This window comes from Chiroxiphia lanceolata, chromosome 7 (assembly GCF_009829145.1).
Source record: "Chiroxiphia lanceolata isolate bChiLan1 chromosome 7, bChiLan1.pri, whole genome shotgun sequence".
NCBI classification, from domain to species: domain Eukaryota; kingdom Metazoa; phylum Chordata; class Aves; order Passeriformes; family Pipridae; genus Chiroxiphia; species Chiroxiphia lanceolata.
In genome coordinates this window covers 8,625,821-8,914,178 of record NC_045643.1, presented here as the reverse complement: position 1 = coordinate 8,914,178, position 288,358 = coordinate 8,625,821, and the positions used below count along the sequence as shown (strand labels likewise).

The window sequence follows — 288,358 nt, the reverse complement described above, 5'->3', positions numbered from 1 at the left end:
CTTACATTTCTAGCTTTTTTCCAGCTTTATAAATTGAGCAACAGCCATTCAAGCTTTCAAACACCAGAAGTCAGAGCTTGTTTTTCAGCATACTGATGAACTTATTTCAGGGAACAAGGTTATTGGATGTAAGCAAATAAATGTCAGAAAAATCAATTACCTTTTGTTGGTCAACTATTAGCCATCATTTAGATGTGCTTGATCAACACAGAAGGGGAAACACTGCTAATGTTAATTTGGACAGGTCAGAGTTCTTCCTGTGCTTTTCACAATATTAATGAAACTAGAAAAGAGCTACATTACCTTCTGTGACATCTCCACTTCAGTCAAATGGATAAAGCTCACTATTATGTTTGTAATCAGGTAATGTAATCTAAGAATATTTAGATTGGTTTCTTTTGGAGTTGGGAACTCATTATTGCCTTAACGGTAAACGTGCCATACAACAAACCATTATAAATAGCAGGCTGTTTTCCATAGGCACACAATCCCTCTTGTGTGAGCAATGCCATGGACACAGCCAGCTGGGTGGTTTTTGTATTGGCTCACCTATCAGTCTGGATCTGGCAGGTGCAACATAATACAAATATGGTTAAGTGGTTTTCAGATCCAACTGAGGCCCAGAAGCAGGCTGCTTGTTTTCCCAACCAAGCCTGGCAGTGCACGGAGCCTGCTCAGGTGGGTCTGGGCTGTGTTCCCAGAACCAGGAGTGAGGGGGGCACAGTGGGAAGACAGAGAGTCAGCCCCTCCACAGAGTGTGCCAGGGTTCAAGAGAGCTCGTTGGCTCCAGTTCGGTGCCAGCCTTCCTGGATGTGCATCAGGACGTGCCCTCGTGCCTCTGCAAATAAACTCTCCCAGAGCAGCGAGCGTAGGGTGGAGGCTTCTGAGTTGGCTGAAGCCCAACTCCGTAGTACATGAATTACCTGCCATTACTCAGTGTCCCGATTCCTTATTCCCTTGGATAATACTGCTGACTATACTTGCAAGTAAACTGAAGATCCACAACAGTAGCTCTGGCATTCTCCCTGTAGGGATATGAAATGTTAATGATATAAAGGAAGTAAGTCCAGGCCTAAGAGAGATAGGGCTAAAAATTCCTAGTATTAAGGAGGTTTGGGATGACAATGAAGTTTGGCACCTATGTGTGCTGTGAAGCCTTCATAAGAGGACTCTAGGTTACAACAGAATTGTCACTTTGTTTTTCCTTATTGAGGCAAAACAGCGTACACTGGCAATACTGGAACACTGCTGATTGGTAATAGTATTACAAACGAGGCCCTGAGCAACTTCCTCTAACTGGACATGATTTGACCAGGGGTTAAAGAAGATGATTTTTTAAGGGTCCCTTAAAAACAGAGACTGATAGCAATGACTCTATTTGTATACAATATGAATTCTATATATTCCATATCCAGCATATCCAACTGATTTCGTGCACCAAATGTTCCTGTGTTTCAGAATAGGTGGCTACTAGTTAGTGCAGTTGATGTTACCAGCACTCTCTTTTTATCAAATTCCGTCTTTTACTCAGGCACATCAAGTTGGTGTTTAGTTCACGTGGAAGGTACTTAATGAGCTCCCACAACCCTTCTGATTTTCACCCTTGGCAAACCCTGTTCTGTAATTCTGATTCAGGCTCATAGATGGAATGTGAAAAGGTAACTAATGTGACTTAGTTCGGGAAGAGACAAAGCTTTTCTGCTGGGAAGTGATTGAAAGATGCTGTAAGTGGTGCCTAGCTGAAAAAGCAAAATACCGATTGGTCACAAGTTCTCTGTGACAGCTGAGAGGCAAAACTAGTGTGCCAGGGTAGAAGTGATGTATTTTGAACAGTGGTGACATGTTGAGTTAGAACATAAGGCAAATAGAATAACAACAGATTGATTGAGAGGGTGAGTAGAAATGCGAAATTTTTGAGAGGATGAGTGTTGTAAAGTGGCCTTGATCACAAGCCCAATATGTTTGATTGCCATCTCTGCAGGCCTGGTGCCATTATTTTCAGGTAGAAAAAAATATGCATAAAAATTATTCACCTCTTACTTGTAACAGTCACCTAATACTGCACCAGCAACACAGACAAGTAAAGAACCAAGTGTTTGAAAATTTGAAACCTTCTGTAAGTGTAGTGGGCCAGGGGAGGGAAGGATTCCTTAATCAGGGATTGAAAGAGAAATTAATCCAAAGTCAAGAATTTGCTATTTGCTTGTAAGCAATCCCATCTGGGTCAAAGCAAGGCAACACATTTGTCTTTTTATATTGCTATGAAGCATAGCTTCCCACTGGAGTATATTTTCCCTCTGTATGAAACAGTTTGCATGAAATACGTTATTTGAGTTGGGCTGCAGTTCAAGCGAATAATCATCCTTGTGATGTAATGATGGGGCAGAAGGCTCTGGAAAGCCTCCCAGGATCAGGGTGACACTGGTAACCTAGTGTGAATATTATCAGAATATTAGGCATTTCCCAAGCACCCATCTGTTTTTAGGTAACAAACTTACCGATCTATTCATTTTTAGGTTTGACTTATTCTTCAAAGGTATCTTTATGTGAAAGGTCAGGTCAAAACCTTGGAAACCACAGAAGGTTTGCATTGATAACACCTGTAATTTAAATGAAAGGTTTTAAGTATGATCCCTTCAGATGCAAAATCTTGAGAACTGCATAGCACATGAGCAATGTCACAGCTATTTACAGTACACACATGGGTCAAAATTAACAGCAGCAGTTTATCAGAGAGATAAATTTGGGAACTTACTATGCTGTTAAATGAGACATTTATATAGAAATGTCCCCTGCTGTTTATTCTTCCTGCCTTTCTTCCATGGGGCTCTAAACAAAACAATGTTTCTCCTTTAGTGTGGCCTTCCACTGATATTTGTTAGGCTGTTTCTCTAATGGTTTTCAATCTCTTGGCTATTTCCTTTTGACAGACCCTGTCATAAGCTGTCGTTGCAGAATACTGTTCTCAACAGCATGCAATTAACAGCAGGTTTTCCAAGTAGCGAATGAGGTCAGCTTTACCTGTCAAAATAATGCCTTTTTTAAAAGCCAGCTGGGAGACAAGGGTGGTCAGTGGCTCTGCAGCCCATCTGCCTCCTATCAAGCACCATGTGCCTGAGCATCGCTGCAGAGGTGGCCCCACCTTGTATCATATTGGGGTTCCAGGTTTTGCTTCCATATGTGAAGTGTTTATAAAGCAGAAAATAGCCCAAGCCACCAATGCTGGAATTGAGTTCAAATCATAGAAATGAACAAGGTACCAGAAGAAATTCTCATGGCTCTAGTTTACATGTTGAAAGCCAAGGCACAGACAATTGCCCTTTCAGTGTAACAGGCAGGTCATAGTATAGAATCCAGAGACCCAGTTTGGTGTCCTGTCTTTACAGGGAATACCAATGTTAAGATCACATGTCTGTGTGCATCTGTGTCTAGATACATGTGCATACCTATCTCTCTATCTACAGACAAAGATATGGTGCTATGTCCTTTAGTTTTAGTGGGAAGGAAGCCTGACCTCTCTCTGGGTCAGGCTCCAGATCAGCCAGCAGAGAGACAGTGGTGTGGACTGTGGAAAGCATTTCATACTTAGCGAGTGCTTAGCACAGAGCTTCATATTAATCATGTTGCAGCAAAATCTGCCGTGTACTGTAGTGTGCAGGATGGATCTCATGAAAAATTAATCTGCAGGCTTTCCTGGGCTCTGCAGAAAAAATAGCCCAAATCCATGTTTCTCATGAGAAAACTATCTAGTCTGAGAATTTTCTTAAAAAATTACCTACTGCCGTTATCTAATTCCGTAGTGACTGTGCAACAAATGAAGACTAGCTATGAAGAAAAGTGTTGAGTATCTAAAATACAATTTTCCTTGGGAAATACAGGTGCTGTGCAGAGTACCTGCACAGCTAACTGGGGCAAAGGTACCTGCTATGCTGCCCTACAAATACTGTTTCCCATGTGTTTAAGTGCAAATATGTGTTATGCTGGGTGCCATGAGCCTCAGAGTAACTTCTTATTTATCACATTTTGCGTAATAACTTTAATTATGTCTTACTGGAAGCATCAATTTAGTGTAAACTGAAGTATAATTCTAATTGCTTTCTTTCTGTTTTCATAAGTCCATGGTATAAATACAGTGAAATGTTTGTTAGGAGATATTGAATACTGTAAGAATGCCTTGTTTCTGCTTTTGAAAACTCTCAATTAACAAACGTTCTAATTAAGAGAATGGGGAAAACAAAAAATGCAATTAAAATTGAAGCTCTCCATAAATTGTCTTTTTTCCTTTTCAAATAATATGCACAGTTCTGTAATATAGCAGAACAATGTAAATGAAGCTCTAAAAATACAGCATGCCAGAAACAGATTCTAAAACTTATCTAAAAAATTATGAACATGTAATTAAAATAAGAAACTGAGAAAATAACTGTTTGCAGGTTTAGTCATAGAATAGCTCTATGCAATCAAATAAAAATAATCTGTGGTATTTTCTCAGTTTTATGGAATTTAAATTTTTACTAATTCAGTGCACTGACCAAACTTGCTGGTGTCTGCTATAACCTGGTATCAAGTTCAGCTGAGAGACTGGATATAAGTTGGCCAAACCAATAACAGAATTTGGTATATTTTGTAAGAAATATATTTGTAAGAAACCTTTTAAAGAGAAAAGGGTTTTAAGCTTTTATGGGACCTTTGAGCAGTACAAAATGACCTATATCAAATGAGTGGTGCTGGGATTTTACCAGAAATCTGAGGAGGAGGTGTTCCCAATTTTTCTTTTTATTACTTTTGAAATTGGAAGATACAGAAAACCAGAAATGTTTCTAGAAGCTCTCCAGCCAAGATTTCCAGCAAGAGATGTAGTTGAAGAAGGCCCTCTCTACAACAGTATGATTTTTGAATTAGATAAGAAGCCTGGAACTCACTGCATCTCCTTAATGTGCTACTCATCACTTTGTGTTTATTTTAGGATCCATTTCCCCCAGGCCTTTTCCTTGTAGGTGGCCCATTTTCAATAAACAACATTAGGTTAGGAAGCCTTTATGGATGGAACTCCCTCAATTAATAAGGTGCCCTATGTAACAACTGCCTGTAAGTCAGGCCTATTGTCATTCAGATATTAACAGGACAGCAAAAATCAACTTCTGCGGCAAAGGGGTGATTTCCCCAGAGTATGTAAAATGAGTAATTACACTAGCAAAGAGCTTTCTAACTCTGACTCTTCATTAAAGAGTAAAACCAACTTTTCCATGTCAAAGAAAAAAGCTTTGAAGAAGTTTTGAAGTGTCCTAATGCAGATCAGAATAGATTATTTTTTTTATAAACTGAGATTTTTATAACTCAAGAGAGCTGTTTTTGACCAGGTCTAGTCTGAATCAGTATTTTCTCCAGCTTTTCACTCACTGTGCTCCCTTCCCTCCATGCACAATTTAACTTACATTGAGCTAAAGCAGTCTCTCCCTAGATAGTCAATAATGTACCCCTTTTTTCACTTCATTGATACCTATGTCTGTGGCTGTCCTTAGCTTGGTTTTAGTTCTTTTATTTTTATATATACATATCTTTTGATGTATATCTAAGTTTTGCACCATTTACTAAGCAGTTATGTAGCTCAGTAGGAGGAACACAAATAAGATGAACTCTAAAGTTGTTTTGGGAGCAGGAATGTTGCCTCTTCATCTTCAGAAGACATTTTAAAGCTTTCACCTACATGAAAATAAAGCAATTCTATAGTCACAGAAGAAGGAAATGAAAGGAGGGGGATGCAATAAGATTGCCTACATGAAAAATAAAAAGGCAAGAGTATTATTGTTTTGTAACAAGTATAGATACAAAGACAGATCAGCTAAAAGTGAGGAAGAGGAGAGTGGTTGGTAAGAGCTTAAGAGAACTGGGAGCAAGGAAGCAGATTAAGGAGTCAGCAGGCAGAAAAAGGAGACACTTCTGAACTGGAGGTGGAGGCAAAGATGGGAAGAAAATGTAGAGGAAGTGTTGAAGCTGCAGTTAAAGAAGGAAACAAAACTCTGAGGATGAAAAGCAGTCATGCAGGGGAGTTTGAAAGAGAATGATATATTGCAGCAGTGAGACAAAAAGATTTTAACAGAAAAGCAAGAGAAGGGGGTGAAATGGGACTAAGAGAACAGTGCATTGAAAGATTGCCCTTGCTCTTCCTTTCATAGGACTCTGGGAAACACTACACCCATCCAGTTCTAGTGCTGCCTTGGTTCTTGAATGGGTGAGACCAGATGGGTGCCTTGCATGTTACTCTTCCTTCAAGTGTTGGATGTAATTTGGCTTTCAGTATATTTTGGTGTAGGTGTTTCAGGAATTATATTGTTACAGATTAAAGGGAACTCTGTGCCAAACAAGAGGCTCCTCAATTCCCCCGCCAACGCGCATGAGGACAAGTTTTCCTGTTCTATAACTTGTGAGAGTTCACAGTATATTAGTGCTGCAGAGGATGCAAACTGGAAGGAGTTTGTGTGGATTATGTACCCTGTGAAACCCTCATTGCTTCCACAGTGAGGAAAGCAAAGTAGAAGAGATAAAGCAAAGGGTTATGGGTATTAATGAATTTGGGATGGGCTCCTGGCAAGTGGTGAGACGTTGCAGTCATATCTGGAAATGTCAGGACTGAAAAGCAAAAGTAAAGGATAAAGATCAAGAAATAGAATGATATTTCAGAAACATAAAGGATATTGGCAAAAAAATGGCACAGCACAGACTTGAAGCCATGTGCAGTTGTTTTAGGGGAGGGAAGTGAAAGTACCACAAGATGGTAATAAGCAATTACTGGGAATTTAATTCTGTGTTTCTTCTACATTTTAAAATGATAAAACACACAAGGCAGATCAGTGGAGGAGAAAGTCAATTACAGTAGCAAATCAATTAGGGTGAAGAGTCAAACCAATCAAAACTGCAAGGTAACTAATGAAGGACAATTAGCAACAATAAATGGATCCAGCACTGCTCAGATTCAAAAAGGAAAGGGAGACACACAAGTGACATCAGGCTTTAGAGGCTACAGAACATGCTCTATTCAAAGGGGGAACACACCGCAGTTCTGAATTCTTCATTTTTAGTTGCTTTTAATAGACAAACTTAGGATACATTGGGGTGAGGGAAAATGACTTCATGAGACTGTTTTTCTACTGATATTTACTGTTAGTGTAGTAGAGAGTCTCTAGTGCCCCATTCTCTTGGTCTGTTACGAACCTGACGGCCAATTCAAAACCTACTCAGTGTGCCCTGTTGAAATCTGTTGGCTTTAGTTACACCCCTAACCTCTTGGACCCAGCTGTATTTAAACTACGACTAGACATCCTCACTGGTAGTTACTGTCATTCTGAAGATGGAGAACATACAAGATACAGAACACATTAATAAGGCTGCCACGTGCCTAAAATTTTGCATTGCAAGCACTCTCCAGGAAGGAAAGTGTCTGTGTGCCATTGTCAGTCTTAAGTCATTTAATTGTTGCTTGACTAATACCTGAATGTAAGGAAAGCACAGCTTAGTTTAAACCTGCCTGTTTTGATTCTTATTTAAATATTTTTGTATTACAGCTCCTTCTCAACTTCTATGAAGGTCAAAAACCAATAATATTTGCTGTGGAAGGGCAGAGATCAGTAATCCAAACTGTGCTGCTATTGGTGTTGGCATCTTTTATAGATTTCTATTCAATCTTGGCTAATACTTGACATTCTTCCTTATACCAAAGCACACTTCATTCTAAATTGTCCCCACAGAGAACAGCACTGCTTGATATATTCAGAATTAGATTGGCTAGATGATCTTAATTCAAGAAAGTACTGAATTTGTCTGTGGTTCATCTATAATGCACTAAAAGGAAAATTCCCCAGCTAGACAAGTAAATTATTAACTCATAAGTCTATGTGTTGTAATTTGTGTATAGTAATAACTTATCTTTAAGTGGGATGGAAAATGTGTATGGAGAACGTGAACAGAGTCAGATATAACTGGTTATTTTCAAACACAGGCAAATCGTGAACCTGGGCTTAGGGCAAGAGGTCAGACTTTTGGCTGCCTGAAGGGCACTCTGCTGGTCATGGACTCACTGAGAGTGTTACTCAGTGCAGCTGCTGATAGGAAGCAAATTTTGAGGTTACTGTTTGGGATAAGTTAAATCCAGTTGCCTTTGTCTCAGGACATACAGTCAAGAGAGACAAGGTGAGGGACGTTGTAAAGGAAACATTTTTTTATGTCTAATTTAGTTTTCAGTGATACCAACAACTGTATTCTTGCTTCACAACATTTTGAATTCTGACATAAAGCTGTTTTCATTAATTGGTCTGTCCATATGACTGGTGTGGAAATACTCAGCAGCTTTTAAGTAGGAGCTGGTTATTTTTAACCTTAAACCAATTTACTTCTCAGAAGCCCTAAACTTTTTTGACTGAAGAATGCCTGCTTTTATCTCTAAGCCCCCCAAAAAAACAGGTAAAGCTGTGATTAATAATTATACTCTGTATTTTGGGTTATAAATCTGTACACAGTGCACACTGCAAGCGTGTTCAAGTGGTTACTGTGCTGTAAAAAGCGTGATAGCTCTGGTCTTGGCAGTTCTTTGTCATGTGTATTGTTTTGGCCTCTCAGAAATGCTTTGCACTTATGAAGTGGATGCTATTTGTTTGGAGTGTTTTTCCTGTCTAAAACAGCCAGCAAGCCCCTTTTTTAGTACAGAAGTCATGGTGTGTTGGTGCCGAGGTTCTTTTCCCTCATGGCTCTGCTAAACAGAGTCTGCTGTGGTGGATCAGGACTGTTCTTGATTTTCCTGTCTGCTTACTTAGCTAATTAAAATAACAAATCTTCACAGCTGTCTGCTTTGGATTCATCCTTATCACCATAAACTAATTAAAATAGTGCAACTGGTTGCAAGTCATTAAATATCAACCATACTTTTCATATAATTATAAACCTTCAAAACCCCCACAAAATAAGACAAAAACTTGGTTCTTCTGCTCTTTCTTCCTTACCTAATTGTAACTGTTTTCTTAAGATGCCTACATGTTAAGTTACATTTTAATCTGTTTTTTCTTCTGTCATATGTTCTTGCAGTTGTATTTTTGTAGCCTCGCACTCCATGTTTTCTCCTGTCACTCTTAAGTTTTCTCAAGTGGGGAACATCAACATACTCAGGGTTTCTATTCAGTTTAGTTGGGCACCCTACAGAATGCGTGCTTGTCCAGAGCTTTTAAGTCAACTTAGTGGACTAAGGAAATTGAAATAGGAAATATAATTCAAGAAAGCATTTAAGTGCTGGCTTAATTTTGTTTCCCACTGGTACCTTTATTCATGTACCTTAATATGATACTGATTCAATACTGTGGTTTGTAGGTAAAATTACTTCTGAAATGAAAGAGATGCAGTTTTCTTACTGTAGAGAGAGAAGTTATCTCCAAAATGGAAATAATAAACTTATTTTTATTGGATTTTTTTAATCCAAACTAATATATGTGTCGCCTAAAAGCCACGGGGACTCTAATATAACTGATTAGGCAGGCATATGTGTGCTTTGATGCTCTCTTTATGAAAGAGTAGGATTTCAGTGCTACTCTCTAGTAAAAAAATATCTCCCACCAATTTTACCAGAGATTTTTCTTAAACTCTGACTTAGTCTTTTTCTCAGGGAATAATGTTTCTACATACTTTTGAAACAAGTTTAATCATTTATTTACTGCAAGACCTTCACTTTTAATTAGGTCTTTCCTGTCTTTCTTTTCTTTCTTTTTCCCCAAGAGAAATTTTCCTAACAGTGTTCTGGGATGAACTCTACTTCTGTTTTGACAGATCTACTTTTAAAGGGCTTCCTTACCTCTTCAACGGCTGACAGACATTTTACCAGCACAAACAATTAATACCTTTCTGTTTTCTTTGTCCTGTTTTTGCCCATTCAGTGTTTCTAGTTCTAAAACAGTGTCTGGCCAAAGCTGGACAACAAACCTAAAAGAAAATCCAGGTTCCAATTTGGTCATTGCTGGTGTCTGTTTTCAGACCTGAAATTTCTCTAAAAACCTGAGGAGGAAGAATTATCAGTCTGCATGGCAAAAAGCAGTGAGGAGGGATCTTTTTGCTTACCTCTGCAACAGCCCTTGCTGCAGATGGCAGCATGTAGTAGTTGTTTACTGGGTTACTCCACAATGTTTTAAAATTTAACATGTACCCCTATTGTCCATCCAAACAAAGATCACTCTCTGAACTGGGTTCTGTGGCTCGTGGTTGCAGTTCTTGCTCTGTGCTCAGGCTGGGCAGGTGGTTCCTAATGACAGGCACTGTGATGGGATGGGAGCTGTGCCTGCAAAGGGCCAGTTGTGCAGCTGCCTCCTATCCTTGAGCAAAAAAACACCTGCTTGTGTCCTTCACTAAGGCATTTTTGCAGAGTTTGGCGTGAGGTTTCCTCTTTACAGGTATAATTGCGCATTCCTGATTACAGAAACATCTTGCCATTTTGACACCCTCTGTGTATGTAAGATGTTAGAATCCAGCTCCAGACACTGTTTGAAATACGAGGTAAAATTAGGTATTTTGCCTTTTTCCCTTCTGGTATTAAATGTGCAATGAAAGAGCTGAAGTGAGTCACAGAGGATAAGGAATATCTTCTGAAGGAGCAGTTCCCAAACTTTCTTGCTTTGTTCTGTATCCTTGAAACTAGTCTCTTACTTTGTTTCACTTTTATGCCTTTAGCAGACTTGTACTTCGGCGCTCTCAACTGAAATAAATGCCAGAGAAAGCCTAAACTGTTCAATTTATAACATCCTTATTAAACATTGCAGGTACAAGACAATATATCAAAGGGAAACTCAGTGAAGCAAACATTATTATTAATGTTTCTCGTGTTGCTTAAATTATAAGAAACAATCAAAATGCTATAAATGACTTGCTCTCTTGCACTGTGCTGCTGAGCTACAACAATGATTTGCCTTTTCAAGTTATTTAATTTGTTTTGAGCTTCTTGCCCATTCTTCAGTGCAGTATTGGTGAGCGGACATCAAAGTTCACCTTGCTCACTCTTGACAAAATTCAAATGAAGAGAAAAGCTATGATTTCAAGTAGCACCTGGGGAAATCAAAGCCCAGCACTGGCAGAAAGCGTATGCTTGCTCCACAGTTGCTTTTTGTCATTTGGGATATTGGTAAGCTTCAGTTACAAGTCCGGTTTACTTATATTCAGCAGTGAATAAGGCAGAGAAAGCCAGTCTTGCAGAGAAATGTGGAGCTTAAAGGTTCAGTCAGACACCAGACTAAATTCATTCCTTCACCACAAAAAGTTGCTAAGCTACGCTTTGTTGGATTTGAACTTGAGTTCATCATCACCTGACAGTTCTATCAAAAGCTTTTTTCCCTTTGTTGTGAAGCCAGGTGGCAAAATGTCTTGTGTGAAAATTGGACTCCTGATCCAACTATGATTTTTCACTGTCAGTACAGCATTCATTAAATTCACTACCCAAATATGTATCTATCTATCTCTGATACATCACTATCAGTAGTTATGCAGGGATGAACTTTCAATTTCTTTTTAAAGTGGGATTTAGTATCTGGCATATTTTCCCTGTTACCTTAGTGTTTTGTAAATTACACTGCCTTTAACTGTCCTTGTTTTGTCACAAATATTAAGAGGTGTAGCTTTCAGTTTGGTTTTCTTATGCATGCACAGTTCATTGAGATGTGCAAGCAAGTTAATAGGCTAGTTTTCATGGCCACAAGTCATTTTCAAAGCAGTCTGCACTTTCGAAATCAAAATCACCGTGAAAAGCTTTACCTTGAAAGAAGATAAAACAGAACTGTCAAGAGACAACACCTTTCCACACAGGAACTATCTCACTTTTGCTTGGAGAAGATTGGTATCACTTCCCACTTCTCTGAACGAAACTGGAAACAAAAGTGGGCATGTCACTTGTGGTTTAATTACATTTGCCACCTTTTAACCCTGATCTAGAGCGACTTTCAGATTGATGGGCAATTTGGGGCAACTGGCAGTTTCTGAAGGGTGCTGTAGAGAAGAAGTGAACTTAGCACTGGCACTGCCTGTTGAGTTCCCTGTGTTAACCAAGCGTTGCTCGTGCTCTCTCCCGGGAGAACCCATCCATCTTTGCCATTCATCAACTACTCCAGGAAGCAAAGGAAGTTTGCTTTTTCCCCCTCGTCGTTGTACATCTTGATATGCCTTTGAAAATCAGAAAGTCTCCAGTTGAAACACTACATGCACAAGTGGCAGAAAATGAGTGATGTCAGTATTTGTACATCATTATCATGAGTAGTTACTGTGTTTCATGTGTCCCATGGGGCTTCATTTGAGAAGCTGCGTTTTGATATCTCCATCATGAAGGGTTTGAGGAACAATATAACAAATCATGTAAGGAATACCAACTGTGTCTCAGGAACTGTCAGCATGGTGTCCTTTTGTGCAATTCTTCAAATTTGTGAGCTTTGGCAACTTCAGCATTATCAGGCTTGCATTATATTTTTTTCAAAGAGATTTTTAATAATGTGATTGAGAGCTTGTTTTTTGCTTTTTGTTTCAGTTTGATCATCAAAGTAATTTCTCTCAATTTGCTTTTTATTTATTTTTTTTCAAGAAATTTGCTCTGTATTAAGGTGCTCCTGAAGGAGGAATTGCTTCTTTAGATAACAGTGATGCCCCCAAGGCACAAATATGACTTGCTTTTTTCACAGCTCCAAGTAAAGCCAGATGACAGGCAGTTGGGAACATACATTCTTACCATCTTCTGCTGTCTCTTACTTGTACCAAGTAGCTACAAACAGCACTAGACCTCTCCAGCTTTCTCATGAAGGCTGTAATTCTTTTAATCACCTTTTTTGTCAACAACCTTTTGTGTTTGCTTTGTATTTTTCTACTGAAAGTATCGCTATCAGCTGAAAATGACATATACAAATATGAAATAAATTTAATCCAGGTAACATATAAATTAATTCAGTCATTTCAACGCAAGACTCAAAGATGAAAAAGATATTTTAAATTAAATGTTTGAATTACCTATTTTGAGCTGAGACCTTAAGGAACTACATGCTTTGTTCACCTTTTAATGTGAGCAATCGATGTTTCAATGAATAACTGCCCTGGAGAAGACACAGAATACTCAAGTTTACTGAAATACTGTAACTCTAGTCTTATAATCAATTTTGGATGAAAGTTGCATTAAAATCAACTGGATTTTTGCTTGATCCAGTACTGTAGTATCTATATCAATTTTAAATATGTTTTATTTTACTGCAAACACCTCTGACATCATTTACCCTCTAAAAGATTTGTGCTGGGGGACAAATGGATATGGTTAAGAAAATTAGTAAAGACATGGTTCTTTATAATAACATTTAATGCTACAAAAACTTGTTAGTTTGTGTAAGTTTGTATTTGTGTACTGTAATAAATGGTCACTTTTAGGACAGAGACAGATGATTAGGCCATTAAAATGCTTGAATTCTCTACAAAATGCAGGGAATAGATTTCTTTGGGAAGCAAGGGGACATTCAGTCAGGGAGAGCTACAGGGCACTCTGAGTTCAAAGGTTCTCTATCCAACAGTCCCAAAGCTGCTCTCAGGACCATCCCTTGGATGTCTCATCTGTTACAACAACTGTTATGATTGGCACTGCTTCAGATCAATGCATGATTTCCCAAAACCAATGTTGTTTAGGACTTGAGAGGAGCAGGACTAACCATAGTATTCTTTTTTGCCACCCAGGGTTTCTGTATAGAGTTACTTTAAATGCTTAATAACCTATTTCAGAAGAGAGAAGAGAGGTTTTTTATAAATAGGTATATTTTAATGAATGTTCTTACAACAGGCAAGGAGTTTAGCACTAAGCCCTAATGCCCTACTCTAAAGTAACTGCTCCTGGGAACTACTTCAATGGCATTGCACTTCTGAGGCCCATAGGTATATGCTAGGAAAAGTTTGGGCATTTTTTTCTCAGACTTCATTTTCTCATAACTTTTCTTCAATCTTTTTCACAAACAAGCACTGTCTGGGCAGGAGGTAAGGCATGCATCCCTGTATAAAGTCTCGTTGTCAGGCTGTTCCCCATCAGATTGTGCTGCAGCAGAAGAAAGAAAAGGCACAAGACAGGTTTCAGCATGTTAGCATTACCTGTCGAACCAGGGTGCCTAAGGCAGCAGATTAATACCTCAGTTCACGTGCTGTCCATGCAGAGACAGAGTCACAGCTGAGGGGACAGCTCCACAATAACCAAGGCAGTTGCACAGTACGTCCTCCCTGAGCTGTGCCACTGTGTGAACACACTGTTGACACAAGGGAGATGACAGAAGGGGAGCGGTGAGGGATGTGTTGTGTCACACGTCCTGGGGTTTCCCCAAAAATCAGGTTCAAGTGCCGCCTTCTGCTGATCCTGTTGAAAGCTCGTCCTGACAGATGCCAGGGCTAAAGTCTTCTCTGTATGTCCCCAAAGGGTGAATCAATAGGCTGCTGAGACATAATTACTTACCTACTGTTCCTAAATTGTTAACAAATCAGGCAATTGTTCATATCCACCAGATGCAAAAAAGATAATAGAGACCTTGTTGCCTGATCCTAGTAATTCGTATTATGATGCACAATTATGATTTACAATTGCAGAAAATTTTGAGGCAAAACACTTTTTTCACAGCTCCAAAGCCTCAGTGCACAATGCTTTGTGTACAAACATGGAATATTCTCGCTTGCTGAGTTTATTATAATTTTTTTTGCTTGATTTATATAAGTATATATTTATCTGCTATTGCAAATATATTCTTGGTTTTCTTTCACAGTTCCAGTGATGTATTTGACATATAGGAGCACTTTCAATGTGGAAAACTTGCAGACAGCTCTGATCCTACTCTCTTAATACACAGAATTTCACAAGATGACAGTGGACATGAACATGATTTGAGTTAGGCAGATTTCACCCTTGCAGATACTGACACCATATTTTTCTTTAATTGTGGGGTGATCACAAAACTAATGAGCAGTGGATCTGAGAAGTATTAAGTCCTTATATTCATGTATAAGGAAAAAAAGGTGAAAGCTTGAGGCTGTGCCACAGAAACTATGTTGCCAGAGCCCTGAGGTGAAATGATCCTACCTCCCTCTTCTTGTAGGGAGCAAACTAAAAGATGTCAGATGCCTCCAATTAATAAAATGAACTTTTAATAGACAAAAAAACCCATAAAACTGAACAAGAGAGTTAAAGAGGATAATTAAATAGATATAATCCAGATATTTTGCTCTGCAGATTAAATAAATCTTGACAGTGAACATGTTTTTTCCTCATTGTGTCATAGCCAGTCAGATCCTGTCCTCTAACTCTGCTTTCTGGCCAAGCAACTTTCTAAGATTTGAATCACTTGGATCAGCTTCTACCATGAGCAAAATACACAGTGTAGTAGTTAAAAACATAGAATGTCTATTAGCTAATATATCCAATGGGCAGCTAAAAGATGGGCATTAATTTGCTCACCACTTTTGATGTCTTTGGTGCCATGCAGTTGTCAGGCTAGAAATGGTTGCACTTCATGGCTCCCTGGAAGAGTCTGATACTCAGGATCAATAAATTGCCATCCTTTAACTCTTTTGTTGGTTTTTTTGGTTGTTTTTTTTTTTCTGTAGGACTTTATACTTTTTCACATCAGTGTTTTTCTGTCTTGATGTGCGGTCTATCCCTGTCTCAACAACCTAATCTCTGTCTGAAGTTTCAGCTTCTCCTGATTTTTCATGGCTTTTGTCTACATACTTTCTAACAGCTCGTTCCTGGGAAGTTTGAGCCGAAGTCATGCAAGTTGTGGGTTGTATCACATGCAGCTGAGCCTCTTCAGGGAAGGTTACTGTTTCCTGGGTGCTAAGGAAGTGTCTCTCCATTACTTGTCAGGAATGTTTTTTGCTTCCCTTCATGCAATCCCCTTCTGCAAGTCACTTGGCTCATCCCTGCCTATGTTTTCAACCTGTGTTCACATGCTGCTCTCAGGAGAGGCAGTCTCTTTTCCCTCTAGAAAACACTGCCTGACCAGGAGCATCCAAGGTGAACAGGCAGCTGTCCTCCCTATTGCCCAGCTGTGCCCTTTTGTATATGAAGGCAGCACATGCAGTATTTGCCGTTAACGCTGAGAAAACAAATCAAATAGCTCTAAAATCTGCCAGAGGTAGTAAGATTTTTTTGATTGAGCTGTCTGCAGCTGGATCCTCAAGTTAGATACATGCTTTGGCTCCTTGATGTTACGCTGCCAGGCACCCGGCAGCCATCCAGTAGGAGGTTGTATTACAGTCACATAGAAAACGGCTTCATCATCAGGGGGTTTTTCCTGGCTGTTGAGATCTTTGAGCAAACCAGCAGGGAGCAGAGACCCTGTTGGCAATTCTGATTCACAGGCTGCATGGCAGTAGGAAGAGGAATGCTGAAATCTCTGCTGGCAAAAATAAGATATAGTAAGTTAAAAAAAGATATCTCAGTGACCCTGCATAGGAAAGAATACATTTGACTTGCTTGTGTCAATAACAGACGTATTAGAAAACTGGGGTTTCCATCTGAGTGGAAAATTGTAGGCAGAGACATTCTGGCATAGAAAACATTAAACCTTCACTGGCAGAAAGGCATGCTAAGAGTGTTGTCCGTTGTTACCTGTAATAAGATACAGACAAAGACATTGAAGCCAAGGAAGGGGTTGTTAATAAACAGGTTTGGGGCTGACCCAGAACCATCCTGCTGGGAATGCATTCCACAGATGGCCAAGCATCTGATGAGTTTCAAAAGGACCATTTGAGGAATAGGGCCAAGGTGGTTCAAAGCCCAGCAAAGGAATTTCTGGGCTTGTAGCTTTAGGTTCGGCAAAATACATCAAGTGACAATTGATAACACATTTACTTGGCCTTTAAGGTAGATTATAGGAGTTTAAAATAAGGAAATTAAAAACCCATTAATTTAGGGGGTCGTTTTTTAGGTGAGTTTCCCAAGATTTGATACAAAGAAACAAGTTTCCTGTAGGTTTGCTACTCGTCTTTTTCAGTAGAAAGCAATAAGAACAGAAAATTGTTCCACAATTAGTGAGCCAAATACCAGTGATTTGGTTAATAGTTAAGCCAGTTCATTTCATTCTAACTTCTTTTGTTTTTCTGGGCCAGTAAAACAACTTTCACCTGCTTTTGCTTTCTAAAAATGTGTCTCCTGTGGCACTGTTTGATAGGTTTCATTCATGTGTGTGGAAATGTTTTGGAGAGAATCTAAGCATTCAAAAATGTGCTTTCCCAGCTTTCAGGTTTTTTTGGTATTTGGCTTTGTCTTTAGTTGTAAAGGCTTTTGATAACAAAGCTGGCTGAATACTCTCACATAAAAATGCCATTTTGTTTCATTCACAATGTCCCTGGTGTGAGTGCTTGCCAAGCCTAGAGCAGGGTGCCAGGTGAAGAGTGCCTGGATTCCTGATGGCTCCTAAGAGACATGGATGCAGGGAGCTGCCAGGGCTTCAGACTTTGGTCAATCTTCTGCTGCTGGAGCCTGAGAGCCAGCATTTCCTTTAGCTCCTCAGCAAAATTGTCATCTTTGCTCTGGTCATGAAAGCTGACAGGAACATCAATATCACTAAGTGGTTGCAGGGCCTGGGGAATTTTGCACGTGTTAGTTTTTGGTCTGATTTGGACTGTAACTTAGAAGAGTAGAACAAAATCAGCTGTGAATGGAAACCCTGCTTTCCAGCTAGCTATTTTTTAGCCTTCACTTGGTGTTAATGAGGAAAAGAAAATTGGAGTCTCTTGTGTTGGAGGCATTTGCATCCTCTTCAGTTTGGTATTCTGTAAGGCCAGTTTGAGTTTCATCACCGTTAATGCACTGAAGACTTAATGCAAATACTTAGTATTGTTTGTGACTGGTACCCATCAAAAAAAAAAAAAATTTGTACAGAAAAATGATGACCAGAAGATTCAACTAAATCATATTAATGTACAGAGATCAATGGGGTGAAAATTATCTATTTCCTCTACTTCAGCTGAGTAGAGACTTTCAGGATTTCCACGCTTCCAGGTTTTAAGTGTCTGAACTCAGATGTCCAGCTCAGCAACCAGTTGTACAGACCAGCAGAGGTATCACAGTGCTTTTGGTCTTTTGCAGTTGATAGGGCAAATATTAGTAATGCTGCTTTTTCCAAGCAGAGTACGATAGAATTCCTTCCTCATGAACAATAAAAAGAGTATATTCTTGTTTCAGTGCTGAGCAGGTTATGTTCCTCCTGTCCCGAACAGGCATGAGTTTTTTATCTTGCATTTATATTCTTAATTTGCCCATAATTGCTTCCAGGCATCACATCTGAGGCCAGCCTTCATTAATATGCTAATTGTGCGGTCCCTCCCAGTGGATTTTTCCAAAGCTAAGAGTAAACAGAAAGGTTTATTCCCCCCATCTTCCCTCAAGCCCTCTAAACAGAAAAATATTATTGAGATACTTGACTAGGCTCAGATCAGCATGATGATGGGAAGCATTTATTTCCTGTCTCTGGATCTGCCCAAAATAGCTGATCGGAATCCCTCTGTTGGAACAGATCAGAGGCTCATAAGGTCAGAACAAAACGGCATTTTTTATTGAGGTGCAGTTCAGAACCACTGTACACATTTCCTCCATCCTATTCCACATGGATATGCTAAATGGATATTAAAAAAAAAAAAAGCTGACATTATCAAAGTACTACAGGGAATTACCCACACACTTGCTGTTAATTAATGTGAGATGTGCAGAGAATTTGCCCACACTGCTTTGAAAATCTCAGCTAAAACATTTTAATGGTGAGTATTTTCAGGGAATGAAACATAGAAGATACCCTGTAAACCAGGCTCCTTAGCTGTTTATTACATCTCTTGGCTCTTGAGTTGGATTTATGGAAAGGTCATTTACAGAAAAATCTTAGAGTTCATTTCAGAGTTGTCCTTAGGACAGCCCTCATACCTTCCCAGTTAGCAAGCATGGAAGATAACATGAATTTAATTTTTTTTTTTATCATTTAAGTTATTTGGTGGAACTAGGATCCTTCTAGCAACCTCTCTTTCTCTTTTAGGTTTGATGATAAACTGTGCAAGAAAAGTCCATCAGCAATCACATGCAAAAATGATTCTCTACCTGTTTGTCTTTTCCTTTTATCCTGTCACAGGTGGAGCAGCTTGTGAAATCCCTGTAGATTGGCTGGCTGAGCAGGGGTGGTAATTGTCAGCTATAATTAACGTGCTAAAGGCTTCTGAGAAAAGTTTGTGTGTCTGTATCCACTGATGTCCTTCTTATCTTTTCTATCAAGTTTAACACTTTTGATTCCCATTTCTGCTGAATGTTTCCAATTCCCTCAGTCCCACCAGTCTGTAACTGCCCTTCTCACCTGCCCAGTGCATCCTGCTGTGGCCAGAGGCTCAGGGAGCTCCTGACGTGCTGTGCATTATTCATTTCCTGGGTTCAGAGAGCAGAAACTAGATCATGCCAAGGGGGATGCTGGCTGTTTTAGGCCCCATTCCGTGTAAAGCCTGAGGTGCACATATGAGAGAGAAAAATTGTGTGCAGATACTTGCAACAGGTACAAAGAACTCATACCTGGCTTCTTTTTCTTCTGTTTAAGTATAGCTCCAAATATATCCTCATCCCTAGCCCTTATATATTCATGCTTATATTGCTCCTCCTTACAGGTTACATGGATGTAGGATGGTCACAACAGGAATATGAGAAAATCATTTTGGCATCCAGGAAACCCACAAAACAGATGCCTACCTCTGCTCCTTCCCTAAGATCTTGCAAACCCACTCAGTCCATCAGATTCTTTACTGAAAGTCATGATTCATTCCACAGCTGAAATTGTGGCTCAGGTGCTTCATCTTTCCTTCTCTGAAAGTCGCTGCCTTGTGCTCTCTGTCAATCCAGCTTTTTGGAACCATATACTTTTTACCCTGCACATGATGAGTATCTGTTCCTTATCCATAATGGCATGTGCATTCAGTGTGACTACACTGCCTGCCTCTGTACTGTAGGCACTGTCAATGAGATGCAAAGCCTTTATTTTTCATCTGAATGTTTCTCCTCCTTCCTGTTACCTGGATCTTTCATGTATCTGTATTATCCCATTTCCAGTCCATGTGCCCGCTTGCAAAGTATTGATAAAAATTGATTTTTGTACTGTGAGTAAATTGTACCCAGATGAAAGGAATTGCTCCTACAGGATGTGTGAAGCACTTTTGTGAAAAGCACCAGAGGATCATTGAGAGGTATTTTTCTTAGCTCTTAAGACTTTCATATAGGTGTGCTGAAGACAAGCCAGATGAGAAGGTGCAGTGGACACTGTTAATAGAGACTCAGGGACTTTACATCAGTGTGTTACTTCTCTAAGCTGTCATGGCCCTTACGTAGGATCTGCTCAGTTTGCAGCTAAATCCTTGTTTGAAGTAGTGTTCAATTCTCAGTCTTCTCCCCATCCATAACCATTTTCTGTAAATCACGTTCAGGGACCTTCAGTGAGTCTTTCACTAAAGCTTTATGGAACAGAGGTATTTCTGTTTCAGTCCATCCTTTGCATAGTGTAATAACTTTGCTTTTAGTAGTGGAGCAATGAGCGTAACTGTTCAAATTTTTATGAATGCATATATTGCTGAGACTATTTTTAGTAATTTCCCTAGTAAAGTTAATTTCACTATGCTTTTCCTGTTTATGTTTTCAAGCGTACTGAGTCTCACACTAGTACCCATTGTAGCAAATACAGAGTGAAGTTGCACAGGGAATCTCAAACAGTGTCTGTGAAGCCTGTGAGGTAAAGTCTTTTCCACCAGGATCCATTTGATCCTCAGCTTTTCCATACATAAGGATGTATGTCACGTAACAGGCCTAATTTTACAGATTGTGTTCCTGGAATCAGTGAAAGTATCTCCTTCTGTGGTTTCCAGCATTGCCCATATATGTCATGTTTAGGGATTCACCTTCAAAATAGCTGTTGAAATAGAGAAATGACAAATAGGTGTCAGATTTGAGGACAAGGAGGTCCTTTAGCTGATGTTGCATTGCCCTACTTTGTGGCTGAATCCCATGGCCAAGGCACACGTGCCCCTTGCCTCACAGTGCACTGGTCATGGCAATAAGGGCTTCAAAGAAATCTCAATGTCTTAATTTCCATTCAACGGATTAATCTTTTTCATTTTTAAAGAAAACAATTTAAAGCAATCTGGAAGGCATGTAAAAAGTATTTTAAATTGGTGATATTTATAGCTGCTTCATTTTTTCTGAAGTCCCTATTCTTAACAGCCAGTAACAGCAATTCAGTAGCAATACAGTTCCTGCCAGTAACCTTCTCCTAGGAAAAAGGATTTCAGTAAGCTTTATCACTCAGCGTAGCCAACAGAAATATTTGATACTAAGAGCAGTGGAACCAGAAATCCACTTCAGATGTCCTTCAAATAGCTAGATGAGGAATTCAAGGGGATGTGGAATAGGAAACTCAGAAAATGGAGCTTGACTTTGATACTTACTTGGTGTGATAGAGTAATTTACTCTCCATATAGATCTTACTGTATAAGAAAAAGGAGGAAAGAGGAAGCAGTAATGTGTCACCTTATCTAAATAAGGTACCTGTCATTCCTGAAATTCTGTTTAAACTATGATGGATGCTCTTATTCAACAAGAGAGATTTTTCCCCACAGTGAAAGACGATCCTTTCAAACAGAAAAGGACTATGATGAGACCAAATTTCCTTCTTATGGATGAGACTGAAACAATGCAGAAATAGCTGCAGAGCAGGTGCCCTGGGATTCCTCTCTGACCACTTGCAATGCGTGTAGTCATAGAAAAAGCAGTGATCTGAATAGAAAAACAGCTGGGCTAATTGTCTTGCCTTAAACATCTGAAATCTTTGAAATGGTAGCATATTTTCATGATGTGATGTGTTTATTTCCTAAGAAAATTTTGTTTTCTTTTCAGTTAATTTTGATTGACTGATCTGTCATTCTAGAACTTAATCTTTTTGCTATTTAACCATGGTTCTAATGTTAACGTTTTGCTAATTTAACTAAACACATTAGCTAGAAATAAATCTGTACCATTTACTCTTTTTTCTTTCCTTTTTTTTTTTTTCCCCAAAGCAAACGCTTTTTTTTTTTCTGTGGCTTCTATTTGAACACTGGTTTTAAGACAGTTTATCTGGGCACTACATTGACCTCTTCCTCAATAATCTAGAGGACAATTCTCCAAAATGTGTGGTGAACCACTCCATCATTAAAATCATGTAGTAAATTCAGTGATCTAATATAAATAGGTACAGTAACAAAAAGGTGCTTATGCTGTAGTAGTGTCAATTAAAACCTACTTCAGCACAACCAACAGTGTAAATTGGGCCACTTGATTTAAGTAGGGTTGCCTGGGAAGGCTCACAGGTACAGTGCATGCATGGGTGTTTGGGGAAGCTTGGGGAGAACATCAGTAAACACTGATTACCTGTTTCACAAACTGCTGTTCTTTTCTGTGTTGTTTGTAACCTCAGCTGGGAAGCCAGGAACTGACCCAGCCACTGCAAAGCTGCAAAATAACTTAAAATCCATAACTCATTAGATACATTAAGTCACTGAAGCCAGGAGGGATTCTCCCATGCACACTATGAGCTGGTCAACCTGTCATCATTCTTGAAACTGTAATCTTTCCAATAGCTGTGGGGTTCCCTTCTTTGATGCTTGGAAATGTCTGTGCTTCAGATATTCTTCTGAGTGATGATTTTTGGGAATGGTGGTTTAGAAGATGACTATACATCCATGCACAAAAGAATATTGGATGATCTTTATGTATTATTTTGTCCAAAGCAGTTGAGTACTGTACCTACAGTGAGATGGTGTTACTTACAGGAAATAAAACGAGCAGGGGCTTAGACAACTCTTTCTTCCAGCCCACCCACTGGAACCACAGGCTTCATATTAAAATGAATGAGTTGCATTTATAGAAAGCTTATTGAAAGACCTTCCTAAACTGCTTTACTGTGCCTAATATATGCTGTTGCTCTCAGGAGCCAATTATGTTCTAGGGACACAGCAGGGTTTTGCAAGCCTGCCTAGAAGTCCTAAACCCTACTCTGACTGAAAATCCTGCAGAAGCAAGTTCATTTACACCTCCTCGATGTGCTGTTTCATTGTTTACACAGTATTTTCATCAAAGAGTGTGCTGCTCATTAAGCATGGGAGAACCTGACAGACGGGACCTGGAACACTTGCCATCAAATTTAGCCCAAGTCTATCTGACATCTCAGCAGGGGAAGTGGAGAGCTGTGATTCTGAAAAAGGCTCTTTGCAGTCTCTAATCTTGAGTACACAGCACTGAAGAGAGTTGCTTTTGCATAATGTAATTCGTACCATCAGGAACTGTACATTTTGTATCACAGATCTGTACTTCTTGAACCCCATTCTCCAAAGTCATTTTCTTTGCTCGCTGACATTTTAAGTGTTCTGTGTTTGGTGCCACTAGATTATGACATTTTGATGTTCAGTTAGAAATCCAAAATAGCAATTAGGGAATTACAAATTGCAGGAGTCTTGCCATTTAACTATTAATTATATTCCTTATTGTCTTAACTATTAAATGATTATACAAAAATGTCTCTTAAATATAACATGCAAAACCTTGTTATAATTAGGGTATTCCTGAGATGTCATTCCCTACTCAATGAAGCTGACTTCTCTCTAGAGCCTGCTGAAGATGACAGTATTTCCATGTGAAAAACAGTGCTCAGGAGGAATAGAAGTATGTATGTGTGATTGTAACCTGGAGACTTAGATATTGACTTGAGCTCTGGGAGATGTCAAAATTCTTGCCTGATCCAGGGCATGATGTGTCACCCTGGATTGCTGCAAGTCAAGCAAGTCTTATTGGCATTACTTTTTGTGAAGAGATTTGTGAAAGTGAAAATATTTTAGCTTTGATGGCATAGGATATTTCAGCATAAGCTTTCCAAACATGTCATGGAACGGTACCTTGGGAGTACTGCTTGCAGTACAGCAGCAGAAATAGTGCTTTACAATGTCTATAGGCAAATGAAATCTCTCCTTTTAGTCTTGTCCAACATACTGATTTTGTTCTAGTGTTATCCTGCACCTAAGCTATCTTGATGCTATCACTGTGTTCAACTACACTGCAAAAGTGCAAAGATGCAAGTAAAACTCCCAAGTAATTCTGGATGCAAAGGTGAAGTCCCTGGGGGAGCAGCTGCATGATGTGTGTGTTCAGGATAGCTGTTGTTTGCATGAGGAAAAGCAATGGTATAGTGAAGAAGGCTTAGGAAATTAGTAGAAAAATCAGCCTGCTTTGAAATTCCAACCAAATGGTGCGCTGGTTTAGATTAAGTTACCTATTTCAGAATAAAAATTACTGAAATGCATGTTACACAGATATTGAGTCCTCATCATTGTTTCATTCTACGTGTCCTCTGTTGTTCTACATTACTTGCTGACAAGTAATTTGAACTCTTGCCTGGTCTCTTTTGCTGAATGGCTGGAGCACGTTTTCTGACTTGACTTCCTCCCACAGGAATCCTGCTCACGTGCTCCACAATGTAGAGCAATGTGTACCTAAATATACAACAATTTGTAAAAACAAAAGTAAACATACAGATAATTCTGTTGGTTACACACACAGATCTCATGTGTTTAAGTGCAGCTCTGAATTTTACCTAGCTCTCCAACTGCAGGGTGATGGACACAGAAAGAACTGCACTGAAATAGAAAAAAATAATGTTTGCCTATAAAATAAGATCTCCAAAACACCTTTTCAGCAAGACTAGCTGGGAAATAGAAAAAGAAACATCCTGAGAGGTACATTTTCAGTGATCTCAAAATGCCCTTTTTCCCCTGTAATTTACTTCCAGACAGTGCACACATTTTAAATGAATACTTTGCTAAAAACTGAAAAGATGTTAAAAATTGAAATGAATACATCGTGTTCTGAAGAAGAATTGGAGACAGAGGTCATTCATATTGTTTCAAAAAGGTCTGTATCTCTCAGTGATGATGACAATACTGGCAATGAAATAATGGAAGCTGGGAAACAACAATTGGAAAGCTCTGAAATAAAGCTCTTACAGGGATCATGTTTTTTTGAGGGGTCAGTTATCAAGGGTACCAAGAATATTTTCTGATTCGTGTTGGGATATAGAACAGTTAGTTAAACTTGTAATAGACTGTTGGGAGTAGGGATGTGGGGAGGCACTGGTGGGCTCCATGAGTGACAAGGTTTCATAAGGGACCTGCACCGTGTGCAGCACTGGGTGATTTGAGCTGCTCACATTCTGTTTGTTAATGTACACTTCCATGTTGCTTTTTAAAAATGTTTCAAGGGTTAAAGAGAGAAAGAAAAGATTTGTATATCTGTGTTTCAGAGTTCTCTGATAATGTATGGCAGAAATTACTCCTAAATTACTTTAACAAAATACTTCTACGTATGATTTTTTGGAGCCATTTGATTGAATAACAGAGCTCTGATGATAATTTCAGATGTGTGGTTTGGTTATCATTCCTTAAAACACCTGAATTACTACTCTAGGGAAATTGAAATTATATTAAACATTTCAAAAGGTTACATGAGGAGTCTTACAGAAAAGTAACACTGAATGAGTGAAGGAAACCATTCAGAGACCAGGATTTACTTCTAAAGGCTCTCTGTCCTGTAATGCTTTTGAGCAAATGAATAGTCTTTGGATAAAAATCAAGTCAAATCATTGGGATGCTTTTCTCTGTTTTAAGTCCTAATTAAAGGTTACCCTCATTGTCAAAACTAAAAAAAAAGAAAAATAAAAAATTGAGAAGGAAAAGGGGAGAGAAGGAGCAGAAAGACCAAAGTTCAAAACAGGAAAGAACTGTTGGAAAGACGAGAGAAAAGGTCCTAGCAAAGAAAGAAAAGGGACTGTAAATCTTGTAAAATTAGGAAGCAGTTAAAAAATACAAGTATTACTGTACTATGTAGCCAAACCATGCTCACCTACTGAGATATATTTAATAGAAACATGAAAATAAGTTCTAAAAATTTTGAAAACCCATTGTTCAAATTCCCCAAACTATAGCTGCATCAAGAAGGAAGAGCACAGGAAACAAGCTGTATTGGTGTACACACTGCATATGTAAACCAAAAATCTGAGGAATAAGGAAGAACCATTTTCAGCATGCTTATTGCCCTCTACTTAAGAATGAACTCTTGTTCAGGCACAGTCATTTTTGTAGAAAGTTGTGACTGTAAAAACTGGCATTTAAGAGTGGATAGCTCTAGATAAATCACAGAAGGATGAACACTCCAAACCTACCTGATCCTGATTCCTTTTACTACAGTTCAGTGAAAATCCTGGTACAGGACTTATCTCTCTTTTAGAGTGTTACTTATTATTAGCTATGGCAACACTCAAAAATCTACTTAAATCAAAAATCCAAGTGCATAAATTTTGCCTACAAATTGACCAGTGTTGTCAAGCCTGAAGAAAATTACTGATTTGTGGTCAAAAACAGGGGTCAGTCAGTCAGGGAATCACAAGGTTAGCTATTAAATCAGGAGCTGTGACCAAGGCTCCTTGAGTGTTCAGATGTTTTATTTATATGAAGTATAAATATTTCTATTACCTCCTTGTATTCCAAGGAAGAAAGTGTCTCCTTCCATTTTGCTTTCAGGAAAATCTGGTTTTATTAGTACTGTCCTGCACGAAGGTGTTTTTATTTCTCTGGCTGTGTGGTGTAGTACTTTCTCCATCCATCAAAGTGCTATGTAAATGTGAGGCTATTAGTGAGAGATCAGAGCCTTCAGCTCGGAGTCTTTCAGATAACATATAGGAGAACAAACCCTTAAAGAAAAACAGTGTGAGAAAGGGGAGTTCTGTCTCCCTTTACAATAACTCTACTCTGTAACAACTGGTTTGAACTAGACTGTGCAAGGGATGTTGCAGACTTCCTAAAAGGCCAGTAATTCTCTCCTCCTCATGGGGGGAAAAAAATCAACCTCCTGACAATACACACACGTACCAAAAACTGTCAGGCTTTTCAAGATAGTCCTGTACTGTTCCATTCCCTTGCTATTTTCCAGTGTACTTGTTTTTCAGCCGCCTGTTTTGTTTTGGATCCTGGAAGTTCAGAATCTTTCTGAGATTTTTATTGCACTAAGGTGGAACAAAAGGTGTCTCCTAACTTTTTTACAGGCATGTCTTTGATTAATAATCATCTCAATGAAACAGCTGTGGTAATGTAGCTGTTTCACCCCTTTCTCTGCAGTTACTTGTATATCAGTTGGCTGCAACGCTGATGTATCAAGATGTGTGTTTTGATTTTTGTGGCATTTATAGAAATTTGAAGACTGCTGAGTTTGCCTAGGTGGCTTTATAGTTGAACAAAACACACAATTACCGAGTTCAAACTTCTAAACTTGCTATTAAACAACTTTTCACATCTGATAATTCTGGTTCTGAGGGTGATGTTCTCATTTATAACAGACATAGAGATCTGTCATTGATCATCCACGTTTTTAGAAGCATTTTTCAACAATTTTTGACCATTATTTTCCATAGGCCAAAGCACTGTGAATGACCTGAAAACTTAAGATAACCTTTAAAAATCTCTTACTAATATTTTACATTCTTAACAGTCAAATTGTGATGTTGTCTGCCTTTTTCTCAACTTATTCTCTAATGAAGTTGTAATAATAGACATCAGGGCTGGTAATTTGAAACCAAAATTCACCTTAATATTCAAAATGCACTTTTATATACTGGAAATAACATATAAAAGCAAATCTGCATTATTTTGGGCATCTTGAAGCTGAAGTTTCTTCAATTTTAAAACATAGTATCAGACTCAAGTCATAATTCTTGTTCTCAGTTCTGATTTTGTATGTGTATCAGAAAATAATACAATTTACAAGATATATTAAATCCTCGGGAGTATGGTTCTTCGCCTCTTCCTTGTTTTAGTGAATAGTGCACATGTTCTATTTGTTCACTATCTGCTGTGTGCTACAGTCTGTTATATTTCTTAAAATATGTGACTGCACAGCAATGAAGGAAGCCAACTGTTTGCCTAGATCTGGCTGTTGCACTGGGTCGTGCAGACCTTCTGGAGGGAGTGCTCAGTTACTTTCAGCAAAGGAAAAGCTCAGCCAGGAGAGAGGCTTTTCCAGACTAGGCTGGAGTAGGAGAGAAAGGAGCACATCTGCAACACAACCAAAGGTTTGGAAACTGTTAAGAACAAGGAGCAGAAATATCTCAGCATGCTTCAGAGCTGATGGAAAAAAAATCCTTTTCACAGCGCCGAGCAGGCACATATCCCTTTCTCTTTCAAAAGTTCTCCTTGTCCTGTAGGTTTTTGCAAAACTGTTTTGCAGCTTGCAGCTGCAGCAAGTGTCCAAAGGCAGGGCACTGCTTAGGCCTTCATTTGCTTCCAGTGGTCTTGCCTAAAATTCAGTCTGGTTTCATTATGCAGATTTCTCGATAGTATTTTTGCCTTTTTATTTTTTTCCTCCCCCTAACCCAGACTAATGTTACATTCTGTTGTTTAGTTTTCAAAAATGTCAATCTGGTCCATTTCATTCTGTCTTTTTCACATTTTAATAGCTTTCTATAAGTTTAAGCTGTCTAGGGATCTTTTTCAGTTATGAGTCTGTGATCCCCTTTACCATCTGTCCTTGGAGGAGCAGTTCCACAAATGATTTGAAACAACATGTTTGCCTCAGTATAATCAAATCTATTAAATCTCCTTGTTCTTGTTTTTTTCATATGAAGGAGATAACTTCCAGAAGATGTATTATTTTTAGGAGTGTACCATTCTACAAATTTCTGTAACTGATAACTCAATCTTCATCTGATAACTGAATTGGTGTTCCTCACTTAGCTTTTAAAATAGATATTGCTCAAAGTAAAGTCAGTGCCACTAACTTGCAAGATTAAAATAAACCGGTATTTTTTTTTCTCATCTTTCATTTCAGCAGCTCAGTTTTCTTTTATATAAAATTCTTGCTTAAGCTTTGAGTGACTTGCTGTGTTTATGCACATTTCTTGGAGTTCTCCATTCACTTTTACTTCTAATTTGCTGTTTCTCTTCCACTTCTCATACCAACTGTGGTTCAAGATCTCTATTAACGACAAGCATGAGTCTGAGTAGCTAATTTTGATGACTGCTGTATCTGGTAGATTAACCAGTAGAGGAAAGTTCTTACAAGGGGAAAAGTTTCATACTTCCTCTGGTTTGCTAAGACCAATCTCCAGTAAAGATGTGGTTTGAATCCAGATTCATGTTGCCTTTCCAAAAGTATTTGTCCTGTTCCCATTGAATTCGATGGCAATGCTCCTATTGTTGTCACTGTTGTCAGAGGGGAGATAATCCACTTCTACTCAGCAGTTTTATTTCTTCTCTGACAATGCACCAGTCAGTACAATGAAATTACACACTTGTGGCCAAGTTTTCATTTGAACACCAAACCAACTTCCCTCCCAAAACTATTTCCTGAACAGAATTTTAGTCTTTGCCATGATGTACCTCCAGTTTTTAAAAAGGTTCTGGATGACATAATCCCAGCAATGTTACAGCCCTATTTGTTGGGCTGGGTTATCTCACTCAAACTATTCTTGAATGCTATTGTTTGGGATACCCAGGTTTTGGGATTAAGTTCCAAAATATTTTGTTACAAGGAGACTGTAAACATGTAGAACCAAAATCTTTCGTGACCTGAGAGTGGATTATACAGAAGTAAAGTATAAGGGGAAAATAAATAAATAAATAGATAAATAAATAAATAAAGGACAATTGTTCACAAAGCTTTCAGAGTACCTGAGAACTGCATTGAAAAGAAGAGTGAGTGTAATGCTAGCAAACTATTGACCTTTCACCTCGTGTTTATAAACACTCTTTGGTATAAGCTGTGGGACTGTCATGATTCAGTTTAACTCTTTAACCACTTGGAACTTTTTAAAACCTTCTTTAGTTTTGATATTCGTTTTAATTTGTGTCATCTGTAGATCTCAAACTCTTTTCTTTGAAAATCCAGCAGAGTACACGTTGTGTTTTTCTGCATGTGACTGCTCTTTTTGAGAGATCACAGCTATCTGCTTGGTAAGCAAATGACTGGCACAAGATTCAAAAAGTTCCTTAATTGCAGCCTCATCAACTTCAGACTGCCACAAATTATGAGAGTACATCCAGCTCAATGATGTTGTATGTTGCATTTAGGCACTAAGCCTTCCTGAGGAAAATGCAAAAATCTTATCAGAAATCAGACCCAATTCATATACCTAAATGTTTAGGTGGGAAAAAATGGTTTTATTCTATCACTACAAAGTAGAGCTGAAACATTTTCTGCCAATCCTTATATAAGCATAAGGCCAAACTCTCCAGGGAGGGAATTCTATTCTAGTTTTTTTTTTCACACTTGAGCCATTTACCAAACTTGTAAGTGCCTCTTGGAGCACCACAGCACCCAGGCGAGTGTGCAGTTGGCAGTTACGTTTCTTGGTTTCCAATTACCATTTATGTGATCACACAAGAGAACAGGAGGCAACAAAATCTGTTGCCCTACTGGGTCCATCTGGGAATTAAAATGTCTTTAGATTTCTAGGCTATGACAGGCATAGGTTGGATATAAAATAGGTGCTGGAATGAGAATTAAATCACGCTGGTATGTGAGGAAGAACATGTACATATGGGAATTACAGCAATGATCTTCAATTCAAGGATGTTCATTGAAAAATTTATTCTGTGTGCTGAAGATTTCCAGCTAAATATAGGGGATAAGTTTAAAAGAAAGATAAATAAAATTTTATTTCCTGAAATTTCAGACACAATAATTCTTGGCCAAACTTATTCATCCTCAGATACAAAGGTTTCTTTTAAATAATATTCAATTTAATTTAAAAAAACAAACAAACAAACAAACAGTTTTTCAGCTATTCAAATACAAAAATAAAAGGTCATTATTCCTTAAAATAATTTATAAGTTTGAGTAAAGCCCAGATTGGTGCATGGCTCCCATGAGCTGGCCCCCAAATCTTTGTCTCACTCTATTTGGGAATCTTCTACGAGGCGTGGAGGTGTTGGAGGAAAGTCATATGCACACAAAACCTCTGAGCACGCAGTTATTTATCTACAGCACAGAGTTGTGGCCTGGATCAGACCAATTGTCCAGCTGGTCATAATTTTGGTGCCATCATCTGGTGAATCCCTGTTGACCACAGTCTTCAACCCAATGGGAAGGGCCAGTGGAACCTGTGGGCTCTTGGAAGAGGCTAATTCCTCTCCTGCAGCTTTTATCTTCTCCCTCTCTGCTTCTTCTCTCAGGGTTTTGTTATCTTGCAATATCAGTGCTCATGTTGTTAAATTCTTTGTGATTTCTTTTCTTCAGTTTGAACTTTTATAACTGGTGTCAACCCGGTAGTATCATCCATGTGTTCTTGCTTCATTCTTTCCTGGCTTACTGGCCATATATGTGTTCTTTCTTACTGACTAAGTTGAGAATGGAAAACTGCTATTTATTATTAATTTCTTTTAGCAAAGCTTGGCCCTGGAGTCATATATGAGCCAGTATAATTTATTGTAGCTCCAGGGTTGGCAGCCACAGAGATGTCCTTTCTCCTCCAGCACTGGAAGCACAGGGTATGCTCCATATGGTGCAGCCAAGTGTCTGGGATGACTCTTTTAAATTATGCCTATTGATTTCTTTAGAAACAGCATTTCATTCAGCAAAATACTGGGGAAATAATCTGTGGTACTTAGAAAAGTGAGTTTCTAAAGTTGAGTTATAGGCACACATATACTTTAAAAGCTTATCTTCAAGTGGTTCTGGAGTTTGCTGAAACAGAAAGAGATGAGACATTAAGTAAGGTAGCAATAGTTTGAGCAAAAAGTACGAAGTTTCACATAGTAAACTGTAGAGCCACCCTTCTTTTTCCAAACATGGTTTGATTTTGCTGGCTGCTTCTCTTCCATTGTCTTTCTGGGTGATCAGTAGAGCTCTTATTTCTCCCTGTCTGTTACCTCGTTGTCTTAAAAATGCCTTCTCAATCCTTAATCCTTTGGGAGTTTCTTTTTGTTTGCTTGGGTTTTTTCCCTCATTTCTCACACAAACGTATGATATATCTTTCACACCTGTATTTCTCTGCTTTCTTGACTCTCTTTCTACCTCTCACTGAACCGTCTGCACATCACTTTTTTTTCTTTATCTGTCATCTCTCAGCAATGTGCAACAGCCTGAGGTTTTGGTTTTCTTTTTCATTCCCCTGATCATTTCCCTGCGGAGTTTAGGTTTTCCTCATCTCCACACCTTTCTGTTCTGCTGGGCTTTTTCCATCAGACTCCTCTTATGTTTCTATGTGTCCCATGAGACTGTGTTGCTGTGTTGGAAGATTTCAATCAGTTCGGTATTGTTTCCTTTGACCCGCGTGAGATGATGGCCTCTACACTGCGGTTTTCTGTTCCCTTTTTTCTCCCTTTTAAGCATCCCTAGACACCTCCAGCAGTATTGCTGATGGTTACAGATGAAGCTATTTGTTGTCATTTCCTACTTCTCTTTTACTGACGTGGAGATGCACAGAATAATGGGGATTTGTCCACTGATCGTGGTTCCTGCTTGGATAGAGCACACTCGAGCAAGCAACCAAAGCAGATCTGTAACCACGACAGTTTTTGAAGTTCAAAGTGAGTAAGGAATGTCTGACTGCAGTGGCTTAAAATGAGCACTAGAAGTTCTCCAATGGCTAATTATAATGGAGAAAAGATCAAAGGAGAGGAACACTTTACCTTTCCAGTTGCATATACTCTCTGTACCAGAAGTTATCTTTTTGCATAGCTGTAGATAAAACAATAAACTTTGAGTGTTGATTTGGTACTTATTCCTGGCACATCTGGGAATACTTACTGTGAAGTCATGGAAAAATGTCTTGAAGTTTTTGTCCATCTCAGCATCTTTCTAAATGATTGTTAGAAGTTAGTGCACCACAGATATATTTTTGATGCAGACTCTTCCCAGATCTTCAGGAAATATGTAGATTGTTTTATCCACTGTAGCAAATCATTTAATCCATAACTTTAGCAGATGCAGAAATTAGCACTTTCATATTTTAATACCTAATGCATCTTTGCTGTTCTGGCTTGAAGTTTTTCTACATATTTCAAATGTTTTAGTAGGAGAAACCTCCACAGAATCCAAGTCTTGAAAGCAGAAATTCAAATTTATTCATGTCTGACCAAGGTCAAAGCTAAAGTTTGGCGACACAAGCTTCATGGCTTCCCTTTGTAGCCCCAGCTGTCTGCTCTGAGACCTTGGGAGTATGCAGGTACTGCTGTGAATATTGCTAATTGCTTACTGCTATCCCATAAATGTTCTGTTACAGAATGGGTGTTTGCTCACCATTGCTGTCTTCTCAGCTAATGGCTACGTAAACAGGGAGCTAACATAGTTGGAAGGCCTATTGACTCTGCAAGTAATTAGCTGCTGTAAAAGTAGAAGAGAAGGCAGCTAACAGGTTTTTAGACAGTTTTCCCCAGTAAAACATTCTTTCTTATTGTCTTTTGTGTGAAGGACAGGCATCTTTGTGGTTCAGGCTAAAGCTCTTCAGAGACTGCTGGGCAGTTGCGTGTGTATGTAATGATTTTACAGCTTGTGAAGTGACAGTGGCAGATGTGTGTAGGTAAAAGTTAAAAGCCAAAGGGCTGTCTGAAGGCTTGGGAATTTTGTGTGTGTGTGTGCTTTTTCAGTGGTGGTGGTGGGTTTTTTTAACATGTGTCATTTCACACCTCATGTTTGCAGTGAAGCCCACAAACAGTCAAATTATCACAGATTATCTCAGGTGTTCCACACAGACTCAAATGAGCAGCTTGGTGCAGCAGAAGACAAGAACCTTTTAAACTCCATTCTCTTATTCAGATGGCAAAGTGAAGCTGTGCCCCAGCTGCAGAAAGAGTTGAGTATAGCAGTACATTTTGACCTCCCAGGGTTAGAAGAGCCTGGATAAGGCTCTCAACTGTGGAAATGCCACTGGCATTTTCTTAACTGTAATTTTAAAAGCCACGTAGTATGACTGAAATGCTTTTGGTCCCAATTTATGATCCTTGTCAGTCCTTTTTACGTGGGGGCTGTAGTCAGTGGCTTTTTGAGTACAGTCCTGATATGGGGCTGCTCGTGGGTCTCCTCTCTGTGTGATGAAGCCCTTCCATAAGCTCTTATGCAAAAATGATCCTAACCTGAGCTCATTTTAATATATCAGCATTCACACATATTCAGAGACACAAATCTGCAGTATTAGCTGTGAAGGTCTTTCAAATTAGTGCTGATGAAGTGCAGTATAGTATTTTCCAAATTCTGCATTACAGATAATTTTAGCCACACACCAGTCTATAAAAAATATAACTCGTTCAGCTTATCTATTTTAAAGGCTTTTGCACTACAGCCAGCAACCATAGTTGGTTAAATGGGTGCTTGTCACACCAGTTTAATGAATTAAATGTGAAAGCTATTTCTTCTTACTTTTGGCTGTGACAGGGCTGGCTCAGGTTCTGTTCCGCTGAAGGAATGGAATGGTAGGATCCGTGTCATATAATTTTATGAATGTAATACTCCCCGGTATATCAGCTAATAAGAAAAGCAGAAAAAAGATAATAAGAAATAAGACCACAAGCCAAATATCTAATCATTCTAATTCCTCATGGAAAGGTACCACTTTAATTGAAAGATATGACAACAAAAGTGGGAAATATTAAACAACTTCAGAAAAAAATTGTGTAATTCATGTGTTTTAACCTTCATACTCTGTTCTTTGCTTGAATAGGATAACACAGATTGACTACTCACCTAATTTTCTAGAGAATTTTGGTATTTAACATCCATTGTAAGCTCTTAGAGATGTTGTATCCTTGCTAAGGTAAGGATAGAAATCATTGTCTTGGCGTTTATGGGAAAAAAATGCAAAGTTATAGAATATGCTGAAACAAAGGGAAACAACCTTTTCCCTCCCTTCTCTCTATTAAGGACTCTAGAACAGTCTTATCCTCAGCCCAGAAAAAGCACCCAATCCCCACTGTAGCAGATGGTAGAATGGAAAAGGGTCTGCTACAGATCCCGGAGGGAGGGAAAATGAGAGGGCATTCAGGAACAAGCTGTAAAAAGGGCACCTTGTCCCCTAGGAAGGAAGGGCTGGCTGCTGCAAGAGCTCCCACCTGCGCAGTGCTCTGCTCCTCCACGGCAGCACAACCCGCAAGCAGGGCTGAGGATCACCCACTCAGCCCCCACATGGGATCCACACCTCTCCTGTGCTCTGCTACTCTAGTTTACTGCTTCCCTAGAGGCAGCTCTGGTTGGATCCAGGGACACAGGCTGGGATGTCCATCCAAGGAGTGGATGTACATTACACCCCAGAGGAAGGACAGTTCTGCCCTTCCGAGTTCTGTGACTTTGTTATGTTTCAGGTCTGTACCAGTCCAATTTTGTGTGTTCCCTCACACAAAAATCAGTGCCACATCCCTCACATCAGCGCCCAGCCTACTAATAAGGGGAATGGTTATTTGTTCCTGTGAGTTGGGGTGTTAGTCTGGTTGCAATTCTAGGCAAGTTTAATTCCTTTAAATTATAAAAGAGGAATCTTCACAGTTGGACTTTTACTGAACATTAATATTTGGGAGAGAGTACACTACTGATTAACAAGTTGTCTCTGTCAGGTTCTCTATGCATGACAAACCTGTTTTGTATCACCACTGATAATTAGGCTGTGCCATGGAAGAAGCACATGTACATAAGCACTTTCCAGTGCACCTCTAAATCAGTAAGATACTCCCAGTTACCCAATTAACTAAATGCAACTTTTTGTGTAGTCACTGTAGCACTCTTCTTACTGAAATTCACATTCGATTTTATGTGATCTCATATACAAGTTAATTTCCCATACCAAAAAGAAAAATAATAAATGCCAGGATATTGCATAGAGTTCCCAGTGTTAATAATTAAAAGAAAATTGCAGTGAGATTAAAAAAATACGTTCTACAAACTACAGCTCCTTACAAAGAAAAGTCAATCAGAAAATATTTTAAAGTGTATGCTACATAATCAAAATAATTAATAGCAAGACATGAGAGTGCTACCTTCAATCTCACAAGTGTGTATAAGTACCATTAAAAAAATCTTGGTAACCTCGGGAAATCTTAAGTTCTTTTAGCCAAAGCTTGCACTCTACATGACTTGCATAAAGCGATTATTTTAAAGATGATTCCATCAGCTATTCAGGGACCAAAACTTGTGAAGTGTTCTTTAAAACTAATTTCATGTTTTATCACTCCAAACACACGCTGGGTGTTTTATGTGATGAAGGTTGTGCATCTGATTTCTAGAATCAGATATTTTTTGTCAAAGCTCTCCTTTTGGACAGTCTCCAGGATCAGCTGGAGAATATATGTGGCCTAATAGTTTCTAATAAGATATTTTCCCTATTCCTCCAAGTCCCTTCCGCTACTACTGCAAAGTAGGATTTTTGCCAATAAATTGATTCCTGTTATTCTTACCCAGTGAATAAAGACCCTGGGATCAAGAAAGCTATACCATATAATTGAATTCATTATTTAGGTTTTCTTTCTTTTGTGGTCTAGGGAGTTGAACGCTGTAAGTTTTATACGTTTGTCTGAAAATTGCTTGAGACCATTTATCCCTGTAAGGACATCCATTTTATTGTAGCCTTTTTCTACCTGGAGTTATCTAGGAACATGAAGGAATGGCTTACACCAGTTTGATGGCTACAAGGCTAAGCACATGGCTTTACTCCTAGGTGAAAGGCTTAAAGGAAAGATTGCTAAGTACCTGTTGTCCTCTGCCAAATTTTCCATATGTAGAAGTATTTGACAATAGTCACATGAATACCAGGTGTCAGACTTACAGCAAAGCCATAACTTCTAGATGTTGGGTGTCTAGGTCCTTAGGAATTTAATGAAAGATGAAATAGCTGAAGTTAAAAGTAATGATGAGCTACAGGCACAGCTTAGGCAAGTCAGGATAGTTCAATGAAGATGGGAGACACAAGATGAAAAACCCAATTTACTCTGTCAAAAATAAGTTTTAACTGAAATTTCTCTCAGAAAAAAAGAAATACACGTGTAAGAAGTGAATCTCATCAGGTCAGAGGTCATCTCTGCTTTCATCTGAAAACGCAAGAGTAGATGTGTTGGGAAACCCTCAGGACCAAGGCCATATCTGTGTCACCTACTCTCTTACCAGACTCTTTCTCCTAAGATGAATCATACTCAATGTTAAAACAGAGGGAGTAAGACCTACAGCAGAATTGGAATTGCAAATACCTATGGATTATTAGAAATAACAGAAAGCGATCATGTGCCTGCAGAGAAGTCAAGTCAAAGCAAAACTACAATTCCAAATCTGTATTTTCTTGAAAACTTTCATCCCTGGTTCTCCAAATATGCAAATTCTCCTTTTAGGATGGGACTATCCATGTATTTCCACTATTTTCAAGCTTAGAATTTAGATCCACTGTCTTCATTGTGCACACTGTAAAATGTTCCTATTAGGTAGTTGTGAGTTATTAATGAGGATTGCTTTATTCTCCTTCTGGTTCCAGCACTGACTTACTGAATCACTTCCTGCAAATTCACTCTTCACCTCAGCCTAAAGGTTATAAAGTAAGTCAAAAAGCACCTGTTGTATTAGTAGAAAGACGTGTTGTTAATTGTTAGTTTAGTTTCTGAGTGGCTGATGCATGCAGTACTTCAGAGTAGAAGTCTCTTTTGCATAGCATGGCAAAGAACTAAAATGGGCTGCGCCGATAGTCCTTCTTGGGATGTCCCTTCTCGTCTTGAGTTTAACCCTCTGAGCCAAATCCTCTGCAAAACACGGCTCATAGAGTGATACCATCAAAAAAATGACCCAGTACAGGTGCACGAGCATGTAAGAGCACAGATCATAATCAGTCAAGAGGCAGACAGATCTGACATTTGCTGAGAGCATCCCTGTATTTTATTGAGTTGTCATGCCTTGTTGCATACTTAATGAGGACGAGCCCCTTATATGCCGATTTCACATTACAAATGTTGTTTTGCTGGGACTGTCAGCTGCAAATAGCTTGTGGCAATACATCTTCCATGCAGCAAATCAACATACACAACATTATAGCATACCCATGTTATTGCCACAACTGTAAACAACTAATAAAAGCAATGTATTTACTGTGCCTTAGAGTCATTCACTCCAGTAATATTTTTTCCATTTCCAAGCCTATTGACTTTATGGAACATTTGGCACCATTTCATCGTACCATCATTGTCTTACTGTATCATAATTTAAACAATATCATGCTGTATACCTGCATACATAGTCGGCCCCACAGATCAGGATATTTCCATGACCAGTAGGCATATTGTGTATAATCTCAGAGACTACAAAATTATTTTGTGTGCTAGGAATAGTCATCAACCTCAAGACAATTGATGAAATTCAGGTAGGACACCGATGCCATCAAGTTGCTTCTGGTAGCACCTGGGAATGGGAGAACTGGGCATTTTGCTCTGCAAAACCAAGCAACGTAGCTGGGTCTGCATGGAAATCTCTCTGTCTATTGACAGAGCTGACGGGACACAGAGCCTGATTATACACAAAGGTGGTTTTGGTGTGGTTTTACTGGTATTTTGAGGACAGAAAACACATAATTATAGAAATGTTTTATCTCATGAATGTTACTGAACTGTTAACAGAAAAATCAAATCATGCTTTCAAGAAATTTCTCAGAAATTCAACTGAGCTGTACCTCTTCCTTCAAAGATGAGTCACAAGAACTAGATCCAGAAAGGCTCTCCTGTATCAGAACTCCAGCCACTGTAACTTAGCTAACATACTCCCTTTCAAAACCATACTTTGTTGGTGGCCTTTAATCACTAACTTCTAATTGAAGATTCTTTGTCGTCTGTCTTAACAATTTATTCTCCAACTACCATTACCTTTCTAGATTCAATAACTCCTCTTGCTTCCTTGGTTTTACCACCTTTATTTATTCAGAGAGAGTAACTTTAGCCTTCTCAACTTTCTGCTTGGCTAAACAAGGCAAGCTCTTTTAGTCTATTATCATAAAATAGGCTCTTCATTCCCTTTTTGTCGTGGAAAATATGCTGGTTTTTTTCCAGTTTGATCTATTCTAGGTTGACAAGAACTGCACACAGCATTCCAGAGAATATTTGAATCCAGTATAGTAGCATGAATACTCCCTTATGTCCATCAGAAACATGTTGACAGAGTAATTTCAGGAGTGAATTTGCATGAGGTTTGAGGGTCATTGTGTTTGTGCATAATTTGCTAAACAGAATTCCATATCTTTGTTCCTTGATGTCTAAGTGATGGGCCCGCACCCTATAGAAGAAATCTGCTTTCTGAGTTTTTAAATCCTGAGCTTTATTTTCCCTTCTTATTCTGCAGTACTGCAAATGTGTTCTCCAACTAAAAGATCTCTTCCTCTGCCTTGACCTATTTCTGCTCCAGTTTCTCAAATTACATCTTTGAACATCTGTCTGGTTTTCATTCCCAGGAATTTATCTGATGCTGTACAGATAGATAGCTTCACTACTATATTCTGAGGGGAGCAAACATGCCTCCACTTAATCTCCATGTTGTTGCCTCAGCCATTGTCTTAATAGCCATCCACACCTTCTCCCTCCTGATTACTGCTAAAAAAACTAAAGGACCGACGTACCACAAATTCTTCTCTTTACTGGCTCACACTGCACCCCTTGGTAAAGGTTAAATGTACTGACAATAAACTGTTCTGGCCTTTTCACCTTGGTGTCCAAGATGCAGGTAAATTGCATTCCTCTTTCTGCTGCCTTTCGTGAGTGATATAAGCTGCAAGTTTGGTAACCCCTGATGAAGCTAAGTTTGCATCATGTTTTTTCTTCACACATCACTTGCAACACTATTTTATAATGCAGAAGTACTACCTGCTGCTGAGGAATTTTAACCGCATCTCCTAACTAAGCTAGTGGCAAATTGAAAACTAATAAGTTGTATTTTGCATATCAAATACTGCTCTGGGGACAAGCTAACCTAGACACCTACTAGATTGCAACTTCCTGTTCAGTAAAAAAGAAGTAATAAAGAAAATCATGACAGCTCGTTACACGAAAGAAGAAAACCATCACCCAAAGCAGAATAAATGCTATGTTATTACAGTAATTGTGGGGGGATCTTAACATTTTTTTTCGTGAAAATATTAAATGGTTTTCAGTGCTGTCTGCAATAATTGTTTTCCTAAAGTCTCATAGTGATGTAATATGTTTTAGCATTCAATACCTACAAAACTGAAGCTGTCAATGTAGTCAGTTGAGCCATATTACTGTGCAGAGTAGAAGCCAAGCAGTCTCTTTAAATGTTAGGTAAAAAAATAACATTCACAGATTTCTGTGGGTCTATCCTCACAGTGTGTCTTTGAAATGGTATCTCTTTGCTCTCTGTATCTGTGTTAAAACAATATTGACAATGTTATCGAACATGATGATGAGCAGTGTCTGTCCTTCAGGACAGATATGCTCCAGAGCATCAAAACCAGAGCATCTTCCCATTTCCATGTTTCAGAAGTTTTGGTTTTAATCTCCATTAATATTGCACTTCAACCCTGTCATTGGTGAAATATGGCCAACTTGTACTTCAACCCAGGAAAGGAAGGCAAATGGGAAGAGTTACAGGGATAAACTTCAGTATTTGAAATTATTAAGTTATATTTTACATATAATTATCTTCAAAATGAAGCCATTTCATTGTAATTTAAGTAGCATTTATATAAATTAGGCATATGTGACAGTTCTAATTGGGTATACTTTAATGGTTAAATCAAGAGTTTTTAAAATGATAATTGGGCTAGTTGTAAAATTTCAAGGTCTGTGATTTTAAAATTGAATTGCTCTTTGACTTATGTAAAAGAATAGATTGTTAAGCAAGTGCCTCACAGGAGAGAAGCAGTCTAGGATATTATGATTTGAATTAGTTTTTCAAAAGAATTTAGAATAGGCAATCTGTCCTATGATCTTTCTTTGCACACTAAAAGTATGACTCAGTCATGCTAAGATAGCTTACACTGAGAATGAAGTGATTTAATTAACAACTGGAATTGTGGAATTCCACATGTGAGGAAAGTGATGCATTAATAGCACTCTATGCAGACACTCTAATGAATCCAAGGTATTCTCCACTGGAAGCTATTTCTTAAATACAGAGCTGCTTGTTGCAGTTGCAGTATGGCCTTCATGAGTTCAGAACAGGAAACTGGGAATGCCAAGAAAATCCTATCACCTGGAATATTTATAGTCGATATATTTGTTCACAAGGCCCCATATATTGGTTCATGCCCCTGGGAAGGGCAGTAGGAGAACCCAGGACACAAGCACCTTCCAGCAGCACTTTTGAGTGAACTCCTCTGGGTCCACAGTAGTGACTTCCCCCTTCACACCAACCCCAGCAGCGGGTCCAGGTGCAGTTCCACTGTCTGAGTCTCTTGTAGACAGAGGCAAAAGCCAGAGCAGGGTGTTCCATGTTCCACTGCCAGTATAATCCTATTAGAGCCCACAGCCTTGTGAGGGCAGGAGTCAAACATCTGTCAACGTGCTGAGGCTGGTGCTCCACTGACTGAAGATCCATGTGCAGAAACATTCAGCTTTGTGGAATATAGAAATACAATGTCATAGCAAATACGTTTGTCACAGCTTGGTAATGCAGTAAGAGAAGGACAGTTTGCAAAATCATTTCTCCCAGTGCAAATGATTTATTTGTGGGTTTTAGAGTTACATGGGAGTTAGTCCCATCATGGCTTGAGTAGTGAAAAACTCAGGTATTAGGCCTGTATGCTTTGAGCCATGCAAAAGAATAGGTTGTTAAGTGAGTGCCTCACAGGAGACAAGCAGCTTAGGACATTATGATTCAGACTAGCTTTACTGAGGAATTTAGAATAGGCAAGCTGTCCTCTGATCTTTCTTTGCACATCAAAAATATGAGTCACTTATACCAGGCAGATATTCTGCCTTCTAAAGAATGACTGATTGGACAAATTTCAGTCTGGGAAAGAAACAACTGGGGAAGTGAAGGAAGTTTATAGAGTGATGAGCCATTTGGAGAAGCAGGATAGCATTCCCACTTGTAATACAAAAATGGAGTCGCTAAGTGATCCGTGCTCAGACCAAATGAAGGCTATTCACCATGTTAAAAGCATCTGAGTTTAGGAAGCCACTGCTAAAGGATACCAGGAGTGCTGGAAGTTTGCATAGTTTCAAGAGAGTTCAGGGAAAATAAACCTATTGAAAATTACTAAGTAGATAGAAACTATATCTGGCCAAGGAAGCCTCTGAACAGGAAATGTTTGGATCCTGGAGGATAAGTGGTATTGTGTGCTTTCCCCCTTGCCCTTGGTATCCACTTCTGAATACTGTCAGAATTGCCTGTGCTAGCTGGACTTTTGATCTGGAGACATTTAAACTATTTCAGGGGGTTTCCATATTTTAGAGTAGGATTTGCTCCCAATTTCCAATCTTGGTTACTTTTCTGATGGTCAGTCAAACCACTTAAAAGATACCAGTGACTTCACTGAGGAAGCAAAATGCAAACCCTTACTGGAGATTACGTGAAACAAATAACCATTTCTTTCTTCTTTCTCTATAATCTCCTCACCATTCAAACTTTGAGCTTGGTTTTGATTGATGTTATTTTAATTGTCAACCCAGGCAAACTTCTCAGAGCCTCAAAAGAAGTCTGCTGGAACTCCTAGCACAGTTCAGCAAAAGATTGAGTTTGGGAAATGTAGCTCAATAAATCTTAATCCAAATTGTGATAGAAGCTACCTCACTATGAACTTTGACTTTTCTTCCCTGATCATCCAGGTTGTTGTGCCCCAGTCTCCTGGACTAGCACTGCTTTAGCTTTTGTAAATCTACCAACACTGTTTAAAAAAAATATAGAAAATGAAGTGTTCGATGCTGGTCAATTAGGCATTCCCATTAAAATTGTCTGTTGTATTTGACTACCCCGGATGGACCTCTCAGATTAATTTAATCCATGTTTACTGTCTCTTCTTTCAGAGTTGTTTCTGACAGCGTAAGCGTGTTGATTTCTTTGTATGTTGCTGATCTCTCTCAGGATTCACCAAATAATTAATACCAACATCTGTTTAATATGCAAATACTAAAACCGTACTGTCCTCAGACTGCCATTTGGATACGAGAAAAAATAGGCTGCAATCAGGTAATCATTTCAAGCTTGTTTTGACATGGTTTGTTTTGCTTGATACCTCTAAAAAGGGAGATGGTGAAATCAAGCAGTAGCTTCAAGGCTTACAAGCTGGACCATGTCCTGTAGCTTCTCTTTTATAGAAGGAAAAGTTATTTTAGATTATTATAAAATAGGTTATGGTTTTTTCCCATATAATGCACAACAGAGTGCCTTTTCATCAGACAGCCATCAGACACTCCCAGTTATTAATACTTTATGTGCAACACCATCACATACAGAAGTGTGTGTGGTCTGCATAATAAATACCTGTTCAAAGTATACAAATTTTTTTTTTTTTTAAATTTGCAATTACAGTTACAGTCCAGAATTGCTGAAGGTTACACTTTAGCAGTCACATAGGGGAGAAGGGTGGCACTGGTATTTTATAAATAGGAGATAACTATTCCAGTGCTGTGGCAAGCCTTGACTTTTTAATATCTATCACTGTGACACCCGAGTGATTTATGTGCACATTCTGTTGGTACCACTTTATTCCTAAGGATTGGAAGCTCTGCAGCAAAGGTAAATAACAAAGTAGGATGATCATCTCGATACTGAAAAGTTACACTTTGTGAAAAACACTGTGTTATCACTTGAGAAAATTTTTTCTCATGCAACTACAGTATCATATCTTCATCTTACACTTGTAGAATCTTTGCCAAAGGATCCCAACATTCTCATCCAATCATGAAACTTAACTTATGCTTTTTTTACCAATGGATGAGCCTTTGTTTATTTTTCAGTAGTGTGAAAGTGATGAAACTGTCTTCAGTATTTGCTAAAACTGCAGCACTCACTATTTTCTTGCATTTTGTTTTGAGACCTTAGAATGAGAAACTACAGCATGTCAAAGGGACTGTCAAAATGCTGTCAGATTGGCTTCAAAGCCAATATTAACTCCAAACCCAGTGCAGCTTCTGTGGCAAGTATCATGTAGCCTTGTTCAAGAACACAGTTCGCTTCTGCTCTAAAAGTTTGAGCCATGAGCTTTTTCTAATAATCTTGTAGTGTAAGACTTGGAACGTGTGAAAAAAACCCAAAACACAACCCCCCCACTTGTCTTATAGAGTCAGGATTGTTTGTTAGAGATGGCTAGCTATGCTTTGATAGGGTAGTTTCCACTGGAAAATTCAGGTTCATTGTAACAGTGACGGAGACAAATCAATAGTAATGAAAGTCCAAAGGAGCCTGGAAAATTACCTTATTTTTTGCAAATAAGGTGCATGGGTCCTCTCAAACATAAAGAAAATCTCTAAAAAAAACTTAAAATATATCTTTAAATGTACTAGCCATAACCAGTCCCAGTTAAAACTGTAGGGCTGTTCAGAAATACATGGGAACAATTTGCGTCTTTAAGCACAGTCCCCCTGAAAGCATTTTTTGCTTATTTTATACTGAGTTTATATGAAGAATTAATAACTGACTCCAGTATAATGGAGTTGGTTTGAGATTAAAAGGAGCTGGAATTTGTTGAATTGGCAATAAGGCCAGATCATCGAATTGTTAGAGATCAAAGCCCAAACTAGAGCAGTGCCTGTGCTGGCTGCGGTCGTAACCGCTCAAGCCGTGCTGTTCCATTAAGGACAGTAACAGTGTTAGAAGGAATCTGGGGAAGTCTGCTGTCAGTGGTTGATAGAAATTGTTTAACACTACTTGTGTCTGCAGAAAAACCTATGTGGAAGACTGAAGACTCATTCTTAGCTAATATTTGTCGAAAGAATATTAGAGGAGGATGAGAATCCGAGAACCAGATTTTCAGTCTCTGAGTTTCTCTGTTCCAGGAAAGAGCATCATCTCAGATAAGTTAAATGACTTTGTTTTTAGTATACATTAGGAAAATAACATTTGATATGTATTAATGGATTAAAGGGAACTGTGTTATCATTATATGGTTAGTCCCAATGCTAAAATAAATTTAACAGCATTTACTTAATCCATTTAATTGTATTTGGCCTGTCCAGCTAGTGAGGTCGCTGGAAGAATATGACTAAATTTTTGGTTATAATTCTAAGGTTGAATTTATCATTATTTCTGCTAAAAATAAAGATAATATTTATAATTTTTCTACCATACTACTACATGCCCTCTTCTAAGATGATTCAGATAAAGATACTTTCCTACATTATATCCTTACATAAGAAAAGTGGGAAGCAATACACAGAACAGTCTGCAATTCCAAAAATATATGTTGCTGGAGGATTTTACTAACAGTTACTATAAACCCAGACTTGGTGGCAAATATTTCTTTGAATAAGACTCTCAGGTGGGAAGAGATCAGGCAAATAATAAGGCATAGCACAGCATTTTTTCTCTAATTGGCTAACCTCCATGGATGAAACTACTCATCAGTGTTTAACAGACAAAACCTTTCTGTGGTGTTATAAAAGTAGATCTCTTCAATATCTGCTGGACTGCTGCTTCCAGGTTTTTATTCTTTGCTTCCTTCCAGATACATTTTGGTGTATTTGTTATTTCCTGTTTTTCTTAAAGATATTGTCAGGCGTGTGGGTTTTTTTCTACTTAACTACTTGAAAACAGTGTCTAGTCAAAACAGCTGAAAATGCACTTTACTTGTAATGAGCAACAACAGGTTGAGAAGACAGCTTGTGCATGCTGTTTCCCAAAAATATAAGAAAGTTTCTTCATTTCTGGAGAAGCTTCTCTGTGGTGGATTCAAAGTCATCTTACCCATCGCAACTGAAAGAATATTCTATCCCACAGACTTGGTATTTACTACTGGTTAGAGATAGAGAGCTGTAGATACAGTTCTGAAGCAGATCACAGAATCATAGAACTGTTAGGGTTGGAAAAGACCTCCAAGACCATGAAGTTCAACCATCAACCCAGCACTACCACCATGTTCACCACTAAACCATGTCCTGATATGCTATATCCTCATGTTTTCTGAAAACTTCCTAGGATGAATTCCACCACTTCCCTGGGCAGCCTGTTCCAACAATTGACAATCCTTTCTGTGAAGAAATTTTTCCCAATATCTACTCTAAACCTCCCCCGTTGCACCTTGAGGCCACTGAACACATCAGGTTGTTCTTGCTAGAATTTGAAAGCCACTGCTGCATACATCAGCATTTGATTATGATATTGCCCTAAGTATATCGTTCTTATATACCCAATGATCTACACATAAAAATAAAACTTTCCTAATAACCTTTCAGTATTTTAGCATCAGCTAATTTTCTGCTGAGGAGAGCAGAATGTGATTGAGGCAACGGAAAACATTTTATGGAGTGACAGGTGGTCATGAAATTATATTAGCATTTAAATGACGAAAATGGAACCTTTCTTTTCCTGGTCTGAGAACACCAGAAAGTGAAGCATCAGGATTCATCCTTTCCTCACATTCCCCATGGGTTATATTTTACTTTAAAAACAGCTGTTAATTCTGTGTCACAAATTATGAAGGATTTAAAAGGCAGTGTCATGACTCACTGTAGATACCACTAGACAACATTTTCCATCTGTGTGACATATTTTAAAAAAGCCCTTGGCCACTTGGAGAGCCAGCTTTGGGAACTTAATCGGATGTTTTTCTTCTCTCGTTAACTAAGAATCAACTCTAGGGAGCGTTGAAATCACTGTGGTATTTATTGTGAGTGAGCGACTGAATGATTCCTGAGCTGCTCTTCCGGAAAATGAAGCAAACTCCTGCGTTAGAGGTCACCTCTAATTAGAGATCAAAAAATAACTGCAGATAACTTCATCAAAAATATAAATAACTAATCAGTATGAGTCCAGTGGCTTTGTCTTATAATTAGTCCTGCACAAAGGCTCCTTGAAGTCAGATGACAGTTTGGTCTCCTGCCTCAAACTTCACAAACTAACCAATAGTTTCAAGCTGATGCTCCCTTTGAACTGCTCTCCCAGGACAAATTACCGATGGCCTAAATGTTACATTTACATTTATTATTCTCCATTACCAAGAACATGTGAAGCTGCAAAAGATTAAAGCAGCAATTACTGAAGTTAGAACATTGGAAATGAAGTTCAAACACCAGAAATGAATGTTTAGGAAAACAGAAAAGACAATCACCTGAGGCCAGTTTTAACTAAATAAAATCAGTAGCTTCTACATCAAAGAGGACATTTACAGATGATCATTTCTGTGTTCGTGAATTTTTGAATGGAGTAGCATCAGCTTGTGCAGTTGGGTTTGAATGTAGTCTGGATAAGGCCTTGGTGGTCAGAAAGTTTACCATGAGTCCTGGGCCATGGCAATCTCAGACTTCAAGGAAGGTAACAGCACGGGAGCGAATAAACTTGTCCTAGCAGTTGTTCTTCAGAAAAGATTTATTAAGTGTTACTGAAGGTTTTGATTTTAATTTTTTTCTGGTTTTTTTAAATCTTGGTTATTATTCTTGTTTGCTGTTTTGTTTTCTCTGTTTCATAAAGTGCTGTTTTGTTCAGTTCTTGGATTTGTTGCTGTTGATAGAGGAAATGCAGCTCACTGAGTCCCAGTCAGTTTAATTGGGTTTTCTCAAATTTGGAAGGAGAGGATGAAAACAGGAGGAGATGCTCAGAGAAAGAGCAGGGAATTGTTTGGAACAAGTTTGGGTCTCTTTGCACTGTAAGCCATCCCTGTGTCACCTTGTCTGCAGCTACACTGAGAAGAAATTAATCTAGGCTCCAAGTCTTGAAAGCAACACATGAGAGCAGGGACTGCACCCCGCCTGCCTCGTGGGGGGAAATGCACCATGATAACACGTGTAAATCTCTGCTCAACCTTCCCCAGACATTCTGCAGCTCTAGAAAGCTCAGCAGAAAAGGCAGCTCTGCCTTTGCAGAGAACAGCTGTATGAGGGAGGGAGCAGAGCAGTTCCCACGCCTCAGGCCTGAGGGCGGAAAATGGGCTCATGGGGTGCCTGTGCGTGGTTGGTCTGCCCCATCCACACACTGATGTGGGCTCACACAGCAGACACTAATGAGATTGTTTTTCAAACACTTGTCTTCACCTTTAAAATGATGAAATTAAGCTCCCGTAGTTATTAAGAGCTAAAAATAATGATTTGATCGTACTCTGCATTGTAGTAGCAGGCGCAGCAGAATATTGATCTGTGCTCTGTGTCATATTATATTAACAATACAGCCTGATCGATGTGCTATTTCTGAACCCACAGTTCTTGTATGTATGAAATTGGGGTATTTTATTGTAAGACTAATGCACAGGAACAAATCACAACAGTGTAGTCCAGGGTACTATACACAAGCTAGATGAAACAATGAAAAGGTCAGCTTTGTACCTCTTCTTTTTCTTAAATGGTTTTGCAATTTTTTATTTTTTTTTCCACGTCCAGTAAAAGAAATACCAGCATGACTGGCACTGTATAAATGCAGGGTAAGAGACATCCCTTATTACAAAAACCTTACAGTAAGTGCTGACAGACAAAAGCAGGAGTACGAAAGTGATGACAGTTATTGAAATGACCTTTCTCAGGTCACCAAAAAGGTCAGCTACAACTCTGAGGACAGACCACCTTCCTAATCCAGGGCATGGATTTGGTATGTTATGTAATCATCCAGTCATGCAAGTGCAAAGTCTTGGGTTTTCCTAAGACATATGAAGAGAATCGTTTGAGAGTGTCAGTTGAGTTGAAGTGATGCTATGCTGAAAGAGTGAAAGGAAAGTTTGATCTATAATTTTTATCAGGTATTTTCTCTTTAAGGGAATAAAGTGTTAGCACCCCACCTCCGGTGCCACAGTAACATCTGCCTGAGAAACTCATTCTCCAAAGGACTGCCAATGGAGGTCATAAATAAGAATTTAACGAAGAGAATATATTGCTGTTGAGGGTCATGGTTGCAACTACCATGCTGTACAAATGTGGATGCCCCCCAAAAGAAATAACAGAGTGATTGAAGAGGGTATTTCAGTTGGTCTCCACTCCAGTTCTAATAAGTAGGAAAAGAGATTGAGGCTAACAGTGACGCACTGTAAAATAGTCTTCTGGGGACTCTTTTAAAAATTGATTTTGAAAGTAACTCCCAATGTGTGTATAAATATGTCTGTTTCTGGATTGTCTGTCTTCTATTAGTTTTGGTCATGTGAATTTCAGTCAGTCTGGTTTATTGTTATGTTGAACAAGTAATATTAGTACTAAAGTGTTTAATTTGGGTTTATAAATGTGCTGTAACTTTGGAGACATATCTTAATTTTCTGAATAGCTGAAGCCATCTTTTGTGGCTCTGTAGCTGTAAGCATATTTTCCTATTAAAAATCTCCACCTACTCCTAATGCACTCACTTAAAAGTGCAATTCCAGGAGGTAATCAAGACATTAATGTGATAAGATTTAATATGCTTAAAACACTTTCTATCAGCTTTAGCAGTCAATTCAGAAGCTCCCATTTTATAACAGAGCTGTCATGTTCTGTTGTTCAATGCAAGGAATTAGAGGTGGGCTTTGTACGCGGAGTAAATGTGGAAAAACAATATTAAGAAGACCTAGCTATGATTGTGAGGAAACTATCCTGTATTGGTTGTATGTCACCTGGAAGTTAATGGGCAGGAATTTTTTGTTTGTTTGTTTAAGTGCTGCAGAATATTGTGCTGCTTTTTAATTACCTGCAATTGTGCATGATTCCATTGCAACAATATATTTTAAAAAAATATATATATAATGTCTGTGACAGTTAAAACTTGCTCTTTTCATTGATTGAGGTTTGCATCAGGCCACAAAGGAAAGGCATTGAAACTCAGACCTTGGAAGCAATGACAAGTCTTCCTGTTAGAAAACATATTTCTGAATTTCAGAAGAGCAACAGATTCTGTGATCTTGAGTGAATTCCTACTGACCAGACAAACTGCATGTGACAAACCTGATCCAAAGGGGTTTTCCTGTTTAGAAGAAAAGTGTCAAATGCATGAAGGACTCCAGATGTTTGGGTGGGAGGAATGGAGTTGAAAGGTACTCGAGTTTTATTCAGTAGAATTGTGGTGTGAAAGGTACATCTAAAGCTGTGTTCCTATGTTCAGGGTAAATGTGCAGGTTCTGGTCTATGCTGCTTGAAGCTGGCAAATAAATTCCAATTTCTTATGAACTGTCTCAAAGTCTAAGGGAAAGTAAGAAGCATTTATAGACGCCTTTGTTTTGGTTAAGGCATACAAAACATCCCAAGAATAAAAACACAAAACACAAATTCGAAAGTAGCTGAGAAACAAGAGTGGTGTGTATTTAAATGATTATTTAAACCGTCGCCCTGTAACTGTGGATGCTGTTGGGAAACAAGCTCCCTCTGAGTAGCAAGTATGTGTTTCAATGTGACTAATGAGCCTTTTTTTTGAAATAAGAATGTAAAGCTTCAGAAACAAAGTAGCTGTAGGACCTCAACTTTGCTAAAGAAACGTGCATAAGCTAAACATGCTTAGAAAAGTAGATATGAATCATTTCAGAAGAAAACATGCAGAAATAAAAAGAAGTTGTGCATGTTTGCATTTTTAAATGCTCTCTTTCCTAAATCACCCTAGTTACTCTGAGATATTAACAGAAGCTTGTAGATACAGAAGTGCTATCACATAAACTACAAACTGCAGGTAATATAAACTGTAAACTACCCGGCTCCAGAGCTAAAGAAATACATGTTTTTGTTCATATTTATCAGTATTTATTTTGTTATTTGATGTATTTGCAGAATAGGATCACTGTACATAAGTTACACAAGAAGAAGACAGACTAAATTCTGCTCAATTTAAGGAATTGATTCAATTAAAGTTAGCAGGACTGCTTGAGGAAATAAATGTAGACAGTGTTTGACACCAAAAGTCTTTACAAACAATTCTAAATGGTGTGGGGTAGTACCTCAGCTGGTATAAATCACTATTTCCATTAGCAGTGACTTCAATAGATTTATGCTGATTTATGCTTAGAGGTTCTGGCTCTCTGCATTTGTAGTTAGTTCAGTAAAATGAGGAAATTTTTTTTCCAGTATTTCAAATCTATGGAACCTGTAATACAAATTCTAAGATATTTTATTTCCATGCAAGTATGAGATTAGGAATTTCAGTACTTAGGCCGCAGATACATAAATTTGTGTGTGCATATCTATGTATATTCATATATTGAAATTTACCATTTCACAGCCAGAAAGAGGTCAGATGCCTGCTTCTGAAGGCCCAGTCAAAGGTTTTAATTGAAATAACTATATTTATAACCATCTTCTTTCATTAATCAAACATAGACTTAAATGACCCTGCATAATAGACGTGGTGTCCTGAACTATTGAAACTGCAGAATATGTAATATTCTAAGTGCAGAGCATCTTGCAGAATCAGAATTACAACAGTGTGCATGTTTATGTGTGTGCTTTTTCCTACCTCACCAAGCCTCTATTTGAGATGCTCTGAAGTTTCTTGGCATCAAACACAATGCTGTTTGGATGAAAGTCAGGAGTTCTTTTCCATAACATGCCCTGAATTGTCTAGAGCACTGATATTATCTAGAGGTTGGCATAAGCACAGCCCCAACAGTATGAGGAGCACTGAGTGTAAAGGTCTTGCCAGCACTCTGATGTGCACAGCTTCCCATAGTTCTCTGGAGGAAAAAAATCTGTACCCTGTACTGAAATCCTCACTGGTGCTTAGTCCTCTTTATAGCCTTTTAAAAAGCCTGTCAGATCTAAGACTTCGGTTCTGATTTGGGTTTTCTTCCTGGTGTTGTAATCTGCATCTTGTGCCTGTTCTTTCTCTGAAAATCCAAAGAGTTAATTGTAAAGTGCTCGGAGGGTACACATGTTAACTTTTCCACTTGTACACGAGATACTGAACTGGCCTCTGAATTCAGGTGCTTTGTTGCAGGAAAGGTCAAAAGCCAAATAAAACCAATTTAGTTTTGACAGCTTTCAAGAATCACCTTCTGAAATAGAAAGTAATTTATATTTTTTCCCACTTTGATTAAATCTTTCCCTGATGGCATGTATTTTGCTGTATCTTTTTAAGTGAAAATATTGTTCATGGCAGAAGAGGAGCCCTTAATTTTATTTAGGTTAAACACGCCTCTGGAAAAGGGCAGATCTGAAGAGGCAGACTCTGGGGAAGAGAAGGTACTCACCTGTAATGTCTGGGAACAGATTAGGCTCTATTGTACTTTATTTCTTTCCCCTTACTGAAGGGCGATTGTGTAGGAAGAAATGTTTGAAGACATTTGAGCTGTTCCAGGCAGCAAAGATGAGTGTCAGGTATCTGATGAAAATACGAGAGTTGATGCATCATTCTTGCACAACGTTTAAAAGGTGTGGAGAGGGTTTGAGCTAGCAGATATAATTCAGTGTGCTGGGTTTGAGTGTTTGGGATGGGAGCTGGAGGTCTGGGTGGAGTGAAGTCTGACAAAGGGGAGTCTCTGATTGGGCTGCCCTATGCTGAGATGAGGCAGGAGAGCCCAGCAGCACTGGTCAAAATGGGCTCTAGAACAGCAGACGTGACAAAAGCCCCAGGCCAGGGCTGACCTGGAGCTGAGGAGCCCCCATTGCAAATCCCTCAGAAATTGCTTTGGTTTAATTTTATTAATATCAAGTTTCCACCCTTTGAAGACTGCAGGTGAAATGCACATGAAATGCAAAAAGCCTTCCTAATTCTGCAGACAAAAACCACATGCTGTGTAATTAGTGCTGTAGCATTTACCAGCTAAACAGACCAGTTAAGGACACAGGGAAAAAATAATTTACAAGTCCTTGTCTACATCCTGGCACATGTCTAGAACTATTTGGTTAGAAGGAAAACTCTCAAGAAATCTCATTAGGCTAATGCTGCTGCTTCTCAGCAAACCTATGATCTTATTACTGGCACTATTTTTCCCAAACTGAGTTTTTGCAAAGAGTGACAGACGACTTTATCTCCCTTCTGGGCAGCAGTGGGATGATGAGAAAGGAAAGGGGCTACCCATCTGTGGTGACAATCTTAATTGTGATCAGGAAGCTCTAAAAAGAGAGAAACAAGGAAGTTTCTTTTCTTTTTAGAAGGTGGGGGAAGATTTTCATTTAATATCATTTGATATTTCTTACCTTCACATTAAATATAGACTACATCTTTCTCACTGGAAGGAAGACTGTAGAGCCCTGTAGAGCCCAGACTTCTGCCCCTTCTCACCAGCTACAGCTTCTTAGGTGATGAAAAATCAACCATCCCATGTGGTGGTGTTCTGGCAAGTGTCAAGATCTGTTCTTCTCTCTGAAATAAACAGCAGCATCTATCCCTCTCAAGGTTGTGCAGGGGAAGGATTAGGGGTGGGCAGGAGAACACCACTGGCACAGCCTTGTGCTTTGCTGCAGGTGGATGCAATCAAACCCTCAGTTTGAAAGCTTGACCTCCATGTTAGTGCTTTGGTGAACTGTGCTATTTTTTGAGAAGCGTGTCCAAAAAGGCAAATGGCATCTGAGCAGCCTTCCTGTGCATATCAATATCCACATTTACTGATAAATATTTCACAAGTGGTAATAACATGAACTTTCATTCTCAGAGCATTTACTCTGATACTTTAACATAACTGGCAATGAAGTTCTCACATCAGGTGATGTTGCTCTAGATAAGGGTAACTGCTATATTCAGTGTGAATTTGAATCCCTATTATCAAGCAAACATGATAGTCTACCCTTGTAATACTAAAAATTAAGTGTGATGTGGCTGTTTACATAATGAGCAGTATGTTCTGACTGTTCTCTTGATGGTTGTGTTGTGGACTTGATGTCAAAATATTGCAGAATGCTTGTTCAGGCCCAGCTGAATTGAGAGATTATAAACCACACAAAGGCTGTGCATAGAGTTCAAAAACTCAACCAGAACACGGATCTTTATGTATTTTATGGTTGCAGGGAATGTTTTTTTTTTTTAGCTAGAAAGGACTAGACTTGATAGCCCCTGTAACAGAAAGACATCAAATAACCTCTCTAATTAGTCTAATTACTTCTGTGATCTTATAAAAAATAGACTGAAGGAAAGTAACTACACCACACCCTGCATGGAAAATGTAACACTATTTTTTTTCAGGTTGCAGCTGAAGATGTAATCAGAAGTAACTATTTGAGCTGTGATAGAAAAAGTGAGGTCTGCAGGTAGAGATAATACCTTTTTCTAGCTAGTTAATTTACTAGTATACAGTGAATATAACTATAGGTAAGACACATTAGTTCTGAGTTAACTCGGTGTCATCCTGCCATTGCCTCAAAAAAAGGGAATGGAATGGGAAACGGTTCCTGTAAACAACCTGTAGGAGGTTTTTGACCATTCAGTGTTCCTTTCTAGCTTTAGTTGAAGTATCAGAAGCAGATCCACTTAGGGCAGCCTTATGCCTGAGGCACTTGGAGGTTATTGGAACAGCAGGTTCAAGTCTTTGGTCCGTCTCAGGGAAAAGATGAATTTAGACCTCTCACTTGCTGTGGAGTGAACTGTTTACTGACCTGTTGTTACTTTGGGAGAAAGTTCCTCTATCCACAAGTGCAGTAAAACAAATGAAGGTTCTGCTGATTCAGATTCTGTTGTTTGTTCCCAGTATGACATAATTTGACACAGTTATGTAGCTGCTGTACTGCAAATACATATATCTATAATAGGCAAAAGCATCAGAATAGCGCCCTTAGTGCCATTTTGGGCATAAAGTCACCAGCACATATATACATTATTAATGTTAATTTAATGGTCTAGAAGGAAGTAAAATATCAGAACGGTAAATAATAATTCCAAATCCACATTTATGTGCATTTTAGAGTGGAATGTTACTACAAACCAGAAATTTACTTATAGAGAAAAAATATCTCTCTTGTTATTTCTTCCCTCACTCCCCCACAGTTTTTTATCACAGATACAGTGATTTCTGTTCACTTGAAATATGAGGGAGAAAACTGTATGCTTTAAGAGCAATGATTACATTGACCTCTGTGTTGGACAACTAGAAGCAAACTGGCCCAGGACAGGCATTTGGGTCTACTTCAGACAGCAAGGAATCCTGTCTGCTGAGAAACCCCAGCATTAATACATGATGGTGTTCAGCTTGTGGTATGTTTATGTGCTGGCTAGGCTGGGGAAGAGAGAGAGAAAACAGTATTTTGGCAGCATTTTTTTTCCTTTTTTTACATATCTTCTTAATGCCAGAGCAAACATAGGCGTGGATATAAATATCACTTTAAGGAATGGGATATTTGCACGTATACACATGCAGCATACATTGGGTCTTCACTAAGAATTTGAATGTCAGATGGTAGTGGATGTGTGTCATCCTGCTGAAGGAATCTGATATCTGGGTATTTCTAGACTGCTGGCAATCAGGGACATAGCTGATGCTGGAAGCTTCTCTGCTCATACCACACTGAGATGTTTTCTGACTACTTATTGATTAGATCAATTTATTTCACTGGCCTGTCTCCAGAGAATTGAGCATTTCCCAGAATCTGAAGTGTGTCTTTAGAATATCTAAAATTTGTCAAAATATCAGCGATATGATGGTATATTTTTTGCCTAGTAAAGCTTTAAATCACTTTTTCTGTAGGCTGAGATTTCAGCTAAAACAGTATTCGGTTTCATGTAACAAAATCTTAGTAAAAATTTGCAGCAACTGGTTTTAGTGCTCGTTTTTATTGCAACAGCTGAAAACTGGTTTTACTGGGCTGAAGAAGAAGACCTATTTCAGAGTCATGAAAATAAGTTTTTTCTGTTGAAGTTGGACCTCTTATTTCAGTGGAAAGCTGCACCTGCTGCTTCCAAATACAAACTGTGCACAGGACTTCTGACAGTGCACACCGATTATCAAGACCAAACTCCAGGAAGCGAGTTCATCTCTTGAAGTGCAAGTTCTACGTGTTCTTTCTCCAGTGTACAACGGGCCTGCAGGTGTTTAATCTGGAAGATCACTCTAATGTGGAGCTCCATCCAAAGAATACAGTTTTGATACTTTCATCAGTGACACTAATGCTCAAAGAAAGAAAAGGTTAAATCTTCTCAAAGCCCTAAAACTGATCAGAAAGAACTTAATACTCTTGGTTACCTTTTTTTTTTTTTATAGGCTGCTGTTTTACAGTACTTCTAACGTATGTCTGAATTAAGTCACACACTATGTCCTTCTTTTTGCCAAACTGAGCTTCGAGATAGGATCCCCCAGCTAGACAGAAGTCACCTGAAGTGAAGCGGCTGCGGGATGGGTGTGTGAGTATTGACTGCGCTCAAAGTGATTGAGGAAGAACAATAGGAGGATTTCTTTGAGCACTAACATTATCTTTCATCCTGCTGGCTGTGCCAGCTTCTACAGCTCATTAAGCACAGGAAAAGACAGCATTCACCAGATGCCTGCAGAGCCAGTCAGCAGATGGGTACTTTCTCCCTAGCCCACGTCCATATTAGGGGAATTTTTCTGGGGGAAAAAAATGGTCAAAAGCTGCCAATTATGCATGATTATAACATGAACAGATATGTTCCTGCAGCAGTAGAAATTGGTTGTGGCACAAATATTCTTATAAATATGCATATGCCTTTTTTTTTTTACAGTAAAATGTTTATAATAATGGGAAACGTTGCAGTTTAGCTCTGCCTTGTCAGTCCAGGTTTCCTTTTGGAAATCAAAGTGCCTATCCACAAATGAATGAAAAGCATGTGAGTCTAGGACTTTCCAGTCCTGAAATCTGTGCCACTGAAAGTCACTTCTTCAAAGGTTTCTCTTTATAACAGAAAGGACCTCGCAATTGCAGAGGTTTGTTCTCCCTTTGGGAGCGGAAAAAATGCTCTGAGGTGCTGTGAAATATCCTACCCCTTGTTCCCATAAAACAAAGAGATTTTTGGAGCCTTTTTTACAATCTAGCATATCCCAGAGTCTGAGTTAGGCCTTTTCTCATTCAAATCCTAGCTGGTCCTTAAGGTGTAACCGTGGTGACAATTATTATTCTTTTACATCAACTTGCACCAGAGTGCAAGTCATGACAGGTCTGATTCTGCACCTGTGTAAGCAGGACTAAGCTTACAGTCACATCTTACAAAAACCAGCCATGTAGTTAGCTTATGTAAAAGGGCATTTGTTTGTGGAGGATTAATAAATTCTCTTTATTTGTATTTATTATGCCTAGCTGTGTAGCAGAAAGATTTTTTTGAAACTGGTTATTTTTAATCTAGCTGCTTAGGTTCATTATGAATTAATAACCATGTTGTTTTATTTAGGAAATAATTAGAGATTTCCTGATTAGCTTTTGATAGACAAATCTGATTCAGCTCTAGTTATCAGACTGAGATAAGGCTGGTGTTAGAAGTTCATTGGTATGCAATTTAAACTGTGATTATTATGGTGTCAACGGTGATGAATCTTCCTGGATAAAATAAGTGTTGTATTACATAATACAAAGACAGGTGGATAATAGATTAGTACATCCACTCCCCTTCCCCTGGAGCCACGGAAGAGCCTATTAATCAGAAAGGACTTTGGCAGGGTGTGTGCTTAGAAACTGGGAGATGTATGGCAACATGAAGCATTTCAAGACTGAATACAGATGTTTATTTCATATTTTGTTGCTGAATTTAGTCCTTTTTCTATATACTTCAGCATTGTCAGGCAAATTATTTAAGGTTTTTGAAATCCAGGACTGGTAGGTGCAGTAGCAGAAGCTTGCCTTTGGCTCTGGTTTTTTATACAGAAAGTTGAATGCAGCAGTGGCACAGCCTGAGACATATGAAAGCATCACTGCACTTTCAAGTAACACGAAAAAGCCACATTCCATCCTGATGTATGTCAGGTGTACTGTGCATAGGTTGGGGACAAATGATTTAGAGATTGGTTTTTCTAATTTTTTTTTTTTTTTTAATGCATTAAACTTTGTGAGAGCAAATTGTCGCTGGAGGAGAGCAGAGGTTCATGGGTTGGTAATTAGAGCAGAGGACTGGGATTCAGGATCACTCTCTGCATGCACTTTGTTCCTCTTCCTTCAACGTGAATAAACCATGTGGTTCTGGACATGGGACTTCTCAAAAACACCTAGAAAAGTTAAACTCCAGATTGGATTTTATTATCTCTTCTCCCATTATTGTTCAATGTTACCTTTCATACATAGAGGATTTTAATACTTCTCTGTCTCAAAACAATGCAGGTCTTTCCAATCCTGTGTTTCTGTGTTTAATCAGTGCACAGACAGCTTTGTAATCTCTGGTTTCAAATGAAAATATCATTATAAGACAGTTGACCAAGATATCTTAAAAAGTACCTAGAGGTGAAACATTCACTCCTCTCTTCAATTTTATTGAATTCTTCAAGCAAGATACTCCATTAGGTACCAATTTTTATTTATTGAATCTCTTTTTCAGAGAGAAAAGTGCATCGTGTTTTAACACTTTAAGCATTTAAACCATGAATGTTTATGTAACACAGAATATGACATCTTTATTTGTACATTGTATGTATTGTGATGATTATTCAGGGCTTATGGATAGTTTAATCCTGCTTTGATTTTTCCAGGTTGTTAGGGAAAAAAATTTTGAGATCGCAGAAGGACTTCAAGTTTGGTGTGTTGGACACTCAAATTTGGCATCTTCAGGTTAGCCTCCTGCTAATTAAAGCAATTAGACCCTTGTAGAGAGTGAGTAATTCTTCCTTCCTCATTTTAATTTAACAAGCAGTGCATGGCAGTGACTCCTGATGATTAGGGATTCATCTGCGGTAGCAGACGGCTCACTTTATAACTACCTGCCTATGCGTCTTGCTTTTTAAGCAAGTCCACCTTAGATCCACTTTCTAGCAGCTCTTAGCAGACACCACAACAGCTACTGCTACTCTTACCTTACTCAGGACTTTGTCATTCTTGTCATCCCCAGATTGTGTTTATGTTGGCAGTGTCATCCAAAGCCCTCGGAACCACCTCGGTCTGCGACCCAGGGTGAAAGGCACAGTGCAGCAGCGGAATACAGCTGCCCCACAAATTAAACACTTTTTTGGTTGTGGGGAGCAACAAGAAATTGGCACCATTGATTCTCATTTGCTCCTTTCTTCCACATACTGTGTGATCTTGAGGCTCTCATCGAGCTTCTTTTGGTAATCAAGAGAGCCTATAAACATGCTATTGTTTATTGGGGCTATCTGGGAGCAATGCAGACCTCTGTTGTCCAGAAAGTTGAAAAAGAAGAGTTAGAAGGTGACCACTGGAAAATTCCAGTAGTTTCTGTCCCTACTGAAGGCAGAAACACAGGCAATGTCTCCTGCTATTTTGTACTCTTTGTTTCCATTCCCCATCAGGACTGGAATAAAGAAGCAAGCCATAATTAAAAATTTGCAGATCAAAAGTGATTTCAGTTATTAGTCATTAAAAAAAAATTTCAGATTAGTTTTGGGAAAATGTCAGCATCAGCTGTCACTTGATTTGGCTTCCCAATCTTCTTCTTAGGGCTGAGCAAAATACTGGAAGCAGAAGGAACAGTACAGTACTGTGTCTTCTGCAGCATTGCCACAGCAGGCAAACATTATCAGGCAATTATTCTCAAATATTTGTTTTGATGTAATTTTAGTACAATAAAGTAGTACAAGGTTAAAGACATCGTAAGTGTGATGTCAAACTCTATAAGGAATTTGTATGATTCTGTACCTCACCCATCTCGTGAGGATGTAACAAACCTGCCAGTTCCACAGCAGGGACCCAGTGGGCTGGAGTCTGCTCTTATTAAAATTCTCATTGTACTTTTATCTTGGATTTTTTTCTATTTTGTCTGGTTTTGGCCACTCAGGGAAGGCAAACTTTAAGTGATGTTATGTATATTGGCTTGGACACCAAATTCTGACTGTCATATTCTGAGTTTTCAGAAACCATCCATTCAGAATTTGGACAAAATGTCAAAACCCTCCACTTTTAATTTAACAGAAATCTCAGGGTGTTTTGTTATAGTAACAGTTTTCTCCAGATCCTCAGGCTCCAGCAGACCTGACGGAAGCTGCTCACTCAACTGACTGAGATCTTTGCCACGGCCGCCTGCTCTTGAATTGCAGCTGTGTGTCAAGCCAAAGTCCTGTCAAGTCAAAAAGTCAGTGCTGTCACTTTCTTCACAGAGTTCAGATAGAGGAAGAATATCAGGCAAAACTGAGGCTAGCAGAGGTACTTGAAGTCGCCCCATGAAACAAAGGGACATGCAAGTCATCTATGTAGAGGGAGTGAGTTCGGTGGTATGTATATTTTAATGAGGTTTGAAAAGAAGTTATGCAACCAGCTACAAAGGCAGGTTTCTAAAATGGATAGGTATTGAAGTGAAGCAGAGGCAGAGCAGCTGTAGGCAGTTTCAGTGATCTAACTTTCAAAAAGCTGGAATTAAACATCAGCTGCTGTGGTAAGAAACATAGTGATGATCCACTATCACTGGGATAATGTCACTGTGTCTTCTCTCTGCCTGACATAATGGCTAGAGGGGGTTTTGAGGTTGGAAGTGGGGGGTTCCCCACCCTTGCTATAAACAATTCCTAGCTGTATCTGTAGCTGAATGCCTTTGCTCTTGTAGCTTTCATTTGAGAAAAAAAGAGGTGCTTTTTCTGCTACAGGTTACATTTTTTAAAATAATTAAACTATTAATATGCCCCAGATGTCCACTTACAGTCTCGCACAGCTGACATCCAGAGATGCTTAAAACACAGTTTTCAAAGCTGAAGATGCCCCTGATATAGACATAAAGTTTACATTTCTCCATTTTGCTGTATAAAACAACACATTTAAATGAGAGCAGATTTATGCAGTGGTACTATATATGCTGGCAGCTGAAACAAAGAAGCTGCCCAAGGAATAAGTTTAAGATCTGTTTTGCTGCCACTGTGTAATTCCTTCAAGCAGGTGAAGACTGGAACGAGGCAACTGCAGTGGTAGTGCCAGGCTAAGACCACGCTGGGCAAAAGGAGCCTGAGTCTCAGGCTGTCAGTGTGTCAGTGTCAGTCAAAGCCCTTTGCCAACTGCTTCATTTTGGGGAGTGGAAACAGACTTTATAAAAGAGCAGATTGTCTCCTATGTTGCGGAGCTGTCAATAATGACAACAATTGCTACCCAAGCAAGCTGAGAAGCACTTGTTTCCAAAAGTATTTTTTCCTGTTTTGAAAGTTATTTGATGATCTCTACATATAGAGAAATGCTTTTCTCCACCTGAAGTTTCTTAAGATGTCAGCTGTGCTTGAAGCTGTTTATTGTAATGCTTGAGGGGGAAAAAGGTAAATCAATGTTACTATTCAAAATTTGACATAGAATTCAGTTTGTGACTTATTTGCTGTAGTAACCACTCCTAAAGGGCATTCTTTTGTTTGGCCACCTGTTTCTATTCAGAGCTATGAAATCTGGCATTAGACTTCAGTCATCTTTATTAATGCCTTCTGAACCATGCTGGAAGACATCCTCATGCTCAAAATATGACCAAGCTGTGACCTACCCTATTGCAGCTGCTGCTGGAAACACCACCTTGTTAGACCTTCCTGTGTTGTGATTGCCTAATATGACTATGTTAAAACACTGTGGGTTAGTAAAAACTCCTGTTTGGAGTATTAATGCCATCTAGATTGTTATGACAGTATGGAAAGGGGAGGGCAGCAGTAACAAGCCTGGTAGGGTATAAACTCTGCTGAGGTGATGATTAGTAGCTAGAGGCAGTCACCTCTTCACAGAATGACAGGACATTCTTGGTGTTATTCAGCTGAAACCAAGCCATGGGACCATAGTCTGAGGCACTCTGTGGTACATTTTCCTGTGCATTGGCCTATAAATTTTCCCCGAAGGTTAGGGCTCACATCACCTTCTCTAACAGCTAAAAGGAATTTTGACCTTTATTGTAAGAATTGCCTTGGATGCTTTGCACCAATGAATAGTTGCATGTGCATATCCAGAAGCCTGTTGCAATCGCACTGTAAATGCAAATGTCTCCCCGATATATTCTGCACATTTTCAAAACTGGAAAGACAAAAATACAGCCCAGAGGATTCTGCCCTCTTTCTCATTTATGGATGTAGATTTTTCTTTGACTATGTTAAAGAAAGTCTCTAACCCTTCCAGCTGGCTTCAGCTCATTGCTTTCTTGCTGCCTTTCTTACTGTAAATGTTCTTCTGCTCACTTCTTCCTGGCATACACTTTCTCTTAGGCTGAGTTTTAATTCTTAATCGTATGTCTTTTCCCTTAATTATAGCAGGAGAAATCATGTCTCCAGATCGACACACAGAAGGAACCTTCCATACACCAGTTATCTCTTCTTGTATGCACAGCTCAGCTTTCCCCACAGCACTACCAAGGTCTCTGCTTCCTGCCTGTTCACAGTAGTGTCTGTGTAGGGAAGGCAGTGAAAAAACTGCCAGGTAGCAAGCAAGGAGGGGACGACAAGAAAAGAGAGGAAAACCTTCCTGTTTTTTCTCTGATAGAGTCTTAATTTTGCCCAAAATAAGAATAGGTTTTAGTTAATTACTATATATGGCTGTACATTTGCATGTATTTAAATATACATGCATACTCTCAATAAGTACCTGCATGCTCTCAATATATACGAATATGTGTGTACATGCATTTGTGTGTGTACATGTGAGAGCCCTCCTGTAGGCTTCATGGTGTTGCTTCCTGTCCATTGCTTTCTAAACTTTTCCACCTTACCCCAGAAAAGCTGCAGATAACAGCTAAGGAGACCTGTAGTTAGAAGCAGCTTCTTTAGAGAAATAGATGCATTGTACAACATGGTATAATATAAAGACCCATAAAACAATATTGTGTGAGCTTTGTGTTGAAAGCTGGTAGAAAAAAGCTCTTGTTGACATCTAGAAATCTTGAATCAACCCATTTTTGGAGGGAGAGAGATGAATCTCTGCCTGCTTTCCTTCTGGGCTGTGTACTTGTTTCTTTTTTAATTTCATCTATGCTTATGTTTTTTAAGCAAATCTGCCTGTCAGAGCTTTAAATCAATACCATTACAGCCTTACTTGAAGGTAAACTGTTTCAAGAGGCTGGCCTGCTCTACCCTGCAATTATATCATGTGCTAAGTGAGTGAAACTTTCAAAGGTATTGAAGGCTTCTGGGTTTGTGTTTTTCTCTTCCATTTCACTAGATGACATCCACTCATAATGGCCTTACCATGATGGGAAATTAATTGAGAGAACGTTTCTACACTGCCATAATTTTATCATCCATCCTATTGCTGCTATTAGCAGGAATCCATAACCCCATGGGTGTTTTGAGAGAATCTCTCTCAGCAGAAGTCACGGTGTAGAGGTTACATGCTTAGCTCCTTCCATCAGCTGGGTGTCAAATCACTGTCGGAAAGAAATTACTGGTGTATTCATTTTTTTAGCTTCTAACCTTGTGCTGTGGGGCAGGAGATGATTTGTAGCGAGCCACTGGGGAGAGAAGAGTGCTCATGGCCACTGAAGGCTGCTCTCACAAAGGTACTTAGCAGAATCGTTGCACATTAACACGGATGCACGCGGCAGCATTTTTGATCTAATGTCTGTTATAGAGCGGTGTAAGGAAATTATACCTTCTGACTCATCGTGTTGTATGTATCAGGATAGTAAAATAATCATGTTCCAGTGGATTTGTTGATTAAATTGTGTTCCCTGAATTTCCCCATGCTGACTACTACAAAGCAGGTTTTCTCAAATCCCTAGCAGCAAACTAGACTTTTTAAGTTCATAATACCAACGATGTAAAATAATTCAATTTTTCTCAAAGCCTGTTGTTTCTTCTTTCACATTCTTGAATTACTTTAATAAATCTTAAGCTAATTTGCGAAGCATACAGTTACTTAGAAGAATGGGTTTGGAAATGGTTGACGTAGGCTCTAAAGCTTCTCCACTTATCTTGTGACTTTCACAGGTATTTTGCTCATTTTCTGAATGAAGTGCCCCTTTACCCATTCTTCTTCTCCATGGTAGACCAGTAAATTGAGGTAAAATAGTTGTGTTCTTTTTTCTCATGTCACCTGTAGCAAAACAGTAATATCTCTGTGAAACAGATTATAGCCAAGATTGTGGTGTGCTCCTCAGCAGCTATGCATGCTGGAACTTACATTTATGCTCATGGAAGTGTTATAATTACAATAATGTGAACTTAGGTGAAAGGTGAACTGTTGTGAAAATTTCCCTTTTTTCCCCATGGAATTTACTGTTTTTAAATACATACTGAAGAATCTTGAACTTTGGATTCTTTTTCCTTTTTCTATTACTTTCTCCCCCTTTCTACTTTGCCATTAATTGGGAAAAAGAAGAGAGGTGAGGCAACTGCAAAAGAATAGGATTTTTATTATCTGAAAAACACGGAGTTTTTTAATTATTATTATTTTTCCCCTTAAAAATCATCCCTGACCCTTTAATCCTTAATTGGCATTTTTGATGCATCAGGTGGGATTATTGCTGATCTCTGGCTGCAGAGATCTCATGATAATTAAGCAGTAATCATGTTTAATTTTTCCTGTGCAGCCAGTTGACGTGACTGAGTGCACGGAGGATGCAAATGATTTGTGTGGAAGTGAGATTTTGCCAGCTCTCATCTTTAAAGTGGAATCACAGCTTAAATACAACCCTAAAGACGATGCTTCCTCCTCTCCCCTTTCTTCTGTGTGACATTTTCTCTCCAGGAAATACTTCCCTCTGTTCAGATTCCCCCGTAGGATTCGTTTTGATGGCTGCTGTAGCAGCAGAAAGTGTGATGAGGAATTCAGGAACCCAGAACGAGCAGAAGGAGCTTTGCTCCTTCACTGTAGAAAGGGAGCTCAGGGTGCTGTGTTTGTGGGTGAGGAACTGCCTCTGCCACCATTTGCAGCTCTCCCAAGGTTTTCCTTTCCGTGGGCATCAGTGGGCAGCTGCAGGGCACCGAGAGAGAGAGCAAAGCTGCGAGCAGACCCTGACCTGGGCAACCTGACTGCGCAGATCAGCAGCTGGTCACTGGCAGGAGCAGTGCTTCTCTCTTCTCTTGTATCATTCCACACCTGGGTTAAAATAATAGTCTTCAAAATCCCTCCCCAAGCAACCTTGAGGATGTGCTGTGTCTATGTATGCAGCAGAGTAGTCCTGTGCCTGACTGAGGCTGACCAAAATTCAAATAACAATTGCAGGGCTAGCACAAAGTGTAAGGGAAGAAATGGCCTAGAACTACCTAAAACCTTAATCTTCTGGACCACATTTTGCAGTAATACTTTTATCAAAGGGAAAATACTCTTTCAAAATGTTGGAGTGCCTCTTTTAGAAAGGAAAAATACATCAAAGAAAACCAGGGATGAATCATCCCTACTGTTATTTTCCCTATAAGGTTACCAGATCTTCTGGGATTTTGATGACTTTTTTAAGAGGAGATTGCAGGAAACTTTTTCTTATGTCACCTGTGCCATAGGCTAAATGTGGTACATGAGAAGAGCAACATCTTCTTGACTAAAACATATGAAAAAAACCCCCAAACAAATAAATGCCATCTTGCCTTTTGTAAGCACTGGAAACAAATGCTTACAGAAGCGGAGGGTACATAGTTCCTTCTGGTTTCATTTACAAGAACACAGTGTAACAATCACATAAGTTTGGTTCAGAGAGCTCCTGGCCTATTGTTGCTACCAGAGAAGCTACAATTACTCAAGACCTTGCAAACTGCTGCTTTGCAACTGTGTGAGGACATCGGAGCTGTTACTGGGCTTGGATCCACAAACATTTCACCACCTGAGTAAAGTAACACAATAAACTATTTGTGGTACAAACAGGGGACTGAAACCTTCCAGGACATGAGCCCTGGCAAGGTGTCAGTGTGGTAGTGCTCTCTTCCTTACTTAAATAATACCTTTCCAGTGAGATATCTTTGAGAGGAAAGAAAACTTGCATTTTGTTTTAGGCATTAAAAAAATACCTAAATTCCCATGTACTTTATTTGCATCATATTTATTAGATTTTTACTCTCTTACTCTTGAAATTGTTTGTTGCTCTGTCAACTGTTTGCTACAAGATTTCCCTTAGGGGAAAATGGAGATTCATAGTCATGATCACATATCGCAGTATGAATAAGACTTGCTACACTCCAGTTGGCAGATAGGGAATATTAGTCAGTAATGCTGGAATATAATTGGCTTTATCTTCTCATGTTATGTCACTAGATATGGCTTGGGGAGCCTGACCTGAGAAACAAGGACATATTTCAAATTTCAACAGGATTAACTCACTGCATTAAGGGGCTTTGATAGAGTTCAAATGTTGCCACTAACCTAAAACTACTTGTTTTTTTTTTCCCCCTCCTGAATAATCGGTGGTTTCAGTGGTGATGGTTATTTTTGTGGCTGTTTGTCTTAAGACATTTAAATGTTGACAATTTTGATGGGCACAGTTGGTTTCCAAATATCCCTTAAGTTTTATGCCAAACAACATCTGAACTGCATGGTTCAGGGATAGTTATTATAGCTCTTAAAATTAAAATAAATAAATAAATAAGAAGAAATGCCCTTTTAGTCCTCCTTTCATAGCAGGAGTTATTATTGCCTTTATTGTTGCTGCATTAAACATATGCTTGAATGTGATCTAACTTTCATTGCTGTTGGGTTAAGAACACAAAGAGCATGCCCCCGTCCTGATTAGCTACTCTTGTAAAGCAGTACAAAAAAAAGCAGCAATGGTAATTTCTCAGCTCATTAGGTGCATATTCATCTTAATGGGGCATCAAAGTTGAAAACTATAATGCCTTCCTCTCATTTAATACTCCAGAGAACATTCACAGAAACCACATGAAAGCAAAAAGGATTTGAACGTTGGAGCTGCAAAAGTAGGTGCCTTCATTCCCTCCAGGCAGAAAGAGAAGAGAGAGAAAACTACTTTTTATCCTTATCTCTGCCTAACTTGCCTTGCTGTGCTAGCCACTGGTCACTAGGGCTGTGTGAATACAAATGTTGACCTCTGATAGTTTTCCTGGTAGGTCAAATTTTAAATCCACAGTCTGCATCAGCTGAAGAGCACAGTGTACTGAAATAACTTATTTTATTGGTTGTGAGTGTGTAGACCCTGATACAAAGACCCTTCATTACAGCAGAAAACTCTCAGTACCTTGAAACATTTAGGTAAACAACCCCCATCTTTAAAAATGTTATCTTTGTGTGAAGTAGTTGTGCCAGCTTAAGCTCCAAGCTTTAACAAGGCACCGTTTCCTGTGGTGCAGGTAATAACAGTCAGTACCCAGTTCATGCTATTTACTGAAACAACAGCTTTTCCAGAAATGACTTCTAGAAGTTATTTCAGAGCTAGTGCCCAGCATGAGCCATGTGTGAATGCCACACTTCCTGACTTGACTGTGTGCATGTGCGTGTGTGTGGTGGGGGATGCTCTATTGGCATCCCACCCAGGATGCACCAGCATATGCAATTAAATTTGCTCCTGGTTGTAAAAGTGTTCTGCAGTGTGCTGGTTTGTGAGGTTGGCGTTCTACCTCTGGCAGAGCCACAGAACAGCATATGATTTGTATTATATGGTCAGTGATGTAGGATGCAGTGTATTGAAACGTTACAGCATGCAGCCACTATCTCCCAAACCCCAAACTGTGAGTAGATTTTGTTAGCTTCTCCTAGCCCTAAAGTGGTGAGCTAGGTAAAAATAACTGCTGGTAGCATGTGTGTTCATTCAGGATGGCAAACAAGCTTTTCTTCCAGATTGGTGAAGTTCTCGTTTTCTCTCAGTTCTACCTCCCACATTAAGAATGGAAAAAGGCCATTTCTTCTCCAATACCTCTTCTGGAACTAAAGGAAACATTCAATATAGGACTATATTTCATTAGTGTATTTTGTTTAAAAGGTAACTTTTATGCATATAATTCCTACAATGCATTTATGAAATTATGTTAATTTAGTGAAATTTAAAACATAGAGAAATTGATTACATAATTCAGAATATTTTTGGTAGGTTATTAGTAGAATAGAGGATTGAAAAAAAATGAAGAGACTTAAGAGGTTTTGAAGTAGTTGAAAAACTAGTAGTTAAGTAGAAATGCCAGGAAGCTCCTTCAGAAACAGAATGAGAGAAGACAAGGTGGATCCATCCACTCAAAAAATATGAATCAATTGGACAAAGCAGAAGAAGCAGATATAAAGCATAAGTTCCTCAACTGACTAAGGTTCTCTGATTTCAATGAAGTTTTAGGGGTTTATGTCAGCTGGGAGGATTTATACTCAAAGGGGGTCAGAGATGAGTGATGATCTTAAAGACCATGGAGCAAGATAATATGAATGAGGAGGGAAAGCAAGCTTTGAAATGCCTGTGGGTAGGAAATTCTGGTTTGGGTGTGGGGAAAGGAAAAGAAGGGCTGACAGAAGTGAAGGAGCCTCTCTTTGAGAGTGGCTATAAGGCAACCTCCTGCTCGTATACAGAGCTTGGACCTCAGTGGACTAGGTTTTGATTTTGCAGCCTTGGTGTCTTAATTTTCTCAACAGTATTTGGTTATGGAGGCTTTTGAATAATAAATATTTTTGAGAAAGCAAGCTCTTAGCTCTAAATTATTGAAGGATGAGGGAGACCTGCTGTGTTCAGGTAGTGAAACTCCATTCTGTGAACAACAGCGGAATGTACATGTACAGTTATGTTGCACATGTCTGGTGTTTTTCTTCTCTTTTGGTAACTTGGTTTATTGCCTAGTTTAAAATTTTTCTGTATTGCTTGTGCATTAAATATTTTATTAGTAAAATTGCAAAATAACCTATTGATTGTTGCATCACTATGCATCAGAGAAATCCAATGATCCAGCAGCTATGTTCTGCCTGTGATTATCATGCATGCTTGTTATATTAGCAAATTCTGCCATATTTCAAGGTTCTGTACTGTCTTTCATAAAACAACAATTGGTCTGCGTGAAAACAATTGGCATTTGAGCAGGATTTGGATTGGTCAGTACTATCAGGATGCTTTATTTTTCATGAAGTAATTTTTCAAGCTGCACTGAAACAAATTCTGCTGATTTCATCCCTGGTGGAGGACTTCTGGAGGCAATTCACCTACTGTATTATGGAAGAGGTAGGTAGACCTACACATTAGTTCATTTTGGCCTCAAAATGATAAAAATTTAAACTTAATTTAAAATACAGATTGTTCTGTTAAAGTCATTAGTGCTGTACTGATTTTAACACTAATAAGGAATTAGTCTATATACTTGATTAATTTTGAGGTCCAATTAAAAGACTTTGGCTTAGGGACATGAACCTGTTGTTTGTAATAATAGCTTGGCTTCTGGCAATGGATGTGTGTGGATTTGAGACATGGAGAATGCCAGCAGCACAGTGGTGGTACCAGATATAGTAGACTTGCAGTCTTGGGAGTCACAGGCCTTTCTTTTAGGACAGGAATACAGAAACTTGAAAGAATCATTTCCTATCTAAAACCCAACGACCGGTTGCTCTAAAAAACCTGGTAGAAGAGATGGGGTGTTCCAGTCCTCCTTTAATAAATAGGTGATATTCCATAATTCACACTGCAAAATACATTTTCTCATGAAAACAGGAGTCTATAAACAAGCAGCCACCTGCTCTGTATGACCTTGTAGAGGCTCTGTTCTTTCCCATCTGCTACCCTGTCTGGGTAGTTGTTACAGCTTTTCCATCCTTTCTCTGTGAATTTTTTTTTTTTTTTAAAAAGTGAGCTGTAATTAAGCAAGAACAGTGCTTAAACATTCTCCCTTTTGCAGCATTGGCTGTGGCATTGGGGTGCTAGAGCATGAGTCGTTCTTGACATCAAGGGCATGGGTGGCAAAGGCTTGCATCTCATTTATGGGCCAGGCAGAAGCTAATGTCAATCCCAGTTATATTTATCAGCTGGAGGACAGTAAGGGCAGCTTTTTTAAAGGAAGGAGAGCACTATCGGTGTGGCACACCAGAAATGGCAGACTTTGATGGCTCAGCAGCAGTGTTTCTGGCAGAACTAGAAGTTTCTTTGGACAAACACAGCACAGCACACAGATGTCCCTGAGCCATAACTTATAAACTCTCTGTGAAGTTTCACTAGTGCTTCTGGAAGAAGTTAAATGGAGAAAGGCCCATCAGAGGAGATGAAAATAAATCTTTGTTTTAATGAATCTGATGGTGAATCTCCCAATTTTTTTAACACAATGAGACCACAGTTTGGGTGAGCTGGTAGGTAGGATAATAACTAATGTCTGCCTGCATCACTACCAGTGTAAATGTATTCCCTTCTAAGTAAAATGCTTATTTTCACAAATTAGCACATTGTTGTGTTTCATTACTCTTTTCCAAGTATTCCGAAGGCAGTGTGATGACAAGCCACCGAAAAAAAATCAGAATTGCACAAATTTAAACAGGCTAACTTGTAATGGAGAGAAGGAAAATCAGAAAATCATTTGTACACTTCAGCTGGGAAAGCAGTAAAATACTGACAGAAAAAATGCCCATGCTGGTACTGCAGGCAAACCTGCTAGCTGAGCTCCTAGCACCAGAGGCTTGGCAGGCCAGGCTGCTGTGCTAAGTACATGTCATTCCTACTAGAAGGTGTCATTTTTGTGGCTAGTCTTCTTTTTTGTGGGGGCTTTTTTTGGCCAGTGCTTGTGTTCAATGGCAAAAATCATCCGTGCGAGAACTCTACAACCGACAGTGACTGCTGCTTTCAGGGGAGCCCTGTTCTCATGAGGCCTCTACATTTTAGCAAGAACAGAGCTAAAGGGCAAACACAGTCCTGTCAGTATGGCAATAGAAAATCAGGTAACAGGACCAAGCCCTCACAAAAAGGCCTATTACTTGTCAGTAGGCGTTCATGGTAAGATATTAAAGTCAGCAAATCCATAGGTGTGGAGCTTCCATCCGTGCAAGCAGGTCACAAGGCTTCTAGCTCTGGGGTTTTGTGGTGTAGGGTTTTTTTTGTTGCTGGGTTTCAGGTTTTTTCATTGTTGTGATGGTTTTTTGTGGGGTTGTTTATTCCTAAGAAATTAAAACATGTAAGAAAATGTAATTCCACATTTTAACTGCTGGGTACACAGTTTAAATGTGAGTTCTGCTTTGAGTTGATTGTCTGACTCAGCAGTTCTGAATCCTTAAGGATAAATGGTCCTTGGTCCAAGGACCCTCCTCTGAAACAACATAAATCAGTCATTTCTATATTTCTGAAAATTACTCTAGACACTATTAGATTCCCAAATGAATAAGGGCTTTACTTCAGGTTTGTATTTTACTCATGTAGAACTATAAAGGTTCCATAAATGTTTGCAGAATTTTTTTTCTCTTTTTACATTGCTAAAGCACAAATCATGAGGGTTTTCAGTTTGCCTTTGTGCCATGAGACAAAATACATAAGTGCTTTTTGAGACTGTATTTAATCTGAGTCAGCACTAATTGTGTTGTCTGAATCAATACAGTCTGGAGAGAATATTGTGAGAAAGGGAAGGACACACTGTTTAATAAAACAGGAGCTGGTCCCCTGGCTTGCTAAATCTCCATAAGGTGTTGAGGCAAATATTTAGGCTACAAGTTGGTGCCTGCTGAAGACAGTGCGCTCAACTTCTTTTCAGAGATTTGTTTCTCTGATTTTCTTTATCTCCTCCACAAACAAAAGTTTATCAGATAGAGAGGAGCATAAAACTACAGAAGGATGAGTGAGTGGACTACACGCCCTCAGCCTGGTAAGCCCAAGATGATGTCCTTCCTGCCCTTACTTTTCTCTTTATGCCTGGCTCGTTAAAACATTCGTGAATTAAGACAATAGAGAACATGCTTTTTTGGCTAATGAAAGTATTCAAACTGAGAAAGAGGAGGTATCTGACAGCCAGCTGGAGAATACTTGCTGTTCACAATTTTTGTGGTAAAGGAATAGGTGCACAGAAGGAGAGGAATTGGGGATTAGAACCAGATGATGTTGAAGGTCCATTCCAACCCAGGTCTTTCTTCTGCGAATTGCATATCAGCAAGGAGGCTTCTTTCTAGCCAGAAGTGTTTCTGTTCCATGGGCTTTTCTCCTTTGCTGCTTTTTCCTTTCTTTTTTTTTTTTCTCTTTTTTCATCTCCCCTCACCCCGCTCCTCTGCAAAGGCAGAGGAAGAGTTATAGGCAAGGCTCCAACCCTTCCACGTCCCGTTCTGGGCAGATCAAGGCACTGGTGTCAGCAGAACTGCTCGTGGGGACGAGGCTGTGATTGGCTTTACACAAGTTTGTGCTTTGCAGGCCTGCATATGTGTGTGCACTAACGAGCATCCCTGCCTGGCTGCCACCCTCCTGACCAGCCCACACTGCTCACCAGGTGCTGTGACCACACAGAGTGGCTTTCCTTCCCCAGATCTTTTCTTGGTGAAGCTGTTTGCCAAAATGTCACACCGTGTCTAGCTCTGTTCTGGCCTGTGGAACTTTCTCCTGTGCCACTCCACCCCACTTGTCATGTCTCCTGTGGAAATCACACACCCACTTCTTCCAGCCAGATTTATCTCCTGTCCCCAAATGCAGGTACAGGGGGACAGGGGACAGGGGAAGGAGACTGAGCACTGTGAGCCATGGCAGAGACAATACAGGAGGCATCTGGCATCAGCTGCCCAGGCCACAGTTCAAGGATGGACCATTCCTGTGCCCACACAGAGGCAACTGTGGATGCTTTCCATGGAATAAAGCAAAACAAAGAATATATTCCAGTTGTCTCCTAAAGCTCTTCTCCAGTTGAACATTTTTCAGTAATTATCTTCGTTATATAATAACTATGGGCTCCTTAATTCAATCTACAATTAAAAAAAAAAAGTGGAAATGCCTTTTTTTTTTTAAGAATACTCTTCAGCTAGTTTTGTTAAGGCTTTGTTCTTCCTTTAGATTTAATTTTGTCATACTTCTTTTCTAATTAAAATCCAGTTTATTTTCCCCAAGTTGTAAAAGACAAAAGATCACTTTTCTCATTCACTAGACTAAATTGGATTTCAAAAACAGAACACTCTGACTTTTTTGTCTAATAGGATTTATTATACTATTTTGTATAATCATAGTAATTAGGAATTGTGTACTACTGTTTTAACAAAGCTTCCAGTCAGAAACACTGAAAATTTTATGGTTCTTACTCATTATGAGTGAATCCTACTCTGAGCCACTGTCTTTACCCAGACATAGCAAATCTTTCATGTTACTTTTTTCTCCCCAGTTACTTGTAAGCAATTTGTTGGGCAGCCACTTTAAGATTTAAACCCAAGTTCTCAGTTCCTTCGTCCCCTAGTCTGTACTGATGTTGGGGATTGCTCCTGGTGCAGGATCTAGATGCAGGACCTTGCACTTGGCCTCGCTGAAGTTTAGGAGGTTTGCAGACGCCCTCTCCTCAAGCATGATCCATCTCTGAATGGCATCCCTTTCTTCTGGAGAACCTACTGTGCCACTTGGCTTGACTGGAAGGATAGAAGAGACCACCATCTGTGCTCCTGATCCTTTTAACGTTGCTATGAGGAATACCTTGTCTCTTTTGGTGGTTCTGAGCTGTCTTGTTGCAGTGTCACCAGACACAGTTTCCCCAGAAAAGAACAGCCTGCTTATAAAGCTGGAATTCTGAAATATGTCACCTGGAGCCCCCAGGCTGCTGAGTGGGTGTTCACAGCCACCAGCTGTGACCACTGGGGCTCCAGACCCATAACCAACAGAGAGAAGAGGGGCCTGGTATGGCAATTCCCACCTGTGGCTGTGGCTGCAGTTGCCTGCAGGCTGCTGATCCTGCTCTGTTCCTCTGGTGAGAGCTGCAGCCCCTCAGCAGTGTCTGAAGCCCCCGGAGCCGCGGGTACGGTGGAGGCTCAGACTGTGCCCTTCATACCACACGAACCCAGCCTGCTTGGCCACCCATAATCATCCCCAGCTCCCAGCCATGACACCAATGGCACGGGCAGTGCATGCTGTCGTGACATATACCAACCCCACAGCCACGAGGAAATTCCCTTTGACTTTTCGGGTAACCAGAATCAGGGCTGAAAATGTTGAGTTCCTCCCTAAAAACACCATGTGTTATGGTTAAAGTTCAACATGTGTGTGATACCCAGCTGTCCCTTACCATGCAGGCATGCACAGCATATGCATGCTTTGGCTTTGTTTGAAACAAAATGCACAGTTTGGTAATTTCCTTTCTCCTCATGAAACTTTGAATGCAGCCTGCATGTATATTACAGATGTATGGACTCACTGTTCTGCAGAACTTCCACAGCTGAAATGAGAATCTAGACACCTTATTACTATCTAAAAAGGTACTTATTTGTGCAGATCAAATTGATTTGAAGTGTCCACTTCTCATTGCGAAGGCGTTATTTCTGAGGGGATAGTTTGGGTTAATTTTGTGTGCTGTGTTAATTTCACATGGATTCGCTATTGAATAGATAACTTTGGGGTTTGTTTCTGCAAACCTGCTCAGCACCAGGAGCAGCAGCTGGGAAGTCAACATAGAATCCTCATCTCCTTTTCTCAGTAAGGATTAATGCTTTTGTGCAACACCCAGCTTCTGCTAACAGAAGCCTGTATGTAATGAGATGGTGAAACCTTTTCTAAAACCTTGTTTCTGAGTGATTGCAACTGGGGTTTTGTCATAAGACCTCAGCAGGCATTGTTAGTAATTAGTATCTTTATATATAATCCTTAATGATTTCCATATACTCCTGTAGAAGCTGTGTGTTAGAGGCTGGTGAGTAATCCATGTTATTGAAGATGCATATGCACTATAATTACACTGTTCTCTCTAATGCTGCAGTCAGAAAAACATAGCAGGTAATGACATATGCAGAGCCTGGTTCCAGTTTGAAAATGAACAGTGCACCATCAGCCTGTTATTTGTGATGCTCAAGACTGATTTTCCAAAGTGTTAAGTGTGCTGGTTACTTCCTCCTTTTGCCAATCTAATACTCTATCTTTGTAAACTATATCTTTTGAATGCTGGATGTTCCTGCCAAGGAACACATTTCAGAAAAGTTGTCTGGATGCTGAAAGTCAGAATTTCTGAAATCTAAATGACCAAGAAGACTTGTAAAAGTTGTGCTTGCTTCAGCTCTCCACATCTTGACATAACCCTAAGGAGAAAAAGAAGTTCTCATTCATTTAATTTCTGTAGTTTCAAAGGATGAAAGGTATCAATAAGAAACGTTTCAAAGTCATGGTGTTTCTCTTGCTGGCCTGATTTTTGGCTAAAAGCAAGAAGCTATCTGATTGAATTTTGAACTTTTTTAATAAAGTGGGAGGATATGAGAGTAGTAACCACAATTCATTTGGTTCTGGGAACACATTCCCCAAAATGCTGATAATAAAAAAATGAGAAGACTCCGAGATGAGCAACAGAAAAAAAATAAACCAGAACAAACCAACCCAAAGTGGAAGAATTGAAGGGGAAAAAAAAGATAAAGTTTAAAATAGCAGAATATATAACACCTAGATAGTGACAATTTTGGTTCTAATTCAAGAAAGCACTTAAACAGTTACTTAAGGCCTGCACTGAATGAGAATACTCTCCTGAGTTGAAAAGCAAAGGAACTGGTAGCAGTTTAAGTATCTAGCATCCTGTCCATGATGGGGGGAAAGAATAACTTGGGGACACGTAAATATCAAAATCTACATTTCATCTTTGTAGAATAAGATTTCTGTTATTTCAAGTGAAACATTTCTTGGGACTGTCTAAGGTAATGGAATATGATAGTAGTAAATATTTTCTTGGGGATAATTCTGACCTGGCAGGAAAATTGATTCATTGACCCCAGAGGTTTTTTTGTGTTGTTTGCTCAATTGGAACACTAAAAAAACAAAATTGGGAAAGTAAACTGTCATTTGCAGAAATGTGAACTCACTGCTATTTCAATGTTAACTTTTCACTAATGATTTTTGAAGGCTGTTGGGTGAGAACCCTCCCTCTTCCCTTCCCCCTTCCTATTGCCCTTAATATATTATTATCCAATTTAGCTCCCCTGCCAGGGGAATCTTTTGCTCTCTGATCTCTGCTGTAAAAGGAATGAAAAAGCACCAGTAAGCTGACAAAGTCTAAAGAAGCAAACTACACCAGGTTCATGCATAATGTAGTCATCACATCTTCTCTTCTTTTAATATTACCGAATTCATATGATATTCAACGCTCACACTCAGAAGAGATAGAGACATATCTATTCCTTACTTATGGATATTATTTCTACATTAATGAATTCTCTTTCCATCAACAGATAAAAACTCGGGAGATGGAGAATTCCTCCTGTCTCAGGCTCTCTTGATTCTGAAACAGTTTATGTAATTACCAATAAATTATATGTATTTAGTTTTCTCAGAATGGAAATTTTAACGTAGCTCTTTCATACCGTATTATAATACTCTTTAATACTTCAGCTTCCAAATGCAAATGTAAGTTAAGTAGCATTCTGGATTAACAATTAAAAAAAAAAAAGACAACTGAAAATAAATTTAAGTACAAAGCCAATTCACTTCAATGGCATAAAAAATTGATCTTATGTAACTTTAAAATGTATGACTAGTGCACTAAGTCCCAAGGCAGTACAGTACTGGTAAGTATGAAGTAGGCTTATTTCAGCCGTACAAACTTCCTAAAGCACTTACTGCTATAAGTAATATGAAGTGTTTTCTGAGATACCACTGGAAGTGTTTCCTTTAGATAGGTGCATTATAAACAATTAATAGTAGGGAGTCTGCAAGGAGATTCCTTCTGTTTCTTTAAAAGTGGAGTGGCTGTGAAGGAAGGGTAGTGAACGTACACATATAAAACCAACAAAAAAAACCCAGCCGAGAGCAGTGAAGGGGAAAAATGCTTCTGTTCCTCATTTCAGTTAAAGTCCATGTTGAGAGGAACATAGCTACTCTTTGTTTGCCATTGCTGACTGCCATGCTATCAGACTGTGATTTCTTTTTAATCAGCATCATTTAAAAGGAAACAAATCACCATGTACGAGCTAATTCAGTTTGATGAGAAACCCAGGACGACAGAAGGGGACGGAAGCGTTACAGAAGGATGTACTTCTGAGTGACAATTAAGTTTAGTGCTCAGATTAGCCAAAAGCAGCCTAGTCATCAGCTGATGCACGGCAAAGAGAGAAGAGTGAAAACATAAAAGAGCAATTTGCTTCTACGGAAAAATCAGCTGCAAGAGGCTGCAGCCTTGTTTTGAAATACCCAAAAGGAATTGTGCAGATAATAAGGCAATGTGCAAAGACTGGAAAAAGTATGGAGGTTCTTTGCTCAGCCACTGGTGGGTTGGTGTGAGCGAGGGAGAACCTACGAAGTAAAATTTTAAAAAGATGATACTTAATGCATAAGTCTCGGCCAGTAACTCCTTGTTCTGAAAAGCACAAATTAGTGCTTTTTCTTCCATCGAGCTGTGCTAGAAATCCCTAATTTGATGTATTGAAAATTGACATAGAAATTATGAGGCAGCTTAGAACGGGGCGAAATCCTCCCACATGATGCAATATGGTCCAAGCTCAGCAGTGACTCCCTCAGAAGCGAGAAAAAAAATCTTCTGAGTGCCCGTGTGTGAGAGGATTTGCTCTAAAGGGGGATTCTGCACTGTAACACTTCTGTATGAACCTGATGTTGAGAAATGTAGCAGCCAGCTCTCCCGTACCACCAGACAGTGCTTTGCAGCATGAGGAAACACGAGTGGGAGCTGTGCACTCCAGCTGTGCTGCCAGGAAGGAGCTAGAGATGCCTGTTTCCACACCCTGGGGATTGTCACTCCAAAAACTCTCAGAGAGATCGATCACAGGCACTTCATCTTTGAAGGCTTTTTAGAACAGGTCAGACAAATGTGCCACAGATGGCCCTTTTGAGATGGGGTAGATTAGATGACCTCTCAAATTTCTTTTCACCCTGTTTTCTGCAGCTCTGCAATCTATCTTTTGAGGAATAGCTGGTGCCAATTTCAAATCCTAAATAGCCTAGAATGAATGAATCTTCTTGATAAAATGTTATTCCTCAGTCCTGTTCCATGTCTTCCAGCCTTTTCTGTGAAAGTGGTGTATTACCAGCTTGGCAGGCAAAGCACAGGGACCAGAGATCCAGCTGGTGAAGACAGCTATCTTGTGGGTGCAACTTCTTAGGGAAACCAATAAGGGCCAAAAGAGCACATTTGGTCTGAACCACTACAGAGTGAGGGGACTAACTCTTCCCTTCTTACGAGCTGCAATCCCCTTTCTGAGCATACATTAGAAGACTGGGAGTTGGAAGAAAGGTGGACAGAATTTGAGACTCTTTTCTCATATCCACTCAGCACAACAGTTATCTTGATCAGAGAAAAATGATCGGTCACCTGTGAAATCACACAATCCCATTTTATGAAAGCAAATGCAGCAATTCTATGAACTTTCTCTGCAGTCTCTCTTTTGCAGCCCACAAAATGTTCCCCAAGGGAAGGCTTGCTGGAAGAGAGGGTTTAGTCCTGGGGTGTGTATAAATGTATGTGCAGGTTTGGACCACAGTGCTTATGCACTGCCTCTCCCCAGCTGGTGAAGCAATCCATGGTACTGGTAGGGTCCAGGTGGAGGGATAAGGACTAGATAAACATGCCAGATGTGCTTGGAAGGAGCATTGGTTCATGGAAGGAGTAAGTGAAGAGGGACAGGATTGAGCTCTGGGACCACACTTCCAAGGGAAGGTGACATGTAGTGACATAAGCCGAGAGTCCAGCGAGCAGCAGAGACACCAGTGGAGCAAAGTGATGTGGGAAGGCAGCAGGAAAACCAGCAAAGTTCATATATGACCATGATGTAGGCAATCTTAGTCTAAGAAATGTTGCATCTGGGTGTGAATGGAGTAACAGCTGTCCAGAGATTTGCCAGTTACATGGCTGTGACAAGCTGCTTGTTGTGAATTCAGATGGCTTCATATCCAGCATCTGGGTTACACTGCCCATGTATTTTGAAGCATTAAAAAAACTACTTATCATTTACAGAAACAATTTCCTGTTGTGTCAGGAATTCCTGAATATTACTCATTACTCTGTGCAATGTAGAGTTCTTATCAATTATCCTGGAGCATCAACCAAGGCATTCAACCCATCTCACTGAATAATCTCATTACTGTTCTCTTTTTCTTTTGGTTCTCCAGCATGCCCCAAAAGATAGCATGTGCTGTTTGTACACCCACCTTATGCATCTGAATTAGATATCAGAACCATGCGTCTTATTTCTCACTGCAGTGAACAGAAAGGGAGTGCCCATTCCACCACAGAATAGAGAAAAGGGCACCCCAACGGGACTGCCCCATCCTCTACTGCAAGCAGTGATGGACAGGTGGAGTAAAATGATGGTTAGGGTTTAGGGATAACTGTGGCCCTCTGACTGGAAAAACAAAACTGCTGTTCTGGATGGAAGATGGTGTAGAGCAGCAGCAGTTTGAGGACTTGGCTAGAGCAGATCAGAATGCAAACATCTCAAGTAAAGTTACTGGGCATAAACAAAAGCCTTTAAACTCCAGTGTGTGCCTTTGTTTGGGGTAAAGTACTCTTAGGTTAATGTAGTTTGAAGGTTGCCTTACTCCCAGATGAGAAGCGCGTACATGGTGGTTTAACAGTCTTCGATACATGCTCATTAACTTTACACTCTTAGTTGGCTCTTCATAAATTTCTGATGTATTGACTCTGTTGGGAGTTCTGTTGCCTTTCTTTTAGTTTTTTTGTTGTAGTTTTACCAGAAAACAACAATCTCTGTGATTTCCTAGTGAAAAAGTGAAAAACCACCCTCAACCCCATTCCAAAGAACAAATAAACAAACAAGAAAACCCCCACAAGCAAAAACAAAAAAACGCCCCAAAATAGAATTATTTTTTTAAAAAGAGGCAGAAAAGTTAGCAATAGTAGCAGGGACAGGTGTCCACTGGGGACCCAGTGTACCTGTCACAGGAAATGCTGATAGCACCAAAAGAGCGAGGCAGGGTCAGTTACTAGAATGTGATTTGTATGAAAATATGTGGTGTAGTTTAAAGGTCCAGTTCTGACGATCTTTATTATTACTTTATGGGGTTTTACATAAAATGTTGAACTTAGTATTGTGCTAGTAATATTTATGAAAGCCTATTATGAAATGTGATAAAAGTTTACAGGGAAGTCATTACTGTAACCATGAAGCACCATCTCACCCCAAATACCACCAGTGGGAAGGTAATCTGCCTGCATCAGGTGCGTCAAGTGACTTCAGGGGGCTGATGCCAACCCAGACACAGCCGTGCTCGCCACCTGAGCGCTTCGGGCTGCCTGGGTCTGGGAGAAATAAAGCAGTGGCTTTATCAGGACCCATCAGGAAGTGTCTTCTGCCCCTCTCCCCGGGGGTTGCCGCAGGGAGACGGGAGATGCAGAGCCCGGGCCTGGGCAGGGGGGGCTCAGCCCGCCCTAGAGCTGGTGTCGGTAATTATTAACTGCTAATGGCGAGAAAAACCATTATGGTACACAATAGGCTTTCCTTTCACACCGCTAATTGTGTGATGAACTTACTTTGGCAGTAAATTGTCGCATCTGCTGTGTAGAGAGATTACACTTAGAGAAATAAAACAAATGCAGTTGCCATTCCTTTATCCCTGGATGACTGAGGCATTTAAAAAAAAAAAAAAAAAAAGAAAAAGACAAAAAAAAAGAAAACTTGGCAAATGGAACTTACTATTTGTTAGACAAGGCTTTCGGGTGAGCTGATAACTTTTTTTTGGACAACTGATACAGTAGGAAAACAGGCGAGCTTTCACAAGACCTCTTCAATTTGTTCTTTCTGCTCTGGTTGCACTTATAGGAGAAGCAACACCGAAGGCCCCTATCGAGGTACAATTTTGGTGTCAGTGCTGGCTGGAAATTCCTTCTGCCCATGCGCTTCCATTTGCTCCTACTTCGGTAGCTTGATCCCCCCTTGTCCTGATCCTTCAGCCGTGACAAGGCAGCTGTCTGGATCTAGAAACAAATAGGCTGGCAGAGCGGAGTGTGGAGTCAGTGATGGGTTGAGCTGCTGCTCACTTTTTCACCGGTGTTCGAGATGGACTCGTTGTCACCCGGGTCATGGAATTGATCCTGCTGAAATACTACCCTGACAACAAAATCAACAAATAAAGAAACTCGGTGTTTGGAATAAAAAGATGGATAGCGAGAAATAGAAAAATTGATGGTGTTGGGTTTTTTCCCAGAGAGGGAGGCAACTTTCAGACACTGAGGGACATGAGAGACTGCGGGGAAAAAATTAATCACCAAGGTAGTATCACTGTGGACACTGTGACTTTTAGTTCCTATTTCCAGCCTATAGCTAGTAATTATTAAAAAACTGCTGTCTTTCTCATCTGTTCTATCCTGAAATATTCTGGAATTTAACACTCTTAGTCATTTTATCAATGAAACAATATTTGGAAAGCAGAACGATGCCTTTTGAATACATTGTGATATGATTTTTATTGTTTTTCTGTCTTAAGTCTGTCACTGGTCTTCAGTCCTTTTAAATACTAGTTCTCATGATTACCTACTTCTACATATTAGTTCTAAATATCAGTGTCCTAGCAAGCATTCTGTAAATTTTTTCTGGACTGCAGAAAATGTTCTCTTTTCTTTCACTTCTAGAAGCTGTTCTGTACTTATTCATTTTTTACACTGTAAGATGAATGACACTTTAACAGACCAAAATCTGTTAAAAGACTGCAGAAAATTTTGTTGCCTGTGTACTTCAGTGCATTAGGAATAAAAGGGAAGGTGAGAAGGAGTGAATTTTGCAGAGAGATAGTTAATTGTTATTTCATTCTTCTGAGTAATCTGTACACAGGAATTGGATGTCTATATCTTTATTTAGCTAAGAAATTAAGATGATAATGTTACAATGGCACTTGTTGCATCTTTGGAGATTCATTTAATTGATAAAGATATATCACGTCATAAAGAAAAGAGACAACACAAAATGATACTTCTATTTTTTAAAATAAATATGAAAGTGAAGGCTGGTTTGGAACTGTATTGCCATGTTCAAACCAAGCCTTATAATCCTCAGTCCAGAATTTCAGTGAAGGGAAATGGAACTTTTGACTGAGACATGGACAACAGTATTATCAAAACATGGTTCCTATCAGTCCTGAACAATATTTCTAAAACTTTCAGCAGTGTTTTCAGTTGATCCTACGATTAAGTGGATGTCTCTATTCAGTAGAGAAATTTGCTTTTTGTGGTGCTTATTCTGATGTTTTCTTTGATATATGCAGGCTGATTGTCAAAAAATCACAGAGATCTTTGGGGTGCCTTAGCAATAATCTCAAATTACTTGAGAGGAGCGACAAATCTTTTATTTAAATGTCCTCTAGCAAGAGTCCTGCTTTTAAACATATGTCTATGTCATGTCAGCCTCTCCTTTCAATACCAACTGCCTTTTTATAAGTCAGGTCCATAACACTGGGTTTGTGTTGCCCAAAGTCATATTTACACAATCCTCTTGTCAGTTTGATTGAGACAAATGTAGAAAGTGACAGATGGGTTAATGGTCCTACCACAGTGTCATCACATCACTTCAGGAAATGGCATCAACATTGCAATCATGGTGTGATGTGCTATTACAGTTCATCTGTCTTCAGAACAATTCTGGAGAATCAGTGAGTGTCCCCTGGTTCACAATCAGCCATAAAACTACACATCCTGCTCCTCGGAGTTGCTGATACATTGTTCCATGCCTTGGTTCATGCAATTGATTCTTGAGACTTAACACCGCCTCTGGAGACGGACAAAAGTCAGAGCTTCATCTTTTCAGGAAACGTTCCTTTAGTTTCAGTTCAAGAGAAAAAAAAAACAAACAAGAAAAAAACCCAAACAAGCAAACAAAACAAAGAAACAAAAAAGAACACCCACAGCCACCCCCCCTGCAAACATTCATTGTGAGTCCCAAAACAAATTCATATGGGAAGCAGACACACCTTTGCAATTACCATTGCAGGTGCATAGTGGAATTAATATTTTTGTAACTTTCTGTGCTCCCAGTGTCCATGGGTTCAGTGAATATTAAACATAAGTAATATGAGGAACAGCTGAGGGAGCTGGGGGTGTTTAGCCTGGAGAAAAGGAGGCTCAGGGGTGACCTTACCATTCTCTACAACTGCCTCGAAGGAGGTTGTTGCCAGGTGGGAGTCAGCCTCTTCTCCAGGCAACTGGTGACAGGACAAGTCTTAAGCTGCACAAGAGGAGGTTCAGGTTGGACATAAGGAAGAATTTCTTCATGGAAGGGGTTGTCAAGCATTGCAATGGACTGCCCAAGGAAGTGGTGGAGTCACCATCCTTGGAGGTGTTCAATTCATGGAGAACTGGATGTGGCACTTGGTGCTGTGGTCTAGTTGACAAGGCAGTGATCAGTCACAGATTAGATTCAAGGACCTTGTAGGTCTTTTCCAGCCTAAATGATTCTGTGATTCCACTCTCCCCTCTCTGCTGCTTACAGTAGTTCCCCCTCACCCTTCCAGGCTTCTCTGCCTCACATCCACTTTAAAGATGCATTAAGAAAGTTTAAGTTCCTTGTGCTGTCTGCGGTGGATGAGTTTCTATTCATTGCATACTCCCAGCTTGAGACCAGTACCTTCAGCACTAATATACAAAGTTTTTTTAGCTCAGTTTTTCATCTGTCTGCATTTACACTTCCCTCTCATTGAAGCACTCCACAATAGAACACTCTGGTATTACATAACTTCTGCAAATAGTAAGGTATTTCTGTGAAAGTGCATTGTGAAATAAATTGTATTGCATTGTATAGGAGACATAATGTGACAGGAGGGAACAATTATTTGCTCGATAACATCCATCACATTCAGCTCTTCAGCTTATGGGACATTCTTGTAAGGTCAGAAGGGTATGTTTCTTGGTAAAATAATTGTGTTCTAACTTAGAATATCCTCTTTCACTAAACACGAAAATTACATAAAACTGTAGAAAAGCAGTCTAACCGTGGTCATAAGAGAAGTGGACTTTTCTCATTTATTTTGAGAAAATACATTTCCTGCTTATTTTCAAAATTGTTATTTCTAGATGTGAATGTCCACATAAATTAGATTTCTCCCTGTTTGAATCACAGATACAACATAGTATTAGGAGACCATAAATTGCAGAAGTATATTGTGAAAGAGTATCTGTGGCAGTCCATTCTTTAAAATTTGTCTTAAATTCTTTGTTTCAGGTCTTCTGTGGATTTACTTGTAAGCAAAAATCTACTTTTATTTTATGCAACCAGTTTTAGCCTTCTTTTTTCTCCAAACAAGCGTCATCAAAATGACATGATTTAAATGGCACCCAGTAAGAGTTTTGTGTTGCCCTGATAAGTTTTGTTAGCTGATTTCATTCAAAAAAAGAACCAACTTCAGAATATTAGAAGGTGTTCAATAAAGGCTCCTTAGTTATGGCCTCTTTGTTAATAGCCTTGAACTTTTCCTTAGCATTAGCTTTGATCACTAACTGTGTGTAATCGTCTACTGGTAGGGGGCACAGTAAGCTCTCATCTTTGGGTAATGCAACCTTACTGATACACCAGGTCAGCCAATAAATAAAAGTAAATTGAAACTGGATTGTGGCCTTCTATCAAAATTCACAGTTGTGTTCAGACTTTTAAGGACAAGGTACATTACATGTAATCAAAAGAAGCTGCAAGCACCAAAGGATCCATTACTGTCCAGGTGCACCTTAGGAGCTTCCAACCTTTACACTCATTTAAACAGGATTCATGGGATGTTACTGAAGGCAGATGAGAGAAGCTGTGCTGGAGACCCCTACAAAACAACTTATAAAACTTTGTGCCTCCTTAGCAATGTGTAAAGTATTAAATACTTTTGCAGCACAAACGTCATGCTTGTTTTCTCAGCTTAAATAACAGAAGAGTACAAATATGAGACAAGAAAATGTCTGTGCTTTTACAGAGTTTTTTTTTAACAAACTCTAAAGTCTTTATTAAGCAACACTTATTTCCAAGGCAAGAATAGTCCTTCAGAATTTATCTTTGACACATACTCATGTACATAACATCTTCTGTGTAGAACTGAGTAGGGGTTTTTTTTTCTTTTCTCCCTTCTTTTGATTAATTTGTTAATCCAAAATGGGTTCTAATTAAATCTGGTCGTGAATAATCTTAGGCACCCTTGCTCCTGCTTCTGTAGGATGGACTCAGGTAAGCCTGGTTCAGCTTGTGACTTCTCTTCTGTCAGAAGTGGAAAGGAGGTAAAATTGGGTATGAAAATATTTCCTCCTCAGTAAAGTAATGGCAATCTAACAGGATGTGCTTGGAGCTCTCCTTTGACAGGGTCAGGTAGACATTTTAAGAGTCTGTCAGATGATCCCTGATTAACAGACACAAAAAAAAAATCAATACTTATGTTAAGTAAATGGTGGTTGGCAAGTAGATGGGAAAATATCCAAAGTTTAATGTAATTGACCCATATAACATAAAAATGGGGAAAAAAACCCCAAACCTGTGAAAACTACTTTTCAGGATCTCAAAGTATAAGCAAAGAGTAGCTTGCTGTGGGCCATACTCAAATACTCTTTCTGCTTATCTGTCTCACCTTCCTGATGAACCATCCTACTACTGCTTTGAATTTGACAAATTCAAACCATGTGGAAGCCCCTCCTCAGCACAGAGTGCTTTTCACTTCGCATTAATGCAGTGCCTGTTCACATTAATGTGACAGTGCCTGCCACATAACAATATCTCTTTGAAATGCTTTTTTACCTGAGATGAGCTCAAGTACCCTCAGCAAAGAAAAGTACCTTTTCAATCCTCTCTTATAAAGAATTTTCATATAGGCTAATCTAGCCCAAATATGTATATATAATTTATATGTGTTTTATATGCACATATTTGATATGTATCCTCTTATCCAGAACTGCCCTTCAGTTAAGACCCCTGATTTATAAAGACTGGTTCTGTTAAAATGTTTGTTGTATGTTTTCCCATTATGAAGAAAATGCATTGTTACTTGTTAACTGTGAGAAGGAATTTCTTTACACATTTGTCACAGACAGCCCTAGAATAGGGGTCAGGAGAGCCAAGGAAGATTGATGTAAGGTTAAAAAGAGCAAAATTTTTACTGCAAGTGTTTCAGTTGGTGTGTATAAGAGTAAATGCTGGAGAAAGCTGAAGAATAGTATTGATGGAAGACTCAGCTTCCTTCTGGCTCTTATGGACATGTCCCCTGAAAAGAAGTGTAACAAACAATCAAACAATTCAAAACCAGAAATGGGAAATGGTCTGTTACTAAAACTTCACTGGATGTGACCTTCTGCTAAGAGCACTCAAAGTGTTTACATCACTAGATCTAAAAATAAGTGATGGACAGAAAATTGGCAGGATGCTCCCTGAGGTCTAAATGGTGTAATGTCATGTAGTTTGTAACTGCATGGATATTTGTCACTGCAATCCTCCATGAAGGACACACACTGTGCAAACTCTCATTAATGTGTTACATTGCTTTTCGGTTATGGTTGGTGAGTTGAGTCTGATATTTTCCCTTGTCTTCCCTGAATTCATTATGGGAAGCTATATGATATTTTATGAATTACACAATAGTGTCTTCTGTGAAATATGCAAGTACCTGATTATAGCATCTGCCTGTACTTGACAGCTCCATTGACAAATTTGTTGAAACTGTTTTCTCTTTGTGCCCTCTCCAAGATAATATGAGCTGTTTATGGCAGAGGAGGTCACCCAGGAAGGCCTGTGTGCTGAAGAGGAGCACCCCATTTACCATCTCATTCATACCTCTCAAGATTTTTAAGATTAATTATTTATCAAAGCAGCTTCTGTCACAAGTTTGGACAGCCCGTGTCTTCTTTAATTATTCCCGACTTTTTTTCTCCAGCGAAGCACATGGTGAGGAAAAAGATGCTTTGTGAAGCGCATCTTGAGGAAAAAGATGCTTTGTCTTCAGGATACCAAACAACAGACTGGAGAAAAATGTTTCTCTATTTGCTTGTGTGCTAGCAGTGACTAAAGACAACAATGTCCTAATATCTATGCCACAGATCCCTGCTCAGATATTCAGCTCCCTACATGTGAGAGACTCCCAACAGCATCAGCAGAAGCTGAAATGTGCTGGTCTGACAGTTCTGGATGCTGAAGGTCTTTTTGTCATGTAATATGCATTTTAATAGACTAGACAAGACACCATCCAGTATAATCACAGACTTGATAATGAGAGGGAAGATCTGTTGAGAGGACATGGAATTAGTAACACCCACCACCGAGATCAGGCATGTGCAAGAGGGGAGGATTCTAGTGGGAAGGCTTCATGTCATCCTGTCTGTGGACTGAACGTGCCTGTTTGAAATCAGCTGAAGTTTTTTCTTTAATTTACTTTAATTTTCAAAAGAAGAATTCAGTGATGCTTCAAATGCCTCTCTGCAGAGGAGTCAGACAGCCTGCATTTACAAAGCAACTGCATGCTTTATAATAATAGATTAATAAGAAATACCAGAAGACAATAATTTGTTTTATTCAAATTTACATTACTTATGACTTTCTGGGAACATTTGCGTAGGGAATATGTTTGCAGGGACATTTCCATTAGGACCTTAACGTAACATAAAAAATCAAATAAACACACATCTAAAGAAGCCCTGACATCCAAAAACTGCCATAAACATCCTAAAATACCTTTGTGAGAAACCAACACCAAGGAACATGCTCTTCTTGGCAGGTAAGGATTGCAGCCTTTAAATAGGGAAAGGTGATTTCTTAACTGCTAATTCCTGACCTCATAATGCCTGTCAGTGAGCAGGGCTAGTGAGGTGGGCCAGGTTGGACTACAGCTCTGGTGCAGCAGGAGCTGACATGATTCATGATGCAGGACCACACCAATGGGAAGATTCTCCTTTTAGCTCGTAAACAAATGTTCATTTCAATGAATCTTTTCTGAAAGACAATTCGTAAAATACCAACGGTTCTTGGATACAGATTTTAATTTATCTGAACAAACCATGCATTTTTCACATAGGTCTAAATTGCACATTTAGGTTTTCATTTAAGGTTATTCCTTTTCAGGAAATTTAAGCCATCTTAATGCTTGATTTAAAAGAAAAGCAGGTTGAGAGATAAAGAAAGTTAAAAGGGGGTAACCCTAAAGAAAGGGATATGAGAGTAAGGGGAAGGAAAAGAAACCACTAAATTAAGAGGGAATATTTCTCCCTTCCACCCTGAAATGAGCAATCATAGTTTTGCCTGCAAAGTTCCCTTTTAGAGTTGAGTTATCCATACAGCCTCCACCTGCCTCGTTGGCTTTGTGCCATGGCTGAGACTATAAATTAGCCTCAGGTGGGCTGGTTAGGCCCTAGTTGCAGACAGCTCTTAGTGAGTAGAAGGTAGGGTTGGTTTCTTGCCTGTGAAAGAAAGAAGGTATTAAAGAAGAGCAAGTGGGAGAGCTCCTTCTTTGCCCCCCGAAAACTGGTAAGAAACTTTATGCTTTCTGGAATGATATGGTTAAAACAAGTTACATTGATATGTCCAGTTTAGTAGGGAGTGTGTGTCTCCCTTCCTGGTGTTAGCTGGGGCCCTTCTTCTCTTGCTCATCCTTGTTTGTTTGGAGTGTTACACAATTATCCAAAGGGAAGAGGAACAAGTGGGTATCTGTGTGCTGTCTATATGACAGATTTTTGAAGATGGTGCTTCTGGTGTAAAGAGTGAGCTCTGAAGGTGCAAGAATTACTCTGAGCCCTGTCAGAGGGATATGCTTAGGTCTGCTCTTAAAGGTCCTCTCTGACATGATCTTCTGAGCATAGTGTGTGTTGTGGTCTCAGGTATAAGGTTGCTGTTTAGTCACTTGTATGGTGTCTGTCTCGGGTATGTTTGTCAATGGGATTCTTTGAGCTACAGGTGAGAATGTCTCATTTTCTCTGTGCTAGAAAAATAAATGTCTTTCCACACTCTTAGTTTATGATGTTTGCAGGCTGTTGACTAATCTTACTTCCTTGGGTGGTCTGTGGTTAAAAAAACCAAACCCGAAACAAAAAACAACAAACAAACGAAAAACCCAGAAACAAAACCAAAAAACAAATTTAGTTTTGGGAACAGTATTTTGTTCAGACTTATGCCCTACACTCCACCCCACCATTGCCATACCTAAGGTAAACTTAATCTGTAGCTGTTGAGTAGGCTACAGATCAGTTTTATGGTCAGCTTGGGAATGAGGTGTTGATAAAAAGACTGTCAAAACCACTGAAGGTACCATATTTTCAAGAATCCTGTTACTTGTGCTGCAGAGGGTGAGGGGTTTCTCAATCAGCCCCTAGGAAGTTATCTGCTCCTCCTGCTGACTAGAAGCCTTAGTGATGGGCTGTCATGAGAAAAGCCAAGCTGAATACCCACAGAACAATTCTTTTTCTTGCTCTGCTGGGGTTACTGAGGACTGTAGGCTGCTGGTAGTGAAAATACTGAGGTCACCTTGTTAGAATTTGAACCTAATACTTCTGTAGGTATCAAGTCTGTGGTACCCCACTAGTTTTTTGCTGTCTACTTTGGCAAAACTTAGTTTCTCTTTTATAACTATAAGCCACTGTAAAGATTAGGGTTTGGGGGTTTTTTTCATTTTTTGTAGGTTTACTCTGTATTTCTCCTTGCTTAATGATACAAGCAGATATTTTTTTGAATTCTTCCTCTTATTACATTGTGACCAATAGACTCCTTTAATCTGTAGCTTTTCTTCCTATAGGTTATGTCTATGTCACACCATACACATATGGTTTTCTCTAAACCTTCCTCAGTATTTTTCTTAGTCACCTCTCTGAGAGCCTTAATTACTGCCTCCTGTTTCAGGGCACTGTCATTAGTTCTTTCTTGGATGAGTTAAACTGAAAATTTTGGAACAGAATTGTTTGAATGTGGTTTCAAAATCTCTCAATCTGTGCGACCAAAAAAGGAAACCTTCAGTTCTTCAGAGACTTTTTTTTTCCCCGAAGTACTGATGGAAAAACTGTGTGATACTCTGCTTCTACTGAAACTAGCTGCAGTGTGAGATGGGGGAAAAAATCCACTTTAGTTATCCATTTTAATAGCAAATCTTTGACCTTTCTTTTTCCTGTGGGTTTTGTGCAGTTTCTGCACATCTGCGTTCTGCTTCTTTATGATCTTGTGGTGTTTCATGTGTTCCTTTATTTTTTTTCTTATTTTATTTCCATTTATAAAGCATCTGAATTTGTTTTAGGTGGCACTGTAGCAGAACTCTGTTATCTATACCAATAGAACCCTGCAACAAACCTTTCCTGCCAAACCGTATTTACTGTACCTGCTGTATTTTTCAACAGCAAAATACTTATTTTGAGTAGAAAAAACAAACTCATTTTCTTAATTAACTTTTTTATTGAGGGTTTAATGCATGTTCATTATAGAAATTGCAGCTCTCCTCTGAAAATTGACTGTAAAAAATGTTCTTTGTGGGGTTCTGTATTTATTGTGCCTTAGTGATCTTCAGATCAAATACACGTAGTTTGGTAGTGAAAAGATGCTTTTGTTTTTCTACCTGGCAGCCTTGTGCATTCAGCTGGGGCTCTGGCTCAAGCTGGGTTTTGTGCCTTCCCATGCATCAGCAACAGCAGGACAAATTACAGCTTCTGTTTACACCTGCCTCTTCACTGTGGTTGTGCAGGTGTGACAAAATACAGCTCAGCAACCAGTTCTCCTTGTTATATGAGGGAACTCAAATCTGCCTTGCCTGTTGTTTTGTAGGCTCTGTAAAACTAACAGGACTTATGAAGGGGGAACGTATTTTTGTTTTTTGTCATGGTCATAAATACATTTACACTTGAGGAATACATCTGCTAGACAGACAAACAAGTAGTTGACACAGTTCACACAGCCATTTCCTGGAAAGCAACTGTGCTACTACGCAGGGAAATAAACCCCTTTGAATGAGAGAGCTGGTTGTCTTCTTAGCAGCTTCTCTAGGGGCCTGCTTTCGGGAGGCTGTAGCATGGAGTTGGTCCCTAATTCCCAAACAAAGTTCTTTGCATTGTGGAATTGCAGAGCTGCTTCACAGGTCAGGGTTGTTCTGTATACGACTTCTGGTTGGTGAGTGCTGTGTGAATAGGCACACTCGAGTTCCTGTGGTGGTGCAGGGAAAGGAAATACCTTACCAAAAAGTCCTGGTGGGCTCCAGTGGGACATTTATGCCGTTGAGGCAAACAAGTCTGAGGTACCTGTGAGAGATTTGCTCCTTGGAGGACAATTGGTCCTCTAGCATCCGTGAAGGTTTTGGTGGTCTTTGGGACACAGTTACCTACTTTGTGGATTAATGTCGATCCAAAGTGGAAATGGGTCAAAATAACACTGTCCCAGGGTACAAATTCAAACTTATGTTTAATAAAGTTTTGGTAGACCAAGTAAAGCTTCTGTTTCTGAGCTAATGCTGAAACACCATTCTTCTGCAGCCACCTTCAATCATGTCTCTTCAGAGCTGCCACTTGCACCAGCAGACATCTCTTTCTAAACCAGTGTATTCAGAGGCTGGATGAGACTCTGTAATGCTCAAGTGCCTGGAGGATTTTTGTGCCACTTTGAAATCTGCTACCTGCAAAGTAAAATGCACATAAGAAATACACCAGTCACTGTCCATCTTTTAAGAAATCTTGATTGTTACAAAAGTAGTTGCATCTCACTCCCCACTTCACTCCCTTGAAAATACTGCTGAATCCAGCAGGAGGAGAGGGGCAAGTGGATTCCTTGAACTCTTCCAAGATAAAATTTGCACGATTTTTTCTAATTACATTGTAACTACACTTAAATGGAAGACAGAAGTACTGATCATTTTGATGACAGGTTCCTACGTGGTTGCCATAATTGAGGTTTCTGTAGAGTCACAATCTGTGGCCACAACTGTCTTGTTTCAACCCTGTGCTTTTTTCCTCCCATATACTTCTTGCCTCATTTTCTTTGTATAATGTTGTCACACGTTCACCCTACCTGAGTTTTCAGCTTTATTAAACACCCTTATAGTCCTTGTTGTCACAACATCAATGTATTACTATTTTCAGTGAAAAGGCTTTGTGTATTTTTTTAATTAAAGAGGTTGTATTTTTTTCTTTTGAACTGTGAAATTGTAAGTAGAAAGACCAGCATAAAAACACTGACATGTAATTAATTACAAATTAGTTTCTTGGTACATAAGGCAAGGTTTTAATTTTGCTGTTAATATAAGGAAAATATAATTAAAATGCACCAGGAAAAAAAAGCTTATATAGTTCATTTGAACTGTATTGGGTATGAACAGCAGTTTCACACTTCTGTGGAAGATGCTTACCTGGAATTTAAAATGTGTCCCTTAACACATGGCTTTTAATGATTTTCTGTAGCATCTGATGAAATAAACTGTTGTGTAGCCTGGGGAGAATGTTTTTGCTACTCACTTTTGTATCCCAACAGCAGAAATAGGTGGGTATCCACTGAAGTATTAAAGTATCTGTGTATGGCCTATTTCTCTAGCTCTCCCAGTTGCCAGAAATGCTGGGGAGATTAAAAAAAAAAAAGGATTGACAGAAAATAGAGAAACAGTTTTCCATATGGAGACCACTCCTTCATCCAGCTGTCTGAGCTGAGGGACTGGTGCCAGGGCTGTGTGTTTAAGAGCAGGGATATATGTCTTTTAAGCAGGCATCAAATTTAGAAATCCCTGTATGTATTTGGGCTTCATACCCCTTTATGGGCAGCATCAAGTTCCTCAGGGCCCAGTGGATTTATTATCCTTGTTGCCTCTTTGCCTTTGTCCTCATCCTCCAAGTTTTTCTAGGGCCCTCAGCCCTGCTTCTGTAGATGTGTTTGTTAGGGCAAGACCTCTATCATGACTTAATACTGACAATGAGACAATATGATCAGAAGAAGCCTTTTGTGTGGCTGTTAACTGAGACTGTGTGTTCTGCTGTCCAGGGAGTAGATTAATTCCCAGGCAGTAGTCTTGTTTTCTTCCTTTTGTAGTGTGAAAGTACTGTTTTTGTGGGTTAATTATCTCCATGTAGCAAGGAACAAAGGTCAGAAATCTGTGCTGATATTCTGAATAAAAGAGAATTTTCTAAGTAATTGCTGAGAAAAGTCAGGAGTTAAGAAAACAAGCTGGACTTCAGGCTCATGCTCACCCTACTCGCTCCTATTCTGCCTTCTGAGACGCTGCTTCTGTCAAGGTCATTAGAAAAAAAGCTAGTATTAATAAACACAGCCTCCCTGATGTCAGGAGACATGAAAATACCATGAAGAACGTTGTCTTTGCATTCCTACTGCTGGAGCTGCAGTTGTTTGTTGTGGCTGAGAGTGAGTCACAAAATGAATGAGTACTGCCTTGAGCATGGTAGAATTTAACGGAAACGCGTTTTTAATTTCTGGGACCACGTTTTTAACTTCCTTTCTTATACTTTGTAAGGAATTATTTTCTAACTTGTTAGTCACACAAGGGTGCACCGTAGAAGAGGGGAGGGAGATGTCTGAAGAAGGACACAGGTCTGATGTCTCCATGTTTACAATAGGGATTGTTTTCCATGCCCGTATCCTCTTCCAATGTGTTTGCTACTTAGAAGCAAATATGCAACACATTATTTTGGTTTGCTTCTTACATTGCTGTGCACAGCTCTTCATGTCAGAGTATATGGATTGGAGTCTTTAGAGAATTGACCTTTCCATTACCAATTAAAACCAGAAATTATAGTGCTTTTCCTCTGGTTTAAGGTGGCACTTCTGAGAAGTGATTTTGCAAACACTGTCTTAAACAGCTCAATCTTTTGATGAAAACTGTAAGACTGAAAGCACTATGTTAATTAGTAGAGCAGCAAATCAATAAACGTATCATTGTTACCTCATCTACTGTCCACATAAATGAGTTCAGTATTTTACATCTGCATTTCCCTTCTTTACCTCTCAGCCCACCAAGATAAAGAATTTAAGACCTTCACTGCACTTGCAGCTGTATGAAGGACAAATTTGAAACTGCTACTTTCTGTGAATATGACAGACTGATGTATTAGAATTTTTTTTCTGAAAATGGCTTTCAGTGGTACACCCAGATAAAGTAATCTATTTTAGATCCATCTTTACAAATAGGCCCTGTTGAAAAGGCTGACTGCTAAGACTGTTTGGCTCTCTGAATGAATCTTGCTTTTGAAAAGTGTTTAAAGATTTAAGTTTAGCCCTAGACATCAATTTCCAAAAAGCATTTGGACTTCAAACAATGAGCTTAACTAGCCTCTAAAATAACATGAAAGGTAGCACAATGTCTAGAACATCTATTGAAAAAGCCTCTAATATCTATAAGTGCCCAATTTATCTCTGGGTTTAACGTTAAAACTGATGGAATTTTTAAATGAGGAAAAAGTTCTTCTAAAATATAATCATAAGCTGCTCTAAAACACTGTTCTGAACCGACTGGGACAGATTTAGTTTCTTACATACCTATTTGCTGTAAGATATGCTGCTTGAGGGGATGATTTACTGTTTCTGTCAAAAGGAGCTGCAGTTCCTGTTGCAAAATTGTTAGAGTCTGAGTCTAAAGGGATTAGAAGATTTTAAGTTTAAGCTTTTTAGTGTGCCACTTGGTTAATTTATGGTACCTCTTTTAGTGGCTGTGGGAATGGTCTGCTTTCTAATATGGTACCACTGGTAGTTTTATAGAGAATTTTAATTGCCTTGCAGTTAGCATTTTTAACTCTCTTCTAAGCCCCTCCTTTGCTCGTTCCTTTCCAGAAGTGAGGACTCCAGCTGTTTTACTCTGAAATATCTATTTAATCCTTACTACCATTCCTCATTGTAACACAAGCACATTTTAGATGTGGGGATGAGAACAAGCAGGTTTGTCTGCAAACGTCTTCCTGAAATGTTTCCAGTACCATAATGATAAGGGGGCCACAGAGGACTTGCCAAGAAGTGATTGTGTCCCCATCAATGTGGCAGTTGTCAGGTTTTCATACCATTTTAATTTGCATTAACAGAAAGAAACAAGGTTTTCATCATTTATTGCCACAGCTCTTCAGTCAGATTTGCTCTTCTGTGAGGATTGTTTAATCTTAGATGTGTTTTAAATGTTTTTCAGCTTCTGGGGATGTCTTTTGAATTAAAGTTATTTCATAACCTGGCGCGAGACACCAGGGAATATAAAAATCCTAACCTGTCTTCCTTTCCCTGTAGTTTCCTAAAATACAGACACTTTGGGTGCCCAGTGGTTCCCATGGGCAGTTCTGGGTTTGTAACAGGAGTGTGTGTAAAAGTCCTTGCAGGGGGCACAATGCCTAGAACTTCATGTCTGTTGGGAACCTGAGCTTCAGAGGCTGAACCTTATAGTTCAGTACAACTATGATGTTGGTCACTACTAAACCAAACCAATGGTCCTGTGTAAAGCCTCCTTCTTTTGCCCAGCAGAGTTAAGCTATATTGGTGAGGCTTGCTGACAATGACAGTGTCAATGACAACCTGCCTTCTAGAACACTGGGGTTTGTGGCTGGGGGGTTTTTTGGTGGCATTTTTTACTTCTGCATTTGGTTCTTCTGACAGTACCACAGGTCTGTCTGACCTCTTTGTCTCACTTCTAGGCAAGGTCTCCTAGTATTTCTTCAAAGGTTGTTTAGTGGGGGAGGTTGGAGGACGAGTTCCCCTAAAGAATTTGACCTGTATTCCTTCTCTTTCTTAGAAATTTTTTTCACTACTTTTTCTTCTATCATAATCTGCTTTGGTAGACAAAATCTGGATCTATCACCTTTTCAGCTCCAACATCCAAATACAAACATATCTCTCCCTGACATCTCTGAATGGAATTTTTCCAATAGTTATTTGATGATGTCCATCATGAGTTCTGCCAGCTGTGTATCAGTCACTGTACAGAAAATAGAGCCCTTCTGGAAAAGGTTGTGGGCTTTTATAACCCTCTTGCCCCTCCTAGTACTTTGAGATATTGTTTATTGCTGGAGAGGGGGTACTTTGAGGAGCTAATTACTATTTTACATACTTATCACGTTTCTCAGGCCCAATATACCTAGTCCCTTTCTAGACTTATAAATAATGATGTTTTGCATCAGAGTTTTCCTTGGGAAGTTAGAGTTACAAGACCAAGCTGGCATCAAATTACCTATGTGTCTCCTTATCACAGAAGGTTGTTGGTGAAATTAATTTCCTTCTCATAGTCTCCAATTAAAATGTAGTTTATCATGATGTACTTTATTGTGACTCACATGAAAAGACTTTAATGGATTATTTTTCAGCAGTGAAAATGCTATTTGTAAGGCTTTGGGTGATTTCATGTGGCATTGCTTATACATATGGGAGGAGGAAGAAAATTCTTGATCAGTTGATGGATTATTTCTAAATTGGCTTTGTCCTTAATGGTACAGTTACTAATAATGATTTATAATGCTTGACCATTTTCTCCTCCTTTAGGAACAGATTATAAAAATTGCTGTCTTTGAATGTTCCTTTCCAAAAAAAGTTGGATTTGGGGGGGTTTTTAGCACTTGTATTGCCATGTTCTGTTCTACAGATAGACACAGTGTTGTGCCATGAAGGATAACCTTGAAAGCTGCAGTGTCACTGGTTAGTGTGAATATATTTGTGAAACCTGAGGAAAGCTCAGTGTAATTATTAGCTATCAGGGAATAACACTCTGATACTAATAACAATTTCATAAGTAATAAAGTTTCAAAGGATAATAGGGGCTGTTTTCTATTGGGATTTTTAATCTGCTAAAACAACAAACAAGTATGCCCTTCATAAGCACTTAAATATGATTGAATCTATTCTTTCAAGAAAAGTAATGAAATAACTTTGTGTTTTTGAGAATATTCTCAAGAGTTACAGATACAAAATTATCTAAGTTTTAATATTAGGAGAATTGCTGAGGTTTTGAAGAACATTTGATGCTAGTTTGATGGATACACTTGATAATCCCAAATCAATTTCTGTCAGATTAAAATAATTTGAGAGGTTTAGGTGTTGATGGGGTGGGTGGGACCATTTTGCTTCAGTTGTTCTGCCCAGCTATTCTAATTAATCTCCACTTAATTTAAAGAAATTACTTACTGTATCAGGTAATGAGTTAATTTGTAATTCAATTAGCAGCACCATTTGCAAGCCTTTAATGTGAACAGAAACACCTGCTGAACTGCTCAGCCTGTGTGATAACGGGGAGATGACAAGAGGAATCTTTCTGCCCTGGCACAGCAGGGCGGGCGAGGCCGGGTCACAGCACTGCCCACGAAGATGGACTGGTGCCACCTGTCCCCAGCACGGTAAAGTTCTATTCCTTGTCAGTACCTGTCAGGTGGGGTGGCTAGGATGGGCTTTTTCCTGCAGAGTTCCCTTATTTGGGTCATGTTGTAAGTTAACAGAACTATATGGTATAGGACACCCCATTCCTTGTGCAAGGGTTGTTTTGACCCAGCTGTTAGCAAGGAAGTGCTCTCACTCTCCTGCAGTACTAAAATGTCATGTTGCTTTTCCTCACCCCTCAAGTGCTGCAGAGATTTCCAGTAGCTATTTAGTAAAGATGCTCAATTTTGATGCTAAAAGATGCTAGGCCTAGCTTGGTTTTTGTTTTCTCTAGTGCTGCTGAAAAGGGAAGCCTGGGTTTTTTAAGATGTCCTGAGAGCTTGGGGGTTTTGGAAAAACTTAAATAGGTGAATTTATTGGATGAATGGATCTCTTCAGCTGTAATCTTGGCTAGAATGGAAGAAAAATTGTGTTGTATTAAGTACTCTCCCTAACACATAATTTATACAGTATGTGTTTTTTTTACTTTTAATGGAAGGGAGAGGGTTTGTTTTGGAAAGTTTATAATGAGTATACTGACAAATAACAGCTCCATTTTAAAACAACAAAGCAACCCAACGAATAGTCTGCATATCAGTCACTTTCTAAAACTGTTTTACACCTGGTTGCTCTAATTAATTGAAAAGTGGAAACACGTTCCTTAGCTTTGTGAAGCTATAATGGAGTCAAGAAGGTGGCTGTAAAGCCATCTGCTCAAAATGCTTACACAAAGGACCTGGCCCTTGGTAAATAGAAATTTTTTGGGTAGGTATGATCAGATGATCTAAAATGTGAATAATGACAATCAGAGTAGAAAAAAAGCAGGTCTTTAGAAAACTGGCACTGACAGAGGGTGTCATAACACTCAGTTCACTGGGAAAGGAAAGGACAGAGGAGGGAAAAGAGATCAAGTGTCTGTATTTCCTACTAGACTGTGACTCAGGATGGGATTTAAGCCAAATGACCAGATTTAATGCTTCTAATCACTTTTTTATTCTGAGGTTCTTTTTTTCCCCTTCATGACTAGCACCATTTAAGAAAAGACCTAGCAGTCCAACGTTCATCTTAATTATGCTCTTTCAGATTTGTGCATGCTCACAATGCCAAGCATTCAAGGCAATCCAAATTTTTCTGCCTTTGGCAAAGGGAATTAAATGCTTGCCCTTAACACTTATATCCTATGTGCTGTATGTCACAGCCCCACTGAAGTAAGAGTTGAAATGTTAAATGAGGTTATAGCTTCAGAATGTTTTAGATGTTTACAATCACAAACAAAGGTAAAGTAGAGCCCAACCAGCAGTTGAAGACTAGTAATATATGTATCAAATGTAAGAGCTGCTGATTCCTGCTCTAGTGGATACACAACTGTAGTGAGTTCTAAACACACACACCTGTGGTATCTGCAGTCAGAATTGCACCAGTTGCCTCTTAGAAAATTATTTTCAATTGAACATCACTATAAAATGACAGCCAGCTGGCTGTTGTGGGTTTTTGTTTGGTTTTGGAGTGTCCTAGAGACTTGGATGTTTTTGTTGTAATGTGTTTCTCAGGAATTAAAGATACTGTTAGGCCAGTCGGTGGCCCTTGGTTTTCATTTGTCTACATGACTGGAAGATCTTACTCTGTGACGTGCTTTGAGAGCTCTGTTTTTGCAGCTTTTGTGAGCAGCAAACATAAAAATCCTAAAAATTTACCTCTCAAGTTTACATTAAATAGCTTGGGCAATGTAATTCAAATATCTCAGGGGAGGGGGCGTGGGTGGGTTGGTTTTTTGTTGTGTGGGGTTTTTTTTCTTCCACTGACTTTTATGACTTACTGTTATTTCCATATTCCTAAATTATGGGTTCCTGAAGTGGAATGCAATATTTGGAAATATATTTCCCTTAGTGTGCAACTCAAGGACATTAGCTCTGCTAACTTCATGTCAGCTAAGATCTCCTCTTGTACAACTTAACTCTGATCCTTAAACACTCTCTAACTCATTTAATAGTTAACCATTTAATATGTTTTTTCCCATGTGTCTGAATTAAACACAAGTTCTTGGATTTTTGCCAGTTTACCAGGTCACTGAACAGTCACCAGTTTGCCAACTCACCTTTTCATCTTACTGCCATACTAATCTTTGTGCCCTCAGCAATTTCACAAGTGTTTCTTGCTATACATGCTTTGTTATTGAACTACATCAAACCTAATCCCTTCAGCACTCAAGTAACTCAAGTCTGGCTCGTTGGTGTTAGCTGTATCTAGCAGTAGCTGTACAACTCTAAGTCTTTAAATTTAGAAAGCAAATGTTTAGGCTGTTGTGTAGTTCACTAATGTGTCCATTATAAAGATCTTTAATTATGTTGTGAACATCTAGGTTGTGATAATACCATGGTAAAACGCTCACTTGTTGTTGCCCTTATTGGCCTTCTGTGCTTGAAGAGCAGAGGGAGATTTTTCTCCAACTCAAATGTAGTGTTATCAAATACTTTGATAATCCCATACTGACTTTGAAGTTATTTTGTCTTGTGTTTGTCAGACAATTGCTTCCACAGGATCGTGGGATAATTCAGGTTCAAAGGGACCTCTGCTCCAAGCAGTGTTAGATGTGAGACAAGGCTGCAGAGTTATTGATGCTGCAGGGCATTAACCAGTCAGACCTTGAAAACTTTCAAGTGTGGAGACTGCACAGCCTGTCTGGGTCCCCATTCCTCTGTCTTCATGGTCAAAAGACTTCTTCTATCCCTTTCACCTTCACACAGTTTTTATGAATATCCGAGTGTTTGAAGTTAAGGGAGTCTTTCATAGCCTTTATTCAGCTGGCTTAGCTTATTATTTTGTAATGTTAGTAAGTGATGGGACAACATATAGTTATTTGATCAATGCACAATACTATTGCAAACCTGAACAGGAAGGATTTCATACAATATTTCTGCTTTGACACATAAAGGGGTTTTGTTGTGAAAACATTTTCCATTCAAAAGTGAAGAACTGCGATGTTTTTCAGACAAATGAGATGTTATAATATGTTGTTCTGTAACAAGATGATGTTCTATATCTTCAGAACAGACATCAGAGTGGCTGAAAGTTGGTACTGCTGAACACAGTTGTCACTGTGCAGTGAGTAGATGCACCAAGTCTAGTTATCACAGAAAGCACGCTGGGTTAGACAGCATTGCTTTGCGCTTCAGTTGGCAGAAAAGCTGTGCTGTCCCCGGGGAGCCTGATCCAAGGCAGAAGGAAAGCTTTTCCAGAGCTGAGCTCTTTCTGGTAGAGGAAATGACATCTGCTTGCATTGTTTTATACCTGTTTTGAGAGTCTCTGCTGAATAGTCGTCTGCGTTGGCGTCCGAGGCTGCCAACCCAACGTACCTCACAAGCACTGCAGTTTTGCTGTAATCCCTCCCATGTGAATTGAGGCATACTCTCCAACTGAATTACTGGGAAGAAAGATGGAAATAGTGTTGTCCTAGTGGAAGCACTTTAGGAGCAGATACTCAGTGTGGGGGATGATACCTGCACTGATCATAACACGCTGTTCTAAAGACCAGTCCCTTTGTCTCCCATAGCGGACTTAAGGGAGTGCTTTGGTTTATTAAACATCATTCATCCCTCAACTCTTTCTTCGGTTCTTCTCAATCTCCTCTTCCTTCTAGTGCTGAAAAAAAACAGAAGTCCACACAGGAAAATACTTGGTAGGTCATTTACTAAGTAAAAGTCCAACAATGTCACTAAAAGAAGGGAGCCAAATACCAAATAGGAAATAAGTGTTTATAACAATGGACTTTAAGATATTCAAGCTTCAAATTGCAATTGCTATTTATAGCAGCCTTAAAATAGTGGTGTCCACATTTAAAATACCAGCCCCACTCTAGGGTAGACATTAGGTGTTTTAATGTTAGTGTTTCAGTGTGGGCCTTCGTTAGGATATATGAAGTCATAGAGGATGGTTGAAATGGGCCTATAGATTTGCTGGCTTGAACATTTTAAAAGTCTTAGTATAAAGCTCAAAGTCTTTGTTCTATAGTGTGTGATTCAGTGCACTGTTGCTGCACTAGGTTGTGTGAAATGTGCATCCAACCTGTGTCTTATTTCAAATAGGCACTCAAGGATACTTAAGAAAAGATACTTAAAAAGGTGTGAAGCAGAGGATGATATTTTTCCTAGTACATCTCCAATTTAAAGGCTTCCTGGGGCAGTATGAGATTTTAAGTGTTCTGGAAAGTGTCAAGATGGTGTGGTGATGTGTCTAGGCTCATTTTGATCACTAGTTAGATAAATATAGTGCTAAAATTGAACTAGTGTTTGTCATCTCTTTTATCCTAATAATTTCTTTCAAAGTTTATCAGATAAATTGCATTCCACTTGGGAAATTCAGACTGATAATGAAACTGTAAAAGTCTCAAGAATGGGCATGTTCAGCTAAGGCACACACAGCCTAAACCCAGTCCTTCGCCAATAGTACACATTAATTATAATTTAACTATTTCAATATTGTCTTAATTTGAATTAGCTGCAAAAAATGCAGCTTGTTTTTGGAAGACTCATCCAATTGTTCTTTTTTATTGTTTCCATCACTATAGGGCAGAGCTAAGGCTGTTTGGATGCCCTCAACTGTAATTATGCTATTGCAAGCAATTTATGCAGTGTTTACACGCATATAATACATTGTATATTAACTTCATTAACCCTAATGTGCTTTGGATCATGTCCAACATTGATGTGTTGCTGAATTTGTAAAATGCTTTGGGATACTTCAGATAAAAGGCACTGTGATAAAGTGGGAGTTAGTAATTACCATAAGCATGAGGAAGTGGTTATATTTGACTCTAGCCATTGACCCATAACTCTTGGAAAGAAATTGAAAACTAAATGATAGATACTGCAGAGTAGCATCCCATCAGAAAAGCTATGCAATTTCATAGTCTCTAATCTAACTACACAGTTCCAAAGGCAGAAGGTGAGACACTTTTGTCTGGTTACGGTTAAACAAAGTGCAGAGTATTTCTTTTTCCAGCTTGCTCTGTGTGGGCTGTGGGCTCATCTGAAGCGTGTCACAGATTCCAAAACATCAGTATGGCCAGCTGCACTGTCTTAAAGACAACTCCATTCTGCAGTGTCCTCCTTCAGCTGTCGTGGCCATCCTTTCTTTGTGTTGCCTTGGCACAGTGATACACAACACACGTGAAGCACAGTCTTTGTAATCCTTCTAGTGATTTAGTGTTGGCATTTATCTTCATGAAATTACTCATCTAGGTGTTGACAAGGCTGCAGATTGACATGGTCAGATACCCAGCAAAACATGAAACTGCAACGCTCCAGATCTCCTGAAATCTGGGCATCATCCATTTGGCTGCCAGTAGTGAAAGTTGATTAGCAAGAGACAAGCAGAATGTATCTGAATTTTCAGTACAATGTGTCTCACTGAAGCCAAACTGGGAGGAAATGCAAGTGGTTCTGTGAAATGTGTTCTTGCTACAACTGAGAGGAGACCTCATTGTAGGTTACAACTTCCTCATGAGGGAAAGCACAGGAGCAGGCACTGATCCCTTCTCTTTCGTGACCAGTGACAGGACCAGAATGGCCTGAATTTATGTCGCTGGAAATTTAGGCTGTGTATTAGGAAAAGGTTCCCCACTCAGAGGGTAGCTGAGCACTGGAACAGGCTCCCCAGGAAGTGGTCACAGCACCAAGCCTGCCAGAGTTCAAGAAGTGTTAGGGCAACACTCTCAGGCATGTGGTGTGATTCTTGGGGTGTCCTGTGCAGGGCCAGGAGCTGGGCTTTGATGATCCTTGTTGGTTGCTTCCAACTCAGAATATTCCGTGTTTCTCTGATGTTAAGTGTATGGAAGGTAAGTGCATTCCTTCTGAGGTAAGGAAGTGAGAACTCACCTGTCTAGTTTGTATAGTTAGCAACTCCGAAGTACATCTTGTCAGTTTTGTGGTATTTATATTTCGTTTTTTAAATAATCTCTTCTGCTTTTTGAACAGAAGATTGTTCAACTGCTGTAACTTTATAAAGAAAATTCTATGGGAGATGATCCCAGTGTTAACTGTCAATCACTGAATGTCATGATAGCACAGCCAAGAGCTTTCTGGGCAGTAGAAAAAACATAGAAACACTTAGTGTCTTACATGAAAAAAAATAACTTTAAACCAACCATTAACTCTTATATAAAAAATGGATAGTGGTGAAAGAACCTTGAGAAAGAGGGCACGTCTTCCAAAGACTTGAGGGGAATGATGCTTTTTCAAATGTCCAGTGAGACATGCTACTCTAATCAGCCTGTCTCTGCAAATTCTGAAAATAAGGTCCTGGGGTGATGTTTAGCTCTCTCTCTTGAAAGGATCACACTTTCTGTGGCTTAGGAACAAGAATTCATTAGCAGGGTGTTCCTTGTCCCACTCAGGGGTGTCCCTCTTTTGCAAAGTGGTGGTGGGTGTCCTTTGGATTGTAGTTCAACTGTGGTGCTGTGCAGGGGCCTGAAGACACCACAGACAAAAAGGGATGAACTTCTCTTTTTCCTGGTGTTTAATGACTTTGCCATTGTATTGGAAATATTATTTATTATATTTCCTATATTACATACCAAGTATTTGTCATTGTGAGTAATTAACATGTAAGTCATGGCAAAGGTCACAACAAATGTATCATTCAACAAGAGAGATATAAACCATCTCTTTCTTGTGCTGCCAGTTTTTGTGTACAAAAGCTACTCCTCACTGCTGCAGAGATCCTGGTGCAAGTCCCTAAAATGCAAATATCCTTAGTTAGAAGATGGATGTCAGAACCATCCATATAATTTACAGGGTGACTGCGTTTCTGGACAGAAAATGTCCTTAATGTATTTAAAAACAAAATAAGAAACTCCTCACAGCAAGGAGTTCAAATACTCCTTTCCCAATAAGAAAGAAGTTAAGTGTGCTGTGTGGCACTAAATATAATCTGCTTACAAAGAGGGCATATTTTTGCTAGTAAAGCAATTTATTTAGAAAAACAGACATATCAATCTAAGGTAATTACAAATTGCAACAGGAAAATTAAAGTGCGTACCTCAGAGGCACTCATTGTGGAAGGAATTTTCAAATAGAAACATACTGGCTAGAAAAATAGAATATGTATTGTTTCTGTCCACAGTCTAGATTAGTTGCTGTATTAATATGTGCTAATGTACATTTATGCACTCCTGCTAATCATATCCAGAGCACTTCTGAAGTAAATAGACTTGCTGTGTTCCAGCTACTCCTGTTGTACAAAACATAGCACTAATCAAGCAAGTTATCTGTGCAATTAGGGAATAGAAATCACTAGGGACACCATGTATTATGATTTGACTGCTCTATTTTTAAGATCTTGAAATGCAAATAGGTAACAAATTGTGTTAGTGGTAAATTTTTATTATTTTATCTTGGAATTAGTGTGAGACAGGCACCCAAATGGCACGTGTTGATAGAAATCGCTGGCTTCTTTCATCCCTTCCCCCCTCCCACTCCCACATGCATGATGTGTTTTTGAAGCACCTAACCCTCCTTCCTTGCCAGAAATACAAGAATGGGGCTACTGTTGGGTCCTGAGCTATCCCAGAGGCAGATACTTTTCTCTGCTTGCAGCACAGGGAAAGGAGGGACAGAGAGGAGGAATTGGAGGCAGTCAGGAAAGCAAGTGTGATGATCTGTGCAAAACACTCTGAAATGCCCTCTCTGACAGAGTATCTGAGTCTGGGAGAGGGAGAGTGTTCTCAGGCTGCATACCAGGAAGCAAAAATTTGCTCATTTTATTTGACAGATTACCAGCAGGAAATCTCTGGCAGGAGCAGGAGCTTGAGTGTTGTCTTCCTCTCTGGAGCTCTAAAATTGATGTAGAACAAAGGGTGTGACAATGGAGGCTGTTGGTGCAAACTGAGTAGCCATGTGTGCTGGGTTGGGTGGCCTAGGAGAGTGACAGTGGCTAAACTAACTGAGTTTTAAGAAGTAGGAGGTTCTTTGCACATGGGACACGATCACCTCCTCCACATCTGTTTGCCTGAGGCATTTGTATTTTGTCTAGAGCACAGGCTTACGTTCCTAAAATTACTTACTGTGGTTTCTTCTGTGGTTCCAGTTATAACCTCAGAAAACTCTTGTTATAAAACCACTTCTGCATCCTCCCAAATGACATAAATTAGAACTACATATTCTGGAAATCGGTAACCAAAGATGGTCCAATCACGTAGGAATAGAGGAGATGCTCGCATAGGTAATTTTTTTTCAAGCAGGAATTACTTAACAGAGAAATGTAATCAAATATCCCTAGTCTTTCAGACAAGTCTGTGCAAAGCTGTGATGGAAAAATGGCACACGGGAGCATAGAAGGTCCCTTATCAAGAAGGTCCTAGAAGTAGGTAATTGTACAAGCAGAGAAGGATCTGGCCTGCAATATTTGTAACTTCAGGTTTTCTTTATCACAACATATAATTTGTTTTCCATAAAGTAATGAAAATTGTACCAAGAGATAGGTGACCACTAGTAGTTTTTAACCCAAATGTTGGTATGAGCATGCAGAGTGAACAAATAGTGAAGCATTTCATCCATCTGGAGAGAGGGGAAATTTCTTCTCTAAAGGTGAATAATTTCAAAGACTGAACATCTCCCACTTGTTTTTACAAGCAGGAAAATAACCTGAATGTATGTGAATGCACTTTATTTTCCCTGAATTCTTTGCTTATCTTCAAGTGATATAAGCCAAGCATATGTGAGGTCTTTCTGGAGGGTGGAGGATTGGTGCCAGTGTGACATAAATAGAGCTCTCAAATATCCAGGTCTCGGAGCTCTGAATAAAGAGCAGTTATTAGAGGGTACACAGGTGGATGTGGACAGCAGGAAATTATCCATAGCTCAGAAAGAAAACACTCTTTCCACATGTGTATTGACCAGTGCATCCCAGGAGTACCTGCTGTCAGGTAATCTGTTGACTGCAGACAGATTGTTGCAGGAAATAGAAGTCAAAATATGGTTCTCTTATAGTAAGATAGAAGCAACTGGAGGTGACAAACTGCTAAGAAATTAGCTGACATGTTTGATCATCTCCCTCCACTCTTTCCTCAGATGGCCCCAGATTCCTGAAAATGTGGTATTCAGATCTGGTTTTTTTCAGTGTTTGAATAAAATGGGGTTTTTTTCCCAGCCTTTCAGTAGTAGATAAATCAATAATTGTGATCCTGAGGGGCAAGGGGGTAACACTGCCAGCCAGCTGTGGCTCTTGAGCCACAGCCTGTGGGAAACATCTGTTGAGAAAGGGATGTGCAGGTAAAATACATTCAGGCTGCAGAGAGAGGGGAAAATTGAGTAAAGAAAATAAAATTAGCAAAGAAGTTAGTCAAAACCAGAAAGGAACGATAGCTGTAGATGTTGGGCAGACTGAACGAGCCACAGGATGCTGTCTGTTCAGTGCTTCTTTACCTCCATATTTCTTGTGTGTGCTGGTCTTTGGAATTTTGTAGGAGTTTTGCGTTTGTTTTCTTATAAGGTTGTTTTCAAAATTAAAATCCTGTGATTTGTTAAAGTGAAAGGAAGCAAAAATACTACTGGGGCTTTTGATATTTGTAGTTTATAACTGGTAACTTTTCTTAAAATCTCTTCATTGTTTCATGTTAGCTAAATGAAAAATTCAAATTGCAGATATTAATCTGAATTATAGATTTATTTTTTTTAAAGAGAAAAGACACTTCCACTTTCCACATAAACACTTGATAGGAAGAATATCTTTTTTGGAGGGAAGGAAATTTATAAAACAAAAACAAGCAACAAAAATTTATAAAACAAATAAAAAAACAAAAACAAAAAACAAAAACCCCAAACCAAACCAAAAAAGCTAACCAAACCACCACAAACTAAAACCACATCTCCAAATACTTATACTGGAATGAATTACCAGTTGTACTGTGATATGAACATGCGTCTGCAAAGAGAAATATTTGCTAAAATAATACCACAAATGGGTATTTCTTGTAGTAGGTATCCGGTTCCATATAATGTATCAGTAAATTATTGTGTATTGGTATTAATAATATATGTAGAGGAAGATTTTTGTTCTAAACCAAGTTGTCATTTGTCAACAGTTGGGGAAATTGCCATTAGATCAGGTTCATATGACAGCCCCATTTCTTACATTTCACAGACACACTGCACACCTATTTCTACCCTTTGTTTTTATCCCACAAGGCAAACAAGCCCCAAAGCGAGTGAAATACCCAGCTAAAAGCCTTGCCTGACAGGAAACAAGATCCACCTGGTGCCTGAAGATCCTGATTTTGCAGAACCTGTGAATAAGGGTTAAAACCTGAGCGTGCTCTTAGCCCTCTGCAGAGGTTTCAGGAAGGTGTGTGCTCAGAGGCCCCAGCTGGGTGAACTGCTGTGGAACAGGGTTGGTTTCCATGACCAGTCTGTCTTTCAGCATTAATAACAGGGCACTTTGAGCAAGTTGCTTGATCAGTGCTCTTCAGAGACAAGATTAGCTTCAGTTGATCATATCTCCTGCAACTTCTGTCTCCTTTATACCTTTCTCCACTCCTTCAAACAGAAAACAAAAAGAATGCATGTTTATACTTCTGAGAAAAATGGGTTTGTGCTTCTCTGGAAATGTTACCATTCTGTTTATTTAGGAGCTGTTTGCAGCTGGGGTAATCAATAGTGTCCTCATGTGTGCTATTCTAGTCATCAGTGTCAGAAGGTCATATTCTCCTTTTCTCTTAATTAAAAATGGGGGAGGGAGTTATTAAAAATTCTAAAAAATCTACTTTAGGAAACATCTACCAGTCAGTGCTTTATTACACAATCCATTATGCCCCTATAAAACCCTAGTGCCAAAGCAAAAAATGAGATGACTAAATCCTTTCAGTCCAGAAACACAGCTGAACTGCAGCTCTAGTGCTGTGCAGAGAACCTCAGCTCCCTGCAATATGCGCTGCTCTTGCAGTGATTGTCACATAGTGCCAACTGCATACCTTGGATATGTGCCATACCTCTGTTTGATGGAATAAGCTTGGTAATTTTGGGTGAGAACATGGTGTCGTCTGAGTGCTTATTTGAATAGCTTCTGCTTTGTCAAGAGTATCCTGCAAAACCTGGCTGGGTTTTGGTGACACCAGTGTTTCAGTACTGTCAGAAGAACATTAGGTCACATTCAGGTCATCTGGGGCCCATTTTTGTTGATAGAATAACTTCTCTCTGCCTTTAATCTCTTTCCCAAATCCTCTTCCAAGCCAAGACCAAGCTACAAGGCTAATCAGGCATGGCTTTTCATGCTGCACCCTCACTGATTTCTGTAAGTTGTGGTTTTAGTGGGTGGCAGAGAATAGAGGCCAGTGGAAGAATTCAGCGCCCAGGTTTGCCCCAGGATCACTATCAGTGTACTGCTAGTTCAACAAAATTACATTTAAAAAAGGGAGGGGAGGGGGCATTTTTGTGAGTGGCTTATAGCAGCCTATTTTTGCCCCAAAAATGTCAGTTCAGGCAAGGAAATCAGATGAAGAAAATGAAAGTTTACAGGTACCATGGTTGAGTAAGTGTATTTCCTTCCACCTGAATCCAAAGAATGTGGAGCCCCATGTTCACAAGCATGAAATGTGGTTGTGGCTAATGCTCACACAAAATTTTGGATGCAGAAGGACTTTAGATTTTGACACTTCAAGAAGATACTTTTGCCCCTATAGTTGCTGAAGTTGTCTGTCTTATTTCTTGGATCCTCCCGGTACAGCATTTCTGATCAGACACTACAGGATTTGCAAGACAATGCAAAATGACATTGGAGATACCAGTCCCAAACAAAGATAGGTGAATGTATGATAGATACCAAAAGGTCAAATTCTGCTCTGACATTTACAAAGATGTCTCTGTAGGTCTTGGTATTTTTTTCTATTATCCTTGTGCTTACATTTTATATTCATGTTGTCTAGATTCTACAATTCTCATTTCCAAATACACCTCTGTATTTAACCATCTGTTTATACTCCTCTCCCCTATGCATGTCTATATGTTAATTACTATGTACCTTGCTATACATTTATATTAAGTTATTTAAGGGTGGTAAATTGGAGCACTACAAAAGTATTAATATGTTTATAGAATATTAGCTAAAAACCTGGTTTTCTTAGAAATCAAATCCAGTAGAGGTCTAGTAGATAACTTGGGAAGCCTTGAAAATGGGAAACTGGTGGGACAACCCTACTTTCCAGGCACAGCAACCAGTCAAACACTAACAGTCATAGCTGTGGAGTGGGGACCAACATGCAGGGAGACTTGCTGTGATGAGTTTAGGTTGCAATAGAAAGAAAGCACAAAGAGATGGAGAACCTGTAAGCCCAGGCTGTATGGGAGCAATTTGTTTGTTCCTTGCAGGTCTTATTTTCATTGAAGATGAACAGAGGCAGAAGTAGGTAGTCTCATGTCTCAAGTTATAGCCTTCTGTGGATATCACAAAGTTAAAAAGTTTTGTCTTGTTTCCTAATGGTAGCCAGATAAAACCAAGATACTAACTGCAAAATAAACAGAAGACCAAGCCAATCCTTAAATGAAAAATTTCTAAAGGCCAGGAAATAGTTGGTCTGAATTCTGAAGTTTGCTCTTTGTATTTGTGAAGGCATCAGTAACTTTCACTTCTTACTACTGGCTGAAAATCATGGGATGTGACAGCTTTGAGAGTCTGCATGTCCAGTGTGGTCTCATTGACTGTGATTCAAAAGCTGATGTTCGAAGAACTTAAAGATGACGAAGTTAAGGCCTAATTTGTTTGGAAATAGTAAAGTTCTTTGTACCTCCTCGGTTCAATGTCCTTGTTCATGTTCTAAAATACACTGTTTTAAAGTACTTGATAACATGAATTAATGTACTGCTTCTCTTTCTTCCTGAATTCAAATCTCTGACATGGGTTGGAAAAAGATTTTTGCAAAATAGAGGGAATTGTGGACTTAAAACTCAGTGCTGTTTAAGGTTGTGGAGAGGCACTCACCTTGTCACAGCTTCCTAAGTGATGGGCAATTGCTTAACAGGGTCTTTTGTGCAGGCAGGATGTTGGAAGCATTACTGTCACCTCGTGTATCTTCCCTTAAGTTGAATCAGAAGGACATATCTGGCTATTAAAATCTAACATCTAAAAAATAGTGTGAACTGCTAGTGAAGTTCCATGTGAAACAACTTCAGTTAAAGGTATTTCTCAGCTTTTTTGCTTCTACTGCAAGCCAGAACCCATTACCCTTAAATGCATTCACAGATGCTACAGGACAAGACAACGTAACTGAAGTAGGAATAATCCTGTAGTAATTGCACTGCTCGTACCAAGAAACTCAAATTTTCTTCTTTCTTTTATTTTCTACCCTTTTGTGGTTTAGTAGCTTCATCAGCAAAAACTAGGTCACACAGTGTTCATGGGTTTTTTTTGAAAACATTGTAGAGTTAACAGAGCCATAGAAACTCAAAGCATTCTTATTGTAGTAATATTGCTAATCATAAAATAATGTGATTAAGTGCAAATTAAGTAGTAAAACAAAATAACTGAGCAAATAAAAAGATCATTAAACTGAACAGAAGGTGATATTAGGAGCATGAAACTACCGAGAAAGAAGTTTTATATCAGAGTAACAAATAGGTTCTCTAATCTGAGATCTGTATCTCAGCTTGTACTCAAAAAGCAGTTCTTCAGTTGTAAGGGAAACAGGTCTTTAAGTACTCAATGCTGTAGCAAGTTCCCCTTCTTGTCTGCCTGTGTGAGGCAAACACGATTGGGAAAGATTACAAAGAAATAAAGGGATATTTGAAGTGTCAGTGATGACAAAGTATGATCCAATTCTGCTGCTGGTCTTTTTAAGCAGAGTGGTAAAACTGAATTTGTATGTAAAGTGACTTTCCCCTTTTGGTTCATCTCCCTTTTTAAAACGTATATGGAGAATAACTTGTTCCACTGCTGTTGCCTCCTTCCACAGGTGAGTTTTGATCAGAACTAAGTTATTGATGTCAGATAACATTTGTTCTATTCTATTGGAAGTGGCTACGTGATCTCTACCAAAAAGCAAGTGCTTTTCTTATCCTCAGTCTGCAACCTTACTTTCAGAATTAGCCCCCGGCGCTCACAAATCAGATCTCTGAACTGGGTGCATCCCAACATGTTTTTTGTTTCACCTGTGAATTGTGGAAGTGCAAACCTTTGTGTGCATAGAACAGTTTTGTAGTTTTTGTCTCTTACTACAGCGAGTTCTTTGTGCCATTCCCATGTTGCCTACCTTTTTTTGCTTTTGTGTACAATGCAGCTTGCTTCACTTGTGATGTGCTGGAGTTTGTGTGTGTTTGCTGGATGAGAGATTCAACATTTCTCTGATTTTAGTTTTCCATGAAAAGTTAATGACTCCAGGTCATTCTTAAATAAGACTTTATTTGTCTTGACACTGCATTTATTGTAAAAGAAAGAATAGGACATATAACACTTCTTACAATTTGAAACAACAAAGTATAATATAGAAAAAAAAATGCAAGTTTGCTTAGGTATCTCATTGGAGACAACAATAGACTAGTTATACAGCTATCTGAATCAGATGAAACTTTCTGACTGATAACATAGTAAACATAGAAGCTGTGGACCAATATTTTAGAGGAAAAACTGTATTTTGGATTTCAAGACACTAAAGAATACCATTGCTGAGGACTAGATTTGTAACCAAAAGGTGCTGTAGTCTTTGATGGAAAACAAACCATTGACACAATTACAAAGCTCAAGTAGCTGTGCATAACTGCAACCCAGATGCTACAGCACACTTCTGATCTAACCACTCAGCCAACATCCACCTTGGAAAGGAAAACAGTTTTCAGAAGAGGAATGAGGTTCATCCATTCTCCCTGAATAAATACAGTTGTCTTTGCTTGTCTGTCACATTGTCCTCATTCTATGAACTTATACATATGAGGGCCAGATTTTTTTTTTCTGTGCAGAGAAGCAAGGCTTGTTGCTGGCTTCTCTGGCTCAGAAGCATCTGTAACAATTTCACCAACAATGAGGAGGTTTACTGAGTAGATACCCACTAGAGGTTGGGCATTTCAATTAGAGAACATCACTCCTTGCCAGAGCCTACCATAACAGATGTCTCATTTTCTAATACAGTGCTGAATTCTCCCTGACATCTGAATTTTCATCCTGGAAATGCCCTTTTGAAGATATAGAGGCAAACTAAATTAATCTGCTATGGTTTACAGGAAGGAGAAAGGGTCTGAGCCTTTTTGTGTGTATGTTAGGTATATAACATGGCAAATAACAAACCTCTTGATGGCTTTGTTGTGGCTGTTGTTTGTTTTTTAAGTAGTAGAAAAGTATTCTGAAGACATATGGAAATGCAAAGTAGTCAAAGCAATGAGAACTATCTGATGGGATCTGTGATGAAAAGCAGGTGTACTGTGTAGGAGGACAATGGAATAGCCTCCAGTACTTTATTTATGAGAATGTCCTTTATCTCTCTCCCTACAGCAGACATGTGGCAAAGCTGCCTTTTCAAAAGTGAATCAAAGAATGCTACCAATACCTTCTTCTCATCTGCCATTTATCCTTCCATGTCCATCATACTACTCATTTATTTTGGACTCCAAGGAAAGTTGAAAAATTAAATTTTCTGCCAACTTGATTTCAATGCCATCTTCTTTTGCTTCAGGTTAATTGGTGCACGGTGTGAAGTTCTTAAATAGGATGTTATATAATGCAGTGAAAGCAATGGGAAGGCAAGGGGAGATATCATTTAGTGGCAGTACAGCTGCTCCCTCATATGAGTGCTGTGGATTATCAAGTGGGACTTTTGGTCTTCACATTCTCTTCAGTAAATATGATGGTGATGGTCCTAAGACAAATAAGTTCAACAAATGTAGACACAGAAACATATTGTGACTTTATACTAAAATACTCTTCCCAGAGTCACCAGACCACCATTTGCCAAGTACTCTTTTAGGTGCCCTGTGCACCCTGGAGTTATTTTCTCATGTCATGAGTATGCTGAGATGTATCTAGCAACTGAGTTCAGACCTGGGTTGTCCTTTCCTGATGCTGTTCAAATATAAATTTTCCCTGTCCAACCTTTTTTTTTAATAGAAGCATATTAGAGAATTATCAGCTTCAGAGAAACAGCCACTAGTTGGACATTTTCCCTAAAAAAAAATAGTCTCTTTTTTAAAAACACAATGAAACCAGCCTTGCTATTATTAGGTCCTTTTGGCAAAACCTCAGCTACCATGTCTCTAGTAGGAATAATGATGGAGAGTGGGGGTGAGGAAGGGGGATAATAATGATGAGAGAACAGCTAGAAATTAAAGTCCACAGAAATATGGGAGTTTGGGCTCATCCAGCTCTGCCTTTGGATTCGTCTCTGTTCTCACTGAAATCGGTGGCATGGCTCCCACTTCCTCCAAAGGAATGAGAAGGAATGCTGAACCTTCAGAGCTGTCTGTTTTCTGAGGATAGATTTTGGAGATGAAGAGAAATGGAAAATCATCAAACACACTGTCAGCAATTGTATAATTGACTGTTTGACTGCTGCTGGCTGATAGCTGCACACAAGAGCATCAGGCCTCAGCCTACTGTAAGTCATTCTGCTTTTGGACACCCCTTTGTAAAGATGTGGAACACTCTCCAAGACAAATGTACTAAAAGAAACAGAGTAACTGGGGATCAGCTGTAGCCATGGATTTTATGAATGATTTGTTGGAAAGAGCATTAAATGCTAACATGAGTCCAAAAATGCATTGTTCCTGTTCCAAGCCTACAGATGGATAATTCACTATGCAAGAGATTTTCATGACCAACATTTCAAGCAGTCCTGTTTGCCTTGGACCAGCTTTCTTTAAAAAGAGGGGGGGGAAAGTATTAAATTTTGTATCTGGAAATTTTTATTTCTTTTGGATTGAGTGTAAAGAGAGGAACCAAAAAAAAAAGTTGCCTGAGAATTCCACCTCCCCTCCACTCCTTAAGAGAGTGAGATAACACAGGAGTCTTTGTGAAATTCAGTTAAACTGGAAAGTGGCAACTGAAGGTTGGATGGCAACGATTCTTTCATAAAATGTGTGATCAGCTGTGGAAGTCAATGCCACAAGATGTCATTCTATCTAGAAACGTAATAAGAGCCATGAAAGTTGCTGAAGTATTAATAATATTTGAAATAATTATTTAAAAAAGAAAGCTTTAAAAGACACCCAAGGCTTTCTGATATGAGCTCATTCTTAGACAGTAGTGAAAGAACTCCTTGTGTCATCCTTAATTCTCTCTCTTCTACCTCTATTCCTTCCATCAGTGGCCATTGTCCAGCTTGCATACTGATTCACAAAACTCCCAATCAAAGTCTGTTCTTTCCCATTTTGGGAAACTGAGCCTGCTCATCATGAACAACAGTCTCAAACTCATTGCTCGTGAGACAGTGTTAAAGTACTTCTCTATGTTTGCCAAACAATGAGCTATGAGTTAATGTTCCTAGGTGTTCACTCTACTATTTTGTCTGACTTCTGACTGTGTTCAACAGATGATGAAGGTGATGTGTTGGTGAGGATCCTTTTGGTAAAATCTATTGCACTGACCTATGACAACTGCCTGGCTAGAAAGATTCTACCTTAGCATGCTTGCCCATGCTTCCCTCACTGTATTTTGGCTTGTCATGTAATTGGGCAAATGAGCCTTCCTAAAGAAAGGTGCTTCATCTGATGCTTAAATGACTGTAAAGCTGATGAGCACTTCCCGTGTGCATGTTCAATATCTGTGTTCATGCACACTCATATTGGTACTTTTTAGATCTTAAATGCAATCCCACTTCAGGGAGTGTTTTGCTTTCTCCCAGTAGGAAGCTTTTAAATATCAGCATTTAAATAAATATAAAAACTTCTGCTAATTAATTCACGGTAATAAATTTTAAATGTTCATTTTCTCACCCATGTCCACTTATCATTGTGGATAATGAAGACAGGTGATGTGATCAGCACTAAAATTTCTATCTAACCAAGACCAAGATGAGGTATATGGTTGTAAGAGTTAGGTGACACAGTGCAACCATGCCCAAGATACCCTAAGCATTTTTCCCTCAGAATTGCAAGTGTTGTTTCAACAAAAAAGCTAATATTTTTGCCTGCTATTTTGTTGCAAAAGCATCACTGGTAAAGTTTAGAGGTCGCTTGCCCCTTTCAACTGTAGCCTCGAAATACAAAAATGCAACATTGCTATGGTAACAAGCTGCATCTACCATCCATAAAAGCAAAGGGCCAGCTATTTGTTTCAGGGGACAACATCTTATGTTTAACTGCCTTGAGCACTGCTGACAGGGTCAATCCTTGTTACAATAGTTGGATCTTCTTGGTCAAACAAATAAAAACACTACCTGCTGAAACTGACTGTGATGCACACAGTCATAAATTCTTAACATTGACCAATATTTAGTGCTGTATCCTTCTGCCCCATGTCCTCTGTGAGGTGCAGAATGCTTGTGTTGGTTTCTTATTTGGAGCAATACATGATGGTGAATCCCAGGTGTTTTGTTTGGCTTCTTAAAACAAAGTTTCACTCCAAAGTTCTTCACCATCTAAGAAGGAAATGCCTGAGTGAGACCCAGTCTGGTAAGAATTACCAGGGGCTGCCATCTCAGACACTTCACAGGAGTAGAAGTAAAATACAGTCATTATAAAAGTGTACACAGCCCTCTGGCCTAAAAGATCACTCTATTGTGTCCTCTGCCAGGATTCCTGACAACCTTCTGGTTGACCTTCCTGCAGCTGTACCCAAATGCTTTGTTTGTGTTGTTGAAGGACAACGCTATTCTCAACGCACAGTTGAAAGATGAAACACAGGATGGCAAATAGGAGTATTTTTACTCAAATGTATTTTCAAATATTTAGACCAGACTCTGTCAAATTACCTAGTTGAGTTGCTGAGTTTAGTTAAACGTGTGGAGCTGAAAGTCCAAGTGTCTCTCATCATACCTCTAAGTACTTAAATATACTAAGCTGGGGAGAAGGATGTTAAGATATGAGCTCAAGAGACTTGGGCAATAGCCCAAGAAAGTTATCCCATAACAGTGAGATGGGCAAAGAATGCAAATTGCTCTCAGCAAAGGACAGAGGACAATGGAGGAAAGGCATGGCATGGACATCTAGGGACTCGGTTTTGGAGGGTTTTTCTTTTCATTGGGTGAAAGGGTCACAGTCCTTCTTCCCTGTGATGCTACTGCTACTTTTGTGACTTGTAGGTATGAACAGACATGCCTGGGGCTAGACTGTGTTTCCTGGTGTGGAGAGCTCAGAGGGACATGTAGTGGGAGAGAGGGTTCTCCACTCCCAGGGTGCTGCCCCCCCAGAAGGACCTTGCAGCCATACTGCCTCTGACAGTCCACCTTTTCCATCCTGCAGAGGAAGTGACTTTCCATCCATCTTGAACAGAGCAGCTAAGCACAGAAGGTCAACAAAATCTTCAGAGTGTGTTATTTGCTTTCATAAAGGAAGTAAATTAATAGTTGAGTGGGCCAGAACAACAGTAGGTAATGCAGGATAAAGGACACACCTGTGTTTGATGGACTGTTTTGAGAAAGACCTGTCTCAGCACACTGCCCTAAGGGTCTGACTTTAGGAGCATTTCCTTGTGAACTCCCTGGTGGTAAAATTAAGTGTAGCTGCCATTGAGACATTACTCCTAAAGTCAGTAAATGCAGTCTTGTGGCTAGTGCAATGATGCATCATATTCTGCTTTTTTTTTAACATTATTATTTTATTCCATTTTTTCCAGATTTCAAGTTCCTAGTGCTCAAGTTTTCCTTATTCTGAAATGCTTTCTAGTTATGCTGTCTGTTATTCAGGTGAACTTGAGTACAGCAGGCTTAAAACTTGGTCCTCCCCAGCAGAGATGCTATTTGAGACAGACTCCATAAAAGAAACTAATTACACTTAATGCTAAATATTCACTTCAGGGCCTGCTACTATGGCACAATGTAAAGAACCTATGCTTTTGAAGTGTACCAGCTGTTCCAGTAATGTTTCAAAATGCACATGTCGCCAATATGTCCATATTTCCCAGTGAAAACTAATCCCTGCCTAAGGTCTGAGGGGTTTGAAGCCGTGTTACTCATTGGATAATAGCAGGCTTCATGCACTGACAAGTCAGCCCATTGATACACAGCGTGAACTGGTAGCTGTTACCGCAAATGGACAAAAAAATATAGGTTTAAGTGACTTATATGGCTTTCTGCACTCTTGGCGTACAAGCATTATCTTATGCAAAGGTTATTCGGGGCCATTTCATCCCTTTCTCTGCTGTGTTTAATTGGAGTCCAAAAGCATTTGATAGATAAAAAGATGCTTCTGCAAGCACATTTGAATTGAGGTCTTTCAGATTTCTGAGAGTTTTCTCCTCCCTTCACCAGTTTATAACAGAAGGCACCTGGGGAGCCCTTTTCATTCCCCTAGCCGTCACTTGTGGGCTGGATCAGCGGTGGGAGGATAAGTCAGACAGAGTTTCTTCGTGTTCCCAAGCAGTTCCCTTTGAAGCAATGATGCAGTGCTGTTCTGGGGTGATGGAAGTCCTTAGGAAACCTATCCCTTTTAACAGACCAAAGGAAATAATTGGTTTGTAATGGTTGCCAACAGTGAAAACACTGTGAGAGGGCTGTTATGTGTTTTTCTGCTAAGTGATCACTCCGTGGGACCTCCTTTACCAATTCTGAATACGCCCAGGGCAGCTCCAGGCTCCTTCATGGCACCCCTCTGTGTGTGCTCTCTTCAAGCTAGCAGAGACTATATCACTGCTAAAAAAAAAACCCAACCATTGTAATGTCTTAAGCAGCAGCGCTGCAGGTGTCTAATGTAGGTCCACACTTTGTGCATGTGATCTGTGCATCTCCTCTGCACTGATCAAGGGACTGTCAAGGGATTCTTAATCATTAATATTGCTGGAAATTTTCTTCAATGATTGTTCAAATGGCAAATTCCACCAAGCATCATCTTTTCTCAATGTGAACTTTTTAATTAATGTTGGTTACCTTCTGCCTCCTCACTTTCTTACCTTACTAAGTAAAAGTCTCTTCTCCAGTAGTCAACAGTGAAGCACCTTATATGGATGTAATTTTTGCCTTTGAGTGCCACAGCTAGTTAAAGAAAATTGCCCCCTGTTCTGTGTGCTACTTCCTGGGACTTTGCCATCATTATCAGGGTGGAATATGCATGTTTATTCTTGTTTTTCACGAGAGGGAAAGAGGCATGCAGAAGTTTCACCAAGTACTGTAAGATTTGGGTGTTTATTCTTGGTGTCCTCAATTTAATCTCCACTCAGCAGTAATAGGACAGAAGGCTCTCTCCAACAGGACACTGAATGCTCTCAGTCGATGAGTTTCTGGTGACAAAATACTTAGTGAGCTTACTTGGAAAACAACATGAGGCTTTTGTCTCTGGCAGCTAGATTTACTTCTAAGTCAAGGTTTGGTGCTGTAAGATTAGTCCTCCTCTACCCATTCCTTCTTTTTTTTTTTTCCCCTGCCTGTTTTAGTTTTGTTTGTGGGTTTTTTTTCTTTTTAAAGTAGCAGCAAAATTTGTAAAGCGGCCAAACAATACAAACTACTTGAAAAAGCTCTTAATCTTTATAGATCAGCCTTGAGAATTTGTGGTAGATTTTGTCAGTCTTTAAATGAAAATGTTCTTCACTTCTATGTGTTTCCTGCTCTTGAAGTTTCAGTGTAAAACCCCAACAGACTTCAGTGGGTGAATTAAAGCTGAGTACCATGAGTACTTACCTACTTACACCATGGGTGTGCTTATATTGAAACATTTCTCACTGTGGAGGAGAAGAGACAGGAGAAGGCAGAATGACCTTTCCAATCCAGGCTTTACTTCTTGGAGACAGAAGGGGGGGGGAGGGGGAGATATCTAGATTTCATTAGAATGAAAATAGGCAAAACTCAATAGATAAATTATCTTTGTGTAACTACTCAGCTACAGGTGTAAATTTAAATCAAATCATGCTTCTCTCAGGGCAGCAACATAGTATGTGACAGTACAAAGTAATTTTGCTATTTAGATAATTTTACTGAAACTACAGGGGTTTTGAGACTATGAGAAAAGCCTTTGGGGATTCACTTCGTGCATCTGGGACATGGTGGCTTTTTGCCTGGGTGTCATGTTCCTCTGCTTTAGAATCACGAGACTGCAGATTTCCTATCCCTGCCTGGCATTGCTGCTTTAAAACACAAAGAGGAAAAAACATAATGAAAGAGCTTGCTTTGTATTTATTTATTTATTTTTGGTGGTGTGGGGGGTGGTGGAAGATAAAAACAAAAGCAGCATTCCTGTCCCTGTGAAACAAGTAATAATTTATGGACTTCTAACTGGGTGGACTTTGTTATATAGTAGTAAACGTTGATTTTAATATCTTAGTTGGCTTATGTTCTAAAGCCATGCATGTTTAATTGTAGGGTATCATTAAAAGGGAAACTCTCTTCAAAGACTGCACAGGCATTACTGGAAAGGATATTGTGATGTGGGAGAGATCCAGTGGTAGGCATCCAAGGGTTTGCCTCTACCTGAACTTAATGGATGATAATGCATCTTTTATGTCATGTGTAATGATAAATTTACTACACTAATAGGTCCATATGCCATAACCATAGACCACTACTCCAGTAAGTTCCTCTCTTATGAAAAATTGCTTGTGTATTGAGAACAGGTTGACAGATAAATTGCTGGATGCTACCATCTTTGGTACAGTGATGAACTATGTCTCCAACAGAAACTGTTAAAGTCTGTTAATGAAAGAATTAGGTAAGGAAGAGAATAATTTCCATTTTCTTAAGTAAACATACAGAGAATAGGGACTGCTATAAAGAATGACTCTGCTGGACTGATATCTGCAAAAACAGTTTTTAAAAATATTCAAATATTAATTTCAAGTAATACACCTCCAAGACAGCTGCTAATCCTTTGGTTTTTCTTAATATATGTGCAACCAGCTATTCAAAATATACTGACTATAATCAAAGAAGATATTCAAATAGTGTAGGTTTTTTTACAAATTCAGAATTAATTGGAAGAAACCTATCCCATGCTTAAGATCTCTGTGAGTCCCTCCTTTCTCACCCCCACTTCACTTTCTACTTTCTCCTTCCTACTTTCATTCTTCCTCTAATTTCCATCCCCAGCATGCAGTGTGGTCTCAGCTTAGTGATGTCAAGGAAATATATTCCAGAAGAAGTTAAATCAGCCTCTTTAGACCCTAGATGCAGATGGCCTTCCATTTTTTTTTTTTTTAAAAGCCATTTTTTAATAATAGAAATTGTGTGCAACCCAAAGCACTGCCATTTTCAGAGCTTCTGGAAAAATACATTCAGAGAATATTTGCATTGCATTTTGTCCAGATAATTTTTCTGGCAAACAATGGAGAAGGTAGATGGAAAGTGGTGGTTGGACCATTCAGTTGCATTTAAAAAATCTAGTGTAAGAATTCAAGCCTGTTTAAAAAGATGAGAGCAAATTTTAGGAAATTTTCTGTTCGTGTTACTGAAGTGCCCACAGGTGAGGTATTGTGAGGGTAAGGGAAGGAGTGAGATTATGTGGGGTATTCTAAAATGCCCGTTTCTGAATGTACATTTATTGTTAGCATTTCTCCCATGACTGTAAATTATCTTTGAAACCCATACATGGCTGCTGCAATCCATATATAATATGCATATACATCGCTTTTCCAGAAACATCCTTTTTTCTTCCCTTTTTTTCTTCTTTTAGTATTAACATAATTTAAAATTTCCAGAAGAATTTTGTGATAGATGTCAGAGAGTGGCTATCCACAGTTTGCAAGAAGTTTAAAATGTATTTTAAAAAAAAGTTCTCTCACTGTTAAATATTTCCCTTTGTCTTCTGAGATAAATTATTTACTGACAGGTCACCTGACACAGTCCTAAGTAACAATTCTAACCTATTTCATTAGTTAAAATGAAAGTCAATGGAAATTTGTATTGGAAATGTGTAGTTCACTGAATTTCTGTAGCAGGACACTTGCATATAAGATCTTGGCATACAAGAATCCCCAGCCAGTTCTGGGGATCCCATTTTTCTACCATAAATTTACACAGGAGGCAGCTGCTGCCCCACACAGCTCGTGATCTGGATGTCAAACATTTCTTGAGGGACCCGGAGGAATGGAGTGATGTGATGGACATTGGTCATAAATGTTTTGGGCTTAAATCAGCACCTGAGCCTCTGGGTTGCCTAATCAGTTCCTTAATAATCCAAAGGTCCTGTTTTGTTTCAAGTTTGTCAGAAATAGACAATGCATCACTATTGGTTAGTGTTTGGGCCACAAGTCATTCACAAATCTAGACATAACTTCCCATGTAGGGTTAGTTATAGAAGAACAAAGCTTTCTGAAAGAGCATTGCATAGGGCCGTTCAGGTGTGCTGCTGAATTGCAAAATCCAAAAGTCCTTATTCAAGGACTCTGAAAAGTCCTTATTTAAGAAAGAAGCTCTTATAAACAACAGTTAAAAATAAAATTAAAAAATTTGACTTCGGGGACAAGAATTGCATGGGATGCTCCCTTAAATAGGGCAGCTGGAGGAGGGGAGAGTGCTGGCAAACAGATGTGTTTACTTTTTGAAGGCAATTCTTCATCGAGTAGGTGAAGAACCTCTGTCACAGACACAAGTTAATTCCCTTCAGCGGAAAGGTCTTAAGTGCATCATTAGCACCCATAATTTTGGCTTATCTTTAGCTGAAATATTTTAAAAGAAATTAATGTTTCTTACAGGAGATCTCAGCAGTGAGAAAAGCATAGAAAAAAAATTGATTGTCATGTTTCAGCAGGTGCTTGTAAATTTGGGCCAGGCAGAACTGTGTCGGCTGATCCTAATGGAGGCCATGGCTCAGGCCTTGGCACAGTGGGACTGGATGCAGAATGGATGACATTTGTCCAGAAGCAAAAAATAAATGCAATTATCTTCATCATCATTACAGTCTCATTGTTTGCTGCATCAAAGAATGAATGTCACAACTGTGTGTTTTTTTGTAAGGTTTGTTATTAGAAGTTGACCCTGAAAACATGTGCCAGAACTCTGCTAAAAAAAAAAAAAAAAAACCCACAACCCAAACCCATTTTATTTGAAAGAAATTCATTCTCTGTAAGCAAATTAAAAGCATGAATTTTAAACTTAGCTATCGTCTTTGAAAAGGCAGAGTAGAGTTTCTTTTCTGTGAATAACAAGAGAAAATGGACAATTGCGAGCCAACTTCTGCTCTAGGGGCTTAAAATCATCTCTGCTAGTGTCATAGAAAAAATCCAATTAACTTCAGTAAGCACTGGGTCAGGCCCATATTTTATAGGGTATTTTTTACTAGTAGAGTCTATCCCAACAGTTCCAAACACAGGGGGCAAAACAATTATCAGTGTCAGGCTGCAGTCTATAAGGGCCACATATGCTTGCCTCAAAACTAAATATGATCCCTCCTTTCCTAGTGCAAAAACATATGTCAGCCTTCATTGTGCTGCTTTCCTACACATTAGTTCAAGAATTATATAGAGTGAAGCTGGTTGAAAAAACATATGGTACTTGAAGGAGTTCAGATTTTTAATTATTGGTTTGTCATGCCTTATAAGTAACAGAGAGATAAGTTGTGGTCAGAGCTGCGTGCATCTTGGTTTTCCTTTCAAAGAAACTTCAGACAATGCTATTGTACTGCATTAGCACTGATTTCTTCTCTTCTGGGGCCAAGGAAACGAAACCCTAAGTAGGGTCAAAGGCTGGGAAACCAGTAACCCAAATGTCTTCATTGATTGTAAACTTCTGTAAGCAGAATGACTAGATTTATTTTTTCATTGCTGTTGACAATATAGTAGTAGTAAGGTTACAACACAACAGGTCTTATGCAAACAGCCTTTTGGAGGCAGACTCAGCTCATAGTGATGATGAATAAAGGCTTTTTCAGTTGCAGAGCACACTGTAGCACTGAGATTCCTGAGTCAGCTCTAACCTAGATAACCTGGAGACCAAAAAAATGGTTTAGTGACCATAGTGTGAAGTCACCTAGCTTTCTTTATTTGGGTTTGAAGCCTATTTTGTTAGCCTGCTTTCAAGTTACTCTGGCAATAGAATAAACATATAAAAAGAAGGCATACATAAAAATCAATGTAAGACTTTGAGACAGAGGTTGTACCCAGATTATTGTGAACAGTAGAGACCTGCTAGAGTCTACTTAAGCACAGAACATCGTCTGGAGTGTATTTCTGGTCTTCGTAGCCAGTTCTTTCAGTGCTCAGACTACCTCAGTCAGCCCCACTACATGTTTACTCTTTGCTTTTCCACCCATTGCCCTAACCTTTTGATGGCCAAAATGGCCAGCACTGCCCTTCAAAACCTGGGCAAACTTACCCATTTCACCTGTAGCTGGGTTCTCACTCTGATATGTTATTTATCATTTGGGATAATATAAAAGCCAGGAATTCATTATTTGCTTTTTAAGCCATGTTTACATAACAGGGACATGATTCCCAGTCATAACTAATGTTTTATGCTTATTGTGGTTATCCACTCCTACAGAGTGCTGGAACAGTAGCCAATGCACGTATTATTAAATGCATAGCTATTTTCCGGACATTTTTTGGCAAGTCCCACTAAAATACTCTTGAGAATAAAAAGCTTAATTAATTATGCTGAATGTTCAGGCATCGGATCCAAAATACCACAATAGAGAATTTAGGGGAGGAAAAATATTTGAAAAGAAATCTTGTTATGCTCCTGTTTATGCCAAAAGCCATATAACTGTTGAGCTTTATTTGTGAATATAAAAATGGAAGTTTTATCCCCATGATCATTTTTGCAAGGAAAATACAGATAATATTTGTCAACCGTAAACAACTAATTCTAATGGGAAGTAAAGACTCTAAATTGATGAAGACATGAGCATGAGATAGAGTTTATCAAGGAATTGCAGGGAATTCTGCCTAGGATAACACAGAGAAATAATTAATTTCACAGTATCATTGCCAGCTAAAACAAACTGATGATTTAAAGAAAGAGAACACACTAGAGAAACCCAAAAAAAACAACAACAAAGAATAATTCTTACATCAAAATGTTTTACCATTATTTCCTTGACTGTCTTGCTTTCAAGAAAATACTGTCCTCTTTTCTTCCTTTTGCTTGTACTCAGTTCCAGGACTTTTTGTCATAGTCTCTTAGTTCTCTGTCTGTGGCCTCATGCTAATGGAACTATGGTCACCAATATTCACCAATGTCCTGGTAAGTGTTTTTGGGTTCAGGTGGCCATTCCCTCTGCAATCCTTCCTTCTAAAAAAGCTGTTTTTCATGTAAGCAAAGAAATGTAATTGAAGTATAGGGGTTTCCGTTTTATGCTGCCTTCTAATTTATCCAGAAGAACTTTTACAACTTGCTTGAGAAATGTAATAGTTATTTAGTCATTGTTCAGGTTTTATTTTACAAGATTTAAATGTTATACCAGAATGGAAGCTTATATATTGGTCATATGAATAACACCAGGTCTCTAGTGTTTCCCATTGATTTTCTTTGGAAAGGACTTAAATTGGATGGAGCTACTACAATGAGAGCTACTATACTGCATCTAGAGAAGACCTGGGTGATACACCTACCTATATGAACCAGGCATCCAAACTTGGAGACGTGGAGGGAAAAAAAAAAAGTGAGACTTGCTATTAAAATGAGACTGATTTTGTGTTTCCTAGCCCAGCTCAGGAACAAATATGTCACAGAACGCCAGAATTGTGAGACTCGCTTTTTGTGTGAGTTAAAGTTCAAACCCATTCTTTAAAATAAACTTTAGCATGCTTTATCTGCTCTTTTTCAAGCTCCCTCATGGCCACTTTTCACCCATTAGGCTGTGACATCCATCACACCCTCAGCACAAGCAGGTGAGATCTCTGATCGCTTCAGCTGGAGGTGAGGAGGGAGAGCCTGACATCACCAGTGAGTGCCCACCCAGGCAGAGTGCTCTGATCTCAATCCACTTTGAAATATTCAATTAAAATAGGTGTAAAGGATTGACAAGACCCACTGAAAGTGGCTTAATATTTCAAAGAGAAGAACTTGTCACGCTGGGCTGCAGGGTGTGAGAATCTACATAGGAGGGCAAAGAGAAAAAGATTTTTAGTTATAAAATATTCAGGAATATCTTGTCTCATCTGGGCAAAGGGGATAGGAATCTGCTGCTGGAAGATAAAGCTCACACGAAGAGTATTTCAAATTTAAACATATCTGTATTATTCATCCTAGCTTGAGAGAGATCAGGCAGCCCCAGTGCTTGGAGAAGTTGATTTTTGGTTTTTTTCAAATCAGGTTTAAATCATGGTCACTGTGGCCAGCTTGACACCCCTGCTTGGGCTATTGTGAAGTGGGTACAAAGCCTCTTGAGTTCAAAAGGGAGAATTTGCAACCATAGGTACAGAAAACGCAACCAGCCTTTGCACTCAGGGCTAATTTCTGGCTTTTCAATTATACCTTTTTCCACTGTGGTTGGAGATTTGCTTTACTCAGGTTGCTTTTGAAATCTGGTCTACTCAGGCAAAAGGAGGAATATTTCCTCCTCCTTTCTCAGTAGAACTGACTCTGCTGGCTGTTTTCATGTTCCTCTGTTCCCTTCCACTAATAGTTAAACTGAGTTGATAAAAAGCTTTTAGTTACTCTTGTCATAAAATTATGCTTAATTCTCTCCATGCCCACTAAAAATGCATTTAAAGTTTTGCAGCTTTTGAGTAGGCAATGACAATTTCCTGAAATGACAAGAATCATGAATTTACAATCAACTTGGTATTCAGATGAACAGCCACGAGCTGCGCTTGCTCTTGTGAAACGTAAGCAACGGTGTTGCGGGGATTCCCTTCAAATCTCAGTCCTCATGGTGGTACTTGAGCATCCTTAAGTAGCTGTCTATTTGTTACTTCCAGCAGCAGCTGCTCTTTTTTTACATGCTGTAAAGGATGTGTAACAAGTTATTATGAGAGAGGAATGAGGAATAACTGGAGAATCTTTCTGGATCCATGAGTGAGGGGATCCAGGAATGCAGCTCAGAAACATCAGCAAGAGATCAGTGAGGATATGCTGTAGCTTCAATATGCTCCTTCATCAGTGGCACAGTTCATAATCAAAATAGACACAGGCCTAGAGAGAAATCTCAGCAAATGCTGGCAGCCCATCCTCACATCCCCAACAAATGCAAGGCTTGTTTCCTCCATAATTCTGCTGTCTAGTCCTATATGCAGAGCTCTACTATATTCACAAGATGTATAACTTCCATTTTTTCCACCTAACTGTGTTCTAGGCCCCACCTCAAATACTAACCCAGGGAAGTGAAATGTGGTTTCCTGATTACTTGCTCACAGCCAGCACGTCCATGTCCTGCTGTATAAATGATTTGCGGGAATTTTTTGAAAATGTCATACACACATAAATCTTGAGATGGTTCCTACTCGTGCTGGTTTGTGGGGCTTGTCTTTGTGAATTTATAGTTTACAGGAAACCAAATGTGCATCCTACTAGAAATTACTGGAAGAAAACGCTAGTCTTATTTAACTGGAATGGGGAAAACAGTTTTTCTAGCGCCTTTGCAGATACCTCTAAAAAAAAGACAGTAGAAAAATTATTGGTACTGTATTTCTCTCTTCCTCCCTCTACATGTGGAGCACACAGCCTGCAGCCCCTGGAAGTCTGTGATTTCTGACTTCTCTTGTGAGAGGTGCTGGTCATCTCCAGCTTGAGCATCTTTCTGTGGGCTTGTGTTTCAGGGGCTCCAGTCTTCTCCAGTGGGTAATTTGGGTACCCTCCTCTGTCCAGTGGTGGTAGTTGTCAGGAAATCACATACCTGTGGGTGTTCCTATCACTCTATAGGGAATCTTCTCTTGAGATTCCCATCAGGTGCTATATGTGGGTAGTGGGACTGAGAATCTCCTGACAAAGGCATGAGAGCAGAGCTCTCCTCTGTGCACCTCCTCACATGCAGAGCATGGCCTGCATCCTCACCATTGCACCCTGAAAGAGCTAAGGGGCTTCTCTGACCCAGTGCCTGCTCTGGGTTGAAGCCTGTACCATGGAGAAGAGAGGGGAATCAGGAAGGGGCGCTGCCCACAAGCAAACTGACCCCTACCTGCAAGAGCACAGGAGCTCATCAGGTCCTGTGCTGTGCCAGAGACCTGTAAAACAGGCAATAGTGTCTACTGAGAGGTTGTTTTGTAGTCCTGGCTGTAACTGTCAAAGCTTTGTGTAATTTTTCTGAGATTTCTCAGTACGTTTCCATCAGAGGGAAGAGTGTAGCGATTCATTGTTACCGTAGGCACCAAGAGCAGTTTGCCAAAACCACAGTGGCTGGAAGCTGTTGCCTCCTTCAGGAGGGCTGCACTCTAGTCAGAACAGTGTTTCACGTTTCCATCAACGCCAGCAGCTGCCTACTGTGTCTCTTATGGTTGTACAATTCCAGTTGCAGTGTGGAAACAAGGGGAGGAATCTGCAGACACATCCACTAAGAGGACTATTAGGGATGTGCTGGTCTGAGCTTTCTCCCCAGACACACTTTTTAGCTGTGCTCCACATTAGGCTTAGTTGAGCTCAACTGAGTTTTTTGTGATAGATCTCCAGTGTTCTCCTTCCTTTTATCCTAGAACGAGGGTCAAAGGAAGCTCTCTTCCCCATGTTGGGGAGAAACAAGGTAAGGGGATCAGTTGGTAAAACACTGCAACCCCTTCAACTCTGGGAACAGTTAACAGTTCAACAAGGGGTTGAGATGACAACTGAGGGTACTGTTTGGAGGGGAAAAGTTAGTTTTTGCCCATGTTTGTATCCAGCTCACAAACCATCAAATAACTGAATCTTTCCTTTAAGTAAATGCTTTTTCCCTTCAAAACTGCATGCTCTTTCACAACTGAAATGCTTGTTTGAAGAACGTGCTCCTGCTATTTCTACAGTAGTTATTTTTTGGCACTTTAGGATAGTCTTTAGGATATCACTACCACTGTGCTGGGTGGGTCTGAGTGGTTTTTTATACACAGATCTGTGCCCAGCTTCCTCTCCCCGTGGTTCATTCATATAGCAGACACAAGGCATGGCTAAACTCCTGTTTCCTGTGGTATTTCAGAACAGCTTTGTTCTTGACTATCCAGTGTACTTTGCAAATAAAGGAGTCATACCCAGCTTTGCAATATAAAACTTCTGTATTTTTCAGTATTGAGTGGAAGGCTTTGGTTTGTTTTGCTATTTAAAGAACAGAGGGGGTCTGGCATTCTGTTAAGTGACAGCTGAATATTCATCCTGGACATATTTCCTTCTGTTTCAGCATGGAAACCAAGCAGCATGATTTGAACTGTGTGCTCATCCTCTCTCTCATGTGTACACCCCAAAACATGTGCAGTGCCAGTATTGCCTAGTGCAGCTCGGCAGTAGGGCTGTGGCTACTGCAGGGTCTAGAAAGGGTCTATGCCTTCGTTACTGTGAGGGAAAGCAGATCCTGGTATTCTGAAAACATTGGTAAAAACTGACATAATGGGAAAAGCAATTGTGTCATGGCAACTTCCTTGTCCAGTAATTAAGAGTGGGTGTTCACACTCCTTAGCTTGTCACTGAGGCAGGGACAGGGGGAGATGAACTTCAGAATATGACCAGCTGTCAAGATGGATTTTATTAGAGACTACTGTTATTAGCTCTGGTATTTCTGTTGACAAACAATCACGAGAGTCTTTCTTACCACCTCACTCTGTCACAGGAGAGCATTAAACATAATTAAGTCTTGAAGACAATCGTTAATTACAGCTCTGCCATATCTCAGAAACTGCTGGTTACTTATCTGCCACGGAGCTGGTCTGTGCTCTGAACACACCACTTTGTTGCCTGAGATGAATAAGGCTGTGCTCTGAGCCAATGTAGCTGGGTTAGCTCCACTAAAGCAAGTAGAATAAGGTGAGTCAGATTCAGAACAGGAGGAGATGTTGCTCTATAAGACACAGCAATTTCCATAATGGTAAATTCCTGGGGAAGAAACAAGTTCTGTTTTTGTTACATGCACTGTTGGGTTTCAGTTCCAACAGCAAACTAGAAAGGTCTCGGAATATTCCAGTCAATCTCACAGCGTCTTAAAATATCTCTCCCTAATTAAACAATATCCAATTCATTTCTTGTGTGGAAACACAATGAAGCAATTCATCTATGTCGTGGTTTTAAGCCCATTATGGGCAGTGTTTTTTACAGTGTGGATTGAATAAAGACCTACAAAATAAATTATTTCAATTCTTCAAGCTTCATCCTGGCTAGCCTCTCAAAACACAGAATTGAATACAGTATTAAATATTGAACCCTTGTTGAAACCCTTGTATTTGCTATCATGCTGCTTTATTTTGATGGATTCTGATGTAATCTTGTGTAACTTTCAGAAATTTTTACTATTGTCTGAAATGTCATCTAATTTGACCCATCAGATACATATTCAACAATATAAATTCCACCAGGACAAACAGTATATTGGTACCGAATAGGGTTTGATCAGTGTTCTGCTACCAAGTCTAAGAATATTCTCTAGAATTAAATGAAGCTGGCAGCATGGAATAGTTGGCTGAAGTTACATGCAACTCCACCAGAATGTATTCGTGGTGTAACAGTCTATGTTGCAATATTAATTACTTATCCTATTTTACAATTGTTGAAAAGGATCACAAATCAGAAAAGTATGAGCAAAAGTAATGAAATTCCACATAACTACCCTTTGCTAACTTTTCTACAAGACCTTTCCCCATCCTACTTGGTTCTGTAGGCAGTGTCTTAAAGTGAGCTTAGGTTGCTATCGTACTCTCAGCACTCCCCAGCTCTTATTGAACCCAAATCTATCTTAGTTTTTAAAATGTGTTCCATAATGTGCACTTAGATCAGGACAATTGTGTTAAATTAGGCAAAACAAAATATTTGAAAAGCCTTATTAGGTATGTACAAGTGCTCAAGGAAATGCCAGGTGCAAAGATGCAGTCTGGGGAAGTTGCCACCTCCATTCAAATGTGATGTGAGCAGTGAAGGTTGTGAACAGAGCAGGGAAGAAGCACTAAAGTTAAAGTTACTCCCTAACTCTATGATCCCTCAAAACTTAAGTTTTCCAGAAACATTCAATTGAGCAGTACTGTTAAATATAGTGTTCTGCTTCAGCTTTTCATTTTGGCTGTGACTGTTTGAATTCTCATCCAGCCTCCTCCACCCTGTCTGTCTTGGTAGTTTTCCTGCTTCCTTTTCCCTGCTCTTGGCGTGCTGCTCCCTGGCTCCCTTGCCAGCCTTCCCCCATACCCTTCCTGCCACAGAGCACGAGAAGGGACTTGCCCACCACAGCGGTCCTGTGAAATGGGACAATGGGACGATTCTTCCTGGGAGGGGTCGGGCATGGCACAGGCTGCATCAGGTGCTTTCTCTCTGGATGGCTAAAGAGCAGCTGTTTCTCAGCCTGTTTCCTAGATTTGGGAAAGAGATGAGAGAATGATAAGGGCTTCTTCTTTTTTCACTTTTTCCCATCCTTCATCTCACAATGCACCCGCCTCCTATTTCTTTAAATCTGCATCAGGAAAATAGGCAGGAGGCTGAGGAAAAAAAAAAAAAGTTTTAAAATCATAACAACAAGTATCTAAGAAAAAGGCAGCTTCAGCTGAGGCAACCTGTGAGTTGAATTCTGCTAGATTCTTTGTCCATCTCACTTTCCAGCAATGCCCTTGTCTGCCTTGAGTACAGTCCTCAGCTTCTCTTTTCTTTGACTATCCCCACATGTTGGACGAATTCATGTTCTTACTTAAAATGCTAGTGTTGCTGGCTCTGGCTTGTCATCTTTTCTTCAGACACTTTTGATACTTGGATGTTTTTTTCTAGACTGCTCAAAAAGCTGTTTTTGTTTAAAGATGGTATTTCTCTGGACTTTTTGAAGACAAAGAAAAGTTTGCAAAATAACTTAAATGTTCTCTACAGATAGCAAGGGGGGCAAATCTCTGCTTATTAATATCCTGGAGTTTGATCAGCCTTTTTTTTTCTACAGGTAGCAAGGGGGCCAAATCTCTGCTTATTAATATCCTGGAGTTTGATCAGCCTTTTTTTTTTTTAAGGCAACGTGACACATACTGGTTTAGAGCTGGAGGTTGGTAAAGCTGAGTGTCTGGGCTGTTGTCTATATCTACAAAAAGCAAACTCAAGATCTCACATCCAAACACTGGAGCTTGATGTGAATTCACTTTCCTGTGCAGAGTCACTTCTCACCTCAGTATCTATGTGATCTGAGGTACCACACAGATATTCCTTAGAAAATATGCATCTAGTTAAGAACTTCAGGAAAATGATCTCCCATGGTTCATCCAGGTCTGAGGAATGTATCCACACAGCAAGGCTCATGCTTTCTCCCTTAATGCTACTGGTGACTGCGATGGGTAGTAGTAGTCTATGACTGGTGACCCCACCTTGCAGGTGGAGGAGTTGGATTCTCCTGTCTCTGATTGTGGAGGTGTAAGCAGCACACCTCACTGGCATAGACAGGCTGCTTGGTTCCCGTTGTTCCCGGTGATGGCTGAATAGCAGAGCTTTGCAGAGCTGTGCTTCAGCTGTTCAAGCGCAGCAAAAGAGGTGACTGTGGCAGTGCCAGGAAAGGGAGACTGCTTCTTACAGGGAATAATTGTCCAGCTGGGAAGCAAGGGGCAACAGGACAGGAACTCCTTGTCCTAAGTCTCATCAGGGCCAGGTGAACTGAGGGAGAGCACATGTTCACTTTTGCATGCCAAAACCCAGAAGAGGCCAAAAAGATAATATTCTCAGTAGCAGTATTTCCTTCTCATAGCAGTGCATTAACTCTGTAGTAACAAGGACTGAGAGAAAGTAACCACCATAATATTAATGCCTTTCTCTGGTGAGAACCAAAAGCTCTGACACATAGAACAACCACCTTGCTTCTATTTAAGAGAGAAGCAGGAATATGGTGTGTCATGACACTTGTGCTGGACACACTTTGAAATGAGTAAAGACAGTATTCTTATTTTTATTGCCCTGATAATTCTGTCAGTGGACTATATGAGTACATATTAAGCAGTGTTATTAAAAACTCTAACACTTTCTCTCCAGATGGAATTTTTTGTGCTTTGTTCACAGATTCTAACCTGTATGTCTTCAGAGGTCATATAACATCATCCCAAAGATTTAAATATCTCTGCCTTCTTTGTGGTGGGTGGAAAATGGAAATCTCTAGGCAAAGGCACTTGAGCTCAGGAAAAAGGAAGATCCAATTTTACTATGCCACTACAGCAGCTGAGAGACTGCTCTTCCTGAGCAGTATCACTAGTCCATAGACTTGGTCCACTTGCAGTTAAAATGCACTTTGATCCCTGGTCATTCAGGTGCAGGGGAGTCACACAGTGTTTTACCTTCATGTGCTCCGGCACTTTTTTGCAGAATGGCAAAAGCACGTTGCTCTAGACCTGCACAGGCCCCTTCATGTCACCAGGATTTTCACCCTAGAAGTGAAGCTCAATGACAGTTCAGCCAGTACTGTGGAAGGGTTGAAGGGGGTAGTGTGTTTATTCTCTTTCATAGGGTTTATGATGTTACTGGGCCTACAATTTTGAGCACTTGCCAGCAACATATTAGGCAATCTAACTAATGATTTTTGTTGAAACAGTTATCCAATATTTTTTCCTCAAAGCAGAGGCTGTGTATTTCTTTTTAATAACAGACTTGTGTAGTCCCTAGAAAATGGAGACCAGATCCTTAGATGCACTAATTCAGTGACTGACATGATTAGTTTCTTTTAAATTATGAGTACTCATGTGGTGGTTTGATGTACTAAGTCAGTCCAATGTTTATTAATAGCTTTCATTTTATATTTGCTTCCTTATCTTTTTAATAAAGTGAGCATATTACTGAATAAATGTGGTACAGTTTCTCTGATATCACCAAAAATGGATGTGATGACTGAATCATGGCCGCAATTAAAATAGAACAGATAAATCTGGAGACTCAACTGAGCAAATCATGAGATTAATACGGCCGATAACTTGTCAAGGGTTATGCAAAAGGTATTTGCTTTGTGATGCTTTGACGTGAGGGAAAGTTGAAGGAGACCATTTCAATCCAGGGCTTGAGCCTGTCCTAGGCAGCATGGTATAGTGACCTAGACAGCAAAGATAACACTAGTCCCTTCTGGTCCTAGGCCCTTGCCAAGTGAGACTGCCCAAAACAGATGGCAATCCATCCTGGTTCCTTTAATTTGCCCTCAGCAGCTTTCTGTGAATGCTCTCTCGTTAAATCTTACTGTTGTTGCAAGTTTCTAGTTTATTGTTCGTTTTTGTTACTTGTCCCTTCCATGCAGTAATACAGAATCTGTCAACACAAAGATGCTATTTAAACCCTACACATTAGCAGTTTTTAAATGACATTCCTTGCTGACTGTGGACTATGCACAGCTGATGGTGGCAGATCCAAAGAGGGGGGAGGATTAGAAGGGGGTGCTTTTGGGAAATGATAACAGCTAAGAAGTAAACATAATTAAAAGTTCCCTAAAATGTATGTGTTCACATTCACTCCTGGAACACAAAGACAATGTTTCATCATGATAAAATGCCTTTTAATTTTCTTTGTTTAGTTTGGTTTTGGCGTATTAATGTCCTGCGATTCCCAGGACCCCCATGATGAGCCCCAACCAGAGGAGGCAGCACAGCCAGTCTCTGCTGGAAGCTGTCTGTCAGGTTTTTGGGTGGCCTGACCAGGCAGGAGAGGAGAGGCAGTGACATCGATGCTCAGCAGAGAACTGGTGGCTGGTGCTTTCCTTCCATCTGTCCTGCAATTTCACACAGACATTTCCCAATAAAGTGGCTTTGGAATCCTTAGTGTCCTAAGCACTCTGTGTGGGAAGGAGGGGACACATTCCCATCACACTGGTCACTAATGGACTCCATATTACAGTGGAAAATCCCATAGTCAAACAAGTATGGTTGCTGCTTTCGTGCCTTCTTTTTTTTTTTTTTCCTTGGAATTGGCTCACTCTGTTGGAGCCAGGTGTTCTTCCAGAAATGCAGATTATGGGGAGGCAGTGGGTCCGTGCCAGGAAGAAGGGTGTTAATGTCACCACTTAGGTTAATGGACATTAGTTCTGCTGGCTGTGGGTCTAATGATCTAATCTGCACAGTCACTACCTTTTCCTTACAGTTGTTATTCCTCGATCTAAATTAGGAAACTAATAGTTGTAAGATCATAACTTGCTCTAATGACTTTTCACCTAGAATCAGAAGTTGCTTTTGCATGTCTTAAAATGGATTGATCTTCTAACCAAACAATTAAAATTTTCCCAGCTCAGCTGGAAGCTGAGCCTGTGTGCCTCACATGTAGTCTAAACTGTATGTAATTAGCTCTTTAATTTCTATTAGAGTATGAAACAGCAGCCTAAGGTTCATCAGAGAGGACAAATCCTGTAACCTTTACAGGAACAGTGTTAGTTCTGTGTTTGTGTGATATCAGATTGTGGTCACAGTGGCAATTTACTCAGTAGTAGTTTTACTGTTCTTTGCAAGGACTCTAACTTCTGATTTTCCTCAAAAATAAATACCTTTTTTGGAGAGTTGATTCTTGGTGATGATGTAGAGAAAAAAAACTAACAGTATGTGTCAGAGTAGAAACGATTCCGAAAGCAGGTAGAAGCTGAGCATGTACCCATCTGTAACATGTGGCTTTCTGTCACTGGAAAAATCTTTTCCCCTTAAGAACAAACCCTCCCTTCTGCCCTCACCTCCTTACCAGGAGCAGCACTTTAAAGTGCCACAGGGCAGGTTGGCAGACAGGCTGCAGGGACAGTGGGTCACCAGCCTATTTCTCATTTGTGGAAGGGGTAAATATGTCCATAAGGCCATGTGAATCTTCTTAGAAATACTTTCCTGTTAACATCTTTCATCGAGAACAGCTGACTGCCAGTGCCCTGGGGAAAGGGTTGATCTATCTTCAGTAGGTGTTGTTCTTGCCCTATGTTATATTAATATTTGTCCCTCTCCTCGACAGAGGGGGATTGAGGAATGGTAAATGCGTTGGCTTCTGTATTCAGCTTCTTACTGCAATTAAGTGTTTAAAATATCTCCTTATCCCCTGGTGCTATAAATATTTAGACAGCTTATTGTATGATTATATTTGTGCATGCCTCTTGTGATACAGGCTGGTGAGGATTTAAAAAAAATGTCAAGAAACTGGGGAAAACTGAAAAGGTCCATGGGCTTTTGTACACTTCCAAGGCACATGTTTGTATTGTGTGTAGCACTCTAGGCAGTTACTATACAGCTAGAACATTTCACAGTTTTCTCTTCCTGCAACAACTACCCTACTAATAGTCATTTTTCATTAGACTGCAGTAACCTAGGTGTGCTCTCCATATTCCAGTGACAAGAGGCAAGTCTCAGTTGGATAAAATTTAGAGAGAATGTAGGCACAGAATCACAAGAGTGAAGGTAGTGAGCAAGTAGAATCAAATGATCATGGCAAAGGCTGGGACAAATCTCATTATTTTAGATGCTTGGTTTTCTATATTAAATACATTTATTTCACCTTTTGTCATCGGATAAAATCAAATCAGATAAATATACTGCCGATTCATGCAGACTTACTAAACAGGCCTTCAACTAATGTGAGCAAAGATACCTTTTCATCTCTCATATGAAAAAAATCCTGGTAAAAATTTAGTTTGAAAAATATAAATGGAGGGTTTTTTGGGGTTTTTTGCCATTCACTGTTGTCATGCTAAGATCTAAGTCAGCCCGTCATTTCACAGTAGACAGCATCTTTATTTCAGTCTAAACATGGATATTGTATGTGTCTTGTATATTAATAAAAGTTCCATCCCAGTAGCCCATGTTATGCTGTTTCAAGATGTTGGCCTTTGTTTTGTCCCTGTTCTTCAGGAGACATCCAGAGTCATTTGACTGTGATCAGAAGAAATATACTGATACCAAGACAGCCTAAATGACAGATGAATCAAACCACATACCTAACTCAGATAAAGTTTATTCACTGCTTGAGTTGGGTATAGATTTTTTTTTTTCTGATCTCTGTGCACACAGATGAATTTTGTTTCCAACAGTCATCTGCTGGGAAAATAGAGATATGCTGTATTTAGCACAATCTAACTCAAAGTGAAGTGAAGTGTGTAGAGACATTCCTGTTGATAACTGAGACTTAGGTTGGACCCATACAGTTTTGAACAAAATTCACATTATATTGATTAATCCAACTCTCAAAAGCAAGAACATTGTAACACCTTCCAAATCTCATGACAGCTGTTTGCAGAGGTGGCCTTCCAGCATATGGGAAAAGCAGTATCCATCCAGCAAATGAACCTGTACTACAAAGCCAAAAATTGCCTCTAGTGAGCATCCTCTAACCAAGGAGAAGGTAGCTAACTACCAGCTGTTTTCCAGCTGACTCAGAGAAAACAGCTGCTACCAAAACAGTGGTGTAACACTCAGCATAACCACAGCCAGGTTTTTTGAAGTGCCTTCTAGGTATAAAGCCAGAACTTAGCAGCACAGCATTTGTAATTTGCAGGCATTGTAAGGAATGGAGCCAACAGGAAAGAAAAAAAAAAAACCAAACCAAAGCCAACAAAATAAAAGAAAACAGGGAAAAAAAAAAAAAAACAACAAAACACAAAACCCAACAACAACAAAAAGTCAAAATCTGCTTGCACAGTAGATGCAAAGAAGTGAGTTTATGGGCAAGAAACAGAATGCCACTTCTCACTTTTCAGTGAGCATATATACAACCAACAGCTGTTGTATCTGCACAACTTTGTGAAAGATGGGGCTACTTTTCAGAAAGCAACTTATACCAGATGTCCTCAAGGAATGAGCAATTCAGAGGTGTGATTGGAACCAAACTTTGTGAGCAGAGGAACGATCAGAATTTTTTGCTGGTTTGGTCTTCGTTAGTTTGGCCCTGTAATAGGTATAACACTGTGGGCATTCTGCTCCTTTAAGATCCACTTAGCTATTTGCAATCTGTGTATCCTGTTGACCTGCTTACGTATGAGATCGTGGGTAGTTATATCATTAAGTGTGTATTTTAAGCAGAAGATGAATGATCTGGCAATATGGGAGTGATTTTGTTAGTTTTTATTATCCTCTGCACAACAGTAAAATGAACCATGACTAGACATGGAGATCTGTGGGAAGCCACTTAGTTTCTCTTCTTTGTCCTGGACTGCCTACTGTATATTAAATGGATAATTCTTTCATTTCATCTACATAACCAGACATTTATCTTATACTTAAACATTTGACATGTCAGATTTGGGAGTTTTGGGGTGGGGTGGTTTTTGGTGGTTTTTTGGTGAGATTGTGGGTTTTCTTCCCCAGAAAGGAAGATGCCTTGAGAATAGAAAAAAAATTAAGAGAAAATGAAAAAGATGATCCTAAACAGAGCAGAATTTCCACTAATTAAAAGATGGTGAACTTTAAAGATAAAATAAGTAATTGGGGTGGGAAATGAACAAAACTTATACACTATACTTACAAAGATATATGTTTGTAGTGTGTGTGCCCAATTAGAAAAGCTACCTCTGTTCTGCTGTTACATCTCACTCCTGAAAATATAGTGCATGAGAATTGAATGGAGCTATGACAGTACACTGGGTCTTAGGAAGACCTGTGCTTGTCTGCAAGTAATGACTTTTCTCCAGCTGTTGGGAATTACTGGATTAGGTGCTATTCCCTATGTCTGTGGCTCTTAATAGGTGATTGCTACATATTGGGTTTTTTTGGAGACCTATTCAAATTTCTAAATTTGGGAAGTTAATTTCATAATAAGTAAGCCTCAAGAGAAAAGTTACCACGGATATACCATAGTAATCAAGAGTAGATGTAAATCAAACTGCAGGCAGAGTAATGGTTCTCTGAAAATCCCACATATCCTGGGGTGCTGCCTCTTCAGATGCTTTGGACTCTTTTCCTAAAGCCTTATTCTGCAGCTATGAGCTGTTTCTCTAGTGCTTCTCAGGCTGATTACATGTATTGAGTCACCTGGAAAGAAACAACTGTTGTCAGAGGGTAGCTGATCAGGAAAAAAAAAAGATGAGAAACAAAATATGTAAAAATAATAGGGCTAAAATCTGGAAGACTATTTATACCTAAGTGGGACAAAATGAGGCCTGTAATAATAATTTCCTAGGTTTTGCCAGGCTTAGGTATCTTATTTTTGGTTTTGAGATTCCCTCTTTGTGTGCCTGCACTGTGTATCTTACTATCTGTAGTGTATTTCTTCATAAAGGCCAATGCCAGCATTCTTGTACAAAACCTCATCCATAACCACACAAGTGTGTGGCAGAGCACTAATATGTCTCCAAGTTTTAGGACAGTGTTGTAACTTTGGACTATCCTTTCAACCCATTGGGCATTCATGCAAGATGCAAGGTGTATACAGCAGCTGATGGCAGCAGGTACAGATTCTGGTACAGATTTGTGTCTACTGGTGTTTAATTTGTGTTAAGAGACCCTTGACAAGGGTCAAAGTTCCACACAGATTTCATTTGCAGTTGGTATCATTAGTTGAATCTCCTCTTGAGGTCCTTTGGTGTCTATTAAAAAGGGACTTAGTTCAGAGCATGGCTAGGGTCTCTGTCCTTTTCCTATTTGTCTACTTCAATGAAACTTGTAGGAGTTTAATTACTTGTGAGAAATCTGTGATTCTCTAGTTTGGTTGAAAGCAGCCAATTAAATAAATAATGTATGAAGGAGAAAAGAATTGCATGCTTGTAATCAATGTGATCCCATAAGCCCTGTTTCCACTGGAAAGAAGGCTGAGACCTGACTTCCTCACCGTGCTACAAAGCTGTTTCATGTTTCTAGCAGTGAGGATGTAGCAGTAGCTATCTGTGCTAAAAATGAGCACTAACTGAAAATGATTAATGGTGCTACAAAGAAAGCACACATAAGAATTTAATACTTGTTTGTTTGAAGTCTGTATGATACTTTTTTTTTTCCCTAATGTTTTCACAGTGCACTTGTATGAAATTACTTAGCCCAAATGGGCACATATACTCAAAACACTCAAAGGTTACAGTGCAGCAAGGTTAAATAATTTCTCATGGCAAGTTAGTTTTCTTGTGGTTTTTCTTCTAGTTAGATGTGAAACAACTGCAATTTCATTAATAACTTGCAGTCTTGTAGTAATAGTGGAAGTCCTGATTTGAGTGACTTAGCTTTTCTAGCAATAGAGAGATGATCTCATTATCATTCAATGAGCCAAGCAACTTTTGCTGGTTAGAACTGCTAAAATTAATGGGATGATGATGGTCACCATTTTGAGTGCTCCTGTGACTGCTTCCTGAGGGTATTACCTGGGAAAACTCTCTTAACACCAAACACCAGTTACTATTTTGTCCACTGTTGCATGATAAATAACAGCAAAGTCTGTAATCTTGCTAATCTACTCTTTGCCAAACTGCACATTATGTAAAGAGGGCAAGGGGAAGACAAACCACTCCTTTCCATTTCTCAGCACAGATCAAATGACAGAGTGGGAAGTGATTTCCTCTGTATTCCAAAGGTTTCATTACTTTTTATAAAATACATCATAGCCTATTAAGAGGAATGATAAATTATTAAATCTACATTACAATTCTCTAAATCAATACACAATATACATTCTGGTCACAGTATTTTTTTCTCTCTTTCTACACTTACTTGGTAATTAACAAAATTCTGTAATGTGCTATGGGTCTCCTAGGTATTACAAACAGAGAGAGTATGTGGTAATTGCAGCTGAGCACCCCAAGCTAGCTATTTACTTAATGCTGATGCATCTTCATGCTTTGTCACTATCTACAACAGTGCTGTAATTTTGCTTTCATTTTGTACATTTTCCAGAAATCTTACTTCTGAGCTGTTTCACGGTCTTTAAAACATATCGTTTACAGAATGCAATAGAGCATTTGCCTCTGGAGCACCATCTCTCCCGGGTAGGGGTTCTTTAGTCTTGGCTCTGTTGCTCCTCTGCAGGCTCCTGCTTGCCCTTGGTCGCTGCTGGGCTGGGAACACAGCCAGACCACAGCACCAGCCCTCGTGGCCCTCACATTGCACTTGCTGCAGAACCTCCTGGCACAGGGCAGGGACAGGCCACATGCTCAATTCCTCCCCCAGTGAGAAGTCAGAAATACATTTGAACTTGAATTTGGGAAGCGTTCCTGAGTTTAGATCCAGCCGTGGCTTCCCACTTCTCTGGGTCAGCTGTAGCCAGGAGATGTGCCTCGGGGGAGCAATTGTGGGCAGCTCAGGTCTGCCACATGCAGCTTTTCTAAGGAGGCAGGGGCACATTGTTTTTTAAGTCTGTACTGAGTCTGCTTTCTAGAACAAATTTCTGCAATAAAATGCTGGTTTGCTGTCTTTGGGTACCATATAGAAAGGCAGTGCTGCAGACATATTGTCGCTTTTAAAAAACTGTTTTCTCTATATTTCAAGGTGCCAAGTTGGTTAAAAGTGCTCTTGAAGGCCAAACAAGAAAACAGTTCATTTTGATTCTGCAAAATAACCCAGATGTGCTTATAACAATAGTCAAGAGGCTCTGACTAGGCTACCCAGACTTCACCCCCCATATCTTTTGGGCCATTTTACGTTCTCTGAATGATATGTGCAAAATTCATACGTATATGTAGAACAGATAAATATGACTGGGAGGAGAGTTTGGGCTGGATCTGCCTCATTCCTGTTACAGAAAAAATACACTGTTATGGCAACACAAACTCTTCAAGACGGTTAAGCCTAAGAGAAAAGAAGCATGTATTACATACAAATAATCTTTGCTTGAAATAAATATTATTGACTCAAAAAAGGGCAACTTTCTCCTCTGGGAAAAAAGTTAATAGTTCTAAATAGAACTTGCTGCTTGAGGTGTGGAAAATCCCCAGTGCTCCCAGAAGGCCTGCTGTACAACACACAGTACGTCACCTGTCCCTGCCTAGAGTTAGTCTCTGTTACTGCAAGGCTACAGAAAAAATACTCCACCCGAGTTCGTGAGCCCTTGAGCATTCATGTTACAACACCACGTTTAACAAGCAGTGTGAGAGCAGCGCTGCTGCTACCAATCATTCTGCCTTTCATGCTCCTGAAAGCCTTGAATCTGGGATTATTTTACTTCATTTGCTGAAGCCATTAGCACTAACCTCAACTCTGAAGACATGAGGTGCTAAGGAATTTCATACGCAATGTTCACATCCAGTCCAGATGGTTTTAGCTTTGTATTTGGACAGAGCTTAGAAGGTACTAGTCACCTTTCTATATCCCAAATACGGGTTTTACCAGCATGCAGCATTAACCGGCCCCTTAGATTTGGTTGTGCACAGTTGGAAAGCATTCTACCTCAGTATTAAAGAACATTTCAGGCAATAAGCTATTAAGGCAGCCATAATTTAAATTTAAAAAGGTGCTTTGGCTTGAGTGTGGATAATAGACACTGTTCTCAAAACAAGGGCTGAAATTTCCTGGTGCCACCTGGCAACAAAGATGGGGAGAATGTTGGGGAGTTCAAACCACTCTGATCCCTAAATGCTGTTCAGACAATCTTTTTCGATTAGTATTGTGTGTGGAATTTCTGCCTTCTGGTCAGTCAGAAAATACTTGGGGGTTTTTTTCCTAATGGTCCCATATCTGTTCAGAGGTGAATTCAGGAAGTACCAAGATAAATGGAAGGGTTTTACTTAACTGCTAAGTAGGCTTTTCTAAATCTCCTATGCTGTACAGTTTGCATTAGTTTTAGATTAAGTTTATTTTTTAGATTATCCACACTGGTTCAGCAATCCCTTCTAAAGCCCAAACGATGTAATAAATAATGGCTGAGAAAATTGGGAGCCAGGCTCCATATGAAAGAATCTTTTTAAGGCACACCAGATGTTCAGAGTGGGAGATTGAATCAGGACATGGGTCCATAAAAGGAGAAGCATAGTAAGTGAAACTTATTTTATCAAATTCCTCTTCAAAAATTCCCATCATGCCTCACCACTATTAGAATAGTTCTGTAGGGGAAGCCATGAATCCATTAGATAGCCCATACTTACTGAACCACCACCTTGTCTTCTACACTTCAAGGTGAGCTTTTCTTTAATAGTTTCTAGTGCTGTAATAAAAAGAAATGAGCCTGAGATTCTCTAAAGTTCATAGGCAGATAATAGCATGTAAATCAAGGAGTAACTATATTAGTCATGAAAGCTGGTGGGAAAAAAACCCAACTAACTAAAATAACTAACTCACATTGATTTCAGTGGGATCAGAATGTCAGCCAACTTCCTGCCAATGCTAATACCAGTCTCTACCTCCTTATATGGGAGGAATTTGTGGGGGAAAAAAAAATAAGAGAAATTATGGCCTTGTAGGAGAACGAAATCTTTTTTTACATGACTCAGAACTTCTGGTACCCGTATATATATGGGAAAGGCTACCATTCAGGGCTGCAATTTACACATAGTTGAAGTTCAACTTAAACCTGAAGTTTAAGTTCTTTCTTAAATGTGAAAGCAGCTTGATGCAAGGCTTTGCAGAGTATCGTGGGTTGAGTGATCTTCATCTTCTGTAAAAATCTCAGGTGATGAAACCAAAAGAAAGCAGTTTGATCCTAGCTCAACCCAGCCCAACTTCTCAACTGAAGTTCTTTCCTTTTTTTAAAAAAAGTCTGAAATACAAGACACACCTTCATTCAAAACAGGTGGGAGACCCAACTCATCAGACAAAACTTACTCCACTACTTTCCTTAAATTCCCTCTGTAGCCTGTGGTAAAAGTAGAGTAGGAGGAAGCAAGAGGAAAGATATGGACACAGAAACCTGGGAGCAGGACCTGAAATTAGGAAGTGTTGTTCCTCTGGAGGACACAGAAGAAAGGCAGGTCACTCAGAACTCCCTAACATTGGATGGTGTCAGTACGTGCCTCATGCCTTCACCCTTATTTGTGTTGTGGCTGTACATGGTTTTGGCACACGGTGTGTGACAATAATACTATATTATCTTATTCTACTATATCATTTAATACTGTACTATTTTACATACTCACACTATTGCTTGATGGGGGTAAAATACTACAAGCCTGCATTTCTCTTCCTATTATAATGGGAAGAAGCAGGTCTACACATTCACTTCTATAGATGTCTTTTTTCAGGCAAGACTGAGAGAAAAAGGTATCATTAGTCTAATAATGAGTGTGTGAGCTTTTAGCAATTATGTTTTCTCCCTACCTTGCTCCTGGAAAGTACCAGGAACCTATAGGGAAAGAGATTATGAAAGTAAGTTGTATTTTCTCACTAACCTAACGAGTACAGAAACATACAGAGATGGAGTTCCCTTGGCTAATTATTTAGTCTGCAATCACTCTGGTTGTCCCTGCCATGAAACCAAGAAACAGAGAGAGTATAATAAATATAGATTGGTGTTGCTGACCAGGAAAACATGTCACAGTGGGATGACAGAGGCCTCAGGACATGCTATGTAGAAAACTGCATTTAAAACAATGACAAACCCAAATTTAATTATGATTTTAATAAAATTTCAAGCAGAATTTCTAATTTATTTACTATATGGTGAACTGTCTGAGTAAAGTCATGTTGTAAAAATCCTCTTCCTTATTTTAAGGGTTATTAAATAGCTAGACGAATTCGATTGCTTTTGTTTTTGTTATCTATCTTTACTAATTCATAAAATAGGCTTGGGATATAAATCTCTACCCAGACTGAGATCTCTCTTTCCTCTCTCCTTCCTCCCTCCTTCCTCCCTCCTTCCTCCCTCCTTCCTCCCTCCTTCCTCCCTCCTTCCTGCCTTCTTCCTCCCTCTTTCCTCCCTCTTTACTCCCTCTTTCCTCCCTCTTTCCTCTCTCTTTCCTCCCTCTTTCCTCCCTCTTTCCTCCCTCTTTCCTCTCTCTTTCCTCTCTCTTTCCTCTCTCTTTCCTCTCTCTTTCCTCTCTCTTTCCTCTCTCTTTCCTCTCTCTTCTCTCTCACAGTGAAATATTATCTACTGTAGTTATACAGTACTAAAAATTCATTTCAATCCTCTGTAGAATTTCTAACTGTGAGCATCCCTCCTGGACCCCTTCCCCTTAGGGGTGTTAGTTCATGTGTGCTTGAGAAAATCAACTCTAAATAGACATAGCTCAACTGTTTAGTTAAGAAAATCTACTATTAACTACATAACCCTACTGGGACTGGCAATACCTCTTCTTGCACAGTAACAGAGATACTGCAGAAGCATTATCTTGGCTTTTTCCAGTCTGCTTAAACAGCCCTTAAATCTCACTAAAAGAATTAAAGGGGAATTTCAAGCATGCTTTACTGAAAAGGGGTTGCATTTCAGACTTGACTTATCAAAAATAATTAAGCTAAGAACTTTTATATTTTTGGGCAACTCTGGAGAGATGATACCCCAGTTTCATGCAATCCCTATCCTGTCACCTTCCCAAAATAGAGTTTGAGTGGCTATTTTGTTCCCAGCATGCAGCAGAAGCAGCTATTGCTCACTAACCAGGGTGCCTCAGCCCTGTGAAAGCCATAGGCCTCATATCTTGAGAGCCATCTACTGGCACCTCGTCTGTTATCAACATATTGCATATCCACATACCCTGCTCAGTTACAGAGCTGGCATGTAGCAGATTTTACATCTTCCTGCTACGATGGAAATAAGAACTATTTGGAGCAGTCTAAGCTCATAAATCATCTACAGGGGATCTCTCGGAGTCCTTCTTGCACCGGACTCCTCCAAGCCCTCTCTGCTGGTGTACAGTGAGGCAGGGGCTAATGCAGGACAGGGGGGGATTGCAGAGAACTTCTCATAGCTGCTGTGTATTTCTCCTGCACTGCATCTGATAGTAATTGCCTTGCTCCAAAGTTGTGGCACATTTTAGAAAGCAAAGGAAAAACAAGTGACAAGGCTGTGCTCTGGTGAGAGTGTGCTAGTTCCATAGGAAGCAGAAGCTGTTGCCAGTTCTAGTCTGCTTCTTCCATGCTCACCAAGCTGGCACTGAGACCCTCCACTAGGGCTGCAGCAGGAGGGGGATAGACACTCAACCGAGACAACTTGTGCAGCATGGGACATTGGATAATGGATCAGGGTGCATGCTGTGCCTCCAAACCTGATAGGACAGGGTCTGGGAGTGGAGTGGGGTCAGCAAAGACACAGATCATCAGCAGAAGAAAAAAGGGGTTTAGAGGTTGCAGAGAAGGTTGAGTAACTGTGGATATCACAAGCAAAGGGATATCTTGTTCACCTTAAGTTTGGGCCTCCCAGTATTAGTAGATGCAAAAGCCACTTTTCACATGTTGGGCAGGATGTTTTCTCTTTTTGTGCCACAGACCTATGAAAAATTACTCTGCCGCTATTTTCAGAGTACGTGTGAGTGGTGTTTAGGACTGCACTCTGCCTTTAATTCCTCTTCCTTTAAATGGAAGCTATTAAACTTTCTGTTTAAGGCAACAAGGTAGTCTATACTATTCCAGAGCTTTACTTGATGTACTTGACAAATTGGTTTGTTTTTTTTTTTATAAGTTACCTTTTATATGTATCATTTGACATCAATGTTTTAGTGAAGAATCTTCATTTGCATTTTTTACTGTTTTGAGTTGGTATGCCTTCAAATAAAAGTAACTATTATTTAGAAATTGCCTGACTGATCACAAAAAATGTTTCTATCATACACAAGCAATGACATTTCAAATAAAAATTTAATTACATGGAGGGAGCTGTTTTCAGATTTCAACAATATTTTTTTGTACTGCTGTTTTGTTTCATTTAAGGTAAAGTTAAATATATGCGTGACAGCTTGCAAATCAGACAGGAGATTAGTGTGGTTTGGTAGAGGATTATACCTGGCTAAGCATTGGTGCCACACACTCAATTGGAAACAAGATCCGTTTTCATTAGAACATCATATCTGTCTTGCTGTTGGTAGTTTGTTGTGTACAATGTCAGTATTGACAAAACATCTCTTTCAGATCTTGAGACAGGAAATGCCAAATACCTACCTCTTCTGGGCCTCTTCCTCCTCAGATGTGGAATCTACTTTCATAATACCTAAATCATTAGTTTTTATGCGTGTGTGTGTAAAAATTTCTAAGGATGCTGACTTCTGATCCTTGTGCAAATCCTTTTAATGAAATCCTTCAAGAGTCTCAGCACTTTTTCTGTTAGATTTAATTTTTGTTTTGATGTCCCATTCCCAAGGACAATCAAAGACACTCCTGTAGCCCTTTTTCTCTGACCTGAGACAGGACATATGAAGGCTGTCCTTCAGACTTTCACTGCTTAGTGCACCGGACCACACCACCGCTCTGGAATTGCCACTTTGGCACAATACCACAGCAGGGTAGTTGAATTTATCTTAATATTCACCTGGGGCATACAAGTGCCCTTTATGCCCAAAAGCCTCATGTGTGACAGGTAACAGTGTCTTCGGGTGCACACTGAAACTCACACCATGTGCTCGGATACTGTGTCAGGAACATTCATAGTGGCAGTGCATGAAATGCTCAGACATTGCCCATTGATATTTCTCAAAGTAGGGGCAGTGATCTCGGATCTCTGTCCCAACACAAAAGGATACACGTGGGCAGGCTGTTATCTGTTAGAATGATTTAGCAATATATCAGGAGACATGGAGCAGGGCTTACAGATCTGGGCTGGCACAAGGTGCTGAATACGAAATGATTGTTTATTGTTTCATAATACATAAAGGAGGAGTATCAAATGATGTGAGCAGGTGTCAAGTTTAAGAAAGTTGTCTTCTCATATAGTACATGAAGCTCATGACCACAGGTCCTCCTGGCTGCCATATGTTTTTTGTGGTTCATGGGAAATTCATGGGAGTAAAACCTATCAGGACCTATTAGCCACAGGGACGCTAACTCTTGTCCCTGAGCAGTCTCAGCCTGCATGTGAGAGTAAAAACACCACTGTAACCTTGCTCTCTGATCTCCTACTCTTACCTCATATGGGTCCTCTGACATGTAGCTATCTCAGCACAGTGTGTAGTGTCTTCCATGGGCCTTCAGCAATGCTGCCTCTTGCAGGAAATTACTGTCCTCCTTCACTGCATCTGTTAAACAGCTGAGTGGTGCCATCTCCCTGTCCTCAAGGGTCTGCTGGAAACAAGCAGAAATGGCTCATACAGCTCTGTGATGAGCAGTACCACATCTGTCTGTGGTTGGGCTCTCTCCTGTACAGATAGACACAGTTCAGAGGTTTCTGTTGACAGCATTGCCACACAGAGACAGGAGGGATAAGTGAAACTACTTGGGATTTGTGCAGTTAATCTATTACTTCCACTTGGAGGTTTGCAAGAATTGTATAAAGATAGAAGGATACTCTGAAGTCAATTGAAGCGAGGTAAATGTAACTTCTGCAAGCTCCACCTTAATAGAAGGTGAGCCTAAAAATTGACTCTGAAATGCCATTTGAAAGCACTGGTTTATGTCTCTGGGTTGTTTTTCTTTTTCATCAAAGCAGATTTTATTACCTGCTAGGAAGAAAAGCATCCTCTACAATTTCAAAGAGGTAAAGGAGGTAGAAAGACCAGTAGTATGCTAAGGCTGCATATACTTTCACATTATAATCCTTTCATGGTCTTTGTCTTAAAAACAACTCTGGGCAAGAGATCCCAAAGGTAGAAAAAGAAATAATAGATGGATGTTATGTTGCACTGGACATCAGAAATTGTTCACATGGCAAAGAAACTGATGTCACACAGAAATTATATCGGTGAGTAGATGCTGTGGGTTTTCTCCTTGCAGGCCCCAGTTCTGCATTTCCATGTAATAATGTCCTGGGAAAAGAGCTGCAAAAGTAAAGCTCAACAGTAAAGGTTCCCACAACCACCTCTTTCTGTATCAGACTCTTTGAAGGGCTGTCAAGTCATTTAATATGCTGCAGTGCTGTCTGTCCTGGGAGATGGAGGTGATTCTACTTCTGGTAGCAAAATGTCCAGTGCTACAAAAGTGCCTGTAAGAGCAAAGCTCTTTGTAAATCAATCATGGAAAAACACTGTTAAGTTGGTTAACCCTGGTAGTAAAACAGTTATGAATTTCTTCTTCTCCCCTGAAGATGCTCTGTTGTTCTTCAGAAATAAACACTGCTGAATAACCATGACTTTATATAAATAACACACTCCCTCCTACAAGCTGCATGGAATGTTAAAATTCCAGAATGGACTATAAAAAGACATATAAATCTTTAGGATCCATGCGTTTCGCTCCATCTATTAAAACTGAAGGTAAAAGGATCACAGTATTTGTTTGCATTTTCCATGCCCTTTGTGCAATTTTTTCTGACATCAATTTCATGTGTGGAGCAGCACAAAATAGTGTTCCAGTATATATTGCAATACTTTGTTCTGTTTCTTGGCATGTGCTGGCATATTCAGTTGAAAGCAAAGTGTAACACAAGACAGCTTTTTTTGGCAAAACAGGTCACCAAAGTAGTGGAATGCTTCAGTCAAAACTCAAAGTGTGAGACACATTGCTTTAAGGCAAGTTGTCTTTCAGGCAAAGCGGAGACCTTTCTTCATCTTTATACATGAGAAGTCTTACTCTGAAGCAGTTAATTACAATGAAAAATATGGCACTCTTTTCTCATAACTGGCCATGAATTGTACTTGGATTATATACTAGTTCGAGTGAAGAACAAGAGCCATATTTCTCTCACAAGTAAGGGGGGGAAAAGAGTCTGTCACTATGTAGATGAATGCAATCTACTTGTTGTTTATAGACCCAAAGGATCCCTCAGAGCATTAAAAATCCATGTGATATCCAAGAGTGGTATACTTTGCATTTATATGATATGTGATTTAGCTGAAAGCTGTATAAAATCTGTAAAACTGCATGTAGGCAAAGAGCTCCCTACTGCCTGTGCATTCGAGTGAAGCCATGTGTGCTTTTCCTGTACACATGAAAAATAGATGATTATAAAATCTGCTTGAGATTCACAAACTTCTGACAGAAACACGTGTCTAGGCTAAGTGTGCCAATTTTGTTCAACTCAGGCCTGAAAATACATAGATCTGAAATAAGCATTGTTCTTCCATAGTGAGGGGAGAAACTTCAGCGTCATACACAGCAAGTCCATTCAGGTTGTGTCCTTTGCTGGTCTTCTGCTGGTATAGGTAACATCCTTTTCTTCTAGGTTGGGTCTTTCAATGGGCAACTGATCTCACAAGACTTTTCTGGTGGGGTCTTTTAAATGAGACCCACTCTTTTGTCAAGAGGAATTACCACTGAAAATAAGTGACCCCAACACTCCATTCTCTTTAGTATTGGCTGGGACCTTATTTGGGCAAGTCTGTTGTAGGTTAAATAGATTTTTTTTTCTTTTTTTTTTTTCCTAGGAACTAAGACTAGTAGTGGTAGCCTGCAGCAGCTCACACATAGTGTACCTCTCACTTTCTCAAGACTTGTGCAGAGTGGGGTTTGGGATTTTTTTCAGGTCTGTATGGGTGTGTTTCATAAACATGCTGCAGTGTGGTGTCAACAGGGAAGAAGCTAACTCAAATGTCCCTTGTACATTTGGTGGGATTTGTTCTTAGCAGCTGTGGAACTTTGTCGCATTCTTTTAGTGCTCAAGGAAATCATTGTTTGTAAATATTAGCTGAGCTGTAAGAAGCCTTTTTTCCTTGATATTCTTGACCAAGGTTACCTTCCTAGGGCCTTTAGAGATTTCAGACATGGGCTACAAAGTGTTTTAAAGATAAGGATCCATGAACTTAGCTTTATAATCTTTGGATAGAGAAGAAAGAGAACGGGTGTTGTGTACCCATAGCTTGTGTTGCTGAGGAGGTTTTGGTACACTCATCTGTACCATTTGGCTCCTCTCAAGTTCTGGGAAACTTTTTGGAATCTGCAGACTTCCAAGAGCAGCACAGCCAAGATAAAATACAAGTGTGAATAACTGAGGTTGCATAATTCATCGCCAGTACACCATCTCCTAGCCAAGCACAGCAACAGAAGGCATTACTCACAGGCGTGGCTGTGTGGGATTGGGATCAGGTGTAGTCTGGCCCCAGGCCTCCACTGCCAGCTGTTGCTGCCCAGTCCCAGCCTAAGGAGTGCAGTGCACAGCCAGGACAGACCCTGCCCTCCCTCTGAGATCTCTGAGAACCTGAAACAACTCAAACAGCTGCTTTTCATCTGGGAGCTCATCTCCTCTGAACACTGGTACATGTGGCTTGACCACGTGTATTGGATAAAATTGTCTCAGTATCAGCTGCCCTCAAAGCTTCTCATCTGCCTGTTTCTTGTAGTTTCAAAACTGCACAGGCCTCAGAAAAGCTCTGCAAATATTGGATTTAATAACTCAAGGGGTAGTCTACCCTCATCATTTACTAGAAGGGCTCTTCCAAGAAGGGTTGAGATTACTTTTGCTGCTTATCTGGCATTGGAGCCAAACACGTAGCCCCAAGGAACTGCACCAGTGGCTCAGTATCATGACCTAAGTATTTCACTGATATGATGCTGGCTGCAATTTGTACCTCACACTAGCATAACACTGTCTGTGTGGTTTACCAGTAGTAGTTTAAGTGTAGTGGTGAGATGGGATGAGCACATCAGGGAGTACAAGGATGCAGATATCAACTAGCCTAAGTGTTGAAGTATAGCTGGGAATAACATGTTACTGAGATTGTGTGTGCAGTGTCACATTAAGAGGGTAGAATCCTTTGGAGCTAGGAACTACATGAAAAAATGATTGTATCTCAGTCTATAATTCAAAAGAAATTGCTAGAGAGAGTAATTGGGGAAAGGGGCCTGTGGGTCTAGCTGTCCCTTTTGGAACAGAGAGATGTATTTTTATCATAAAAATGTTTTTATAAGTAAAGTTTTCATATCAACAATGAAAATCTTTTTAAGGAAAATACCAGTGCTAGTCAAAGCAAAAACCATACTACCATGCCTTAAGCAGATTTCCCTTCAGACAGTTTCAGGTTCATAGTTCAAGCATCATGTTGTGGCAATTACAGGACCTCTGGTGGAGCTTCCATATACCAAAGTCTGAGAACAAGTATACAAATAGAGGGTCTCCTTTGTCTCCCCAGGCAGTGCCTGTTGTGTGAGTGGCTGAAAATAAAGCAGGGTAAATGTTAGTCAGAACTGTGTGCCTGAAACTCGGTTGCTGCAGTGTTATACAGCACTCCTGGGAGAACATGGGCCATAGCTGGGCTTCTGCTGCCGTATTTAACGATACTCTGTGAATGCTGGATACACTTGTGGTATCATCTTTGGTGTGAGTTATTGTGACAGGAGAGACACATCAGAGAGGGTCTGGCTGCTAGTCTGGGAAACACTCACCTAGCAGTTTTATTCCCTCTATGGTCTGGTTAAACTGGTTTAGAGATGAGGCCAGTGATGCCTGTAGCTATGTGGAAATGAAGGAGGGAGAATGGAGGAAAAGAAGAAAAGAGAAAGTGTGAGACGTGGTAATTGCCACCAGGGGAATGTAGAGCAGTGAGATCACATAGAATAACCAGGGAAGTGGGAAGAAGAAGCAAGGGGGGGAGCAAAAAGATAGGAAGGGAGAGGAGGACAATCCCCCGGTGAGGCTGCGTGACTGTGGCACTTGGCCAGTCAGGACATTCTTTCTTTTTAAACACCTCAGTGATCTATCAAGCAGAGAGCTGAGTTTTAGCAAGAAATAATGAATATGGAAAAAAGAAACAAGGTAAAAAGGAATAGGGGAGAGGGGAAATATGAAGAAGGAATATGATACTATATGGAATAACAGAATGGAAAAGTGAAGTAAAGAGCTAAAGGGAAAGAAAAAAATTGATCTGGCACCAGGTGCTCAGCTGGCAGATGCTCTACAAAGCCCACAGAAGATGAAGGATAAGATTCAGCGCAACCACTAGCAGGCAGTAAAAATTAGTATTTCTTTTTTGCTAGGTGCTGCTTAGGGCTTGATTAGTAAATAGGAAACAGTAGGCACAGATTTGTGTGAATCTTTATCAGAGCTTTAACACATATTGGAATGTGCAGATTGATAGCCTTTAATTGTAGCAAAGGCTTCTGGAGTGCGGGTAGACAAGGTCAGTACAGACAGCGGTCAGAGAGGGAAGCAGACGTAGTTTCATGGGGAAGAAAGGAAGCAGAAGAAAACCTGTTTTAGAGCTTGTGGAGAAGCTATACGGGAATTAACTGAGCATGAAGTATTCCTTGGATCCTGTGTACTGCACCTCCATATGAAGGGGCACTAAGCAGTAGTACTGCTGTGTGAATTTGTGTGGACTCCTCAAAGCGTGGTTGCATCGAATATGTCAACCAGTACTTTTAAAGAGCAAGTTCTAAATCTTTAACTTAGGGGTCGAAAAGGAGGTCATACATTCGGGAAGAGCAAACTTCCAGCAGGGCCTCCTCGTGCGCATTTGGGGGTCTCAAGGCCCGCGAGGGGACCGCACCTATTCCCACCTGCCCGGCCGTGCTGCCCGGGGGGGTGCCGAGCTTCGCCCGCAGGCGAGGGGAGGAGGGGCAGGGCCAACCCAGCCCGCCCACTGACCGCGGAGCGCCGCGGTCCTGCCGGCCCGGCTACTCCGCCGGCGGCTCCCACGGCGGGGTCCAGCGCCCGTGTCTAGAAAGCGCTTCCTTGCTGCCGGCTGCAGAAACCGATACTTTATTATTATTATTATTATTTTCTGGTCTAAAGCGTCCTTGTCGCCAGAGCCGCCCCATCCCGCCGGCGGCACGGCCGCACCTTGAGCACCGGCCGGGGGCGAAGGGGTCCCGTTTACCTGGCAGGTGTCTGTCGGCTGCGCTACGCCCGGGCGGCGGCGGGCACGGAGACGCGCGGAGGAGGGGGCGAAGTTGGGCCGCCCCGAGCCCTGCGGCGGGGCCAGGGCAGGGGCTGGGGCCGGCGGCTCTGACCACCGACCGGGGAGGGAGGGCGTGGGGGACACTGCCGCTGTGCCCCCGCCGCCCGGGGAGCGAGGGGAGTCCCCACCGACCGTCCTGGCAGCCACATCCTAAAACTGAAGCTCCAGAGAGGAGGAGGGGAGGAGGATCGGCGGCGCAGGGCGCAGCGGGGGAGGCGGCTCCCGCAGCCCCGTGGCACGTCGCCGGCTGGAGGCGGCGGGACGCTGCTGCGGGGCTGCGCTCCGCGAGCGTGCGTTAGGTGTAGGGAGCAGAGCAGCCCTCCGTGCCGCCGTGATGGTGCATTTTCCTCAGGTTCCGTCGCGGGGATGGTGGGATGGTGCTGCAGCCCGAGAAGACCTTGGCCGCTGCCTGCCGAGGCTGGGCAAGATCTCCCTCTCTCTCTCTTCTCCCTGCTTTCCCCGCCGTGCTCGTTTCTTACCCTCTTCACCTCGCCGGCCCTGTGCCCGCTCCAGACCCCACCAGCCGAGAAGGGGTTTTATTTCCCTAACGTCGCATCCGCGCGTGATTAAACACCGGCACCCGAGTCCGCGGCCGGCAACTCCGGCTGCGCCTGGGCGTGTGCGGCGGGGCTGTCACGGCTGTGCATACCCATGCTCCCGGGCGAGCCCTGCCACCTGCGGCTCGGCGCCGGGCGCGGAGAAGCGCGGCGCTGCCCGGCCCGCGCCCCGTCGGGGCTGCCCCGCATCTCCGCAGCCGGCGGGGCGGGACGGCGCGGCGGTGTCCCCGGGCCCAGAGGGGTGCGGAGCGCGGGGCGCGCTGCCCCCGTCCCCCCGTAGCCCCGTCCCCCCTCTCCCCGCGCTGCCCCGGGCGCTGCCGCGGGGGCGCAGCGGCCCCGCCCGCCGGGCCCCGCATCCCGCCCGGCCAATGGGGGCGGCGCGGCGGCGGCACGTGACGCGGCGGGCCGGGACCTGCTGCTTCCCCCGCGCAGAGGGATGCGGGCGGCAGAGCGGGGCAGGCGGCGGCGGCGGCGGCTGCGCGGCGGCGGCCCCTCCGCGCCCTCCCCCCGCTCCCCGCCGCCCGGCCCCTATGGCAGCCGCTCCCCGCCCCGCCGCCGCCCGCACCCCCGCGCCGCCCCGCCGGGCTCCGCCGCTCGCCCCAGCGTAGCGCCCGGCCGCCGCTCGCCGACCCGCTGCCGCCGCCGGCCGGGGCCCCGGGATGCCCAGCGGCCCCCGCCGCCCGTCCCTGCCGCCCGCCGCGCCGCCCGGGGGGCACGCCGCCGCCGCCGGAGAGTTGAGTTAGGAAGTCATGGTGCCCTGGGAGCCCTCCCCGCCCCGGCAGTGCGGCGGCGGCGGCTGGACGCTCTGCGACTGCTGCTGCTGGCTGCTGCTGCCCGCCGTGCTGCTCGTCCTCGCCCGCCCCGACAAGCTGGCGGCCTTCCCTACCTCCTTAAGCGACTGCCAGACGCCCACCGGCTGGAACTGCTCCGGTAAGCACCGGAGCACCCCGCGCCCGGCCCCGCAGCGAGTGTCCCGGCAGCCGCGCCGGGCGCTCGGAGTTGCGCGGGCGAGCCCGGGGGGAGCCAACTTCAGCGGGTGACGATGCCGCGTCCCGTTCTATACAGGGGAATAGCGGAGGCAAAAAGTCCCGGGTGTCGGGGCTCACCGCCGTTCCCGGTGCGGCCGCAGGCGCCGGGGCCCCGCTTTTTCCCGCTCCGCGGCGCCGGGCGCGGCAGCCGCGCCCTCCGCCGGTGCGCAGCGCCGCGGCTGCGGGCGGCTCCCTGGGCGCAGAGAAAGAAAGAGAGAGCCCCGGCCCCGCCGGAGCGCGGCTCTGCGCTGAAACGGGGCAGCCCGGCGTGTAACTGCGGGAGCGGGGCGCAGGGAAACGGGGCCCCGTGTGCGCATCCTGCGGGCGGCTGTTCCCGTGCGCGCCGAACGGAGAGCAGATCGGGGGATGGACACCGCGACACCGGGAACGCGCTGCCTGTTCCTTAAAGTCGGGCTGACCTTTATAATGAGTTTCCTATGTAGGTCAGCAGCCGGTCCTTCTCCGATACACCGAATAATCGGGAAATTAGACTGTAGTAGCCTTTTTAGGGAAGGAGCGTTATTTGGGGTACTGCGTGGATCGTACATAATGCGTTACATCGGAGGGAATTTGCACTGTAAGCTCTTCATTTTAAACCTGTAGTGATATGGTTAAGAGCACTCGGATGTTTTTTTAAAAAATCAATGGATTCAGATCTTAATGGGTTTGGAGTCTGATATAGCTGTTTTGTTTAATACCTTGCTGCACGCTCTTGGAGTGGGAAGTCAGCTAGCAAAATCTGAAATTCATGCTTGTATTCGTGAACTGAATCTTCAGTCAGATCTGTTGGTTTTTCCTGGAGAAAATGAAGGCAAAGAGCTAGGTTCACTCAGCGGCTTGTGGGGAACCTGGCACTTCTCCTGTTAACTTAGAGGTCATCAATCTTCATTGGAATCAGGCAGACCATCACGGAAAACACACAGCCTGTTTGTCTTTATTATTGGGGGCTTTGTTGTGTCACGGGCTGGCGAAATTCCAATTTGGACTTTTGTCCAACAGATTTGTGATCGAATGGGGATAAGTTGATGACATTTCCAACCTAGAGCCATGAAATAGCATAATTACCGGGTGACTTTTGAGGAAACCAAGTCTGTGAAATACAAAAAAAAAAAAAAAAAAAGTGTGTGAGGTACTGGGGAATATGGACTAAGAGAAACACTGAGGGAGAAATAAGAGAAGAAGTGAGAAACAGAGGAGAGGGAAGGACAAAAGAAAACCTGGACTCTGTTATTTCATCAACAAGGTTATTGTACTGTGTGCATTAAAATGCAATCATCCCGTATTGTTCCTCTTGCTAGACCAAAACTGACTTATTTTTTTTTCCCTCTTTACATTTGAGGTTACGATGACAGAGAAAATGATCTCTTTCTCTGCGACACCAATACCTGTAAATTTGATGGGGAGTGTTTAAGGATTGGAGACAGTGTGACTTGTGTCTGTCAGTTCAAGGTAAGAGGATTGATATTTCATTCTCTAATTCACTAATGAGAATACAAATCAAGGATCTACCTTTATTACCTATCACTTGGCAATTTATTTCTCTATGTGTGGAGAAGTTAGAGGGAAAACCTGGCAGCGTGTATAAAATGCTGGCAGGAGAACCAACTGGTGTCAAGAAGGCGTAAGTTTCTCTTGGAAAATGAGGATGCTGTAGCTTTAAATGTCCCTTTGGGTCTGCAGTTTCAGGTTGTGCATTTCTGATTTTTCATCTCTACCCTTTTAACAAGGATTTAGAGTCCTTTCTAAATTCATTTCTGATACAGATCATGGCTTATTGTATTCGGAGTTCTGATCTAGTTAAAGAAATGGATCTGTAATGTGCTTATGCAATATTTTCAGGAAGGGCTGCATAGTGACAATGCTTCTGCCTGTTTATCTGCCCAGCTGATCAGATTAAGGAGCAATCCCTCTGTTCCAAAATGATGAACTTCCTTTAGGTTTTATATAGTTTTAGGAGAGCTATTACTGAGTAGTAGGGATTTTTCCTTCTAGTTCTTCTCTCTTCCTCTCATAGCTACATCTAAACCTGAGGCATTCTCAAAGTCAGACTATTTCATTATGAAGGATTCCATTTAATATGTTTTAACCAACTCACAAAACAGCTGGGCTTTAAATAATGACCTGAATAAAAACTGAACAAATTAAAGGGGTTTTAAGCATATACCAGCACGAGGTTGTATCTGTGTTTATGCCTCAGTGATCTTTTGCATTTTAATGTGGATTTGTGAAGTGGTGAAACTTATAATGCTGCTTTGAGTATTTACAGAAGGGCAGGCCAAATAGTGCACAGTTCAAGATCGTGCACATCTGTAATGATTATGTTAATATTGAGCTTTGATAGACTATTCACTTTGAAGCATGACAAGTACCGTGTATATTTCTAGAGCCAAATATGTCTTCAGAGAAAAACCCCAAGAAGGATTTTTGGCTAATAAGAGCAAGACAGTTGTTTTCTGAAGTGCTTGTGTTTTCTATGTTGGGAGAAAATTCATATTGATCGTGGGAGTTTTTTCTTCCATTTGGAGTTTGCATGCAGTCAAAAACTGAACGTGAGAATGCTGTTGTGAGCATTTGCCTTGGCTCAGCATGTGCAGTGATCTACGGGTTGCTCTATTTTCTCTTTCTAAGAAAAATTTGTAAGACAGTGAGATGTCTGTGATGTGTCCCATTGCTTGGTGGTAAGTGAGGGCAGATGTTGTGCCACGGGCACCAGGAACTTGGAGAAGCTGCTGAGAGTTATTGGGACTTGTCTTTGGTCCCAGTTTGGTGTTGCCATTTGGCATGAAGCACTGGACTCGTAGCCTGGAAGGAGCGAACTCAGATGTTGCTATCGGCAGAGAAGAAGGCATTGGGAGCACTGTTTTCCCAGGGCAAGATGCCGGTCCCTGGTGATTTTGGATAAATGAAGCTAAGTAAACCTCTCTGGGCTGTGTCATCTCCTCTTTGAGAAATGAACACTATAGGTATGCTGAGTTTAGCAGTTCTGTAGGGAGGAGTTGAAACAGATTTCAGGAAATCAGATAATTAGTATATGAATATGTTAAAAAGATCAAAAGACTGAGTTGAGCCTGCTTGATCACTAGAAAATGGGTTGAAATCAACCGTAATCTTTGCTTCCAGTGGCCTTTGGATCAGGCCCTGTGAACACTTGACGCTCTTTGTCTTGATATGAGCCCTCTGTGGAGCCGCAGGGCTGACTGTGACCTTGGAGGGCAAATTACCTGTGGCTGATCCTGTGCCAGCGCTGCGAAGGGCGATGTGGTGCCGGGGGCTTCTGTAGTCGAACGCGTGTGCTTTGATACAGGCAGAGCTTGGGGGGATGTTAGCTTCTCTTGTAACATCAGTGGACAATGTGACAAGCCAAAAAGATATGCCACCCGAGTAGAAAATTAACTTGTAGTGCAGTGTCTGAGGCTGGCTAAGTGAGGCAGAGCTGGCCAGGTAATTTATGTCACGAGTAAGAGAGTCCTCCGTCAGAACTCAAGTCCCCATTTCAGTGGCGACTGTTTGGGGTGATAATGAACAAATCAATAGCAGAATCCGCATCGTCATAACTATGTTTTATGTTTTCTTCAGAATTTGCCAGGGACTTTAACTGCAGCTGGAGAGAATAGACAAGGATGAAAAGCTAATTTTGCTTCCGTACTGATGAAGAGTCCTGGGCTGGTGAAGGCAGAAATGGATAGCAGGGCTGCAGCAGTCTTGATCTGGGCTTTTTCAGACCAGAATCGCAGATGCATCATGTCTGTCCAAGTGGAGTTAAAATTAATTTATTTGTATTTGAAAGGCTGAATATGATCAAACTGCTCTGGAACACCTGAGTTAGGCTTCCATCCCTGGAGAGCCAGCAGGCATGTACTGAGAAAGAGGTTCATATCAGCTGGTTTTCTTGCCACAGTCTACTGTGACTCCTCAGAATGAGACATGTATTGAGTTTGAAAACAACATGTTGCACTCTGATCGGGAAATTTAGACCCGTCCCAGCTCAAGGCAAGCCCCGAGCTTGGTGCTGGCAGGGAGGGAAGGCACTGGGACAGTGCTGTCTCCAGCAGTGGGGCTGAGCATGGGGGAAATCACCACCCTTTCCTTCCCTCAAACTCAGTGGGTCCAACAGAATGGATAGAGCTGTGCCAGCAGGCATGTGGTTGGAGACATGGCTTGCTGGGATCTACATCTGTCTGCCCAGAGCCATAGGTCTGGCAACTTGGACTCTCCCTTCTTTTATTTCATGAACATATCAAAAAATATACCAGGGTATTTCCATCAGTGTCTTTTCTCTTTACCCACCAGGACTGGGTTCAGTCACTGTTTCTTATGTGAGGATGGAGTCCTTTTTTCATGCATGTTGAATCTTTCATGCATGTTGAATGTGTTCAGTGTTTATGGAGCTGGGACATCACCTGTCCAACTTGCAGCTTTGTTGTATTTCTGGAATATATTTTTGTGCTACTTGGTTCCAGATGTAGGTGCCATTTTGGGGGTGGTTAATCCAGGATACCAGAAGGAGGTCAAACTTTTAACAGTGTTACCAGGAGTTATACAGGTTACCATTTTCTTTAAAAAAACAGACCACCTACTTTCAGTGTCCAGCACTGACCCAAACACTTGTAAAGCTGTTTTGTCCCTGGTTGTGACAGCGGACACTCGAGGCTGCAAGTGCTGAGGAAGGCAGCCTTTGACTGCCACTCAGCTGAATTGGTTGCATCCATTTCCCTGCTTTACAGCTGTATTTTAAAAACTTGCACATATGAGAGAGAAGTGGACGGTGTTGCACTGTGCTGTGAGGTTTAGTGGGAGTTTTGACATGGATTTCCCTGAGTGCTCAATCAGTCCTTACTTGGGGCATGAAGAATCATTCTTAGATCTAGGACTTAGTCTACTGAGCCCTAAACCAATGGCAGAAACACATTACTAGTCTGAGGAAACTGACTTTCAACATCTGATATTCTCCAGTACTAGCAAGAAGTATTTTATGAAAGTAAATCACTATGAGTGCAGGATTTAGCACGGTCAAATGTGAGAGTCTTGCTCTGGTGGGTTGGGAAAAACCTGGTGACTAACATCACAACCTTCTCATTAATGGTCTTGTCTTCTTTTCTGGGTAACCTCCACTACAGTTTCCAGCTGAAAGCCGAGGCAGGATCCATCTGGAAAGATGTAATTTCCTTTGTTCCTTGTGGCTCTCACCTTTTCCATCTAAATACTAGTTTTTCAAAGGTGGTGGTGGGAAGAGTGGGGAGCAGATGAAGAAATACATCTTTGACCAGCACAGCTGGAGAAAGAAAAGGCTTCATCACCTGTCCTCACCATGGAGTATCCTCTACCTCCACTGGCCAAAGCTAAGCTTGAGTGGGGCAGAAGCCACAGGAGAGACAGAAATTTCTCCCAGGAGAGTTAATACTTCCTGGGATCCCAGGAAATGTAATCTCAATTACATTTTGAAATTGCTAAACTTTAGAAGAAGTTCCAGCCTAGCTCATAGCACTCCTTTCTGGAGTGATGGAGCACTCCTTTCTGTGGATCAGGACTTCACCATTGATGTAGAGCCATCTGACCTTTCAGATCTGCAGCTGAGTCAATGTAAAGATCGTCCCTTGCTCTGGGCGAAATCGGTGGAGAAGTTGCCCCTGTTTCTTTGTTTCTTGGGTAAAGAATCCAACATTGTTTCTATGTGTAACAAAGCCTGTTGAGATGCTTCAGGCCAGATTTCACACAAATCCATAGGTGACAAGCAGATAGTGTGTCCAAAGCAAGCAGAATTTGATGCTTCGTGCTTTAAAAAATATGCACGATTGTGTTAATTGTCCCGGTTGTGTATTCCAGATCAGCCTCCAGCAATTGCTGTTGAGATTCTGGATGAAGTTGGCATTTTATGCTTGCAACATTGCTCAGATTTGGAACATAATGGTGAAAATAGCCTAGAAACACTTTTAATCAACTGTTTGAAATCTCTGCAAGGAGGAACCCTTTGTTAGGAGCAGGAGGCTGTTGGTTTTCTTCCTTATTCCGAGGGAAGAGGGCGCTGGGGGTGGGCAGCAGATTGGAAGATTTAAGAAAATACAATGCAAAAGGAAAATGTCATTTGTTTTGGCCCAATCAAAATGTCACTCTGACCAACTATGAATAATTTCTTGGCAGCTGTTCTGTGTGGAGGCCTGCAATTAATGCAATCTATGCAATTGTTTGTGTTAATCGCTTCTGTAGTCATTCAGTTCAAAGCATTTTTGATGTTAATATCCCTGAAATTTCTGTTCTGTGTTTTACATTGTGCCTGACAAACACACCTCAGATACTTTGTGGCATAATATAGCTAAGTAGGATGTATGATTTCTTCTAAATTTTTATTCGGATTTAGGCAGAGGTGAGCATTTGTAAATAATAATTGTGATCATTCCATTTGTTCTAATTAAACAATGAGGCATACCAGGAGTACGGTAATCACGAGATAATCATATCCCTGGTATAATTACCATGTACAGGGCACATCCAAGTATTTCTAAGCCTCCGAGTGTGATTATCTTATGATAACTGCACCCGGTAGGTTGCCCAATTTTCAGTATAAAATGAAATTATTACTCTTTTTAAATGAAAAAGAGAGGGCAAAGCTGTCTTTCGGTGGTAGAGGGAACCAAGCAGGTATTTTGTGGAGCTCAGCAGGACTATGAGCTGAAGGAGGGTGTGTGGTGTGAGAAACTTCTTTGCTGAGCTCGCTGCAGTGCTGCCACTCCTGCCCACTGGCCACCATGGGGAGAGCTTGGACCTTTGTGGAGCATCCCAGCCACAGCTCGCTGGGAACAGAAATGTCACAGCAGAAAGAGGGATAGATTTTGGTTGTAGGTGTCTCAGAAATAATTTCCCTCTGTCCAGTTAGTTCTAATTATAGCTAAGTACTTAAATAGTCACAGATGCACAGGCAGACACTTGTGTATGTGCAAACAGCCGTCTCCGTGGCAGTGAGGGAGTGTGTGTGCAGGAAGAGGGGAAAGCGAACCTGTTCCTTACAGTTTGTCTGTAGCCATCCAATGGAAGCACATGAGCTGTCATGGCAGATGTGAGGAGCCCTCTACCTTGCCCATATTCCTTCCCCAGGAACGCACCCTGCTCGTTCTGGCAGGGAGAGGCCTCTCTCTGGGCACTTACTGAACACTTTGCCCGTTCAGATTACCTTTTCCCTCACCTGTTCAAGTCTGATTTGTCTTTTTAAAAATCCCCCCTCTCTCTCCCCTGGTAACTATAAAGATGAAGAGAGGAGAGGAGAGTCTCCCTCTCTGTTGTTTTCTTAGGGTTTCAATACTGGAAGGGGACAGGGGGGTTACCCAAAATGATGCTGTGCCACCTGCTCGTGTGACTAATGCTGCTGCTCTGTGTCCATTCCCACCAGTGTAACAATGACTACGTGCCCGTGTGTGGCTCCAATGGTGACACCTACCAGAATGAATGCTACTTGAAACAGGCTGCCTGCAAGCAGCAGAGCGAAATACTCCTCGTGTCCGAAGGATCGTGCGCGACAGGTACGTACAGCGCGCTCCAGGCTGCCTGTGGACCCCGCCGTGCCCCCGAGTAAAATAACCTCTGGATGGCAAAAGCCATTTGGATTCTTGCTTTGAATTCATTCCAGGTTAATTCTTTGCAATCTCAGGTATGATAAATTGCTGCCACCCTTCTCTTTTCAGTAACTTTGTATAGGCTTACAATCTACGATACACTATACCAATGACACTGTTTTGAAGAGCTCAGCGCAGAAGTTGATTTGTGTTTTTTTAATATGTATCTTGTGCTCCTGATCATCCTGTGCCCTGTGTACACTTCTGAGCTGCTACGACAAGTTATTGGAAGCAGATTAAGTGAGCAGATGTCTGATAAATGGGCATCTGGATTACCACAAACCTCTCCATAATCTGGAGAGAGAGAACTGGAGCATTATTGCCTGCAATCCACTTTCTTAGGTTTTTCCTTGTCCTTGTAGGGCCAGAATCCCAGCTGGTATGATTAACAGACCACTGGTTGTAATGAGTCATACCAATTTACACCACCTGAAGATTTAGTCCAAAACACACTAAATGAACAGGTCTGTGCAACAGGTGTTTTGTTCTGGGCTTGTGAAAACAGACTGGCATGTGAGATACCTTTCCTTAACTCTGAGCCTCATGACCTGTGTATATCTCTGCTTTTATGAAGCAGCTAGAAAGGTGAACGAGCAAAACCTGTCAGGAAAACTGAGTTGCTTATGTGCAGGAGTTCTTGATGTTTTTATTTCGTGCTCGGTATCTACTAGAGGTAGGCAGTGAAGTTAACTTGAAAAGAGCAGGAGGAGTAAGTCTTTGTTCTTGAGAGAGTTCTTTAAACTTAAAGCAGAATTTTTTCTTGGCTGAGGACGGAGGAGTCAATAAAAAGTACATTAGACAAACTTTTTTCAGTGCTGTAATTTTGTGTTTCATACACCTGAGAGAAAATAAACTTCTTCCCCTGGAAATGTTGTTCTCCTCTGAAGCTGTTACCTGGCAATTTTCAAGAAGTGAAAAACATATGCTGCAATTTTTTTGTCTATAAATTGGTATTAAATGGAGCTCAGGCTGACAAAGCCTACTGTGGTGTAGGATTTGTTCAACTTAGATTCTCTCAGCACAGCAACTGGTCTTTTTTTGGTTCAAACTTTTAGATTAAAGGGATAATTTCAGTGCATTGCTACAACTTTGCTAACACTTGCCTACTGGCAATGACTGTGTTGGAAGCATTCTCTTTGAAACATATTGTGGATTTCAGAAGCAGAGAAGGGAAAAAAAAAAAAGGGTTTCCTAAAGTCTTGATCAAGGTCTTTGGCCTCTTTTTCTTTCTCCCAAGGAGGAGGCTTAGTGAAGAAGTGAGCAGCCATTTGCCTTAGATTTTCCCCATGGGATGGGGCAGAGATGGTGCTCAAGAATCCCCAGCAGAGTCCTGAGCTTCTGGAAGAACTGGCATTGAGCAGCCCTCCTGAGCTGGCAGGGATCTGGGCACTGAAGGGTAGGGCAGGAAGAGAGACACAAGGTCTTTTCCCTCCAAAGAGCCAAAAAATGCAGTAGCTCATTGTGGGAGGCAGGTGACAGCAGGCATTCATTTCTTTTTCTGTGCTGGGGAGACCTGACACACCTGTAAAAGCAGTGCTTCCCAGACCCATGAGGGCACTGTGGTAAAGACATCTTTCTTTCCTCTTTCCCCAGTAGCTAACTGGGGAAAGAACATCAGGACAAAAGATGAAATCAGGAAAATTCAGGACATGGTCACAGGGAAAACAACATTATTTCTGTTCCCTTTTTCAGCATCTGTCCTTTGCAGCCTTGCTGTATAAGTCTAACATTTTGAGCAGTTCTTGCAACCAATTATTTAAACAAAGATTTTTTCTTTTCTTTTTTAATTTTGAGCAGTGATGGCATGTACAAGCCAGTTCAGATCCACCAGACCTTGCTGTCATTAAACGAGACCTAACGGTTCATAGGGTAATTGGATCCTAAAGCAGCCTTTCCAAACTCTTTCTATTAATCTTGTTGCTGGTAAATGCATGTTTCACTAAGAGGGAGGATAGGATGGCAACCTCCCTCCCTTCCCTGCAGAAGAAACTCCTCTTATGCATTATTTTTGGTAACCCTAGGTGTGTGTATTTCTGTACGTGCCTTGCTTAGGAAGTTTCTTAATGAAGCTCTGGGCTTGGCAGTTTCGTGATGTTGCACTTTCTAAATTTGTGACTCTCATCATTCCAGCCAACAAAATGTTGAGAAGAGGAAAAATAAAGATAAAGCACTCAATGTTGAAACTCAGCAACAACCTTGAGAAAAATGGAATTTTAATAATTTATCTGAAGACTTTGAATAATAGTCATTTAATGGTTTGTTCCAGCTATCTATGATCTCATGAGATGTCACTGTTTTGTAAAGATAATGACATGAATTTACAATTGGTCTTTCCTCGAACATATGGGTTTTAAAATTTCTCCTTGGTGGTGAGGACTTAGTAGTGACCAAGTGAAGTAACTTTGCATAACTGTTGGGAACAAAGCTTCATCGGTCTTAGTACAGCAAAACTAGGCACAGACTTATGAGGACATTACAGCATTCCATGGCTTATGTTATTTTTGTCTGATATAGACACTTTAAGGAAAAAAAAAATGGAGACATGAAAAAGATGGCTTGAGTTAGCTACATTCAGATTAGATCTCTATAATTTACTCAGGGATGACATCAAACGTAAGGGATGCTGTAGCACACTTAACTGAAGTCTTGCTTTGTGTGCATACGGGACATGCTGTAGAGCATGAATATAAATTTCTTTCTGTTCTTTTTTCTCAGATGCCGGCTCAGGATCTGGGGATGGAGGTAAGAGCCATATTTTAATATCTCTGTGCTTCTGTGTACACACATTGTCTTTCACAATTTCAGATTTTAAGTGGATATGCTTTGCAATTTAGTTGTCGCACTACATATTGTCTTTTGTTCAGCTCTTTCTTTGAAAAAAATGGTATTTTGCATTTTAGTCAAGTTGGAACCTAATCATGACATGCTGTTTTCTAGGGAAATTCAGAAAGCTGTGTTACTTCTAATAGGACTTGGAATTATTCATAGGTTGTGCTAGGAGCTCTATCTCCATCTACTGTTACAGTTGTACTCATTTGTTTTATGTTTAGGGTAATATTTCTTTTGTTCTTAAAACATGAGCCAGACCCTTGGCTCCTCCTCACTGGAGGATTCAAGCCAAATATTTTGTGGCAATAGAGAGCACTCCTTCAAAGATATGAAGAAATGTCACAGGGAAAGAACAATGTGTTTTTATAAGGACAGCAACAGCAAAACAGAACATAGAAATAGTCCAAGCCCTTTGTGGCATACAGGGGATACTGTAAAATATAGGCAAACTAGCCTTTAAGTTGGGGGTTGGGTTGGGGTTTTTTTAGTTATTTTTTTTATTTCTTAGGTGCAGTCATTAATGGATTTGCTTGTTTGACAGCAATCCTTCTTGGAAGTATAAGTGTTGGGTGTGGCTAATGCCCTGCCATGGGGTAGGGAGTGTGACTTTTGGGTGCTACTTGCATGGTGGGGCTGGCAGGTCAGGCTTCTCTGTGAAGGCCAGGGTTATTTTGGATAGCTATGGAAGATTGTCCTTAAGAGTTACCCTCGTTTTTGCCCAAGCTCCCTGAGTAAGCTCTAGGACCCCCATGGCAGCGGAAGGGCAAGGTCAGCATTGGGCTGGGATGCTGCTGGATTCCTCCAGCTGAGGCAGCCACCAGACCTGAACCAGCTTTCTGCTTAAGACACAGACAGCAGGTCTGGGCTCTTACCCAGTTTTATGGCTGGTCCTGGCTGGGTTCAGGTTTTTCAAACACAGTCATGTTATTTGGCAAAATATCACCTAGTCCTTGTTTAATTTTGGTACCCAGTATATTAGAGAGTGCAATGTGTACATAAAGTATTATTTTTGCCTATGAAGTGGTCAACAACATGAGCATGAGGGACCTGCACAGGACCTGATTTTCCGATATTGGACTCAGGCTGTTTTCTGGAAGTCAGGACACTTTAAAATGCTTCAGATCTGGCTCACCCAAGACCATAACATAAAATATTGCTATTAATTTTCAAAAGTTTTTTCCAACTATTCCTATTTTACTCCAGGGTCCTTTTAGATTGTCTTTCTAAGCCATTACACCAGAGAAATTCCTTACTCAGTGCTTATCAGAAATCTACAATTTGATTTATATGCATGACAGTGTTTTCACACTTAAGAGTTGGACCCAAGGATCCTTGTGGGTCCATTCCAACTCGGAATATTCTGTTAAATCTGTGTACTGAGGTGGTGGGAAAACAAACCTGGCCACTTTCTGGAAGTAATGAATTCCATTCTCAAAAAGCATAGGAATTTAAAAGCAAGGTTTCCAAACAGTTTCCTTTTAGAAGCTAAGGTTGACAGAATTCTGATGAGCAGAACAGGACCTTGGGACTGACTGGGCAGGTAGTAAGGAAGCAGATTCCTGAAGGAGAAAGAACCAAGTTGGTACATGTGTTTAAAGGTCTACAAAGCTGCCTTGTATTATTCAAGATTTAGTAGGCAGCTATGGTGGTTCTTAAAGTACAAAAGTATATTTATGTGCCCCAAGAAGCTAAATCCAGCCAAGTAAATATTGACACTACATCACTCTTTATTAGACATGGTCTTGTTGTAAAAGCTGTAATAAATTTTGGATGTCATCACAGAAAGTCTTGTAAAATCCACTCCAGCAATCATGAGTGGGATATGCTTCTGTGAGAAGCCCGAGGTCTTAGGCAATCTTTTGTGGTTTCTGTTTTTCTGAATATTTTCCTTTCTTATGCTTCTCCAACCAGTAGTTGTTAAAAAAACTAACCAGTGCAGCATTTTTTTTAGCAAAACTACAGCCATAGGGACGCTCCCAGCCAGCCATATCTCTGCCTAATTCAACAGAATGGGGCTGTGCTGAAGGCTGTAGGTGTCAGAGGTGCTGAGTATGTCTGCAGTGAGGCACCTGAGATACCTTGGGCACTGGGAGCCCTTAGGAACAGTCGTTCTCTGCCTGATTTGCCTGGTTTCTTGTTGTGTTGGAGTGCTGACAGGTCACAGGGTAGCACAACACTTCAGCATTGCTGAGGTGGTTTCCCCCGTGACTGACACCAGTTCAGCTTTCAGTACTGCTGTTCCCTCAGCAGAGCTCATCACGTGAAATTAGAATTGCTAAAGGGTTCAGAAATAGCTGGAAAGGGGTTGGTGCAATGGACAAAGCACACCCTTGTAGACAAACACACCATGTGGTCACACAAACCTCTTCTTGTCAGGAAACTAGACAGAGCTTGAACAATACAGCCAGAGGCTGTGTTTTGCTGCCATGTTTTCCTTCCACATATTTCCACCTGGGTTTGCAGAGAAATCTTCTCAATTTATTGTGTAGGATTTGGGTTTTTTTGCTTTCCTGTCAGGCACACTGTGATCAGAGGTCCCAGCTTCTTAGCACTTCAATGATCTTAAGGGCTTTTCCAGAGGTGATTTAATTCTCCTTTATGCAGCACTAACATACAGAAGTTCCCTAATTTGTGAAGTGATGGGGGAACCTTAATGTCATTTGATTACTGAACCTTCAGCATGCACTTTTGGGGCTATCCAGAGGATGGGTAAGACAGTAGGTGTTCAAGTTTCTTACTGCAGAAGACGTTTTTCCCTGTAAATGAAGACGAAAAATGCAGAATCAAGAGCCATTTCTGTGTTTTGATTGCAGAAGCTGGGAGTATGGTGTGGAATTATTTAAAAACCCACATCCCAGAAAGATACTAATCAGAAACGCAGAAAAAGTGAAAGAGTTTATACAGGGAGTAATTTAAAGAGATTCCATTCATTTTCATCTATGCCGTTCTCTAGACAACTGGGTTTTTTTAGAACCCAATGATTCATGTTTTGGTCTTGAGCAGCTTTGTAATGAATTCTTTCTCGTTTCCTAGCTTCCTTCGAAGAGCGACAAACTCGAGATGCAGTATTTCATTATAGCTTTTAACGGGCTAAGGACATCTCTTCTTGGTTTCATTTTCACGCTGAACACATCTTTCTCCTCCCTGCATTGTCTGCACTCTCAGCCCTGTTGATTGGCTTGCATTCACAGTCCGATGGCTTTACTGTGGGTGACTGTCACACCAGGTGTTGCTGTGATCACCAGCACGGCAGTGCAGGAGCACCTACCTGGAATTAGTTTCAGAGCCTCCTTCAATTTCCATTCAAGTCCTACTGACTTCAGTGGGAATTGTATGGGCCCCTGGGTACACAGACCTCATCCTAGTTTGACTTTTATGTTAATTCTTTATGATCTATACTAAAGCAGAATGAAAAAAGCAAGTCATAATCCATCAATATCATCATCACCATTTGTTTTACAGTAGAATCTAGAGGTCCTAATTCTAAGGTTAGGACTCCAGTGTGGTACACCCTGATACTGTGAGGCACTTCACAGTGAGGGAGAGAATAAAATCTGTGAAGCATAGTCTGGATATCCAAGTCAGGCAAAGGCTGGAAGTTGCATCACACTTCAGCATCCAAATTGGGAATAACACTTGCCACTTCAGAGCCAAGCCAGTGCTGGGTCTTTTGAACCATAGTGTTTGTCAGCAGACCCATATGCCATCTAGAAAGAATCAGAGATTATACTGCTTTAAACTGAAAATCAACAACCTCACAAACCATCTTCTTTTCTCCATCTCTCTACCTCTCTTGTGTTGTGTGTGTATTTTAAGGATGGCTTGTTTGTTTTTTCGTTCTTTCAATTTATCCCTTCAATCTTATCTAGAAAAAATTGAAGTCCTGCAGCTCTTTGTAGGTGCCAACATGTAGATTTAATGATAGATTTAGTATTCTGGTCTGCCTTTCCTGTTGACTTAGAGATGTGTGAGTAAACACATACATATTATAAATCTATATGGGGCAGCAGTCATCTTGAAACACTAACCCAGAGAAAATAGGGAAGAAAAAATTAACACTTTGAAAACTATGCTATTTTTTTTAAGGCAAACCGTAATTCAGCACATATATCTTTTTTTCTTTAATCAGTAGGCAAATGACTACTTTGACCCAATTGCATTTGCATTTGTCTCCATGCTGGTTTTGTATGACTAACTTGAATTCAGCAGCTCTGCTGCTTTTCCAGTGGTTTCTGTTTCTGCTTTATTACAATGTTGATTAACGGGCAGGGCTGTGCAGAACACAGTGAATATTGCTGTAAACACTGTCCTAGCAATCACACTTGAGCCAAAATGCACCATAAAACCTGGAGGGAATATTGGTTTGAATGAAGCAGTGTATAAAATGCAATGCTGATAAACACACATATACACACATGTTCTCAATACATGGGAGAATACTCTGACAGTTCCAGTTTAACCTCAGAAAGAAAGGGAATTGGTATTTTGAGCTACAGATCCCGTCCCTTCTTTGCCTGGGTGTAACAGGTGATACAGGCTTCTCTCATGTGAATTTAGAATACCTGCTGACCCCAGATGCTATCGTCAACTGCAATAAGGCAATAGGAAAGCTTCTTCTACTCTAATTTAATTTGGGAGATATAATTTAAAGCAGCATCAGAAGGTACAGAATCAACTATAAGCAACGTGAACTGACTTGGTAAATACCTCTGGAGGAAATGTTTAAATCTTAAATGATTGACCTGACGGTGGATGGTCAAATATATGTCTCCTTTGTTAAACGGTTTTTTACCTTGTTAACCTCAGCGTGGCACTGAGCCCAAACCAATAAGCTCCTTGAAAGGCTGGGTTTATTAGCTCAGGCTCTTCACTGTCCTAACATGATTACATGACTTCTAGTTCAGGGCTGGTGCACATCTGACCTATGTAAGAGTTAGGTCAGGAAAAGGCAGTTAATGTCTCTTCATGGCCTTTAAAACTTCAGAAAGGATGAAGTTCCCATATGTTTTTGTTGACTAGATGAGAAGCACTTGGGCATTCACAAGTACCAGACTTCTAGGCCCCTGCCTAGAAGGCATTTTGCGCTGGGTAGGATGCATTAACAGTTTTGGAAATCCTAGGAAGGTATGGAGTTGATGGGAATACCAGCTTTTGGATTCCTCTCAGGCTCTCATTTGAGCTAAGTACTGAGCTCATCAACCCCGCTTGACTGCGATGTTCCAGCAAATCCTCCCACAGCTCCTGTGAACTTGAAGCTCTCCAGGGTTATAGATGAAGTATCAGTCTGGAAGATGCTGGTTTGAGATTTAGTTGCCTGGGTTCTGCCTGCATTTCCCTTGCTGCGTCTGAAGTTAGCATGCAAAAATCCAATGAAAAATGATGTGTTTTATAACTGCTTGCCCTGTTATTAATGGGCTGAAGTCTTTGCTGTGTTCTTGGTGTGAGTGCACAGGTCTCACCCATCAAGCAGGCTATCAACACTGAGAAATACCATGGGAAAAAGTTGGCTGGTAGTGAATGATCTGTGGCCCGTTTTCAGCCATTCATGCAAAACCAAAAAAGAAATGAATAGAAGATGCAGAAGATCCAGACTTCTGTAGGCGAGAAGTATGAATGATGTTCATTCATAGCCTCTCCCCTACATTATGCAATTCTTTATGGTTTTTAGCACTTCTTGTAAGTAGTTCAGAGCTGCACAAGGAGACTGTGAATGGAAGATGCTCACCTACATCAAAAAATACTGAGGATGCTCTGGTTTTACTTTAAGAGTAAAAATTGCTCTTCTGCATCAAAATGGAACAAAAAAAAATCCAAAATGTGCTGTCTAATCATGTGCAATCTGTAAATCCACAAATAACTAAGTCATCAAACCATCAAACAAATCCAGTGATACTCCAGCAAACAGATTAAAATGGGAACGTCCAATCGCAAATACTCATTTATTGGTCTGTTATTGTAAACACAGCAAGAGAGATGTAGTGGTCTAGATTTGTCTGCTACATCTCTGTAAACCTGGATTAATTTTTCTTGTGACAACTGTGGAGTCACTAGAGATTAGCTGTGATGACAGTGAGAGGCAAATCTAGCCCACTGTTTTGCTTTTCTGTGCAGCGAGTTCTTTCAGAGGGAAAAAAATGGGTTTTAAGCTTTCAAATGGCTCTACCACGCTTACTACAAACACCTGATTTCATGGGGTAAGAGCATGTGTTCAAGCACATGCTTGATTTTTATCACATGCTTAAATGCCATTTAAGTTTTTTTTCTGAATGTGGATGTCTTACACAAGTGTTACCTGAGGCAGCCTTGGAGTGACCAGAACTCAGATCCTTGTTCATCTCTTCATAATATATTCTGTGGTTTAGTGATTGAAGAAGCTGATTCACTGTGAGCTTGCTTTGAACTGGTTTTGGCATGACATAGGATTTTGTTAGATTCTCTCATGAGGTCTTTAAAAGAACAAATGGGATGGAAACTGCCAAGTCTCTCTAAAGGTTTGTGTTTATTGCTTTTCTTTAACTCCAACATTTCAGACCTCAGCTGCATCTGGCAAATGTAATGTATTCTGCACTGGATATTTAAATTCCCTTTTGTCTAAGAGGCTTTCTTTCCTTTCAGAGATTGGGAAATAAAAGCAGAAATTTTGCTTGCTGTTTTTGAAGTCAGTGTGAGCTTATCTTCAGGAAGGGCATGACTGATTCCCAGACATTTAGCAAAGTGGACATTGCCACCTACTTTATGTAATTGCACATACAGGACAAGCTTATTGAGTGTAGTGCAAGCCCAGGAATCCAGAACAATTCATAATCAAATCCAGACGAGTTAAAATTTTACGGTACAGTGCTACCAGTTCTTTAAGATGCTGCCCCTAGTCTTTTAGCTCAGTTTTTTTAATAGCATTATAGAAAGTGCTTAGTTTTTCACTTAAACCCATGAAATGTTTTTTAGGCCTTGTTGCTCAGGAGAATACTTGAACAGAAACCCAAAATGTTCAACAGTAGGGAGATGTCTAAATTACATTCTGAAAATATCATGATTTGGGAAAGAAGAAGTCAAAACCATTCCGTGTTATTTCACATAAATTTTTTAATTCCTTGGACTTCTTGATCTCATTTGTTCTAGCTGCATGGGAGTTAGATAATGATGGTGCCCTGAAGCAGGGCTCTTTTTACCTCTACAGCCCCAAATATCTTGCAGGTAGGAGTTTAAAGAGAGCTAGTTAAGGACCTTTAATATTGCTTTTCAGTAAGTCTGAGAACATGGGGAAGTTCTAAAGGTCTAAGAGAATGTAGGTGTGTGGGTATTCAAAAGGGTAAGGGGGGAAAATCCAGATATTTATAGACCTGCCAATCTGACATTGGTTGAGGGAGAGCAGGACATTCAGTCCTGGACCTGCTCAATAAAGAGATAAATGAGAACTAATGCTGAGCAATGTGGGCTGATGTAATAGATTCTGTCAACTAATTGAAATGTTATTTATGAAGCTACAAGTTTGCTTGATATGCTGTATGTAGATGTCAGTGAAGTATTTGGCATGCTGTGGTATGAAACTATGATTAAGGGACAAGAATCATGCAAAATTGACATGGTACACGATTAGTGGAATAAAAACTGCCTTTCATGATGTAATTATAAGTGGATTTATTGTTGTTAGATGGACAGCACAGGGATCAACCTTATGCTATTTATTTGTTTGTTTGCTTTACTGGTGGCATACATGGGCACATACTTTCCTCATCCATCAAGTTCTCAACAGGTATAACTGGGAAAGTAGGAAACGAGTGGTTCAAGGTTGCAACTGGGTACACTGGTGCTAGAGCAGGCCTTCTGATGCAACCAAATGTAAAGCCACAACCACAGAGCAAAGACAAGAAAGCAGAGGAGTGAGTGGGGAAAGGCCACTGGAAACAGCGGTGCCACAACGAAAGCTGGAGTTTTAGTAGTTAGTGGGCTTGTGTGAGTCCTCTGCCAACACGAGGGGCAAAGGGCCACCATTAGCCTGGTATATTTAAGAATCAGGCTCTTGAACGGGGCTAACCATGTCAGATTACCTCCACCATTACCAGAGGTGGAGACTGTAGCTCCAAAAGTACTGAGAAGCAGGGGAGGAGAGGGCTGTGAGCTGCCAAGGGTGACAAACAAACACCGCCATGAAAGCTTTGATGCCTTTGGCTTTGTCAAGGGAAAGGAAAGGACTGCATAGGTCATGATCAGTAAGTACCAGTGTGGGGAACACAAATGAGCAGCAGGGCTCTTTATGCTGACAGACAGAGGTCTAATGAGATGCTAGGCTGGCAATTAAAGCTAGACAAACTCTGAGGGAAGTTTAGATGTGTGTTTGTAAATGAAGGCAATAGCACAACGAAGTCATTAAAAGTTATGTAGGATGCTGCATCACTTGAAATTTTGACACTTGGGTGTCTGGATTGCTCTGCTCAAATGAGGATGAATTTTAAACTCCAGGGCCTCTGTCACATTGGAGATTGCAACATATGCTTAGCAGACCCTTAATTCTAGGTACTATAAATTAGTTTACACGTGAAATAGGCAGAGTTTAGCCTATTTTGTTCAGCAAGATTGCTGTGTTAAGCAGTCTGGAAAGGGATTGATTTCGTGGGTATGTTTGCTCATTTCAGAATCCACACAATTGTTTCTCTCTGCCCTCTCCCATCTCACAGTGTGCATTTACATATAGAGGTAGGGGAAGCGAGATGGACTTTAGTAGCAAGTGGGAAACCTCATGCAGAACACTCTGCTGGTTGCTAATGTGTTTAGAGATAGGCCACACCACACTGCCTTTCATCTTAAGACTTCTTTATCTTGTCTGGCACTGGATAACTTCAGTAGCTCCCTATCTCACCTGAGTCATGACAGACCTCTTTGGGCTCCTCCCTGTCCTGCAGTACTTCTCTGACTCCCAGTGTATTTACTGGTCTACCCCCAGCTGGTGCTTGGAGGGAGTCCTGAAGAGGAGGAGGATCACCAGCTGTCTCTGGAGGATCTGTCCAGTATTCTTTTCCTCCTCATTTCTCCTGGTGTAAAGGGACGAGACCAAGGGGAGGATCTGCACCCAAAGATCTCTGAAGTTGCAACCAGTACTGATCATGATTAAATATAATTTGGTTTTTATCTGTTACTCCAGAGAGCCTCCCTGCATTTGATGTGGTGTGTGTGATGTGTTTGGGAGGCGAGAGAGAAAGTACCAGAGTAGGCTGGGATTGCTTTGGCTCATACACGTTGTCCACTAGATTCAGACAGAGAAGCATCTTCATATTTGTTATAATAGGGCCTTGATAAATAAATAACTTATTCTTTTGTACAGTGCCTGAAGTTTTCATCAAAAGAGGAGGAAGCCTGTTACATGAATCACAAGGCCAGTGCAGGACAAGTCTATGCTGTAATTCATTTAGACAAATGTTGAAGTGAATTGATGGACTCGGGTTTGTTTAGATTAGTGGCCTTTTGAAAAATGAGTTGTCCTGTGTGTACAATTTTTCAATCTGTTTACATCTAATTAGCTGTTCAGATTGGCTAAAATTAAGCGGTGTCACTTGTAATGTGTTCAGAGGTGAGGATATGATAAAATAGGCTCTTTTATAATCTCTCCAGAAAGTGGCTTGGAGCACTAGCATAGTGTGAAGTGAGGGTGTATGGAAGATCAATCTGTAATGTGGAAGCAAATATAATCAAACTGCAATCTCACAAATGTAGTGAATTGTCTAATCATCTTTCTGGTACTGATTCAAAGAGGGAGCAAGTTTTTCCATCATCCTCTCTCACGACTCCTTTTTGGCAGATATGCCTGGCTGTTTGGGGCATGGTGTTGGGGTGGCTGCCCCTTGTACACTGACATCTTTACCTGTTTCACTATTGATTCCTGCATGCTAGATATTCCTCCCTGGAGAGAAGTCATTTGAACAGCTTGAAATCTAAAAACTGATTGCTGCAATGTCAGGTTTCTAATTCTGCAGCTCAGCTGACAGCTCTGGAAAGTCCCTTTCAAAGGCAGAAAATACAACACTCTTCAGCAGACTTTGTTCTGTCACCATACGGCCCCAATTCTGTTTTACTGCTCCAAAGCCTACAGGCTTTCACATGTTTCTGACCAAAAATTCTGCTATTAATATGTAAGCTTCTCAGCAATTAAGCTGTGCTTGTTGCTGCATCAGTGCTTTTAGACCGTGACCAGCAAGCAGCACCCTCTGTATGGCAGAAGCAATTCGGTTCTCGTGCTTAGTCATGGATACATGTCTAAGGAGATTTTGGCACAGGTTTTCCTCAAATATTTTTGAAAGTTTTTGTTAGTCTTTTCTTTTTTCCTTGGCATTTGCTAGTAATGTGCAGAGCAAATCCCAAGAAATACAGCATTTGAGCTGCAAAACTGTGGGCTTTCCCATGGTGAGTATGAGGTGCTGCCACCTGGCTCCTGCCTCCAGCTCCTTGTGGCCCCTCTCAGCTGGCCACTCGGCCCTGTAGTACAGGACATCTTAGTGTGTTGAACCCCCTGCCTCATTTGTGCAAGGAACTTCAGTGGGGCCATGGCCAACCTTCTTGGTGTCCTGTCTCTCTTCCTAGGCCCTGGTGTGCCGGGATTGGTGGTGATGCACCTGTGTATCTGTGCTGGAAATGAAAGCTCAGCAAAGTGGCTCAGAACTTCAGTGGCAGAGTCCTGCCATTCACTCAGCTGTCACAGAAATGGCAGGAGGGGACCTGGTGGGAGCATTACCCCGTGAAGCCTTTGGAGGCAGCACTGCAGAGCCATTTTTTAATTGACAATAGTACGTAGGAACTGAAAGGTTTTGGTTTTAAGACATTCATTCTTATTTGAAAACAGGCGTGAGCTGGTACTGGGCAGTATTCCAGAAAATTTTCTGTTTTCTTTGTGCATATCCATCTACCTTGTACCTGAGGTTTAAGTACCTCCTTTCCGTCTCAACTCCTGCACTACAATTTATGAAGGAACTTTCTAGACTGTTACAGTCATTTGCAAACAATTACAAACACAGAACACAAGAAGGTTCAAAGCTGATAAAAAAATGGGAAGAAACCTCTACACATAGTAGCCTGAGAATTCACCAGGCCTCTTCATCATGTTTTCCTGTCTTCAGGGAAAGTGCTTCATGCTTAGTTCCTTTTCAACTTAATTCATAGGAAGGAGAGATTTTGCTTTGTCTTAAATAAGGAATTGAACAACTGCTAGGGGCAGGGGAAATGGTGGCAGAAACAATCTTCCATTGTATTTCATTAGATGTATCAGAAGTCTTTATTGAAGAGATTATTAGTGCAATCTGTATAATTAGAAATATGCACCCCAGTTTGTTTTAGGTGATACATTGTGGTGAGGCATATAATCTGCATTTTCTCCCTTCCTGTAAAAGTGATGTGACTTCAGGATCAGAGCCTCATACGGTCATCTCTGCTGTTTCTGTGTTTAATGGCATTGTGCAACTAACTGATGAAATGCTATTAATTTGAAGGGACATAGAGGGAACATAAGATCCTCAAGAGACTCTGACCTGACAGCAGTGAACAGCATGGGAAGCTGTCAGATTGCACAAGTTACTAAAGTCAGGTTAAATTAGTGCCCCACTACTTATACAGTACATACATACTAGCATGTATGATACAAGTGTCACTGTGTAAATCCCTGCAAATTCCAGTCTTAAATTAGTGGCACAGAGAATTCATTTAGCCATGTCACTTGTCAAATGGTAGTGTCTCAGAGTGGGACAGGCAATGAGAATTCTTTGCATTTCTTAGGACTTAGTGTCACTTCTACTGTTTTTCATAAGGGGTTAGACTGGTTCAGCTTGATGTCTCAGCTAGGCTTATAAGCATGCTGAAAGTTCTAGCAACCTTCATCTTCATTACCTCCCATCATGAGGGGGAAAAATGGTGATGAAGGTTTCATCACGTTGTGGAGATAAAAGTAAGCATACTGTCTGGGTCATGTATGTACATAAAGAGGAGAAGGAGTAGACATTTTAAAGCACCCTGGCCTAGTGACCCTTTGGGGCATGTGCTGGGTATGTCCAAGAGAGGTGTCAAAGGAACACTGGAGCACAGAAGAAATAATCAGTAGTGAGGAAGGGAAAGTTCTTCTGTTCATCCCCCTGGATATGATTGCACTGTAATTGTCTGGAAAGACTTAGTGCCAGAGGATTTCATAAAAGACAGTAATCCTAAGGCTGAGTTACAGAACCTCTTTCTTTAAGGTAAGCAGTCACACAAGGCTGGTGTAATGTGGCTCTTAGCAATAGCAGCCAGTTATGCCATCAACACCATCGAGATAAATAATGTTTACCAGAGGCAGCCATCAGATGATTTATCTAAACCTTAGACTGCTCCTGGCCAGATTACTTTTTGGTATGTTTTACATTGCACTGTCATTAAACAAATACATTTAGAGTAATAATCCCCTCCTAGCTTGAGTTTCTTCAAAGTGCTCAGCAGATTCTCCTGTGTTTGAAGGAAAGGCGAAATATGTGTTTTTCAAGAGCTGCTGTTGTAAGGCCAATTCACTGTAGAGTTTACAGGCATTGTAGAGGATTAGCTAGAGAGTGCTCTAGAGGTGCTCTTCCATTGTCAACTGAGGGAGAAGAATGTAGGTAAGAAATGCAAATAAGCCAGAGAGAAAATATTGCTTTCTCCTTTGGCTTGTCTTTCAAAAACAGAAGGTATAATTTCTGATCCTTTAAACCTACCCATGAATGAAAGCATCTCAGGGCATGCTCCAAAACATTTGCCTACCAGTGTCTCCTGTGTAGAAACTGTTCTGAATATCAAAAGTTGTGCCTCTGCTTTTACACTCAGAATTGTAATTTTGTAAAAAAATTCAAGCTTTTAAGCCAACCACAGTATCCTTGTGAGAGAAAGAAGAGAAAGGTCAGTGAAGCTTGTCCTTGATGAGAAGCAATCCCAACTGAGGTCCAGAAAACTGCAATGGTAAACTGAGCCTAGCTTATGTAGGACAAGCATGATCAAGCTTTTCACTCATTTCAGATGCTTCTTGACAATTGTTTTCAGCTAGATGTAGTCTTCAGCTAGACTTAATTGAGGTCTTGCTAATGAATTTGTAGGAGTTCACTGGCCCTGGAAGTTTTTGCTGTAATGCACTCAGTATATTATATTAAAAATGTATATCACAACTGAAGCAGTTTTGTATAACAAGCTTTAATGCAGCATCTGCTTATTTGTGCCTTGGGGATGTGAGACAACAGCAAACTGCTTACTGCTTGAGAAATCAGCACAGCACCACAGGCGTTGCTCTGGTGTTAGAAGTCAGGGCAGTGCCTTAATCTGGATGCAGATCAAATTGCTATGTTGATAATTAGAAGACAATAAGCCTGCATGAAATTGAACCAAGATGTATTGAAATCAGGTAGTAATTCTCCTTAATGCTGACTGGAAGTAAGCCATGTCAGAAGGTAACCAGAATGCATAATTGTTTGGCATTATAAAAAGGTCTATTTAAATAGCTGTCTCTCACCTACGGCTATTTAACCTTTTGTAGGTAGGAGCATTACAAGGGAGCCTAATACATATTTTGTGTGCATTATTCTGCATAAATACATGCCCACAATTTTTATGTTTCTATGTGCATATTCATCATGAATCAGACTGGGGTCAATGTATTTCCAAATCATGTCACTGGAGATGACCAGGAGCAGCTGTTTCCAAAGAAGGTGAAAGAAGCTTCATCCTTGAGCTACCCTAGTGGAAAATGGCTCACTGAAGCCTACCAACAAATGCTTGGCTGGTGCAACAAGATGAGAGTGTAAATGTGAACATGAATGGTCTCATACAAAAAATGCGTTTGTATGTGAGAGTCAGCTGTGAAGAAACCTAAATGCTGGGGTCTGGTGATATGATAATGAGCTTAATAGTGATCCCTTTGCTGAAATGAAACCTACCTCACTGTATGTCGTCTTTTCCTTGGATTCTGAAAGCTGAACACGAGACCCTTCGGGATGTTGGGGACCTTTTCCTGTGCTGGCCCTTATCTTGTTTGCCTCTGTCTGCTCATTTCACCTTCAACTTTTTTGTAAATGATGCATGTTGTTTTAGGGAAGCACTGCTACTCTTGAAAACATTTTATTTCCCAGCATTTCAACTCGCCCATTTCCTCCCTGTGCTTTTTGTACACAATTTTCTGTGCTAATAGGACATCATTAGTTTTATTTATATTGAGTACTGTTACTAATTTTTAGGTGATTGACTGTGGTGCATTCCCATAACCTGACATTATTGGCTGCAGTTTGCTGTATTTTTTCATAATGCATCCTTCAAAACAGATGAACTTGTGCTTCTGTTGATCAGTAACTAAAAGGAAGAAGCTAAGGCATAATTTGAAAGCTCAGAGATACAGTACATCTATGAGCTCTCGCTTGGTCTGATCAGCAGCCTTATGGTGGGTTTAATTTGGAAATCATTATTTGGACAAAACTGGGGCAGAGCTGCCTCTCAGCTGGTCCTGAATAACCTCGCAAACATCAGCCTCTCAGTGTCTGTGCAGCTCAGGCAGCAGATGCACTGTTTATTTACAGACAGATGTAACTGGAATCTCAGATCTGTGCCTAATTTTGCATTGCCATAGTGAACAGTTTTAAAAATACTGTGTGGGCACCTTGCCACCACTCAGGCAGCAGGACAGGAGACACATCCTGTGGAGCTCAGCCAAGAAACTTACCATTGACTCCTCTCCTGTTCCCAGCTTAAAGTGGTGGTGGCAATACAGAGCAGAGTATTAAGAGGAAGTGTCATTTTTGTTTATGGTGTTAATTCAGTTATCAAAACCATCAGCAGAAGTTCTTGCTGAAACTGAAGGCATTACTGGGCTGTCCACCTAACCAGATGCATAGGGAGGAGTTTTAATACCCTTTATGCGCTCCATGCCAGAGCAGTCTGGGTGCAGGCAAATAGACATGACCAGTGGCATTGGCTGGAGATTTATAACTTCCAAGGCTGCAGCTGTAGGACTGAATCTGGTGGTATAGCTCTGCCTGAAACCTAATAGCTAAATTAATCCATCTACCCAGCTACAGGGGTATGTAGGCACTTAATGCTTCCCCTTATCATGTAATAGTGCAAAAGGAAGTACAAGTGATCCAAAAGTCTGATCCCTGAAGTCTGATGCCTCAGGAAATGCCTTTGTTTCTGAATTTATTCAAGCACTTATGGATCATTCGGTCAGGTGCTCACACAACAAATGAATTCTTGAAAATACATTAAATGTTTTTCATCCATAATGTCTTGAAAAAGTGTGGTGTAGCCACAGATATAATGGCTTGTGCTATTCCTCCAGGGGTTCAGGATTCAAAGAAGAGTTGAGCTTAGTGCCTTCTGCTTAAAGGCATTTAAATAGCTGATCCTTTTCCTGCTTTGTTCTTTTGGAAGCCCACTTTCTTTAAATCTAAGGCATTTTATGGCTGTTCCTTAGACCAGTATCAGGAGAGAAGAGCTGTGTGAGTGTCAGTGTTTGTATATGTATCATGATATATGGACACGTAATAAGTAAGACCACATTATTTATATTTAAAAAAAAATCAAAATAATTGGTTCATTTATTTTTATCTTTTTCCTTTTTTTTTTTTTTTTTTGTAAAGGCCTGCAGCAGGCGCAGAGTCTGAAAACCCGCATTATTAAAATTGACAATCACAATAATGCTCTAAAATCCACAGGAAGAGGCTCTGATGATTGAAAAGCCAAGGAAATAATCAGTAGTCAAGGGCAGACAGGGTTCCTAAAGGGATTCCAGCTTGTAGAGAAGAAATAATACACCAGGAAGTAACAAATGGAATTAATTGGTTCTTCAAGTAGAACAGTTACAGGAGGAAGGAGGATTATACATATGTATTATTATTTAAATAATGTGAATGAATAGAGGATTCCAGACCTGCGGGTAGCACATAAACACTACTAAGAGACCCTGGGCTGCTGAAATAAATCTGCATTACAACTGGGCAAGGAAAGAGGAGAATAAAGTGCATCAGCTCCACTTGAACTTATCTTGGCTGATGACAAATTTGTTAAAATGTTAGGTGTGCAGGCTTTAAAATCACATTTTTGAACACTGAAAAGTTCTGTTAGCTTTTCAGTTTTTTGTTTATTCATGGGTCCTTGGTTGCTCTGAAATAAGCAGCTTCAGAGTTGGAATTCTGCAAGCCTGACATTTAAATGGCAGTTTCAGTTGTATGTAATTTTCTTCTGCAGTCCTTTTGGGAGTATTTTAGTGTCCTATTATGCAGTGACTGTACCACAAACTGAAGTTGTCTGTGTACAGTAGATTGCATGTCCTCTTCCATTTCATCCCTGGCTCTAGGTGGGAGTTCTGTGTGGGAAATTTATAAGAATTGAGAGATGTTGTTGTTTGTAGTTGGGCTGTGTGCTCTTTAAGCAAGAAAGTACTGGACAAACATCAAATACTGTTCTAATTGTGAAGTGGAAAATCTTCAGCAAATCTAAAGTCAGAAACTTGTCATAGCAGCTATACTATTTCCATTAGAGGAAATCCCTGTAGCATCTTTGAAGTCGACTCCATGTGTTTCTCCTAAAAGGCATAAACCAACTTTTTGCTTTGCCCAGCTCTTATAATTAGCAAGGATAAAAATGTTCAGGATTTCAACAAGCCTTTCAGTGGGAGTGCAGATGTGACTCTTGGTGACTCAAACATTTCCCAGAACTTAAGTTACCCTCTATGTAATTATTCCAAAGAATTATCCTTCCAAAATTAGAAGGAAAAAAACCATGCAATTACAACTGTAATATTAACATACTTAATGTCTGCCTAATGTCTGAGCATCGAGTCAGAGGCTATATTTTCAAGCAATATACACACTGTAAGCAAAGTGAATTGGGCCACACAATGTCTTGAACAAAGATGCTAAATATATGAGCTCTTTATCATTTATGCCGTGGTTGGCCGTGGAACTTGAAGAGAAACTGAGGAAAGTTACGTTTCATTCTAATTACTCTTTCTCTACCCTCTTTCTCCTTTACATATTGATCCAGCTGTTTTGTAAAGCGCAGCAATCTCAGCTCAGCTCACTGTGGGCTGTCGAGGTCCTGCCCTGCCTTTTGCTGGCCTTGCGCTTTTCCCGGCCCCTCGCCGTGCGCTTCCCGTGCACCACCCTTCAGAAAACACCTTCGTCCTCTGCTGACTGTTGCAGTGCAGTGGCTCAGCACAGGGCCAGGCATGGTCCTCCAAAAGTGCCTTGGGAAGGGACTGAGGAAGGGCAGCTCCCTGCTTTCTCCAGAGGAGTGTCAGGGGAGCTGGAGAGGATAGGTGTGCCTGTGTGTGATGCCACATGGTTAGAGCGGTCTGCCAGTGTCATGCTTGTCAGTCCCACTGCTCTTTCCCTTATGGAAGAATTCACTTATTAATCAGAGTGAGTGTTGCACCCACTAGACCCGAACTGTCGTGGAAAATGGGGAGCAGGAGACAAATCAGCACAGAGGTGTATGTATGAGCAACAGCAGTGGGAGATGCTGTTGAAAGCTCTGGAGATGCATTTTGTTTAAGGGGTTAGTCAAATAGAAACACCAGAGCCTTAGATAAACTCAGGTTGCATAAAATGTGCATAATTTATGAGGTTTTTTGGTTTTTTTTAAAATATAACACCTTGTTGGACTCCCTCTTTTTTTTTCCTAGAAAACTTTGTTTTGTGCTTTAGTAGCCGGTTTGATTCCACCTATTTAAAAAATGAGTTTTCAGATTGCTCAACCTGATTAAATCCTGCTGAACTTTTGTTCATAAGGAGCTGTGAGAGCTGGAGTAAGTGGAAAGGAAGGTATATACGTGGTAGAAAATGTACCTTGCAGAATGGTGCAACATTTATACGACATGACATGCTCATGTGAATCAAATGTGCTATTTTTACAGCATGTATTAAATGTGAAATTGTGACTGGTGTTAGAGCAGTGCCAGAATTCCTGCCAATGTGCCATGTAATTTTATTTTAAGAATGAAAGGTCTTGAATGAGAACCCTGTGTTTCCAGCAAATTTATTCCATTTGTCTGGGGTCAGCTGTGTCCATAGGTCATTGCCCCCTTTGTGTTTGATTTCTTCCTTACACGACATTTGATTTCATCTCAGAATATGAGCATAGAAACCTAGGTGGCTTCTGCAGCTGTAAAATCGTGTACAGTGCATGAGAATGTCCCCTCTGTATGTGGTGTGCTCCACATCTTCAGCCAACTTTGACTGAAGTCACTGGAGCTGTGTTAGCGTGCGTAAGAAGAGGAAGAGCCAAACCCAAGAGGTGTAGTTGTTTGGCAGCACCCTTGGCTGTGAAATGATCCCTTCCAAAAGTGGGTGGTGAGTTGGGTTGGAACTTATGTCAAAACCAATGGTACTGTGTACAGTGCAGACCTGTGCCAGGGCTGCCTTAATGCAAAGATTAGTCTCAGAGCACGGAAAGTAGTTTTTGGAGACTTGAGACATTGTGAAGGGACCTGTTTTGCCATAGAAATGTGAGGCTTCAGAGGAATCGGCTCCTTAAAGTCGTGTCATGCTGTGCCAAGGAAAATGCCTGTCTGTTTTTAAAACATAGGCATGGCTTTGATCCTCCTGCATCAGAATGAGGTGATTAATGCCAGGGACAGACTGACACTGGAGGAAAGGAGAGTCATGATGGCCATTAGACTCCTGAGGGCCCCCACCAGCTGCCACTGCATGCTGCAGTGGGGGCCAGGTCAGGCAGCAGAGGAGCAGCAATGAGTCACTGCTTTGGCTAATTGGGGTCTGTCAAGTTCAAGTAGAAGACGAGATCACTGGGGACGAAAGGAGGCAATACACAGATGAGCTCAGCAAAAATAGAGTAAGGGGGGTTTAATATTTACCTCTGAAGTGTTTCTTGTCTCTCATAATATTCACCTGAGTTCATATCTCTAAAATAAAATTAAAAAAAAAAATCCTGCAAACATAACATGGTTTCAAGAAATTATTTTATTGTAATTATAGCTAATCCAATTAAAGGTGATTTGTAATGACTACAAATTAATTACAGAAATACTGGATTTAATGAGTGGATTACTATTTGTTTTGATAAAAGAGAAAATGCAAATACCAGGCTAGAGTATTTGTTTCACTTAGATCATGCTGAGCTCAATACTGCTGGATTTACAGCACCATTTGTTTCCACAACTAGGGAGAGCATAGTCCCAGCTGAAAAAATCGAGACAAATATCAACCTCTTTTCCTTTCAAAGAGGGTATCTGTATGACAGGAGCAGACTTGCATGATTTTCATATAATGGAAATCAGATGTGATGTCCGAGGTCAGAACTTGATGTGATGAATTGGGAAATACAGAAGTATCTCTTTTTCTCCTTTTTTTTTTTTTTTTTAAGTTTTTATCTAATTTTCAGTATAAGCTTGCTAGCTTGTACATAGGCTGCTACTTGACAAGATGCTCCCATGTACACGCAAGATACACACCACGTGCCTGCTCTCCCATTCAGCAGCAAGCTGAATCTTTATTGGCTTGGCTCATTCTCTTTTGGCCTGATCCTGCAACTGGGAAGATACACGGAGGAATAAAGAAGTGTGGGTATGTGGTCAGGCCAGGCAGCTGGCAGCCCAGCAAACCCAAGGTGGGGGCAGCAGGCACTGTCTCTGCAGCAGGTGTGGTGGGGAGCAGTCAGGGGAAAAGGCCTCATGCTGCTTCTGGAAGGTGGTGCAGTACGTGGGTGCATTGCACCCCTCAGCTTGGAAGCAAAGGCAGATGCAGGGTTTGATGGGGGCAGCATTTTGTATGTAGGTTCTGTCTGGGGGACACAAAGCAGATACCACAGCTCTGCTTTTGTGCCTTTCTGGTCACAAGCGGTGTGACCAGGAAAAGTCTTGCTTCGTAGAGGAGTGAAACACAGGGGAATTAGAAAGCTAGCACTGAGGGCTGCTGGTGTGTGTTGAAGGTGGAAGAAATGCTTGTTGATAAGGTTCAAGTCTTGGGAAGTCAACAGGTTTATAAAGTCAAGAAGTGCTCCCACACAGAGAACACAAGTGTCTTGAGGCTCTGATGGGGGAGTTTCCAAGTTACCAAGCATTGCATAAGTAAAAATGCAGAGTCTTGTTCCGGAGGTGTGCACAGACTTCGCTCAGGTGGTTCCTTAGCGGACGTGTCATCTCCATTGCTTTACATAATTCATCCCCTGCCTTTTTCTCATCTCATCAAACCTGCCACTTAATTTCGACTGTCCATGAGCTTCTTTTGTAAGTGCCACCACCTCACCATCCACATGATCCCCTGTGTGTGGCTTGGACGTGCTTCATCCTCAAAGCCTTTGCAGCTCTAAGTCAGTCCTTAAGTCTTGATCATGCAGCTGTATTAACAGAATTTTTCCAAGCAGCCAACTTTTTGGTTTTGTTATCGAAGGTGATTGACTAACAAAATGGAAATGAGCTTCCTTCCCAGCAGCTCTTGCAACAAATTAGCAGTGGAAGAAACTCTGGTTCCTAAGGAAGTCAGAAACTACTGAGCAACCTGTAATCAAGGTTCTCCTAATGTTGTGTTTTAAGTAGACCCATTATCATAGCAATGTCTTCCTGAAAGCATTTAGACTTCATTACCCCATTAGAGAAATTAACATATTTTAGTTGATAAGCTTCTGGCGCATTCAAAAACTTGCAATAACGCTGGGTGTTGAAGCTACTCTAAAACATGCTTTCATTAAAGGGGGCTTGTGCCACATAGGAAATATATAAATAGAAAACCTATAATTAAAATGCCACATTATCTTGTTCTAAACTTAGTGTGTCTTGAAATTTAAATATACAGCACGATCTTTAGAATTTTCCAGCAGAATTTTTCCAATTTTATGAGCATAGCGGGAAAGAAACTGGATGTGGTTGTATTTCTTCTGGGTTTTGTTTTCGTTTTTTTTTTAAAGAACAGAATTTCAAATATGACTGTAATAACTGTCTTTTTAATTAAAGTTGTAATACAACTTTTTTAACCAGTCACTGACTCTGAGAGGTAACTGATCGTCATTGTGCTATTCAGAGGAGAGATTGCACAGGAGAACATTAGGAAGAAATGACAAGGAGAATGAGCAGGGTCAATGCAGAGTCAGTATAAGCGTGTGTGATTGCAAAGTCAACAGAGAAGAACTGGTTTATGCCAGAACTTGATCTTGAACAAAAAACGAAAAATAAGAGAGTCCATAAATATGGATGTAAGGAGACCTTCTTTTTTTCTTTTTGCAAAAATAGCCAAAATTCAGATTTCTGAATGCTTTCATGGTCAGAAGAATGTATAAAGCCAGTTCCTGTGGTTTGGTTCACAGCAGCTCTCTCCTGCAAAGGTCCTTAATGCTGCAAGTACAGCATGATTTCTGGTACAGCCTTTCCATCAGTGGGAGCTCCGGCTGGGGTTTCTCATCTGAATAAAGCTACTTATTCTCATGAGGCTTGTAGGGAATTAGTATTCTTTTAAAATCTGATCCAAAAGTTGTGGGAGTCATGCAGAGACTGACAGAAAGAGAAAATCAAAAAGTTATTGTGCTTCTCTAACAGTGATAGAAGTGGCATGTGGTCTCTGGAGGACAGATTTAACTATAGAAGAGCTAAAACATTTTTCTATTTGTAGGTATTTGTGGTGCAGGGCTGCCCCGCTCTGTTCCAAATCATATTCAATGCCTTGCTGTAATGGAGTTGTGAAAGCTCAAGCTGCAGCCCATATGTAGAGTACTGCATGGGCCCTGGGGTAAAAGGGAAAGCATCCAAGGAGAGGGGATCAATACAACCACTTGATTAACAAAAGGGTGATGTAGAGCGTAAGGCTGTATCGTTGGACAACTTCTGATTGTAATTACTGTCACCCCTTCCAGGTCATTTCATGGTCTTCCTTTGGGATGAGATTTTACAAGTTTTGTCTTTTGAAGTAGTCCGTAAGTGTTTAAAATTACCAAAAAAAAAAAAAAGAAAAAAGAAAAGAAAGCCCATCCTTGTTCCTCGTTCATGCACAGAAATCTTGGACCCGTTATTCTTTGCACACTTCCGTTAAGTTAGATATTTTTCTGCTTTTGTAGAGGGCCTGCAACAGGCAGAGGGAGGCATGCAAACATGCTCCTGTCTGCGTGGGGCACTGGGCAACCTCACACGTGCGGGTGCAGGTTCGAGTGCTCATACTACTTAATGGGCCCTGGCTAATTGGCTGCCTTATTAGTCAATAAATGACCTTCCGTATGCTTCTGTAAAATTATATCTTGATTGATTGTAGGCATGTTGTGTGTTTTTGTTTGTTTGTTTCTGCTGATAGGGAACTCCCCAGAAGCGTGGTCAGAGGCAATCTAGGTGCCATTCCCTGGGCACAGCTGTGTGATATATTGGCCTAGCTCAACACAAAAGTAGCAAGTTCCCATTCATCAGACTGAGCTTCAAAAGCATGGCAGGGAGAGAGGGTTGTCTCTGTACTAATGATCTAATATACACTGTTTGTATCAAAACTGTCATAGCAAGGACACTGGTGGGAGTAAGAATGCAGTCAACTCAAAGCTGTGCTTCTGGCGTTATCTGGCACATTTGCAAAATACATCCTCAAAAATGTAATTATATAGAATTCACAGAGGTCTTATGAAAAATGTGTCAAGTTGGATGTTTATTCCAATGGTAAACCAGCTCTGACATTCCCCTCTATGATGAAATGTGATCATGTGTGGGTGTGTAATGATATGTATTCATACACACATAGGTATTTGCATATTATATTCAGACAGAACGTGTATGGCAGTGTATGGGTGCATATTTATATATTTGCTCTCTCACAGATGCAGCAGAGGGGTGATTAGACGCCAAGGATGGTAAATTTTCACTATAACTTTGTAAGGCCAATCTGTAATTATCTGATACTGTATCTTACATAAAAGCTACTCTGTGACTTAGACTTAAACCTGCCTTCCTCCTCTGCTCTAAAACTTTGTTAAATTCTGTATTTCAAGAGGGGTTTTGAGGTCATGGGGGCCACCTCACAAATGCACCACCACTGGTTTACCTGCAGTGGCAAGGCCAGTGGGTGGCAGGGGGTCATCTCCTGCCGGTGCCAGCTGTGCCAGGCACAGGACAGCCTGAGAACATTCTAGGCTGGAGAAGAGACCCAGGTACGGGTAGTACAGCAACCAGAGAGTGCTTCCAAATGCTGCCTTTGGCCTCTCTATGCTTGACTTTTAGCACAGCATTTGACTTTCATGGCCTCTGCTAAATTTATAGACGTGGTTATGCCAGGAAACTCTGCTCTGAAAACGCTTACAGGCTCCACAGAGAAGACAAGCAAGCGGGCAAGGAAAAAGTAGTAGCTCTCCTTCCATTTTACTGCTAAAGAAGTGAGATGCAAGAGATTAATGGATGTGCCCAAGGTCATATTGGAAATCTGCAGCAGAGCCAGGCACTGAATCCAGATACTCTGCATCCCAGCTCAGTGCTGTAGCCATATTTTTTTTCTGCTAGTATTTAAAAGAAATACTGTTCCTGGAGAGTGGAACAAATCAGAAAAATAAGCTGGTAGTGTGCGAATGAGAAAAGGTCATTTGTCCTGTTTCATCACTTTGTTGTCCAAAGATCTAATTACTTTGGGAATTACCTCAATGGCTTTCAATCAGTGCCTGTCTGTCTTAGGTCATTCCACACACCTCACCTTGTCAGTTTAAGATGCTTTGTAAAGACTTTTTTTTCCCCTCTTAATTAAAAAATAATGCTCCTGGCCAGCTCTTCTGCACGTGTTTTTCAAACCTATGCATGAGGCTGAATACTGGCAGAACCAAGCACTTGTACTCCTGACATCTGATGATTACTGTGTAAGAAGCAAAGCACTTTTACCTGCAATATATCAGAGCTTTCCACAGATTAGAGATGACTTATAAATTACACTGTGGAACTTCTTCACCTGCAATTGAAAAGTAATCGCTGGGGTGCTGGGAGGTGTGGACCATTTAAGAAGACAGAAATTCTACACTGTGCGGTCCCTCACAGCACATTTTAAAATCAGAAATTACTCTCAATCAGCTTGTTTTAAAATAACGTGTTTCAGTTCTGCTGTTGCCTTTCACTTTCAGGATCTTTAAGGGTGCATTTATATTTTCAGGATTTTTTTCTCTGCAGTCATAGAGTCAGGCAAGACTTCTCAGTCCTTCCCCCACCTGTTTGCTGGAATCATTTGTCTGTGCTTTTGGTCCCAGCACCCAAGGCCTTCACAAAAGCAGCAGGTATCATACATATCACAACAGAACCATGACAATAAGTGGTTCTCAGTGTATAGCAGGTTATGCAGACAGCTGACCTGGAAGAAATAGAAAATCAAAAAGAATGGGTTCATTCTCAGTAAATAGCACTTTCAGCCTGAAAGATACTTGGGATCATTCCCCAAGAGGTCCTCTCCCCCTCAACTTTGTAACTTTTCGAATTCTTTTTTTACTCTGACCCAGATTCTGGATGACTGATTTTGGGTAGAACCATGTGTATACCCCTGAGTTGTCAGAAAAAGCTTTTCCTGGCCTGGCTCCTGACTCATGCTGATCTCTGCATGGAGAGGATGGTTGCCTACTCTAATGCCAGAGATACTGGGGTTTCATGGAAAGATCAGTTACTAGACTGAACAGTCTCTCTTTTCACTATACTGCACAAATCTTAAACCACATTTTGCCATGCCAGCTGTTAATTCTGAGTGAGAGCTCCAGAGGTCCTTCAGCAGCACGTGGCTGGCCAAGGCTGGCTCACTCTCATGGCATGGGGGATTAACCAGAAACTCTGGTCAGGGGCACAGTCTGCATTTTGCAAGATGGGCAAGTACTGAGAAGAACAAGTCTTGGCCCCTAGAAGTTTACAATGTAAGTAGGCCAAATCTCAGTTAATGGCTTGAAAATAATTTTTACAAAGCTATAATTAGGTTAGATTGTACCTTACCCTCCTTTCTTTCCCCCTTCTATGAATGGAGTCAGTGACCTAAAAGCTTTGTACCTGACTCCATCCCTTTGTTTCTATAATTAACAGTGTTTACTTAGTATTTTCCTTACTGCTGAGAGGGACAAAAGCTTCTTCTGTTCCCCTTAGATGCAATTTGTATGATACTGTAGTTATTTAGAATTAATGACAATAACCGTGTCCATTCTAGGCCCTTGTGCAATTAATCAATCTCCCTCAAATTCTGCACGCATTAATGAGCTCACTTGGGTGGCAGGGAAAACACAAGAGTGAAACTGCCTCATTTTACAGCTTTCCCAAAAATGTACCCTCATTTTCTCTTCTCCCCTTCCTTTTCTCTCTGCCTCCTCTTGCTGCTTGTCTGTGCATTCTACTGAACCTGATCAGTGTAGTGCAACCTGATCTAAGAGCATAGTTGCAAATTCAACCCAGAACAAGCTTAAAGTGGCTTCTGAAAGGAAGGCAGAGACCAAGACACTTTTTCAGCGTTTATTCAGTTGGGGACACAGGAATAAACTCTTCAAAGGAAGAAGTTTGGCTGTTTTCTCAGACTTTTTGCTTATTTAGTGTTAGGACATTAGCTTTCATCAAAGATCTTAGAAGCGATGAACAAACCAGTTCAGTGGTGACTAAGCAGAAGAGCAGCAGATGAAGTCCAGCATTTTTGTAACAGTTCTGTGGCTGGGAGAGGTCTCAGATCTTTACTGTAAGTAAAGTACCATGGGGTGGCTGGAGTTTATTAAGACAGCACCCAGTTCACCTGAGCAAAAGAAACCAAAAAAAGGTCAGCCAGTGAAATCCAGAGATCCAGTCTTTGCAGAGCTCTGCAGGGTGCCAAACACCAGTTGTCACCCCAGTGGGAGTGATGGTGAAATGCTAACATGGTAGAGGATGAAAGGTGTAAGTTAGGGATTTCGGTAGTGCTCTGCCAAGATTCTCTTATTTGTTGGCAATTCTGAATCAGATTTACATCAAGTCCTATGCTAGCAAGCCCCAAATTGAATACAGCTGTGTTACTCTGCATTTCCTTTTTTATGTCAGCAGCTAATTCAAGTTACTGTTGACCAAAGGTCCTTTCGCAGTCACCTGGCAATTTCTACTCTATCGCATTAATCATCCTCATAGAGATGCTCAGAGGTGAAAGAGCTTTTACCAGTTTCAGACTGAAAGTGTCTTTTGAAAGAATAAATGGAATAATTTTGCGGCATTTAAAATGCCACAGTGCCACGCTTCAGTCTGCACATCCTTGGGTGAGTTTAAAATTGTCCTTGCATTAAGCAGAGTTAAAGGGTCTCTTCAATGTGCCTGTAACAGTCTGCTGCAATTCACACAAAGGATTGCTTTTTTTTTCCCCAATGGGACAAGAGCAGCAATATCAGTTTTGAAACTTCTGGAATGATATGTCAGATTAGTCCTTTACTCAGCATGACCTTTATCATCCCATATCTCATTAGAGCCACAGATTAGTGATTTGTCTTTTGAAAGATCAGAATCATCATTTCTAGATGCTGTTTCATATCTGTATATTTATATCATACTCTTCCTTGGCATTTCAGTACATGGTATGAAGCATTGGTTTTTAGGTCTAACAATTCTGGGAAGGGAAGAGCAAAACACCAGTAAAATGTCAACATTATTATGGCTTAAAGAAGAATATTACAGTGTTCACGGTCAGTGTATGTCTTGTGATGAAGCCAATTTCCTGTCTGAGAAGAGTACAGTTATTTTCATTTTACAAATAAGCAATTGAGATATAAATAAGTGTTATAGTTTTACTGAGATTGTAGAAGGAGCTTTGAGAGAGCCAGTTCATCCCTCATAAATCTGACCAAATCAGCTGATAGAGGAAGAAGATTTATGCAAGAACAAAGAAAATGGAAATCACTGGATGTGTGTAAGAAAAGGTCCATAAACTGCCACAGATTGGTGCTTTCAGTAGCATCATTCTTGGTACCTGAAATTTGGTTTCTAAGTATTTCCTACAGTGGAGCAGAAAGCATTTGTGTTTCTTAATACCCTTCCTTGATCAAAACTATGTAATAAGAAGTATTATTTGTTTGCGATCACCATGAGTACCGATGTGTATATGCATTTTCACATAGGCGTGGTGGCAGAATTATATTCTGCCTTTTGAAGGGATTGTGTATGGTTAACCAAAAAGCACACAGAATCACAGCTTTTCCCTTGATAACGTGTGACTTTTGGTATAATGCTGGTGTAAGGGAGATGACCTGGTTCTACATTAAGGTGCCTGAAGAGGGAGCTCAGCGTCTCTGGTCACCCCTGTGCACAGGGCAGGCAGGACAGGCTGGACCAGAGGACATGAAGAGCACTGAAATTAGGCTCTTCCTCTGGACTGCTACACACCCTCCAAAGTCTCCTTGTATTTCTTCCCTGTTCCTATATGTACCTCAGAGATAACAGGTATCAAAGCTGGAGTGCCTGAGGGAGAGAAGTATTTGTGAACACCTACTGCTTTGTCTCTCCTGGCAGCTTCTTGGGGAGATGGCATCAAGGGCTGGCCCCTCTCACCATTCAGGACCTTCCTGCCCAGAGCAAACGTTGCCCTCACCTCCCCTGTGCAGAACGCCAAAACCCAGGGTGGGCAGATGGAATAGTTTATCCTCCACTGGTCTCCCATATGGTGGTGTGGGGAAAGTTTTGACCTTCTCAGTGCTGCTGTAAGGAGGTTAATGTGGAAATGACGCTCAAGGACTTTGAGATGCGTCTGGGGTTGCGCGTGGGACGCAATGAGCAGGGAAACACGAGTTGATGTGCGTTGAAGTCAATTTACCGTGTCTGGTAAGAATTACTGTACATCAGTGGTACCCAGGGAAATTCAATACAGCTGCAATAGCTAAAACATACCTATTTGTACAGTGCCTGGCACAACTGAGCTATGGACAGTCCTCAAAGCATAGCAGGAATCTCCCGCATCGTCATTGCCTCTCTTAGTCCTGTGTAGGGCACGGTTCAGTCTTATTTAGTAGTGAAGCATCAGCCCATAAATCAGATTACCAGTATTGGGTTGTGTATGTAGCAATTCCCTTTTTCTTGCAACTGATCATAACCAAAGTTGGACAGAAAATAATGGGGTTCATATATTAAATATGACAGTTTATAGATGTTCAGCACACTAATTCTCATAGTATAGGGGGTCATATTTAGGTCAAGCGATAAATGTAAAGACTGATAGGGAAAACCTTTTTTTTTTTTCCTTTTTAAAATTAGATTATTTAGCAAGAACCAAACTTTGTAGTATTTGTTGAACAAAACGCATGAAAGTTTATTAAGCAAGATAAATAGAGGAAAATCAAAATATTTAATCACACAACTACAAAGGAAGGAATGAAACAGCTTGGCAAATTGCATTTGCAGCATCGTAAAATGTGTACTGTGTCTGCATAAATAGTAAATCTGCATTTTTATAGCAATACTTTCTGAAGCCTCAAACTTGATATGTGTAAATATTACAAAGTACAGATGTATTTGAATATAAGAAGGTAAATACATCAAACCGAAGTCCAAAATTAGGCAATCACCTCCCAATAATTATTTGTAAACATCCTGTTGATCTTAGAACTCTCTATTTGATGTTTCAATACTCTGTTCAGCGATGATACATTGCAAGGCTGCATTCAAATAGTCATTAGTTTGGAAGTTTCCGTTGTTAGCAGGATACTGAGAAGATAAATGATGAATTGTGGTTTCCTGATTCCATCTTTTCTTTGCTCCCCGTAGGCCTCGTGCTGTCTCCTCTTGATTTATGCCAGAATCAGAGCTTGCTTTCAGTCTGACTGGTCTAGTCCGAGTGCAGACTCGCTCCTGGGTCTGCGCACATCAGGGAAATCAAACCTTTTGGGAGCTGCCACACGTCTTGCCTCTGGGGCCTGAGAAAACCTCATCTCAACACCACTAGTTTTCTCTTCCATGGCTCAGAGACTCGGCTGTCTCTAGAGGCCTAAATCCAGAGATCATTAAAAGCATTGGGAATGCTGATATTGGCTTAATGGGTCCAGGTGTAGGTGTATATTATCAAGAGAGCTGTAAATAAACGCTTTGGGCTTCTTTCCCAACTGTGCATAGCAAGGGGTGGCACTTGCTGCCGAGTTTGGTGGTTTCATCGTGGGCTCTGTGGTCTTTTGAATTTATGCACAAGCTTAGAATCCTCTACATGTGATTTATTGAAGATCTGAGCTTTCTCTGATTGCTTTTAAGGAGTTTCTCTTGCCCCTCTGTGGTAGAAAGCAAGCTGGCAATGCAGTCTAGAAACCCAAGGGGAAAAAAGGTGTGCCTTGGATTTATTATTTTTGATGAAAGGCATTTTTTGAGCTGGATTCACAGTTCCTGGATCCTCTCTCATCAGTTTGAATGCTTGTCCTTGTTCGCTGAGCCCTTGCTCTGCAGCCACACTGCTTTGCTTTCTCACTCCTCTTAACAGTGCTGGGTATTAAGGTGTTTTATCCTATGTTCACGCAGTTTACAGTCATCCAAGGTATCTACAAAGAGTGAAAACACAAATAAAAGCCTAAAGGAAGCCTGTGATTAAAATGGAGAAAAGTATCTGCGGAAAGACAAGTCCAGGATTCGCTCCAAATGTCCAGCTCGACAGAAATCTTTTAATTGCAAATCAGACCCTGAACACAGATGTCCTGTTCTCTTTCTTTGAGTCTGAACCTTGATAAAGCACTTTGACATGAATGGATCTCTGAGAATATACAGCAGGTTCCCAGTACAAGGCAGTAGTTCCAGCACTGCTTGAGCAGTGGAGGAGCTGCTTATTGCTCAGGGCCTCTGCCAGCACTTTGACTGAGGGAGTAGAAGGGAGGTGAAGGAGGGTGGAACCTAAAGAAGAGCTTGCTCCAGTTAGCAGAAGGCATCTCATCAGGCTGAACTAAGCATTGAGCACACTTGGGGTTAGCTCCAGTCTTGCCTTTCCCCCTGAACAGTTACATAATAAGTGTTCGGAAAAATAACTTTGCTTGGCAGAACACGGTGTATGGGAAATGAACTCATTTCTCATGGTGATTTAGATGCCACAGATATTATGATGTTAAGGCTCTTGTTTTAAAGGGTTGCAGGCTTTTAACAGAGATCACAAGGAACATCATGCTTTGGGATTTAACATTTATTCATTCAGTTCATCAAGTACTGATATGCACACAGTACTTTGTTGCAGGCATCACAGTGCTGATAGTAGCCTGAGGTTATGAACAAGAGATCTCTAGACAGTACAGAAAAGGTTGGCCTTGTGTAGTTCTAACCCAGTCGTCATATAATTTTTCCTTAGATCTGACTTGCACGTTTTGTACTTTGAACAAATACAAGCAGTGCTTTTGTTCACCTCCCCTGCTTTCTGTTGATAAAGGGCTTTATCAATTGATTCTTGAAGCAGCGGTGAAATGGGTGATTTTTCTTTCCAGTGAGTTTCAGGCATGCCAGGACTGTGATAAAATCACCAGAGCCTGTCTGTTCTGAACACCGAAGCAATCAAAATGAACATACTACTAATTTCAGCAGCAGTCTTTGAGTTAAAATTATTAAACACCTTCCCTTCCTTTGAAAACATTAACCCAGCCTGGATCTCATTATTGCAGAGATCGTACAGTAATCAGAGCAGGGTTTCAGCTGAGTTCATAATGTCAGGATTTCACTGGCCCCATTCAGGAGGAGGGAAAGGGACCTGATAAACATACTGTAATGTTAACAGAAACAGTATCCATTGATTTCAGTAAGGAATAATATTTCCATGTGCATCTCCTTCTCCCTTGTGCTCTCTTTTTTTCCCCGCTTTGAAAGATGTTATAGCAGGTTTTAAAACCTTACAAAAATTCTGTATTTTTTTCCAGAGAGGTGAAAAGTTTAATGTATAAATTCAAACAGGAAAGTTGAATCTCGTGCTAATTCCTGGGTGTTGATCTTCTATCAGGAAAAAAGTTGTCCAAATTCACACTCCAGATCTTCTCTGATGAGAGACAGCTGAGTAGGTTCATACAGAGGTGGCAGAGACCAAATGGCTCACTGTTCCCAGTTCTTTCCAATTCCTGGTTTGTGTCCTCTCTCTCCACATCCACAGTATCCTGTGATAGCCATTACACTTCTTCTTGGCCTCTGTCTTAGGTCAAACAGGCCACAGTCTCATGTAATTTTTCTATTTCCCCTTATCTTCAGTCATCTAGATTGAGAAATTAGAATTCGTTGAGCGTGGCTAACTAGAGCTTAGCACAGCACTCCAGTAATAGTATCAATACTTCTTTGTTTCGCCTGATGGTGAAAACACATCATCTCAGAAATTCTAAGATTTTTTCACCTGTCTTGCAGTGGCATCACGGACAGATGTCTCGTGATCTATCCATCACTGCCTCATTACCCCTGTGGTGTTGCTATATCTGCAGCGTTTCTCATGCCTAAAGGAGTCCTGGTCATTGTTGCTGCCATCTAAATTTGACTCTAAAGTCTAGATGCTCAGGTATCACTGGAAGTTACTTGATGCTGGAAGTGACTTTCCTGTTGACTTCCTGCAGAGGTCTTATGCCCAGTTTGTTAGGTCTTAGCAAGTTTATTAGTGCCCATCCACCACTTCAGCTAGTGGCAATTGTTCTTCTGTGTCACTCATCTCCAAGGTGGCAAGGAATGCAGATCAGACATAGGGTTTCACATGGAGATGTCTTAATTTTGTCGCAGATACTTCCTGATGGATAACATGAACAGTGTCTGTGCTTTGACGTGCACTGTGGCTGTTGATCATAGGAGCTTTTTCAGCATTTTGCTGAGTTGTAGTAAAAGGATGGAGATGATGTTGTTTTTTGTGGTCAAGAAGCTGATGACAGTTGATCAGCTGGATCTCATCAGGCTTGTTCTCCATTAATGCCCTTTGTAACTGTACAGCACAGTGCCAGGACCTGCTGCACATGATGTGTTTTCATTTGCACTAAGCTGTTTGGTTTTTTTTTTTTCTCAGAACTCAGCTCTCTCTATACTCACAGTAACTATTATCCTAAAAGTCTTCATGAAAGGTTATTGCAGTTGTAAGATAATTTGATGAAACAGCACTCTTAATGCAATTATTCACGATAACAATGATCACAGAGATGAAGAAAGTACATGCTGAAAAAATTTATTAGAGAATGGGTAAAAGCAAGATTGCTCACCACTGTTGCTTAACAGCTTCAATTGCTTTGCATTGCTTGCTACAATGAAATCAATGGCCTTGTTCACTATCACCTTTTTTTTCTATTTGTGTAAATACAATCTATGCTAATGAATGCAATATTTGAGCACATCCAAACTGGTTTGTCTTGGAGACTACAAGTAACAGTTTATTTATAACCTCATTGGAATCAGATCAACATCCAGGCCAAGCTTTTTTTCTCTCTCTTTATTTAGAGAAGGGAATAACTTTCATACAGTTATATGTATGTTGCTAGAATAGAAATCACATAGAGCTGGGAAGCTCATAGCACTGGATTATTTGCTGTGTCACCAATGTTTTTAGTAGTGCTGCAAGCTAACCCTTTAGAAATCAGTCAGTGCTTTTACTAAATGGTAACATCTAATTTTTTGAGTGCTTTTGCAAAATCCACACAGTTGATGAAAGCAGATTAAAGGAGCATGAAATTAGTGGGGCTTACAGCTCTTTATGGTTTGTGAGCTGAACTATTATCGGTCTCCAGACCTGATTCAGAATCCCAATAAATGAAGGCCAAAGTTTCTTACATTTAGATTTTCTAAATAGAAGAGCTTTTAAATTACCTTCTTCACACTAGATGAACACCAAATCTCTTGTACATTTGTGTATGAAATTATCCTCTGCTCTTCTCTTTAAGCTGTAACAAAAAAGAGCAAAATGTTGAATGAACTAACACTTTGGCATGAATTTAAGGGCCAATAGTGATTATTAGGGCCTAGGGAGAAGCATTCCCCAGGGCCACATTATTGCCTTGATGTCTAATGATGGGCTGGCACTGACTGCATTTGGAAATCAAATAATGCATCAGACTGTTAAACTCCCATTAAAACGGTGGTTTCTAATATGTCTGTGGATTGGAGCTTGCATTACTGTATAAATCCCAGTCCAGAGTTTAAAGAAGTGCTCTGCAGGAGCACCTAGGAAAGATCCAGGCTTGTCTACTGATGCAGATGACTATATTCTCTGGCTATTATTTATTGTATTACAATATGGTAATATCCATATTGTGTTAAAATCCTTCTGGCTGAAAAAGAAGACCCAGAGAGTTCAAATTCTTAAAGCAGGAAGATGAGCAAGTAGAGACTGGTATTACAAAAAGGCTGCAGGATGCAAGCAAAGCTGTAAAAATTGTTTGTGGTCATACCTTAACGTAGTAACTTCCCTCTTTCTGCATTGCTGATTTTGTTTCTCTTTTCGAGTATGATTCGTGTCAGAAAATGATGTTCAGGAAGGTGTCATGAAGGTTTATTGACTTCATAGGTCTTCTGGGAAAGCAACAAAGCAATGAATGTAAGGGTTTGTAAGTATTTTTAAGAGCCAGAGAGATGGGATGGACACCAGATGACCAGGAAGGTGGCAGGTATTCCAACACATGTCAGGGGAGCAAGGAAAAGTGTCATGCTGCTGTTGGAGGTGTAATGTTAAAGCAGTATTGCACTCCTGAGAAGGAGGGGCCTGGTCAAAACACTGGTTTGAGAATGTTTTTGCTGGCAGAGAGTCTTGTGTGTGTTTGCAGGGTTAGAGGGTTAGGCTGTAAGACTGCGTGGAAAGTACTCAAATCCCAAATAAGCAGACAACTTCTAGAAGCAAGAAATAGCAGGTGGTAGAAGATCCCCACTGCTCCCCCACAGCAGGAACTCCAAAAAGTTCTGATCAGCAGTGGCCTTGGGCAGGTAGTTTCTTTCTTCTGGGGAAGAGAGAGGTCTCTGGGATTTATTTAATTATCTGGAATATTATTCTTTTCCTAAAGCTGGTGTTTGAAGAACTGTTTAACAAACTGACAGCAATGCATGGTCTTCACGTATATGGAAGTTCTGTTGACATTTTGGCATGTCATTCACACTTTATACAGGAGAATGTAAGGTACACACACTTTAGCCTCTTCAAATGACTGTTCAAGATGTAAGAGGAAGGGCCACATTAATTCCAACCACGTCTGAAAGGAGGTGCAGTGGCAAAAATGTTTTGTTTGCTATAAGGTTTAAAACTCATGCTGCCAAAACCACTTAAGTGTTTAGCTCATCTGCTTTCATGCCAAAATTAAAAAAAAAAAAGGGAAAAAAAAAAACATGTTTCTGATACAATAAGAAGCAGAACAATCTGTGATTCCTAGAAAGCTCTGCTAAGCAAGTTTTCCACAAACATGAGAGGTTATTGCTTAGAAAAAAAAAAAAAAAGAAGAAAAAGGAACAACATTTTCCAGATGTGAAGTTACACTTACACTTTGACTTACGGTATTGTTTTAATTTAAAAAAAAAATGTTTCCAGAGGCTTTATCACAAAAGAACCTGGTTTTACCTTTGATACTCTTAACGAACATGGATTCTCAGTCACCCCTAGATAATTTTAGCTTTTAAATACAATTACTTTTATTCTTCTACCTTGCTATATTTACAGTTCAGTAATTATTTTCTTTTAGGAGAATAGGTAGTGCTTCATCATCACAGTCTGTAGAGATACACAAGTGCAAGCAAGCATTGCAACGCTAAGGTAATATGTAGCACAGAATTGGATTCCAGATATGTCTACTATAAGGAAAATGCCCAGTGAATTGCAGCTTATGCCTGTTCACTTTCTCTTGCATGGTGGCAGAATAAATGTGTTGTAGCAGCTCGGGATGGCAGGGTCTGCTGCCACTGAGAAGAGACCCTGTAAAAATCAGGTGTTTGCAGTGAGCCTGCACCACTGTGTAATATACAGTTAGAGTCACCAAAATGAAAATAGTTTTGGGTTCTTGCACAAAAGAAATATCTGAAAGTTTTCATTTACTGCAGAAGTTTTTGCATTGAAAGCCGCATTGGGGTTAAAAAGGACATTTTTTATTGAAGAAATGTTAAATATCCGGTCAAATTTAGTTTCTTATGGTTTCATTTTTCATCCATTCACCAAGAACATTAGATGTGTCTATGCTGCCTTTGGTTGCTGTTTCCATGTTTCGGTTTGAGTGCAGGGAGCCAAATGTCTGAAGATAGCTGTCAGTGCTGCTTTTAATGGGCAAAGCCAGAGTGTGATCCATTCCATCTCCCAGACCTAAAGCTGCCTTTGTGGAGAGCTGGAGGGTGAACCAGCAAAGCAGACAAGCAATCTGCACAGCAGAGAGTTTCACCTGAAGCCTTTTGTATGCTCCTTTTTTATGTGCTGGGTTATTGCTGAGTTATTGCACTCATGCCAAGGTACATAAACGTTGCGGGGTGGGGTTTTTTCTTTTCCTTCTCCAAATGCGCAGCTGTAAAACCCTCCTTGCTGGGAGAAAAGGCAGTCGTAACAACTACGTTTTCTTCAATTCTTTTTGTTTCTGTTTGGTGTCTCTCACTGAAAAATATTTCAGTCATCAAAGGCTTGATCCAAGCTAAGAGAATATGCACATCCCTCTGTTTTCAGCAGGAGCTTACATTCATAAACCGTTTTTGATTAATATTAACACCAGGTTTTAGATTCTGAGTTTGGATGACAGAAGAGACCTTTGAATATAGCTTGGCTGCACTGCCTGCATACTTAAATATCTTCACGTATTTCAAGACTGTGAGTGAAATCAGCTGTGTGCCCACCATGGTACTTTTGAGGACTCAGAGAAGGGCCAAGAAGTGAACTCTGATGAGATCTCACGAAAGAGACAGGGCACCGTGATATTATGCAATATCACAGGGAAAGAAGTCAGAATGAATCCTTTTAATCAAATAAAGATCAGAGTATTAGGAACAGAAGATAAGTTTTTGTTATCTGCAGGAAATGAATTCCCGGATGAAAAATTCTCGACAGATTCTCACAAACGTATGCTCACTTCCAGCTAGCATGAGAGCAAAGGTCAGATTTGCCACTTCACCTGTAAACAATTAAACAATTGAGAACTCAAAGAACCATCTACCAGCGACCTTACAATGTGTCAAAACCTGAAATTGCTGGCAAACAATGTGAATCTCAGTCCCATTAAGTTCTCACTAGGGCTTCAAGTTTAATGTTGGCAGCAAGAAAAAGTAACTGTTGGCAAATGATGGTACAGTAAGTGTTAAAAGTAACAATGAAGCTATTGTACGGTTTGCTTGGAATTTAATGAATTAACACAAGATAGATCCTGTAGGATAGGTGCTCGGTTCACTGATGGCGGTTGAGCTCTTCATGGCTGGCAGAGGAGCTCCTGAGAAAGTGCCCCGACTTCTCTGAGCTTGATTTATTTTGCCTTTTTTTGATTTAGAATACTAGCTTTTTTTGAGGCCAGGCTACCACAGGCTATTATGATTTCTTTATCTAATATCCTCCACAAGAAAAGCATAGCCCAAAACTTTCTAGAAGGTCAGTTATAATACCTCATTTACCTAATCAGATCAACACTCAACAAAGGGGCATGAGACAACGAGCTGTGCAAATGCTGTTCTGCAGCTGGTAAGCTGTTGTAATCTGCTGTGTGAGGGTCAAAGCACAGAGAAATCAACATAAAAACCAATGTTGATTTTGGTAGATCATACCCTAAGGCTTAGTGACACATGCAGTTTTTATATCTGGTAGCGAAGAATGTTACAGATGTTCACCAGCAAGTCATATCTGATGGTTTGGTCTACATGAGCAATACTCAAGATCCCAAGGCCTTTGGGATTTCTAGTTTTTCCATTCCTCTTTTTTTAAAGTACCATTTGTTATCACAATTAAATTCTACATTTTATTTGTAATGAATTTTCTAGCAAGCAGTTGAAAACACAGGCCACCTCTTAACTGGGGGAATGTTCTAGAAGTCCATTTAAAAAAAAATTGATTGGCCAAGAGAAATCCAAAGACATGTGTGACAATTAAAAACTTGTAGATAACTTGTTTTTTCCTTTTTTTTCAGCTGGAGATTTGTACACCAATATTAATATTTGAAGATAGAAAAATTGGTGCAGAGAACTTAAAAGTATCTGTCATGTTAATGACCATATTTAAGTTGACTTGCCATGTGTGATTTTTTGACTTACAAGAGATTTTTTTCTTTGCGTCACACAGGGATATGTTCTTTCTAATTATGTTTATTGGTGATGTCTCTGATTTTCCTTAATAAAGAATAGCTTGCCAGAGTCCCTTTATTACTTGAGTAGTCCATGTAACTATTCCTACTATAGCCCATAGGAGTCTACCCTCATAACTGTGTTTTTAGTCTCAATCCTTCTGTTGCATAGTCCAAGGATATATCTACTGCAAGAGACCACAAAGTTCATGATACATATTATACTTTAAAGTACTGAAGGTTGCTACTTACCTGAATTTATCACAGGTCTCTAGAATTCTTTTTGTGATAGTTTATGGTGTTCGTAACTTTGAAGTGAATCTTGAAGAGGTATTGAACTTTCTAGACTCAATATAAGTGATGTGATTATACGTGTGATCTTTCTTAGGATTCTAGAGAACTGGACCTAGTGACTCAGTTGGTCTCTTCCAAACCCATTTTTTCTAAGATAAACAAGTTTCTGAGATGGTGGGAATGGTGATTTGGGATTTTCTCGTTGGATCTGGTATCGGACCATTACTATTAAATGATTGTAAAGGCCACTGTAAGGGGAGAGGTGCTGACTTTCAGACATAACATCATTAACTTGTGGTCATTAGAAAAATCCCATGATACTTTTTGAAAAAGTAGAGTAGTTAACCTTGGTGGCTTGGCTGAACTCCAGCTTTTGTAATTGCATCCTGCCTAACTAAAATTGCATTGCATGCATTCAGTTGGATGTTGTATTCTTCACCTTTTACCCCAAGCTGCTGAGTAGTTCTGTTCAATATATTCTATATTTCAACCCAGAAATGTCTTAATTCAGCGTTATTTGTTTTGAATGATAGTTCGTAAAGTGCTTTGAAATCCTCCTGGCTGAAAGTTGCTGTCTACTGTAAATGTAAATTTTCTTTGTTGCCAGCTGTAAAATCATACAGGATTTGACATCAAAAGATCTATGCCTTGCCCCATTACAATTTGGCTTGAAGAGCTCCTGAAAAACCCAGGCAGAGCATGCATAACACAGCCATTTTCTGCAAGGATGCTGGGCAGAGAGCGTGGATCTTCCAAAGCCAAGCAAGTAACATAATCTACCTATGAATCAATAGAATGCCCTTCAGGGACACTGATACTCTGAGGCAGTCAGGGAATTAGTGACATGGTGTGCAAATGCTGTGCTGGCAATGGTGGTCATAGCTTTAAGGGTGCACGGCCATGCTCAAAATACTGCAAGAGGTTAAAATTCATCACCCTGGTAGACTACAGGCTTGTCTGAACTGTAACTTTTGTAGGCAGCCAAGGGAAGCTTTTGCTTGTTTGCACTGAAATCTGTCAGGGGTGTTTGGAGTGGACTGTGGTCTAAATATAGTGGTGATTGTTTTCTAAGCAAATCTTACATTTTTTTGACAAAAGTCTTCCATCCATGCATCAAAGCAAGTGCACTTCAAGGGATTTTATCTCTGTAGATAAGGCTATGTGATACAGGAATTAGGAAAGGAATAAAGCTGGAATTAGTGCTAAATCCACAGTAATATTCTGCTGTGAGATACTTCGACCCACAGTTCTTTTCAAGTTGCACTGTGTGCACTGCCAGCCAGCTGTGTGTGCTTGCAATGAAACATTAAAGAAAGTTTCAGACACCTGAAGGTGAAAATCAGCTGTTTGTTGTTCTCTGGATAATATCTACTATGAGATTCAAAACCTGCCCTTGTCCCCAGAAAGCAAGCAGGGAATTCAAGGGTGAACGTGAAAGAGGAGGAAAAAATCTGCCTAGGGACAGGGGTAATAAAGACAAAGCTTTGTGCTTTGCCCAAGAGTAAATTCGGGATTATTTTCCCTTCAGGTAATTCTCTGTACTTCTCTTTGATTTTTTTCTTGTGGGACACAGGCAGACTGCACCAGCACAAGCAATGCTGCTTTTGGGATACCTTTCCCTGGCATCTGTGGCTTGATCCAAAGCTGACCAAAGCCAACACAGTGCTCCCTGTGGACTTCAGGGAGTTTGAGAGTAGAAAGCTCAAGTGCTCCAACAGTGGCTTTATTCTGCCAGTCTCTTCAGAGGAAAGATGCTTAAAGCCACCTTTTATCCAAAAAGTTTGAAAGTTTTCAGGCTTTCATGTGCTCAGACTGGGGAAGTTTTTTTTCCCTTTTCCTACCTCGAGCCTGTGGCCCCTCTTCATAGGCTCATAACCTGCTCAGTGTTTGATGTGTCCAAGTGGTGCATCTTTCTGTAGGTCTTATGTGGAGCCCAGCAGCGCTGCTGCCTACGGAAGCGGGGGAGGCATTTTCCAGACAGTGCTGTCTCCTGTCTTGTGGAGCATTGCCACTCCACAGGCAGCATTATATTATGTGAGGCACAGCTTATAAATGTCATTAGAGGACCATCGGGTGTAACAATTATGGCCCAAGGAGCAAGGATAACGATGGCTTTGTGCTGAATGTGGAGCTAATCAGGGACCCTTGGCATTAGGGACCCTTGGCACCAAGCATATTTTGTAGTTCCTTGCCCTGGCAGGAGTGACAGACAGAGGTGACAGCCTGCCTGCAGCCTCCACTGCAGGGGTTTTCGGGAGCAGGGAGACCTTCTCCCATCTATCATGCTGCTTTGTGGTGAGACTGGAGCAGGCAGGGAGAGGGGAAAACATGGGCAGTTTATAAAACAAACAGCTGACCTCTTCAGTCTCCCGGCAGCAAATCTGATTTCAGATCATGTTCCTATATAAGTAGTAGCAGCCAAGTTTATTCCCACAGAGCCAAACCCCTTTCTTAACGGGATGACTTTCCTTCCCTACCCAAAGAAGTGTGGTACCCACCCTTCTTCATTTCTACAAATGGTTCAAATTGAACCCACAAGGCTTATTTGCTCAACTATGTGCCTAGCTTCATGAAACACTGAAGTCTGTGAAATGAATCATAAGCAGAGGTGGTTTTGTTTCCTAAATACCATAATTAACCCTTGCTCTTGGCTCCCTTAACAGCCACTTGTATTCAGAGCATGCAAAACTGCTACCCAGACATTGTTGTTACAGGAGGCCCGGATTTGCTTATTATAAACTTATTAAATTACTGGCAGTATCCTGGATTGCCTTAGAAATGCAAAATTCATAGAAATATGAACTTTATAGTCGAACTTAGTAAGCTGGTAGTTTTAACAGGTGAAGATATATGATCTAATTTTGGTGGGCAAGCCATAAATCATTGTTCCTCCAAAGCCTAGTGATGGGGTCTCTGGTGTTCTTTGTCATTGTATGCTGTGCTTTCCATGTGCTCTGGGAGTATAGACCAATTTTCTAGTTATCTACACACCCACCTATTTTTCTTAGGTATTCTCCAACCGTAGCCATGAAGATAAGTTTACATTAGGCCTCACAGAATATATCACCCTCCTGGAAAGAGCTCTTCCACCTCTAATGAAGTCATGTGGTGTTGCCATAGTAATTTCTTCTTACCTGTCTGTGGAATGCCTACCCTGTTTCATCACTGCAAGCCCTATCTTCTTCAAAGCCTTCTGTTCCCCACTCTCATGCTAATTTTCCAGAGGAACGCTGGCCAGCAGTGAGAGCATTAACCTGAACTTCTGCAAAGTTGAGTTCAGAGTTCTGTTCCCAAAGGCTGTGCTGAAACTGGCCATGTTCTGGCCCTGTATAAGGATGGCATATGGTGCATAGTCCCAACTCTTACTCTCGGTATGTGCAAAGTGAGAAAATCCAGGTTTGTGGCCCCAGAAAGAAGCCAAGTCTCTTGGGCCCTGGCTGGGCAGTGGGAACACATGGCACTACAGTGTCCACACGGTGAGCAGCCTGGGCACAGCCTCCCTGCTTAGGTCTCTTCATGTGAAATGTGGATAATGATTCTCTCCTCTCTAGGAGGTGTTCCGTGTAGATGCATTCAGATATAGATACCTTGCAAAAGAGAGCTAGGAACCAAAAGGGCAATTAAGAGCCAATGAGACACTGTAAGTGGTCTTCAAAACCATCCTCTGTCCATTGCCTTCAGCATTCCACAACCACTGTTCTCCTGTGTGAAGTTTTCTTTAGCTCAGGACTCACCTGTCTGCCCCTGCAAGTTAATGTGTACTTGGGGGTAGGTGTTTCCATAATGATATTGCTGAGTTGTTCTCTGACATTCAATAGCTTTGGGAGCAGGTAACAGGTAAATGAAAATGTGGTAGCTACATTTTGGTTACTGTAGTCATCCTGGCAGAACAAATGTCCTTGTGCTCGAGGGACACCTCATGAGAAGATGAGCTCTTTGTTGTGGATCCGTGGCACTTGTCTCCTGTATGATAATGGTGGGATCTGCCATCATGTAATTAACAGGTGACATCTTTATTTCGCTTCTGAGTTTTTTCTAGCAGATTCTTCATCTGGTAACAGAGAGGTTAGCTTTGAAGCTTACAGATGACTGCCTAGGAACCATAACTTTAGCACCTAAAATCCCAAACCCAATTAAGACATGAGGATGGGTGATGATAGAATATGTAGAGAGAAGAAAATGTATCAGCAATAGCCTGAAAACATTATCTGCACCCCTCAGCCTGTTCTGTGAGTCAGGGTACAAAATTGCTATGATTCAGGTGTCCTTAAGAGGTCTAAAAAAACAGAACTGCGACAATATCATGTGCTCAGTAGATGGTAGAGTTTGTGGTTCACTCCTTCCCGTCTAACTCCAAAGTAAGAGGCCATAGTGATGTTTCAAATTTGTGGAAGCAATTAAGGAAAAAGCTGTGGTGTCATGGGGCCTGTTCAGGATTTCAGGACTGGTTTATGGGCTAGCTGGAGAGTGTGAGCAGACAGCACGGAAAAGGGGAGTATCAAGAAGGTTTGGCCTTTCACAAAGTATGCACCAGCAAACTATGCATTGAAACATTTTATAGGTGCTGGGGAATGTCTGCTGGCACGAGCCCAGTTTCAAAAGTTAAATAAAAAATGGGAACGATGTGACCAGAGGCTCTCTGGGAATAAATCACTGAACTCTGGTCAAGTCTCTGGGATCTCAAGCCAAAATAGTGTGAAGAAGGAATGCAGATAGGCTACAGGAAATTGAATGTCTCCTAGAATGACCCGCATCATTTTTTCCATTTGTTAACGATACCTTTGATGTGATTTAGAGCTCAGCTGGTTGGACTATTTAGAACCATCCATTTGGATATTGGTAGCAAGAGAGAAGAGTAGCTCACAGAGACACTGTTTATGGCCTGGCAAGGATTTTTGAAGCTGACTAAAACATTTTTCGATGGCTTAATGTCCTCATTGGCTTTGAGAGGCTTCTGAACCAAATATTAGAGAAGCAAGCAGGTGCACTGTTTTACCTTGGCAATGGTGAAAGACCAGAAATTATTTGGAATGGCATTTACTCAGATGCTTAGTTTTGCCACTGTTTTAGAAGGATCAGAAATAACGAGATTCAAAGCAAAAGTTAAAGTAATAGTACTGTTGGGAAAGTAGTAATATATTTCAATGTCAGTATTTGAATGGGAATTGATTCAGAGCAAAAATAGCCTATTCCAGATCTGTCAGAGAGGCAGTGACAATCAGTAGGTGTAGATAGTGCTGTACAAAATGGGGAAAAGACAGGTACCTATCCCACAGGCATTTGTAACCCCAGACTGAGATGAAGCTTTCTGATACTGAGTAATTTCTGTTAATCTATTTCAGTTGTAAATAAAAAGTAACATTAAAAAGACTGTAGTGGTTTAACCCCAACGAGCCAAAACACAGCCCTATTCCAGCCACTGTGAAGAAAATTAACTTTGCCTCAGCCAAAATCTCTAAAAAATCTTATGCTTCCAGAGGGAATATAGATGCTCTGTAAATGTTAATATCCAGTCAAGTCCAAATATGGACTTCTGTTTGTAAATATATTTTGTAAAGGGCAAGAACAAAACAAGTTAGAAAAAAAAATGTAGAAGCTGATAGAAAAGCATAATACTGTATTTTTTATTTTTTTTCTTTGTTTCAAATAGTGGTAGTGTGGTAGAACAGCTTAATGGATGTTTTTCCTTTGGTCGGATGCAAGTCCAAGAGCAAAATGGAATCCACTTAAGTAGGATATGCATATATGTCTTATAGGTCACATACTGCAGGGGGTATTTTAGTAAACCTGACCACAAGACCCCAGACACTACTTCCAATAGCAGAGAGTGTCTAATGCACACTGTTCTTGAGGGTAATTACCAGGAAATGAAGAGGGATCAATCATACTTGATGCACTGAGCAATTATATTTATTCCCTGAAAAGTCTTTAATGTTCATGGGATGCAAAGTGTGTGAATTTCATTTTAGCACAGAAATATTGTTAGGAAAACAGCAGCACTAATGAAGCAGAGAGACACAGTGTAAGACCACGAAGCTGCTCAGACATTAGGGAGATGCTCTCCATAAAATAATCCCATTTTAGTTATATGAACTAAGAAAGAAATGCTACCGTGGGACTTTGCAAGTTGGGACGAGGTCTTTGAAAAGAACCACCCCTTACATGCAGACCTAAACCCTACAGGGGCAGATGTTGTTCTGTCAGTGAGGACTCTGAGATGGGAAACAGTGAAGAGAGTGAGCCTAGATGCAGACGAGCAGGTGGGATGCAATGAAGATAGGCTGTGCCTAATTTAAGAGTGATAAGTACCATGTTCTTTGAGAAAAGAGAGAACCTCATTTTGTGCTCTGCTTCAGGGTTTGGATATGGCAGGCTTAGCTCCTGGAAGTGGTTCATTGTGTTGGCAGAGTTGGGTCACCTGTTTTACAGCCATATCAACCACCAACTGTCAGGGCACTGGAGGTTTTAGTTCCCCTAAAGCATCTTTCTTGGAACTAGCACAACGCATGGCTGTGTTTTCCCCACTTGCTTCATTAGCTCTTTGATTAAACTACCTGTGACAGTAAGACTGGAAGAGGAGATCTGTTTTTGTTAATAAAGTGGTAACAGGGAGCTAGGTAGATGCTGGTTGTGTGGTGCAGCTGGGATCCTCTCAGGTGGCCTCCTGCTACCCACCAGCCCTCCCCTGACTTCTTCAGCTGTCTGTGGCAGGCTAGTCATGTTCTCGCCAAAATGCTGGAGGGTAGAGGATGAGTTCTGCTCTACCGAAAAGTGAGGCCATTAGCAAACTTCATACAACCACAGTCATCTTAGGAAAGAAAGGGCCGCCAGCTCTGGTTTGAGTGGCTGGGATTTTGTGGCCTGTCCAGATTCCGGGCAGCAATGCAAAAACCTGTGCTGTCCTCCATGGGTGCTCTGGTTCAAAAGAAACCTGAAAGCTTAGATCAAAGCTGGTAATTGTTTCTGGCTGGTTTGACCAATGCCATCAGAAGGGTCATGCTGCCTGGAGCTGAGGGCAGCCGGGGCTGACAGCAGGTGGTGGGGGTTTGCTGCCACCTTCCCACGGTGCTGCCAGCACTGCCCTGCCACCCCCGCAGGGACACTGGGGCAAGGGGAGCCACCACCGAGCTGCCTATTTGAAATCTTTGAAACCCCTCAATAAGAGATGAGATGCAGACACCAAATTTTGTTAAGCAGAAAGAAGGTCTTATCAGGTGGTGGGTCAAGAGATTCGTGTGGGTTTTATGAATCACCTCTGTCTGGAGGGCTGCAGCTCTTTGGGGCTGCTGGCATTTCTAGTAGTGATATTTAATCAACATTTTTTTCTTCTTTTCTCTTCTTTTTCTTCCTCTCTTTCTTTTTTGCTCTTTGAAATGTCTTTCTGAGATTTTTGATGAGATATCCCAAAAGTTCCTCCTCCCACCCAGCCAGGCCAGACTAGGGGGGCTTGTGTAGCCTCTCCTGATGCAAAATGATGAGAAAATTCACGACTCCCATGGCAAGAGCTCATTGCAGTATGTCTGCAAAACATGCAGGTGCTAAGAAATTAGGCAGGCACAGAGCCCATGTGAATAATGTTAAGGGAAGAGCTGTGCCTGGGGGAGGTATATAAACCAGATCACACACACCACATAAAGTCCGAGCCTGTGTTTGCTCTTCACCCTGTCAGTCCATTAATATGATTCCATTTGCAACCTAAAATGGAAAAGCAGCTTAAAAAAAGCATTTTGAAAATAAAGCAGGCAAATAATCAGGCTACAAAGAAGATGTGTCTTTTTTTTTACAGCGTATTCACAAGTTAATTCAGGTAGGAAATTATTCTGACAGGTAGAGAGTAAAGTTTACTCCCATGGGCTATTTGCACTTTATTTAGGGCTTAAATGAAGCGCAAAACCTCATGAAAGACAGAAAATCCTTCAACGTGGAAGAAAACTCTGTGGAGGTGAAATGTGGCTAATCCAAGGCCACCTTCCCCCCAATGTTTTCAATTGCTGCCTGAGAGCAGTGCAGGGGGTTGACAGCCCCCGTTCATCCCAGCCCATGGCATGCTCAGGGATCCACATCAGAAAGACGATTTCTCCAGTACCTCTCTCCACATATAAATGGACTCATTTAAGCTTGCCTGTGTATGCTTCAGGGGTGCCAGGCTCCCAAGGAAGATAAAATGCCCCTTGGAGACACACATGGTTGTTTCTAAACCCATGCATTGCTGTCAGTGGGGTTATAAGCAGAGGCAGGCGCCCAGCCTGAACTGGGACAGCACCAGACCCCTGGTAGCTGCCAGAGGGCTTTTTAATGTGTTATTTTCCCCTCAAATGAGTATTTTTCTGTTCTTCCTATGGTTAAAGCATGGATACGAGCTATGCATCTTGCACTTACATTTTAATGTGTAAATGTTATTGCGGAGTCTGAGGTAATTACCTGGTTGTTCCTTTTACTGCATGTAATTACAACAAAATTCTACGGGGATAGTTTATAGCAACTCAGTGTGAAAATAAGGTACTTGAAAGCAGCAGTTAGGTTAGGGGATGTTTACGCTTCTTTTGCTCTGAACAGGCTTTGCAAAGAAACGCACCCACATCTACCATATGCTAATTAACTTTTCCGAAGAAATTTTCATGGTGAACACCCAGGGCTTGGTCCCAACCTGTTAGGAGAGAGCTCTGCTCTGCTGAAGTCTAGTGAGCACCCACCTGATAGGAGCTGAAAGCTGACCCCCCCCTCCATGAGCTAGGAGACACATCCTCCTCCCTCACTGGGCCGTATGTCTGAGGCCAGAGCAGTTCCTGCATTTTAGGCTGGCACATACCGGGTAGAATTTATCCCCAGGGGTTTTATTGAAGCCAGATTTACACAGTGTTTTGAGCAAGAACAACATTGGATCTTCTATTGCAAATACTTAATATGTGATAACTTAAGACTTTTCCCCACCACACTGGGCCACATCCTTTTTTTCTGTCTCTAGATGCAGGATTGCACTGCCTAGCTATGTTTATATTGCTTAGTTATGTTTGGAGAATCTGGCTGCCTTCTGTCTGATTTACTTTTTGGTCCAGATCCCCTCATCCCGTGTTTGGGGGGAAGACACAAGGGGTTTGCTGTCTGCTGAAATAGCATCCATACCATCTGTATGTATTCATACACACAGCTTTACTGCATCAGGGTGATTTCAAGTGGCTTACCTGATCCTTAGCTGCCATTTCAGGGACTAAGCTTTCTTGCTTCTTACCTCTGTGCTCTGTCTACTCAACCAAACATAATGGGTTTAGTGGTTCTTTTAGGAGAGGTAATGGAGAGAGTCCCATTGATTAGAACAGGACCTGAATTAGACCCTTTGTTTTTCCCAGCTGTCACATGGGACTTATTATTCTGGCCTTTCTTTCTTTTTCTTTTCTTTTTTCATCAGAATTCACTGTGGACATTTTTTTCCATCATTATCTAAGAGTTTGTGGAAGGAAAAGTTGCATTTTAAAAAGAGCCTGCCTTACTGCAGTTTATTCAGCTGTTTCCTGATTCCAGCTGGGCCCTCTTGCTCCAGCAGGGTTACAGAGGTTGAGTTTCCCCAACGTTAAGTAGAGGAAAAAATCTCAAGGTGATCAGGAACCGTGCATGTAATATTCTTAATTGTTCTGTGCATCATTAAAATGTTCATGCATTTCATGTACTTCAGGCTGAAAATTGCCCATTCAGCTTTAACAGGTAATTACAGGAGTGACCAGGCATTCACATGGCACCCAAATGCTTATTGGATATGACAGATGGATATGCCCGCACCTGATTCATTGTTTTGTATTTCCTTTCTGAAAGGCTGTGTTATCACTGTGCAAATAGACAGGAATTCTGGCCCTGGGCCTGTCTTCTCACAAAGAAAAAAGGAGAGGAGCAAAGCACACCCCATGTGCACCTGGTCGGACATGTAGCGTGGGCACTGGCTGCAAGCACTGGAGGCTGAGGAACCTCTGAAGGCTGGCTTTGCTTTAAAAGGGCTGCTCACTCCTTGGAAACAGGACCAGAGGGGACAGACTTTGTGCTGTGCCCCTGGCAGATGAGGCACAGAAAGTGCAGCTCCAGGGGATGTGGAACAAAGGTGGCTGTGAGCCCTCTGTGCTGTGTGGCTCTCTGCTGCCGCGCGGGCCGCCGAGGCTCCTGACACACATTTAGTCAGTCACAGGCTGCTCTGGTTGAAAGTAGGGCTCCCTGAGATTCCTGGCTTTGCCATCCACAGATTTGGAGCTGGCATTTGGAGCTTTGTTCCTTCCACCACCTCCTGCCCTTCTCATCAGGGCACAGATGCCACAGGTAGCATCGTTTTGGCATGAGGATGGCAGGCTGCTGGAAGATGAGCTGAGTGATAACACTGGAAAGTCATTGCTGACTCCTCTGGGAAATGCAGTGCATTACCTGCGTTTCTGTATTAACATAAATTTTGCAACCCATTTAACAATTTTTTTTAAAGTGTTTTCCCTTTAAAGAGGTCTATGCCTTTTCTCTAAAAGGTGTTTTATTGTGATGGAGCAAAACTTCGGTCAATTAAAGAGATATATCCAAACCACTGTGTCTAAAAAAAATAAACTTCTTTCCTGAGGGAGGAAAAAGGTGTGTTTGGCTCCCCTACCTCTTCAGGATCAGAAGAGCTGAAGTCTTGTCCACAAGGTCTTAGGTGTGACCAAATCCTTCAAATTTGCAGGAGTCAGAAACTTTTAGAGATTATGCAAAAATATATACTGGCCCTATATGTGGATAGACATCACACACCTAGGTGACAGGAAGATGTTTTAATTATGTTACCAAGAAATGCCCTGTAATTTCAATGGGAATTTGTACAAGATAGAGCCGTGCCTACTGTGGGGCCCAGCCATTCCCTAGCTTGCAGAAAAGGGATGATATCATCATAGGCATATAGTTCTGGAAGTAACTTCAACTGATCTCATCCATCCTTCTCAAGTCTGATGGGAACAACTATAGTTAGACTGTCCCTTGCTGAGACTTTGCATGGACCAGTCTCAGAAGCTACTTCTGAGCACACCGGCTTCATTCCAGTGCAACCTGTTCCAGTACATGGTAATTATTAGAAGTTGGGGGGACAAAATTTCCTAATATCTGACTTAAATCTCCTTTGCTGTAAATGATATCAATTATTTCTTGTCTCAGAAATAATGGATGTGGAGAACAATTGATTATCCTTCTTTTTATAGCAGCCTTTTTAACATACCTTTTTATATCAGACGAGTAGTCTCCTTTCAGTCTTCTCTTTTCCAACGTAAAAAAATTCCATTCCCCTAAGCTCACTGCAGAAGTCGTGTTTTCTAAATCATGTCATCCTTGCAGCTCTCCCTTGGACTCTGCAAAGGTGGCTGCTCCTTCTCAAATGCTCTGCTGGAGCATTTCTCTACGTGAAACTAGAGCAGCATCAGGCAGAATGGGATAAGAATGTCTTGTAAATGTGTCAAAATGCCAGGGGCAGGGGAGAATAAATAGGCATTGGACTAGCCAAAATATTGATTTATTTTTTTAAGCTCAGAATAAAATTTCTAGATTTCTTCTGCATTACACATTTTTTCTGCCAGTTGTCCTGTTTTGACATTTCCTATCCCCAGGAGGTTTGTACTGGCAACTTCTATTGTATTAAAACAATCTGGTCCTAGTTAATCAATGTGCAAAGCTCTCAGTCTCTACTAGGCTACACTTCTGCATTTCCTTCTCTAAATCATTCATGCTCTTTCTGTTTTGGTGTTCAGCCACCCCATAAGTAAAACTTCTGAGAAAATAGTTTGCCCTCTCTGTCAAAGGGTAGTATCTTGCATGTTCCAGCACCTTGTAGGTCTGAGTTTCTTCTAAACAATTGTTCTTACTCTGCCTCGGATTTCAATTTTAAAAAGCCTTAACCCGATATTTACTCAGCATTGGCAGCAATAGACCATTCATGGGATTTTATGTCCCGAGGGCAAATAGCTCGTTTTCTTCATTGTTCATTAAAAACAAATACAGTTTGCACCCTTTGTCTCTTTCCTTAATAAAAACCCCAAACTTTATTATATTGCCCACCAGCGAATATTTCATTATTTATTGCTTAATTGCTGTTTCATACTTGGCATAAAAGATGTAAAATAGGACGGGACTACTAGAGGAATAGTGGTGTGGGGGAGAAACAGCCCCAAAACATCAGTGGCTGTGGAAATGCTGTTTCCCACTCGGCGGCGTTCGGTGTCGTTAGCGGCGATAGCGAACCCTCTCAGCCGGCGTGGTGAACCCTCGCGCCATGAAGCACTTGAAATTGTTCCTTTGTGGCACTGCACCACGGAGAGGTACCATTTTCTGACTCATTTCGTTTGTTTTGAAATGAGATCTGCAGTCTGCGGACGCGACCTCTTGAAAGGAGCTCCGTACTTGATCATCCTCATCATATTTAACTGGGGTTTATAGTGTCCACTTGAGTCTACTGACACAGTGGGTGAGAAAATAGAGAATTAATCTTCTATCACATTCCCTTCTGTAGAGAAATTTCCTAATTAAACATAGCAGAAAATTACTTTAAAAGTAGCAGGAGGAGGGGAAAAAAATCCTTCCTCTATTGTGGGCATGGGCAATATTAATTAAAAAATTGTAATTTATTCATGCAAAGCTTCTGACTGCACTTCATGTCCGCAGTGGTCTTCCTAACATGGAACTAGCTTTGCCCCCAACAAGGACTTGTGTTAGAAAAGAAGGAGAATGTACTATAATTACTGTTTTGCTCCTGGTTGGTTTGCTTCAGCTTTTCTGTTCATATTTATCTGTTTCCAAATTTAAGAAAAATCCCTTGGTAATTGTCTCTTCTGTAAGATCTTCTCACTGTGACAGTTGTCACACAAACTGAGAATTTTGCACTTTAATATTCCAGTCTATTAGCTGCTAAGAGCACAGATAAGATAATGAGCAATGAAAGTCCCTTTTTTACACATTTTTGTTTTAAAATGACAACTTTAAATATATTACTCTGTTTAGAAAGAAAAATCTGAGTGGATGGCATGATGGGTAATGATATGTAAATGACCATTCATGCATGAAAATCAGGGCCACAGTTGAATGTATTAAGCAATGAGTGATATAATCATTATTTTGGATTTTGCATCTGTAGGGAGGGGATTGCAGATATCAAGTGAATTGCGTATTTAAAGAAACATCAATGTGTGTGTAGAATAAAGAATATTTTTTACATTTTTGCATTAAGTATCCTAGTGTTATGCTGTTTGGACTTAAATAAGGTCAATATGCTGGATTTATGCTTTTTATATTATCTCTGGCTCTCACTTTGGCAGATCCTCCCTTTCCCTGTTTGTACAGCATGCCATCAGAGTGCCAAGTTTGTAATGTCAACTCTTTTCAGTTCCCTGTAATGCATTTATCTACAGAAAGCTGCCTGCTGCTCACATGGGGGGGGGAGAGCTTAGGGAAAGCCGGTTGCTCACAGTTTTTAAAAAATATGTAAAATTTGCTATTGCTGCGATGCCTTTGTCACTCTCACATTGAAACGCGCTTCCCGCACTGGCAGGATGGTGTGGGAAAGTTACTGCTGCAGGTCTGGTGGAGCTGTGAGCTTGAGGCAGCCCCCGTCACGGCTGACACTGGTCCCTACCTCAGCACATCACAGATGTGGCAGGGTCGTCACTTAACTGGCAGTTTCTGTTTCAAGGGTCAAGGCAGCTGCTGTGTGGGTTGGGGCCGTGGCACTGGGGTCACAGACGAGGAGGGTGATGGGCAGCACACGGGCACAGACACTTCGTGTGGCTGCTCCTTCATCCTCCAGCCCACACGTCAGTGGTGCTTCTGCTGCTGATGTTACTGACCTTAATGTGGGCTCAGAGTGCAGCTATTTGGTCATTGCTGCAAATGCATACAATTTGTATATGTAAGTATACACGTATTCTAAGTAGAGCCGCCTAAATGTCAGCTACAGATGCTTTGTTCTGGTGACCAGGGGTGGCAGGAAGCGGGAAGGCTGTCTGAAGCTGACCCAAAAAAATGAGGAAAGTGTCTCTGGGGATTATTGTCCGGGAGGTGACAGTATAACTCACTTCTTTGCTTCCTAGCCAGAGCTCTGCAGCTGTTCTGCTTTTAAAGTGCCGCTTTCATGAGGAGACTGAAAAAAAGGAAAGGATGACTTGAGAGGGTGATGTTTTCTTGTCTCATCTCGTTTTGTGTTACGAACTTTAAAGAAAAAAGAAAATTCCATTTTCGAATAAGAGAAAAATAAGCTCCTGTTATACAATATCTGCATTACCAGATTCCTTCTATCAAAGAGAGAAAATAGCTGTGGTACTAAATAAAATTAATGCATCTTGAGTTTGGAGAACATTATGCTAAATGTCCATGATACATTCTCTGTCCCCTTCGGCGGTAGCATATGATCAATTTTGCTACTCTGTCCTTACCTAATTATTGCTGTCGCTAATGAAGGGAAGTAGAGAAAAACATGTCTTAGTAGGTTAATAAGCCATCCAGAAAATTATATTAGCATGATCAATCCTTAATGATTATGGTTTCTCATAATATTAGATCACCTGAAAGGTGTTTTTTGTAGGAAATGTGAGGGGAAGTATGTATCATTTTGCAACCATTCTTCCAAGCGTGCTCAGTTAATGTTAGGAGAGAAATGCAGTCAAACTTTGGCCCAGGAGTTTTGACTGCCCTTGCAAACATCGATTTACTTAGTGGAACTGGCTTATTTTATCATACAAGGATTTGGGAGGGCAGTAAGTATGGGGGATTTTCTACCTTTCCTCCTTCCACAAATATGTGTAAGTTGATGGTGTGCATGTTCTCTATTGCTTTTCATAAGTTTTTATAAATAAGCTGGTAGTTTCAGATCAGTCTGAGCAGCTTCCAACGGGCATTTTCCCCCTTCCTCTCTTCATGATGATGCACCTTCATTTGCAATCTAGTATTTGATTTAGCATCTGTCAGGATTTCTTTCATATGTTTTTTGACTAGTTGCTTCTCAAAGGACCCATGTATACCGGTACTGCAGCATACTCAGGACATGTTTGTTTTATGAAAACACTTCTCTTAGAGCATGTCCTAGGCACTAAAATGAATAGCACAGAGGAATGATCCTCAAACATCAGACTCATCAGACTCCTTTTTTTTTTTAATTTTATTTATTTAAAGATTTTCCCCAAATTAAACTGAATCACAATCCTCCCTTTTAATTTGTTAATTACGCTTCTGCAATGGTAATGCAATCAGTGGATATAGCTAAAGTGTTTGTGTGTGGGAATCAGTATTAATGAGAAAGAACATACTTGCAAAGTGTGGGATGTATCAGCTCTTTGCCTTGTGTCTGTCTGCTGGTGTAAGGCTGCTCTCAACTGGACCCAGCTGAGCGACGCAGGGAAGCCCAGCTGTAGGAGGAGAAGGAGAAGAATCCCTCCAGGTCATTCTCTCCCTAATGGTCCCTTCTGCACTTTCTGCCTTTTGGGCCAGGGAGGCCTGCATTTTGGGCAGCACAGCCTCTGGAGAGCTCGAGCTCAGCAGAGGTAGCACCTTGGCCAAAGCAGCAAGTCAGGGCTCTTGCAGCCCGCCTGTCCCAAATGGCTTCACAGGTGACAAAACTCTGAGCGAGCTCATAAAGGTTAATCACAACTAAGTGAGAATGAAATCTGGCATTTTCCTGCTGGGCTTCCAATTTTCTGTATATGCAGTGTATTGAAGCTAAGTGAGATTAAATGTTTAAACCTTTTCTGCCATATGGCTTCCCCTATATCATAAACACATCTGTAAAATTATACTCAGAAGGGCAACATTGTTCTGGTGTAAATGGATTCAAATCCATGCTTCTCCGCTGCTCGTATCAAGGCTGAGTTTGATGTGTCACACTCAACCTGTTTGTCCTGTTAGTGGAGGTCTGGGAGGCTTTTCCTCCCAGTCACGTAAATTCTGAGTGACAGCACAAAATTAGATCCTCATTTTATCCACAGACCTGGTCCAGGAGGCTCCTTCTCCTAAATCCTTGCCACCCTTCCAGGAGTGGCTGTGCTACTCATCTGTAAACTCCCTCGCCTTTCTGCTGAGGCTGTCAGCAGTGCTGCCGGTACTTCTCATGGCTTTTGTGCAATGAACATGACTATTCCACTCCATAAACCAAGGAGTACTGTAAGCCAGCAATGGTGCTGCTCATGCTATGCCTCAACCTGCCCACTAATAATGGAAATAGAAGGGGAAAAAAATGGTTCGATTGTTTTGTTTCCCGTTTGTCCTGAAAAGTTGTCGTACGACCAGATATTTTCATGGAATTAACTGGTGCCATATGTTTTTCTGTTTGTTGAAGAGTAGAGCTATATAAAAGATAGGATCTGTGTTGCATAAATATTATATCTCCTCCTGCAGGACTTGGGAGACTTTGTAGCTGCGTTAATCTTAGCTTCTGGCAAGTTCTTTAAGTGCCAGCACTCCTGTTCACCTCGAGCTGTGGCAGAGACCCAAGGAGTAGTTAGCTACAGGCTTGGGAAGGCAGTAATACCTTTGCACACATCAGGAGGGATGTCTTTACAGCTCTGAGACATATTTTCTTTTTTTTGTTTGTTTGTTTGTTTTTTTAGGGAATTATCACAGTAAAAGGAGCAAACCCTGGGATGAGCCCTGGTTGTACAAGTTTAGAGGATGAGCTCAGTGGTGACAATTGCAGATCAGGGAGTGCTACTGCAGAAATTTTAAATTCTTGTGGGGCAGGAGCTGTGAAGGGGGATTGGAGATCCTCTGGGTTCGGAGTGACCACTGAGCTGGTGGAGGAAGAGGCAGATAAGGAGCCATCTATTGTGGCTCCCAACCACGAGGGTACAGCCTGGCTGAACATGGGTTTTGACTGTCAGTTTTGGCACCCAACTGAGCTGCCTCCTTGCAAGGCTCCATTACTGAACAGGAGCTTGGCACTCATCTTCTTGACTTCTGAGCTCCAGGGCAGCTCCAGTTCCCAGTTAGCTGTGTGTAACCTGCATTAGCACCACAGGAATAAACAGAAAGGAGTATAACATGGAATAAAAGTGGAGTGGGAGAAGAAAACTGTATTCCTCTTGTTGAATTCAGTGAAAGGTAAACCCAAGTAATTTTTAGAGTAGAGCCACTTTACACCATGCTGATTATGTAAATGGGACATAAACTAAATTGGACTTTCACTCGCTCTGACACTCCCTTCCATTGCCAGAGTGATTTACAGAAGCTTTAGTATAAATTAAAACCAGGACTAGTGTCTGCAGTCCACATTTTAGGATTTAAACCAGTCATTTCCCAAGATAATTGTGATGCAGTCAAGACTAGGAGCAGCTTCCTAAAATTGGTTAATACTCAGATTTGGGCTTCTTCAGTGGCTTAAATGAAGTGGCATATTATCTCCTCTATAGTCTGCCTAAAAGATAGATTTGATGTCTGCAAGCAAAGACATGAAATTGCTATAGGCTTCCATTCTTATAGCCTGCCACCTATTTGATTTATGTGATAAGTGATCTCAGATGACCCTCCAAGGCACTGAACCATTAGAGAGTTATGTTGCACAGAGATAAGAAATCTTCAGAGATACCTAAATCTTCTTTTACCACTGGGAGTTTCATCTGTTCTGGAATAAAGAACATTTTTATGTATGATGTTGCTATCTTGCTAACCATACTAATATTCAAAAGGATACACAGACTTAAATCAATAGCAAAGTGACAAAGATCTTAAAACTGAAGTAGTCACCAAGTGAATGCTAGACAGCTCTTTTAGGTTTTATCTTTGTTCCTTTCATTCTGTTTCTTGAAAGATAAGTAGCTGTGAAGGTTCACATTCAAGTCTTCTGTTAATCTTTCCACCAGGTAGGAAGCTGGCAAAAGCACCCTTTCAGTGTGGAAACCCCTGGAAAGTCACATCACTCATTTGGGACTTGCTTGTTGTAGCCTTTGCAGAAACCATGCGTTGGATCCTTCCTTTTTTCTTTTTTTTTTTTTCCCCTGAATTTCTGTAAAGTCGGTGATGCAGGTTTCTCTCTGCCTAGAGTGAATGAGAGTGCTTTGAACATCAGGTGGTATGTGAATTCTTGACAGTGGTCAGGGAAAGCACAGACCACTAATTTCTGTGGTTTATGTCCAACTGTAGCATCTTTCCCTACGGAAGGCGGCACTGCTGCCTCATGTTCTTCTAACTGAACCTCTGTCTAATGCACTATTTCTTGATAGAGTTTTCTGTAAGTGCCATGTTACAGCTTGCATACAGTCCGTATGTTCCATCTATCAAATGATCTTTGCATTGTGTGTTCAGTGCCTCAAGCACAAGGTATCCAGCAGTAAGCTACTGTTTCAGGCAGTGTGGGATGCAGTTTCTGCACAGGCGTACAAGAGGAAGAGGAGGGACCAGAACCAGTCCCTGCTTTTCAGTAGAGCCTGAAGGTGCCAGAGGTTTTGCAGGTCTGCAGGGAGAGGATGTTTAGCAGTCCACAGAGGGGATGAAGGAGCTTTCAAGCCTGGGCTACTCTGCTTCCTTCTGGCACACAGGAGCAGCCGTCCAGAAGGAGCTCACACTTGGCTCTCCTTCAGCCTTTGATGGCCATTTTCTGACAAATAAGAAAAGCGTTAAGACATTGGGTGCTTTCCTGCACTGCAGCTTCCCATCTACCTTGACACAGTGCTGAGGTTCAATGATCTGTGTGGCTGGGCAAGTCAACCTGAGGGAGGAATCAGACGTCATCTTTTTTCATTTCTCCTTGATCCTGAAAAATCTTCTAGTCCTTGCAATTAGGACTATAGTAATCTCCTTCCAGGCTGTTTAATAATGGTCTTGCTTGGTGACCCGTCACCTTCCAGCTGTGGCCATGTCCACTTGGTTGTTTTGTTCATGCTGTTGGGCATATTGAAATACATAAGAGCAGGGAATGATGCCACAAAAGCTCTGGCAGCATTGCAGGCATGTTTTTACAAAAAGATGTATCTATTTCTTGAAAATTCTCCTTCAAGAAAGTGACTTCTCTTTAAAATTAAATTAGTGTAAGGCAGAGATGACTAGTCCCCGTGTGCTATTTGGCTTTTTACTCAAAGATGTTTATGAGGGGAAGTTCTTGGCAAAATTAAATGAGCCTCCTCTTCCTCAGACTGGCAAATACTGTCAATGCTGGTCATTGTACACCTTCATAAATCTGCAAAGTTGGCATCCCACATACACCAGGCAAACATCAAATTTTGTAGGGGGACAGCGCAATGGTGCAATAATCGCAGCTGTTTTATGTCAGCATTCAGAAGGCTTACAATAGGGTTTTATTCAATGAGCCATTCCTTTTGAAACACCATTAGAGACATTTGCTAGGAGAAACTGGCCTCGACTAATCGTATTTAATTTTTTATCAAATGCACTGTGGGAGCAGCAGGAATATGCATGAGACAGAAACAAGCAAGTGGTGTTTATTTATAATAAATAAACTTTGAGTAAGAGTTGAATCCGTTCCCTCCTGGCCACAGTTGTACAAATGCAGACAAGTCCCTGCAGAGTTCTGGGGAGGGATCACGTTCTGGCTTCAGACACAGGTGCTGTAGGAGACCTCCAGTTGCACCCACTGAGAGAACTGCAGTCACACATATGCAGAGGAGGAGAGCTGCTCCTGTGAAACCATTCCCATCCCATCCACTTTTAGCCACAATAAATGAGGGTATCAATGCTGCTCATCTCACCAGGAGAGACCTCCCAGTCCCCCGATGGCAGCTGGACAAGGCTCTCGAGATGTTGAGCTGTGTGAAGTGAGGAGTGCACGGCATTGCATGAGCCCATACCTCTCCTCACAGCAGCAGCACCCCTTCTGCAGGGCTGCCAGTGCTGCTCCAGCCTGGGCCCTCAGGTAGGGAAAGTGCCACTGAAAAACTGGGGGTGGTGGGAAAAGTAGCGACGACAACAAGAGGGAAGGCATAACAGGAAGCAAGACGAGGTAAAAAATAAAGAGAGCGCTAGAGAGAGCAGCAGTGTTTAGGTATAATGTGAAACAGCTTTTGTACTAGTTATTTACTGAACTCAGAGCACTCCCAGGCACTGTTTTCTTGCACTAATGAGACTGTATCCAGGGCAGAAGCAGAGCCTTCAGCATAAAGTGTAGGTGAGCTCAGCACAGAGCCATGCACAAGGGTGAGCTGTTCCAGCAGTGCTGCTTTCCTGCCCAACATCAACTCAGCATTGCACAGGAAGTGACAAATCGTGAATAGACCCTACAAAAGTAGTATTTAAAAATTATAAACATGAGAGTTTCTGGTGTTTGTTAGACTCACAAGCTTTTTCTCCACAGCCCTAAGGCTTAGACATACTTATCAAAACAAATGTATATGTAGAAGCTGAGGTCCTTATACACAGATATAATCCACCAGCTGTGATTTTTAAGAAAAAAAAAAACGTGATTTGAAAGTTGCAGTATAAATACAAGAGCTGGAAAACACTGCAAATTGAGTCTGACTGGCATCAAAGCAGTGCCAGGCTCTATCTACATGGTCTTTAGCAATAAGATAAGGGCACATTTTATCAGCAATCTGAGCTGGCTGGATACATCTAGTTCCTCCTCAAAAACCCTGTTAGGTATTTGCATCATGCCAAAGTCATCCTGTTAACCTTTTCTAGCACTTGTTTGAGAATGGTGATGCAAAGGTACCCAAAGATGGGGCCTAAGGCAGTATAAACACTGGGAAAAAAGGTCTGGTTTCCTTGGCAGCCAGCTCAGCTATGGCACAACCCTGGTGCTGTTTAAATCATGTGCCCACAGATAGCAGAGAGGTGGTTTCAAGGACTTGCTGGTGGTGGTGGTGTGGAGAACCTGATCAAAGGCCCAAAGGAGAATATTTCAGGTCTCCTTAAGAAGTTCTGTGTCAGGTCCTGAGCTGGGTAGAGACACTGTTTTCTCGTGCAATAAGTAATTTCCCCAGAGTGTTTGTGGGTGTGAGAGAGAGCAAATTAGTATTTATTGAGATGGAGCCAGCCAGCAGGAGTAGAGCAGAACAAGGCACGTCAGAGTTTGAATTTATTACCAATCCTGTAGGCCATTTTCCTTTCATTTTAACTGTAATGCCATTCTGAGCCTCAGCCAGACTTCCAGAGCAGAGTCATTCGTGAGTTGACCCCCTGCTTCACACCCTTCATTTTTCTCACTTTGCAGGTTTTGACTGAGCTAATGCTTTGAGGAAAAAAAGACTTATTGATTAGAGTGGAGTCGCTTGCAGCGTCTGGGCTTTTATTGGTGCAGTTTGTGAGGTGTTGTTAGGCGTTCAGTACAGGTGCAGGTAGTGTTTGTTCTAACACATTTAGTAAATTATACTGGCTTCTCTGCCCTGGTTTCTCAGAGCTTTCTCACTTCATCCACTCACCTTCTCACCTGCTCAGAGCGTTCTTGTTAGGACTGAAGCATGTGGCAAGATCACGTCAGCTGTTCCAAAGAGCATCCTCCTCCTCCTCCTCCACTACATTTTTATTTGCACATTGTCTTTCAATCTACAATACAAAAATGGCCATCAACTCTCCTCTCCATGTGATTTTTGTTATTACCTAGATTTTATAGCTAAAAACCAAGCATGTATCCTGTTAGGATGAGCTAGAGCAAGCTTTTTTTGAAGTTCTTCTTTCAGCAACAGCAAAGATGTCCCATTATGAGGAGTCAAGTTAGAATCAGCAATGAGCATGGATCTGATCACATCAATCAAAGGAAGACTACATAGTAGCAGTCTTAATTCATAATTCATTATAGTCATATTTCGTATATTCAAGTGTGTAGTGATGCTTTATACTGTCTCTTTGTTGTGTTCTCCAGTATAGTTAGAATACATTGAGTAAGGATTGTTATAATAGTCCTACAAAGCTATGTGAAAACTGAGCTGAGGCTTTCTTGAGTTTGCCCTGTTACCTGCAGAGGCATGTTAGCAAAGAGAGATTCAGAGGTTTGTGTTTAGCCAGTGTTGCCACCTAATTGTTTCTCACCCTTACGGCTCACCAGCTATTCTTCCCACTTCCATTTACTCCTCACAGTATGGTCCATTGGGCAAGTTACATGCATGTCCCCTGTGACACTTGGTGTATCAGATTAAGGTGCCGTGCACATTCCTTACCGTCCCACTGGAGCTGCTTTTCTGGAAATTGCAAAGAGTTTATTTCCCTCCTGGCTTTGACACTTGTCAAGATGTTGGGAAGACACTGAGGAAGGGTTATTCAGAAGCTCAAGCTCGGAGATTTTGATGTCTGTTTGATAAAACATCTAAACCACCAGTCCAACTCCCAGCATGAGTCTGGGAATCTGTGTGCATAAAGTCCTAGCATGACTTTTGGGGGGTTGTAGCACTAACAGAAGACTTGACTTAAGAGATGAAGTGTAAAGAGAAAGTAGAGGTGTCTACAGTGGGGAGAGCAGTTTGGGGCTTTTAGTTTTCTCCTGATGTTACAGGAGATAATCACAGGGTCAGACCTGTGATTATCAGACCTACTGATGATACTTCTAATCTGTTTTTTTCTGCTAGGGAAACAGAGTAAAATGCCTCAGAAATGTTTTCTTTCTTGTGGGACTTGCAAACAATACAAATCTTCTTGAAATCACAACTATCTGATCTGAGTGCAGTGAGAATGCCAGAGAAGGACCAAATTATTAAAACAGAAGCTGTTGTGGTTACCACAGTCCATTGATTCTGTAAATTGTGTGTAGTGCCTTCACAGCTAAGAATTTATATTGCTTAGGAGATTGACATAGTCTCTGAAGTGACTTTCAGATAATGTTAGTGACCTTCTAACCCTTTATAGCACACTTCTTTGGACTCTCAGAGTTGCTAATCTTGCTAATGCAAATAGGAATTTGCAGCTTAACATTTCTCAGCTGTGAGAGTACTAAGTGGTGGGCTTCAGTGATTAGCCTCCCCTGAGCCCTACACTGTTCCTGCAGGGTCTTGGTGTTAAAGCCTCAACAGTTGCTAATATGAGAACTATGCAACATGCATGAGAAGAAGAATCATTCTCCTTTTTAGAAAAGGAATCCAGAAGCTAGATTATTTTTGCTAACCATTTTTTTTTTCAGTTGGGTTATGAAAGAAGTGCAAATCAGCAAGTGCAGTGAGGGAAAAAAGGGAAAAGAGTCACCTTAGAAAATAAGCATCCACTAGTCCTCAAGCTAAAAAGCAGCAGGAAATGTTGGGAAAATAACTCATTCTAAGATGTCCGGATTTATCAAAGCACTTATCTGCACAGCATGGAGAAAACAAGCCCCTGTGTGTGTCAGTTCTCGGTGTGGGTGCATATGCCAGTGGGTATGTTTGTGTAGGGAGAGAAAACACACCTTTAGGAAATGTAAAGAATAATATTATCTATGGTTACTGCCAACAGAAAGAGTGAGTGAGATAAACAGCTGTCTTTTTTAATCAGGACTGCTGCACACTAGAACATTTAATGACAAAGTGCACATTGACTATGGAAAGCTGGATGCAGAGCTTCTTCAGAAAACTATGAGGGAGTGACCTATTATTTTCAAGTAGAAATTCAGAACTGCAACGTGCCTTAGTGTGGATGGTCTTCTCTAAATCAGTTACTTCTCTTCGACATACTCAGTCTTTCAAATGCCTTTCTTTAACGACTTAAGTAACTGTATCACTTATCTTGTGATGTGGAACCGTGTGAGGTCCCTGGTCAAACCACACGTGCTGGACAATTATGAATGGAAACATTACAGGGAGGAAGAAAACAGGGCATATGTTTTTAATTAAAAGGAAATACAAGGGAAGTGATTTGCAGAATAACAAAATAAAGAATTTAAAGCTTTATTCCATAAAGTATATATTCTCACCCTCCTGAACTGGAGCAATTGTCATGTTTTCAATAGGTGAAAATGGCTGTCGAAAATGCCCATAGGTCCCATTGTTCTTTGCATACTAGTCACTAGTTACATGTCCTGCCTAAGGTCTTAACCACTGGAAATGCCCTGCCAAGATTGGCTGTCAGAGTTATCTTCTCAATAAAATAGATTTCTATATTTAAAATGTAAATGAAACTTCGTGAAAATTGCGGGCCTGGACTCAGCTGCAGGGAGGTGGGGAGGAGCATGAGCCTCACAGTCAGAATCACACTGGTGGCACATGGGGGTGCTAATGGTGTGAGGATGTGGCACTTGGACACCTTGTCCGCCCTTGTACATTGACTTTTATAAAATGTGAGCCTAAAGCATTTCTCAGTTATTTAAGGAAACAGAAAAACCACAGCTCAGACCCTCCCTATAAAGCCTGACAGTGCAGTAGAGCAAAAATCCAGCATGTGTTTTCCTGGTTTCCTTTTAGGTTTTTTGTACATGAATTTTGGGGTTATAAAAGTGAGCAAATCTGTACAAATAGACAATCACCATGCTCATCACAGGTGATTTTTTTTCAATTTAATATAGTCTAAATTCATGCATGACTGATAAGAAATTGGTGCAGCAAGTTTATACCTAAACATACCAACGCTTCCTTTGACTATATTAAGGCTCAGGAAGAAACATCTTAGACAAGTCATCTATCTTAGGTATTTCTGTGGTCTATATCACTGTAGTATCTAAACATATTTTAATATACTTGTTTCCATATTCTCTGCTGGTAGAAAATGGTATTATTCCCATTTTGGCATATGGGAAGCATGACAGAAGTTGCATAATTTGTACAGGGTATGGAAGCAACTTTGTTGAAAAACAGGCATTGGGGTTACACTTGCTCTTCTAGGGGCAAAAGCCCTTTCTCCTCTAACAGCTTTGTGAAAGCTTGTGATTCTTGTCCTTTCTTGAGTAAATAACAAAAGCAGCCTATTCTGACACAAAAGCCTCTGGTAACAACACAAGTGTACCTCAAGCAGATGATCTGTCCAGTTGATGTCACCGAGGCTTCTGACACACTTCAACGTGTCCACCAGCTTTGGTAGTTTGGACCCAAGTGTGCAGTAAGCCCACACCACAGCACTGACTCCAAATGCAAGAGGGATGGCACTGCAGAGGCTGTTTGTGCAGATAACAATATCAGTCAAAGCTGATTGATGCTTAAATTCTGCGTTTGTTTAATAACTCTGCAACTGGCAGAAGGATATCGCTAGGTAACAGTGTCTTGGTATAAAGTGGCATCCTTCGAAAGATATCAAAGGGTGTTTATATACTTTAATACAAACATAGATAATGTTTCTTTTGGATCTTTTAACAAACCCCTTTTTGTACCTACCTTAGTGGTCTTTTTCTGCCTTTCAGTACTGAGCCATCAGTATTTTCTCGCACCCATATTTTTATTTTCCCCTTAGTCCCTTCATGTTTTTGGCTTAAGGGCCAAAAACCTTACACAACTGCAGACATTGGGTTTCAAATTTAACCTGTGCTGGAGGTTGTCCCCTCCTCTGGACAGCACTAAATCTTTCCTGCCAGAGATAACTAGTCCATGGGGCTCATAACTGTACTTCTGCAGAGAAAAATGTTTTGCCTTTGGAATAGACTAGATTGCACTATATGGCAAGTAATTTCAAAACATTTTCGAGGAAAGCATCCCCTTGGGGCCATCTCAAGGCCTTCACGGGTAAAGGACACAAGGCAGCATGAGATGCTATCGATTCACCTCCGTTATTTTCCCAGGGAACAAAGCAGTGAGACACAGTGGGGACAGAACCTTCCTGAGATGCAGCTTGAAGGGAGTCATTGTTGAAGAGGAAAGAGAAAAGGAAGGGTCTTTCTCTGGTTTTTAACTCCATAATTCAGGGAGTTTTTCCCAGGCCACCATGGGAATCTCTGTGTTGACCCCGTTCAGAAACAGCGTTGGCCAGCCGTCAGCTTTGTGAGCAGCACATTAAGCTGATGCAGTGAATAGATTTTTCTAGAGTGAGAGAAGTGCTTTGCTACAATGCCATCTTTACTAATGTATATTCTTCTGCTTTCCATCAAACAGTCAATGAAGGCTCAGGTGAAACCAATCAAAAAGAGACATCGACCTGTGACATTTGCCAATTTGGGGCAGAGTGTGATGAAGATGCAGAGGATGTTTGGTACAGTAATTTGCTCTACTCTTCTATTTTAATGAATGTTGTATTATTTAAAGGTACCGTGGTTTAGAAAGCATTACAAATGTAAGATACTCAATTTTCTGCACTCAGAGATTCATCTCAAAGTGAATGAGGTGGTTGTTATTCTGAAAAAAATGTATAAAACACTCTGGTTTATAATTTTGGAACATGCACAATTTAGACCAACTCTAGAAACACAGTTATCCATTTTGTTGCCATTATAACTTATGTTATTCCATCTGGGGTTTTACAGCTTCATACTTCAGTAAAAATAGAATTGGGAAAAATAATTGACCTAAAGCTTTTCCAGTTAGAAAGTATCATTAGTATTATCATCATGTTAATTCATGTGTGGCATTAGAAACGCTGGGAAATCTGTCTCACTTTTTCCTAGTTGCTGGAGTTGAAAACTAACCCTCAATTGTTTGAAAAAATGAGAGTATACATTTAGACATTTTCTCAATGGAAATGGTTTTAATTTTTATTTTTTAAAAAATGTTTCAAAATTATTCATGTTTTTTTATTATTTTAAACCTTAATTACATTAGCTGAAGGGAAATAATTCTATTTACTCAGATTTTTATTTTTTCATTTTGTATTTTGCCTAGGAACTATGCAAACATATATTAGGCCATCTCTGAGCTAATCATTTCATTGTGATTTTGGAATAGCCAATAGATCAAAAAGGTCACTATTCACAGAGTTTTAGTTCTAACACTGCCTTAATGCCCTGCCTCGTATTTCTATCCAAATAACTAAAACTTAGAGACAGAACAAAATAAGTCTTGCAAATGTTAGAGCTGTGGTTTGTATGGTGCTTCTAAAGCTGTGGGCTAGTGTTAGCTAAAGAATGGACACAGAGACTGGGCAGTGAGATGTCAATAAAGCAACATGGCCCAAGTTCTGACTTGGACAGTAAGAATGGAACAGAGAGGAGTCAATGACTGAATGGTGAACATGATAACTGGGCCCAGTGTTAGGCAGGTGACCTCACCCAGGAAAGGCATCCATGCCCTGTTGGTCAGGTTGGTTCTAGTCTTTAAAATAACCCAACTAAACAAACTGCAGAGTCCTTGCTCTGTCTCCAGTCATCAAAGGAAATGGTGGTGGTGAAAAACAGGAGCAAGGTGCGTCATGGTTATAGGTTTCAGTAATGTAATGAAATTTGCGAGTGAGAAATTGCCTAATGTTGACTTTGCTTAAGGAAATTATCCCAGATGTTACGATTTTCATTGTCTCCTTGGCTGGTTGTCCTTGAGAGCTTTCGTGGTGCAGTATAGAAACAAAACCATGGTAAAATTAATATATCAAAATTCACAGTCTAGTGCTCATGTTTTCATAATTAAGTGCACTTCCAAATTGGAAGGCAGAAGAAGAGAGGGGCAAGGAATAAAATTAGCTACAAGATAACATTATTAATCATAAGCACTGAGTAGCAGTGTTTATTTTTTTCCAGAAATAGCTTGGTAAAATTGCCTGATCCAACTTACCCCAGTGTTCCCACTGCAGATTTTGCACTGTCTAACTCCTCCCCTTTGAAACAACTTGGCCTATATGGAGCAGCATAATGACAGCAGGAGCTGAAGTTCTCAATCTTTATTGACAGGCAGTCTTTCTGCAGGGGAAAGTGCTTCTCAGGGCAGGAAGCAGGGAAGGGCATTTACTGGGAGGATGCCATCAGACAAACTGTTATAAGGCAGGAAAGCCGATTTCCAACCAGAAATACAAAGACCTTATAAAGCCTGTTAAAAGGTCTGCTTTGAAGTAAACAACTTCATATGCCATAACAGCGCCCTGTTTTCCCATCCCTGCCCCCTGATTAGTCTTGGATAAGCATCTTTCCAAAAAAAGAGTCTCCTTTCTTATTTGTAGGAAAAAAGCGAACTACGTTCTAGACCCCTCTTTCAAATGTATGTTAATTGACTTTTCATGTTTGGCACTAGATAAACATATTCCCCCACTCCCCGTACCAAGATTTGATGTGCAGAAAATGTCCTTAGATTAAGTGGGAAAAGAAATTTCAGTTTATTATTCGATTACTGTTTTTACGTGGATCAAATTTCAGATATAAGCAGGGCTCCTTTAGCTGTCTCACCTGACTGATGAGGTTTGTACAGTCCAAACGGGGTCAGCAGTTCCTGGTGGTCCCAGGACCTGTTATTACAGGATGACGAGCCCAGCAATGGCAGTGAATCCATATCAATCAGGAGTAGTTTGAGGGTGCAGGGACGGTGCCTGATCCATTCCAGGTAAGAGGGATGCAAGCTGGTAGCTGAGCCAGACTTCAGAGAGCTGGGGATGCGAGGCTGGCTGTTCGCCTAATATTTCTAGGGTGCCAGAGTAGATCAGAGAAGAGAGCACAGGTGTGATAGCAGATGTGGTTGTGCTGCTGATGATTTAAAGTGACAATTGACATTATTCTGCGTTGTCACAGTCTGTTATTTTGCAGACCGTTATCTCTGGTTTAACTCTTACTGTTTTTTCTTTCGGGTTTTTTTTTCTCTTTTTTTTTTTTTTTTTTTTTTATTCATTACCAGTTGTCACTCATCTAAACTGTGCTATTGTACTGTGTCACCATTATTTTTAAATCTTTTTATTTGCCTAAAACCAATCTGTTAATGGCTAGACTCCTGGGATTCTGATGGGGGGTTTGGCACACAGAGGATTACTTGAAGGGGTAAGATTTTCTGGAAAGTATGAAGAAAAGGCAGAAAAGAAACCACTGTAATAACAGGTTTTCCATGGCATGTGAAAGCACATGTGTTATTATCCTATTCTGCAGTCAAGTATCATGAGAGTGAATGCAATTTGGCATTCCATTAGTGAATCTCCTTCTCTAAGTTAAAAACAAAGACTGTTCAGTTGAAAGTCTTTAACATCTTGCTACTTTAATACGTGAAAGCTTCTTGTCACTAAGAGGATCGTGTATTGCTGGCATTATTCCCACCTTTAATGCATTTTGCACCAGTGGGCTTCATGAATATTTAAAGCAGGGCAGTGGCTATGCTCTTTAGCACTGGATTACAATCTATTGGTAAATCAGGCATTTGGTGTTGCTTGCTTTTGGTTTTATTTCTGAACTGGCTAAGGAATAATTGATTTTGTCAGACAGGGCTACTCAACATAACACCAAGAGATATACTTAAAAGGAAATGAAGAATGAAGTGTAACATTTTGAACTGTGGTGTATTTCTAAGATCTTCCAAAAAGCATCTATAAAATACTCACTGAATGTAAACAGTGCTCTCCAAATGGAGTGTCTGCTCTCTGCTGAAGTGGCTTAGTTTCAGTACAGAACCACCATCAGAAACCTGGACTCCAGCATTAATCTCCTCCATATGGGCCACTTAGGAAATAAGAGCACTCCCTACACTGGACAAGCCAGGGTTTGCACAGATACTGGGCAGCTATTTCAGAGGTCCACTGATGTGCCCAAAGTGGAAGGAGATAAATAATAGGAAATTCAACCCTTCTGTTGAATTTCCTTTTGGAAAACGCTGACAATAGAGAGGACAGGAGTATTTTCTTAAAACCAGATTAAAGCCTGCAAACCTCTGACTTGCAGAGTTAATCAAAATCAAAATGATGAATTGGGGTTAAATATGTGTCCCCTCAGAATTTCAGTATTAGCAGATCAGGCAGCAGCAGTCTGGAAGTGCAGCATTGCCCACAATAAGATGCAGGTTGCCAGCTGTAAGACAGACGTGCAAAGATGTGTAGTGAGCTCAGAGAGTGCTTCCCTTGCAGCCTGGCAGTGTCTGAGGAGGTGAGGAGGCCCTCTCCACAGAGTGCTCCTCTGCCTGCCCCTTCCTCCCTCCTGGAGGTTGCAGGTGGAGGAGAGAGGCAGCAATATCTCTGGCAGGAGGTGCCTAACCCTGAAATGGGCCCCTTGGGGGTTTGCACCAGTAATAAAAGGGGCGTAAATGCCCCTGCTGTTTTCTGCATCTCCATCCCACACACCCCAGCTCCTTGGCTGGGTGTAGGGTACTGTACTCTGCCATAGGCACCATGCTTGTGGTAGGCACCTTCCCTCCCTCTTCACAAGCCTGGCCCACACTGGAGGAACCTTTTCCATTTCTTGCCAGCAGACAAGGATCCCACCAGGCAGGTCCAGCTCCAGAGAGGATGCTGAAGCTGTTCTGTGGGGACACTGGGCCCCTGATGACCCTAGGCTGGGAGCCTGGGGGAAGCCATCCAGGCCTGAATGAAGGAGCTTGGCATGCTCAGTGTCTAGGTCAGTGGGTGAAGGAAGGAGAGTTGTTCCCAGGCATGCTGTGTGGCTGGGTGATATTCCCAAGTGAGGTGGTGACACTGCAGCATAATTACAGCAGGTCCCTTGTGTCCTGCACTTCTTTCTGCATGGCTGGGACAGTAAACTCCACTTACCCAAGGCAGACAGGCACATACACAAGACGTATAAAGAAGATGAACTGCCTCAGTCCCTTGTTTCATATTTTACTGTTAATCACTGATACATCTAGTTTGGGTAAATGCTCCTATAAGGCAAGTGAAGAGTCTGCAGCTCATGAGAATGACAAAACCACATTCTCATGCAAATAAGTTGCACTGTACATGGGAAATAATCTGTGCAAATCATGCAGCTGCCATCTGCAGCGACCCCTATAATCAATATTGCTCTAGCAATCAATATTTATCTTTATTATAGTATAGAAAGAAAACTAATGTGAAAGAAGCTAATGGTTTTGCCAGCTTCTCAATCCACACAGCAATTAGGTCAGTTGGCTTTGGGTCCCTTCCCCCTTCCATCAGTTGCTCTCAACCAGAGCATTTGCAAACAAGATGCTGTACTGATATAAAGTACTAAAAGGTAGTTTGAAGTCTCACATACATTACACGGGTATTGGCTGCTTCATGTTCAGCGGTGTGTATAATAACTATGTGTGACCTACTTGTTCCAGATGCAGAAACAACGAGCTGCTTTAACATCTGCAATGTCCTGAGCGTTATACAGTAGATATATTGCTGTTTTCTGCTTCTTTTTTGTCTCTTTTAGTGAAAAAGTAGATCATTGTTCATGGCTGGGTATAACACTTAAACATACAAATTGAACTTGTGGTTCAAATAAACGTGGAAATGGAATTAAATCATTAAAAATACACAATTCTGTAAAAACTTACATTTCTGCCTAACTTGAGATCATACCTAGAGCATGAAGTGAAGCTGCTTCTGCAGAAATCTTCACATGAAGCTTAATAGTCGTGCCAAATAAGAGTCCAGGCCAGGGTTTGCAGAGGGTAGTAAAGGCACTGCAGCACACAATCTCTGCATTGCACAGCAACAGATGACCAAGCATCTTGCACCTTCTTACACCCATGTCACTTATCTTAGCCCCAACCTGATAACAGAGCTACCTCCAGTGCCTGCCCGGAAATCAGCCCAGTTCTGTCTCTGGTAATTGCTAATGTTTCATTTGATGCTTGTTCTATGGTTAAAAGATTTTGAAATAGAAGGAAAGCAGCTGACTTCCAGGGTAACTGTTGAGATGCCATGTGGAGATAACTGTAGAGACACCGTGCAGCGGGCTAAGAATCAGCAATACTGGAAAAAATGTAGCCTAAGCAACTGGACATTGGTCATTTAAGGGTCTGCAATGAAAGACAAAACATGAGAAAAGTTAGGCAAAGCAAGATGGCACCTACCTGTATGTTCTGTTTTAATTATTAAGCCTGCTCTGAGAAAGGATTGGGTTGGTGGCTTCTGTTGGAGCCTGGTCAGCCAGATCCTGCTGCCTCTGGGGTATGAGAGCAGCCTGGGGCTGTGGAAAGAAATGCCACATGAACTGGCACAAAAGTGAGAAAACTAGCAAAATACAAAATTGTAGTTTGAATTGCTGTCCACAGCACAAACAAGAACAATGTTGCAGCAGCTGCAGCTTAGGTGAAAGCTTCAGCTTATTAGAAACCAGTGTCTAGACATCATGTTAGACTCAGAAAATAAGGTCCCCAGGTCAGCATTGCATGAACGGCGCAGTTCCTATCAGGTAAGATACTGAGATATTTTAGGACTCTTTCAGAGGGCAGTTTCAACCTAAAACTAGCCTAGGTGAAAAAGTGACTTCATACCCCACCATAACTAGAGAAAGACCCCCACTGACTTCTAAAAGACCTTAAATCAAGCCAAAGTTATGTGGCTTTCCTCTTTCTCAGAATGATTCTGCAGAAAGAGGAGAAGATGTGGAAGAGAATGTTAACTTAATTTTCAATGGGCGTTTCTCTTAAGAGAAGATATAGTCCAGTTCTGCAGTTCACAGAGGAGGATGAGGGACTGAGCACCTTGTATTTCTAAACTGATTGCACTGTGATTGCACTACTAGTGGCTTGGCTAGAAAGTTAATGCTTGGAAAACCGGTGGCTTGTTTGGCCATCTGGTGAAATTGTTTTCTCTACATACATTTTATTTGGGTTTAGTTAAAACCAACCATTTTTCCCAGTCAGGTGAGTTTCAGAAAATCGCCTTACCATCTCTGCATCCTTCATCCTTTGCCAAAATAGCCTATTTAATTTTGAAGTGAGACTGATTCCCAGCTCCTTTAGGGTGATGGCTTGGAGAATTTGACCTTTCTATCCATTGAGTCAATGCAATTCTTCAGAGGCTTATGTTCATTTGAGTAAGTCCTGCCTTTCCAGATTCTCAGGATTTATTTTCTTAATAACATTCTTTAAAAAAAAAACAACTTGTTTTAACATAAGCCAAGATTGTCTGGAGTTACTTATGCTTCATAGTGTTTTATTACCAATACACTTTGGAACACTCTGGTAAATAATTCAGCCTACACAAAGAAATTGGCTATATTTTCTCTATACATCGAGGAAGTCTGTCGTGTAGACTATATATCACAGCTCTAAATGTTCTCAGATAAATGCAAACCCACATTGTATTCCATCTGTACTACTCACACAAGTAGGTTTTTAGGGACCTTATACGACACATCCATCTCTTATCCAAACACCAGAATCCCTAACATTTGGTTTTGTAATAAAAAAGACATTTTTTATCTTTTGCAATTACAGCAAAACTTGCTGTGTGTCCAGGGGATAATACCCTACACAGTCATAAAGCTTATAGTTGTTTTTTCTCCTTGTGCTCCTCTTTTCAGATGCTCATCCAAACTTGCTTTTCAGTTCAGAAGGTGAACTTGCAGTTTATGGAAGTCATGAAAGTTATTCCACTGACTTCAGTGAAACAAAACTTCTCTCCTAGTTTGATAACTATGGAGTAACTTCTCAGTGGAGCCTTTTGCTTGTAGAAGGGAGAACAGACTCTGTCGGAGTGTAAATGCTCTGTCATTCACACAGTGCAAAAGAATGACTTGGAAATCGTGATGATAAAAGCAGAATTTGCTTTACTAACTGCTTCAATTGCTTCAGAGGAAATATTGATTTGTGAAAAGCCAAAAATAACTTCTGAGATTTTTGGGGGGTTTTCATGTCTTACAGTGCCATGCCCCTGTAGGAGCAAGACACAAATTCTTTTGAAATTTGGGGGAGGAAGGCTTATAAGATATGTAGTCATCATTTGTCTCAACGATTACTAGTTTGTCAACATCAGAGTTGGGGAAAACAGCTGCAATAATTTAAAAAGTGTGGCTCAGAACAGCCCAATTTTCCCATTAGGTTTCCATGGCCAAAATACCTACCTATGTGGTGTGTGAACGGGAGGCACGTAGGCATGGAGGGATGGCTGGTCATGGCAGAGAAGGCTGGAGGGCTGGGTGGGGAAAGGACAGAGGATTGTGGAAGCAGGGAGGTAACCTAAAGCTGACTTGAAGCTAGTCCAGTTTGTCGTTTTCTGGAAAGTGGGGAGGGGCTGCAGTGGCTGCCCACGTTCAGGGGCTCAGGGAGAGTTTTGGAGCTGCTACCTAAGGGTGGGAGGAAGGTTGTCCTCACCTGCCTTCCCTCTGCCTGGCTTTGAGGCTGGAATGGCACATCCAGCATGAGCAGGTGAATGAAACATTTATATGGTGGGGATGGCTGGAGGATGTGTGGTGTAGCAGCTCATAAGGCATTGAGGTGTTGTGGCTGTGGACTGTGTTAACACTGATCTGTACCTATTACAAGAGTGCATGTGTGTGGCTCAGCATTGTATGAGGCAGCAACAGCATCCCTCTGTATTTTCAGGAAATGTACACAACAGATACACATGACAGCAGGGTGGAGAGCAACCATTGGATGCACCCAGTTTAACAGGGGAGGAAATGAACCCAAGGTTTTGGGGAATTTTTTACTCCTCTACCACCAGATGTGACTGTGGTTTTCAGTCCTAGGTAGGAAAATGTCGCAGCCTCCTGAGCGCATGCCTTTATTTGCACTGGAAGGAATGTTTTTGGCAGTCTCTTTTGTTCTCTTGCTGTAATACAGGATGTTGTAAAGATCCTGCCTGGCTCCTGACGCTTTGTGGGAGGTACACAAAAGGGTCCCTTTGGGCTCTGCAAGGGCAAAGCTGTGTGCAGGTGCTCCGAGGCTTGGTTTGTAACCCCACGGTTACATTGGTTGTGTAACCCCGTGGCTGGGAGATCCTGGGCTCACCAGGCTGTGAAAGTGCACATAAGGGAGATGATAATATGATAATGCACATCAGATATTAATGTGCATTGACACATAATCGTCTGCGTACATCAAGGCATTACAGCATAAAAGAGCAAATGCAGAGGCCTTGGAGAGCAACATGCTTTTACACCTTTTCCATCCCCCCTGCTTTCTCTTAGCCTTGTTATTTAAAAGTAAGTGTTCCTCCCTCCCTGGCCCCCCATTTAGCCAAAGTCATCCCCCAGCAGTAAACTGAGCGGTGCCTTCACGACGGCCTATTTAGTCGCAATAAAAAGCCGATTGGCCTAATGCGCAATCAAGAAAGGAGTGACATTTATTGCTTCAGTTTTATGATGCTGTGAACTGAGCAAGATTTGGAGCCTTACAGTGCCTTCAGGGGGCAGGAGATCACCAGCAATGAATTGTATTTATACCTTTTCCAATTTCCTACCAGCATTTTAGCAATAAATAGACTGTTGTTATTGAGTTTTATGTAAGTATGTTTACGAAAGCAGGAATACAACTTTGTAGCTCAGAATTACATGTGTTGGCTAAATAGATCAGCAGAGAGAATAACTATGTAAAACACTGGGAAAGCACTTACCAATTTATTATCAAATGTCTTAATAGAATGCTTCATCTCTTCCATCCCACTTTATGTTACTATTAAAATAGAACTGCCTCCATTGCAGAAGGTCAGAGGCTCCTTCACACACCCATGTTGGAACATCGAGGGCCACGGTTTGTTCACACATCTAAACCATTAAAAATACATCCCATGCATTAAATATGAGCTTGAGGAAAACTCAGTAGTAGCTGACGCAGAGTGGTGACCTCAGCTCTCACAGCCCCTGCGGAGCAGCAGGTGTCCCTTCCTCAGAGTCCATCTCCTGCCCTGGTCCCTTCCCACATGGAGGCTGCAGCTAAAAGCCTGTGTGAGATGTCCCCAGACATACAGATTTAATTGCTGTCTCTCAGCCTGCCCATTTTGTAATGGAGCTCTCCCTTGTGGAAGAGCGCGGGTGCCCCAGGGATACCTGTCCTGGCCAGTACTTACTCCTTTTTCAAGGAGCTGCAGGTGGATTCCACTGATCTGTGTCCCAGACCTGAAGAAGGTTACTGTCATCTCATTAGTTTGCTGGCAAGGATATGTCCTTCAGATGGCACATTTGCTCATCTGTCTTCCTTTCCCTGGCAGCAGTACTTTGCCTTGGGGCTTGATCCCAAAAGCAGACAGCCACTGTGGTCATCATGAGACAGCAAGAGAGTCACAGAATATACTGAGCTGGAAGGGACCCACAAGGATCATCAAGCCCAACCCTTAGCCCTGCCCAGGACATCCCCATAAGTCACACCATGTGCCTGAGAGCATCATCCAAACACTTTTTGAACTTTGTCAGACTTGGTGCTGTGACCACTGCCCTGAGGAGCCTGTTCAGTGCCCAGCCACCCTCTGGGGGAAGAATCTTTTTCTAATATCCAACCTAAACCTCTCCTGACACAACTTCAGGAGAGGCGGCATCCCCAGCCAGTCCTAGTGCCTAGTTTCATACAGCAGCTTTCACCTACAGACCTGAATGCTCTGAGGAAAAAGAATGTTACTGCTGCACCCTCCTTGAACGTGCAGAGAAGTGATTTGCTTGAGTGCCAGTCTCAAACCTGTGGGCCGAGATCTCATTTCCCTGCTGTGCAGGATGACATGAGGTTACCTTTCCTTATTGCTGTCGGTGCAGAAGGTGCAAGCAGTGCCTGAAGGAAAGCCTGGAAGAATCCTCCTAAAATTTTGTTAAATATCTAGACTGCATTTTGTTTTGTGATTAAAGGCAGCTAACCAAGCAGGGCAGCCTGGAGTATGCAGCCAGTTCAGATGGCACTGCCTCAGGCTCAGAACCATGAGCCACACGTGTTTAAGGATGCAGAGCAGTTTATGGTGAGCAGTATGGTTTTGCACACCTGGAGGCAGTCTTTACATTGAGTCTTTTTCCACAGTTTTCTTCTCACTATTTTTAGGAAGGTCACTTCTAAGCCTTTCCTTCCCCACCAGCAGTGGGGATTGGCTGGAAGGACAATGTGTTGTGAGGGATTGGCTGGAAGGACACTGGTCTTTGCTAGCCAAAAGGCCGTCATCCCTTTACCTTCACTGATAAATCAGAGCTTGCCTTCCACTTTCAGAAGTAACTTCTAGTGTTGTTAACAACGGTGTTACCAGAAATTTGTCACTGATCCCAGATGGTGCTACAGTTCTCTGTGAACAGATCAATCCTTCTGGTATGGCAAGGTCTGTGCCAGGACCTGCAGCTAGATAGTGTCCCATGCTTCCCACTGGACACTGCAGTATTCCCACTGGCTGTTACAGGCTGAGGTGAAATGCTGGGATTTGTGGAAACAGTTCTCACTATTCTTCTGGCTTCAAAAAGGAGCGAACAATGTCAGCAGTCTGAGGCACACAGCAATAAGCCGTTCGTGAAGGACAGCCTCAAATGTTTACAGAGAGAGAAACAGTCAGCAAAGCTTTGTTTTAGCACAGACTACAGAGACGTGAAGGACACCGAGTGTTGGCAAACCATAAAAAGGCATTTATTTTATTCTGTGGGTTTTAAATAAACTTCACACGTTAGATACCTGCAGACACTAGAACTGGCATGTGCACAGAATTAGAATGTTCTGCTCTGGTCACACAGCTAGTGTGAGGGTTTTTCCATGATTCTTCAAACCCAGTCATCAGCCTTGTAATTCTCTGTTTGGCTTTAAAGCATCCAATCTAGCAAAGATTGCTTTATACAACTTAGTTCCTTTTAAATAGGAGTGATATTTAAAAAAATATATATATGACACATTCATTTTGCCCTAAAGGTGTTAGCATACAGTTCAATGTACTGTTGAGGGCACCAAAGGCATCAGGAAGCCAGATGAAGGTCGTATTATAATTGGTGCTGTGAATTGCAAGAAGGAAGTAAAGGTGAATTTTGTGATACTTTTTGTCAAAAACTTAGCAAAAAAAGTTATGGGGTAAAAATTAGAGGAGAACTAGGAATCAAATTGCAGTGTCTTGCACAGCAAATTAAAATGTTTTTCATGAGCTGCAGTCTCCAGGATGACTTCTTGAAAACTGGTGAAGTGTGAGACCATCTCCTCACCGAGCTCCAGGAAGGAGGCAGCGCCCCCCAGAACTCTCCTCAGGGCTGTAAAGCAAGGTGTCTCAGGGAGCAGTCCAAGAAAATGTTTTGGAACAACCTCCATGAACTGCCATAGAAAAAAAAAACGTGCTCTGAAAAATCCACACGTATTTTTAAGCCTTGCCAGTCAGTCCCTGCTATTGAGCAGCAGCAGCGTGGCAGCTGTACAGCGATTGCCCAAGCTCCTGGCTCTGCACTCCAGCTACGCTCCCAGAGTGTGTTGCATTTGGTATGCAAGGAAGGGCATCAGTAAATATATTCACCACTTTAGTGCATTTTAGCTTGACATGTGTCCAGTGAACAATATTTTGGGCTCTTGCAGTGAAAAAAGCAGGGGGAAAAAAAAAATATCACCTGATTATTCCGCGCTTCCTTCTGTTATGATGCTTTGGGGTCCTTCAAATCATTTTCATTATGCACTACATAATAATAAAAATCTCTATGCAGTATGCTGATAATTCCGTGCATGGTCTCTGTGATTTCTAATTGTTTGAATAACAGGATGCTATTGAAATGCCATGCAGAAACACTGCATCACCCTGAGGGAATCAAGCTTTTCTCCTTTTACTCCTGGTGAAGATAAACATTTGAACAGTTGAAATAGGTAAAATATCCCAGGGAAGCCACTGTGCAAAGTAGAACATGCTAAAGCCTTTAGTGCAGAAGCTGTGCTGCAAAGGACAAAAAGGAAAAATAAATTAGATAAATGAATAAATAAATAAATAAATAACATTGAATGGAAGGCACTCACAATAAGCCATGCTTTTTCTTCTCCTGTGATCTTAAAGCAGAAGAGAAGCACTAGCAGGCCCAGGAAAGAAATACCGCGTGCTATTTTTGTGCTGCCATTATAAAATATGTATTGTTTATTGTTCTGCACTGCAGCTAAAGTTTTGCATCAGCCTCAAAATTACAGCAAAGTTTGTTTTGAAGGAGACATGCAGTGTCTCTATTCTTTAAGCCTCTTAATGATGTTCTTAAGAATGCAGTGATAGGATTTCAATCTCCTGGCAAGCACAGACAGGTTGTAGGGTATGATTCATAGAAAGAGTAAAATACTGTGTGCCAGTGTGCATTATGAATGTATTTTATATATATGTATGTCAGTGTACCTGATGTTCAGCTGCATGCAAAACCAGGCAATGGTGCCAGGCACTTTTGTCTCTTGGCTGGAGGCATCATTGGGTACCACCCTCTTGAGCTGTGCTCCACAAGCTGCAGGGACCACTGTGGGGCACTGAGTTTGACCAGGCTACCAAAAGTCCCTGTTGACTCTGTATTGAGGGTGCCAGGACTTTGCACTAAAACTTTACTCTCTGTAAAATGGGTATAATAGTACCAGGTCATTGCTGCTGTAGGGCTGTATGAGATCACTGTAAAGCTTAATGGTGTACTTGCAGATGGGCTGAGGGTCAGAGGCAGGAGCTCGTATTTATGTGGTCCTTTTGACACTGATGTGGAAACTAAGGTGTGTGCAAGCGCCCTGGAGCAATCCAGTTTAGCTGCCTGTGTGTGCAGGCAGCTTTGAGGATGGGTGATGTGCCGAGGTGGGTACAGAGGTGACCTGTCACTGCTCCCCGGTAAGGGGTATCGCAGGCAGCGTGTTTTAACAAGGCACAATGCCGGTCTGAGGAGGCTAGCTGAGCTCCCAGAGGCTGGGTCTACCCAGCCTGGTTAACCTTGCCAGTCCTTGCTTAGAGCTGGTTCAAGTATCTCTGCGTGGTGTTGTGTTGAGACACATTAAACATACCCAAAGCTGCCTGGGTAAGTGAGCGCTCCCACCAGCCTCCTGACACGGGGCTGAACCGTGGTACGGTGCGTGCACGGATGTTGAGGCGTAATGTTAAGCCTGGCTTCATTTCAGCTTGCCTGCTGGTAATGTCAACAAAGATGCCCTGTGTACCAGAGAGAAAAACCTTGCAGGAATCCTAATGATAGAGAAGGCATTTGGGACTGATTGCCACGCTCTTTATGCAGGAATACACTGCCAGGTTTGCTTTAAACGGGCATTTAATGTCCTACTTGGAGGGGCAGGGGGCTTGGGGAGGACCATGCTGACATCCAGAAATTTCAGCTTCTGATCACCATTTTCTAGTCAGAGCAGAGGAAGATAAGAAATGTCTCTAGTGAAAATATCATAAATGTACAACAACTGTGGTTTTATTTATACACTGGTTTAGGGCAAAGGAAAGGCTTTGGGCTTTTGTATGCTGCAAAATGTTGTTGGTTTTTTTCTTGCTTTTTTTATTTTTTGCCTGAAGAAAATATATAACGTTTAAAATGATTGCAGAATGGAACATTACTTTCCCTGTAAAATAGCGCTTGCTGAGACATGGTGGGATCTCACACTTGACCAAATTAGCATATGCGCTCAAGTATCAGAGCTCTGACTAGTAAAAATAACACTAGATTTGCATTTTCACATTTTTAGCTCTTGCTTTCCTGTCTGTTTGGTTTTATGCCTTTTTTCTTGACTGACAATTCTCTTTGTGGCAGATTTATTGCTGTTCTGCTGTTTGGACCCTGTAATCAACTAGACACTTGGCTGAAGACGTTAGTCATTTCATTAAGTACTTTTTTGCAGATATCTCAGACACAATTTTCTGTTGCTCTGGTTCCAAAAAGCAAATGACCCATGGCCAGCAAAGTCTGAATATGAATCTTTAATAAACAGAGGTAGTACAAACAATGCTCTCAGGTTTCCAAACAGCAGAGGGCTAATTAAAAGATGTTGAATGGGGAAGAACTGCCATTGCCATCTCGCTCATCTGACAGAAATGTGCCTGCATCTGTTCCCAATGAAACCGCTCTTTTGGAAGCATTGTCTCATTTATCCTCCTTGCTTCCAATCAGAGCTACATAGGAAACCTTCCTCGTGCTATGTTCAGATATTGGATAGTAATTTTTTTAAATTATTTTTCAGTAATACATTGCTGAAAACAAATTCTGAATAGTTGTCTTAGGAGTAAACATAAAGCATAGAGTGAGGTTCTTTTTGTCATCACTGTATCGCTGATGGTTATACTCTATTCATGAACTAAGGAAATATAATTATAGCATTCCCTTACCCTTCATGGGCAAAGAACCATTCATTTTATTGAGACACCTCCTTAAAACTCAGTTCCTCCCTCCAGGGACAGTCCTTCATAGCCATGAATCCTGTCTCCAGTTGCTTGCTCTCTGCAGGCAAAGGTACTCTCTCTGCCCAGAAAATAATACCATATGTTATTTGCAGAAGCGTGGGGAGTTAGGAGAACTGCACTCACCCGTGCCTGGTTTATGGACCCCATTAATTTTTAGAGAGACTGATTCAATAGAAAGCCAAGTTGGCTGCTCCAGCTTGGCCAAGCAGCCTGCTGCAGCATATCACCATCACTGCTGGGCCATAGACCTCTGGGGTCTGGACAGCATTTTTTTCATGGTAAGGATCTGGGCAGGGATGGCTTCTTTGTCATCTCTTCTCTTATTTCCCTGGGAAGGAGAGAAGCATGTTAATTGAGTGAAATAGCAACAGTCACTCCGCAAATGCCCGTGGGTGCCCTTGTGCTGTTGAGTACAATCTTTGCAGTTACTGCCTTGACAGAAGCTTGCAGACCAGAGTGCAGTGACGTGCACCCCACAAGTCAGTAGTGAGGCACAGGGAGGTGCCTTTCAGCATCTTACTGCCTCAGGCTAAGCTCAGCTCTGCCAGCTCTCCCACAGGCACCCTCTGAGCTTCTCCTGCATGTTGGCTGCAGAGCTGCACCTCTGCCTGCAGACACCTTCTGGTTCATCCTGGATGTGACGTTCTCGTGACAGGGCCCAGCAATGTCATCAAGCAGTGCTGCAGGATGCACCTTGGAAAGTCAGCCCCAAATCTTCTGCGGAGGTGCCCAGGTTTGCCTGTTGGACAGTCTTTTTAGTTTGCTTTGTTTATTTTGCTTCTGTGATCACCAAAGTAACCAAATAGGTTACTGGATGTTCAGCTCCTCCAAGATTATCATCATATGAAATTAAACGGAATAAAGTAAAGCATATAAAAGAAGGAGAATTCATTGGAGACTATCACAATGACCTGAAAGAAAAGACAGAAAATGAGCCTTGTTTAATGATTGTTTATGGTGGAAGCCCAAATTTTAATCAATTAACATAGGAGCCCATTATTTGAAAGATGCATTGGGCCTGTGAGACAGCATCCAGTGTTTCTTCCTTTCTCAGGGGAGTTGCAGGGTATCAGCTGACATTCCGGAGGCTCTCTTTCCTCGCAGATGCTTTTAAAGCTGTGTTTCTGACTGCAGAAGGCATAGTTAAACCTTACACATGTATTTTGCATATGCCCTTGGGTACAGTTGCATCCTGTGACCCCCTAGGAGACCTCATTGACCTTCTCACAGTGTCTTGTTTGAGGAACGCTCAGTCAGCCTTTCCATTGCCAAACTTTCTTCAGCGCTACGCTTAAAACACGGAAACCAAATAGATTTATTGATATAACTATAATCAGGAGTCATAGCCTGGATGATAAAATGGCCAAATTATCAAATTGCTTAAAATTAGAGCCATACTCAAGTGCCTCAGGGACTGGGAAGCTGCAGGCAGGCAGCCAGCCCACCAGCCAGTACCAGCACTGGGTTCTAGCGAGGAGCAGAATAGGATTTCTGGGCATGGCAAGTGTTAGGGTGAGGCTCTCTTTGGGGTAGGGGGTTTCTGTGTCCCACAAGCACTGAAGACTTAATGTACTCCCTGTGACCAAGCAGGGATGTCATATTTTGGTTCTGCTTGTTTAATAGGAGACAGTCCCACTTCTGCATTTTATAATGCTTCAAGAAGTGAAGGCACCTTTACCTATGGCAACAGGATTTCATTCACTCAGGTGCAATAAGTGCTGTTTATTTGGTATTTATTCCATCAGTAGTGGATCCCACCTAAGGCTGAGTTGTGCTCTGTGGCCACGTGTGTCAGCAAACACACGTTTGGAGTACATGCCCCACCTCTTTCCCTGCAGTTTGCTCTTCTGGAATTTGGGGGCGTGGTTGAAATTGCAGACTGCTTGTTCCTCCAGTTTGAAAAAATGTGTTTGAACACTGTCATTCCCCCTGATAAGAAGAGCACTATAAATTAAAAAGAGCCAGCAACGCAGGCACATTAATCTTCCTGATGCAATCCTACCTTTAGCATTTCCTGGCATATATGTGATGTTGACTTAATTGTGCAGCCTTGAAGTAGGATTTGAGTATATAAGTACAAAAGTAGTAATAAACTGCAGATACAAGCTGGAAGTTGTCCACTGAAAACTGTGCAAGGGGTGGATGATGCGCAGATCCTTGCAGCAAGGGGTGACAAGTTTGTTGTAGTGTTTTTTCGCTGTCCATTTAGCCCTGAAAAATGAGGCTTCACACAGGATCCTATAAGGCTTGAGCATATGGTGTCATCCTGAGGTTGTCCCTTCCTGCTCTCCCTCGCACACAAGTGATCTGACATCAGCACAAGCAGCGCGTGGTTCGTGGTGCTCGTGCGGTGCTTGGAAAGAAAGGCTGGTCTGACAGCTAAGATTTGAGAATGGAGTTCAGAAAAATCTTGCTTTTCTTCTCGCTTTTACTGAAAGAGGTCAGGAAAGCAATTTTGGCTCTTTGTGTTTTGGAAGGCATCAAAAGATGCAAATAAATGCCTGGTGGGCTCTGAAATGGCTTTGAAATCAGTGGGAGATAGGTCTCTGAGATTTCAAAAATCCCACACAAAGTGTTTGCATGCATCTTTAAGCATTTAAACACCTTTAAAAATATGTCTCTAAGGTGTCTAACTCTGAGCACAGGTTCCTGCGTCCCCTAGGCATTTTTGAAATTGCATCCAAAGTTGCTTAGATTTCCCCTAAAGAGCACCCTTTTGTTGTAATTTCCTCGTTAACTTAATTTTCTCTTGACTTGAAACATAATATATATTAACCTTCACTCATTTTTTGCAGCAAAATGTAGAGAAGTGAAGCTGTTTCTGAGCTGTTTTATTATACCAAAAAAAAGAGCATATGGCTGATTGTGTCCCATCTGAAATGCAAATGGTGGAGCTACGTGGAAAGAATTACTATTACTTGAGCAGTAAATGTTTCCTAATAAAGTGAGTTTGACTAAGGTGGGAAGCTGGAAATGGCTGCAGGAAGAAATGACGATGGTTAATATTTCAGTGGAGCAGAACATTCATATTCTGCTGATAAGGAGGTTCTTAGGAAATGCACTAGAATTTTTTTCTTATATTCTGTATGTTTGTCAGTGTGGGGAAATTGTTACACACAGGGAGCTAGACTCTTTTCTTCTAGTTATGAAATCATGTAATTTAATTTATAACCACAGCTTTTCACTGTTGGCCTCCTTCTGAGCTGAAGTTTCCTGTATTTTGTGAACATTTGGGGTAAATAGACCTACCCAATGTAAAAGAAAAGTCTAAAAGAAGACTCTGATGTTCATCACCCTGGGGACATTTGTTGAGGCCAGAGGCCAAGAGGGTGCAAGGAGGAATCTGACCCACACTCTCTAATTTCCTTCTTCCTCTTTTCACCAAAATTTTTTTCTCATGTATATCCATCTGCACTTCTAGTAGTCGAAGGTGTCCAGATGTCTGCTGCAAATGGGAGGTGGTCTGACTTTTAAATACTTTCTTAAATCAAGCAGTGAGGCTAGAGGCTTGACATTTCCATTACTTAACTTTCCACAGGGAGAGCTGTGGAGTTGGTGCTGTGAGGTTCAGCACAACCAGTGGGCTGGAGATAGAGCATCAATCACATTACTTTGCCTTAATGTCAGAAGGAGCCGGGAAGAGTTTAGATAGCAGCATGTGCACAATTATGTGCTCAGAAGAGCTGAGGCAGCTGCCAGGTTAGACCTCTGGCTTTGTCCCCGAGCAAGATGACATTGGTGTTGCTGAGGCTGAGCTGTCTGTTACAGGGCACAGTCGGGGGACAGGAGATTAGCATGCCATTCCCTTGACAATGCCCGAGGGTGTCTGACATCGCTAATGATAATGAAAAAGGAGAAACCTGGAGAAAAAAGTCTGCAGCCTGCTGTTGATGGAAATAATTAGGTTTCTCCATCTCAGAAGCAATGGCGAGGCTTGCTGGGATCAGGACATGTCCACATTAGTGTCAGTTAAGATCCAGACCAGACTTTTGAAGTGAATCTCTCTCTGTGCTTTGGTTCACGTCTCAGGGCAGCACAAGAGCTCACAGGCTGAGTTTTAGTGCCTCTGGAGATGCCCCTGGGCAATCTGAGGGCAGGGCCACTGCTGCCCTGCCTGCATTTGCCCACCCTGTGCTCTTGGACACAGGAACCTTCATCCCCTACAGAGCATGTCACCAAGTCAGGAGTGGGTGCTTACCTTCCTGGGTAACAACTGGGTAAGGCTTTTTGGTTGCTGAGTTACACAAATGCTTCCAGAAGTGCTTGTGCACAAAGTCTTTCCTTAAACAGCATTCCCCTGGTTTCAATACTGAGTAGCCTCTCTGCATCTGGGAGCTGGGGAGATCCCACCAGCCTGAGGCACAGAGAGAGTGCGGTGGCATCAGTGCTACCAGTGCCGGTCTTGGCAGGGGGTTTTGTCCCAGTAGGGTGAAGTGAGGCTTCAGTATCACATCTTTCATTACTATCAAAGTGCCTGTAACAGGTGCTGAAATTATTTTCAGAATTAAATCATAAATCAATATAAACCCACATTTTATGGTATTATATGTGATGGGCAGCACCTGAACAGAGGTGAATTTCGTGGCTCCTTTAATTTGCAGGAGGGCTCAGCAGCTTGATTTATCTGCATATCTACTTAGGTATTTGGTTTACAAGAGATTACAAGCGGTAATGCTGTGGCACAGTTTTCCATGTATAATACACTTCTTTCATCTTTCCTTTTGCTTGTTTTTAGGTGCCTCTTCCCTCTCCCCTCATCTCATTTCCACTGAGAAATACAAATGGCCTCTTGACAGAACTTTTCGTTTTCATTATGTTGATTTGCATTGTGCAGTCAGGATAATACAAACACTTATATTTCTGAGATGTATTTATGATGTTACGAAAAAACTTTCTCATAGTAGCCTCTTCTTTTTTCTCTGTCTTTATCTTTTCAGGTGTGTTTGCAACATTGACTGTTCTCAAACCAACTTCAATCCTCTTTGTGCTTCCGATGGGAAATCTTATGATAATGCATGTCAAATCAAAGAGGCATCATGCCAGAAACAGGAGAAAATTGAAGTCATGTCTTTGGGTCGATGTCAAGGTAACTCTCATAACAAAACTCATTTCAAAGAATGTTTTCAATTTTTGTAAAGGAAAAAAAAAAAAAAAAAGGAACCGGGGCTGGCACTTCTTACATTTCCATTAGGCTCCTGCAGTTTATATTGTAGAGCACAGGCTGCAGGAAGGGGCAGAGCCCGCCACAGCACAGACACCAGCGAGGCATGAGGAGTCCCCCACTCCTAACCCTTCCCGTGGTCTTCACACAGCAGCAGGGGACTCTTCAACCCTGCACTGGTTTCAACATCAGTCACCAGTACTCTGCCCAGAGCAGCTTGCCCAGAGCCCTGTCTGCCAGGCAGGAGTTGGAGTAGGACAGCAGGAATGCCCCTCAGATACATTTTGCCTCCCAGGATGGATCCTCTGGTGCTCACCTAACTGGAGCACCATGAGCAGTTTCAGGAGGCTAAAGATGTGCTCCCAAATACTGTACTTGTCTTGTTTCTTGAGTGACCTGAGCTAGGCCCCAAGATGTTGAAGGTGTCTGGAAGGCAATTTTCCAATAGTATCTCAAGACTTTCTCTGTTTCTCCATAAATACCACGCTTCTCTGTGCACAGCTCTTGGGCTACTACATTACCTGTAACCCTTGAGTTGACTTTAAAAACCCTATTTTGCTCTAAAAAAAAATGAAGAAAATTTGCCTTTAAATAGCTCCCGTAAATAAAGTGTCTGCTGAGGCTCAGACTCTTAACAGCTATTTTCCCCTTAGCTTCTGACCTATAAATCCTCAGTACATCTACTTACAAGGCCACAGTATACAGATGTATTAAGCACATTCCAGTTCATTCCAATCTCTTTAAAGTTAACCACCCTAAGTGGCAGTTCATTTCAGGGTACATATTAAAACTCCCCAATTACTTCAAATAGAGCAGAAATGACAACTCCCGCCTCAGACTGATATATTTATCCCAGCTGCAATCTGTTATCACATATTGTTAGAAGAAAGATCCTGCTGTTTTCACCTGGCAGACCCAGGAGAGCCTTGCAGCCAGCAGCGATGCCGTGCTCGCAGGCGAAGTTCGCTTTGCCTGGGCACTGGCAGCTGGGCTGTGGGCTGCAGCAAGTCCAGGCTCCCCAAGCAATTCAACACATTTCTTTTCACACAGATAATACTACAACAACTACAAAATCGGAAGATGGGCATTATGCAAGGACAGATTATGCAGGTACGGTTCCTATTCCTGTGAGAATCGCAATTTGCAGGATCTATGTAAGTCTCTTTTCTCCTCCATTTGCTAAGGTGAGGTGTCCTCATCTTCTCGATTTACTTTAAGGAAACACTATCTTTGTGTTACTTTTGCTTTTGTTACAAACTCTCTTTGTTCTTAATAAATGGGTCGCTTCCATTTTTGTCAATGAACAGATACTCTGGCCATAAAACACCTGTTTTGACAGTGGAAATAAATATTGTAAACTATTTGCCAGAATTAGCAGACATTATTGAAAATTATTGAATCAGTGCACCTTTTTGTCACGATATACAGGTTTAAGAAAGTGAAAATCCAGAGCACAGCACAGCCGTGACTCCATGAAACGTGGCCATAATAGATATTACCTGTCGGCCCTTAACTATGAAGTTAATAAGGTTCTTAAAAATGTGAGGGGGTTTAAGTGATAAATGTTTTCAATTTATTTAGATGCTACAGTAAAATATGATGGCTGAATAGCCTTATATGGCGCTTGAAATTAAAAACATGTAAATACTAGTGAGGTTTGGGAGACATGTTTTACACCCTTTCCCTGGGAGGATTGATTTAGAAATTGAACGTGTGTGCGCGCGCGCATGCATGCAAATATTCACAGCTCGCACCGAGAATTAAAGCCTTTGGAGAGGTCTTGTGAAAGTGGGTCAGGTGATGCATTCATTGCTGCAGTTTTGTGATATTCCTGTGTTTTTAAAGTATTTGGAGAGAGTAGGTGTGGATCACTGGGTTTAGCTGAGCTGCGTGGCTCAGGTGAGACCCGGCTGATGGCTTCACAGGTGTTAACGTTTGTCACTGGCAGAGTCCTGTGGGCAGCAGTTACTTCAGCTGGTCATCTCTGTGTGTGCTGTCCCTGCAACAGTGCAGTACCTGGCCTTAGAAATGATTGTTCTGTTCCTACTTAAAAGCAGTGCATGATGATTAAAACATAGAGCTCTGAATAAATGATGTCTCGGGGAGGCAGAGGAGTGTGAGCTGTTGGGGATGGCTGCAGCACGAAGCAGAGAGGGTAGGAATTGCTATGGGAAGTTAAATACTGGAATGAATTTTGAAAAGATCAAGGATCCACCTGGTCCAGGTATTTCCTACTGCTAAGAAGCCCTTCCATGGGTGAAGAGAGACATGCAAAGAGAGAGAAGTCTTCAGTGTATTTCCTCCAAACTCTTGATTACCCTCAGCTTTTTGTGGGAGGTAGCAATCAGTTTTCTTAAAAGGCTGTGAGGGCTGAGGTTGTATCCTGTGATAGGCAGATGATAGGGCCAAGTAGGCCAAAATAATTTATTTTAAGTTAGAAATAAGGCCAAGTAGTATTGTGATGTCAAAATCTTTTTCTTCAGCTGAGGAGAGCACTGGCATCCCCAAGTCAAGATGAAGGCCTGCAGCCCCTTTCCAGTGTTGTAAAGCCTGTCCTATGCTACTGCTGTCTGGTGGATTTACTTTAGGATGGCAGTGACCCACATCACCTAGAGAGGAGACTGCACATTTAAGCATGGAACAACTGAGTTGTAACAAGAAGGGAGGAAAGGCAGGTTGAGAATTAGGGAGGAGGAGGAGATCACAGTGATGTCAGGAGAAAGCCGAGTCATGGAGGAAGGGGTGCACAGGAGGCACCTTCAGCTCAAGTGAGCAGGAGGAAGGGAACAGCTCTGGCTTAGGAGAGATGATATTTCAGCCCACACTCAAGAGGAGGGATGGTGGGTAGAAGAAAATTGATTGCAGCAAAATGTTGTCAGGGGTTGGGAGTCAAGCAGGGAATGCTGGAGGAAACTGGGTTATTGGGCAGGGAATAGGGCAGAGCTACAGCACAGAGGAGCAGCTCTGTAGTGGGCATGGTTTCCAAGTGCCAAGAGGTTAGAAGAAGTGTGGGAACAGATGGTCCTGTGAGAGATGACAGGGGCCTGTGGAAAGGAGACAGGGCATCTCCCTCCCCTAGAGCTGTGGAAGTGATGGACGCATCCTGAATCAACATCAAGTCCAGTAGGTACCTCTTTGGCACAGAAGGACACCATGATTGCACCTTAGAAAGCAGCCTCTCGAGGTTTCTGCTATGGCTCAGGCCCCAGTGGGCTTCTCAAGGGTTGTGACTGTATCCCTTGGGTGGGTCTCATCAGGTACCATCCATTGATTTAAACTGAATCATCGCCTGCACCAGCTGATGTTTTTTTTGTGTGCACCTATTAAGTCTTGCTTAAATTTTTCATTTTTACATACAGTGACAGCATGTAGGGTGAAAATTGCAAGTTCATGCAGGGCAATCCACATGCCTCCACTGTCCCTAAATGTTTGTGATGTAACTCCATTGGGGGACCGTAGGGGAAAGGAACCGCTGTATCAAAAAGCTGCAACAACTCCAGCCTTTCAGAAATAATTGGTGAAAAGGAAGACAGCAGTATAAAACTGAGGCTCAGTGAACATTCATGCTTCACCGTTTGCCAGACAGGAAGCTCTGTGCCATCCTCATGTTCTTTCAACTGCAGAAACATTTAATGATGGCTATTATAGGAATGTGGTATGTGCTACTTTTTTCCCACCTTCCCATTTCCTCAGACAGGAAATGATGCCCTGATCATGGGAAGTTTTGTGTGAAAAAGTAGCAGTTCCTACGCCTCTGAAGAAATTTCCCTGAGCCTGCAGCTTCCCGGAGAATACCTTTGTTCTCTACCATTTAATGGCACTAAAAATCGCCAAGACCGTGAGCACTGCACGCTTTTAAAAACATTGAGTTGTATGGACTGACTTTCCCAGGGGAGAAAATAGCAGTGGGCATAATTGATGTTGTCAATTATGCTAATGCAGCAGTGCCAAATGCTCTTTGCAGAGACTGTGGTAGCTGAGTTGGAGCGGGTTTTTCCATAACCACCCCCGCACGCTCGATGCGGGGTCCCAGGAAGGCAGCAGCTTTGCAAACAGCCACAAGTCCCAACGCCCAGCTGAGTTTTTCCATATCGAACTATTCAAACCGTCTGTTCAATCAGTGCCTTTGCTCCCTCCTGTTCTTGCAAGCCCATTGATACTCACAAATAAAGCACAAATCTTTCGGTTTTGCAAAACCAAAAGAGGACTCGTTCCTTTGGAGTATAAATCTTTGCATTATGTTTGTGTTGCCTTTTTGATTTTAAGGGCTCTTAGACAGGCAAGATTTATGCTAGGGCTGGAAATGCCTGTCTGATATCAGAGGCACCCAAAAAGCAATCTCCCCTTTTTCACCAAAGCAAACCTGAGGAGCTGTAGGGGGCCCTTCTCCGCCCCTGTCCTGCCTCTCCAGGGTCACCAGTCCACACTTACCCTGGCTGCCTGTGCAGTATGTTTGATCAAGTTTGTGCAGTATTATTTGGTTTTAGTCAATAAATAAATGGGTGCAACTTTTCCCACAAATCCAGTAAAAATGCACTTTATCTTGCCATTTCCATGACAGAAGATTTTTAAACATTTTAAGTGTAATGTATGTTTTGGAATTTAGTGTCTGAGTCAAAAGTCCTGTAATGACTGTTTTCTTGAATTTCCCCATTATATGCATAAAGAAGGCTGTTTCAGGGGCATTTTTGCATTCAGAGTCCAAGCAATCAAGGAGTTTTCATCTTGTTAATTCATTTGCTTATTTATTTTTGTTCTTCAATATTTATATTCTCTTCTTAAGATCTGGATATTAGCAATTATGCCCGTAATGATTTTATTCTTTCTCATTATCAAATTACAGAGATATTTTTTTTCAAGCCATTTTGAGCACTATAAAGAATAAGTCAGTATGGATGTGCCATATTTCAATGTTATATATTCATGAATATTGTCAGCGAAGACACTGACAAATTTGATAGACCTATTCAATAATATCATCTTCCAGGCCAGACAAACCTCCCCATATGAGCATTGATTAGATCAAGTCTCAGCAGCCAAATGGCAGCAGCGCAGAGAAGCTGATGGAAGGGGGAAGAAGGCATTTTCAGCCCAAATAGTCTCCTTTGGTGAAAAATGTGCTTCTGCAAATGGTCAGTCTGAGCCATATTTTTGGGTTCCTTGACAGCAGTAAACTATCCCTTGGCAGCAGCCTCAGGTGGTGCCTTCTGGGGCATTGGATGGTCCCAGGACTCTCTCCCAGGCAGTGCCATGGCCCCTCTTGCCGATGCTGTCGCTGTGCCTGGGAAACGCTAACAAGCACAAAATGCTGCACGTCTGCTCATGACTGCTCTGTTTCCTGCTTTCCCTCCTGGTTTCCCCATGGGATTTCAAATCTGCATGACAGCACTGGATCTTTTTCAGACCCCTTTCTGGCACCGGGGCCTTCCTGGCACTACCAGAGGTGCTTGGGCAAGTAATCTCGCAGATGGCTGTGTTGCCCAAGCAAACCCGGTACTCTACCAAAAAGGGCAAAATCCATCTGTGTCAACACATCATCTTCCCTTGGCTGGTACAGGGCTGTGAGATGAAGGCCATGGGAGCCATCACAGATTCCAAGGATAAAGAAGAGTTTTGGACTCTTCAGCAAGTCTCTTTAAAAGTCCAAGAGTCTTTAACTCCAAAATAAATACGATGTAATATCAACGTTTCAGAAAGAAAAACTATCTTAAAACTTCACCAAAACCCACCACTCTGCATCGTTAACCTTTAATCCCTTTGAAAGAAAGAACAAGCCATGCTTATCAAAGAAACTGTGAAGAACTGGCCATGGTGTGCTGACCCTGTACATGTGAGAAGCGCTGGGGTGTGCTGCATCCCTTTCTTCACAGCCTGATACAGAGCCCACCAAATTCAGTCACAGCCATCTTCATTGTCTGTAACAGGCCTGGAGAGAGGCCAGGCATCAGAACAGCAGTGCTGAACTTTTATAGTGACTATTTTTTAGGGTTTTTTTTTCCCCCAGGACTAAAGTATGAGAACTTCCGAGTAGATTCCTTCTCCAGATTGTAACATTTTCAAAGTAGGTTACATTTTGAGTGTAAACCACTTGACATTGTCCCTTTAAATTAAATTTTGGGTCTACTACTATGTCAGCCATTTCCTAAACTGGTAAAGAATAATAACACCCCAGAGTTTTAGCTATGGCATACGAACTGTTGTGCAGTTTTGCTCTGCCTTTGTGAACCAGGCTTTCCTTTCTTCTTAATGGAATTAGCAAGTGAGACACAGAGCTGAGCACTATCACAGCTAGAGAGAAACCATTTCTCATCTGCAGCCTTGTGAAAACAGAGGGGCAATTGCATCCTTGCATATGCAGATTTGCTCGGCTTTTGATTCTGCAGAGTCCAAGTTAGAGGTTGTCACACTAAACAAATAGATTATTTAGAAACAGTTCCTGCTATTCCATCAAATCACTTAAAAATTGGGAAAAAACTCCACATTTTAGTATTTTGACAGCACTGTGGCAACATGAAGCCTGTCTAGCTTCAGCCTTCACCTGTGCTCACACACTCCGGCCTGTGGGAGAACAACAAGAGTACAATTGATACATTTCTTAATAAATGGGAAGCTTTTAAATGTTACTGCAATTGTTATTTGCATTTAGAAATTGTTATTTGCATGTATTTGCAAGGTTTTATGAAAATATATTTAAGTTTTATGCACAATGAAAGTTCACTAAAGGTGGTAGGTGGGCTCTGCAAAGTACAGAAGAAAAGCAGTCGCTGTTGTATGTATAATTTAGGCTTTTTTGGCCTTGTGACTTGAGGAAAACAATGAGGGCATCTCCCTCTGGGAGATGTGACCACACTATGTCCCACATGTCTGAATGTTCTTTAAGATGTCTGATCATTCAGAAATGTAGATGTCTACAAATGCCTGAAGGGCACATAAACTCAAGACTGTAAGAACAGAGCCAGTCTCCACTTCTAAAGTAGTTTCCTAATGGAGTCTGGTGGAGAAGGCATTCTGGTCTTGTTTTGCCTACCTAATCCAGGCACTCCTGACAGAAAAGTTATCAACAGAGGAACAGAGAAAATGTCTCAGTTCATTGTGTGGAACCTGAAAACTTCCAAAATCAAGCTCAAGTTTACCATCACGGAAAGTAGTGTAGTGTTTGCCTGGCAATATTAACTGTGTCTAACTTAGTTTAATTTAGGGAGTACTATAACACATAGATGAGAAAGCTATTTCTGTTCTGGAATTTTTCTGAGTGATTTTCAAAGGCGAGAGAGAGAGCACTGTCTTCTGGTAACCTGATGGTCTCCAGCCCTTCTAGTGCCTTGCAGTTCCTCCACTGGTGGTGATACTCAGAAGAAAATCTAAAAAGTAGAGACAGAGACCAACTGGTAGGTTATTAAATCTTACTGCCACCTACTTCTGAACTAAAGTCTGAGTAGCCAGCATTGTCAGTCCCAACTACCCACTTGGCCCCCAAATTTCCACTTGTCTTCGGTGTTTATTTAAATGAAAACTTGCAGCTGCTTCTTTTTGTGATTTAACTCCAGGTTTTCAAAAGGTGAAGTGTGGAAAGTCACACTTCAGCACTCTTCTTTGTCATCAGGAGGACTGGATGCTTTATTTCTAAAATATGAAAAACCAGGGCATTAATGCAATTGTCTCACAATGGGCACGGCAGCAGCACGGGCTACCCCAAGTGCTTTTCTTCTATAGAACTCTCTCAAATTTACATCTAGATCCTGCTTGGTTCCATCTTGTTGAAATCTACATAATTTTTTTGGAATAGGAGACAGACACATGGTCATAGAGGTCACGTAATAGCCTCACAAACAAGTCCCCTGCCAGGAAGGAGGCTGCAGCACTCCAGAGCACTGTGCCGTGTGATTTAACAGCACTTACTCCTAACAGTCTTTTCCTGAGGAGCATGCAAAATCAAAACAGGCTTATGGAGATTTTAAAAACAAGAGAAACAGAGAGAGAAATATTGCTCATTTAATCTACCAGCCTCTAGAGAATACCTCACTTTTTATGGGAGTTCTCCTCTAACTTTGCATTGCGTGTGCTAAGCTTGGTAAAATGTACCCTGTTTTTTTTTAGATTTCTGGTTTTTTGTACTTTTATAATGAGATAAATAGTGCCTTTTCATTACTTATGATTTCCCAGTGTCATGCTCATGGAACCTGTAATTGTTAGCATTAAAACTTAAATTAGGTCTCAGGTGAACTGCTAGATGTCTCTTTACCTAGACTGATGTAGCTCAAGGAGGAAGAACATTTCCATTTGTGCCTTTAAAGCTTAGCCCTTAATTTAGTCACTAACGAATGTGAATGAAAAGTTGCAGAATTCGTTTGTGCTTTCTTCCCATAATAAACAAATTCAGTAATGCTGTGAGTGAACATTATGAAGAAAGCTATTTGATTTGCATTAAAGCTTGGTAGCCTGAAAATTCAGTAAATCCAGGCTAAGAATTTGATCTGTGGGGAATAAACAGGAAAACCAAGTTCCGACTTGTAACACCAGTATTGGCATGGGCAGCCTTAAAAAATACAAAATCAGACAAAGCTATTTTACTGTTTTCGGCATCCCTGAAGCATTTAAGTCCTGGAAATGAATTCAGGTGTAAAGCTTCCTTAAGATTTGGGGTTAAAGTGGAGTTTGTAATGCAAGTATATTTTTTTGTCTGGGATTTCCATCAGAACTGTGCAAAATTTATAAAGCTTGCTCCCAAACGCTGGCTCCCATTCTTTCTCCTTCCCCAAGACTGTGTGCCTTACTGGTTGGTTTTTCCCTTGTATTATCATGTAAGCAGTCTTCTGTAACATTTTGTTCTCTTAAAGGTTGTGGATAAAAACAGACATTGTATGTGCAATAGAGATGAGCAGACCTGAGTTCACGTAGGTATTTTGACAGATTCTTCCATTTGTGTTTCAGTCCATAAACACATAATGTATCATTTACATATGTTTGGTCTTATTTGGAGCACAGAAACCCATCTTCATGAGCAAATCTGAGATTTTCAGTTCCTGCTGATCTTTTTGTCTTCTGCTCAGTATCTGTATTTTGATCAGAAGAATGGGTATGCTCAAAGGGAGGTAGAGCTTGCAGGAAAGAAAGAAGGCACTTTTCTGCTTACACATAAAAATGTGATCCCTAAAACCCAAGACAGCTTGAATTGTGCCTGATTTCTCAAATTGTCTTTAACCAGATACCTTCTTCCTAAATAGGACCTCTAGAGGCAAGGGATACCCAGAAGAAAGGTAGGAACCCTCAGAAAATCACTTTTATATTTGCAATTATGCTAAGTTGTTATGCTCTAGTTAAAGCTATTCCCAAAATTTGTTTTTCATAGGTTTATGCAAATAAAGCAACAAGATCTGCAACCATTGTTCAGCTGCCTTGAATATATGGAATGTGCACCATAATTCTTGGCTGCACAGAGCATGTGGGCTCTGCCATTGTGAATGGATTTACAGTTATCAAAAAAGACCTTTTATAGCTGATTAAATCACATTGTAGCACCTAGTTAATATTGTATCTTTGCCTCTTCTCAGATGGGATACCTGCTACTTGCAGGCCCCTCCAGCATCAAATAGCAGGGCTGTGTATGAACTTTCCTTTCTCAACCCCTCTGCCTCCTCCAAAAGAAGGGAAAGTATAAAAAAACCACAAACAAACAAAAAAACCAAACAAAACCAAACAAACAAACAAACAAAACAGTATCTGAGACAAGACTCTGTCAGTCTTCCCCAAGGAATAGGATGGAAAATTAATCCTGTCTGGATTTGGGGAGAAATTTCCTTTGCCATCAGTTCCATCCTTACTCTGGGTTACAGGCACTTTGATCATCTCAAGAGTAATCCTTGAAAGATGCTGTTCAAGATGGTGCACAACAGCTGTTTGCAATCCATTACACTAGTTTGAATTAGTTAATGGACCTTAAGGAGAACCACAGTGTATTTTTATGCCTAGCAGCTCTATTTTAGGCCCAGTTTCTGTAAATTTGCTGTTAGGAATCATAGAGCATTCCCAAGTGTTTGAGAGTTAAAGTTATAATGAGATGCTAGAATATCTGTTTTTAGGAAACATCAACATTTAAATATTTGTGTTTGATCTAGTCTGAAATGTTAAAAAAAAAAAATTATTTTGAAATATTCATAGAACTGAATTTCCTCAGAATTTTGTTTCATGGGATGTTTTGGCATTCTTTATGAAATGTTAGATATCAAAATACCATGAGATGAAAGCGTATGACAGTTGTAATAAATAAGTTGTACCGTAAGGAAAGTTGCTCCTTAGAACTGACTGAAACATCATCTTTTCTAGAAAGAGTATCATCATGTCAAATTGCAATACAAACACGAGATAATCTGATCATTTAGACATGTGCAGTGGTAACCTGAGCTTCAAGATAACAAAGGCTTTCACCTAGACTCAGGAGTATAAATGCATCTGGTAGAATGAAAGGAAATACGGTTGGGAAAGAAAAGTGGGAGCTGGTGTATTTATTTTTAGTAGACCTTCAGAATTACACTGGATGGAGATGAGTAGCAATTTGTGCCTAGATTAATAGATTTGAGTAAAGAAAGAAAAAATAGACAAATATTTTGCCACATCAGTTTTACTTTGCTGATGTTCCACTTCTTTTCATTGAACACATCTGCTAAAAGCCACATCTTGTACTGATTGTTCAGGCAGTGCGACATAACTAATTTTTGAGTTATTTCTTGACATTTAGTGTATGAGACACTGAGACCACTAGTGGGAGAAATTTGTTTCTTACGAAAAATAGAAATGGTTTGGAGAAAGTATGAAGTGCAGTGGGAGATGCAGCATATTGAATATCAGCTGTGCCTTTTCCCATACTTTCATCCATAGAAGCATTTCTGTGCATTCAGAATAAACCCAGCTTCGAGAATTTGAGGTGCTCATCTGTACCACCAAGAGCAAGCAGAAGTGCCCTTAATAACTCAGCTTTGAAAAGCACCATTTACCTGCTTAGCAAGGTGACTTCTTAAACACTTGGGCTGTCATTTTACCTTGTATCCATGAACATTAAGTTAGTGCAAAACTCTTCTCTTGGAAATACAACAGCTGTAAAACAAAACATGCTGTTAGAGAACCAGTGGCAGTGCAAGCCAGAATATTATCAGCACTGAATTGAAATGCACTGTTTTGCCTACTGCTGCTGTCACCAGCCTTAGCCATTTTAGACAGCGTTACATAATGGCAAAATATTTTTCAGGAGGGAAAAAAAAAAATTAAAACTCTCCCTATGGGTTTAATCTCCCTCTTATTTTATCCGTGGTTTAAAGCTGTGTCAGGTGTACATCAAAAACACCCCCTCCCCAGGGTATTTAATTTACAATTTCATTTAATAATGGAACTGTATTTCCATCCAGCTAGGATGGGAAAGGATTAAATCAAAAGCACTGTTCTAAAATCAAGTAACAGAAGTGTAACCTGTCTCTGTGCTCTGCAAATGAAGTAGCCATGGAAAAGCTTGTTATTAGTCTATAATATCAAAACTATTAGTATTTTGTCAGGCATGATACATGCAAAACATTTTCCTCTGCAGATTGCCTCAACAAGAACTGTGACTGTTTTTAGGCACATCTGGCACTGCGGATTTTTTTCCATCCTGCATTTCAGTGATTTAAAAGGCCTTGGCTGGGCAGAAGGATGTCAGCTGCTTGGTTTAAAATACTGTTATAAGAGTGAACAAGATTTAAAGAGGCAGTAGATAAAATTCGACTGGTGGGAGAATGGCCATTGAGTGTAATGGCTTTGAGATTTCCCCGTGTGGCTTTTTCCTGCATTTTTATTCTTAATAAATTTTCCATTTCCCAGAATTGCCCTTTCTTTTCCATTCAAGTTCTCCCACTTTCAATATTAGCTTTAGGAGTGAGCACCGAGTTAAAATACCAAACCCTTTATTTGCGCAAATGCCATCTTTACAGCTCGCTTCTGTGGCACTTCTGTAAGACAATAATAACAGGTGCAGGTGTATAAAAATAGTAAAAGCAGGTATTCATTTATTTAAAAAAAAAATAAGTTCTTAATAGACTTTTCTGGCTGTGTTGAAGCACATTAAAAAATGGGCTGTGTGACCAGTGTTGAGTCTCAGGACCTCTACGGCGCAGAGAAGCTGTTCTGTTCTTGATGGAAAGACATAGCAGGGCAAGCTTTGCACTTGCATTCTGTCCTGTCACACAAGGGGAGCCATGGGGTCTGAAGAGTTTGGTGGGAGGTGGACAGGCAACCAGAGCCCATTTGCAGTTCACTTACTTCAGCAGGCAGAGTCTGAGCTGGGTCTACGGGGAAGTCAATTCAAGGACATTGTGCCTCTGGAAGACTTTGCAGTCAGCAGACAAGGAGAGGTGAGGGCTTCGTAACAGTGTCTTCAGTGCAGTGTGCGCCCTGGAGGGGTCTCTTCAGGCTACGGATAGATGCAAAGTATGTTCTGCAGCACTGGGTGGTCTCCTTGCTGCATCTCAGAGATCAGTTATTGCCTGACAGACCTTTGGCATTGGGGAAATAGGCAGAAAGCTTGCATTTGTACGGTGAGATGGAACGCTTTTGATGCAAACCCAAGAAGATGCAAAGATTTGAGCTTCGTCCTTCCATTGCAGAGTTTCATGACAGATGGGAAACTGTATCTTTGGTAAAAGAGGTAAAGGAATATTGCAGGTTTTTCTGCAGTGGTGTTTTATATTGTTTTACCATTTCCTCCCACACTTAAAATTGGGAATAGCAAGGGATATCTCTCCAGCTTCAGGTATGGGAAAGGAAGCAAACTGAAATCGTGATTACCGAGTAGGAATTTCTAACATATAGTCTGCTAAAAGCCAGTCCTCTGAGCAGCCACAAGAGATTTTAACAACAGAACTGAGCAGATACAGAAAGCAAGGTTGTAAACTGTGTGGACCCATTGCCATCAGAGTTTTACAGTGCAGGACTCAGGGGAGAGGGGTGACTAAAAATAGAGTCAAACCAAGCAGGATTCATCCCTCAGCAAGTGTAGTTGTTTGCTTTGTACGGAGGAGTGATCATGGTTTTGCAACATCCCAATAAAATGTTTCTGAGCGTAACAAAACTTTTCTGAATAGCCCGAACAAAAGCAGTGAAAAGCATAGCTGAAACCATGCTTTTAGCCAACAACAGACATATCTCTGAGTAGTCACAGGCCATATAGGGTCATGCCCTGGCAACTGAAATAACCAGGATATTCACAAGGGATTTGCCAGGCATGTGATTCAGGAAGTATACAAAAATACCACATATAGGAGTCAAGTATTTTTATTTCAGTCTCCTATTTTCTCACACACACTTCCCCCAAATTCTGCAGCTCTTTCTTTGGTTTCCTGGATGAATTCTCTCAGGCAGCATGTTTTTACAAGCACAGATGCTACCTTGGAAAAAAAAAAAAAGAGGGAAGGGAGCCAAATGGGTGTCACACTTTAGCTTGGCAGCATCTTACCAACATGTGCCCCAAAAAAAAGGAAAAAAAAAAAAGACTGCTTTTAGTAATCAAAACTGAATATAAAATCAGTGCAAAACTAGGGCTGTAAAACCTTGAGATTGTCAAAAGGACTGAAGGAAACACCTTGTAGCCAAAATGACATCCCTGACCTACTTGTCTGCGCTGTCACGTACCTGGGTAACCTTTCTCTCTCCATGCCTTCCATCAAACCTCTCTGACAGTTTTACCATTCATACTTGCTTTCAGCTGAAATTTTTCAAGTTTGTTTGAAGTGTGCAACCAAAAAGTAAAGTCTCATAACATCCTGCTGGCAGGCCTAAATGTACGTCGGAGACCTTTTCAAACATTGCTTTTCTGTGGAAAACAATCCATTCAGTCCTGGAGTTCCTACTGGAAATTAGGGGACAGCCTGGTAATTGGATTAGGGTGTACTTTTATTTGCAGCAGTTTCTCAAAATGAAGCTCCTGCTTTGTTTCATTGATCGCCTGCCTGATCTTTGTGACAGTAAAAGCCACACACAGAGCTGAGGGGGCCAGGAGGGATGGAAAATGCATCTTTGTGTTATGTAAAATGTGCTTGTTCCTCTGAATATGATCAGGTAGAAACAGGTCATAAGTGAATCTCCATGCAAACATGGAAGCATCCTTTGTTAATCCACAGTTTAAGTGCTTAAAAGCAATTTTTATCAGTGAAGTCCTTAAAATTTGGAAGGGCTGCTAGTTGTATCAATACTTAAATTCCTGCAAGCCACCTGTATAGGTGCCAAAGAAGGGATAACTTCAGGACACTTGGATTGAATGTGTGAGTTGGAGACTTTGGAGTCTACATTGTTGTAGGGATTGAAAGGAAGAGGAAAAAACTCTATTTGATTTACACATTTCCATAGAGGGGTTGGAAATACCAAATTAAGTTTACAGATGTAATCCCAGAAACACTCCAAGCTCAATCATATTTGGTGCAAGAGTTAACCTGGCAGGAATTACAAAGCCATCATTTAGGGCACTGTGATGCCCTGTTTTACTAGTCCTCCGGAACAAATTGGCAACAAAATTGTTGTTTGTAACTCTTTCCCGATCTAGCATTTTCTTCCATCAGAACATACGCATATTTTATCCCCTTGTGTTTATGAAAGATGTCTTTAGACAGTTCAGTTCCCATATAACCCTTCTGAGCAATACAACAGCAGTAGCTGGTCACAGCCTGCCCTAGTGTGAGCCATGTTGCCAGCCAGCTATGCAGAGTCTTGCATCCTGTTTCTCCCATTTCGTCGTCCTAATGGAGAAAAATGATCCGTCCTAGGTGGGCAAGACAAATCCTTTCTTTTTTTTCTGGGTGGGCCCCAAAGGCTCAGCCCTCCTTGAGCCCCCTGTGAGCACACCCACAGCTGGGAGACAGAGACACTGTCAGTCGCAGGACTGTCCCCTGGGGCGGCACCAACAAAATGATCTTGATCCCTCCACACATCAATATTCTTGACACCAGTCTTAAAACTTAGGTCATGCATATCCATCTCCTCTTCAAAAAGTGTCAGAAGGATACAAATATCCCTTCACTATTTTTAGAGCCGTAACAAAAGTATTTATCGGCTTTCTGGCACCTCATCCCATTTGTCATTCTTGATGCTATCTACCAGTTGGCAGTGGAGGATGAACTCCTCTAGAAATGCAGTGGCACATGGGTGAAGCTCCATAAGCTAAGACCACAGTGACAGTGACTCCCGGGAGTTGTTGTGCCTGTTGTCACAGGTGGGAAGCACCTGGCAGAGTCTCCTGACAGGAGACAGAACCAGGGCTCGAGGGAGCAGCTCATCCTCACTTTGGTGTCTGCTCACCCTTGGGGTACTGGCAATGTGGAGGAGCTGAGGAGCAGGGCCAAGCTATGAGAGAGGAGGACAGCTGATGTCTGGTGACCCCACCATCCACTCTGCTTGCCACCAGCACTCCCACACTGCCTGGTGGTGCCCAAAGACCACTTCCTTCAGCACATACCCTTGGCTGCACATCCCAGCACAAACATGAACAAGGACTGGGCTTATACATAATTCATACTGCTCATTCTACGTGGTACGTGAGAGGTGTTGAGAGTCTTGTTTTTCCATGCACACATTGCCAACAGGAAGCTCTTCCAGCTCCTCCATAGCACATACCTCGAGGCCTGGCATCGGGTGGCTCTTTAATGTGCAGGTAACGTGTTCATCAGCCTCATGCCACAAAATTGGGTTGTTTTCCTAGCACTGTTGGTTTTTAGAAGGCAATGTATTCAGGTTGAAACTTTGCCCACATACCATCTGCTTCAGCCTTATCTTTCTTTGACAAGAAAGCTGAATATATAATGTCCACTTGGCTTTCCTGGTGTTACATAAGGTTGTGGTTTTGTGTTAGGTTTGCAGTTTCAGAGCTCCTCAGCAGCTCTTGCAACATGCTCCTGCTCTTATTTTCAAGTGGAAAATCAGTGACAAAAATCAATACCATCTTCATAGCTATAATGAATGTGACCCACAGCCTTTTTTAGGGTGACCACAAGCTTCCATCATATGTCTGAGGCCTATTCGCAAATATTGATTGGTATTGCAGATTATCTGTAGCCATTTCATATGAAATCTTAAGGTCTTGCAGTTTTGCTCTCTGCACACAGGTTGGTATCAGAGGTACAGCTATAAATCACAGGACCTGCCCAGAGACACTATTGATAGCCAAGGTGGCCAAATTATGAAAATCAGGTGTTTGGGTGGTTTTTTAAGCTGCTTAAGGAGGATGGTTCTCAGACAGCTCCATGTAAGTGAATGCACTGCTTTGGAGTTGCAGCAGACTCTGTTTACTTGAAGTGGGGAAAAAAGAGTGGAACCTTCATATGCAAATGTATGGCATTTGGAAATGTCATATAGCTGCATCTACATATAAATAAGCCACTCTGGAGTGCTGCACTAGCCAGGCTGCTTTGATAGAGAAATTGCATAGTAGGCACACAAAGCAGAAACAGCAGGATGCCACTCAGTCAAGTTGGGGAGTTTTGTTCCTTAATCACCACTTAACTAAGTTAACTAATATTGCTGTGTCGCTGTGTGTTAGATCGGGAAGGGTTGAATGGTGTGTTGGTGCTGCTTGGGGCTGTGCAATAGGGACAGTGGTCTGATTCCTGTGCCCCAACAGATAGAGCTGAACACAAAGATATTCCTTTGGCAGTATCCCTCCCAGGCAGCTTCTGCCTGCTCTGTAGATCCATGCCTGCTTTCTCTGAAGGAGCATCTTCTGCTGCTAGCATCCACGTACTGGTATGTTATTTCAATCCCTGTTTTATCTGGTATTAACAGTAAATTGAAACTCTCAGGCATACTTTTTCAGAAGGGAGGACACATAGGGGAGCCCTGGTCTGGTTGCCCCTGTCCATTTTTGACCCCTTCCAGCACTGGCACTAATGAGTAGCTGGAGGATAGGTGGATGGGAGGGAAAACAAGCTGTGGGCTGAGCTCTTGGGAGGAATTTCTCACAGAGGGGTGACACCCGCTCCGGTAGTGCTGCACAGTGTGTGATGGATCCAGCATTCTCCCCTCTGCCTTCAGGCACACAGCTTAATTGGAGGGAACCTCACAAATCTCTAAACTGACACCAACTCTTTTTCAACACAGAATTACAATAATAATAAGGTTAACTCATCCTCTAAGGGCTCTGTCATGAGCTGCCTAAGGAGATCATAGGCAAGGAGATAAACTATGACTCTGTTTCTTTACACGGCTGGTTTCTGAAGGGAGGGGGGATGCTACTCCCACAGGGCTGGTGGCATCTCTCTTAGACAGGGGAATCTGAGTGAAGGGAACATCAGCAGCGTGCCAGAAACAAAGACTGGCTGAGTTAGCACAAAGAGGGATTTAATCTATTCTAAGAATGGGGTTAACGCAGAATTATTCAATCCTGACACAAAAGAAGGAAGCACAAACTGTAAAGGCCCCTTTACCCAGGGCTTTGGTAAATCCACAATACAGCTCTGCTGTATTAAATCACAATCCATGGCAATGATTGCAGGCCTCAAGACCGGCCCCCACAGTGACCGAGTTAAAGAGCTCTGCCTGTGTACTTTATCCACAAGAGTACTGAGAGATGGCTTGGGGACAGCTGACACAGAGACGACACGCAGAGCTGGAGACCTTCCAGTCTCCTGGACTGGGAAGTAGGCAAGTGCCATTCACAGGCGGCAGTGAGCCGCTCCATGAGGCTGCTGAAGGAAGAGCTCAGTGCGTCATCCTTCTCTTGATATCCTCAGATTGAGTGTGGAGAGCAGCATCAAACAGCAGCGACCACTGCTTTTACTGGCAGCCTAGGTCGGGGTGAGTGGATGAAGCGTGGTGGCAGAGAAGTAGAGGAGGTCAGACAAGGTAAGGCAACAGCCTGCCTTACCTCCCTGAATGAAACAATCACCCCAGGGAGAAGCTGAGTCTAGTGTGAGCGCCTGAACACTGAGAAAATGCTGGATTGGAGCAATGCATTAGCCCATGTGAGGTTCTGGTTTTTTTCTTTCAGTTTAGCTGGGTGTTCCAGGCATGTGAGCAGGGTTGCTACCCTGTACTCGTATCGAGGTGCTATTTTGGTGGTTGTGTTGCATCTTGTATTGCAGTAGCTACTTGGTAGCACCTCCTCGTTGTGTGCAGGAGCCTCGCCTGCTAGGGACCTGTACAAGTAAGGCATCTGTGAATACAAGTGGACAACAGGCACTAAAAAAACAAATGAGGGTTAAAAAAAGGTTCGGTTTAGTTTCGAGCAGACAAATGGTCTTGTTATGTGCAGGAAAATGATTAACGAGTCACTTGATTTCAATCAGTCTTCTCAAAAAAGGAAGATGTATTCACAGATGTTGTAAATAAAAGCGTTTCTTGATTTCAAAAATTCAGTGATAGCTTCAACATATATAGCATAGCCCACGGATATATGCTGACAAACTGAAAGTATTCTGTTCTCCATTTGAACATCTGGGGATTATTAGTGTCTTAATTCATTGGTTTCTATTATTAATTATGGCAGCAGGCTGAATAATTACGATACATTGCTGCAAAGACAGAGCACAGTATTTTTTTTCGAAGTGCACTAGGACATCTTGCCATCATCTCAAACATAAAAAGCCCTAGATTATTTTTAAAAAAGGAAAGTGGATGTTATCTTATTCCAGGGAACTCATTTGCATAGGGACATTTAAAATTAATAAATTACTGTGTTCAGCAAGCCTATTTTGTGCCTGAGAAAAGAAGTGAATGTAATTTAATTCAACAAGTTCCATTTCTTTTTTTCCTCTTGGTGAAGCAGCTAATATATGGGAAGGGTATTTTTTTGTGCAGTTTATGTGGAAAGACTAGCTTCAAGTTTGTACTTGGAGTGGCTGCAGGATGAATTTAGGCTCAGGCTGCAGCATAGTGGTGCCAGACAATTTCAGCTGACATTTGGTGTCTCACTTTCCACTTGCTCTCAGGGAGAGTGGGCTGGTGAGCTCCCTCTTAAGCGGCAGCAAGCACTTCCTTCGGAATTTTCACTCAACGCCCACCCAAACAGTGATTTTCAGGCGAGTTGCTTGCACACATTTTCTTCATTGTAGAGAGATGCTCTATATTTGTAAAAGCAAGGTTTTAAAAGAAGGGAACATTAAGATAATTAATAGGCCGGCCCTGAGCAGCTGTTAGGGGTGTGGTGTGGCTGTGCTGGTGCACAGGAGGGTGGCTGCTGGCAGATTTGTGAAACACAGGGTGCCTGGAGCTGCAGAGCAAAGACTCGGGAGAAATCTCTTTTCTCTCAGAGAAGGACCAGAGCTGGATCTGAGCTGGGATTTATCATGGTGGTTCTTCATTAAAAGTGACTAGGAAGCCTGCTTAAGGACTTCATCCCTAAGTTGCTGTGGGACCTCAGTTCCTGTTGGATGCTGTTAGAGAGGAGGGGAAGTACCAGCAAACCTGCTAAAGCAATTCTGCACTTTCAGAGGGAGCAGCACAATTACACCCTCCTCCTGACTTTGCAGAGCCCTTGAACCCTTCCTGCAGACATTCCTGAGCTGAGAAAACTGCTTTTTACCCCAAAAGAGCAGCAGTTCTGACTCTGTGTGAACACTGCAGATGAGTAACATAAACTGTCCCTAGACTCATCCACAAGATTCAGATACCCACCCCTAGTCAATCACTGAAGCTCTTCCACAAAACTCAGGGCATCCCTTACCTTTGCTCCACAGGTTGGTACTCTCTGGACCTTTATTTTGATTTCAAATATGAATTGCACAGCAAGTCTCTGTCATGCAGAGCAGAAGGGCTTTGTTAAGTAAGGTCCCAATGCTATGCTCTGTGGGCTACCTTGGGAGAGCTGACAAGGAGGTAAAAGGAGGGGGGGAGGATATGCTTCCAAAAGAGGTTGGGAAGGTTAAAGACACAGATTTGACTCAAGAATCCCTTTCCCCCTTCATAAGTCCTCTGATGATGTGATGTGGAAGGAGTCATTACTTCAATATCAGCAAGAGCTTTCGTCTGCAAATTTGACTGACCTCAGAGGTATTAAAAGATTAAATTATTATGTAAGTCAATTCTCCTTAACCACTTTTGCCAATGAGATAGGTGTCAAAATAGCTTCTGCTGCACATCATTCACTGTCTTATCCCTTATTTGATGAAATATATGTGTATATATGTATTTTGAAGCCTTCCCTTGGTCCAGTGATGACTGTACAGTAGATATTAACACTGTACATGAGCCAATATTTTCTTATATGGGCATAGCCTAATAGTTATTATTTCCAAAGCTCCAACATTACCTGCTGTGCATCAGCCAAAATGCTAGCGTGAGAATTTACAGGCTGTGGCCCTCTGCTTTCCTTGCTTGAAATCACCTAGAAAGTCTCACTGATTCTGAAGAATGACAGAGTTATCAGGCCTGCAGAACAAATTGTTAAGTGCCTGGCAGTCAATTTTTGGATATAAGAATCGTATTTTTGCCTAGATTTTTATTTTAATTTCTCCAAAGTGGATTCTAGGAACTTATGTCTGGAAAGAATTTTCTGGGCACTCTAGACAGTACTTCATGTAATCCTCATCAAGGACACTAATGGATTTATTCGTTTGTCAGTGGCATTGCTCCACATGTTCAGTTGTGTAACAGAAGATCCACACTCCGATGGGAGCTGGGGAACTGGTGAAGGCTTCCCAGAGAAGAGTCTGGCTGCCTTGTTTTTGTCATTTGCAGTCACATCCTGCAACCAGGCAGACTGTTTCAGATCTTGAATTTCAGCTTTCACTGGAATATTTACCTGAGAATCCTAATGGTGTATGTTCAGCTTCCAAAGGCTGAAGGAAAGTCATATAGCTAAACCAGAAATTCAAATAAAAATAATACAAAATATATTTGAAATAATTCTTCCACTCCTTCTTAATGGAAGGCAGGAACAGCTATAGACATTAAGGAATTTAGACAAGATAGTTTTAAATAATTTGTTTAACATTTCAGAAAACAATCCATCAGGAAAAGCAAGATCACTGAGTGGGTGGTCAGTCACACCCGATAACTTTTTAGGATCCAGTTTACCCCAGCAAAACAGCTCATCATCTCAGCATCTGCCTGCCATCCACGGAGAGATTGGAGAGCAAGCGTTCAACTGGGAGACTCTTCCAGTAAGCAAGATGATGATAAGCTGTTTCAGGCTACACAAAGTAGTGTCTGGCCTCGAAGCATTTAAAAATAATCTGTTTTGACTAATGTGCCTTATATGATAGGCTATCATGTCATGTGCTGGCACTAACAAAAGATGTGAACAATATGAAATGTCAGGTTAGGCTGAAGATGCAAAAAGTGTTGCAGAAATGCAAAAGGTGTTGGCTGCATCAACACTGGTGTTTTCATTCTGAAAAGTTCTTCAACAAAAAGATTTATGAATACAATTGATCTGGAGGGCGAGAGTGAATTTCTTTTTTGAAATAAAAAGGAGACGCATTTTGAGAAACATGACAGGAATTTCTTTTGTCCAGAGATAGGAGAGACTGACCCAGTCAGCCCAATTTTTATCTTAAGTCTTTACAACTAGCTTCTACCCTGAGTCCTATCCATCACAAAAAAGGTACAAATCTGTCCCTTTGGTGCAAATAAAACCTTCCCACATTGTTGCCAATAACAATGCAGCAAGTCTAATCTTTGAAGAGGAGCTCTGAATTTAACATTACTGAAACCTAACTAACTTTGAATTTGGTCTGTGTGATTCCTTTATGCATACTGATCTGCTGTGCTTGGAAAAAAGTGGGTAACTTTGTATTTAAGCTTTGCTCTCTGTAGGTGTAAGGTTGGTGTGGTAGAGGGCCTCCTTAGTTTAGTAACACTATAAACTGATTAGTGCAAATTGCATCCAGTATTGAATTTATAAATAATCCAGAATTACAATAAGGGTGGAAGTCTTAATTTATTTAATTTAGTGTTAATTTTTTAAGATATGTACAGTTCTTACTTGCTTTATAACTTCGATATGTTTTTTATTTATATCCTCTCTTTTTAGGATTGATTTATAGTTCTTGTTTCATGGTGATGCATTCATAAGAGTTAGTATCATATCAACAGCTGTATTACTGAAAAGTGCTCAGATCCTTCAGAAATGAGAGTAGTCAGTTTTAATATGAAGAGACTTTTAAAGCATGTCTTGGTATTCGGGTCTCTATATTGAATCTGAGAAGGTGGTTTTTGTAATGAGAAAAATAACCTGTTTTGAGGCAGAGAAATATTGTGTGTGTGTTCAAGACGTGCTGGAAGAGGGGAACAACTTAGTCTGAACTAAATGATGCTTTTATTGTGATCTGTATTTCAAATAACCAAAATGGCAGATCAAACTAAATATGCACTCCCCCCCCCCCTTGCCTTTATGTTAGATCCCTAACTCCTTGAGAGGAGTCATCAGTCAAAAGGAGAGACTACAGATACTGTGTGTCTAAGTTTTGTGATCTCTTCCTAGCCAGGTGGCAAGCGTTCCTGTATGAAGTGTTTATCCTATAAATGCTAGCAAACCTTTGGCCATCTCATTTTTGATTCATTAAAGTGTTTTCCTTCACAATATTGTGCTTAGAGGTACAATTACAAGTTCTGCAGGATCTTAGATTTACTTTAAAAGTGTGCTAGAGATCTTTTTTAAAGAGAACACAGTTTCTACCCACATGATTGCCGGAAGAGGAAGAGCTCATTCCTCTTTTTACCAGTCCTACTGCCTACACACAGCGAGAGTATCTGCAAGTCCTGGTCCCCCTTTCAAGTCCTAGCAGATTAGTCTGCCCTGAAAGTAACAATTTCCATCCATGTTGAAGTATGCCTTTAAAAAAAAATTAAACCAAATGGTTTCATACCATTTTAACAACACTGCTGGCTCATCTGAGAGAGGAGGGATTCTTGCATTGTATGATGGTGGTGCACACACATCACAGAGATACCTCAGTAACTGAGAAGGAAGGATCAGAGATATACACACACACACACACACACGTGTGACCATCTCCTGTTCTTCAGAAAGGAAGCAAACTTCCTCTTGGTAATGGAATATATGAAGGAAATGGCATTATATTTTCCACAACAGAAAAAAATGTGTATTAATAAGGATCCCACATTTCTTGCTGCAGTTTTCTGGGCAGAAATAGATTTGAATGTGGGCCATAGCAGAGGTCCAGCACACCCAGAAACCATCAGGCATGGTGTGTAGGTGATCACTACACGGGTATGGGAATCCCACAAGTCCCGAGCACATTGGCATCTACATGTGTGCAGTGGGCAAGTCCAGTGACACAGATCGCGCACATTTTTCCTGTCTAGGAGGATTTCCAGGAGGAAAAAGGAACATGCATGAAGTCCTGCTGGGATGATAACTGTGTATATATTTCACATGCTGATACCCAGTGTCTCACCTGGAGGGTGATCGGTAGCCAAAAATGTTTAGCACCAGACCAAATGGACCTCCTCTTTCCACCTTTCTCCAGTAGCAGAAATTCCTGGGCAAGGTCTCAAAGGAGGTTGTACCATGGCTATAACAACATGCCTCCTGTCTGTGCCGTCCCAGAGACAGTTGTCAGCCTCAAGCCCAGGAATCCTCACTGTCCTGTGATGCTCCTGCGCTGTGTGGTCATTAACAATCTCATACAGGTATCCCAAAGTAAGCAGGGAACCAGGAGAGGCAGACGGGTTTGGGTTCAACATACGTGCATTTGAAAAGATGCAATGATGGTCCATAGTGCAGAGGTCCTGAAAATCCTAATGATGAAAGAGAAGCTAATGCTGTCTACAGGCATGTAGAGGTTGCCCGTCATCCTCGTTTGCCGGGAGCTGGTCCTTGCCTGTTTTCACATAAGGACAATATAACCAACTTTATTAGTGCAAACAGTTAGAGACTCTTACAACTCTCCTTGGACAGCTGCAACAGAAAAGAAATTCATTACGAAAATCTGAATCTTGGATCTGCTGCAGACACTTTTCCCAGAGGTGGGATAATACCTAAGCATGCCTGCTGCCGGCACGCCTGGCTCAGAGGCAGAACACAAATTGCAATTGTTTCATAACACTTGGGGACTTTCTTTGGAAGATATAACTGCTTCAACTTATTTTTTGTGCAATCTACATTTCCTTAGACATTTATTGTGAGATTTCTTTCTTCTGTTTTTAATTAATCATGGGTAGATGATACTACCACAGAAAAAGGATTTTTACCATTTGAGATATTGTAAGTATTGGTTAAATTTGGCAGAATTTGCCAAAATTACTCAGATTAATTAATACCTCAATGGCATAAAAAAATCACGTGAGTTTATGGCAAGTAACACTCCATGTTTCAGCCTGTGAAGCCTATGTTGAGCACACATCTGTTTCAAAACTAAATGAAGCCTCCATTTTCCTGGCTACGGGGAGGGATTTTCCAGGATTTGTAGTCTCAGTGACTAAGTGCTGCAGAAGTAGGCTCAGAATGTCAAACTAGTTTAAGGGTACTGAGTGCTAAGGGATATGGAGGAGGCCAGTGAACTCTGGGGCACTGCTGTGCAGACTGATGATAAACTTCAGGTCTGGACTCCCACTCTACTTCAGCCATAAAATTATCTTTCTGCATATGTTCTATTGAATGACCAAATATACTGTAATGGTATATGACATGCAAATGTCCAGAGTCTCTCTCCTAAGCTTACCTGGGTTTAAGGAGACACTCCATAAAGGACAACAGAAATGATCAGGTATTTTTCATGTGCTATTCTGTCATCAGTTTATGAATAGTCAGATTATTTTTTCTCATGTCTCATTTGCTGTAACTTGACAGGAATTAGAAAAGAACAAGAGAAACCCTTGCAAAGCTTTGCATTAGCCAACTTGTTTGAAGGTGCAAACCCTTGCTCTTGCTTCCCATGAACAACATCTTTCACATATTGTTCTTCTGATTTTCCTTTCTTTAATAGTTCTTCCCACCATTTCACCTTATCCTACATTGTCAGGTTAATGTTCCCTTCACCTGTGTTCACAGAGAATGCAAATAAACTGGAAGAAAGTGCAAGAGGGATCTACATCCCTTGTCCAGAGCATTACAATGGCTTCTGTATGCATGGCAAGTGTGAGCACTCCACGAACATGCTGGAACCATCTTGCAGGTAACCCTTCTACCAAGGAGGGAAGGCTACAAACATGGAAATATTGACTCATAGAAACACCTAATGTAGATCAACTGTGGAAATACTGGCAACCGTGGCCCTTTGTGCTACAAAATCCACTAGACTTAAATTATTCAACGAAGTCCCTATTGTATGTGGCGAAAGTATATTGAGTTATGCACAATGTTAATTGACTGTGAAACCATCCAGTAGCCTTCAGTTATATTTAGATGTGTTTTTAAAAGCCCTTCACAAAGTGCTCAGGCCATTGCTAGGTGGCCTCCTCAGCCTGAAGGAGGAGAGGAGTGCCACCAGGGATATGTCCCTGCTGTGGCAGGAGTGATGCTCATGAGGCAGCTGTCTGGGGCAAAGGTGGCTCCTTCATGTGGGAGGTGATTGTGGAGGAGTTTAGGGTAGGGAGGAGGAGTACAGTGAAGCACGTGCTTCTGCAGTGAATGCCTCCCTGCAGAGGTGCAGATACTACTTCTGAAATCCAACCAGTGTCCTGGTGGCATGGAAAGCACTGTTATGCATGAAGCACCATTTTCCTGAGACACTGGACTGGGAGAGCAGAGATACAGACCAGACTTGCTCCCCAGGGCAGATTTTCAAGCCAGTTTCTCCCAGCTCTCACAAACAGCCAGGGCACATTTTACTCTTTGCAGCTGCTGCGTTTTAGGTGCTCCATTCAGCTGGAAAATGTCCTTTCCTCAAGGTGCTGGCAGCTGTGGGAATGCAGGAGAGGAAAAGAGTGGAAACTCAAGGCTTAACCCATCAGGGTTAGCACTCCACTGAGAGATCTGAGAGGGGCCCAAGCCATCTGTCTCAGTCCCTTACCATTGCTGCTGCCACTGACCTGGATGTTTGCATCTTCTTGCTTGGGCTTTTTAGGGGAAACAGGGCGAGAGCTAAAATTAGAAAAACACTGTTTGCCCCCAAAATCACAGAGCAGAGTGGAGATGTCAGGCTGCAGGATGGGAACTGGTGAGCAGCGCAGCAGGCGGCATCGGGGTGGATGGTTGCAGCATCAACAGAGGGGTTTTTTTATAGCAACCAGACGAAATGTAAATGATGTATCCACTTTCAGGAACATCTAATCACATTTCATATGGAGCTTGGATGATTGCTTATCACCTCCTTAGGGGTAATCTGCATAAGGAGCCACAACTAGATGGCTTTTCACCCTCCCCCACCTCCCCAAAGAAAGGGAGAAATCTGAAATATGTTGTGCAAGGAACTAAATGGGTTCTTATTACAATGTGCAAGTAGTTTCACTTGATGCCAGTTATGTCTTGGTCCCCTGGGCACCTCCTGGCACTCTGCGGTGTTGTTCACTCTCGTAGACCTTGGTGACACCGAGGACCTGAAGTCTTCCCTCTGAGAGGCTGAGCAGGCACTAGTACTCTCTCTGTGGGAGTCCGTCCTGCAAAAAAGCACATAAGCTTATGCTTAGGCCACTGATGTTTTTTTTTTTTTCAGGTATAATTTTTCCAGCATTCTTTGAAAGCAGCAGGTATAACCAGAAAAAAAATATTTTTTTTTTCAGATGTGATGCCGGCTATACTGGACAACACTGTGAAAAAAAGGACTACAGCGTTTTATATGTGGTTCCAGGTCCAGTACGATTTCAGTATGTCTTAATAGCAGCTGTGATTGGAACCATCCAGATTGCTATCATCTGTGTTGTAGTCCTCTGTATTACAAGGTCAGTATCTCTGGTACTTTGCAATAGAAAAAAAAAATACTTTTGTTTTTCCTACTGTGTGCGCTGATTATACAGGTTTCTGCAGTGACACTACTGATAACAAATGCTATTTAATTCACCAACAAACAGCAGATATCATCTGGTCCAGCCAGCCAGTGCTGCTTCATTATTATGACTGAATTTTTACTTCCATCTTAATCAAACTTAGGTAGCAACGGTGCCTACAGCAAGTGAAGTTTCCTATTTTGTATTCAGATAGTTGGACAAATATTGTTCATATAAATAAGGGGAATATAAATGCAGCAGCTGGATCAACACTTAATAAAACTAATCATATCTCCATCTGGTTTCCTTAAGGGCCCATTCCCTTAGTCCTAATCAGGCAAAGCATACAAACTTTTAAGCCTGTTTGCAACCCCGTTGATTAAATGATTTCATTAGCCTTGTGTGCATGTTCAAAGGCACTGCACATGTTTTAGGGTCTTCACTAGGTGGTGGCACACCAAGCCATATGTGATGTACTTGTCTGGGTTTTTAAGTGCAGAGGAAAGGGTTGTGTGAATGGAAATGATCAGTTCAGAATGAGAAGGGGAAAAGGCAATCCTTCCCCTCCTGCATGCACTGCTCCCCCACTGAACTGTGTTACTCTCTGGGAGGGCTTGGGCTAAGTTCTTAATGTCAGACATCCACAGGCTTCTCTCATGAGATTAAATTAATTCAGCTAGCAACACTGATAAAATACTTTTTTACAACTAATTTTCTTTTTAAATTACAAAAAAAAAAAAATAAATTAAAAAGTCAGGTATCATACCTCTGTATAAAATAAATTTTCTAATATATTTCAGTCCTTATGTTGCACTACCTGGCTGGAAGACAAGTGTAGCATTTGTTCCTTGAAAAGCAAAATTCATAAATCCTTTTCTGGCCTAAGGGCATAAAACAAAACCTCTTTTGGCCAAGCTGAATCCATCAACTAAATGGCAACAGCCGAATGAGGTAGTAGATTATGGTGGTATTCACAGAGGTAATTCAAACAACCAAAAATATCGTGTGTTGTGAGAGAAAGAAGGTGGTGTAGTAACTGATAATGGAACAAATGCTGTGTGTAGTTTTGTCAAGCGATTCTAGTTTTGTCACCTTGACGCAGTGAGGCAGAGCACTTTATACTGAGGAATTCAGACAGTGAGCTCTGAGTGATCTGGTACTGTAATGCAAATTACCCATCACACTGTTTTCATACAGAGACAGTACCTTTTCCCACACACTTTGTAACTGAGTGAATTTATGATCTTTTGACTTTTTTCTGTAATGCATGTAATTACTGCAGAGCATCCTCCATCCCAGCATAATGATTTGAGATACATTTGCAAAAATGTACTCTTAAGTGGCCTAAGAGAAATCCACATGACAAGAGACTGTTGTGGCAGCATATGCATAAGTAATTGAGTTTTTGAAGTAGTCTGCTTTGGAGAACCTGACTGTACTGGTTTGAACTCCACACCCTGAATTCTTGAAAGTGCTGGAACCACCCTGCCAGGTTCCTGGGAGAAAGAAGGGAAACTTTACTCAGAGGCCACTGTGGCCAAATTCTTTGCAGCTCCTTTCAGTGCAGCTTGACATGAATTTGGTGTACTGGGTCCATTTGAGCCACACAAAACTACTCTTGTAAGCTTCTAGCTGTCACTACTGTTGTTGCTCTTAAAATCTTGCCTGTACAGTGGTGCAAATCTACAGCATGTCGTCCATTGCTTGAAGGCTCTGAGCAAGTGCTGGGCACTTTTAGGGCCGTTGTTGCACAAACACTTTAATCTGAATAAATGGGCTGTACTGTTGACAGGGATGGTTCTCCTTTGCCCATTCCTCCACCTACTGGGCACAACAAACCTGGTCAGGGGATGGACTCAGCTGAAAACGCAACCAGCAGAACTGATGATTTGTTTTTAAGTGGCTCAATTCCTGGAAGAGGTCGGCCGCTTGTCTGCTCATTACTAGTGCCAGCAATAGGAATAAGCACCTGAGGTGGAGAAGTAGGGAACCAGAGGCCAAGACATGAAACAGTGAGGCAGTACCTCTGCCCAAGGACTTTTAGCTTAGAGGTAAGGCAAAGAAAGAAGCAATGATTAAAGCAAAGGAGAATGGTAAATAGTATAGGTATGGCCTAGTATCATAATGATTCTCAGCAGTTTTCTTTACAGCTTTGCATTTTTAGTGCTTCCCTAATGTTTAGTCACAGCAGCTTATTTATGTGAAGAAATAACTTGATTAAAAATTAATGCATAACATGTTTTACCTGCTATGAATCACATTGTGAGTAACTCAAGCTTGCGAGCAAGCTTCAGTAGAGGGAGAGCAGGCAGCCTGTGCTTTACATTGATGTAACTGCTTTGTTCATAAATGAATGCATCCCCCACACAGAGCCCTACAGAGGACTTTTGATTAAAGAGTTAAGGACCAAGGAAAACCTGTCACTCAGTTTTAGCAGATGATTAAGGTCTAAAAAGCTGGTTAAATGCAAACACCTGTCTTAGGAAACCCAGCTGCACTTCAGACACAACCTACCTGTTAAGCGGTGTTAGTGCTTGGCCCTGGGGCCTTCCCAAGCTCCCATCGATTGGTAATGTACTGTATTACACAATTAAAACATGGGTATTTTTGGTTAAAAGATGCTTTTTCATCATCTTAATTGGAGTAATCTACATTTGAATTGATTTCTCTCGACCTTGAACTGAGCGACTGTGTAGATACCGTCAGTGTCAGTTTTGAGAAAGTGCCCATGAGAAGCTCATCTCCTTCCTTCCAGCTGGAGCAGTTGGTATCCACCATTCTCTGTGAATGCATGGCTGCATCCCCTGGGATTGCTGACCATCCTGATCATTCCCCAGCCACCTGGTTCCTCCACGTTTCTTACAAAACCAGTCTGGTTTTGTAAGAACAAGGCATTACCCACTCTGGCTTCCCGCCTATGGTTCCCCAACCTTGCTCTCACGGCTGAGCACTGGGGAAAAGCAAGGCTGTGCTTTCTGCTGTAAATCCTGATCCTCTGGGCTTGGGAGGAGGCCCGGTGTGGGGAGTCATGCATGGCCACAGCAGCGGGAGCGAGCAGTGCTGCCTCTCAGCGTGGCGAGGTGTCAGTGCACAACGAGGTCCTGCTGTGCTTCTCCAGCTGAACGGGCAGGAGAGGCCGCCCAGGGACAGTCAGGCTGGGAGGCTGTCAGCGTGCACATGACACACGGCTCAGTGAATCAGCCCTGTGTTTGCCAACAGCAGCTCCTTGACTCACTCGGAAAGTTTGATCGCCTTTTTAAGGAACTCACAGGGAATAACGAGTTTGCTGTGAAATCGCAGACCAGCTAAAGTCTGCCTTAGTTCCATAATGAAAGCTCTGCCGTGACCTCTGAGAGCACAGGGGATGCTGGCAGATTTTTCCTGGAGTAATGATAGCAGCCTACTTCACTGCTTCCCAGAAAGGAACGGTGCAAAATATAGTGCACAGCCATACAGCTTCTCATGAGGAGGTGGTCCTGGTGGCTTGAAAGTGAGGCAAGTCAGGACAGTCTGACCCATATTTTGCTAGACACTTATATAATTGTATTTCAGTATTTTTAAATACTTTGTAAGTTCTTACACTCTTGTTTAGCCTCTGAGTTGGCATCAAAAAACTGTAGCGTCAGTCCCATTCAACAGGAGGGAAAAAATGACCTTTTTTGTTTTAAGGGGTTAGTAAAAATGTATGTTACGCTATTCTGCTGTCATCTGACACAGAGCTGAGAGCAAGTGCTTTGAGCTCCCTCTGTGCTGAGAGGGTGAGCTGTCACTGGTGCATAACCCATAGGGTTTCACAAGGTCCTCCTGGAAGCCCTCCTGTAACAGAAAAACCAATCAGTTCAATACAAAGGGAATGTTTAGAAAAACATGTGTCAGTATGGTCTGGAGTATTGCGGGGCCTCTTGTCATGCCACTCCAAGAGGGTGTTTCAGTCTCTCTTGTGTAGCTGCCCACAGTTTCTGCCATACCTCCTTTGGCTTTCAGCTGCTTAGAACTTCCTTTGGCCTCCACCTGGGTTTAAACTTTTCTGTGCCTTCTGCCTGAGGATGCCTTTCCGTGGAGGGAACCAGAAATATGCCATTAGCTTTCCATCTGAGGGAAAAACCGCGCTGGGTAGCATCCCACAGCTGTCATTGCTGCAGGTGAAAGGTTGAAACGTGCCCTTGCTGAGGAGCACCAGAGGCTCTGAGGCACAAGAGGTTTGCTTCTGCAGCTGGCTGTCCAAAGGAATATCAGATTTTGGGCTTTCCAGTGCAGTTGCTTTCTGCACTAAGCCAAGCAGCCGTGTCAGGAGCGTGGCACAGGGTAGGCACCTGTAAGTAAAAGTAGCTGCTCGCTCATGAGCAGCTCATGGAGCATTTCCATGGAGACTAAGAGGGGCTGGAGACACTTAGCTCCTCAGAAAGGCAGCCCTCACAGCCACTTTGTAAACACTTCACAGACCTGGGACACCAAGCAGGTGAGTGAGCGTGAGACCATCCCAGATCTGCCACCTGTGCCTCACTTGAAAATAAACCCATTATTTAAGGATTAGTGATGCGGTGCAGTTGGGGCCATCATGATGCAGCAGAGTGGCCACTGCTGAGGAATCTTAGCATTTGCCTTGCCATAATTTTGTTCACAGTATGCTTTTTGGGGGTTGTGGTGGCTTTTTTTTGTGGTGCCATTGCCATTAGCCAGCCCTTTTCATTTCACTGAGGAGGAAGTGTGCTGAGGGACAGAGGATGCCTCTCTCGCCCTCACGTCCCTGCTGCCACCCGTGCCACCTCCTGAGCAGATGTATTGTTAAGAGCTGTGTATTCTCACAACTCTCTTTTCCAGGAAATGTCCCAGGAGCAACAGAATCCACAGACAGAAGCAAAACACAGGGCACTACAGTTCAGACAACACAACGAGAGCATCGACAAGGTTAATTTAAAGAGAGCATGTTTCCACAATGGCAAAACTAACTGCAGAGAGCTTGGACTACAAAATACAGTATTATAGACAAAAGATTAAGACAAGATCTACACATGTTGCCTTGCATTTGTGGTAATCTACACCAATGAGAACATGTACTACAGCTATATTTGATTATGTATGGATATATTTGAAATAGTATACATTGTCTTGATGTTTTTCTGTAATGTAAATAAACTATTTATATCACACAATATAGTTTTTTCTTTTTCATGTATTTGTTATATATAATAAATACTCAGTGATGAGAAAAAAATTGCCTTTCTTAAATTTGCTGTATCTCATAGCTGTGTATAGTCTTGGGATATTGTATATGGACACTAACAAATCTCTTTTTCTTTCTTTTTCCAGTTCTAGTGGCAATTTTGAGTCTACTGAACTCAGTAGTAGGGTTTTGAGTTGGTCCAAGATCAGCGACAATTATGGATGTGGGAAAGGTGAAGAATAATTTAACCTACATTGAGGAGGGATAAAATATTTCAGATCCGGAGTCAACTACATTTCATCAGCCTTCTTCTCCCATACCATCTATCTTTACTCTCCCATAGCTTAGGAAGTCTTTGGCTTCTAAATTAAATCCTAACCGAAGGGGAAATGGAAATTCTCGGCAACCGCGATGAGAGTGTCGGGGGTAATGCTTCGATTTGGGAGGGAATTAGGTGTCTGTCAAGGTGAACCCTACAAGAACACTTTGCAGAATCTCCAACTCTGGTCACTGGAGTGAGTGAAAATTGCTTCTCACTCTTGATTGAAAATTATTAGGTTAAAAAAGTTAATAACATAATAACAGCTGAAATGCCAGTCCCATTTGTACCTCGTGAACATGCTGATATAATTTATTTTTTCAAAGAGAAGGTGAAAACCACTCAGAAAATACCTTATGAATAACTTTATGGGTGACCCTACTCCATTAAATGTAATGAACCCAAATGTTGGCTATACCTCAGGAAAATAAGGGCATGTATTTTGTCACATCCACATGATGGACAAAATGCAAAGTTATTTCCATGATAGCTGAAACTCTCCAAAACACGTTCTGTCGAGAAGGTAATTCTGCTCTACTTTGTGCTATGAATTTTGAAGACAGGAGAGTGAGACTGAAGGGCAGAGTGTGGTAACGTCACTCCTGCTGGATAACATCCACTCCACTAATTGACTGCCAGAGCAGTAGTCACACTAAATAGCACAACTGAACTAAAAAGCCCTTGTAACCGTAGTCAATGTGCTGCTCCTTTCCAAAGAGACTTTGCCAAGGCAGAATGTTCCCAAGATAAGGGTTAGGAGTATTTCTCACTGTCATCATCATGTAAGAAATTGCATTTGGGTCAGAATCAGATCTGGGGTTACCTGGGATGATGTCTCATGAGTGTGTTTCCATTTCCTGCTTCAGCATCAGTCTGGTCACTCACAACAGTCACCACCAACCCCACCGGTGACAGCCCACCCGATCTGGCCTCCAGACGTGGGTGCAGCGGTACTTCCACTCTAACATGACTTTTGGTCTTCCCCTCCCTCCCCTAGCCTGCTTTAAAGTGAATCCATTGCATGATGTTCACACGATCTCAGTTTTTGTCTTGTTCTGGGTTTCTTGGCTTTTTAAAGGTAATAAAAGGCGATTGGCAAGAGATGCTTCCAGGCACCTGGTCTGTGCTGATTGATGGGAGTGGGAGTGTGGTGCTTGCACAGGCAGCGGGGCAGATGATGGCACAGGGCAGCTCTCTGGCTTTGGGCTGCCAGCCCTGCAGGGACCTTCTGCTCCCCAGAGCCATGGGCTGGGCTAAGGCAGAGGGAGAGGGAGCTGTACAGCCACCCTCTGCTCCTCAGCCTTTGCCCCAGCTCTCTGATCTTTGAGTCTTGTTTTCAGATTGGAAGAGTGATGGTGTGGGGCAGAAGCAGAGAGGTAGCAAGCAGGCATGATCCTGGCCCACTGGACCACAGGGATATTTCCATGCTCAAACCCACTGTAAAATACTCCTCTCTGTCCCAGTCCTTGCTGGTTTTGTGTCTCACACTCAGCGGGGTGGTCTGACATGGAGGGCAGCCCAGGCACAGCCACATTGTGCTGCACAGGTTTGGTGGCACAAGATCCCTTCTAGGAAGACTTTGCAATCTGAGGTAATTCATAACTGAGTGGCATTATAACACCCCTCTTCAGATCCCTCCATTGGCTACACCTGACGCAGTGATGGCTGCGAGCGTCTCTGAGAACTTCAGCATCAGGTTGAGGATTGGGTTGGAGGAGGCAAATGTAGCTCTACCCTGCAGACACCCTCCCATGCTTTGTGCTTCCTGAGTGAAGCGTTGGAGTCTAACAAGCGTCAAAACCGCAGATTCTGAGCCGATTCCAAATGTCAGTCCCCCCACTGGGACTATCAAGTCTGGACTGTTTATTTCGGTCGCTTACATTAGATACAAAAATCAAATGTTAACACATACACACCACCATGTAGCTATAGCAATAAACCTAATTAAAAAAGGGAAGGTTTGGCCTGGCCAAAAATAGCACAGCTTCGCTTAGGAGTGAAAACAGAAGTCTGACCCACTGTCTCTAAACTTCCTGACGTTGTGTGCCTTGCTTTTACTGAGCAATGGCACATTTAATCCCCTAACAGCCTGTGTTTGCCAGGTGTCATTAGCTGCTTTCCCAGCTGCAATGTCTGTCACAAAGCCTTGCACCTTTACAATAAGGCCGGTGTTTAAGTACCTACTGCAGACTGGAGGGCAGAGAAGAGAAAGGGATTTTGGTTTTAACACATGGAGGGCAGGTCCCACCTCTTTGGGCCTTTCAAACTTAAACTTCAGCATGCTGGCATGGGCACACAGACTGAAAATAACAGTGCCTTGGGGTTGTATGTACAGGAATGAAGATTTCTAACAAAAACATTTGCAGAAATTGTACCAAATGTAGCAGCAAATTCGGACATGTGGATCTGGGGTTGCTGTTTCCTCTTCTGAAGTATGGAAAGTGCATCTGTTTGTTAGAGCCATATGCTGGCCAGAACTTGAAATGGGGCAGATGAACTCAGTCCTTATCTGGAGGAGGAAGTAATTCATATATTTTGGCAGTTTCATAGGCTTTTTTTGTCATGGCACTTTGACAACTGTAAATAATCTCAACTACCAGCACACACTGACTTTGCAAACCACACTAGATGTACAAAACCACTGACAAGATCAGTAATACCACACCTGGAGCAATTGCTTAGGGGCAGTACACACCACCAGTGTCCCAACAGCCTGCAGTCACTTGCTGGCCCGGCTGTTGTGGGCCACACCACCTGGTAAAAAGAGGTAAAAATAGGACTGTTAGCACAAGCCTTCCTTAAGGCTGTTTCTTTCAGCCTGTAGCAATTCTGGAGCAAGAAGCCGTGTCCTTATTTTGACCATGATGCATTTCACACAACAACATCCTGACCTTAGTCCTCAAAATAAAGCCAAGTATGCTATTAGCATGCACTGAGTGCTGGTGAGCAGAGTTGACCCACCCTCCCCAGCCTGGGATGGTCAGATGATGTTCAACCCTTTTGTGCCTTTGGATACTGTGCTGCATCCCAGCCCATAAGGAAGTTGTCTGTAGCTACCACACAGACTGATTGCAGTGAGGGGGTGACCCTCTCCTTCTCCCACCCCAAATGCTGCATTACAGGACAGGCACAGCTCCACGCCTCACCATCACAGTCCTTAAAATTACATCTGATCAGACATTCATTATCATTCCCTTTCATCCAAAGATAATATGACACGATTTACAGAACATTATCATTACAAAAATATTATAATTAATGAAGGAAGGCTGGACATTCTATTCTAGCTGCTTGCCTGCCCCTGCACACTGAGGAGCCATGATCACCTCAACTGAAAAGACAGTGGGGCAGTTCCTCCTTGCTGCCACGGCCATCAGGGTGTCACCTCCACAGGCAACTCTAGGTCAGCCCGGCTTTGCAGAAGTTCCCTGGGTGCCAGCCATGAGGGACCCGTGCTGGCAGCAGGGATGTTCACGGGTCCCTGCGTGTGTCCCACCCGCAGGTTAACCGAGAGGGTGGGTGAGGGTGGGCGTCGTGGATCACTGCCTCCCATTTTCCAGAAGCAGCTCTCAAAAAAGCCTCATCTTCAAAGAGCTCTCTAAAGCTTCTTTGAAAACAAAATGATTAAAGGCTATCTTCCCTCTCATCCAACATCAGACACATCCGCACGCCGCATCCTTGCTTTCACCCCTGATTATGCATGCAGCTTTTCTGCAGCTCCCAGTTTTGCGTCGGGATGGAAGTTACAACCCCGAATTAAAAGCGAAGTTCATTACCACACTTCAAAGCCGGCGCTGTGCCCCGGCCAGGCCAGCCCTTTCTTTAATTTATGGGGGTGTGGCCAGGCTGGAGGTCTGGGGGGGTGTTGGTTATAAGGTGTTTACGGCCTGCCTTAGGTTTTAAAGGCAAGCTGTGGGCAGGTATGCCCGTGTCTAGTGCTGCTGGTGGGGTTTTTCCCTCCAGAATAATCAGGAACCTCAACTGGACTTAAAGGGACATAATGTCCCTTTAATGTTCCTTTAATTTAATAATAGAAGTGTGTTATTATTACTATTATTAACAACAACAATATTAATATTAATATTTTATCTATATTTCTGGTCTCGACAGGCCACAACCTGTACTCTGTTTCACATGGGAGCCAAAAGTCTCATTTTTAGCCCCATAGGCACGCAGTACCTGGGATGCTGCACCCTGACAGTGCCACCAATACACCTGTGAGCAGGAGAGACAGGGGAGCAGGAGGGGCAGAAGGCACAGGCACAGCAGCCCCTACCCCACCAGCCCTTGGGCTGATGCTTTGCCTTCAAATGCTTGTAATATTAGGTGGGCTTAATTTATTTTAGTTTCAGTTTAATTAACAGTTTTGTCACAGCAGAAGGGCTGTTTAAAACAAAGACGCATTAAAAAAAAAAAAAAAAAAAAGAGGCAGGATTTTTGTCAACTTTTTCTCTCTTTTTTTGCCGTATTGAATGAGAGCCACAAGGCAGTAAAATATTCCGCAGTCTCACACAGCAGCCGCCAAGCTGCAGAATAAAAAAAGCATGTGAAGAATCTGCTCTATAATGCTAACGAGGTGGCATCCACTGCGCTTTGTCAATAAAATAGGAAGCCCATTTTGCTCAGCTTAGGAAGCACAGGCACCCAGGTAGGAGCCTTGATGTCAGTCCTTCTCCCATTTGATTTTCCCTGGGCGGCGAGGGGTTTCCTCATTGGGGGCGAGGGGTCGGGAATCGTGTGTCATCGCACCACTGCCCAAGCCCCACAGCCACAGAGGTGACCCCAGCCACTGCCATCCTCTGCCTCGCTTTGCTGGAGTCCTGGTGCCTTCACCTCCCACCCACCCCCCAACGTGAAATAAAAACGATTGGAAGGTGAAAAATGTTAAGAAAATATAGTAACATCTCATAAACTTGCCATGAGAGAAGCTTTAAAAGGGGCTTGGTTTACATCGGGTCACTCAGAAAAGAAGTGTAATTATTCAAGATAAGATCCGGCTTCTAAATGCAAATGCTGGCGACAGCCCATCACCCCCGACGGCAGCAGCAGATTTACGGCAAGGAGCTTTCAGCAGAACAGGGACGAGCAGAGAGGTGAGGGAGAGCCGTGTAATGTGACCTGAATTAGCGGCTATAGATAGTGCTTCCTGCATGTTTTACATTTTCAAATAAAAAGGATCTTCTTGTTTAATGGTTAATAAAAAAGATTAGTGCTCCCAGGGCACGGATCCTGATAGATGCAGACTGTGCTGGAGGGACCAGCTACAAGACACAAGAGAAGATGAAACCGGTGATTTTATTTTTTTTCCCGTGGAGTGCATCACTACCAGCATTTGCAAGTTAATTTGTAATATAATTATATGTTGCTTCTGTCACAGAAGCGCAGCACGTGTGTTGGGCCAGCGGCCCTGCCACTGCCACCGGCAGCCTGGCACAGCCCAGCCAGCACTGCTGCAGAGAGGAGGAGAGGAGCAGCCAGCAGCTGAGGGCTCTGTGTGTATGGATGTACCTATCTATACATATAGATAGGCACACCTTTATATGTATATATACCTATATAAATATATATATATATATACATGTACACATATGTGTATATACACACATACATACTACATATACAGTCATATACAGACACACATATAATAAATACATATACACACATATAAAAATACAATTCTATATAGAAAAATGAATTTATATGTATGTATATCTATGGGTGTGATAGGTACTGTAGAGGAGAGCAAGCTGACTGCCCTGGAGCACGTGCAGCTCCTAAGCCACCCAGGCTAACAAGCATGAAAATCTTTGCCCTGTCCAGCTCCCCCGTGCAGCTCCCAGCACTGCCACCTTCCTAACAAAACCAAAACCTGCCATGCCAGCTTCTTGGCAGCATTATACCCTCACTCTGAAAGCTGGGTTCACTTTTCCTTTCTTTTCTCCTTTTGTTTCCTCCTTTTCTTTTCTCTTTTTTCTTTCTTTTCTTCTTTTCTTTTCCTTTTCTTTTCTTTTCTTTTCTTTTCTTTTCTTTTCTTTTCTTTTCTTTTCTTTTCTTTTCTTTTCTTTTCTTTTCTTTTCTTTTTTCTTTTCTTTTCTTCTTTTCTTCTTTTCTTTTCTTTTCTTCTTTTCTTTTCTTTTCTTTTCTTTTCTTTTCTTTTCTTTTCTTTTCTTTTCTTTTCTTTTCTTTTCTTCTTTTTAATTATTATTTATTTTCGTGTCATGCCATGTAGACGATTATGGTCAGTAATAGTTTTCTAAGAAATAAAGTCTATGAAAGTAATTGTTAGGAACAAGCTGCAATGGCAAATTGCTGAGTGGTTGCCATAGTGCAGGAGCACAATTTGAGATTTAATATCATTACTAATGATATTTACTTGGCCTGCAGGAGAGAGTGAGACTTGTGCTCTCTAAATGTCATTTGACTGCTAATATGTCAGTGCGCACACCCAGCACGGCCGCGGGAAGGGACCTGGCGAGACCGGGGCACCGCTGCCCACAGGCAGGTGATGCTGCTGCTGGTGTCCCCTCCCCAGGCTGTGCCAAGGACCCCCCATGTGGAAGGGATGAGGGCCTCTGAAGAGCCTCCACACACGTAGCAACACTGCTGGGGCTCAGCTCCGCCCTGGCACCCACGGGGCACCCAAAACCAGACCCAGGCTCCTGCTTTCTGTTCTTTTTCGGCTCATCTACACAGACTGCGAGTTCAGGCTTCCTCTCCCGTTGGGCTTCTCCGTGGGAGGGGGAGACATATTGCGCTGCTGTAAAGTGAGCCATTTAGTTTATTAAACGCTGTTAAGGGTGCCCTGAGGTCTCTGCACATGTGGGACCATCAAGAGGGAATCGTTATTATTATGGTTCTTATTAGTCATAGTCATTTTCCCAGCGATACGTCTCATGTCCAGATGTCTTCCCATCTATCTCTTAAATTTTGTGATGCCAGCGCAAAACTGTTATGAAGACGGACTAGTCCAAGTCCCACTTCACACAGTGCAGGAGCAGAACATCCGTGCAAAAATAAATATATATATTTTTAAATTAAAAGACAAACGAAAGAAAGGGTCATAGTTGGCTTAAAATGAATTGCGCAGTGCATAAAAGAGACAACAGATTAGAGAAGATAATGTTTTAGTTTAAGTGTTCCATCATTATTAATTCATTTGGTGCTCTTTATGATAATACCAATCATTTGGAATTCATTTGGTGTTTATGTGGATGTCATCTCGACTCCTGCAGAAATTCCAAAGTAATTCAGCATTAATGTGCTATTAAAAATTGTTACCAGCCACTACCTTCATTACTGCATCAGCACAGCCTAATCTTTCTTCTCTCGTTCTCTAAATTCAAATTCCAGTGTTTATTTTGCTTTTATCTTTATTAGGGTTTTAAAATGTAATGCTTCTATTTAAAAATTCTCCTTATGCTACATGAGTATTGTCTCTTTTTTTGACAGCATCAAAATTATGCACCTAAAAGAGGGGGTTAATGGTGATTTTTCATTTTACTGCTGGTATGTGACTGAGAAACAACCAAAGAGGCTCCAGCTTA

General features: G+C 41.1%; 1 protein-coding gene across 1 annotated transcript; it reads left to right on the top strand.

Moving 5' to 3' along the window:
• Positions 1-154,125: 154,125 nt before the first annotated feature.
• On the top strand, positions 154,126-281,925 carry TMEFF2 (transmembrane protein with EGF like and two follistatin like domains 2). The gene is made up of 11 exons (XM_032692973.1): positions 154,126-154,570; positions 156,008-156,117; positions 162,050-162,179; positions 164,988-165,014; positions 228,356-228,452; positions 248,273-248,421; positions 249,547-249,606; positions 273,458-273,581; positions 275,128-275,286; positions 280,153-280,239; positions 280,642-281,925. Exons 1-11 carry the CDS (start codon positions 154,390-154,392, stop codon positions 280,736-280,738), a joined length of 1,221 nt encoding a protein of 406 aa, XP_032548864.1. The 5' UTR covers positions 154,126-154,389; the 3' UTR covers positions 280,739-281,925.
• The last annotated feature ends 6,433 nt before the right edge of the window (positions 281,926-288,358 follow it).

Bases quoted from the DNA above. Each gene is read 5' to 3' on its own strand.
- TMEFF2 (XM_032692973.1), top strand. From the start codon at position 154,390: ATGGTGCCCTGGGAGCCCTCCCCGCCCCGGCAGTGCGGCGGCGGCGGC. The intron at 248,422-249,546 runs GTAACTCTCATA...CTTTTCACACAG, and splicing joins GTCTTTGGGTCGATGTCAAG to ATAATACTACAACAACTACA. The intron at 249,607-273,457 runs GTACGGTTCCTA...CTGTGTTCACAG, and splicing joins TGCAAGGACAGATTATGCAG to AGAATGCAAATAAACTGGAA.